The sequence below is a fragment of the Topomyia yanbarensis genome, chromosome 1 (assembly GCF_030247195.1).
Source record: "Topomyia yanbarensis strain Yona2022 chromosome 1, ASM3024719v1, whole genome shotgun sequence".
Lineage (NCBI taxonomy): Eukaryota > Metazoa > Arthropoda > Insecta > Diptera > Culicidae > Topomyia > Topomyia yanbarensis.
Genome location: NC_080670.1, coordinates 63,992,841 through 64,236,081, shown reverse-complemented (window position 1 = coordinate 64,236,081; position 243,241 = coordinate 63,992,841). Strand labels below are relative to the sequence as shown.

Below are 243,241 nucleotides of genomic sequence, written 5' to 3'. Positions count from 1 at the left end.
TATTTTTGAAATTGGTGTATTGTTCAACAAAAATCGTTCATAACTTTTCAAATAGACGAGATAATAACTTTGTTACTTCAGCAAAAATCTTCGCCATGCAAAGTTCTAAAAGTGCTGCAAACAAAGTATTTACGATAAATCAATGTATGAAGTGACAAATGAAAAATAGTGATTTTAAGAGGTCACGTTTTCATCGCTCAATCTCTTATGGTAAAATCAACTAAGAAATAGTCAATGTGTGTTATGATGAAAATCTATTGAACACACACACTGTTTGAAAACACAACAATTTACCGTACAACTACATGTTAGCGTGAATTCACAATAGTGTTAATAGCGTACTATAGTAAACTCTAAATAAAAGTTATCTATTACGGGGCCAATAAAGCAAGTACCGTCATCATGCATTATATAGATGCTAGGGAATTATGCTTTATAAGTTATTTTACCAGTTCACGGTTAGCGATTTTTAGACCTCTTACTTTTATTTATTTTGAAGTAACAAAAAATTGAGAATCTTTCCTTAACTTACCCACAGCCGTCATTATAGTCGATAATTAATTTATACTTTCAAACATTGCATAAATGTTGGAAAAGCATACAATAATTTCCGCTGCATGAATAACAAACTCGTTTCAAGGTTTTATTTTAAGATAACAAGACGTGAACTAAAACATTTTCTTTCTAATACTCGTTTTGAGCACTAGTCCAAACCAAAAAGGATTTACTTAAGTGAGCATAGATAACTTTTGTTGGCCGATTAAGGATTAACGATAGTTTGCAGCTCTACTGTAAATCCACTGTACTATTTAGATGTACGGTAGATTGTTCTTTCAAAAACGTTTAAAAATCCAATAGAATTGCCATGCCATTCGGAATTATCACACTCAATGACTATTTCTCAGTTGATTTTACCATAAGAGATTGAGCGATGAAAACGTGACCTCTTAAAATCACTATTTTTCATTTGTCACTTCCTACATTGATTTATCGTAAATAGTTTGTTTGCAGCACTTTTAGAACTTTGCATGGCGAAGATTTTTGCTGAAGTAACAAAGTTATTATCTCGTCTATTTGAAAAGTTATGAACGATTTTTGTTGAAAAATACACCATTTTCAAAAATTAATTATTTATTTTACAGAAATAACGCTCTCGCAGTTTTTTCACCAAAAACTACAAAAGTTTCAATCTTTCAAATGAAATTAAAAGATTGAAAATCCATTTGCAATGTTGGAAGATATATAGCTTTGAAAAAAATCATTTTTGCTTTGAAAATCGCCTGTAACTATGCAAACAAAAGAGATAGAAACTTCATTGCTTCGGCAAAAATGTGTATTTACAAAAGTTCTAAAAACCTCTAGAACAAAGTATTAGCAAGAAATTAACACATAAAAAGATATTAATAGAAAACCAATTTTTAAATAGCCACCCTACCTTAAATATTGCAAAAATCATAGCACATGAACCATTAGAGATAGTCACATAGTTTCTTCAGAAAAGTTGCTTCAATTTGATTGATTTATAACTCTGTAGAACATTATGTAGCTGAATTTTACATATCTAAGAAGTTGATACTTTGAACACCCTAACCACAAGGACCACCCTAATTCAACTAATATAAAAAAATCGGTAAGAAAGTTCTAAGAAAGTTTGCCGAAGATACTATATATCTAAAACCAACGGTTTAGGCGCAAACAGTTTTGTCTTCCTAAATACAGCTTTGGGACCATAGTGCATTGGGTTTATGTACCAGCAAATAGTGTCTATATGCCTCCGTTAATTGCAAATATCTATGTGTAAAATCAATAGGCATAACGTTTACTTTTTTTGAGTGATGGAAATTGAGGATTCGATGAAAGAAATCTCTTCTATGAGACGGTCAACCGAAATGCCAAAATAGATGAGCAGCGGTAAACGAGTTTTACAAGAGGGAATGAGACACTTACTACACAATATTCGATTCAAAAAAGCTGAGAAATAAGTTTCCAAATGTGTACTACTAATGTCATACAATTCAGTGCATTAGCCGGAAGGTTAAGTATGGAAGATCTTTTGAGTAAGTGAATTTTATCATTTATGATCATTACATTACGTATATATTTAAATACACTAAATAGGGTAACCAACCAATTTTGGACCCCTAGAGGAAGTGAAATTACGTGAACGTCAAAAAATATTTGCTTGCCTATGTTTTTTAATGCAATACATGCACGAGTCTGCTCCAAAATTACTGTTCTTGAAAGAAAACTGTCAATGGATATTTTATACATTGACATAAACTCGAAAATGACATTTCTTCACAGCATGAATTTTTCACATTTTGGACCCTTCTTCACTAATTTGGACAGTGTTCCAGCATATTTTGGATACACTGAATGTGACTGAATATATTTTGGAAACAGTGAAGTTTTTTCTACTAAACTGACCTACTGACTCGTTCTCTTTGCAGTATATTTAATGCATGAAAGGAGAACATAAGCAAATCAGTGACTGCCACTCAAAAATGGTACATTAATCTTTATATGGAAGGCTGACTGCATGAAGTATTTTTGTAGTTCTATCATTTTGAGAAATAGAAAAACTTTCGGTACAATTAGGTTACTGCAGACTTAACAAAGCAGCATTAAATGTTATGCAATAGAGTTAACAATAATATATTTCGTGTAACAATTCATCTGTAGCAGTATTATGGAGTAACATCCTCAAGTGGATGATAAATCAAGGTTCAAAATTCGTCAGGAATCTTCTTGTACTAAATATTAATTTTTAATTCTTTTGTTTACGAGGTGGTTACTTGTTATTCTTGCTAAGCTCAGTTTTTCTTTGTTTCTCTTCCTTTATTTTCCTTTTTTCTTCAGTTTTCGCCTTGTGGTATTCAACTGTTCGGCGCAATGTTAAAACAGCAGGACTACGTCGCTTGAGTTGTGATGTTCCTGTTCATGTGAGTGTTTCAGGCGATTATAGGAATTCAGCATATACACTCATATTATCATTATTTAGGGACCATTCATAAATTACGAAACGCAAAAATTGCCCAAAATTGACTCCCTCCTCCCCCCATGTAACAAATTGTCACAAATTTCTTTATCCCCCCTCCCCTATTACCTAACAAATTCTTAAAAAAAAAATTTCGGTGAAAACATTTTACGTAACGATCTAGCTTACTCCCCCTCCCCCCTATGTCACAATATGTAACAACTTGTCGAACCCCCTCTCCCCCCCTAAAAGCGTTACGTAATTTATGAATGGTCCCTTAGCTGTGATATGTCTCTTAGATTTGTCAACATATAGCTCGTCGAATTCAACAAATTCGAACTACAAATGTTCTTCAACATGGATTTCAGAAGTCTCCTCTTTGGTCATATTATGGTCTTCAATGAAATGTTCCTTAATCGTTTGATTTTCGACATCCATGGGTTTGAACATTTTCAAATAATTTGGCCAAAAAGAGCAGGCGACCTAGCGTTTCCAAATTTTTCACTTTTTGATTACACTCAAGTTTTTTTTACGCGGTTTTTTTTGCGCGGTATTTTTTTACGCGGTTTTTTTTTACGCGGATTTTGAAATTTACGCGGTTTTCATTTACGCGGATTTTGAAATTTACGCGGTTTTCATTTACGCGGTTTTTGAAATTTACGCGGTAATCATTTACGCGGTTTTTGAAATTTACGCGGTTTTCATTTACGCGGATTTTGGAATTTACGCGGTATCCATAAATGAGGTTCCCTTTATCGCGGATTCTTAAATTTAAGTGGTCTTCATTTACGCGGATTTTGAAATTTACGCGGTTTTCACTTACGCGGATTTTGAAATTTACGCGGTTTTCATTTACGCGGTTTTTGAAATTTACGCGGTAATCATTTACGCGGTTTTTGAAATTTACGCGGATTTTGGAATTTACGCGGTATCCATCAATGAGGTTCCCTTTATCGCGGATTCTTAAATTTAAGTGGTCTTCATTTACGCGGATTTTGAAATTTACGCGGTTTTCACTTACGCGGATTTTGAAATTTACGCGGTTTCCATTTACGAGGATTTTGAAATTTACGCGGTTTTCATTTACGCGGATTTTGAAATTTACGCGGTTTTCATTTACGCGGTTTTCATTTACGCGGCTCGTATCCCCCGCGTAAAAAAACCTGAGTGTATTTTAACTCGATAAACAAATAGCTGCCAAGAAATAATATCGAGGGGTGTCCAAAATAAGTTGATATCAATTTTTAAGACATATTGTGGACACCATTTATTTAAGATTTTTTATATAAAACATTACGATGAAACCTTTTCAAACACGTAACATGCATAATACCAAATCAGACAAGCTAATTAAATCGATAAAACTATTATACATTATATTATTGTACATTTAAATCCAATTTGAAAATGTATCATTTCCACCGGTTCCTCTTGGCTATCGCTGAAACATGAAACGTTTTCGGTGATATTTTTGAAAACTGTGGATTCTGTTTAATTTTAAACAATTAGAGATGAACTAATGATATTGAAACTTAATAGACAACCCAAGGAATGTAATTGCTGCATCATACCAAACAAATGCTGAGAAACTTGGCAGTGTAAGAGGCAAATACATTAACAGGGTCCAAAATATGTAGGGGTCCAAATTAGGTTGGTTACCCTACGCGTCGATTTCTTCCTTCCGGGAAGAAATCGAAAGTTTTACTGTAATGTTAAAATCCAATTGATATAAACATTACATTAAGGCGGGGCTGGTTGATGGAACGATTACCTCGGAACATGTCTGGCGTACACGAAATGGGTCATCGGAAAGTCAATTGAGCTAACACCTACCTAAATCCGTGAACCAAGTTATTTGCATGAATATATTTAAATACACGCAAACATCTTTTTTCTGTAAATCACTACCAGCTAGTGGGAGATAGGATGCTTAACACACACATAGATTTCTATGCAAATTATTTCGCACACACACACATATTGGTGGTTTGTTTTCCTCCAGCTGTCATATATTAAACTGTCAGCCACTTTAAACATTTGAAATAGCTCGCTTAAAGTATTTATAATGGTGTTGAAATGCGCCTATGACGCTGTAAAACTTATTTCGGATATGTGCATGTATGCACTATTTATGCTAATATAGAGCTTTATTGTATCGTTAATGCTGTAATGGAGTTTCAAAGCATGCAGTTATGGTTACTTGGGATGTTTTCGTGAAACGCCCATTTCAGATTGAAAAAGTCAAAAAGACCTGATTCTCCTGCGTGTAGGACATAAAAACCAAAGGCCTTAGTAGAAAGGTACGCAAAGAGCGTGCAGAGAGTGAAGCCAAAAAAAAAGTCTACCTATCGAGCAAAATTAGAATCCAGCTTTGCTTCAGAGATATCACAGATGGATTCCAATTGTGCTCGATAGGTAGACTTTTTTTGACTTCACTCTTTGCGCAACTGTTCTTTATAAACTGCACTGAAATGAAAATGTCTTTTGTATTCATTAGATTTCTCATATAGATCGCAACTCGCTGAGTTATGTAAAATTTATATGAACCCATATGAATGTTACTAAAAGTTCATGTTAAAACTCAGTGATATCAAATAGGTTTGAATCTTGCGCAGTCAATATGAATAAAATTAGAATAGCATATTCAAGTTATATGACTAGCTAATGATATTAGTTATCTCATTGCTACTGGTTTGGGGAATGAAGTCTGACAAGAAAAAAAACGAAATGGCTGACCAAGAGCAACTCTTAAGTTTGAGTAGCTCATAACTTGAAATCAGACGCAAGCTTTTGGAAAAAAACGAGAAATTTTGAAGATTTGTTGCTCTTTAAAACAAACTACTTTTTTAACAACTTTTTTCTCCGTTGTGGGAGCAGTTCTCTGGCTAATGCCACAGGAAAAATCACTAGTAAATACAGGTACGTACAATGATTACGTGGTTTGACAAACTTTAAGTGGGTACTGTTGATCAAGTGAAAGAAATATGTTGTACCAGCTTTTATAAAAATTTAATAATCAAATTGATTTTTGATAAAGATTACTTGTAGTTAAACCGTAACGGAATAACAGAGATTGTAAATAGCTCTTGCGTACAAATGTAACCCACAAAACCGTTCTAGGGTTAGCCGTAAGTATTTACTTGTTCGGAACTCGTTCAAAATTCTATTAGAATCTTACTCAAGTTTCGGATGATATGCTGCTGAGAATTCCGATCGATTCTGGTAGTATTTTATGAAGAAAAGCTTCTTAGAGTGCTGTTGGAGACAATAAATATTATGATTTGCTCAGAATTTTGATGGAATCGTGCTCTTGTTTCTATAGTGAAATTCTGTCAAATATTCTAATGAAAACCCTGTTCAGAATTCTTGGGAATTTTTTGTTCTTTATTTTGACGTAATCTTTCTAACCCTTTCAGAATTGTGCTCAGGATTTTGAGCTTTTCTTGCTAATCAAATATTCAGAAGAAAGTCAGGCGGATCCTTCTGAAATGGCCAAAGCGAAGCACTTTATTTTAGTATTCACCGCAGGAAATTCCTCTAAATGGTGTAAAAATATGAGGGAACAAGGCAAATTAGGAATGCAGAATATGGGGTTAAATGAGCAGTTCGCACTATTTTTGATGCTTTCAATAGTAATGGACACCAACCTAGTTTGGACCCTATACACTTTGGACCCTATACATTTTGGACCCTGTTAATGTATTTGCCTCCTGCACTGCCAGGCTTCTCTACATTTGTTTGATTTGATGCAACAATTACAATGCTTGGGTAGTCTATTAAGTTTCAATATCATTAGTTCTACTCTCATGGCCAATTTCTTCACTGGATGAAAACCAGTTTTCACTGAAAACCAGTTTTTGGGGTGCTGGTAGCCAATTATCCGAAAACCGGTTTTCAACGAAAACCGATTTTCATCCAAGTGAAGAAATTGGCCGTAATTGTTTAAAATTAAACAGAATCCACAGTTTTGGATATACCTATCACCGAAAACGTTTCATATTTCAATGATAGAAAGAAGGAACCTGTGGACATTTTCAAATTAGATTTAAATATGCAATTGTAATATTTTTATTGATTCTATTAGTTTGTCTGATTTGGTATTATGCCTTTTTGGTGTTTGACAAGGTTTTTTCCTACTGTTTTATCTAAATTATTATGGAAGAGTCCGAAATGTGAAAAATTCATGCTGAAAAGAAATATCATTTTCGAAGATTTCGCTTTCTTCTCAGTTAGGAAAAAGAACGCGTCGGATTTTTTAGAACCTGAAACCTTTTTCATCGCGAGCCTAAGGAAAATGTGAGTACAATTCAGCATAAGTTTTACCCATTCGGTATCCTGGATCATTTCCGCAAAAGTCGGCCGGAATTGTGAATCAAATATCGGAAGGGTTGAATGGACAGTGTGGTCCGATAAAATTTGTTCAAATTTCAGGTATTTGCTCAAGGGGCCAATTATGATCAACAGGTAGCATCACTCAGTAGCCACCGTAGTCGGAGTGTCCACTCGCGTTCGGTAAGTATGGACGAAAGATACCTATATCGCCGACTTGGAACTCACACTGCCTGCGTTACGTTCAAGTCACTCGACAGCCAGCGATAAATGTCCAAACGAATCCAGGAAATGTTGATTACGTGTAATTGCAACCCTCACCCAGCAGCGCTCGGACGAGGATCCGCTATAGATGTCGGTGTTAACCCAACTGATCGACTTCTCTGCCAGTTCTCGACTCTTGAAGCGCCAGTTGCTGTACTGTTTGCAAGCAAGGAATATCGCTCTACTGTCAACGACCTGTTTAGTAGTTTCTTGGGCATGTATGTAACAATTAAGAGTGATCCGCTGGCCCGAACCTTCGCTACGTCCGTGTACTTAGTGTCGTCAGGCTGTGATATATGGTGTACGAATATTTTCAATCCTAATTACTTTACTCTACATTGAGCCACCAAGCAAAATAAACTGTTATTTCAACTGATTTGTTTTTTAATTAAAATGGTCCTTGAGTTAAAACAATGTTGATTTCTTATTAAATCAAAGAAAATTGCGTTAGAAGTGAATATAAAAACTTAATCCAAAGTTTTTTTTAACCCAATATATTTGGTAATTGTTTCAAACTGATCCTTTAAGTGAAACAATTTATTTTTTATTGAAACTATAAACATTCGGGTTGAGGTGGACATAAGAAAAAAATATTTCAAACAAATATTTTGTTGGAACATCCATTGAAGCAAATGATATTGATCGCTGTAACTTGTATGTATGAAACTCTCGTTCACTTTAATAGTAGACAAAGTTTGTTCCAATAAAAATTGTTTTTGGTTCAATCAAAAATTATGTTTGTTTTAACGATACCTGAAAAATTGATCTGACAATTCAATTGGTTATAATTAATCCAAAATTTGGTTAGCCCATATATAACATGAAAATTTGTTTGATATGAAATAAGAATTGATTTCCTTTGCAATATTTTTTCTGCGTGTGTCAATATACAAAACATCCATTGATATTTTTATTTCAAGAACAGTAATTTTGGAGCAAACTCGTGCATGTATTGCATTATAAAACACATGCAAGCAAATATTATTGAAGTTAACGTAATTTCACTTCCTCTAGGGGTCCCAAATTGGTTGATTATCCTAGAGGTACCAAATCATCGCGGCAATATGCAGTAATGAATCGGGGATAAAAAAGGAAGTGCTCCAGCATATAAAATTTCTTGACGAGAAAGGTCTATTGAATCCGGTTCAGGTCTGATAGAGTAGGATAACATCAAAATAGCAAGAGTTCAAAGAAAAAATGTGTCAAAAACCGGAAAGAGTTTTTTATCAAAATCCTGCGCTAGATTTCATAAGAAACATAAGCGGGATTCCCTCGCTTCGTTATTTCCTAGAAGGAATGCTCCCCGCTAACCAAAGGCGCTCTCAAAATTGCTCCTGCCATGAGATGTGTTAAAAACCGCATTGATATTGGTTAGGAAGCAAGGAGCTGTATGAAACACTAGTCCTTAAAAAATGGTCCTTATTAGAACCACAAAACCATTCCCGTAAGTATTAGAATTGAAATTTTCATTTCGTATTTTGGAAAATAAATTCCCACTCATACACTGCCGCTATAAGCAGAATTGTTTCATGTTCTATGGGATTCCCCATAAATCTGAGACAATCATGCGTAGAACGACAGTGCACTACTCCCCACCCACTGAGAAGTCCAAAAAATTGTTTCAAAATCGTTCAACACGGGTCCAACGATGGACGTTCGTTGAACGGTTATTTGGACGATGTCCAAATTGGTCCAACGAACGTCCTTCATTGGACGATTTTGAAACCAACCGTTCTTAGAGGGCAGTTAAACTCATTCCGGAACCGGTTCGGATTTCTGAATGGAGTCATTATGGATTCCAAATCAAATGCAAGAACCGATTCCGACTCAGAAACGGTTGTTGCATTTGATTTGGAATCCATACTGACTCCATTCAGAATTCCGAATCAAATTCCGAATGGCTTGACTGGGTCGGTACTCTTTCTATGCTGTTATTTGATGGAATATGGATATGGTTCGTAGAGCATAACTTGTGTGTTCAGCGTTGATCAATAAAGAATGCTGTAGTAGAATCATTTGTTTGTGTCGTGTTAGTTAACAACGAAAATTTACATATTCTGGAAGTTTGGGGGTGGGGGATCGAATTATTATCTTGTTTATATTAGCCCTTATCAGGGTCCAATCATGAAACAAAGAATCTTTTAATATTTTCCATTGCCGGCATCTATAGCGAAATTCAGAAATTTGGAATGAACTATGTAGTAAGAAAGTAAGCTTTCCTAACAAATATATCGAACTGAAACTCAAGTATTGTTTGTCAACTGATCTTTTCCCTATTATTATTCATTTCTTCTTCGAAATACGACATTCCAAAAATAATATAATATAATGAAAACCTTTTAGTATCTCTGAACATTTGTCGATATACCCATTTTAAGGTTGCGTAATACAAGCATAATTTTCGTTTATGGACTTTGGTATTATTATTAATGAAAATAATGTTTTGGTTTCTTTCTCCGTGGACGGTTCTAATGTTATAATTATTCGCACGCGTTTCATGCTATCGCATGCGAAAGCTTTGGAGCGTCGATAAAACTGCAAAAATTTTCTTCAACCAAACGTAACATATGTACAAATATGTTCTGAATTATTAAATATTTAAGGTTTTTTGTTTATTTAGATTGCAGTTGTTTCATTACAGTGCAGATAATGACTGCATTATTTCGGAACACATCCGAAAACAATCATTGGAGATTCATATAATTGTTACGTGGAAAAAGCTATCTTAATAAGTAACATTTCTTATAGATTTAATAAACCATCATATGCTTTAACACATTAAACATTCCATATATATTTAACAAAGTGTCACAACTCACATGCATTTCATAGGATCGCCTAATGTTTTTAATATGATAGTTATCAGATAGTTATTATAAAGTGCGCTGATAGATTTGGGTCTGACACTGGAATTTAAATGTTATATGGAAATCTAATAGAATTGAATTTGAGAGGAATGCAACTTTTAACATGATAACCATATAAGTTTGATATGCCATTGAGAGTCTAATATAGCAATCATTGGAAACTCCAATAGCGCTGAATTATATGAATGTCATATAATATGGATGTAGCAATTCCGCTCAGTGTGGTATAAAAACTAGAGACGCTGAATCCCCCTGGATAAAGACTCGACACGTCTATCGTTTGATTGCCATTTATCTGTCAGTGTCATTCCAATCGAACACGAGATCTGTCAATGGCCATCATTCCAGAAGTATTTGAAGCGATTTTCTTCGGATTGAGTGGCATTTAGCGCATCCGAATTGGCAAATAGCAAATTCATAGAGCAATTAGCGCCTCCGAGTTGGCAAATAGCCCCCCGTTAGTCAGCAACTTGCCCTTATTGACTGGGAGACGTCAAATAAGTAAATTCTTTTACAGATATTTCTCCGGAACATGCACGGTAAAAAAACTTAACCCATTTTATGTATTCAAATTGCCCATTTTCGGAAGTTATTCGAGCTGTCAAAAAATGGGTATTTGTTTGTTTCTAACAATGAGTACTTTTTATCCATTTCACAACTACTCGATGAGGTAATGTCAATGGGTATATTGATCTTGATAATGGGTGAAAAATCCTTAAGCATTATTTCAAGCGAGTTAACCTGCAAACTAAGGATCGTAGTGGAACCTGCAAATTATCGCCCTGCATCGGAGTCCGTGGCGGAAACGGAACATTTCGGCAATGCTCCGAAAACAACGTTTGTTTAGACTACTGAGGATGTTGAAAATATGCGCCAGTTCGGCATTTTTAGAGCAGCCAAAAGATCCAGTTGGCGGTTTTATTTTGTTAAGTAGTTTTAGAATAGGATTTCTATCTAGATTCCTATACTTTTATAAGGAAACAATAATGTCAAATGAATGTTATTTAATGTTTTTTTTTAATTCAGAAATAAATTTGTTGTAACAGTTTGTAACAATTCATGTTGTTACATGTAAAAAAAAAAAAATTAAAATCGGTCTTGAAACCAATCGATATTTGCGCATGCAATTTTAATATCCAAGCCCACTGTCCGTCATGTAAATAATGTTTGTAAAAAACCCTATCGCTGAGTAGCAAAACTATAATTAGTCCAACAGACCTTAACCGTCTATAAACATATATAAATTTAGGCGTATACCAACCCACTCACTCCAACTGATACAAGATTAATTAAAAACGGATACACCTTCCTAGCCAATCAAAATTCAGTATCCTAATTAGAATAAAACAATAGCTTGAACCGGAAACAATTTTGTAGCCAATCAGATCGTACATCAAACAATCCTGTACTGGGCTGAAGGCGCAGTACAGTTTGAGATTCCATTTCTCGATCAATTTGGTGGAGACCGTACTTGAGTGAAGGTGTTATTTCGAGGAATTCGAGAGGTGTATAGAAGCGCGAGTAGTAACTTTAAAACAAGCTGTGAGTTAATTAATTTTTAAATAGATCAAAGAAATTCTCTAATCGGTTTTTCAAATAGTGCTTAGAGTTTTGATGCGCGTTCGTGACTTGGATTGTGATAGTTTGGAACTAGAATTGGTCTGAATTAAGGTAAGCTTTATTATTCCAAAATTTTGTGAGTGCAACTTAGACTAAGAATACACGTTGAACAGGTCCGTTAACCCATTCAACGTGGGTGTTTGGTCTGGGGACCGGTGACACACGGGCGTAGCTGGAAGGCAAGCAGCTGGTTCTCCGCCAAATTTCATCCGGGAACGCAACCATCCCGTCGATATTCGTCCGGGAAAACACAAATCCCGCCTACCGGCCATCGCTACATCGGCCGAGCTGTGCGGCCTTCCAGTCCTTCCCGCCCTCCGTGGTCCATGCGGTCACAGTCACACCGCTAGAATCGTTCCGGATCGTCATCCTTCAAACCGTCGCATCCGTCGTTGGAACACCGTCGTGGCTGGCCAGCGATACCAAGTAAGACCGTTCCTTTTGTACTCACTAACCAGAGCTCTGGGGGGAAGAAACCAACCACTGTAAATAATGTTAAACGCCAGTGTAAATATAAAAGGCTAGATTAGATGTGATAATTTTGCGATCTTTAGTTTAGTTTTAATTTTGGTTCAGAATTACGGTTTCGGATTAAATCTCTCTACAATTTTGATTTTTTTGGTATTATTATTATTTGGGAAACGTTTTAGAGAACTAGTTCGGTGTAGGACAAAATCGGGGGACGACCTCGTTAAAACATCTGGAATTGTGCGTTGTAATGCTTGAGCGACGGTGCGTCTCCATTGAACAGATCGTTTGCTTCGCGTTTTTCGAGCAGTGGGCTCGCGGATTCAAGACTCGAACCTGTTCCGATTTCGAAGCTTTTGGGTAGTTGGGAGTGAAGTGCAGTTTGGGTGAGAATTGGGATACGTTTTACCCGCCCTAATTTAAGAGTCTTTGGCCGGACACGAACTGACCAGTGGCCTCTCGAGAGAGAGTGGCGCTTAAGTCACTGGTTTAAAGTAACCATCTCCCTGAAAACTCTTTTGCTGTCCTTTCCATAGCTCTCGAAGGAAGATTGAAAGTTACATTTTGGCGCCCAACGTGGGGCCCGATGCTTTAGATAGATTTGCATTTTACAGTTTTATGAATACTAATTTTTGAATATTGGGATAAACGGTGATTGGTGTTTGCATATATTTGATTAATAAGGTAGTATTAAATAGGTATAATAAAAAAATATTTTGAACTGGTGAAAATTAATAATAATAAGTTTGCGTGAAGTGTAGGAGATTATTTGAAATATTGTACCAACATGACTCCATTGAACATTGCGAATCTCTATCGTATGAACGTTACACACCTAGAAGACTACGAGATAGATTATGAATTGATTTTGCGAGGCTTGTCAATTTCGGGGAATATACAAGATAAAGAAAGACGTCTTCGATCTTGTCTACGCGACGACGAGAAAGAGAATCGGGAATACAAAAACTATCGGTCGGTTCCCGAAGAATGCATTTTTATTGAAAAACGCTTAGAAGATATCGAAAGGAGAATAAAGACAGTTGCCGACCCAGCCGCGAAGTCTAGATTATATCATTACTTCCAGCGTTTGCGTAGGTGCGTCGTTAGTAGCCCAGAAGAAGAAGAACATCGTTTCGTACTAATTGATATTGTCAGAGAAATGCTTTCCCTATATTTCAGAGAGTTTATTCAAGAAGAAGATGACGTTCACGGTTGTTTACAAGATCAGAACTCAGAAACACAAAAACAGATCGCGATTCCAAATACTGATACAGCGTGCGCCTTAGGTACAGCTGAAGACACCGCGAGTGAAATTCAAAAAAAGTTGGGAGCTATCCCTAAAATTAATAGTAGCCAACGCCGTGTAGTTTTTCAGAGATCACACAGAGTAGAACAGTCGAGCTCCCAAACACTAGAACCCGGGAAAAATCATAGGGGTTTCGGAGCACCCGAAGATGAAAATCAGTCAGGGTCACGGTCGCGGACTTCCCTTTCTTCAAACATTTTTGTCGAAAGCGGAGTAAAAGACAAACATATTAAGCCCCCACCGCTGGTCAATCCGACAGAGTATGTTCATAGATCTGAGATAGATAATTATGTAAAAAAGTGTATAGACCACTATTTGAATACTCAGAATAGCGAAACAATGGTGCCGAGCACCATTGACCGATTAGCGGATCGAGTAACACATTTGGGAGTAAAGGGTATGGAAGTAGAAAACATTTCGCGAGAAATCACGAACGCCTACCCGCGTAGAGAGTCGTCAATCATGGGGCGAAGATTGACGGAACCACGAAGGTTTTCTGTCGTCCCTGGTGATCTTAGGGTACCCCAATCTATCAGTAGAAATCAATTATTTGTTGATACTTCCTTTAATCGAACGTTACCGAGACAGTCTGATTTTGAGAGCAACCATGATAATCCCTTAATCGACTTGAATTTCGATGAAACGGATAGTACATTTTTGTCACCTCGGAGACAGAATGACCATGCACGAGTGACTAGAAAATTTCCCCATCAGATTTGTAAAATAATTGGCACTTGGCCTAAGTTTAGCGGGGATAATAATTCAGTCCCCTTGGTGTCTTTTCTACGTACCATTGATATGCTATGCAAGTCATACGAAATCGGGAAAGAGGAATTAAAACCCCATGCCCATTTGTTTTTCACTGGTGACGCCTATACGTGGTACACCACATATGTTGATCGATTTACAACATGGGATGCTTTGATATATTATCTGACGATCCGCTACGACAATCCTAACCGCGACAGGTTCATTAAGGAAGAAATGCGGAATCGAAAACAAAAGGCGAATGAACTTTTTAGTGCGTTCGTAACCGACATTGAGTCTCTTTCCCAAAGGTTAATGAATCCTATGTCGGAGGGTGAGAAGTTCGAAGTAGTAGTAGAGAATATGAAGATGTCCTACAAACGTCGTTTAGCCTTGGAAGATATTCGCTCGATTGAAGATTTAGCCCAAAAATGCTATCGATTTGACGCTCTGGAACAGAATCTATTCACTCCAAAGTCAAGAGGAATAAATCCAGAGTGTAATACCCTTGAATTAGATGATGAGGAAATAAATGCAGTAACGGCTAAACAAAATCGAAAATTCAAAAAATCCAATGAAATGAATACATCCGCGAACTCGAACGAGAATGCTAGCACCGAATCGTTTGACGTTTTATGTTGGAATTGTCGCAAGAGGGGTCACTATTGGAAAGCCTGCCCCGTAGAAAAAAATATATTTTGTCACGTTTGTGGCTGGGTGGGAAAGGTGTCCTTCAATTGCCCAGGTCAGCATAATGCTAATACAGATAATATACGAGGTCAAAAAAACTTAGTAGGGAAGGATGCTTAGGGAGTCAAGCCCCTTCTGATACACAAAGGATTCCCAATGACCAACATGTGCAAATTTTCCCCTTATTTTGTAATGTTTTTGAAATTAGTGTGAAGCCGCACAAATGCCCGCGATTAAAAGTGAAAGTCTTAGGAATAGAGGTCAAAGCTTTAGCAGACACTGGTGCTGCAATATCCATTATCAACTCAGTAGATCTTGTCACTAAACTAGGTTTGAAAATTCATAAAATCAATCTTAAGGTTAAAACAGCTGATGGTACCCTTCACGAATGTGTGGGAGGAGTTCTAATTCCCTACACATACGGTCAAATAACCCAGGTAGTTCCTACGGTAATCGTCGAAGGAATTTCTCAGACGTTGATCCTCGGAATGAATTTTCTGAACCAATTTGATTTTGAACTACGAAGCCCACATGAAGTTATTCCCCTCGCGGATTCTCGGAACACGCAAGAAACCATCAATGTAATTGATTTGAATTTCGTGGAAAATTATTTTGACGCAAGTCCAGAATTCATCGTATTTACTTTAATTCCAACGGGTGCAAACCCTACAGAAAATTACCAAACGTCTGAACAAGATCAAAGCCTAGAAATACCCACTATTGAAACATCTAGTACAGACTTCCACAGCCCTGAAGACATTCGAACTGAACATAACCTAACGAGAGCCCAAAGAATCGAACTTTTCAGTGCTGCTAAGCTATTACCACGAACTGAAGAAGGGAAACTAGGAAAAACCGATGTGATTGAACATAAAATAGAATTATTACCGGATGTGAGCGTTCGCCGAAAGCAACCGATGTACAAATACTCACCGGTGGTAGAACGCGAAGTAGAGGCTGAAGTTGAACGAATGAAACGACTCGGGGTAATTGAGGAGTGTGAGGGACCCGTCGACTTCTTGAACCCCATATTACCCGTTAAGAAACCCAGTGGTAAATGGAGGATTTGTCTCGACTCTCGAGGGTTAAACCAAGTAACTAAACGAGACGATTTTCCATTCCCCTCAATGACAAACATTCTTCATCGAATAAAAAAATCAAAATATTTCTCGGTTATAGACCTTTCCGAATCCTACTACCAAGTTCCCCTCGAAATAAGCTCCCGTGCTAAAACTGCATTCAGGACAAATAAAGGGCTTTACCAATTTACTGTTATGCCATTTGGGTTAACCAATGCTCCCGCTACAATGGCAAGACTCATGGCTAAAATTCTGGCTCATGATTTAGAACCTTATGTCTATGTGTATCTTGACGACACAATACTAGCTACGGAAGACTTCGAAACACATATCAAATTATTAAAAATAATAGCTGATCGGTTCAGAAAAGCTGGACTGACGATAAATGTTCAAAAATCAAACTTTTGTCAAACGAAAATAAACTATTTGGGGTACGTGCTATCAGACCAAGGAATGTCAATTGACCCGGCAAAAATCCAACCAGTTCTAGATTACCCTATTCCAAAATCGGTTAAAGATATCCGCAGACTGTTGGGATTAGCTGGGTTTTACCAAAAGTTTATACCCAATTTTTCAGCTATCACAGCACCAATCTCTGACTTATTAAGAAAGGGCAAGAAAATTCTGTGGAATAAGGATGCTGATGCCGCTTTTAATAAACTCAAATCAGCCTTAGTAACTGCGCCCATTCTTGCCAACCCTGACTTTGATATTCCCTTCGTGATCGAAACTGATAGTTCAGATCAAGCCATCGGGGCAGTGCTGACTCAAACTCAGAACGGTGAGAGACAATGCCTTGCCTATTTTTCGAAAAAACTTTCGAGTACCCAAAGACGATATAGTGCTACGGAACGAGAATGTCTGGCCGTACTGTTAAGCATTGAGCACTTTAAACATTTTGTGGAGGGAACAAAATTTGTCATTCAGACCGACGCGATGAGTTTAACATTTTTACAATCAATGTCTATTGAGTCGAAATCTCCACGCATTGCTCGGTGGGCTCTTAAATTATCCAAGTACGACGTCATGTTCGAATACAAAAGGGGCAAAGATAATGTCTCTGCCGATTTTCTATCCAGAGGTGTAAACACGGTTTCAGTAACTATACCTGATGTCTACACAACTGACCTGAGGGACCAGATCTTCAAACAACCTGATCGATATAAAGATTTCAAAATAATTGATGGTAAAATATTTAAATATATTACCAATACAACAAGCTTAGAAGATCCTACTTTCAAATGGAAGTATGTAGTTCCAACCCCTGAAAGACGGAATATTATTAGCCAAATACATCGCGAGGCCCACCTCGGTTTCGTCAAAACCCTCGGAAAGGTGCGCGAGAAATATTACTGGCCAAAGATGTCAGTAGATGTAAAAAGATTCTGCTCTTCCTGTGAGGTTTGCAAAGAGTCGAAGGTTGATAATTTAAACACCACACCGCCCTGCGGTAAACGCAAAATATGCTCTCGACCATGGGAAATGATTTCCTTGGACTTCCTGGGACCATATCCACGTTCAAAGAAGGGAAATGTTTGGTGTTTAGTGGTGTCAGATTTCTATTCCAAATTCGTCATGGTCCAATGCATGAGATCGGCCACATCACAAGCAGTGTGTACGTTTCTAGAAAACATGGTTTTCTTGGTGTTTGGCGTACCGACAATATGCATATCGGACAATGCGTCAGTGTTTACATCCAAAATTTTCGAAAATTTGCTTCAGGCGTACCAAGTTACGCATTGGAATCTAGCGGTATACCACCCTGGACCTAACCCTACAGAACGTGTCAACCGAGTTATTGTCACAGCGATAAGATGTTCTCTAAACCAAAAATCCTCCCACAAGGAATGGGATGAGGATATTAATCGAATCGCCATGGCTATCAGAACCTCAGTGCATGATAGTACCGGCTTTTCACCCTACTTTCTTAATTTCGGGAGAAACATGATTAGCAGCGGAAAAGAATATGAAGACTTATTAAACGGCGGCCCCGACGATAGTTACTCACCGGTTAGGTTTAAGGAAGATCAAAGAAAACTGCTCGAAATCGTTCAAAAGAATATGAAATCCGCTTATGATAAATATTCACGAAATTTTAATTTAAGGGCTAACGCGAAAAGACAATTCGAAGAAGGAGAAACCGTGTATAAAAAGAATATACATCAGTCGGCAAAAACAAAAGATTTCGTAGGAAAGTTCGCGAATCGCTATACAAAAGTTAAAGTCCAGAAATGTATAGGGACCAACACATTCATATTGGAGGACCTCTCTGGAAAGAGAATTCCTGGCACCTATCATTCTTCATTCCTGAAGAAAGCCTGAACAAAACTAAAAATAATATAGCTATGACGGTAGGTGCTTAAAACTAAGCCTTACATTAACAAAAATACTCACATGTATAAACAAAACACACATAGTGGTCATCAATCGAAAGTAGGTCGAGGGAGAAAATCGCGTCATCACCTAAAAATAAAGAAAATATTAGTCGGTGGCCGAAATTTTACACCCGATGTTGATGTCGAGAATACTCCGTCCATCGTGGTTCCTGCTTCAAAAGAAAAGGGAAAAATAGGTTATTATCAAATAAATCTTATTGTGTGAACATTCAAAATGTCGGACATGTTAGTTAGGTTAATCATTAGTAATTAGGGTTAGTGTATAAAAAAAAATTAACGTAAATATTTTCATTCCATATAAAGGCAAATCAAAACAATAATTAAAATCGAAGAACTTACCGGTTTGTCGAGAAATTCCTTTAGGCCAATTTCCAAGCTAGCAACGCCAAGAGCTTCAGGAACATTTGCCTCCATTCGCCGCCATAGTGTTCTGGATCCCAATTTTCAGTCCGAAGTGTAGTTTTCAAAAAGAAATCCATCGTCGGTAGCACCCATCACTCGAACGGCCGGATCGTGGGCATCCCGATAATCCACCGTCCGTGATGACGAAAATCTAACAGCACCGGTAAACTTCGTCGGGTCCAGTAAGACATCCTTGTCTTCCGTCGTCTTACGTTGAAGTGCATCCGGTACAACTCACTTTTCAACAGAGCAAATTTTGACAGTTCGGTATAACCAGTAATGACAATCAGCTGTTTCGAAGCACCCGTTAAGGCTAGTTTACAGTTCGGGAAATGGATCACGGGATTTCGCACGGGATTTGCGTCGGGATATGATCAGGGAAAATTTCCCGCCGAAATCTCTCCAAACTGTCAGACCAAAACACTGCTGCTTCTTAAAAATAGAAACAGTATCAAACTTACAGCGAATTGCAAACCTTATAAAAATACTATTTTCCCCGTCGGAAACAATTTGTGTTGAATTGTTCCCGGCCGGATTTCTGTGTGGAGAGTTTTAAAATCCCGTGATGTTTCCCGCGGTTGGGTTTACACTTCAGGAAAACTGTCATTTTTGTGTAGACTCATTTCCCGTCACGGGATTTGAAATCCCGAGCTCCATTTAAAATACACAGGGACCCAAATCCCGTGACACGTTTTCCGAACTGTAAACTAGCCTTTACCACCCAGTACCACCGTCGCGAATGTTCGAAAAAGCTTCTGTTAACGCCTTTCGATAGGCAACCCATTATACACAATAGCCCCAGTGATTGAAAATTCGAGTTCGGATGAGCGCGTTTAGTAATTGAGTGTTTGCGATAATCGGAAATTAGGAGATCAAAGATTTTTTGCACAAAGTTGTAGAGTTACAAAAATAATCGGAAATCAGAATATACTTCTTTTCATAACGGTATGAAGTAATCAATTGATAGGGAAACAGTATTTTCCATAAGAATGGGAAGTAAATTTAATGAGAGTAAATCGTTTTCCATAGATTTATGGAGTAAATCAAACAAATTTAGTAGGGGGAAATTGCCTACATTTATAATGTAGCCAATCAGTATGAACGGGTAATATATGAAGATGAATGAGTATGAACAGAGCAGAAATCACCACCAAACCACCAAAATCACAATATTCAAAACAGAAATCAAATTAGGATTAATTATAAACTTTAATAATGAAAAAAAAATTTTGAAAACAAATAATTTTCAAAATTTTTGAAGCTAGTATATGCGAATGTAACAATTCATGTTGTTACATGTAAAAAAAAAAAAATTAAAATCGGTCTTGAAACCAATCGATATTTGCGCATGCAATTTTAATATCCAAGCCCACTGTCCGTCATGTAAATAATGTTTGTAAAAAACCCTATCGCTGAGTAGCAAAACTATAATTAGTCCAACAGACCTTAACCGTCTATAAACATATATAAATTTAGGCGTATACCAACCCACTCACTCCAACTGATACAAGATTAATTAAAAACGGATACACCTTCCTAGCCAATCAAAATTCAGTATCCTAATTAGAATAAAACAATAGCTTGAACCGGAAACAATTTTGTAGCCAATCAGATCGTACATCAAACAATCCTGTACTGGGCTGAAGGCGCAGTACAGTTTGAGATTCCATTTCTCGATCAATTTGGTGGAGACCGTACTTGAGTGAAGGTGTTATTTCGAGGAATTCGAGAGGTGTATAGAAGCGCGAGTAGTAACTTTAAAACAAGCTGTGAGTTAATTAATTTTTAAATAGATCAAAGAAATTCTCTAATCGGTTTTTCAAATAGTGCTTAGAGTTTTGATGCGCGTTCGTGACTTGGATTGTGATAGTTTGGAACTAGAATTGGTCTGAATTAAGGTAAGCTTTATTATTCCAAAATTTTGTGAGTGCAACTTAGACTAAGAATACACGTTGAACAGGTCCGTTAACCCATTCAACGTGGGTGTTTGGTCTGGGGACCGGTGACACACGGGCGTAGCTGGAAGGCAAGCAGCTGGTTCTCCGCCAAATTTCATCCGGGAACGCAACCATCCCGTCGATATTCGTCCGGGAAAACACAAATCCCGCCTACCGGCCATCGCTACATCGGCCGAGCTGTGCGGCCTTCCAGTCCTTCCCGCCCTCCGTGGTCCATGCGGTCACAGTCACACCGCTAGAATCGTTCCGGATCGTCATCCTTCAAACCGTCGCATCCGTCGTTGGAACACCGTCGTGGCTGGTCAGCGATACCAAGTAAGACCGTTCCTTTTGTACTCACTAACCAGAGCTCTGGGGGGAAGAAACCAACCACTGTAAATAATGTTAAACGCCAGTGTAAATATAAAAGGCTAGATTAGATGTGATAATTTTGCGATCTTTAGTTTAGTTTTAATTTTGGTTCAGAATTACGGTTTCGGATTAAATCTCTCTACAATTTTGATTTTTTTGGTATTATTATTATTTGGGAAACGTTTTAGAGAACTAGTTCGGTGTAGGACAAAATCGGGGGACGACCTCGTTAAAACATCTGGAATTGTGCGTTGTAATGCTTGAGCGACGGTGCGTCTCCATTGAACAGATCGTTTGCTTCGCGTTTTTCGAGCAGTTGGCTCGCGGATTCAAGACTCGAACCTGTTCCGATTTCGAAGCTTTTGGGTAGTTGGGAGTGAAGTGCAGTTTGGGTGAGAATTGGGATACGTTTTACCCGCCCTAATTTAAGAGTCTTTGGCCGGACACGAACTGACCAGTGGCCTCTCGAGAGAGAGTGGCGCTTAAGTCACTGGTTTAAAGTAACCATCTCCCTGAAAACTCTTTTGCTGTCCTTTCCATAGCTCTCGAAGGAAGATTGAAAGTTACAAGTTCTGCGCAAAATAATGGGTGAAACATACCCAGGTTGACGAACAAGGTCTGTACTTATTTATGGGTACAAACGCTTTACCCATTTAATGGGTTATTCCACTTTTATAGTTTTCTACGCATTAATAGGTACTTGATTTTATCAGTGTGTGGCATCACTGGTGCGTACTGCTCAGGGTGGCCAGACCTTTTATCGGTAGTCCTACCGATTTTTGTCTTCCCTACCGATCCACAGACGACCAAGGCAAAACTACCGATATTTTGTTATTCCTACCGCAAACTACCGATTTTTATTGATTTTGGACACATCCTACTCAACATTCATTTTTTGGGTTGAATTTGGTCTGAGATCTGTGTGTCAGTATTTTACAATTCTATGTCAATACTACGTTTTTGGGACAACCACCCAGTTAAACTCATTCCGGAACCGGTTCGGATTTCTGAATGGAGTCATTATGGATTCCAAATCAAATGCAACAACCGATTCCGACTCAGAATCGGTTGTTGCATTTGATTTGGAATCCATAATGACTCCATTCAGGATTCCGAATCATATTCCGAATGGTTTGACCGGGCACCCGGCCTACCGATAAACTTTTAGTGACCCTACCCTCTGAGACGTCCAAAAAATTGTTTCAAAATCGTTCAACACGGGTCCAACGATGGACGTTCGTTGAACGGTTATTTGGACGTTGTCCAAATTGGTCCAACGAACGTCCTTCTTTGGACGATTTTGAAACCAACCGTTCTTAGAGGGTACCCAAAGGCCTTACCCAGTTAAGCTCAGCCGGAAATGAACTGGAATTCCGGCTGGTTCCAGCTCGCATTCCGGCTCCAGTGACACAACCAATTCGAGTTAGAATCGGTTGTGTCAGTGGAGCCGGAATACGAACTGGAACCAGCCATAATACCAGTTCAGTTCCGGTTGAACTTTACTGGGTACCCTCTAAGAATGGTTGGTTTCAAAATTGTCCAATGAAGGACGCTCGTTGGACCAATTTGGACAACGTACAAATAACCGTTCAACAAACGTCCATCGTTGGACTCGTGTTGAACGATTTTGAAACAATTTTTGGACGTCTCAGTGGGTAGTAGAAAGGTACACAGAAAATAATATTCTTGTAAACACTACAATAAAACTATGTTCAAATTTACTATAGTGAAAAATGTTCACAATAACAGAAAATAAAGTCAATTTAATTGCGTTATTGCAAATCAACTACGTTTTTGTGCTAAAAATACTATATTTGCGGTTGAGTTTACTACACGTGTTTCTGAAACCGCATCTTCAATTTTCTCTTAAATTCTGAAATTTACTATATTTTTAGTTAACTCAAATGTGATGTGCCAACAAATTTCAGCTGAATACATTTTTCTTAAAACTTACTATAATTATAGTAATTTTCATCAGTGGTATGGGACGCTAGTTTGCGCCATTTTGATAAAATCAAATTGTTTTTGTGCTGCGTCGCGCGAGGTTTATTTTAAAGGATAATAATTTTAAAAAAAATGAGTTTGCTGCAAAAAGTTAAAAAAATTAGTATGATAGTAAACGACACCCTTGCCGACATCGATAATATTGAAGGTGAGTGCTTGAATGATAGCAACGATGATTTTATGAGGAATTATTCTGGTTTGTGTCTTTATTTTATCGTAGAACTGGACCACAAGCCGGAGCTACAGGATTTAATTTGTAAATGGAATTTAAGCCCCTCTATTTACGCCATTCTTATCCGTAAGTATCCATAAATGAATTGTGAAAAAACCTTATAATTATAGTACATAACCCGTACTACAGAGCACGGTTTCTCAGTCCAGTATTTGAGGAAATGACCGACAGATCGTTGGACGATGTGTTTTCGGTTGCCAAATGGACCGGTCATAAATTTGCACTGCGCCAAAAGCTGGTTTTGTGGCCTGAAAGCATTTTATTTCAATGGGCTAGTACATCGAATGCAAGTCGGAATTATACGGCCGCTATTCCAATTGAAGTGCCAACAACAGTGGTAACACATTCGAATCCTTCCAAGTATCGCTGCCAACTTCCGTAACAGCGGAGTTATTAAATGACATTCTTCGACGCAATGAGAAGGGGAAAATTGTTGCAAAATATTTTCAAAAACATCAAATCCTCGATGCCACGCACAGGAAGCACTAGGCCCACACGGTTGTCGATTACTACATCGCTAACGATTTATATTTTCCTCTACCCGATATGGCAAAATTTGCTGAATTGATTGCCGAACGTTTTCCGATGGAGCTAGCAGTAAATTTCTGGTTACACGTTGCATTTATCATAATTACATTGTCATTTATCTACAGGAAATCTACTACAATCCTAGGGACGCGAAAGCTGATAAGAAACATCCATCCGGTTTAATATACGATCGATTCCATAACCGGAATAAGAAAAGATCAATTAAAGCTAAGTCTACTACGGAAACGGAAAAGAAATCTTTGCGAGGCTAAGTCCAGTGCACTTAATCTTTCTGAAGACGGTGGGTAAACTACATGATAACGGCTGTTTAGCATATTTTTATTTTTGGTAATTTTCAGACATCACAAAGCTATCAACACTGAAAAACTGGCTGCGAAATAACTTCGCCCCAGCAGAAGAAGTTCAGCTAAAGTGGAGAGAGTCAATGCCCTTGCGACTGAGAGCAATTATTAACGAAGTTGATATTGAAAAAACCGACGTGCTTTCTGAATGGCCTAGAATTCTTGATGAAACTGGATACCTACTGGTGAGTACACTGTTGCACATTTTACACCATATTGGACTATTTCACAAATATTCCATGTCTAAAAAGCATAATAAAAGTTTAGACTAGCTGAGGATACAGTTTAAATTAGGGACCATTCATAAATTACGTAACGCAAAAATTGCCCAAAATTGACCCCCCCCCCCTCCCCCTATGTAACAAATTGTCACAAATTTTTCCATCCCCCCTCCCCTGTTACGTAACAAATTCCAAGAAAAAAATGTTTTTTCTTCGATGAAAACATGTTACGTAACGATCTAGTTAACACCCCCTCCCCCCTATGTCACAACTTGTCGTACCCCCTCCCCCCCCCTAAAAGCGTTACGTAATTTATGAATGGTCCCTTAGTACCCATTCGTTAATAGCAATATGTTTATATTCTAGTTAGCGACTACTGTTCTCTAATTGGCATGTATGTGCAACGCCAAACAACTGTTCTTGTAACATTAAAGTAAATTGGACATTGGCGCTCGATTAAAAACATTCCATTCTTTTTTGCAGATCCATTCGGATTTCGACTATCTCTTCGGAAATTCTGAGAAACTGTTCAATGATTGGGAACTGTTTGCTGATCACTTCCTAAACTATGTCCGAACAAATGAAATCAGAGACGACCACTCCCGGCAACTTCTGAGTCTTCTAGATGAATCGCCTGTTTGCCAAGGTAAGAATTAAGCTGTCCGCAGACGAGGTAACAGCACACAGATCACACCAAATATACATTGTAGATTATATTCATGCAGTAACACGTTGTTGCTTTTCCCGCTTGTGAATATCTAGCACGAAAATCATAGTGATTATTTTATGTGGCGTGTGTCTTGTCGAGATTCGCTGGTTGGACATTTTTTAACTGGACCGCTTTTTAATTGGACCTCCGCTAGTTGGACCATTGTCCAACTAAAAAGCATCTGAATGTCAAAATCTTATGACAAATTTACTTTGACAATCAATCTGACAATTAATAGAGATGTGAATAGATGCAATAACACTACTAACGTCTCCTTTGGAGAGTTTTTGACATCTGTCAGTCGGTCCAACTAACGAATCAAATTCGTTAGTTGGACAGAGGTGTGGCCCAACCAGCGAATCACGACTGTATGCTACGTGTTTCAAGCAATTATTAAGCCTACACGAAGTACTGGTCGAAAACTACCCACGATACTACAGGCACAATTCGATGTATGTTGTATTTGTGAAACGAACGATGACTATTGCGATGACCTCCGATCGGTGCGTGGGAATTGTGAAGCTGTGAGAATTCAGATGTCACCGCGTATATATGCTGTAGGTTGCATTGAAAACATTGAAGCGTTTTATGTCGTGACCGCAAAGTTTGAATATAGATTGCCGTCATATCTGCGTTGCATTGATGTGATTATAAAACTGAAACACGTAATCGGTTACAGCTTTCCAGAAAGTTGTGAGGTCTTCTGGTGCTTCGCGATTAAGCTGTATTTTCGTAGCTGGGTTCGTTAAAGCATCAGATATTGCAAAACATGGGCCATCAAGAGCGTTGAATGCACTCATTAATATTTTAATTGAGCTTGAACAAGACGGAATCGAGTTGATCGTGGAAAATAATGTTGTAAAAGTATATTTCGTACTAATGGGAATACTTGGCGATAACTTAGGCATGAATCTATTGATGGAATATACTGCCTCATTTAACTCTCTTTTGTACTGCAGATTTTGACAAACTGCACAGAAATAAGTGTCAACAATCTGCGACATTGGATCCAAACTTGAGTCGAAATAAAGAATCATATGCAATAGATTTGACAAAAAACGTAAAAGAGTCAGGGATAAAGGAGGAATGTGGTTTTAATAGATTGCAGTATTACCATGTTGGAGATTTCGCTGCGGTTGATGTAATGCACGATTTCTTTTCACATGGTATATGCGCTTACGACCTTACCTTTGTTTTCGAATACATGATTACAACACTGAAAATCTCATTGAATGCTATTAACTATCGCATAAAAATGTTTAATTATGGTAACACAGAACATCAAAAGTCAATTAAGGCAATCACACTACAAAAAAATAAATTATCCTCATTCAAAATGACTGCTCGCGAAATGATGCTCCTTGTTCGTTACTTTCCCTTACTTTTCGGTGATTTGATCCCCCAGAATGGCAGTGTGTGGAATTTTATGATGTCGTTAGTAGAACTAACAGATTTAGTGATTCTTCCATGTTTTGATTCCGAAATATTAGAGATACTTCAAGAACAAATTATTTATCATCATACACTTTATCAGAAATTATTTGGCGCGACCTTGAAACCTAAATTTCACATACTTTTACATTACGTCGACGTAATAAATAAAATCGGACCTCCTAGGTATACTTGGAGCTTTCGTTTTGAATCCATGCATCAAATATTCAAACAGTATAGTCGCAACATTACATCACGAAGAAATATATGTCTAACATTATGTATAAAAGCTCATATGTACTTTATGCAAAATATGAAAAAAAAATGTCAGAGAATGAGAAAAACATTTCGTTTCGGAGTGCTGTTTGCATGAAAGTACCTGAATTGCCATATTACAGTGTTTTATCGTATAAAAGTAACTTAATTTCGGACGAATTCTATGCTTGTAAAGCAGTAACATATAAAGGTACAGCATACAAAGTTGGAAATTTCGTCACCAAGTCAGATCATAATATGCGCAAAGTTGAATTATTCGAAATTAAAGATTTGCTGGTGCCCGACAATGAATTATTTTTAGCTTGTCAAATATGGCTTATTGGTGATTACTCATACCATTTTGCATCGCTTGAAGTGCATGAAAATATTATATCAAAGTTCGAAATCTGTAATGTAACCTTATTTGATGGACCCCAAATACATGTATATAATGTAGATACAAAGAAGTTTATTAGACTTAAGAAGTTTTTTGTATAAGCATAAAATTAAAAAATTATTGAACAGAAATCAGCTTTTTTCATATATATATATATATATATATATATATATATATATATATATATATATATATATATATATATATATATATATATATATATATATATATATATATATATATATATATATATATATATATATATATATATATATATATATATATATATATATATATATATATATATATATATATATATATATATATATATATATATATATATATATATATATATATATATATATATATATATATATATATATATATATATATATATATATATATATATATATATATATGTTCTAAGCTTATAATTCCAAAACAAACAAAAGGAATTCGCTAATTGAATACTTGACCCCTATTCTGACAACTGGAGCGTTTACCCTGTTGTACTATTACAGTACTGCACACATAGTAAAAAGTATATCCAGCGGGGTCAAAATTACTACCCACTGAGACGTCCAAAAAATTGTTTCAAAATCGTTCAACACGGGTCCAACGATGGACGTTCGTTGAACGGTTATTTGGACGTTGTCCAAATCGGTCCAACGAACGTCTTTCATTGGACGATTTTGAAACCAACCGTTCTTAGAGGGTATGAACGAGGAATACTCTAGTTATCAATTTGACTACTTTCATAGTAAAAATAAACACCATTCATGAAAATTAAATACTACACACATGGTATAATATACAGAACACCCAGGTAATTTGATATGGTATAAAATACTATTTACATCGTTGCAGTAAAAGCACAATATTATCAGCTGAAAATTGTGGGTATTTAATTTAACCCTCTAAAATAGTAATTTGAACCGCAAAAATTTTATGCGTGTACCTATCAATTTAACTAGTTTCACAGTGAAAACGACTATCATGCATAAACATTGAAATACTACAAACATGGTAAAAATCCAAAAAGTATGATATGGTATGTTGCATGGTTATGATAAAATCATAGTATTATCAGCTGAAAATCGTGGGTACATTGTTTTTAATTTAACCCTCTAATATAGTAAATTTTACCACAACTTTCTTTTGCGTGTAGGGGAAATTAGCACAGGCGAGTTGAGTCAAACGTCAAACTTTTTAAATCGCCTGGCCATGCTCGTCCGCATTTTTTTTGACAGGGCTATCTGGCCACCCTGGTACTGCTTTATTAAACAATGACAGCCGCATAGAAGGGATTGGGTGTTTTAGGTTTTCCATTTGGGATTTCCAATCGTTCAGAGATAAATACAACCGATACAATAGCAAGGCAACTAACTCATCTATCTGACGCTGAACTTCTACATTCCAATAGGTAAGTTATGTATTTCAACGGTAATCAATGTAATTCAGCAGTACTTAATTATTAAGTACGTATGCAATAAAATTACAAGTTGCGCTGTATGGTAATTTGAAAAAAAAAACGATAAAATGTACCCATTTGCAGTGCCCTGAAATTGTCAAAAAGTAATAATGAAAAAGACTGCTTTCGAAAAAATCTTCGTCACCGTCGGAACAACTCAATTTGAGGAGCTGATTGAAAAAGTCACAGATAGTGGGGTAATTAATGAACTTCGTCGAATGGGCTGTCGAAAGCTGAGCCTGCAGATAGGACGTGGCAAACATCCAATCATTGTGAAAGAGGTTTTTGGCAACGATATTGAAGTGAAATTTTTCGACCTTAAAACCAGTATAGCGGATGATATCGAACAGGCGGATTTGGTAATCAGTCATGCCGGTGCTGGAAGCTGTATCGAGGTGCTGGGAGCGGAAAAACCTCTTGTCGTTGTAGTTAATGAACGGCTGATGGATAATCACCAAACGGAACTCGCTGAACAGTTATCCAAAGAGGGCTATTTATTATATTGCACACCGTCTACGCTGAGCCAAACGCTGGCCGAGTGTGACTTTAGTCAACTGAAAAAATTCCCTCCTGGATCGGTTGCTGATTTCATCAGCTATTTGGATGCTTTCATGGGCTTTTAGGAAAGTGCATTCTCGCTTTAGTTCAGGAAAATTAATTATCTATACTTTTTATTTATTGTACTTTCAGTTTTCTTCACGAATAAGATTTAGCATTTAGTGTATGTATCTGGTGATGTTTGTGTTTTTAAATTTTGTGTAGGTATAATAAGTTCGAGTGCATTTCAAAATATATATAGATATGTTTTTTTTGAAAACTGAACTAATTTGTATGAATTTAAACAGGAAATGCTCTGTTCAGATAAGATCTGAAACGAGAAATTCTTCGGATCACTTTGCTACTGTCTCGTCATCCTGACCGAGCAATCCAGGGGTCTCCGAATTCATGAGTGAATGTATTGGACTCTCAACTTGCACGGGCCGCCATTTTTAAGACTATGAACGCCCACCGCACGCGCATCTTCCTCGATTGCACACAGCCAGCAAGTGCGGGGCAGCCGCGAAGTCGACGTACTCTGCACGTTGTGAATATCCTATCGATTTTATACCAGCCAAGCCAATTAGTTTGGAAACAACCATTAGGATGCTTTTATGATCTGTTGTAAAGGCACCAAGCAAGCTGCAACGACCGCATTCAGTAGCACCATAAGAACCAAGGAAATATTTGATTAAGTACGTAGTACTTAAGTGAAGAATGACGGATTTTACAATACCCGCTGATGTATACCTAATTGTATACACGACTTATTAACAACTTCCTACAAGTTCGTATTCTCTATCATTAAAGCGCAAACAGCATTAGAAAAATTTCATTCAACCCATTGAAATATTTCGCGAAATAAGACATTCTTTTTAGTTCTGAGTGGAAGCCATAGTGTTTCTATTGACAGTAACTTATATTCATTTTTGCATTAAACACTTGGTTTTGTTGCTATAATAACGTAACAAATTAGAATATATAATTTACTTCAAAAATAATACGTAAAGCTGCAATAGCCGTATTGAGATACATACGTGGTGTCCAATCGGGCAACAGTCCGACAGTGCGACTATGAAATGTCTACATCCAGCACGTTTAGCACTGTATCGAATGCAAATACCGAGGAGTAGAAAACGTACGGTTTACAACGTATCACCCCGTAGTCAGGCACGAGAATGGGTTCCATTCGCATCAATGTCGGATCTGGCGGCACGAGACACCCAACAGGTTTCTTGACGTTCTTACGCATATTTTCTTTACGCTGGACAAGCTTTTTTGTTTCACGCAGCATGAAGATAGCCTCACGCGATATCATGTAATGTCGGATGGCCTATAACGTAGTTAATTGTTAGAAAAAGGAATTAATTGCATAGTAGGAGTTATAACATTACATTCTTCTTAAGCACATCGTGCGATAAAACCCACAGTAGTGTGCAAAGCGTATTGAAGATGCCGCACTCCTTATCGCACCAACGAAGAAGCATCTGAGATACCGTAATCAGACCATTTTCCTACGAAGAACAATTTTAATGGGTGTTAGTTGAACAGTCACATCGAATAACGACATACCTGAAAAGCTTCTTCCTTGGTTCCCTGGAAACGAGCCATGTTCAGAATAATCCTGGCACAAATTTCAATAAGTTGCTTATCCAGTTCGGATCGAATGGCTTGGGCCATCGTCATGTAGCAGAAACTGGCAAGGAAAATCGAATCTTTTGAGAGCAAATGCGGAACCAATCGTGAAATATGCTCGATCCGAAGAAGAACCTTGATCGCTTCATGTACGGCGAATCGCGTTTTCATAAACTTCATACAGGACCGAAGGATGTTACTAACCCGATTGGAAGGATCGCGTAAGGCCTCCCGCCGGCTAGCCATCATTCGAAGGGCAACATCACGCATCGACGGCGTCTGATAATGTTTCCGATGATGGTAACCTCGCCAGCAGGATTGTATCCGTTTGGCAGCAACTTCCTGTTGGCGCCGTTCAAAGTATTCGGGTGTTAGTTTTGATTGGAATGCTTGACGAGCGAGATAGCCTCGAGCTCGGGCTTGTAGTCGAAGTGTTATTAATTTTAAATGCTGGAAACGTGTATGCGCCCTATGCATTTGAAGGTTTCCACGGAATCGACGCTGCACGACAATAATGGCGCTTCGGTAGATTCGATAGTTGCACTGGTCCACAAGGCGCAGCTTGTAAGCTCTGTAGTAGGTTTGAATGACTTGGACAGCTCTTAGAATTGCTTGATATTTGTTTCGATGTTGTCTCATGGTTAAAGTTGCACGCCATTGTCGCTGAATTGTCAAAGTGGAAGATCGTAGAACTTCATAATGACGTGTTGCAGCAACCATTGCTAATCTTGCTCGATATCTAGTTTGAACAACAATGCATGCATGTCTGAGATGTAGAAACTCAGTACGGTGATGTTTCATTAATAAATAATATCTGAACTGTCGCTGGATTATGGTGGCAGATGATTTAAGTTTCACATACTGCATTCTCTGCAATTTCATTATCCTCAAAGCTCTGAATCGCTGCTGCAAACAACACGTTGCCGATTTAATTTCAAGGAAAATAGCTCTCTGTCGTTTCATTTCCAAATACCCTCGGAAATACTGCTGAATAACGATTGTGGCACTTTTCAAATTCAAATGCTGTCCGCAGACACGTTCCATTTCACGTTTCGCACGATATTTTAGCTGGATATAAACGACCGCCGCTTGTGTTTGCTGGTACTTCTGTTGCGTTAGTTTCATCAGTTTTAGCGCGCGGTACCGAGTCTGAATAGTAACAACAGATTTCCTGAATGTTTCGTACTCTTCGCGACATCTTTTCATTGAAACATGTGCTCGCCAGCGTCGCTGAATACAGATAGAGGCTTTCCTTAACTTCATGTACTCGGTCGCTTGTGTGCGAGCCGCTTTAACAGCTCTAAATTGCTGTTGAAATACCACAGTCGCTTTGACTAGGGCATCGAAGATTCGCTTCTGTCTCTGCATTTGAATTGTCGCACGATACTTTTGTTGTATTCTGATGGCTGCAGATCGCATGCTGATAAAGATACCGCGAGTTTTCTTGGTTAACAAATATGCTCGGAAATATCTTTGAATCTTAATGGCAGCTGTGCGCTTAACCAAATAATTTTCTCTGGTTCTGCGCTTTATCAGAACACTTCTCCAAAATCTCTGAATATGGACCGCTGCCTGATATTGTTTCCGATAGTAACTCTGTATTTGACGAGTGAGTAAAGTAGTTCGCAGCCGTTGTTGAATACATATTGCAGCTGATTTCAATTTCAGGTACTCTTCACGTTGATTTCTAGCTATGATATTTGCTCGAAACTGTCTCTGTATAACGACAGTGTAATATTGAATAGCTAAAAATTCGAGTCTTTGCCGCTTCATTGCAATCGTTGCCCGCAATTGTTGTTGGATTATAATACACGCAGATCTGGTCAGTTGGTATATGCAGCGAGCTTGTCTCATTGCAATTTGTGCTCGGTACTGTCGTTGAATGATAATAGTAGTACGTTTCAGTTCGGTAAATTGGTTCCTTGTAACTTTCATGGATTGTCGTGCACGGAACCTTCGCTGTAACACTACCGCAGCAGATTTCATTTGTAGGAAATTACTTCTACACTCTCTCATTTCGATCAGTGCTCTGTACCGCTGCTGAACAACAATTGCTGTTTGTTTCAATCGAAGGTACAGGGATCTCTGCTTTCTCATTTCCATCTTTGCTCTAAACTTTCGTTGAATAATCATTATGTTGGCACGCTGCTTTTGGTACTTTATCGTGTTTTGCTTCATTAGAAAGTAACCACGAACTCGCTGCTGAATTGCAATTGAACTTCTTCTCATCTCTAAGAACTGTAGCCTTTGCTTTCTAGCAAGTAAACATTCCTTCCATCGAAGTTGTATCATGATGGTAGCATCTCTCAACCGTAAGAACGCCAGTCGAGCCTTACGCATTCTAATCATGGCTTGGATTTTTGAAGCCGACCGATATTTTAGCGCCTTGCGTCTGTTAAACGCAACCATTCCCATTACGATGGACTGCAGTTTTCGGTGGATCGTATACGATTTAACTACACGTTGAATGACAATGGCTTTCTCGTGCCTCAAGCGAGCTTCCGCTTGAATTTTACGAATGACCCCCGATGCAGCCAGCAGCCGTTTTGCAAGCACGTGATGACGAAAACTGGTCTGGATGAGGATGGTACTTTTCCGTTGCAGCAAAAATCGATCCCGCACCGATTTTGTGTATTGTACCGAACGCCACCAGCGTTGGATACGCAGAATAGATGAGTATTGCTGTGCGGCACACTTCTGAGCCAAGTATCTGAAAGGATGGGAACAATCGGTTATAGAATAATTCATAATTTTCCTTTTACGTTTCATAGGTAGATAGGGAATAAGATGGGTCATATTTAGCGCTATGCAATAGAAAATGTGTTTGACTTTCTCATATAGAAAGACTTATTCTCAAAATCGAGAACCTAATCTCTCGCGGGGTGTCAAAATTTCCTTTTTTTGAGTGAAGAAAAAATGTTCAAAAACATTCTGAGCAGGAAAAAATGTACAAAAACCCACAACTCATGCAACGGGTTTGGGCAGTCACCCGACCCGCTAAAACAACTACTCGAAACCTGACTCTTCTCCGGCACTACCTTACAGCATAAATTCGAGAAGGGTTTTTATGTGCATAGCACACACTCTAATCCAACTATTTAGTAGATACTTGCTTCAGTAGAATTATAGCCCCAGCCCTTCTCCACACTATCAGTTTTCGACCATCCACACTACGTGGCAATTTCTGTATGGCAGTAGGAAAGCTTGTTGTGGATAGAGAATTGGTACTCTTCCCCTACGAGGACAATCTGGGCGGAAACTCTAGATGGTCTAATTTACTGAGCCCTTCGGCTCCTTTGTGCTATTCAACACTACGACTCGGCTCCGGCGGCATTCAGTACCACCATGTCTTGACCCTTTTGGCTTTCTATCCGGGTCCATCTCCTTTAGGCCCTTTGGCTCAATTCGTGTACCATTTAGCACCACTTCCTCGTTGGGCTCTCGACTTGTTGTCTAGTCCCCGACGATGGATCTAACCTATACTCCGCCGGAGAATACCTTGGCTAGAGAAGTTCTCTCGAAACCGAGTGAACCAGTCTCGTGCCGAGGTCAGCTCAGCGATTCCGGTTATCGCTATGTTTCTCTTGTGCCAACCGGCAGGGTAGCGCGTCCGACTATTTGGCACCCTGACGACCCATAACTGATGTTCTGTCCCAATCTACTCGACTAGTCCTCGGCGGTGGATATAGCCGACGTTTCTCGGCGTTTATTGCTCTCCCGAAACCGTTGCTCGCTGTTCCTCACGCCACACAGTGTCATCTAGCCGGACAAAACTATAAAATTTTATATTTGACTTTTTATAATTTTACTTTTTTCTCTGTTAGTAAACAGGTTAAATAGAGTTTTCTCAAAATATTAAGTCTTGAGGACGAAAGATACATTTTTTACAGAACTTCAAAGGCGAAATAGATCATCAATTCTTTAAAAAACTGTTTTCAAACCTATGTTATTCAAATGAACATATCTTTTTAGTTTAAATTCCGATTAGGGTCGCACGGGTTTCATTTAAAAGGTTATTCGCTGGACTTATACTTGCCATTATATTTAGTTGACGCAAACCTTTCATCTCACTCAGACATGAAGAACAAATAATAAATCGTGCAGTAAAATTCAAATTATAATGTTCGAAGTGGCTGTACTTTTTTTTGATACAGTTTGAAAAGATCGCTTGTAGTTAATGATACTTGAAAATTAGTGAACTTTCCGAAAATGAATATCTTGTTTTGCCCCTTTCTGCCCCGAGTTATTAAAAAAGATGATTTTTCATGATATGTCTGAAGGAGACGCATGGTAGTGTTTGATTACCCAGGGTTCGTAGTATAATTTATGTCACTCGGCATTACCAACAATTGCAAAAATGTGTATTCTACTAAAAATCACTACTAATTTTTTTGAAAATGAATTATCAGATATAGTGCACTTTATATTCGTAAATATTGAATTTTCGAACCGCCCTAAGTGCCAAAATTTCGACGCAAAAAAAAAAAAAAATTACATCAAATATGAATTTAGCGTCATAAAATTACCCTAATGTGAAGTTTTCATCAAATTCGGACCACTTTTGAGGTTTTGTCCGACTTTTGTATGGAAGGTGATCACTGTGCGCCGGTTGATGCTAATCGAGCTCCATTTCTTTGGACTGATCAAATCGTAGATACAGAACACTAGATTAGGATTGTCGCTGGTGTTCCCATTGTTTTCGGAACATGTTTGTTTTACTTCCGGTATATATCTGTCAAAGCAACGAAAGTATCTCTAGTAAAAGACTTTGGTCCGCACTTTTGGTGCACGCAGAAAAATATGGCCTGCTTGTAACCACAAACCGTTTAGTTGAACTTTAAATTAGTAAAATACAGAGTTTGCCTATTTTTCATTTCAGTCTCGTTTACTCTGCTGTGATTTTTATGCATTCAAAACCGAAAATTTCCAATGCATACAATTTACAACAGAATAAACGATAGGCAAACAGAAAATGATGTGATATCTGCTATAAAACAAATCTCTATGTGGCATACTATTATAATTTCATTAGTTTTCACATGGTATCTATGCGTGACAGATAATATTTATGTGCTACTACAAATTGCAAAAAATATGTGTGAAATCAATATATTCATATAACGAATTTTCTCGGTGTAAATTTTCGACTGTTATTGTTATGAAATAAAAGAGTTTGTATATACCGCACAAGGAAATGAAAATTCAGTACAAGTTTAGACAATTTGTACATTCTAATTAGTGAAAACACATTAGCCAAGAATGGCTATTGTTTTGCTGGCAAAAAAAAACAAAAATGATTAGTCGCTATGAAACGACGATAGAGGATTATTTTTTGCTTTTTTTATTTGGCCCATTTGACAGGTATATCTCGGAATCAAAACAATGATGTTCCTACCACCTACGCCAGCGAAAATCCTAATCTAGTGTTCTGTATCTACTGATCAAACTAATTTCTTTGTTTGTTTAGTGTTTATCTGACCAACTAGGAAACTAATCCACTGGGCATTTAATGTGCGTGGGGAATACGCATGGTCTTGTCTGTGCGAAGTGATGATTGTTGAATCATGTATTGTGTTCGCGAGAAGAATCAGAAGCCATTTACTAGTTTTAGTGATTAGTGTAAAAATTAGCGTCGTTGGTTATATTTTCAACATACACAGCTAGTCGTTCCAGGTATTTCGGTAGTGCTTATTTTATGCCGTTTAAAATACGCTTTAGTTAACTTAAAAACGCGCGTGAATAACAAAACAATCGGCCCCTTATTCAAGTGTTCGCGGAGAAAGAAACCAATACATAATTGTTTTTTTTTGCTTTGGAATACCAACGTTTATACACGATTAATAATACTTATATTATTAAACCTATGAAATCTCCAATTTCATAGGTATTACGATATCTATTTCGACAAATGTCTCGAGACGCTAAAGGCAATCGCTTTTCGTGAAATTGTATGGTTTTTGGAATGTCGTGTTTCACCGGAATAAAGAAACAAGGAATAATAAAATCGCTCACATACCGTTTGATACAATTAAACATAAGTACTCCCGACTTTCGGCAATCCGGAGCTGAAGTTGCTTTTTTTACAAACCGACCATTTAAAAATTTATTCAACAAACGATTAATCTATCATAAATTCTCGGCAGCCGGATGCCCAGAGCAATGAAAACATGATAATACATCTGAGTTGCATAGATCGTATCATTTAAGGTGGATCCAGATTTATGTAACTCTTTACCCCATCCTACTAACAAAAACTCCTTCCCGTGACAAACATGGAGATGCAGAGGTATGCACGGTCTTCATAACAACGTTTGTTACATTAACATTCCTTTCCTTCCCCGCTGACTGTAAGGATGTGGCCGGCGCCGTTATTGGCATTTCAAAGTATAGAACTCTCGAAACGTGCACATTAGGAATGGAAAGCTACTCCTAGGTACCATTCGTTGATTCTCTGTGCAATTTCGCTTGCTCTAATAAAATCACGAAGTAGCAACTATGAATTGTACGGTCAACATGACCGGGAACTAGTTGATACGAGAGGACACACTCCCTTCTAGCATCCGAACCGCATACTGAAATTTAGTATCAGATTCACGGCTCACGCGATCGTTCAGGACCACACGAAAATATGTGAATGTGAATACCACGACCACAGAATCGAGTGCATACATGCGAAGTCACATACACATTAGCACACGCGAAAAACACGTTAATATACAAACACTTGAGCTCTTCGCGGCCACCCACGCATACCTACGCCCACGATCTCGCAAACATGATTACACCTCGGTGATAGTAAACGTCTTAACACTCACAAATTCTCAAACGCGGCCGCAAGCGGGAACCTACAAAAATGCCTTTGCGCACGCGATCACGAATCGGTCACGTCCGGAAGTCTGTCCTCGATCCTAGAAGCCTAGGTCCGTGCCTTCAGCTGGACCAATTAAGAAAACGAGCTCATACCTATTAGACAACACGTCTCATGGCGACAGGACCGGCATCCCTAGGGATATAAGGGAACCAACTCTCTGCTAGAATCAGAACAGTACACTGAAAATTTAATATCAGACTCACGGTTCGCGCGACGCATTCTAGAACACACGCAAATATGTTACAAAAACAAAATCATGTCAGCATGCAAACGTTTGAGCCTCTCGCGATTATCCAAGCAACCTACGCCCACGATCTCGCAAACATGATAACACCCCGGTGATAAGGTAATCATAAAGCAAGCGCAAACGTCAACCTACAAACTCCCGTGCTCGCGCGATCATGAATCGGGTACGTCTGGAAGTCTCTATCCTCGGTACCAACAATCTAGGTCCATGTCAATTAATAAAAAAAACCTGTTTTAATCCACCTAGTGGTGTAATTGTGCCTTTCTCATATATCTAAACAATCATTTAATAAAGCTGGCTATGTTCAATATAAATGTGGAAATGTCACATTCTTATCATACTTGGCACGTATATACATACGCACGACTGCCACGAACCTGATGAGCAACATGTCAAGGCTCACATACTTCAAAAATACAAATCTAATATTCAATCAGCAGACATGAGTTCAATTTTGTCTTCATGATAACATGTTTTGGAATGCTGGGTGGTGGGTGGTAGGCTTTTAGTGTGATGGGGAGCATGTAGGGTAGACGAAGGAGATGCGGGTGTGAGGGTAGTATTCATGGGGATGAGGACACACTTCCTACAACAAACCACCTCCCTCCCACACATGCCATGGTGTGGGAGGGATGTGGTTTGTTGTAGGAAGGAGATAGGGGTGTAGATGGAGGGGTGATACACCCTGCCGCATACTATACCTTCCATTTGAGACTAGGTTAGTGAAAATTGGTTCAGTCATCACCGAAGAACCGATGTGGCTTTAGTTCTGGAATATGCCCCTACATACAAACATATATACGCACACAAATATTTTCCAATCTCGCTGAATTGAATCAAATGGAATACGAGAGGTTAATTTTTATTTATCAATTTCATTCTATATTAAGCTCATAATCCATATTTTTACAAGCATTTTTATATCGGTTCATGTATCCCAAAATGCTGTTGCAGCAAGTTTATATGAAAACTTACTGTGTGACCGCACTTTTCAATTCGTAACTCCAGATCAGGATAACTGTTAAAAAAATAAATCCCATGGGAATCGGAATATATTGGCTCGAATCGTTTTGTCGAGAGGGCCGGGGGAGTGGAAGGGTATGGGGGAGTGGATCAAGGATAGGAGAAACATCCAACCCCATATTATATCTTGCATTTGTGACTAAGGTAGTGAAAATTGGTTCAGTCATCACCGAAGAACTGATTCTGGTATATATCCGGAACCGTCGATAGTGGACAATATATTTAAAAAATTCTTGATTAGCCACCAGGGATCTAGGTGTGCTAATAATTTAGAGACTAGGCGAGTTCCCCGGAGGCATTAAGAACCGTCATAGGTGGCCAGTGTGGTCAAATCAACTTTGATTGGTCATAAGTGATCTAGACCTGCAAATCCAAACAATGTTGTACCCATTTTAACCCTTTCATGCCCAACTTTTTTCTAGTGCATGTAGGGTTTCAAAACTATTTTTCCTTGATAACGGTGGGGTCAAGAAACACGAAAAGCCTATTTTCATAAAGATAGGTGCTTCCATGGCAGTGCTAGAAGCTGGTCAATTTTTACCTTCTAATGCTCAATACAATTCTCCTAGAATAAATACAATAGTCCAATTATGTGGAAAACGTAGCCAACGACAGTCTAAATTCATAAGTTTTATCAGTTTTCAATAATATTGCACCATAACGAAGATATATAAAAAAATTATTTTCCGTCGTCAACGTAGACTGTTCCTGGCAGCACTGCTCCATCGGAATCCAGACTAATTGCAATAACTTCAGATCTAGAGCTGATCCTTGTAACTGTTAGTACTCACATGAAAGACAATAATCACATTAATGAGCCTTACTTGTTTTTGTGAGTAAATCTCGTCCCAATAAAAAGTTATAGCTGTTTAAAAACGTTGTTGTCCACAAACAACATGGGCATGAATGGGTTAATAATTTAGACATCATAATGTTACCAGTTTATATGAGAACTTGCTGTGTAACCGCACTCTCCAATTCGTAACTCTGGAACTGAAAGTCGGATGAACTAAAATTTCCCGGATACCGGGATTTCCGGAATTGTCGATAGTGAACAATATATTCAAAGAATGTTTGATTTCCATTCAGTGATCTAGACCTGCGAATGGATGTAATTTGGTGACGATTTCAATAGTTTTTGGCCTCTGAGGTATTACGAGTGTAACGGTTTATATAGGAAATTCCAGTGTAACCTTACCAACCAACCTGAAGCTTCGGAACCAAAAGTCAGAGCCGAATGAAATTTAATAGCAGTTAATGGGATTACTGTATTTTAAATTTGAAATCAAGTTTGTAAAAATCGATCAAGAATTTGCTGGGAAATAGGTGTGATACTAGTTTAGGAATTGGCGAGTTCCCCGGGGCCTCAAGATCTGTCATAGGAGGCCAATGTGATCGAAGCTGCTTTGAATGATCATTAGTGATCTAGACCAGCAAATTCAAGTAATGTTGGACCCATTTTAATACGTATTACACCATTTGTACATCAAAGTGATACCAGTTTATATGGGAATTTGTAGTGTGACCGCATTCTTCAATCCGTAACTCCGGAATCGGAAGTCGGATCAACTAAAAATTCAATAGCAGCTTATCGGAGCGTTATACCTTTCATTTGAAATTAAGTTTGTGAAAATCGGTTTGGCCATCTCTAAGAAAATTGTGAGTTTAAATGACACACACATACATACACACAGACATTTGCCGATCTCGACGAACTGAATCGAATGGTATATGACACTCGGCCCTCCGGGCCTTCGTTAAAAAGTCGATTTTTACAGTGATTGCATAGCCTTTCTTTATATGAGAAAGGCAAAAAGAAACAAAAAAATAGAATTGAAAGATTAAGGGGGTCTTCTACTCGCGAGGCCAAATATTGAGCGCTTTTTTGGGAATAAATTGTTAAGCGTCTACTCAATGGGTATAGAAACTTTTTTTTTATTTTGTAGATACATGTTTTGACCTTTAAATTTTACTTTGGAAGACGAAAAGAAAAATCTCTTGCGACCTTGAAACTTCTTTGATGACATTGATGTTGAAAATTCATGCTTCCCGCTTAAGTAAAGTTGCGACAAATTGGGTAATCTGTAATCAGAAAACTCATATTTTTTATAATCATAGTCACGTTGGCTATGTTTAGAAAAGAGGAATTTCTTTTATTTTGTAATTTGTAAAAGTTATGTAACGATTTGTGAAAATTTCCAATATTTTCGTTATTTTTTAGCCTATTAAGGGCAATAAAAATGAACCAAATGGACATTTTGCAAATCCCTCTCGTCCAAACATAGCGGTATGTATTCTGAACAATTGGAGAAAAAACTATTGAAATCGGACCAGTACTTCTATGAAAAGTCTTACTTGACCGCTTAAAAACACTACTTTCGGGGAAACGCGTTTAAAGATAATGTACGGTGTATAAGGGACCATCCATAAATGACGTCGCATTTTTTGAGTAATTTTTAGCAACCCCCCCCTCCCCCCTCCCCCATCGTTGAATTTCGTCACAAACCTCTAAATAACCCCCCTGGTAATTACGTAGCTTGACGGTTACTCTCCCCCTGTACCAGTAAATTTTTTGAAAAAAATAAAAAACGATGTTAGTTATTCCCCTTTTAAAAAGCTACGTAGCCTGACATGACCCCCTACCCCCTGCCACATACCCACATCATCACAAAATGCAAAACTCCCCCCTCCCCCATATAATGCTACGTCATTTATGGATGATCCCTAACTCGCTTGTAGTACCTTATTAATTAATCTGCTGTACCAGGGCCGTAGAATTCACCTTCCTCGTCATGAAAATGTTCTTGTTTGTCCACATTTTGCTCCCTCTGTTGAATTGGGACCTGTTTTGCCTCGACACTCACTTTCCGTTCGGAGCGAATGATACGTTCACTATCGAGTCGAGTAGCACATCTTTCAGCTTTAGCCTTCAAGATAATTCCCATCACCTCCATAGCTTGTAAGATCGATGAAAATCGTTGGTTGAAGATACTGACTGCCAAATAAGTCACAACATTGACCACCTGCTAGAATTTGCGCATGTGTTTTGGCGCTAAGGAACAGATTCTACTATTCAGAGACTCATTGATGTTTTGGGTGTGAGCTACTGAATCATTAGTTGATAGACTTTCGTAGATCCTGACATGTTCGAAAGTTTCTAATGTTCCCTTTACTTCAGCTTGACGCCACTTGCACAAACTGTCCTCGCCGGGTGAACACTTTGAGTGTTGAAGATTTTCGTTCGATGACGATGTTCGAGGGCAGTCCAGATTGCATTTCGCACATCTTCTAAAGAATTTGAGTTTCTCCGAATCGCCAGCCCATAAAATTTTGTTAGCCGGCCGATTGATTTGTCCGTCAATTTGCCCTTTCCTTTCCCACCGACACTTTTGTTCTCTTTCTTCAGTTTTCGTGATCTCGTTCCCATACGCTTCCCAATATGTCCGACGCATTTTTTCTTCCGTTCGATAATCTCGTCCCACAAAAAATAAACAAGAAACCATTCACAGACGCTCACACATACATAAACCGTCAAGAATGGACCGGTGAATTCTTTAAACAATGATTGCCATCCAAGAACACACGCGAATATGTTAATGACCACTGGGTTACAAAATCGAATTTATACACCCGAAGTCACATACACGCGAGCACACGAGACAAACACGTCAACGTAAGAAGGCTGACGCCCTTCACGATCATCTACGCACGCCCACGCCCGCGATCGCGCAAACTTGTTAACCTTCCGGAAGTCGCGCTAGTGCACTGACTGCACGCTGCTCTGAAAATCTAGCGAAATCGTCTTAGCGCACCAGCGGCTGCTCCTTCAGTGGGCTATTTGCGCGACTTCCGGAGGGTTAACACTCCGGTAATAATGTGAACGTTTTAGTACTTACGAAGTTACAAACGCGAACCAGCAAACGCGCGCGATCATGAATTGGTCACATCCGGAAATCTTTACTCCCCAATCTAGCAACTTGAATCCATACATTGTTATACCAATGAAAAAATAAATCTCATATCCACTAGACAACACGTTCCAAGGTGACATAACTGAGAACTCTAGTGATATGGAAGAAGTATCAGATATCAGGTTCACGGTCCGCGAGATCATTCTAGAACACACGCGAATATGCGAAAGGCACACGGTTTTGCCTTTCTCAATAGAAAGGTATTGCAATTGCTCTGAAAACCGACTTCTTAACGGAGGCCCTGAGGGCCGAGTGACATATACCATTCGATTCAGCTCGTCGAGTTCGGCAAATGGTTGTGTGTGAATGTATGTGTGTATGTGCGTCTGTGTGTGTACGCGAACTCATTCTCACTCACTTTTCTCAGAGATGGCTGAACCGATTTTCACAAACATTGTCCCAAATGAAAAGTGCAACTTTCCCATGCTATTGAATTTCTAATGGATCCGACTTCCGGTTCCGGAGATGGCTTAATAGATTCAATCAAACTTAATCTTAAATGAAAGGTGTTTTATCCCCGTAAATGGCTATTAATCTTCCGGTTCCGGAGTTGCGGGCTGTGGCGTGTGGTCACAAAGCAAATTCCGATTCAAACCCATACTCCGATGAAAGTAAAACAGGTAAAAAATTCGCTAAAAAGTCTCTCAAACAACTTAAATTTGCAGTTCTAGGTCACTGGCGGCCAACCGAACTTTCATTGACTATATTGACCACCATAGACGGTTCCGCAAGTGCCCGGGAAAAGCGGCCATCTTTCGAAACTAGCAAGCTCACATGGTATCTCGAAAAAAATTGTTTTTTGTTGAAATCGACTTTTTGGAACTTAAATTGTAGAACTCAAATAATGATTTCTTGTCTTGTATATAGTCGTGTATAATAAAAATGTAATATATACATTTAAAAGTTTTTAATGAATACAAACAACGCAAAAATTGTCGTGTTCATGATTGAGAAAGGCACAATTGCACCGCTAGGTGGATTAAAACAGGTTTTAATATAGAATTTATACACGCGAAGTTACATACACGTTAGCACACGTGACATACAAACACACGCGCGATCGAACACGTTAACGTACAAATGCTCGAGTCCTTCGCGATGATACACGCAATCGCGAAGTTCCTACGCCCGCACATACCTGAACCGTACAATGAATATCACATTCAGAATCACGGCCCGATACAATTGGCCTAACGTAGTGTTTTAGGGGGCACCATCGCCTGTATCGTGTGTGATTCTGATTTTCTAATCTCGATTTTGATTTTTTTTTTTTAATTGTTTATACGATCAAATGATCAAAGAATTCATTACATGCATCATAGCAGCATTAAGTTTCGTCTTCAATTTGATATTTAATACAATATGACCTACAACAGCAAGGAGAAATTTTCATCGGAAACTTACCTTCGAGTATACTTTTGCAAGATTACCACCGCCTGCAACTTCTCGCGACGCATTTGCATAAACTGTTGCCTTGCACGAAATGCCCGGTAGGCGGCTTGTATCTTTACCGCCGCCAATTCCCTTCGCTTTCGCTTCTTTTCTTCAATTCTCCTGCTAATTACCACCTTGAGCCAATTGTTTTTCCACCAAGTCCTTATCACGTTGGCGGCAGCATTAAATTTCGGAGCGCGAAATTTATACACAATCTGCCACAATAATGACAGTGTCTTCTCTCTGTGACCATCGCAGATATCCTTGGCAGTGATGTCTCCTGCTATCTGATAATCCGCCTCCTCTAGGGCTTTCAACGCTAGGTTGACATTGTGAATCTTCTGCATTCGTGAAATCGACGGAACCCGTAAACTTTGAGTTAAATCGTCTCGCAGCAAAATTATCTCCATTACTCGGGTCAGCCGGATACCATCTCGGAGATCAACGGCAAGATTTTCGAATGCATAATCAAACTCGTCCAGGTATGTTTGCTTGTGAGTCAACACATATCCAAACCGTTTCAAATGCTTTGTGATATCGCCGATACCGGCAATGAGATGAGACGAGAACCGAATTAGGATTTCTCTAGTCTCTTTGTATGGCGCAGATCGAACGAACAAGCAAGGGTTATGTTTGATTAACCGTTGTGATTTCGCGGTGTCTAGGAAGAATAGTAAAAACAGGAACATGCGAAAAGTGAACTTTTTCATGTGTTCTGCATAGGCAGGAGATAAACTGTAAGCTCGTGAGTTTTTCGCTTCTAGATAACGATCGCGAAATAACCTATTGACGATGAATGTACTCAAACCAATAATATCTCGATTCGATAGGAGCTCAATCTGTTCACCAAACGTAACTTCCAGTCCTAGTCTTAGCCAGAGCGGGTTGAAGCAGAGAAGCAGTTCAAGAATATTTCTTTGTAAAACCAAATCCAAGTGCAGATCTTGATCAGTTCGTAGTGCTATAGATTTCTTCTCGATCGCAGCTCGAACCTTTCGCAGCGGTTCTGCTACCTGCTCTTTAAAGTACAGGGAGATTCCGGAACTTCTCAATTGATTCAATCGATTTTTATAGTAATTCGAAGATATAAGTTCCTTCGTTGGAGCGAGCGTTAGATCCTTGCTTTTAACTTCATCGAACAGTTTGCCCACGTCAACCGGTTTGCTCGGTTCGGTATCCAAATCGGCCGGTATGGTGATTAATGCGTTGAGCCACTTTTTCAGTTGTCGTTCGTGCTTTTCGAAAGATCGTTCATCCAGGTACATCGTAGCGGTGAGAAACGGATCGCACGTGGTAGTCGCAGCAAAGGGATCCGGATTGATCAGTGTTTTAAGATGATGATCTGAGTCGTACAGAAAGACTCGTTTTTCCTCGGCATTGAACTTCCTGGCAACCATTATGGATGCCGGTGGTCGTTTGAGCGAAAGGTTACGCGGGACGGTGCTTTTCGGTATCTGAAAAATTAGGTAGGCAATTATTATAACAAAACAGCGAATGTTCATAGTAACTAAATAACATTGCGAAATCGAATAAACGTTAATTGGAATGTACAAAAACTGTCAGCGTTTGTACTTCCATTAAATGCAGGTTCACGGTGTGAAGTTTTAAAATAATCTTTTCCGTTTGGACGGAATGCCAGATCATGCAAATTTGATCAAACGGCCTGTGGGGCATAGGATAAACAAACCAATACCGTATGTCCGATCGCTAGCCAGAATAGATTATCGCCATCTGTAGGTTCTACTAGTCTAGTAAGGGACCATCCATAAATGACGTAGCATTATATGGAGGAGGGGGGAGTTTTGTATTTTGTGATGATGTGTGACGACAGGGGGGTAGGGGGTCATGTCATGCTACGTAGCTTTTTTAAAGGGGAATAGGGGTTGACCTGATGTCACGACAATCTTACCAGTTTCATCTAACATCGTTTTTGATTTTTTTTTAATTTTTTACGGGGACAACGAGGGGGGGGGGGGGGGTGAGGGTTACCGTCAAGCTACGTAATTATCAGGGGGGGTATATGGAATTTTGTGACGAAATGCTACGATGGGGGAGGGGGGTGTTAAAAATCACTCAAAAAATGCTACGTCATTTATGGATCATCCCTAATTGTCCTAACCTTTTATAAAGTGGTGCTAATCATATTATCACCTTTTGGTTATGTTCATAAAGCAGGAATATCTCATGAAAACTATTTATTAGGAGTAGACATGCACCGAATAGTACAATTCGGCTATTCGATACCGAGTATTTAATGTTTAATTATTCGGCGTACCGTATATTCGGATTAAATCAAAATCGGCTGGTATTCGGCCTGAATATTCGGTCGACCGAATATTCGGTACATCTCTAATTGGGAGTCTGGCAACTCTTTTTTCGCTCTTTATTGATAGAGTGAAAATTTTCAAATTGGCGGAAAGTTTAAAAAAATTAGCGAAAAAAATATTATACAACCTATAAGTTGAAAAAAAAATAAGAATACAATATGTGGCAATATAATTGCCACCGTCCGTTAAAAACGTGTCTTTCTAATGTTTTTGATATATTTAAAAAAAACGAGAGGAGTTTTTTATTTCAAAATAAACGTAAACAGATTTTAAACTAGCCGAAAGAACTGTGTTTCTATTAGGATAAAATGCATTAATAGCATTGAACTTGAACTCTAAACCCCATAAAAAGTGAAGATTAAAATCAGTTTCGCAGTTTACAGAAATATTCAATTTCTGACCAAAATTCTACAGGGAAGCAAGAGAACACCTACCTGAAATTTCGATCGCTCGCTTTGACTCGTGAGACGACTCTTCGCTGGAACTTTCGGCCCGGTCCAACTATTTACGACGGCACCGGCCGGGCGCGAAGGCGGTGGTGTCAACTTGCTTTTCTTGGGAGGTGAAATTTGCATCGATAGCGGTTCATCCTTTTCACTATCTAGCGAGTATCTGTCCAGTGTTCGTTTACCTCTCGGTGACTTCAATTCGTTGCTGGCTTGATCGATTTCGTGTAGATTGAAACGACTGGATTGGGCACGAATTTCGTGCTCTACAAACATGCGTACTTCTTCGTCTACTTCGCCATTGAGATTGGGCATTGAACCTCTTTTAATATCCATTGTTAGATTTTTCACAATGTTATCGTCCGAGTTTGATTTAATCATGTTGGTGATATCAAATGTTTTCTGGTGAATTTTCAGCTCTTCCGGTTCGTGTTCAACAGCTGCATTCGTATGGTACGTAATTCCTAAATCGCGGGAGCTTTCTTCTACTATAATCGAAAGCTGAGAATGCGAGTCGTATGGTGATACCGTTTGAGTTTTATTCAGCACTACTGGTTGTTCGTTCAGAGCTGCTTCCAAATTGTTGAGGAACACCAACTGTATTTCGTTGCAAGGGGAACCACTATTCGCTGCATGGAAGGATTCCGCTTGAAGGGAAGCAACTGGGGAATCTTTCATTTGCATTTCGTTAAGCTCAAATTCATATGAAAAATTCAGTTGTCTATTGATGTCTTTGTTCAACGCCTCATTTTGTACTTCTGCATCCTTCAGCCTTACATCCTTTGCTGTGGTTGAAAAATAATTTGGATCGAATTCTTTCTTTTCGAAAAGGATATTTTCTCGATTCAATGGCGTTAAAGTAAATTGTTCGGCGAGGGTTGCCGTTCGATCTATTTGATAGCTTGATTTAGGTGTTTCCTTCAAGGCCAAAACGCTTTGATCTGACAAGACTATTCTCGATGTTTCTTCTTCACAGTTGTACTTGAAAATATTTGGTGAAACACTCAGTTGCTTTCTGATCGTGCCAGATCTGTCAAGTCGTATATCTTCCACTTTTGAGAAATGTACCGGAGTTGGCAAATCTGCGAGGTAAGAGATATCCGTTTTGTTAGAGGGGGTAAACTTGATATCACTAAAAAGTTTTGAAGCATTTTCTGGAGTCTCTGGACTGACATTTTCCTTATTAATCATTTTACAATGGTCCACAGGTTCCGACGAAAAGGTGGAAAATTCGAATTCGCTGGAGTTGAATATGTTCGAGGCGTTACTAGGTTTTAAAGCTCGAACTTTCGGTACGGGTCGGGCGGATGGTGGAGATTGATAGGACATCTTCATCGGTGATTCACGCCTTTTCATCAAAACAGTTCGCTTCACCTGCGGTTTGGGTGGTGATGGTGATTTAAGTTTTAACTTTTTCGGAACAATGGTAGCAGATTTTGTAGAAGCCTTGACTGGTGCCTTCTTGGGTTCCACAGATTTGAGAATTATTGTAATATCCTTCTTGCTGCCACAACTGTCGCTCATCTGGAGGATTTCCTTGATTGCTACTGCTTTTGTTGGATTCCACACTAGCTCTAGTTCCCGTTCTTCTCCCGAACCTATTTCCGATGAGGTCCATGCCAATGTCAAGTTAATTTCCGGCTTAGGAATTTTAGTCACTAATACCTGTGAATAGAAACGAATCGTTTTAAGGAATCTAATAAAACAATTTACATGGCTTCGATACCAACTTTTGATTTGAATTATATTCATGGATAATGTAGAAAGCGCAATAATCTCGTATATGCTGTATAAATTACAAATAACACCGAACGAGATAAATACCGAGCACCCCACCTAAAACGGGTTTATTTCGTTGTCCTTCTGTTCCCCTCTTTTAATTTTCGCGAAGATACATTACTCGAAATTTAAATCGTTATCGTCTTGCTTTTCTTTCGCTTACCTTAATCACTTCATTGTATGGATGTTTGACAAACAGCTGGCGACGAGCGGTTTTTCCAACAGGAACTCCTTCAAAGATAACCGTTGCCTTCGGAGTAAATGGGCCTAGCGAAACAAGGGTAGGTTCTCGCGATTCCGTGCGTCGCAGCGGCTGGCCACGAGTCGGAGTTACTTTCACCTGTTGGATTAAACTGATATTCTAAACTGAAAATTGAAGACAAGCAAATCAAACGGTTTCTCACCTCGAAGGCACTCATAGTTTATTGAAATGCATCACAATTAATAACTTTACTGTGAAATATCGTCTTTTAAGCGAGTGTTGTATAAACAGTTCACATTAAAATAACTACTTTGAAAAAATCTTTTACATCTTAAAATCTTTCTTTAGATATTTTACACGAATTGAACTGTAATTTCACGAAAAAGAATTTCAAACCGTTTCTAGGCGCGTTCGTCATGAGAAAAACGTTACGATTGATTTTTGTTTTGACAGCCAAAAAGATGCCGCCTAGTGGGAATCTTATGAACACAGTGTGCAGCCCAATAAAGTTATAACGAGAAATGAGCCGGAGTGCTGCCTGGGTCTAGTTCGTATTTCGTTTCCAATGACACTACCGATTCAGCTAGAATCGGTTGTACCACTAGAGCCGGAAAATCAACCAGAATTTCAGACTCATTGCCCGCTGAACTTTACTGGGAGTGTGTCCACCCACTGAGACATCCAAAAAAATGTTTCAAAATCGTTCAACACAGGTCCAGCGATGGACGTTCGTTGAACGGTTATTTGTACGATGTCCAAATTGGTTCACCGAACGTCCTTCATTGGACGATTTTGAAACCAACCGTTCTTAGAGGGCATTAATACACGGTAAAATTTTATCATGTCGGTGTAACCCAGTTAAACTGGAGCACTCTAGTTAGAGTGCGGCCAAGATGCGTTTGACGTATCCAAACGAGCAGAAATCCGACGTATTTCTATTGTGAATACGTCAAATCGACATAGATCTTTCATTAGGGCTTAAATCGCAAATGTAAACAAACTGCGTTTTCGCTATTATGACATTATGCGACAAAAATACTACAAGATTGAGGTGAAAATTAGTTAAAATGGTTTTTAGTTCGATTTATAATTAAAGAAAACAAAACGGCGAAACATGCATTTTCTTCGAGATTTCGACTTAGGCCCTTCTTCTCATATGGAATATAAAGGCTAAACTTACATTTTTTGACAGAACCGGGCGTACGGTTATTATTCACAAAATTATTCTTTAAACGGCGGTTCTATTATATAAATGATAAGCAATATCTACTAGGATCATGTCTACTCGATAGTTGTTGCACATAAACATTCGAATATTTCGATATTTTCATGAAATTCGAAGAAAAGATGCACGCGCCCTATCATTTACATTGGGTTTCTATGCGCCCATTTGCTGAGCCCTATTAAAAAGTATACTGTCAAGCTCGCCCATTTACCCAGCCCTACCCAGCAAGACAGAGTCAGTTTAGCCCTTTTACCGCGCCCTTATGAAAATTATGTACACCGTTTAGCCCTTCCGCAAATGGTGGTTGCTGAAGGGCGAAATCACAACTGGGATGCAAATTGGGCGTAAGCATTTTTTTAGTTTCTACCCACTAAAAGCACATAGGAATTAAATTCTTTGCTATATTGTCATAAGGTTTAACCATAGATGCTTCCGGAAAAACATGGTCATAAAGTAATTTATACCTACAATAAAAACTACATTTAGAAAAGCATCGCCGTATATTGAAACTGATTTTTCTCCATTTGAGTACATTGCGACTTTAGCCCTATTGAAAGATCTGTGTCGAAATGTCATGTTCGTTTGGATACGTCATGGCCTCTTGGCCACACTCTAACTAGAGTACCCTAAGTTAAACTCATTCCGGAACCGGTTCGGATTTCTGAATGGACCCTGTCAAAAAATGCGGACGAACACGGTCAGGCGATTTAAAAAGTTTGACGTTTGACTCAACTCGCCTGTGCTAATTGCCCCTAGGAACAATTTGCGAATGCGATTTAAAGGCAATTTCAATACTTAGACAAATTTTCTAGCGGCTGAAATGGACTTGGTTGTTTATTGCGTTTTTCAAACATGGCGGTTCATGTTTGGCTTAAGTTTAAAATTGTTTTTTTTAAACAATTGGCGTGTTCCCGCTTGTATTTTGTTTGTTTAGTACACTTAATTTAGTCAACGAATGTGGAAAATTGTGGAATCGTGTGTAAGTATAGTGGAACAAGATCTCTGAGTCTAAATGAAAGTCAGATTGTGGTAAGTTTTGGTGTGCAATACGAATTTCACCATCGATTCTTTCTATAGTCTGGTGGTGGTTACCTAGTGTACCGATAAATTTATGTGAGTAGATAGTGAATCCGAAAATAACAGCCCCCTGTCATGGACGACGTCTCTGTACAGCCAGCATCAATGCCATAAAAGGCAAAACATTGATTTTGAACCGAATGATTAGAAGCTGTATTTAGTTACAAAAAGTCGATTTTCTGAATGATATGATATTAAATCATCCCACAAGATGCAAAACGTCGTGTGGAATGCTTGAATATCGAGCATAGTGCCGAACATAATTCTTTGTTTGGGGCTTTATAGCTATAACGCCCCATATATGTCGGTCGCTGTCAAACTCCATATGATGGTATAGGGTTGCCAGGAGGCTGGTCATTATGGATTCCAAATCAAATGCAACAACCGATTCCGACTCAGAATCGGTTGTTGCATTTGATTTGGAATCCATACTGACTCCATTCAGGATTCCGAATGGTTTGACTGGGTAGAGAGAAGACGGATACAGGTGTGCACATTTTTTTCTGTGTGTGAGTGCGGTTGTCATTTTTCTTTGATGAAGACGAAAAAACAAGAGGATATGAAGAAGAAAAGCACAAACAGTTGACGTAGTGCAAGACGGATACAGGTGTGCACATTTTTTCCTGTGTGTGGGTGCGGTCACAGAGAACAGACGTCCATCTTCAGCATTCAACTTGTGTAAAGTCTCTAACGGTTTCGAATGTAGTTGGGATATCTAAACCAGGTGCGCTACTGCCCTCTAAGAACGGTTGGTTTCAAAATCGTCCAATGAAGGACGTTCCTTGGACCAATTTGGACAACGTCCAAATAACCGTTCAACAAACGTCCATCGTTGGACCCGTGTTGAACGATTTTGAAACAATTTTTTGGACGTCTCAGTGGGTGTCGTCATGTTTTTTGTGGCTGAGTTCGACCGAATTGACAGCGGTTATTCCTATGCCCAGTCAAACTAGTCCGGAGCCGGTTCGGACTTCCAGCATGAATTCCAGCTCAAATGCATCAACCGATAGAGTCGGAATCGGTCGTTTTCTTTGAGCAAGATTCCATCCTGAATCCATTCAGGATTTCGAACTGGTTCCGGAATGGATTTGACGGATAGCTGGGATAGGTTGGTGTGGCGGCGCTAGTGTTTATCGTATATTAATTCAAATGTTTACACACGTTTTTTAAATATTTTTGTTCGATCATGGATGTCTGTTCTCTGTGGTGCGGTTGTCATTTTTCTTTGATGAAGCCGAAAAAACAAGAGAATATGAAGAAGAAAAGCACAAACAAATGACGTAGTGGGCCTTTCTGTTGCCATAAGTTTTCTTTCGGTTCGGTCATACCCACTGAGACGTCCAAAAAATTGTTTCAAAATCGTTCAACACGGGTCCAACGATGGACGTTCGTTGGACCAATTTGGACAACGTCCAAATAACCGTTCAACGAACGTCCATCGTTGGACCCGTGTTGAACGATTTTGAAACAAATTTTTTGAACGTCTCAGTGGGTACCCTCTAAGAACGGTTGGTTTCAAAATCGTCCAATGAAGGACGTTCGTTGGACCAATTTGAACAACGTCCAAATAACCATTCAACAAACGTCCATCGTTCTACCAGTGTTGAACGATTTTGAAACAATTTTTTGGACGTTTCAGTGGGTAGTTAATTTAATCGGTTTTTTCGAAGTAAAAAGTGTCCCTAAGTGTTCTAATAGGTAGATCCGAGGTGAAGCTCGGACTTTTCTCACTTTTCATCGTGCGCCAAAGAATCAGGAATCAGGATGCTCGTTCGTTCACGTCAAGGGCCCCGGCCGCCATGCTTAATTTTGCAAGTATTAAACTAATACACTCAAAAGTATCAAATGTTCCAACTTTCTCCCATCTTGGATGTAGCGGGCCCTTCTGTTCCCTCTAAGAACGGTTGGTTTCAAAAGCGTCCAATGAAGGACGTTCGTTGGACCAATTTGGGCATCGTCCAAATAACCGTTCAACGAACGTCCATCGTTGGACCCGTGTTGAACGATTTTGAAACAATTTTTTGGACGTCTCAGTGGGTTGCCATAAGTTTTGTTTCGGTTCGGTCATGGTTAATTTAATCGGTTCTTTTTCGAGGAAAAAAGTGTCCATAAGTGTTCTAATCGATAGATCCGAAGTGAAGCTCGGCCTTTTCTCACTTTTCATCGTGCGCCAATGTTTGATGTTTACTTCAAGGGCCCCGGCCGCCAGGCTTAATTTTGCAAGTATAATACTAATACACTCAAAAGTGTCAAATGTTCCCACCTTTCTCTCCATCTTGGACGTAGCGGGCCCTTCTGTTGCCATAAGTTTTGTTTCGGTTCGGTCATAGTTAATTTAATCGCTTTTTTCGAGGAAAAAAGTGTCCATAAGTGTTCTAATCGATAGATCCGAAGTGAAGCTCGGCCTTTTCTCACTTTTCATCGTGCGCCAATGTTTGATGTTTACTTCAAGGGCCCCGGCCGCCAGGCTTCATTTTGCAAGTATAATACTAATCCACTCAAAAGTGTCAAATGTTCCCACCTTTCTCTCCATCTTGGACGTAGCGGGCCCTTCTGTTGCCATAAGTTTTGTTTCGGTTCGGTCATAGTTAATTTAATCGTTTTTTTTTCGAGGAAAAAAGTGTCCATAAGTGTTCTAATCGATAGATCCGAAGTGAAGCTCGGCCTTTTCTCACTTCGACACAGATCTTTCATTAGGGCCTAAGTCGCAATGTACTCAAATAGAGAAAAATCAGTTTCAATATTCGGCGAAGGTTTTCTAAATGTAGTTTTTATTGTAGGTATAAATTACTTTATGACCGTGTTTTTTTCGAAAGCATTTTTCGTTAAACCTTATGACAATATAACAAAGAATTTATTCCTATGTGCTTTTAGTGGGTAGAAACTAACAAAATGCTTACGCCCAATTTGCATCCCAGTCGTGATTTCGCCCTTCAGCAACCACCATTTGCGGAAGGGCTAAACCGGGTAGGGCTGGGTAAATGGGCGAGCTTGACAGTATACTTTTTATTAGGGCTCAGCAAATGGGCGCATAGAAACCCAATGTAAAAAAAAAGGGCGCGTGAGTCTTTTCTTCAAATTTCATGAAAATATCGCAATATTCGAATGTTTATGTGCAACAACTATCGAGTAGACATGATCATAGTAGATATTGCTTATCATTTATATAACAGAACCGCCGTTTATTCTTTTATTTGTGAATAATAACCGTACGCCTGCTTCTGTCTAAAAATGTAAGTTTGGCCTTTATATTCCATATGAGAAGAAGGGCCTAAGTCGAAATCTCGAAGAAAATGCATGTTTCGCCGTTTTGTTTTCTTTAATTATACATCGAACTAAAAACCATTTTAACTAATTTTCACCTCACTCTTGTAGTATTTTTGTTACATAATGTCGTAATAGCGAAAACGCAGTTTGTTTACATTTGCGATTTAAGCCCTAATGAAAAATCTATGTCGACTTTTCATCGTGCGCCAATGTTTGATGTTTACTTCAAGGGCCATGCTTAATTTTGCAAGTATAATACTAATACACTCAAAAGTGTCAAATGTTCCCACCTTTCTCTCCATCTTGGGGTAGAAGTATAACCGCTGTCAATTCAGTCGAACTCAGCCACTAAAAAACACAGTAGCGACAGTAGCGCACCTGGCGAAGATGTGCCAACTACCTTCGAAACAGGGATTTTTACACAAGTTGAATGATGAAGATGGACGTCTGTTCTGTGGTTAAACCAATTGGGTTAATCTTAGTACAATAAAATTTAAGCGAGATTAAAAAGACCAGGCAAAATTTGCTGGTATTATATGGAAACGGCGAGATTAAACGGTATAAGCATATATTAACGAGATTTTCAAGACTTGTTAAAACTAGGTGTTTATTAATAAAGCGAGCAATCACATCATGCGTAGTTTTAAATAATGATTACAAAATTTCGTTAGTATTGATCCGGGATTTCCCCTCAAAGTCTTTCACATAGGGATAGATAATTGGTTTTTTTTCCAAAATCACTCGAGAAATATTTATTCACACAGCAAACAAAATTTCATGCTTAGTTTGATTGCACATTTCATACCAAATCAGACTATCAGACAAGTGTGCACACTTAGCTGACGCAAAAGTGCACGATTAACTAAATATATCAAATCGGTTACGGTGCAGAGATTGTTATACATCTAACAACAAATGTACTGAAACTTCCTAGATAAAACAATGCAAACCTGCACTTGCAGTAGTGTGTACACTTATGGGATAGTTCAATTGGGTGTGAAATGTCCAATAATTCTTGTAACGATCCTGCCGTGATTCTAGTGGAAGTGACTTTTAACAGTTTATTGGTCCTTTTCAAATTGCACGTGAGGAAAGATCTTATTCATTCTTGAAATTTTGTGAGTCTCGAATAAGGCACTAATCGCTTAACTGACCATCATTGCTGAACAATAATGGATATTTGATCTTCGCAGCGGATTTGTTCACTTCCAATATAGTGTGCCAGCATTTTTATATGGGAATTGCATTGTACTGAAAAAAAAAGAAGTGAAGATACGAAAATTAGTGAGTTTCGTCCAGTTAGCTATATCTGTTACTATAGGGTTACCAAATGTGCTGAGAGCAAAATAAGGACACACTGAATGTCGACCGCCCCAAACTACCCTCCCCCTTTCAGTATCAGTAGATTATACCCTAACGAAAATGAATTAACAAACGAGTAGTTAATTTTGAAAAACAACTTTAACTATGATTTAATATAATAAAAGAATCAATGTTCGTTTTCATGCACATATTTTTCAGCACCTACTGCTAATTTTCTCCACAAGGCCTACATTATGTGTTTGAAATGACGCGTTTCTTCCTAAATCCGGCATATTTGTTCACATAGCTCGATTGGAATCGTTGGTTTGGGTTCGATTGGAATTTTTAGTTGCAGTCTTCGCGCATCTCAATATGTTTGTTATCTCTGGCCTATACAAAGTTTCAATAGCTTATCGCTCGTCGGCGTCTATTTAAACCAGCCTAGTCGCCTTTTCGTTTACTGGGTATATACGCCTCTCCAGTAAATCCTAGAGCACTCTTGTTAGAGTGTGGCCAACACGAGTTTGACGTATACAAACGAGCAGAAATCTGACGTATTTCTATTATGAATACGTCAAATTTCATGTTCGTTTGGATACGTCATACGTATTACGTCATGGTCTCATGGCCACACACTAACTAGAGTGCTCTAGTAAATCCAGCCCATCCAGCAAGAATACGTGCCGGAGTTCTGGCTGGCTTCTGTCGGAATTTTGGTTTATCCGCCGCTACTTACTGCAGTGAAAAACACTAACTCAAACAAATTTGTTAAATTGGTCAATATCAACATTGTAAAAGTAGCCATATTTATTGACAAAAAACTCGTTGGAAAGAAGTGACCAATGAAAATGATTGAATAGTTTAATTCTCTCGTAATAAATTTGATCTGAAAGATTTCAAATATGGCTACCACGGCTTGAGACTAAAATAAGGACATTTTAAGCAAAATAAGGACGCTTTTCAAAATCGTCGAAAATAAGGACATGTCCTTTAAAATAAGGACGGTTGGTAACCCTAGTTACTATTACCAGTACTATTGTCCTAGGTTCTAATCATCTTGTCACAGCAGCTCTGACACTCGTGATGATGTTACAAATCAAGCTTCGAATATTTTGGCACCTGCATGCCTGTTGCTTGCAATGAGTTTTTTTTACAGAGCCATGATAACTAATTAGTTACTGACTTTCGGTTAGTGGACTATCTCTTGCAGCAGTTGAGTACTTTCCACTCCTCTACCGTGGTGTAATGCCTTGTAATTCGTTTGCTGCGAATGGAACACGGTTTCCATGTGGCCGAAATTTTCGTCCAAGTAAAAGCGCTACATATTTGATTATGGTCGCTAATTCTAAACGTGACGCGACTTCTTCGTTTGTTCAGCAAGAGGAATCCATACTGGACAGTTTGCTTATGTACTAATCGAGGTACTAATGACCTAGTATCCAAATTTTGAATAAATAACTAATAGTATTTTTTTTTTCTTTTATACTTACAACTGCCAAGCGTAATTGTGAAAGTCGTACAGTACGAGCAGAATACAATCCGTGCAATCGTAAGATACTGTTCAGCACGAAAAAGGTGTTGGGAAACCGGCGGAACAGTTTACACAGCGGAAAGTCCAAACCGGAAAGAAACCGAGCTAAGGACTTGCGCTACGGCAGAAGAAAAGTAAACGCGTCAATAAACGAACTTTATTGGAAGACGGTTGGATGTGGAATGACATGGAATAAATTGCTTACATCACTGAGCTTGTTAGTTTTTCTTCTCTCCTTTACTCGTGGCCGTCAGTAGAGGCAGCCCAAAGTATTCAGTGGCGGCGGGTGAAAATATCGCCCCCACCAACACTCCTCCTCGATGTTTTCATCCTGCTTCAGTAGACGGAATCTCATCGACCGTGCCATGAAACGTTCAATTGATGCAAACAGTTATCTTTGCCGCGTAGTCAGCTTGGTTGTTCTGCAAACGGTATCCGTAACACTTGTTAGACTCCATCCAATAATCGAAATTTTCGTCCTCGCAGTCAAAATACTCTTCATCACGTTCTGATGTTTCCGTGTGTGACATCGTATCTTCTGTGGTCTTTGTTACATTCTTCATTAACAGCTCCTCCTGACTCCGAACATGATCGTTCTTCACTCCGACATCCGGTAGATCTAATTTTTCCGGACAAATAACTTTTTCATTCCAAGCAAACTTGCAGCTTTGTGGACACTTGGTATGATTTTTCGACATCTTCGCCCCTACTATATTTATTTCGAACAAATTTTCTCGTAGCTCTCCAACGGCTACTACCTTTCCTCTCGGATCAACTATGTTGCACCTCGATTCTCTAAACTCCACCTTGTATCCTTTTTGCAACAGTGTGTGAACGGAAAGTAGTCCACTGTATAAGCCCGGTATATACAAAATGTCCTTGATCAAAATATTCTTCGTATTTCCATCGCCATCAATACACTGAATTGGTCCCTCGCCAATACCAGCAGACTTCGCAACAGAGCCATCGGCCAATAATACATCGAATTTAACAGTCTGATCCAGCTTACTGAAAAACTGCCTATCATTGGTCATGTGACTCGAACAGCCACTGTCAATGAACCAACGACCTTTCTGTCGATACTTTCTGACTGCAAAACACACCAAATTCTCCTTTGCCTGCTTGGCTTCAGCGGCACATCCTTCATCGTCCTTCTGCTGCTGCTTGAATAGACGGCAGTTTCGACGGAAATGTCCCGGTTTTTGACAATAGAAGCAAACTTTCTCCTCCTGTCTCTTCACCACTGACTACCTTGCACTTTCGCCGGTACCGAAATTGGAACTCACCGATCGCTCCGCACGTCTCTGCCATTCATCGAGCAATTTCTGTTTGACGATCTCCATTGTCAAATCTGCATCATTTCGGCTCTCCAATGCAGTTACCAATCCATCGCAAGAGTCTGGGAGACTCCGTAGAGCCACAGCAATTTTCAAGGATGAATCCAACTCTTGCCCCGCACACTCCAGGCGGTCGAAAAGCTCTTCCAACTCAAGAAGATGTTTTTCCATTTCCGGTCCTTCAGAACGTCCGTCGACCAGATTTAAACTGCAAATTCGCTTTAAAAGCGACACACGTGATGTCATGGTAGCCTTCTCGTGATACTCTCTCAATTTGTTCCAAGCATCCTGTGCTGATGTTACATCCTTCACCAAATTCATCTGGCTATCCTCTATAAATAATACGATCGTTGCCAGTGCCTTCTGGTTTGCCTTCTTCCAAGCCGAGGTTACTGGATCCGGCTTTAGTTCCTCAACTGCGAACCAATAGTCATCGCGTGTCAACAACATTTGCATCCGCACCTTCCAAGTCGAATAATTGCCGTTGCTGAGAAGCGGAAACGAAACTTTTTCAGCCATGTTTACTTCTTCACGTACCGGTCGTATACGATATTATACTATGCACTGTCGATAACCAAATCACAATTTCACGCAGCGGCCAAATGTGCTGCAGCAAACATCCAGAGAAAAAATAAATCTCACTCGCGTCGAACAAAGCAGCCCGCAAAGCCTATCATGCCACCAGCGTCTGTTTTCAACCAATAGATTCTACTTCTTCTTGGAACTTTTCAGCTTTAAGACAGCAAACTCTTCCGCTCTCACGACGCCTGTACTCACACAGTCAAATCTACGATCCGAACGGGTACCGAACTAGCCACACCAGTAAATGCGTCGAAAACGAAAATTCACGCCAGCAGCAAAGAAAAAACTGTGCCAACCAGACGACTTCGTTCGTTTTCAAAAAACACACAAAATAAACTTTTCTTCTGCACAGTCTGGGCCCATAACCTGTTGGGAAACCGGCGGAACAGGTTACACAGCGGAAAGTTCAAACCGGAAAGAAACCGAGCTAAGGACTTGCGCTACGGTAGAAGAAAAATAAACGCGTCAATAAACGAACTTTATTGGGAAACGGCTAGATGTGGAATGACATGGAAGAAATTTTTTTTTTTCATAAAACGTTTATTTGACACGGCGTTTGCAAAAGCTTTTTCACGCCGGGGTTTTTTTTATATAACATGTTACAAAAGTTCTTAAGTCTATCACGTTATAATAAAAGTTCACTTTCTAATGCTAACACTGAGGATAATCATCATTTTGAATATTTTTATTTATACTATATTTTCTTGAATTCCATTGTAAACCTATTGATAGTTTTTCTGTAATCTTTGTTTATTTTTTTTCTTTATTTATATCGTTTTATCTAACTGCGAAGAAATCTAATTTGTTTGTGGGTAGCAAGGGAAAAAACTAGAAACATTGTGGGGATAATTATATTTGAATATTTATTGTTTTCAGGAAATGATAAATATGGCCCATATATGTGAGATCTCGTAAAGCGAGGATATCACGAACAGGTACATAGGGTGGTTTTCTTCTGGCTCGTAAGGAGTCTATTAATTGGGATCTGGCTTCACGATATTCAGTGTAAGACCAAACAACATGTTCAATGTCTTCGTAACCCTCTCCGCAAGCACATTGATTATCTTCTGCGATCCCAATACGGCGGAGATGCGCATTCAACGTATAATGGTTGGACATGAGTCTAGACATCACACGAATGAAGTTTCGACTTACATCCAACCCTTTGAACCATGCCTTCGTTGATACTTTAGGGATAATTGAGTGCAACCACCGTCCCAGATCTCCATTGTCCCATGATGTTTGCCAACTAGTAAGCGTCCTCTGATGAGAAGCGCTATAAAATTCATTGAAGGCAATAGGTCTTTCATAGATGTCACCGTCCAGCGCCCCTATTTTGGCTAAATTATCCGCTCTCTCATTACCCGGTATGGAGCAATGAGCGGGAATCCACACTAAGGTAATTTGATAAGATTTATTTGTTAATTTAGTTAAGTATCCTCGTATCTTCTTCAAAAAGAACGGAGCGTGATTGTCAAGCTTTAATGAGCGTAGTGCCTTAATTGTGCTGAGGCTATCTGTGAGGATGAAATAATGGCTCGGAAGTAAAGTATCAATAATTTCCAGACTATAGTGAACTGCTGCTAGTTCGGCTGTGTAAACAGAGGCAGGCTCTGCAAGCTTGAAAGATATCGAGGTGTTATTGTTGAAAATACCAAAGCCATTCGGTATTCGTGACCCATCAGTGTAGAACATTTTATGGCAGTCAAGATGTTGGTATTTACTTATGAATATTTTAGGGATCTCCAGAGAGCGCTAGTGATCCGGGATTCCACGAATTTCCTCTTGCATGGACGTGTCGAAAAATAAAGTGGAATCGGGAGTATCTAGTATGTTAACACATGTCATAACATAACTAGAAGGCGTTATTTCTTGTGACATGTGATTGAAGTACACTGTCATGAATCTGGTTTGGGATTGAAGCTCGACAAGTCTTTCGAAATTTTCAATTACAAGTGTATTCATAACCTCACATCGTATAAGTAAACGAGAGGAGAGATCCCAGAATCGATCTTTTAAGGAAAAAACTCCCGCTAGTACTTCAAGACTCATCGTATGTGTCGATTGCATGGAACCTAAGGCGATTCGTAAACAACGATACTGTATTCGTTCCAATTTAATAATGTGAGTGCTTGCAGCTGAACGGAAACAGAAGCACCCATATTCCATTACTGAAAGTATCGTTGTTTGATACAATCTTATCACGTCACTTGGATGAGCACCCCACCAAGATCCGGTTATTGTTCGGAGAAAATTTATCCTTTGTTGGCACTTCTTTATTAGATACCTAATTTGGCCTCCCCATGTACCTTTAGAATCGAACCAAATTCCGAGATATTTAAAGGTCATGACTTGGGCTATCGTTCTACCAACCAACTGAAGCTGAAGCTGAGCTGGACAAAAACCTTGTGGAAGGCCCATGTAATTTATTCTGAATGTTGCCAAATCGCCATATGAAAAATGCATGTGCTTTTCTGACAATAAGTTGTATAAATAATTATTTAATATTGGTGAAAGACCACATTGATGTAGTTTCTCTGAGAGAACATCAATGGAAACAGAGTCGAATGCTCCTTTTATGTCTAAGAACACAGACGCCATTTGTTCTTTTTTGCGTAAGCTGGTTGGATTTCTGACGAAAGTAGCGCCAGACAATCATTCGTTCCCTTTCCCCTCCGAAAACCAAACTGGGTATCTGATAGCAAGCCTCAACCCAATTGTCAAGACGTCGTAGGATATTTTTTTCCAACAATAGGGATCTTTAATTTGGAAAAATTGTGCCAATTTTTCATATGTGTTGATAGCAGGTGTCCTTACGAATGCACTCGTATCATTCTTAAACCTTAATTATTCTTTTCTGATTTTTAAATTAAAAAAAACCAAATTAAATTCAACCAACAAACTGACAGTTGTCCCACTAAATGACGTATCTGCAAATATCTCGTTCGCCTCATTGTTAACCGGGACAACACCCCACACAGCATGATCTGGTACTTTGTCAATCCGCTAGCAGCCTGCCATCCCAAGTTTCATCTGCAAACTATGGTAGATCTGATAAGGCAACCTATGGAGTCGTGCAAGTCGCATGGGTTTGGATGTGTTATTGTCCTAAAAGGAAACAGACTAAAAAATGTTTTTTTCGATAGTTTCGGGCCTAAAAATTTAATAAGAACTGAGATATTAACTCACGGTACTAATCTGCATCAGAATATGCCTTAACCCGCACACTCCTAAAGATCCCTATTTCCTGATGCAGGATAGCATTGCAATCGGTCGATACGAGTTATGGTCGGAGGCTGGTTTTCCTGGTTTTGGAATGGCGATAACTCTCACTTGTCTCCAGTCGTGCGGGACTATGTTCTGCTCAAGAAGCTTATTGAATAAATTCAACAAGCGTCTTTTTGCTAGGTCAGGCAGATTCTTCACCAAGTTGAATTTAATTCTGTCTGGACCCGGAGCATTATTGTTGCATGAGAGGAGTGCAATTGAAAATTCCATCATTGTCAAAGGCGAATCTATGGAATCGTTACTTGTGGGAGCATCGCGAATGATTTTCTGCGCAGGAGCAGAATCTGGACAAACTTTCTTGGCAAAATTAAATATCCAGCGATTCGAAAAATCTTCGCTTTCATTAGTTACGTTTCGATTCCTCATTCTTCTGGCTGTGTTCCAAAGAGTACTCATTGATGTTTCTCTTGACAAGCCATCTGTTTCGGTAGGCAAATGGAACTATATTCTTGCAGCAGTTCGTTTGAATCAGCTCAAACTGAAAAAATATTTAATGTTTTTTATATAAGTATTTAGAACATTATTCGCGGATACCCTAAACTTACAAAATTTAGTTCCTTTTTATGACGAACAACGTGCTAGAGCCCTCAATACTTCTGCCTACGCTTTCTGTTCAATAAGTAAGGTTTGTAAGTATCTGGCATTACGTATGAAAGGGGTCTCACTTACTTGATAATTCCTTCATGTAATTCACCGTTAAAGACTTAAATTCACTGAATATTTTATTAAATATATAACTTTTGTATGTAATATAAAGAACAACCGCTGTGAAAAATGCTTTACTCCTCCTTTTTAATCTTCCTCTTCTTCCCTTATCTGTCAGCCAATTCAAGGTTTATCGCGCCCAGGTAAGCCAGAATTGCTGCTGCCCAGTGGTTTTAACACTTCCCCGGCCCGTAAAACTTCTCCAGCCTCAGTACCTGGTGAAGATTTACCCTTACACATTATCTCGATCGTCGCAAGCTTAGTCACTGGTCTTCTGTAGACTCCACCAACTGTACGAACCATCGCCTGCCGCACACGTCCATCTTTGCCAGTGATGACCCGATCGACCTGCCCACGTACCCATCCGTTCCGATTGTGGTCGTCAGTGATGAACACGAGATCGCCTACCTTTAGCGGTTTGCTGTCTTCAAGCCATTTTGTGGCTCGATTCAGTGAGGGAAGGTATTCCTTAAGCCATCGTCTCCACAGCTCATCCGAAATGTATTGTGACCGTCTATAGGTGCTCCGTAGAGCCTCGGCTTGACTGGTTGGTCCGAGATGGGGTTCCATTAGTTCCGTAGCAACACCTCGTACAAAATGGTTTAGTGTAATGGCTTCGGCATCCGAGGATTCCTGCGATACATATACTAGTGGCCTACAGTTTACTATTTCTTCGGACTCAGCAATCACGGTTAGTAGCACTTCGTCGTTCATCCTATGCCCCACACTTAATGTTGCTATAGTTAACTTGACGGTACGCACCATACGTTCCCAAATGCCTCCCATATGAGGGGCAGATGGGGGATTGAAACTCCATCGTTTTCTGGCATTTGTGAATACGTTTGCACAGGACGTACCAATACGTCGAATTTGCTCTTGCAATTCTTTGTTTGCAGCCTTCAGATTCGTCCCGTTATCCGAAAAGATCGCAATTGGTGGCCCTCTACGCATCACAAATCTCCGGATGGCCATAATGCACGAGTCAGTGTTCAGCTTGTATGACACCTCTAAATGAATGGCGCGTACAGTAAGACACGTAAAGAGCACTATCCACCTCTTCTCAACGCGTCGTCCAACGGTGACTTCTACTGGACCGAAGTAATCGATCCCAACGTAGCTAAATGGCTTGAGAAATGGTGTGAGACGCTCTACTGGAAGTGGTGCCATTCTAGGAAATTGAGGCCGACATTTGTTAATTTTACACCATTGACATCTCGTCATAGCTTTTGCCACGCACGCCCGTAAGTTCGGAATGTAAAACCTTTGCCGAATTTCATTAAACACCGTCTCTTTGTTGGCATGGCTATATAGACGATGGTAGTATTCCAACAGACGATAAGTTACTTCATGCGTCTTTGGAAGAATGATAGGATACCTTGCGTCATATGGTATGAAATCTGCACTTTTCGTTCGCCCTTCCATTCGCAGTACTCCAAATTCGTCTAAAAAAGGCGATGAGCGATAAATTTCGCTTGATTTCTCGATCGGCATCCATTTCTCCTTCGGCAGCTCACGGTTTTTTAAGAGTATTCCCATCTCACAAGCAAAGCCTTCACGTTGGGCAATCTTCCAGAGTACAATTTCAGCTAACGCGAACTCTTCCTGCTTTAATGGAACGGTATCAGAAAACACCGGCTGCAAAACTAGTCTTCGCACGTTCTCCGGCACATCCGGAATAGCTTCGATGAGCAGCTGACAAGCCTTGCGGCGGCAATTGGAGATAAAGCGGTAAACACAGCATATAGTGCGTAGCAGCACATTCCAGCGAGATATACGAGTGGCATCTACAAGTGGTTCATCGACTAACTCCGTGTGAAACATGTGACATATACGCAATTCTTCCATCGTATTTGGTGGTGGTAGATTTTGCTTTGGCCATTTGTCTTCCGAAAGATACATTAGTTGTACTCCATTAAACCAGAATCCATCTGATTCCAGACAAGGCCCCTTACCCCATTTGGTCAGGATATCAGCGATGTTCGCCTTCGAGGGTAACCAGCGCCATTCGTCGATTTTAGTCTCCTGTAAAATTTCTCCAATTCTAAAGGCAACAAAAGGTTTGTATTTTTTCTGATCCGACCGGATCCACGATAAAACGTTCACGGAGTCGGTCCACAGCACACGTTTCTTCACCTTCAACTCATGATTCGATTCGACGATATTGCGCAAGCGTGCTCCTAGGACGGCCCCTTGCAATTCCATGCGAGGAATGGACAACTGTTTCAAAGGAGCGACTTTCGTTTTCGCCATGACCAACGAGCAACGTGGACCTTCCGATGTCATAACTCGAAAGTAGGCAGCACCACCATATGCTTGTTCGCTGGCATCAACGAACACGTGTAGTTGGAGTGTGTCATAAGCTTCAGGAGGGGCTCCACGTAAGTAGCAGCGAGGAATCCTTACATTCTCGATGACTGGGAGCACGGTCTTCCATCGGGACCAGCCTGCAAAACATTCGTCGTCCATTTCTTGATCCCAGTTGCAACCAGTACGCCACAGATTTTGTAGTAAAATCTTACCGTGAACGGTGAACGGTGCTAATAGCCCAAGCGGATCAAACCAGCTCATTACGCAACGAAGAGCAATGCGTTTTGTTGGGCGTCTGTCGTCTCTGACATACGGAAGTAATTCATCACGGAAACTGATTGAAAAAACGAAAACATCCTCTATCGGTCGCCATACTATCCCCAACACTCGCTCGTTCAAACCGTCTTTACCAACGTACAGCGGAATCTTCTCTTCACTCTCTGTTTCCCCCAATGCTTGCAATAAAGTTGCTGAGTTCGAGACCCAATTGCGAATAGTAAACCCGGCCTGAGCGTGCACGTCTCGAACCTGCTTTGCTCGTTCTATCGCCTCTTCGACTGTATCGGCACTGTCAAGGTAATCGTCGACGTAGTGTCGACGAACTATAGCCTTGGCTGCAATGGGAAACCGATCAGCGTGTTGAGATGCATTCAGATTCTTTATGTATTGGGCAGATGCGGGAGAGCAAGCTGCGCCGAAGGTAGCCATGTCCATTATATAAACGTCCGGCAGAGCTAAAGGATTTGCCCGAAATAAAAAGCGCTGCGCGTGTTTATCTGCCTCCCTGATTCGAATTTGGTGATACATTTCACGTATATCCGCTCCAAACGCAACTGATCGTTCTCGAAATTGTTGAATTATGTTGATGGCAATGATGTTAGCAGATCAGGTCCAGGTAAAAGCATTGAATTTAGCGATGTACCTTTCACTTGAGCCGCCGCATCCCAAACGATGCGCACTTTACCAGGCTTCTTCGGGTGAAGAACCACACTCAGGGGCAGATACCAGATTCTTTTAGAGTCTGCCAACAATAACTCTTCTGTCGTAGCCTTGTGGGCATAGCGTTTTGCCTGATAATCCTCTATATGTTGTCTAAAAATTCTGTGGAGTGAAGGATCCTTCTTGAGGCGCCGCTCGAGGCCGATGAGTCGGCTCAGAGCCATGTTGTAGCTATCTGGTAGTTTAAAATCGTCCTGTTTCCAAAGAAGGCCTGTCTCGAATTGACCATCAACGCGCACAGTCGTACTATGCAGAAGTTCTCTAGCTCGACGATCAGCTTCGGATTCCGGTAACTGGTTCACGGTAATTGCAGCTTCTTCCACTGAGAAATACTCTCGCATCAAGTCGTGTAACTGTTGGTTCGTGTGTCCATAATGACAGCCAAGAAACTCCCTTATAGGTGTATTTCCTCGCGGTCCATAAATCGTCCAACCTAGCTGCGACCTAACTGCGATCGGTTCGTTGATCTTTCCTAAGCGAGACTCGATAGGAGCCAACAAGTGAATGTTGTTGAGACCTATGAGAACTTTAGGTTCGTCACCGACATGTTCAGCTACATACAAACCATTTAAGTGGGGATAGTGACTGACGATCTCTTCGAAGTTAATCTTCTGTTTTGGTAGATACAGTTTCTTCACCGTTCGAGCTTCATTCAATTCCATTCGATTTCGTCCATTATATTCTGATACCTGCAGCGACAAGTACATCGACGCATTTTCCTGGCGGACGATGTTGCCGGTCCACTGCAATGTTAACGGCTGCGGTGTACCGATAGCTCCCAGTTCCTCAATGAGACCTTCCTCCACAAGCGTCATAGATGATCCCTCGTTTAAGTAAGCGAGTGTGGATACTGATGTTTGTCGGTAATAAAGCGTGATTGGGACAATCCTAAAGATCACCGAACGTTTTTCTGTATCGTGAGCATGATGCTGCCCCGCGGTAAATTTTGTTTGCTTCCATGCTATCTGTTCTACTGGCTGATCATGACGAATCAACGGATGGTGATGGTAACGGCAATTTCCTACATTACACGTGCTTTTAAATTTACACCATCCTTCATGATCGTTCAGACATCGTTCGCACAGATTATACTGGTCCTTCAACCGCAAACGCTCCTTGCTGCTCAGACGACGGAACTCATCGCAATTCCTGACACGGTAACCCTCCTTCTTACAAACACGGCAGGACACTGGCGGACGTGGTTTTACGCTGAGGTCGCTACCACTACTGTGAACGTGTACGAATCCCTTGTCCTTTGCCTTCATTTTTTCGCCCTTGTTCAGAAAATGAGTTCTTGAATCGACAATAAGAGTGACTTCACTGGTTTCCGAGACGATTTTGGCAGTGAAGTCAGCAAAGGTGCGAAGTGTTACGCGATCCGAAAAGCATTTGAATTGTACCCATTCTCTTTTTGTAGCAGCCGGAAGTTTATCGACCAGTTCCTGGATTAGAACCGGGTTTACGAGGTGGTCCTGAAGATCGGCTGCTTCCAAATGGTCGCACAATTCTTGGACTGCCATTCCGAAAGGGATGAATGTTTCGAGGCGCTCTGCTTTGGGCGCATTGGTTTTTCTGACCTTTGTTAGCAATGCGTGAATCAGCTTCTCAGGCCTTCCGTAGAGCATGCGAAGTGTCTGAATTTCCTGCGGAACCGATCTTGGCAGTAACAGTCGGCTGCGTACAGATTCCATTGCGGGGCCCTTGAGACACTCCTGTAAACGCACGAGGTTTTCCATGTGACTGAATCCGCATGCCTCCGTAGAGTTGACAAAGCTACTGTAGAAAAGAGGCCATTCCTCAATCTTTCCACTAAACGTTGGCAGCTTCTTCGATAGGATCTGCCGGGCAGCGTGATGAGATTTCGTTAGTCCCGTCCTGTGTTCAATAGGCACATTCGGCCCTTGATCAATAGGCACACTCTTTATACTCGACACAGAAGCGCATTCTTCCTCGGATCCTTGGACGAAGCTGTATGTCGCGCTGCCGTTTGGAAATTCATCATTGTCGACTAGCGATGAGCGCGGAATATTGTTAAAATTTCGTGGATTAGCCAACGGTATAGGATCTCGCTTCGGAGTCCCCTGGTCCTTCAGTTCCTGTCGCTTAGTAGAATATAACTAATGCCATCAACAATTTTTTTTCTCCGGGATTCAATTGGGAGAACTTGTTGCGTCCGAGCCAATCAAACACCGTTTGGCAACTGTCTTGGTTGTTGTCATTGGCAAGAAGATCGCCACCGACAGCGCCTTCGTCGGCTCCCAATTCCGTTGCCAACATTTCAAACCGGTCTCGCTGGAATTTCTCTCGCAATATGCGCTGCTGACGTTGAAACCCAATTTCTTCGTCTAACCGCCTCTGCAACATGTCTCTTTCCTGTGCTAGAATTTTTTCTTGCAGCTCCTTTTCCTGCTGGAATTTCTTCTGCGCTAAAATTTTTTCTATCTCTAACTGTTTCTCCCGGATCCGTTTATCTTCCTCCAGCTCCCTCTCCTTGGCAGCGAGCTCTTCTTCCATTCGACGGATTTCCAAATGCAATCGCGAAACAGATCTTTTGCTAGTAACTGATGCTACTGATTTGTTGTCGTCTTCTACGATAGGCGGCATCATAAGGCCGGTATTCGAGCCTGCAGCAGCCTGATTCAATCCGATGCCCATCGTTGGGGTTGGATTCGTGTGATCTTGCGCCAGAGGTAAGGCGGATGTCGGTGGAGCTGGTGGATACGTATTACCAGTCCTTTTCCCCTTTTTCTCCCTCTTCTTTGCGCATTTATCACACACAAACTCGCGGTTCTCTACTCCGGGCGATTCACCTACACAGTTGAAATGAAACCAAGATTGGCAGTCGTCACATGCCACCATGTGGTCGTCATCAGACCGATCGCATTTGGTACAGCTTCCCATCTCTGAGTGAGGTTAAATTTTTTTTAGAATGTTTCGGTAGGCAAATGGAACTATATTCTTGCAGCAGTTCGTTTGAATCAGCTCAAACTGAAAAAATATTTGATGTTTTTTATATAAGTATTTAGAACATTATTCGCGGATACTCTAAACTTACAAAATTTAGTTCCTTTTTATGACGAACAACGTGCTAGAGCCCTCAATACTTCTGCCTATGCTTTCTGTTCAATAAGTAAGGTTTGTAAGTATCTGGCATTACGTATGAAAGGGGTCTCACTTACTTGATAATTCCTTCATGTAATGCACCGTTAAAGATTTAAATTCACTGAATATTTAATTAAATATATAACTTTTGTATGTAATATAAAGAACAACCGCTGTGAAAAATGCTTTACTCCTCCTTTTTAATCTTCCTCTTCTTCCCTTATCTGTCAGCCAATTCAAGGTTTATCGCGCCCAGGTAAGCCAGAATTGCTGCTGCCCAGTGGTTTTAACACCATCAACGAAATGTCTCCAATAACTAGACTTTTTGGCACGACGGAGACTGTCAAATTTGTTTTGTAAAATCGAATAATTTTCAAAATTTGCACGTGTACACCCTTTCCGTTTCATAATTTCTTTGTAAGCAACTTATTTAGCTTCATATGCATCCGAGCACTCTTTGTCCCACCAGGGATTAGGAGGCCGGCTGTTCATTATCATGTCAGGATTGCATTTCGTTTGGGTTTGTTCTGCTGCTTCAATAATCAAACCCGCTAGAAATTCATATTCTTCGGTAGGTGGTAGCTCTTCCGTCGAAACAAGAGAAGTGGAAATTAAAGATTGGTATTTTTCCAATCAATATTTCGTGTCAAGTCATAAGGGACATTGATTGAATTCGTGAGGCCTAATTCACTGTTAATTGAAATAACGACTGGCAAATGATCGCTACCGTGAGGATCAGGTACAACCTTCCACGTGCAATCTAACCGAAGTGATGTCGAGCATACAGATAGATCTAATGCACTTGGTCGTGCGGGTGGTCTGGGAATGCGTGTTGCTTCGCCTGTATTTAAAACTGTCATATTGAGCTCGTCACAAACATTGTATATCAAAGAGGATCGATTAACATTGAAGAGGTAACCCCACAATACTCCGTGCGAGTTGAAGTCTCCCAGTATCAGCCGCGGAGCAGCCATGGATTCCACTACCTCAAAAATCTGACGTTGTCCAATTTGAGCTTTGGGAGGTATATATATTGAAGCGATAGACATGTCTTTGCCTTTAATATTCGTTTGGACAGCTACAGCCTCAATGCCCGCAAACAAGGGGATGTTAATTGTATAGAAAGAATAGCACTGTTTAATTCCTAGAAGCACTCCTCCATACGGGGTGTCTCGGTCTAGGCGAATAATGTTGAAATCATTCAAGTTGAAATTAATGTTTGAGGTAAGCCATGTTTCACACAAAGCAAAAGCATCGCATTTCAAATTATGCTGCAAAATTTTTAAGGAGTCAATTTTAGGTATGACACTTCTGCAATTCCACTGTAAAACAGTGATGGAATCTTTCATTGGAGGAGGTGAATTACCCATTGAAAGATACAATCGCTGCAAGGATGGGGCATTGAGCAATCAGCTGCTCTAAAAATGTTCTAATTGTTGGGAGGAAAGCTGAAAGTATACTTTTTAGTGGTTCAGAAATATTGAATGCTTTGAAAATCCAATCAACAATTTCAGAAAATTTCCATAAACCTATCCCCGGTTGAGGCTCGGAGGAAGTTGAAGTTTTATTATTTCCAGTAATGGTGTTCTGTTTGGATTGTACATTACCAAAATCGGGAGGGACTGGCTTCGGTATTGCATCGGAGTTCTTTAGCTTTGGCCGCAATTTATTTGTTGGAGGAGAAATTTTAAGGCCCTTGCTTGGCAGTTTGGGAAAAGAGGATTGTTTTCTTTTCCTGGATCCTCTAGGTAAAACAAATGATGTACCTTCGGACGCTTCGTCAGAGTCAGACTCTTTCGGCAATAGAATAGCGTATCTGTTTTCTGGGACCGTGGGTTCAGGAGTAGCATTTTTCAGTATTTCTGCATAAGAGCGCTTAGATCTCTCCTTCAAGGATCGTTTAATTTTCTCCTCCCGCAATTTATATATGGGACATGCAAGGAGCTCGTGTGAAGTTTCTCCGCAATGAAAACATTTTTCTAAGTTTTTATTGCATGTATCCTCTTGATGAGGCCCCCCACATTTGCCACACCGTACCTTATTGGAACAGTAAGTGGCTGTGTGGCCAAGCTGTTTACAATTGAGGCAATTCATCACACGAGGGATGAAAAGGCGAACGGGGAGACGAATTTTATTAATAAGAACATGGCTAGGCAAAGCAGACCCAGCGAAAGTTACACGAAATGAATAGGATGGTCGGTAAACTTTTTTCTCTTCTTCATGTGATACTGAGTACAATTGCTTACAATCGAGTATTTTTACCTTATTAAGCAGGACGTTCTTGAAACAACCAACACCATGCTTAAGTATATCCTCGGCAGTGAGGCTGGGTTCGGAGATGACTCCATCGCATTCTATATCGCGCGAAAGTATATAAACTTTATATTCACGCGTGAAGAGTTTGCAGGCTACTATCTCGTTAGCTTGTCTAATGTTATCAATGCTAACTCGAAGTTTGGCTTTATTTACTTTCACGATCTCTGTTACAGCAGAAAATCGTGAAGTCAGATCCCGTGCAATTTGCACAAGGTTTAATGGCTTTCCTTTCCGCCTGAAGAAAACCTGCCAAGGTCCAGAAGTCCCTTGGGGGTATAATTTTATTCTAAGGGGAGTTGAGGGAGGGGGATCAGAAGAATTTTGCTGTTGTGAAATGAAGGATTCCATCTCACTATCCTCCATCTCGCCTACCATACACAGTAAGTTAATTAAATACTAACACTAGCAAAATTATATTAAAATCTACCTGTCCTTCGAAGAGTTGCAGATTCACGCTGTCTCCTTCTGTCACACGCTCGGGTTGAACACAGCGCAACCACCACTACCAAGATGGAGCCGCTGTTTACCTGTGGGTCCAGGGGTATTTCTTTACTACGCAGTGTGGCTAGGTACACAAATACACAAAAGCCCGTTTCTGCACTAGCACAGATGAATAAGTGATGATGAAGCGAGACGCTTCACCAACAAGATGCAGCTCTGTCGCACATAGCGCCGACTGTATGCAGCGTAACCACTACCACCACCAAGGTGGGGCCTCCGTCCAGAGGTATTCCCCTACTACACAGCGTGGCTAGGTACACAAATACTCAAAATCCCGTATCTGCACTAATACGGATGAATGAATGATGATGAAGCGAGCCGCTTCACCAACCAGATGCAGGTCTGTCTCACTCCGTCGCAAGCGCCGGTTGTATGCAGCGCAACCACTATTACCACCAAGGTGGGGCGCCGCTCACCTGAGACTTCGTTGCCTTCGCACCAACACTCGCATATCGCGTGGTACCACCACCAAACGACCGCTCTCGCAGCCAACTTCTAGCCTATTCACGGCTTGCACAGCCTTGGTTGCTACAACCAATCAGCAAACACAACCTTTCAAGGCGAAGGCTAAAACTGTTATGACATGGAATAAATTGCTTACATCACTGTGCTTATTAGTTTTTCTTCTCTCCTTTACTCGTGGCCGTCAGTAGAGTCAGCCCAAAGTATTCAGTGGCGGCGGGTGAAATTATCGCCCCCACCAACAAAAGGTACACAAATTGAGACGGTTCAATAGCTTGCATGTTATCCATTTATACACTTTACTTGTCGTTATTTCTAAGCAGCATAAACCGAGCAAGCTGACTGACAGGAAAAATCATACTCCAGCAGCCGAATCCCGGTGGGAAAATGTCTTTGAAGAGAAGAAATTTTGTAAGAGATTTTATTATTTGTCTTATTATGCAATTCTCGTACAGTTCGCTAAGACATTTTTTGACACTTGAGAAAGAAAAAGACAAATTTAATCTTTTCGAGATTTTTGTGGTAGAGAATCAATAAAAGAAAAATTTCATTGGTGTTATTTTATCGGATTACAATGGAGCAATTAATTATGTCGTATTATTTAGCAAAACAAAAATGACACAAGCGAAAGAAGAAAATAAGATTGATTCGACACCGTCGGTTTTTGAGAGATATTAGCAACCCATTTGAAATATCGGACGGTAATTTTGAGAAACTGTTCCGCATGCCAAAATGTTTAGCTGAAAGATTAATCGATTTGATGGATCAACCTTTAAATACGATTCCCTTGAAAGACGAGAGAACGACTACAATCCCGATACATTTACAGGTTCTTACTACGTTGAGATATCTTAGCTCAGGTAATTATTTTGTGAAATAGATGGTGAATCCAAACTTAACGTAATGTTCACATTGACATACAATAAATAACATTTTTAATTAGTCTTTACAAAATGACAAAAAACATTCTATCATAATATTCATCATAATCTCACTATCATCATATTTAGGTTCCCATCAAGTTACAGTCGGCCAAGACAACTTGTTGGCGGTTTCACAAACAACGTGTCATCGTATTTTGAGGAACGTAATTGTTGCAATGGATAAACACCTTTTGGGAGAATTTGTTTTTCCAACAAATGATGCTGAGTTAGCTCGAATCAAACAAGCATTCTTCCCGGAGTCATTGGAGCAATTGATTGCACACATGTTGCTATATTGAGTCCTCCGAAACAAGTTGAGCATGTTTATTTGAACAGAAAAGGATATCATTTTAAGAATGTTCAACTAATTTGTAATATGGAACTTCGCATATTTAATGTGAACGCAAGATTCGGAGGATCCACTCGCTTTTATATGGAAGCGTAGTCAGGTGCGTCAATTTTTGAAGCAAAGATACGATAATGGAAGTAGAAACACATATTTGTTGGGAGACGGAGGTTATCCTATCGAGCCATGGCTTCTGGTACCATATTCAAATAGTGTAAGGCAAGCAGAAATTGATTTTAACACAGCTCACAGTAAGGCACGAAACCCTGTCGAACGGTGCAATGGCTGTTTGAAGTCTAGATTCAGATGCATATCGCGCGACTCACTTCTACGATATGAGAAGGACTTCTGTGGACAGATTATTAATTGCTGTGCGATAATTCATAACTTTCTTGTAACCAATAAATATACCGTAGAAGATATATTGAATGATGAAAACCTGAATGGCGTAGATAATAACGTCATTGTAGATGTGGAACAGTTTGGCGGTGATGATGACAATGATAGACTGTTGGATGTAGGAAGAAGAGAAAGGGAAAGCATTGTAAATAACTACTTACAATAATGCGAGAATAAAAAAACCGATTGTATTTCAAATACTTATTTTTCTGCTTTTAGAATTCGAATAGGCAAGTAGTTCACAATGTACAACATACTTCACAATAGTTAATTGCGGTTAATAAACTTCTGTAGGGTTTCGTTGATTGAGTTTAATGCATTAACTTTTTGTTGCTTGAGTGTAAGTTTTTTCTCCTCGAACATTAGCATTTTCTCTTGCAGCTCAAGTTTTCGTTTGAAGTACTCCTTGTCTGTGTGCACGGTTTCAAAGCTTTTGAATATCTGCGGTTCAAAATGCTGCATTCCAGTTTCGGAATATCGCTGACCTCTGGCGAGTTGTCTTCCTCTCGAAGATGTTGCAGCGACTGTTGAATGTGTGGCTGTTTCTTGAATGCCAGATAGAGTTGAAGTTGCAGCTGCATCATAAACCGTGGATGGTGTTACTGGCGGTGCGGAGGTCGTCAACGGTTCAGTTAGACCGCAAGGCATTCCAGTACCACTAGCTTGTATGTTGTTAAATTCTTCTTCAAGAAATTCGACGTTGACATCACTATATTCAATATCCTGCGATTGAACCTGCGTTTCAATGACAGTTTACAAATCAGCTGAGAGAGCCTGAAAGAAAACACACTAAGTGAAAAAGGCAAAGGAACAAATGACAAATATTGTGTTACCGGTTCATTGAAACCACCTCCTGCGTGTTGCCGTCCCCGTCAAGCGTGTCTTTTTGCATGACATCAAGTATCAACGTCTCGTGCTCCGAAAGAATGTCTCGCTTCTTTTTAAGCAATCCATTTTCTCCGCTTTAACGATTTTGGATTGCTAACCACTTGGTTTTCGTTTTCTGGTTGAGGTCTCGCCATGAAAGTTCCCATTGTTCAGGTGTCATTGTAGCACCCCCGAGAGCATTCAATGCGTTGCCCAAATCCTTTCACTTCTGTTTCTGGAATTCTCTTCCCCGCAGTGACTGGAATCTGTTATTAGCGAAGTACAAATTGTCTGCCATATAATCGACTAAGTATTTTTTCTGGTCCATGATAATGTATTTTTTGAGACTGCAAATAACGGTAAATTAATCGTTTGATAATACATATATTAAATTATTCACTTACGCTGTAGTAGGTGCCATTATAAGGAAATATTTTACCCAATTTGCACTTTTCCAATCGTAACCGATGTAAACGAAAATCGGAGCAAGCAAGCATATATGCGAGCTTTTCCGGATAGACTTTTAAATACAGCCTACTATGTCTAGAAAAAATCTGTTGGTCGATTACATATGGAATTACTGTAAAAGACATCTGGCGGAGGATAGTTGAGCTACATTTTCTCTTCGCTGGAAGTTTTCCTTTTCTCTTTCTCTTTGATTTTTCGGAATTCGGTAGGAAGAGAAGATAATCTTTTGAAGAGAAAGACATTTATGAAATTTCTTTTCTTGAAGACATTTTTCAACGATTTCTTATTCGCTCGGAATTCGGCTGCATGCCACTTTTCTAAGCAGGATTAGAAAAGAATGCTACACTAACAAATGCATGTTCTGTTCTTTCACCATATCGTCTCTGACCTCTCCTTCAAATCATTTCAACTCATTTCTCCATATCAATAACAACTATACCCCCTTTTACATTATTTTCAATATTCATTGATTTCATTTTGCTGTTGGAATCAAATGAGATAATAATAAGCTGCGAGTTTTCTTCGTGAGCATGATCTGCGATTCCACCAACCCTTGATTATCGTTTGTCTGGAGAACTTGTTCCTGTACGAAAGAAGCAAATGCCAAATCAATACGGAAGAAAGCTTTTGTGGGTGAAACTTACCGACAGAAAATGTTCAGAGCACCTTGCCGTTGTGTTTGGTGTCCTGTTGTTGCTGTCGAGCGATTTGTGACCAAATCGATCTGAAAGAAATGTGAATTTTTGAGCACGATATTTACGATTATTTCATTAAAATGTACTGATCAAGGTACTGATGGTTTTGAAATTAAAAAAAAAAAAGCTGGCTATGGCTGACACACAAGCTGAACAGTGATTCCTCTGATTTGCGATGCTCCCGCTACTTAGAACTGTGCTGTATACTGTTGCTGTTGTGTGCGCCTCAAGGTGCTGTTGCTGCAAGACGGATACAGGTGTGCACATATTTTTCTGTGTGTGAGTGCGGTTGTCATTTTGCTTTGATGAAGCCGAAAAAACAAGAGGATATGAAGAAGAAAAGCACAAACAGTTGACGTAGCGGGCCCTTCTGTTGCCATAAGTTTTGTTTCGGTACGGTCATAGTTAATTTAATCGTTTTTTTTTTTGAGGTAAATGATGTTTACTTCAAGGGCCCCGGCCGCCATGCTTAATTTTGCAAGTTTAATACTAATACACTCAAAAGTGTCAAATGTTCCCACCTTTCTCATCTTGCTGTTGCTGTATCTGCTGCTGCGGAATCTGGATGATATTCTTGTGCTTTTGTGCTTGTGCAGCTTGTGCTGTTTGTCAATGATCATCTAGTAGCGGTTAATGAATTAACGTCAAATCCTTTGGCAGAACCGCCGTTTGAACGATCGGACGGATGATGGTCTTAATTTGTTGCTGCTGCTGGGAATATCACGGTGTTAAAACAGATATTTTGGTGTACGAAACTGGTAGCGAACAGGATTGGCATTTGACAAAAATGCGTTTTTGTGTCTAGCTACGATTTTACTGAATCACCACTGCAGGTGAGAATTAGGACACCTCCTCTACCAACTGGAAAATGAACCACAAGTCTTTCTGGCTCTAGTTAGCACGCGGCTCATGTGACGCAACCGACTATAATAACTATCGTTTGTGGCGCTATAGCCGAATACTAATTAGAACCAGCCAGAATTATACGTATAAATATTTGGGTACTTACCTTTTCTTATTGATGCGACACAATTTTTTCATTGTTTTTATTCACACGCGTAACTAAGACTACTATGGTAACGGCCTAGGTAACGAATGTTCGAATTTTTTTTCGAACTTTCAACACTTCGAATACAATTATAACCTTTATAGACTATTATAAATAAATATAAGGGGATATTTGTATAAAAGAGTATCACGCCCTCGATTTAACCTTTTCAATTCTGCAATGTTACAAAGCAAAAAAAAATAATCGAGACATTTGAAAAATATACCTGGTATCCCTGGATTCCAAATCAAATGGAACAACCGATTCTGACTCAATCGGTTTCAGAATCGGTTGTTGCATTTGATTTGGAATCCATACTGACTCCATTCAGGATTCCGAATCAAATTCCAAATGGTTTGACCGGGAAAGTGATTTCCCAGTAAACGAAAACCCAGTGAGCAAATTTTCTGGCAGAGATCGCTCTGCTAGATTTCTGTAAGTCTTGGTTTGGCAGCCCTGTCAGATTTCTGCGCGTATCCTCTCGGGTTAGTTGAGCTAGTGCGAACTCGGTTTCGCTTGCGTTTTCTGGCAAATTTTGACAGGAACCAAGCTAAATCCTGGCATAACTCGGACATAAACTGTGCAAAGATCCTGGCAATTCCTATCTGGTAGAATTTAGCACGAATCGAGCAAAAAATCTGACAAAGATGTGGCAGGAAGCGTGCAGAGATCTTGGCCGTACATTTCTGACTCGATTCTGGATAAAAGTGAGCAGCATCGGTTGGTTTAACCGCTTCTGTCAGAAACGGTTGTTGCATTTGAGCGAATTCGTTGCCAGAATTCTCGCACAAATCGCGCAAAATGCTCGCAGAAACTCTGCCAGCATCAATTTTGCTTTGCTCAACTTTTGCTAACTTTCTGCTTGCCACGCAGCTTCCCGGTCAGCGTGGCAGGTACCGCTGTAGTGACCCTACCGATATTAAGGAATTCTATCTGGTCACCCTGATTATGAATACGTCAAATTTCATGTTCGTTTGGATACGTCATACGTATTACGTCATGGTCTCATGGCCACACACTAACCCGGTCAAACCATTCGGAATTTGATTCGGAATCCTGAATGGAGTCAGTATGGATTCCAAATCAAATGCAACAACCGATTCTGAGTCGGAATCGGTTGTTGCATTTGATTTGGAATCCATAATGACTCCATTAAGAAATCCGAACCGGTTCCGAAATGAGTTTAACTGGGAACTAGAGTGCTCTAGTAAATCCAGCCCATCCAGCAAGAATACGTGCCGGAGTTCTGGCTGGCTTCTGTCGGAATTTTGGTTCATCCGCCGCTACTTACTGCAGTGAAAAACACTAAGTCAAACATGAGTTAAATTTGTTAAATTGGTCAATATCAACATTGTAAAAGGAGCCATATTTATTGACAAAAAACTCGTTGGAAAGAAGTGACCAATGAAAATGATTGAATAGTTTAATTCTCGTAATAAATTTGATCTGAAAGATTTCAAATATGTCTACCACGGCTTGAGACTAAAATAAGGACATTTTAAGCAAAATAAGGACGCTTTTCAAAGTCGTCGAATATAAGGACATGTCCTTTAAAATAAGGACGGTTGGTAACCCTACCAATAAAGATATTAGCATTCAAAATAGTTTCGCGAAAGCGTGACATCGATAGCTTTTAGACTTTAGAATGACACACAGCCCTAGGGACCCTACGCTGACTAGGTTGATCACTCTCAAAATGCATAAAAAATTTGCATCTCCATTTTTGTATCAACTTTGTGCTCGCTCGCAGAAAGGTCGATTCAACAAACGATTTATTTTCGTTGATTTTTAAAAATGCATCACAGGTGATCTGCTGAATTACTCAATATCCCAAATTTCCTCAATAATGAATGTTTAATAACCAAAAAATAGCCAATTTCAGCAAAAAAGCAGCTTCATATTTTGGCTGTTTCTAATTTATGAACATGATTTAGTGAAAAAACATTAAATTTTGAGTAATTCACGCCATCTGGACATAAGTATTGCACCTATGCATATTTTGGTTATTCAATATGGTCGCTATATTGAATCTATGTATTTTTTTGTTAAAAAATCGTGCTCTGATTATTCTATATAGTTTATTTATTGTCAAATTTAACTTATAGAAGATAAACTTGCATTAATTTCTATTCTAAAACATCGATACGAAATAGATGGTCCGAATTGGACTAGCGTAGGCGTAACTCGGACCTTTTGGGTACTTCTGCGCGGAAGCGTTTATACACAGTATGGTAAGAGATCGAAGAAAGCCGCATCAGAAGAAATGTGCGCAATTGATCAGGTTTTTAGTAGAAAATAAGTACTTGCTAATCGGTTGACACGATTCAGTAATTAATTTTTCAAATAAATGTGCAATTTGACAATAATATACAATGAAATTGATAAAAAATCTTTAAGTTGGGTGTTCTTATATCGAACGGTGACCAAAATTATTAGAATTGTGTAAAATTGTCGTGTCCACCTGAAAATTTGTTGTTTTTTCAATGACGGCGGGTACACAGGATTTTTTAATGTCGAACAAATAATTGAAATTATGTCAATAAATTGCTTTGCCAGATCTAAATTGTTGGATTATGCTATGTTAACCAAAGGGGGCATTAATGTAACTAACTATTTGGCGGCCACATCCCGGTCAAACCATTCGGAATTTGATTCGGAATCCTGAATGGAGTCAGCACAAAGAACAGACATCCATGATCGAACAAAAATATTTAAAAAACGTGTGTAAACATTTGAATCAATATACGATAAACACTAGCGTCGCCACACCAACCTATCCCAACTATCCGTCAAATCCATTCCGGAACCGGTTCGAAATCCTGAATGGATTCAGGATGGAATCTTACTCAAAGAAAACAACCGATTCCGACTCTATCGGTTAATGCATTTGAGCTGGAATTCATGCTGGAAGTCGGAACCGGTTCCGGACTAGGTTGACTGGATAAAGGAATAACCGCTGTCAATTCTGTCGAATTTAGCCACAAAAAACATGACGATAGTAGCGCACCTGGTTTGGATATCCCAACTACCCTCGAAACCGTTAGAGATTTTGCACAAGTTGAATACTGAAGATGGACGTCTGTTCTCTGTGGAGTGTAACCGAACGTTACAGGAATCAAACTATATTTTTGTCGCGATTTACATTCAATAAAAAAAAACATTCAAGTTGCTTAAGATATACTCAAAACATACACAAAACAAATTGAAAGTACAGCTCAAATACACAGAACAACACCGGTGGGACTAGCTGTTAAAAGGGCCCGATTGGAAAGGGGATCGTCAATGGCCATACCCAGGTCGAATCCTCGGGAACTAGGTAAGAACCGCCATCTAAAATTCGCTATCGTCCAATTTCATACAGGCGAGCGAGTGCGTAAGACGTGTTTTAATTAAAAATCAGTGAGTGACTTAATTAGAGCAACCAACCGTCATCGCCATTCAGGTAATGAGATCAAGAGGCCATCTTGATGCTTACTCGAACTCCTAAATACATCCAGTAATTCTGGGATTGCTCTCCACTCACAGGACCTTTTGATACCTTTTTTATTACCTACCATAAAGTGGCATTCCCGGTAGTTTGCGAACTCCCGGAGACACAACGCACACGCATCGACCTAGGTGATTCAGGCCACCTACGTTTAGACTCTCGGGCAAAGGCCCTAAACAGCAAGGAGAGCAACCCTTCTCGGTCTGGCAAAAGTCGGTCCCGTACGTCGCCAACCGATTTCGCCAACGAAGGAAGCGCCTGTTGGCTACCTCGCCCAGAACGTCTTCTGGGTCCGCCATCTTGCCCACCGCTACAAAATCGAACCATACGCCCAAGAACCATCCATCGTCATCTTACGTGAAGTCGTCGGAGCAACTGCTACTTCGGAGTCGAGGAGGATCAGCGAGCACTCGCCGGTCCATCTAGTTGCCAACAAACCATACAGTACGGTACGTACCAGTGAACCCACCCCTAACACCACACGAACAGCTTACAATAAATTACACACGTTAAGAAAGTTGAGTGTTTTCCTATAGCACAAGATCCGCGAAATCCCTCCAGGTTGCCCAGTAGCGCGCCGACCCTGCGACTAAGTCCGAGTCAAGTGCTGCTGAAGCTTGTCGCGTGAACCTTAAGTTACAGGAGTCACTATGGATTCCAGCTCAAACGCAACAACAGATTCTGAAACCGATTGATTCAGAATCGGTTGTTGCATTTGAGTTGGAAAATATACTGACTCCATTCAGAAATCCGAACCGGTTTCGGAATAAGTTTAACTGGGATGCTTTGCGTCAGCTATCTTCGCTGTAGCACCATACGCATCACGCTCGTTTGTTAAGCTCAGTGCCTCAAGCACCTCTGGCCTGGAGAATTGTGACGTCTCCTAGGTTTTACCATATATGTATGTTGATTTGACTTAAACATCGTTTTTTAACAATTCAAATAAGTTTTATGTATCAAACAAAGTATTAATAGCAAGCATTGCACACTTTCCTAGAAATGATAGTAAAGAAATACTTAAGTCCTACATAATAACAGTGAATTAGCTCCGCTGTTGCCAGTTTCATATGTAATAAACATGGAATTGATTTCATGAACGTTGGTTATCGCAGAAGTGCCCATGCACTGAATTTACTTGAAACACTACATCGAGTAAGAAGGCACTCAAATCTAGATTTTTTTGATTTTACACTCAGGTGTAGCGATACGGTGAGTATATCGTTGAACTGATGAGCCAAACGTTACAAGTTCGATCCCCACCGAGGGAGGGTTCTCACTGTCATCATGGCCATCTCCCCCAAAACGAAGCTTACTGAAACAAATTATGCAAAGAAACTGTAATGGAGTTTTTACGCTTTAATGCCGATTAATGTTATAAATTTAATTGTACTATTCATGTAGCAATATAAAAAAGAGAAATTCGTTACGAATGAGAATTCATTTTTTTTCGTGCGTTGACAAACTAATTAATAAGCTAAAATTGCAGTTTCGTAGCTTGAAAAATTGACATCCTGCGTGAACTTCAAAGAGAAACTAAAGTAAATTCATGCCCGCCGCGATGAAGGAAATGTTTGGTTCATTTCCCTCATCATTCGTTCTCCTGATACAGAGCATTCAGGTTCGCACATGGTCGCTTTGAGAGGGATTATTGAGTAAAATTAAGGTTGCACAGAGAATGCGCAAAATTCGCAAACGAAAAAAGCAGTTTTTTCCACACCGTATGTCAGATCTTCATAAAAATTAATCAGCGTATGTAGAATGTTGTTACAGTACTGCTGATTAATTTTTATGAAGATCTGACATACGGTGTGGAAAAAAACTGCTTTTTTCGTTTGCGAATTTTGCGCATTCTCTGTGCAACCTTAAGAAGACTGATATTTCTTTCTTTCCCCATACAAACGAGAAGCGACAGAGGTTACAGCGCCTCTATTGGAGGAAGGTAGAAAGCGTAACCTTTACCCGCGAGCGAAACCGAGTTCGCCCTAGTTCAGTTAACCCGTCAGGGTGCGCGCAGAAATCTGACAGGGCTGCTAATCAAATACTGACAGAAATCTGCCAGATCGGTCCCTGCCAGAAAATTTGGTGACTGGGATATAGATTACGCAGTTCACTCATGTTCGAAAATGCAGAAGATGCTAGCTTCTGCCACATAATAACAAATGATGGCCTTGATTGGTGAAGAAGGAATTCATGTTTCTTCTGCGCTCAAGCATTCGATTTTGCATGAAATTTCAGTCAGTTGGAAAGTTAATGAATGAGGGAGGCGTTGAATCGGAATGTTAGTTTCGGTAAATACAAGCAGAAATAGGTAACTGATTTTGAAGTTTTGTAGCACTGTTGACTCGTAGCACGCATTACGTTCAAAGTACTCTGTGTATTTAATTAAACTACGACTTGTCAACCCTATAAACAAACTACACTCTATGGAAGCCCGATCCGTAAAATTCCTTTGTCTGTTGTGCCAACCTACTGTTGAATTCGGATATTCAAAAATAAACACTTTTTTAAATTATTAAGTAATTCTAAATAATGATAAATTAACGTAGAACTACATTTACGATGGCTCTTATCGTTATAAGGATGATTCCTGAATTCTTATATATTTATTGTTCGAACGTACACGTTTTTTATAACTACTATTATCTAATATTTTTAAATTCTATTCTTATTTTGAACGCTTTCTTTTGATACGCATAAATATTTGATCTTTGATTTGCGGAAACATTCACGAGAAATACACGAGTTAAAAACTTCAACTTTCCAATCTTATTCTATTCAGAAACTACGAGGTTGCAAGTTAGTGCTATAGGTTGTTTTTGTTTATAAATTATTGTGTTTGGTGCATTTGATGATTGCATTAAATCGTGTTTCACGTCATTTTCCCTTGATGCATTTGAGTTTATATACCCTTGATGCATTTGAGTTTATATAAAATATATCTAAACCTCAATATAAATGTACCAGGCTATTTTGATATAAAAAAGAATTTTGCTAAAATAGCTGAAGACAGATTGTTATTCAGTTTAGCAGGAAAAATAAGCGTGCAATAAAAAGTATCGACGGACACTTTTTCTCAGAAAAAGATAACACGCAAAGCTCCGTTCAATTAAAACACTTTTGCTAGGGCTAGCGTAGCATAGTTAGAAAGTCGATTGCCGGATACGCAGCTCAACTGGTTTCGGTTTTAGATCCCCGCACAGAGGAACAACCTTTGTAATCGAAACCTGAGTGCATATAAGGAGAGTGACGATAATGTCAAAATTGGAACAATGATTATTTGTCAGTGTCATTCCAAACGAGTCAAATCCATGTATTTTGAGAGGTCGTTTGTTCGTTTGGAATATCACGACAGCTGTCTTCACTCTCCTTACATACACTCTGATCGAAACAACGAAAAACTCGTATTGGTGTGATCTTGGGCTCAACCCTTTCATGCCCATGTTGTTTGTAAACAACGTATATAACGTTTGATTTAGGCAAGATTTGCTTACAAAATTAAGTACCGTAAACCGGGGTGACATTGATCACTTTTCGAAGTAATCATTACATATTTTTAGACGCAACACATTTTTTTCGAGTTTAATATTTTTAAACCATGTATTGATGTATGGAGAACAAGATTGGATGGTTTTACCTAAAATTGTCCGCTTACAACTATTTTTTCAAAAATTATTTCAAATTGAAGTCCGTTTTCGTGTTTCGGGGTGACTTTGATAGCCTGCATGTTCACCCACATTAAGTTATTGATGTCAATGCTTTTCATTCAAATGTTTGTTTAAACTAATTCTGGAAAGATACTCATTGTTAAGTACCCAGGTAACCAACAAGCATTAGTGTATGCAGTAAAGTAGCGTAAAATTTGCATTCCGGATGCTTCTAGCAGTATGCTGGCATTCGTTATGCATAACTGTTGTTAATCAGCATTTGAAAAACTGTTTAAAAACTTCTTGCCAGTAAGCAGCATTCTGAATGCCCAACAGTAGTAAACAAGCATTTTCATAGCACAGCAGTAATGTAGCCGTATATTTTGCCAAAAGCGACTTTTAAATAGCATTTAAAACGACTTAAGTGCTTATCAAGTAGCCGTTAAGACGCATTCAGCATGCTTATTGGTTACCTGGGTAGATGTTAATTAGTATTATACAAAGTATTTCAATGTGCTGTAAAATTCGAGTAACCAAAATTCGTATAATTTGTGTCCAACTAGAATAAAAGATTCTGAAAACCTTTAAAACTACTAAAATTGTTTTGTTTCAATGTTTTATCAATGTACAAAAAGTTTCATCCATTTTAACACGTTGGAATATTGAACAATAAAAAAATGTTGCGAATTTTAGCTTAAAATAATTTGAAATAACTGCCAACAAGTTTCACAAAAATGTATTAAAAATAAACAAACTCTTAAAACTAAATTTAGCATATCCCAATCTAAAGCAAAATAAAATTTATTACTCTTGCTCAAATCTGAGATTTATTTGTTTTATAAAAAATAGACACTTAACGAAGCTTCGTAAAAATCAGGTAAAGTCAAATTTCGGTTTTTTGTAGTTTTTGTACCCAAAAACCGAACAATATACTCAAAAAGTATAACAAATCAGTATTTTATAAGTTTAGAGTAAAAATCAATTCAAATTAAAATTATTCGGTAGACTATTCTGGTTTATTAAGCTATGTACGAAAAAAGTTTCGAGTGGTCAAAGTCACCCCGGATTACGATAAGGCTAATAACTGACAATTAACTATCATTTGAGCGCCAACAGTTTGTAAGTATTATCCGCAGAACTGAAATTACTGCAAATACTTTGGTTGGATTCATATGGAGCAGTGCTGCCAGGGAGAGTATCAGTTAGCGGTGAAAAATAATATTTTGATATATCTTCGATTTTTAAACGTTGAACTGGTAAAACCTACCCCTTTTTAACTGGTTTTGACTTTGGCCTTTTCCAAGCAATTGAACTAATGTAAAAATTCTAGTCGAATCGTATTGAGCATCGGATAGGGATAAGCAGCTTCTAGCACTTCCAGGAAAACGCCTATCATTATCAAATGAGTTTTTCGCGTTTCTTGATCTGACCAGTTTAAACGAAAACGTATTTTCCGCTGAGATATGGTCATTTGAAGAAAGAATTCCAACTTTTATTCCGAATTTATTGATTTGCCCGTCTTACTATAACGTTGGATAGTCTACCCTATTCTCATTTTTTTTCAGCGCAGCATTTAAATGACACCTTTGGTGCATAATAAATATGAATTGAAATGTTACGGGTTACGGTTTCTTTAAAACCAAGACATATATGATTAATGGATGGATTAATGCATAAAGTCTGGTGAAAACCCGTCCATGTACGTATACCAGGCATTGTAATTCTCTCTCACTCACGCGAGAAGTAGATTATCCGATGTCCAACTTTTCCGAGATAAGATGAGTCGCAAAATTCTCCGTTTCTACAAATGGCGCGAGAATGATTTTCCGGATAAAATTTATTTGACTTTTTCTTTCTCACCGGATAAGGTGATAAAATTTTAATTTCGTGGAAATCAATTAAAACTGCAAAAAATACACTTAATTACAAAGAAAAGCGGCAAAGAAGTATGATAGACTTGATTTATCGTGTTTTGGAATAACGACAGCAAAGTAGGGAACGCAAGAAGGATACCGTGATAAGCTCATTCACTCATTCTCCGGCTGTTTTATTTATCCGGAGAAATAACACGTTGTATTTATCCGGAGAAGTTGTGTGAGTGCCAGTAACTTTTCGTGTGAAAATGTGAGTTTTTATTGTCGCAGTAGCAAACTATCCGGGCGCATTTACTCATATGAGCGATAAATGCAATGCCTGACGTATACAAATTTTCATCGCTACAACTTTCGATTCCGTCAATGAAAATAATTCAAATTTGCCCAGGAAATACATCAATACTGTATCCAATGCCATCTATCAATTAAATGGACACAGGTTTTTTGTTAATATAGATCATACCAAATCTATTGATGTATGCGTGTATCCTTAGGAAAGTGACATTCGATTCGTTATATCATTCGATTCTCCCGATAGATCATTTCGAAATTTACCGAAAACATGCTTGGATACTATATCTTTCAAAGCTTGATTGCCGAATTGGTGGTCATTTTTTGTAAATAGCAATTTTGGGCACACCATGAAAATATAGAATCATATAATGCACTAGGAAAAAGTTCGCATGAAAGGGTCGCCACACAGTCATCCAGATCCATAATTTAAGAGAATAACAATTTTTAGGGCCGATTTCTTCAGCTACGCCTAACTTTTATACCTGCTTTACCGTTGCTTAAAAATGGGGTTTAAAAGTCAGGCATGGGTGAAGAAATATTTGAGTGCTTTGACCTGGGTTCGATTCTAAACCCCGCACATAGGGTAAGAGATTTTTTCAAGAGATTAAAACAATACTTAAAAATTAAAACCATTACAATCAAAATAAAAACAATAATTTCGTTTTGCTCTTATAAGGTTAATTCGAACGCTATTTTCTGAATGTGATGAGATATAAGATTCCAATTCGCAGCAAAATTAAAATTATTCCAAGCAGCTTTGCGGAAGAAGTTATAGGTGTATCACCACCGTTTTTAATTTTTCATTTATCCTAATTTTGTTCCTCAGAACTGCTTTTTTATTTTCTATTTCTCGTGAATGTATTCTTTGTAAAACTTTTAAAGTTTGATAATAAAGATTAGATAGCACTTTCTGAACTGAAATAATCAGTTGCGAAGTAGGCCCTTTAAAAACATTTGTGTATACAATTGGGGTAAACGAAATAAATGTCTTCTTCTTTCATTTATATGGACCGATTACTTCACTCACGCTTACGTTCTAATCTAGGTTTAACACACCGTTAAGCATGGTTTAAAAGTTTAGCATGGATAAAGAAATCGGCCCTAAGGGCTGTTTTTCAGATTGCATCGTAGCTTACCTTTTTAAAATATCTCAGACAGGAGGAGGCTGTTTGCGTTCGTTTCTTCACCTACGCTTAACATTTAAACCAGAATTAATGTACCGGTAAACCCGGTTGAACAGTTAAACGAGGGTGAAGAAATCGACCCATAGACTACAGTTTTCATAAAGTCGTATTCATTTGGTCTTCGAATAACTCTTTGGCAAAACTATGTGCGCCACCGTGCGATTGCTTCAATCTTCAAAATTAGTAATTAGTCCCCATAACATGAAAACAGGATTACACTGGCGAATGACCTCGGCGTTATTTTTGATCCAAAGGCTGAATTATCCACAGCGGGTGCAAAATAGGACGGAGCTTATGGCCCACGTATTTGCATAACTGCTTGAAGAAGCATCCATCGAACATTCAGCGAAAATTGGTTGGTTGGTAGAAGATTACATTGGGCAGAACAGTATTGTAAAACCCATTAGTATTGTGAAATCTATTTTGAGGGATCTCGATTCATTTTATTGTAGCGTCATGAAAAATTCCAGGAAACAATTACCAATACAGCTCGCAAGTCAACCGTTGTATATATCGATTCGGCCATAGATGAACATACATAATCCTCGTACACTAGCATTTATGGTCACTTTAAATATATTTTTACTTGGGACTGTTGATAACGACGTCACGTTATCCATATACACAAGTAAATTGGGGACAAACAACTAGTGAAACATTATTCCCGATCATGCGGGATAATCCACTTCCAAATTAGTGTTTGGAACCGTGTCCAAAGGATGGAGCTAGCATGCTTGCAAAATGAGCGGAACGATATTTTTGTGGGACAATTCTGTTTGTATGTGGTTTCTTCTTCTTCTTCGCTTCTGTTTGGCTTGTTTGTGAAACAAAGCCCAAAATGGCACAGCATATAAAGCTATATTGCCAGTTAATTTTCGTTTATAGTCCAATGGACTTTACTTTTTGTGACTAACCGACGATAAACTCGCAGCGCCACAAAATTGGTCCACCACAGCACGAGTAATTCGCCCAATCAAGGTGAAAAAAGCGAATTATCTAGCACTCGGTGAAAACCAACATGTCGACACGTTGAAATTTTCACCGGAAGTCCGTATGTGCCCTCTAAGAACGGTTGGTTTCAAAATCGTCCGATGAAGGACGTTCGTTGGACCAATTTGGACAACGTCCAAATAACCGTTCAACGAACGTCCATCGTTGGACCCGTGTTGAACGATTTTGAAACAATTTTTTGGACGTCTCAGTGGGTGGTTTCGTGTATGCTATTTTAGATCAATTGAGCAAAACATGCAGTGTTACTGAGCTTCAGCTAGACCGGAATGCAGAGATGCCAGATTTGCAGACAAGTCTGCAAATTCGCAGACTTTTAATTTAAGCTGCAGATTTTTTCGATGACGCAGATATTTGGAGATTTTCTAGTTTGGTTGCAGATTTTTGCAGATTTTTTAGTTTTGTTGCAGATATTTGCAGATTTTTGAATATAAAGGCTTTTGGTTACACTAGCTTTCCTGATATTTTTTGTTCTTCCCAGACTTTTAAAATTATTATTGCAGACATTTGAAAAAGTACCTGGCATCTCTGCCGGAATGCGAAACCAAATCATTACTTGGAAAACTAGTTATTCTCCAGCGAGATATATGTGGAGAGAAATGCAGATAAAATGGTTACCTTCAATTCCATTGTTTTCGCTTGAGGCAGAAACTAACTCAGAAATCAAAGACGCGACTTAACTATAGTTACTATATTCATAGTTATGGTGAGACACTGAGCGGAGCCAACTGAACATGTCAAATGCCGGAGCCAATCGAGTATGACGTCACATAACATGTTCTTTTTGGATGTATATGAAAAAGGTATTGTGATTATGGTCATAATTATTTTACTCTTTCCTTGCTTGTGTTGTCGAGTGCAGAGTAATGAAAATAACCAAAAAAATCTGTAACACCTATGGCCAATGTCTTCACTGGATGAAAACCGCACTGAAACCCAGTTTTCGGGTTGCAGGTGGCCAATTAGCCGAAAACCGGTTTTCATCCAAGTGAAGAAATTGGCCACTTCCGGTGAAAATTTCAAAGTGTCGACATGTTGGTTTTCACCGAGTGCTAGATAATTCGCTTTTTTCACCTTGATTGGGCGAATTACTCGTGCTGTGGTGGACCAATTTTGTGGCGCTGCGAGTTTATCGTCGGTTAGTCACAGAAAGTAAAGTCCATTGGACTATAAACGAAGATTAACTGGCAATATAGCTTTATATGCTGTGCCATTTTGGGCTTTGTTTCACAAACAAGCCAAACAGAAGCGAAGAAGAAGAAGAAGAAATTGGCCGCTAGAGATATTCGCAGAAGTATTAAATCATAGCATTAGATCTTCGAATTGGTTTTCTATACGTACAGGTAAAGCTCTTACTCACGACGACAATGAAGTTATTAAGCTAGAGCTTGAACATTTGCATGGGATGCCAGTGTTTTTTTTTCCTGAAATAAGAGGTGCCAGTTTTCCGGCTTTGTGTCCACCTAACTCTGAATATAGTAACGCTAATGTAAACTGGGCATCAAATTCGAAAAAATATTATTTTCAATATCACTACTCAATCGGTTTATTTGGTGAAATCGTTTTGTATTCCTTGTTGATAGAATGAGACAAATATAGGAGCTGAGATGAGCGCGTGTGTATCCCAATACACATTTAAATATAAGTGCTGAATTACAAACATTCTAGTAAATACAATAGGGCCCCTTACACGCGCAATAAGAGTGTCATTACTAAGTAATGTGATTACTGGAAATGTATAGACCATTGCATGAAAATGTATAACCTCACTTTTCTGACAGTTCAGAGAGCTTGTTTACATGGATTTAGAATTCAAACCAAGTTTTTTGTACTGGGTGGAATAAAAAAACACCATGTAAACAAGCTCGTTGAACTGTCATTTTTACTCATATGACGTCATCTTGCAATGTCCCATGGGAATTCCGTAATTACTCACCTTACACGATCATTAAAAGTGACATTACTGATCAGTAATGACATTACTAGCGCTTCGTGTAAGGGGCCCTAATGATTTGAATAAAAAATATCGATTACGGGCTAGTTCAGCCCCCGAAGAGTGAAACAAAAACAACAGAACGAAGGAAGCTTGCGCTGTTCACAGAACGGAAAGCGTTGGCGTGTAAACTTTAGGTGTCCCTTCTGGTTATACACCTGGTTTTGTACACATTAGCATAGTGTTTTGTTCATTACGCTACATGTAGAATCCATAGAAAATAGTCCCGTTTGTACTACGCGCCCCAAAAAAAATTCTAAACTATTTGAACTCATGTTTGTACGCAAAAATATGTAATCGCTTCGGGCATTCAGAATGTTTTTTCTCACATCGCGTCGCGCGCCGGTGCAAACTAATTAATTTTGCGCCTGAAACCGACACGTTTAGGCCTATTTCAGTCGATGACTTGAGACGATCGTATCTCATTCCGCACCGAGAAGCGTACTTTGGGGTTCAGATGACGATGGTGGAAGAAAATTTCATAATCTTCATCCTCGTCCTCGTCCACGTCTTCTTCCGGCTCGATGACGGTGTTTTTGAGTGAACCTGGAAAGGGTGTAATTTCGGCGCTTTCCGACAGATCTTCGTCCGTCGAAAGGCCGTCCCCAAAAGGGCTCACTGCGACGTATGACGCGGAAAAACCCTTGAAACCGACTGTGTCGTCTGAGCGGAAGCGAACCAATAGCGCCTCATTCATCGAGATAATTTCTGGCGGATTCTGAAATAATTGAGTTTACAATGGGCATCTAAGAGATTGAATTAAGTCACTACTTACACTATTCCCACAGTACTTCCCGTGCAATGGTCCACTTGCGTCGTCCAGTCCACCATATACTTCAACGTAATCATAAGAACACATCCGCTCTTCTTCGACATCGAACGTTAGGAACTTCAGTTGCACATTTTTGTCCCTGTCTGCTTCGATAGACCATTCACAATCGGCACCATTGTCATACATTCCGGCTCCATACTTAGCATGGGAGTAGATATGTTTCACCTTATTGGTGGCACGCAAATGTCCTCCACAGGCAGTCGAATGACTTGCGAAAAAGCCTTTGCGTTGAACACTGGTATCGGTGTTAAATGCCATGTACATCTCATTAGATGTAGAAGACAGTGGATGGGGAAGTTTGGCTCCACAGAAGCGTCCGAGAGCAAAACTTTCCGGAGAATCTCCATCGTAGATAACAATGTGATCGTAGGCACATTCCTGTTGATTATAAGAAATATTACAATACCAGTAGCATGCAACGGCTGAAGTTGTTTACTTGGTGAGGTTCGATGTCGAAAACGTTGAACACTAGCCGAATTCGATGTCCAGGAGTTGTTGTGAAGTGCCAAATACAGTCCTTTTTGGGCGGATAATAGTCCGGATAGTTGGGGCTGAAAATCTGCCCATTCGGAGACGTTACCTCGTACTTACAGCCTCCTTCTTTGCAGTCATGTCCGTTATCGTGAAGAGTGTAGCCATTATGACAGGAGCAAACATATGATCCAAGAGTATTTTTGCACTCATGTTGGCATCCACCGTTGTTAACTGCACACTCGTCAACATCGGTTGAATAAACGGCTGCAAATCCAGACTTTTGTATCGTTTTATCAGATTTGAACTCCACCCGAAGTGTATTTCCCTCGGAGGTGATCGTAGGTGGGATTTTTGTTCCACAAAATACTCCGTGTCGCTTCAGCGTGTCCTCGTTCAACTTTGAGTAAACGGTTACCGAGTCATACTCGCATTCCGAGGCTTGGTAGAACGTATTACCTTCTAGCTCGAAGTGGGTGAAGTTAAGGGTTATTTTGTGCTGCACTGGTGCAATGATTTCCCATACACATTCTTTCATTATAGGGTATTCGTTCGGAAACGAAGGTGATAGGATGGTCCCGTTCAGTTGCTTCAGAGTTCCGCCACAGGCATCTGGAAAAGAATGAAATGTTAAAGAGCAAACCTGTTAACTTGCGCGAGAAATCTATTCCGCGTAAGACTAATCAATCACGGAAATACGAGGCTTGGTTTAGCTCACGGTATTCTGAGAGACCGCTTCAAAAAAAACTGCATGACGGAAGAATAATTCGAATTGAGGATAATACAAAGTTAATCTCAAATTTCGGAGGAAATAGTTCATTTATACCAAAATTTTTGATTTATCATGGTAGTTTATTTATTTGATTAGCGTGTGTGCTAACAAAATTCACAGTTTTTTAACCCTCTGGAAGTTTAGTCAACCTTTACATTCAGGCGACCGCCGAAACGACGTTTTTGTCTCGTCTGACTACATGAATTTCTGCCAAATTCGGGTTAAATTCTGCGGAATCTAGGTGAAGAATAGAAACACTGTGACCCATGACTAATCTGTCACTCTCACAGTCTCGGAGTTGAAATCCGTTTTTTATGGATTCAAAAGTTACTCGATGAAGATAACCCTAGTTTTCAAGATGATGCTAAACAAAACAATTTAAAGCCCTGCTATGGTTGCGTGTGCTTTGGACAGTCTGGAAGGTGCACAAGAATAAATAGTTTACCTCACTATATCACGGAATCAAGCAATTGTAGTTCGCCTACCATTTACCGATCCAAGTTGTAACAGGACGGGAAAAATGCAGAATAGACCCAGAACTACAATAGCATTAACAGCCGTTTATGACTAAGTATTTGGCTCTTGAGGATAAGGAGAAGGTATCGTCTTGCGGGGTAGGGATCGCACAGAAAAGATTTTAATACTGCGTATAACAGACATTTAGACTACAACAAAAATTCTTGAACAAAAACTTATGTAATGTTTCAAATTGATAAAAGTTGGAAGTGAGTGTTTCACTATTGCCATCTACGCAGCTGGTTGCTATTCGTCTTCGACAACTGCACTCCAATTGTATTGCATCGATCACTGCGCCACCTACAAACACGCGTGTTTCAGATGTCTGATTTCTTCGGAATTCCAGTAGCGTTTTTACACACATTTTAAATCGAGCCTAAACGTTTGGTATCTGTGGTAATACTTTCCATGTCACGCTGTCTGAAAGAATGAAAGTACCACGACGAAACCTTGTATCGTGTTCGACGTCTCGTACAATAGTGCTTTCGGGCTGTCACTAAATTACCGTGTGCTGGAGAGGCCGAATATGAATTAGTCACTTTTCAATGTATTATATTTCCATTAGCATCGAAAGGTAAAACTGGCATTTTGTATGAGCAAAATATCACAGAAAACAGACGTCCATCTTCAGCATTCAACTTCTGTAAAATCTCTAACGGTTTCGAATGTAGTTGGGATATCCAAACCAGGTGCGCTACTGTCGTCATGTTTTTTGTGGCTGAGTTCGACCGAATTGACAGCGGTTATTCCTCTATCCAGTCAAACTAGTCCGGAGCCGGTTCGGACTTCCAGCATGAATTCCAGCTCAAATGCATCAACCGATAGAGTCGGAATCGGTCGTTTTCTTTGAGCAAGATTCCATCCTGAATCCATTCAGGATTTCGAACCGGTTCCGGAATGGATTTGACGGATAGTTGGGATAGGTTGGTGTGGCGGCGCTAGTGTTTATCGTATATTAATTCAAATGTTTACACACGTTTTTAAATATTTTTGTTCGATCATGGATGTCTGTTCTCTGTGAAAATATGTTGATAAATTATATGTGTGCATCGAAAAATATTATTCTATCGTAACCTCCCCCTCCCTCCTTAAATTTTTACATAATTGTGAATGGCTTTTTTGGTAATTTCGCTTGGTTTAGTATATTATTAACTTATAGTTATGATCTACTTACTCTCACATGACTTTTTATCGCTATGCAACTCATATCCTATGTAGCAGGCGCACTCATATCCTCCGAGTGTATTGATACACTCATGTTCGCAACCATGGTCCATCCGTTCACATTCGTCTACTTCCTTCATGAAGGTTGCGGAGAAGCCTGCCTTTTGGACCGACCCGTCCGATACAAATTTAACGAACATTTTGTTGGTTGTTGATCTGTGGAAAGTTATTGTGATTGATTAAAAAAAATTCAAAATTGTTTATACTTTTTATTAAATGACCATTGAGCTGTACCATTTTTAGACATAATAACCATCAGGGTCGCAATTAATTTTGGGATGTTGGAATTTTGTCCATCGAAGATCAATTTTTGGCAGAAATTTGGTATGCGCCACAAAGAACTTGAAGTTTTATATGGATAATACATGTATATTTTCGCATGTTTTATTTGAAAATACATTTTTTTTCAAAGTTTTCAAAATATTTTAAAACTTGGTACAATTAGAACACGCGATGGAAGTTTTAAAAAAGAATGAACAAAAAAGACCACTTTGCACTTCAAAAAAGCAATCTTTAAAAAAAATTAAATATTTTTTGATTTTATGACCGGCGATGGACAAATTTCCAACATCGCAAAAAATACCTGCCCCTCTAATAAATAAACTAGCTGTGTATACCCCCTAACACTTCGGTACCTCATATCCGGTGGTATTTTATAGCCGCAAAACACGCCAATGACTCGCGACTCCGCTGAATCGCCATCGCGCACTTCTACGTAATCGTACACACAGTTATCGTGATTTTCCACCTCGAATGATTGGAACTTCAACGCCACTTGGTAATCTTTCGGGACAGTGATTTTCCAAATACACTCTTTGTTGGGTAAATAGTCCATTGGGTAATTGGGTGATTCAAGCCGCCCGCCACTTTCCAAGTTGACGTTGCCCCCACAAACAGCTGCACTCGAGAAATTAAAAAAAAGCATAGAAATTTAAACTTTGGTTAGCTACACAAAACCTTCAATAATATTAAACAACTCTGACCAAAAAAACATTTACTTCTCCCAATTTTCCTCAGCTACTCACCCTCATAGCTGGCGGCGAATCCTCGCATGTTGGCCTGCCGGAATGTCGTGGTGTACGTGAGAAGCATTCGACTACCTGTTGATTTGATCAGATCGTTTACTTTGCCGGACCCACAAAACTTGCCGAGGATTGGTGATTTGTGCCAGTAACCGTCGCGGATTTCTAAATAATCTGAGCGGCAGTTATTCGATTTGTAGATGTCCTGTTGGCGGAAATATTTGTTTATTTGTAATAGTGCACAGGGTCCCTAATTCATCTCAGCCCCTCTATCAATCCTACACATTTGATCCAATTTGTTAGAGCAGTGTCTGCTCATTGGTTCAAATAGTAGAGATAAAAAAACTGTTAAATCCACCTAGCAGTTAGATAAGACATTACTTTGATCTTTAATTATTTTTTCAATTTTTTGCGAAATACCTACACAACTAGATATAGGAAAGAATAAAATAAATAAAATGAATACAATGGATAAATCTATGCGATAATATTAACAAAGTGGATAAAACAAATTAAATAAATAAATGACGAATTATACGAACCAAATGCATAAAACGAATAAAATGAATAAGATGAGTAAAATGATCCAAGTGAGCAAAATAAATCCACAAATAAAACGAATAAATTGTATTAAATGAATGCAATGGAAAAGAACATTAAAATTATTAATGCGAACAAAATAATATGTTAAATAAAATAATAAAACAAATTAAATGAAGAGGATGAATAAAATTAACCAAATGAATAAAATGGATTCATTAATAAATACATAAACTGCATTAAATGAATAAAAACCGAAATGAATAAATTGAAAACAACTAAATAAATCAATAAACTATACCAACGGAATCAAATTAATTTATTCATGAAACTAATATATGAACGAAATTAATAAATAAATGAAATGAATATATGAAAAAAGCATATACCAATAAAATGCATATATGAATAAAATATGTTAAATGAATGAAATGATTAAATTGAATAAAACGAATGAAATAAAAATGTATTAAATTCTACATAAATATGTTGAATGGTATAAAATGCTAATGAGAGCAACCGGTTCTTTGTTTACTTTCTTTTTCGTTTCTTGCGGCGTCATCATAAAAAACTTTTTAACATTGTTTCAGTTTAAAGTTGTGATTCACTGGTTGGACACTTTCCAACTGGAACTCTTTTTAGTTGGACTTACGCTAGTCGAACTATTGTCCAACTAAAAAGCATAGAAATGTCAAAATCTCATGTTAAATTTACTTTGACAATCAATTTGATTCATTCGTAACCCAACTTTGTACCGGGAAACAAGTGCTTTTTGTTCTCTCCGGTGTGGTTTAGTTTTTTCGGTAGTACGAAGGTGCTTGCTGTGGCAGAGGCTGCAGTAAAGCATTAGTAATAAACAGTCCCGCGAGTGATAATTATTACCTGCGATATCGGTGCAGTGAAGTTACTAAACAGTTTTCTTTCCTGAAAGACGGCTTTGTTTAGACGAGCTATATCAGCTCTATTGTGTGAAGGTCACGCGGGTGACGGATAAAACAAACGAAGGATCAATTCACCTACCAGCTCGTCAGGAACCAACTGGTAAAGTGTTTTGTTTTTTACTTTTCTTATCGATTTTTTTTCTTTCTTTTTATTGCTTTTGATTTTTTATTTTGATTTAAGTTAAACAGTGCGGTCGAGCGTGTTGCTCCCGCAACAAAATGGAACAAACAGAAGGATCACCCTCCGAAGACGAATATTATGGGGAAGAAGAACATATATCTGATACTGAGACAGATAATGTTATGGTCGATCCACTTCCCCCCAATGTCTCACAGCCCCCCCGAGTCAAGGTTTACCAGGATGGATCCGCTGGTCCTTGGGTGGTATACTTTCGGCCCAAAAATAAACCGTTAAACAGCATAACTGTTGCACGGGAGCTGACAAAACGTTACTCGGCCGTAACCGAGATTAAAAAGGTTCAGTCAGATAAACTGCGCGTAGTCGTTACTGACTTGAAACAGGCCAATGATATCGTTAGCAATAGCCTCTTTACGCTGGAGTATCGCGTCTACATCCCTTCTCGTGATGTGGAGATCGACGGTGTGGTAAGTGATGCGGGTCTAACTGTCGATGATCTGATGAATGATGGGGCTGGCCGCTTTAAGGACCCTAACCTTCAATCAGTTAAGATTTTGGAGTGCAAGCAGTTGCACTCAAAGTCCATCGAAGATGGGAATTACTATCCATCAGACTCGCTTCGCGTAACCTTCGCCGGATCTGCACTTCCGAGCTACGTTGAAGTGGGAGGAGCTCGTCTACCTGTACGCCTGTTTGTACCGCGGGTCATGAATTGTTCCAATTGCAAGCAGCTAGGTCACACGGCCACCTACTGTAGCAACAAGCAACGGTGCGGTAAATGTGGGGAATGCCATGCGGATGATACTTGCAGTAGGCCCGCTGAGAAGTGTGTTTACTGTGGGGAGAATCCGCATGCACTTTTGACATGCCCAACGTACAAACTTCGCGCGGATAAACTGAAGCGATCCGCCAAAGATCGCTCCAGACGCTCTTACGCAGAAATGCTTAAAAGAGCTGTTCCACTTATCTCCGAAAACCCATTCGCTCTCTTGCCAACTGACGATAACGCCTCTAACGACCCTTGCGAGGGGCATTCTTTGGCTCCGCTTGGAAACTCTAGGAAAAGACCTAATCAAAACTCACCTGAACTTCCTCGTAAGGGTCCTAGGTTGTCCCAAACAAGGGTACAAAATAAAAATAATTCATCAACTGGAAGTGCTGGTACAAATCCGAAGATAATACCTCCTGGTTTTGGGAAATTGAGATACAACCAGGAGTTCCCAGCACTCCCCGGGGCACCAAAAATCCCAAGTGCTCCAATTTTACAGTCAGAAACTCACCCTAAAACGGGATTCCTTAAATTTTCTGACATTGTGGACTGGATATTCACAGCTTTCAACATTACCGATCCTATGAAAAGCTTGCTGGTTGCTATTCTACCAACAGTAAGAACATTTTTAAAACAGTTGACTGAACAATGGCCCCTCCTTACAGCGATCGTATCCTTCGATGGCTAACTTATTAGACGGAATCAGGGATCTGATCACTGTTTTACAGTGGAACTGCAGAAGTATTATCCCCAAAATCGATTCATTAAAACACTTGCTAAATTACAATCATTGTGATGCATTTTCCCTATGTGAAACATGGCTAACTTCTAATATAAACCTCAACTTCCACGATTTTAACATTATCCGCTTGGATCGAGAAGACTCATATGGGGGGGGGGGGTACTTTTAGGGATCAAAAAGTGCTACTCCTTCAATCGAATCAACCTCCCTTCGACGCCAGGCATTGAAGTTGTCGCTTGTCAAACAACAATCAAAGGCAAAGATCTTTGCATTGCTTCTATTTACATTCCTCCTAGGGCCATGATGGGATATCGAAGATTCTCCAACGTGATTGAACACCTTCCCTCGCCCCTCCTGCTTCTTGGAGACTTTAACTCTCACGGTACGGGGTGGGGCTGTCTATACGACGATAATCGATCTTTGACAATTCAAGACCTTTGTGACAACTTCAATATGACAATTCTGAACACAGGGGAAATGACACGGATCCCTGGACCACCTGCGCAAGCAAGTGCACTGGACATATCTTTATGCTCGACATCACTACGGTTAGATTGCAAGTGGAAGGTAATATCTGATCCCCACGGTAGTGACCACTTACCAATTGTAATTGCAATCACCACTGGTTCAAGACCATCGGCACCAATCAATGTTCCCTATGACCTCACACGAAACATTGATTGGAAGAGCTACGCTGCTGCGATATCCAAAACTATCGATTCAACACAGGTACTTCCCCCGGATGAAGAATATAAGTTTTTGTCCAACTCGATTCTCGATAGCGCGATTCAAACTCAGACGAAACGAGTACCCGACGTGAACACCCAAAAACGTTCTCCCAACCCGTGGTGGGACAAAGAGTGCTCAAACGTGTACGCGGAGAAAGCTGCCGCGTATAAAACCTTCCGGAACGACGGGTTAGTTGCTAGTTATCGAGTGTACGCGATATTAGAAAAGCGAATGAAAAATTTAATGAAAGCTAAGAAACGCAGTTACTGGCGCCGGTTTGTCGACGGGTTAACAAGAGAAACATCGATGAGCACTCTTTGGGGCACGGCCCGACGTATGCGAAACCGAAACAGTACTAACGAGAGCGTGGAATATTCAAACCGTTGGATATTCGATTTCGTCAAGAAAGTTTGTCCGGATTCCGCCCCGGCACAGAAAATCTACCGCGCCGCGTCGCCTTACAATACCGCGAACGAAACACCGTTTACGATGGTGGAGTTCTCACTTGCTCTCTTATCATGTAACAATAAAGCCCCGGGGCCAGATAGAATAAAATTCAACTTGTTGAAGAATCTGCCAGACTCTGCCAAAAGACGCTTGTTGAATTTATTTAATAGGTTTCTTGAGGGTAACATTGTCCCACATGACTGGAGACAGGTGAGGGTCTTCGCCATCCAAAAACCAGGAAAACCAGCCTCCGACCACAATTCGTATCGTCCGATTGCAATGCTGTCCTGTATCCGGAAGTTATTCGAAAAAATGATCTTGTTTCGCCTCGATAATTGGGTCGAAACAAATGGCTTACTGTCAGATACACAATTTGGCTTCCGCAAAGGCAAAGGGACGAACGATTGCCTTGCGTTGCTCTCAACAGAAATTCAAATGGCATATGCTAACAAAGAGCAGATGGCATCAGTATTCTTGGATATTAAGGGGGCTTTCGATTCAGTTTCGATCAACATTCTTTATGAGAAGTTGCACCAGCATGGTCTTTCGCCAATTTTAAATAACTTTTTGCTAAACCTGTTGTCTGAAAAACAAATGCATTTCTCGCATGGCGATTTATCGACATCACGATTTAGCTACATGGGCCTTCCCCAGGGCTCATGTCTAAGCCCTCTCCTCTACAATTTTTACGTGAATGACATTGACGAATGTCTTGTCAATTCCTGCACGCTAAGGCAGCTTGCAGATGACGGTGTGGTCTCTATTACAGGTCCTAAAGCCGTCGACTTGCAAGGACCACTGCAAGATACCTTGGACAATTTGTCTGCTTGGGCTCTCCAGCTGGGTATCGAGTTCTCCACGGAGAAAACTGAGCTAGTCGTATTTTCTAGAAAGCGTGAACCAGCGCAACTACAGCTTCAATTAATGGATCAAACTATTGCTCAGGCTTCAACATTCAAATATCTCGGGGTATGGTTCGACTCTAAAGGTACCTGGGGATGTCACATTAGGTATCTGAAACAGAAGTGCCAACAAAGGATCAACTTTTTCCGTACAATAACTGGAACATGGTGGGGTGCCCATCCAGGAGACCTAATCAGGCTGTACCAAACAACGATATTATCAGTGTTGGAGTACGGATGTTTCTGCTTTCGCTCCGCTGCGAACATACATTTCATCAAACTGGAGCGAATCCTGTATCGTTGCTTGCGTATTGCCTTGGGTTGCATGCACTCGACCCATACGATGAGTCTCGAAGTGCTGGCGGGCGTTCTTCCTCTGAAAAATCGATTTTGGGACCTCTCATATCGATTACTCATTCGATGCGATATTCTGAACCCATTGGTGATTGCAAATTTCGAAAGGCTTGTCGAGCTTAATCCTCAGACCCGATTCATGTCCTTGTACTTCGATTACATGGCACAGAACATCAATTCATCTACGTATAACGTCAACCGTGTTCATCTCTTAGATACTTCTGATCACACTGTATTTTTCGATACATCCATGAAGGAAGAGATTTGTGGAATTCCGGATCATATTCGCCCACAAGTGGTCCCAAATATTTTCTTTAACAAATACCATCAAGTCGACTGCGCCAAAATGTTCTACACTGACGGATCAATTCTCAACGGGTCCACAGGCTTCGGTATCTTCAACGAAAATCTTGCTGCCTCATTCAAACTCAATGATCCTGCTTCAATTTACGTCGCGGAATTAGCTGCCATTCAGTATACTCTCGGGATCATTGACACCCTGCCCTCAGACCATTACTTCATCGTTTCGGATAGTCTCAGCTCCATTGAGGCCATCCGTGCGGCGAAGCCTGGAAAGCACTCACCGTATTTCCTGAGGAAAATACGGGAATATCTGAGTGCTTTATCTGAAAAATCTTACCAGATTACCTTGGTTTGGGTCCCGTCACATTGTTCTATTGCGGGCAATGAGAAGGCGGACTCTTTAGCCAAGGTGGGCGCATTAGAAGGCGACACTTACGAAAGACCAATTTGCTTCAACGAATTTTTCAGTATCTCTCGTCAGAGGACGCTCGATAGTTGGCAAACCTCATGGAGCAATGGGCATCTGGGACGGTGGCTACATTCCATTATCCCGAAGTGTTACTCCAGGTAACAAGAGTCTATGAGCGGTATTTCCGAAATTGTAGTAGGCGGCCTTATTTGTTCGTTCGAAGCATTAAAGGGAGGATTCACTCGTTTCACGCCAAACTTTAATTTCCTGATAATAAACATAATTATAAATTCATTTACATTTTAGGTTAGAATTGTGATTGCTTACGTTTAGTGCCCTTTGTCGTTACGTGTACAGGCAAGATTTTGACCACTATAGCGTAGATCTAACCACTTTCGGTCTCTAAATGAGCAATTGGTAAATTAGCGTTGATGATGATGCAATATAAATATAAATTTCACCTTTACTTTTAAGGTAGCAATAGTTCACTCTCTCCTCGTACTTTTAGGTTAACAATAGTTGTAAGTTTATCTTTAAGTTAATTTTAGTTAATATTAAGTATAAATTGCATGTAATAATTACAAACCTTAGATTTAAGCACAATAATAATATTAATTTAGTTAATAAATCCAATATAAATTTTAATGATCTTCATGGAGCAGAAAAGCGTGCTTCCAAAACTAAAGGGTTTATCTCACTACTCTATTGTTCTGATTTTACTTGTCTTCGCTGTGTATGTCCGTTTATCGTCGTTATTGACCTAACGGGTAGACTTTCCGGCTGAGCTGGCAGCGTTATCACTTATCAGTGACGAGGGGCTCGATGACACTCCCCCCCAGTTCGGCAACTCCGTCTTTAGGTTGGCTAACTCTTCCTTGGACTTTACATCGAGCACCGCTACTTTCACTGCCGGTCTCTCGTAGACACCTCTATTCGTCTGGATCGTCACTCTGCGTACCTGACCGTCCCGGTTGACGGTTCCAATCACGCGCCCCTTTGGCCAGCAGTTCCTCGGAAGATCTGGATCTGCAATCAACACGATGTCGCCTTCCCTTATCGGTTTGACTCTTTGATGCCATTTGGAACGGCCAGTGATTTCTGGAAGGTAGTCCTGAAGCCATCTACGCCAGAATCTGTTGGCCAACATCTGCGACACGTGCCAACCGCGCCTCAATGCTACCGAATTATCGTTTAACAATGTTAGCGGCTTGGAACCATTGGAAGTACCTAACAGCCAGTGATTAGGGGTCAGCGCGGGGGCTGCTTCATCTTCTATCGGCACGTGGGTTAGGGGCCGTGTATTGATGATGCCCTCGACCTCAATTAGCGCGTTCCTCAACTCCTCGTCTGTCGGTCGTCGAGACAAATTAAATTCCGACAGGGTCCGTTTGACGGTTTGAATCAATCGTTCCCAGCTTCCCCCCATATGAGGAGAAGCGGGGGAGTTGAAGCACCAGGATGTACTTGAGGATACCATCTCCTGCATCATCGCATCTTGATCAACCTCCCGGAGAGCTACCTTTAACTCACGTTCCGCGCCGATAAAATTGGTTCCTCTGTCACTGTAGAAGACAGCTGGAGTACCACGACGTGACATAAAGTTGCGTAAAGCCATTATACACGAGGCGGTATTCAAAGAGCTTGCTACTTCTATGTGAATGGCGCGTACAGTAAGGCATGTCAAGAGAACTCCCCATCTCTTCTCTAGCCGTCGTCTCACAGCCACTTCCATTGGTCCGAAATAGTCCACACCAGTGTGGGTGAACGGGCGAGTGAATGCGGCTAGCCTGCATCTGGGAAGGTCCGCCATAGCTGGTGGACGTGGTAAAGCCGTCCGTATTTTGCACCGTTGGCAGTCAGTTCTGACCTTAGAATATACTCTGCGCAAGTGATAAATACTGAACCTTTGTCTTATCTCGTTAATGACAGTCTCGTTGTTTCGATGGTGAAACTTCTGGTGGTAACTCTCGACGACCAGCTTGGTGACCGCATGATCTCGTGGAAGAATTATGGGACATTTCACTTCCATTGGTACATACTCGCAATTTATTGTTCTACCGCGCATTCTCAGGATTCCATCCGCATCGACGAAAGGATTCAACTTATAGAGTGGGCTTCGTTTCGAAATAGTGTTTTTTTGGTCTTTAGCTGTCAGGATCGCAAGATCATCACGGTAGCTGTCGTGCTGTGCTGTGCGATAGTGAAATTGTTCAGCTCGGCGAAGTTCTTTGCTAGTGAGAACTCCGACCGTTCGCGTGCCGCGTATGTCAGCAAAACGAAGAACATACGCGGTGACGCGAACCAAATGTCTCCAATTTGAGTAGTTGTTCGCTGGTAGTACTGCGTTGGAACTTTCAAAGTGTACATGGACAGTGGCACGGAGCTCTTCAGTTGTACTCTCCAATTGGAAAGGCATTTCTGGCCAATCAGTTTCAGATGTCCATAAGAACCCGAGTCCCTTGTACCACCTGCTGTCGTTAGTTAAGGTGGGCTGGTGTTGCCATTTAGTGCCTTCGTCGGCGATGTTCCACTTCGTTGGAACCCATCTCCACTCGGAAGCGTCTGTCAACTCTAGTATCTCACTGGCTCGTGCTCCCACGAACGGGCTGTACCTACGGTGTTCAGAGCGAAGCCAGGATAACACGTTTCGTGAGTCTGACCAGAAGACACGTCGGTTTATTTTGATGGACAAACCACGGACGACAGAATCTGCGAGTCTTGCTCCGATGAGAGCTGCTTGAAGCTCCAGTCTAGGGATCGATAAGTACTTGAGCGGTGCCACCCGCGTTTTGGCAGCAACCAGCGTACATTCGACCGTTGTTCCGTCGACGTAACGGAGATACACTACTGCTGCCATACCATTTTCTCCAGCATCGACGAAGGTGTGAAGTTGGATTTCTGTTCCAGTATCGGCTGAGGTAGTTTGTCTGTAACATCTAGATATACTCAAGTCTTCGATTTGAGGGAGTAGCTTTATCCACATTTGCCATTTTTCAAAGCATTGTTGGTTAATCTGCTCGTCCCAACCTACGGCCGTTCGCCAGATCTCCTGTAGCAGCACCTTGAGGAACATGAGATAGTGTGCGATGAGTCCCAGTGGATCGTAGATACACATTAGAGTACGTAGAACCTCCCGTTTAGTAGGGCAACGTTTCCCTTCCAGCAGGTCCTGCCCTAGTCTGATCCGATTCAACTTGAAGGTGAAACAGTCGCTATTGGTGTTCCACCACATCCCAAGCACCTTTTCTGTGGCTAAATTTGACGAAAAGTCAAGACTTTTTTCCTCTCTTCCGGTGCCGCAAATTGCTGAGAGAACTGCTGGAGAGTTGGTCATCCAATTGCGGATTTCGAATCCACCTTGTTCTTGAACGAAGCAAACCGATTTCACCAGATCTATCGCTTCCTTTTCAGTTTCTAAGCTGCATAACATGTCATCTACGTACGTGTTTTTTATTATTGCAGTAGTAGCCATTGGAAACTGTCCACTGAAACGTTTCGCATTAAGGTTCTTCGTGAATTGTGCGCTTGCCGGGGAACAACATGCACCGAAGGTCATGACTTCCATCACGTAGACGCTAGGTTCCTTTTGGCCAACGTGGTCTCTCCACAAGAACCTCTGGCTATGCTGGTCTTCACTGCGAATGCGTACTTGGTGAAACATTTCGCATATGTCACCAGCTACTGCAAACCGGAACTCTCGAAATTTGTACAGGACCGATGTTAATGGAGTAAGCAGATCTGGCCCTGCCAATAAGGCAGAATTCAGTGAGATTCCATTCGACGAGGCAGCGGCGTCCCACACTAACCTTATTTTGCCAGGCTTATTGGGGTTAGTGACTGGGAACACTGGCAAGTACCAGGAACGTTCATGACTTTTCATCAATTCATCCTTTGTGAGTTTCCGTACATAGCCCTTTGACAGATATTCTGCCATCTTATCTTTCAGAATGCGTGCCATGTCGGGGTCTTTCTTCATGCGACTTTCCAAACTGTAGAAGCGTTTTAGAGCCATTTGTTTATTATCTGGGAGTGTGATATCGTCTCGTTTCCAGAGTAATCCGGTTTCGTACCTTTTTCCGTCGAAGAGTGTAAGTTCTCGTAGCAGTTTCAGAGCTCGTTCATCGTCAAGGGAACGGATTTCCTTTCCAGGTCCCATAATGCCTAAACTATCGATATTGAAGTATTCCTTCATAGACTGTTGTAGGGTATCATCAATTTCGTGGTCACACTGGCAAACGTGATACGTGTAATGTAGCATATTCATTGTCTGTTCTGCTGTAGCTCCACCGTAAACTGTCCAACCAAGATTAGTCTTTACAGCTATTGGTTGACCATATTCCCCTTCACGACTCTTTCTAACAAGGGTAGCATTCGCGTGTTTTACACCAATTAGTAGTCGTGGTCTAACGTTTTGGTACGACTCTAGAGGAATATTCTGAAGATACCGATAATCAGTTTGAAGCTGCTCAACATCGAGCGATTGTGACGGTAGCTGAAGGTCCTTCACTGTCCGGACGTCATTCAGCGAAAACCGCCTTCCTTTTTCACCGGAGATGTCGAAGTTTACACTGCTTGAATTCTTCTCGAAGCGGTGTGTGCCCCCGGTCCATTTTAGACATAGCGGACGGGGCTCCCCAGAAATATTGAGTTCATCTGCAAGGTCTTGATTTACAAGGGTTAGCGACGATCCATCGTCTAAAAAGGCATAACAGTGAACCGAGATACCATTTCCGTAAACTACTACCGGAATGTAGCGAAACAGGACTGAACTTGATCCACCTCGGTGAGTATTGCATGATTGCTCATCACGTCGTGAACCAAGCGCTATTGACGAATTCACTTGCAGTTCCTTGTGTAGCAATGGGTGGTGTTTAAAGGTACACTGATTCACACCACAATCTTTGGACACGCATCCTCCTTTGTGTCTTCTCAAACATTTACGGCATGTCCTTGCTTCACGAATTACAGCCCACCTCGCATCGTACGAGAGATCCAAGAAACGCTTACATTTTGCAAGGAATGCGCAAGTGCCTTTGCATGCGGCACACGGCATTGATTTGAGATTCTGCGTCGCAGCTGACGTAACTGCACGATGGTCGCTTTTCGCTAAACCAGGCGGGTTCATTCTGCTCGTTTGTGATTCACCGTGAGTGTTTACAAAATCCTTTGTACCTCTTCGTGTCTCCTTACTCGCGAAGTGTTCCTGCATAGTAGGCGGATCAGCTACGATGCTAGCATCTTCCGCCATATCGAAAATCCAATCACTAAAACTTAATATGTTTACCTTTCGAAGGCGTTTGCTATGCCTGGCCCAATCCAACTTCATCGGCGCAGGGAGTTTTTCCACCAGGCCATCCACCATCGACATATCCTGTGTGTATTCCTCTGTACCACATGCGCTGATCGTTACTGCAAGGTTTTGAACAGAAAAGGCAAAGTCGATCATTTTATTAATTTTGTACCGCGGCAAGCGCATCTCCACGCAGACAGTTTCTTAAACGAAGCATGTTTTCGTCGTCAGTTAGTCCGCACATTCGCGTCGTGCTCTCGTAGGTAGCAAAAAACATCGGCCAATGCTCAGGATTCCCATTAAACATTGGCAGTTCCTTTGGGACAACCTGGCGGGCGGCAATCTGATTGCGGGACAGGTTACAGGTATACTGGTTACCGGTTATTCGCCGCTTTTCAGTCTTCGGGGTAGATCGCTTTCTCGGGTCGAAACTACTGTCGACATCAGGTCCTACTCCGTTATCCGATGGCAAAGATTCATCACTATCGTGATCTGATTGCTGTTCGCCGTCAAACTCTTCACCTGTGGGACAGCTTTCCGAATTGCCTGCTTTTGAATTCTTATCCTGTAGCCATTCTTCCACTTTGGCATTGGCGTCGACGTTCTCGCCATCGATTTTTTCCTCATCGTTCATCTCCGGATCATCGAGGCCGGCTAGCTCCTCTAAAATTTGGAAACGTTTTATCATTAACACCTTTTTCTCGTCCAATAATCTCCGTTCCGCTTCTATTTTTTGCAATTGCAGTTGTAAACGAGCCTTTGAAGATTTTGTCGACACTGATGACATCGCTGATGCAGGTTCCGACGGATTGTACGCTGATTTGGAAAATTTCATCGATATCGATGACGTCACCGCGGCGGGCTTCAACGGTTTTTGAACTACCTCAGGGTGTGTCTTCATCACAGTTGGTGCAAGCTTCGATTGTAGGGCTGTAGCCTGTGTATCTACTTGCTGACCTTTTGTAGATATAGGTTCCTTCGGCTTTTTAATAACGTTCTCATTTTTCTCATTGGGCACCTTGGTCTTTTTAACAACTTTCTCGGGGCGCTCATTGTTCAGCTTTTCCGTGTTTGTCTTTTTAGTGTGCCTTTTTTTCTTTTTCTTCGCCTCACATTTTCCACAACGCCAATCTTCTTTATATATCTCCTGTGACACACCCACGCAATCGAAATGGTGCCAGCCATCACAGTCGTCACATTGCACCATTTGGCTGGTGTCGATCGCATTGCACGTTTGACAGCTACATCCGATCCCATCGTTACTGACCTTCATCTCGGTAGAAAACTGATTATTTTTACCACCCATTACGGGTGCACTTTTTTGCGACAGTGCCTTTCTAACGATTTGTTTCGTTTCGAGATTGAGAAGATCTTGTTTATAAGCACTCGTAGATGGGGGATCATGAAGGGGATCAACTATGATAGCGCATTTCGATTCAGCAGCTGAGCTTTGTGTGGCTACGGTGCGTGCGGGGAGATCATGCTTATTGCTAGCTCGGTCCGACATCTTGCATGTAATAAACGAAATTAAAGATTTGTTACTCCAGGTAACAAGAGTCTATGAGCGGTATTTCCGAAATTGTAGTAGGCGGCCTTATTTGTTCGTTCGAAGCATTAAAGGGAGGATTCACTCGTTTCACGCCAAACTTTAATTTCCTGATAATAAACATAATTATAAATTCATTTACATTTTAGGTTAGAATTGTGATTGCTTACGTTTAGTGCCCTTTGTCGTTACGTGTACAGGCAAGATTTTGACCACTATAGCGTAGATCTAACCACTTTCGGTCTCTAAATGAGCAATTGGTAAATTAGCGTTGATGATGATGCAATATAAATATAAATTTCACCTTTACTTTTAAGGTAGCAATAGTTCACTCTCTCCTCGTACTTTTAGGTTAACAATAGTTGTAAGTTTATCTTTAAGTTAATTTTAGTTAATATTAAGTATAAATTGCATGTAATAATTACAAACCTTAGATTTAAGCACAATAATAATATTAATTTAGTTAATAAATCCAATATAAATTTTAATGATCTTCATGGAGCAGAAAAGCGTGCTTCCAAAACTAAAGGGTTTATCTCACTACTCTATTGTTCTGATTTTACTTGTCTTCGCTGTGTATGTCCGTTTATCGTCGTTATTGACCTAACGGGTAGACTTTCCGGCTGAGCTGGCAGCGTTATCACTTATCAGTGACGAGGGGCTCGATGACACGAAGGTATCAACGAATGCTTGGTTTAAGGGGTTGGATGTGAACCGGGACTTTATTCGTACGATGTCAAGGATCATGTCCAACCATTACTCGTTTGACGCGCATCTCCGTCGTATAGGGCTTGCTGAAAGTAATCATTGTGTTTGTGAGAACGGCTACCACGACATCGAGCATGTTGTTTGGCTGTGCGCAGAGTACTGTGTTGCCAGGTCCCAACTAATAGATTCCCTTCGGTCCCGAGGTAGATCACCCTATGTGCCAGTCCGGGACGTCCTGGCAAGCCGTGACCACCCCTATATTTTTCTTATCTATATCTTTTTGAAAACCATTGATGTCCAAGTTTAATACATTTTCCCCTCTCTCATTCACAGTAGAATCTCACCAACCTATCCCTCTATCTACAATATGGCATTGCTTCACGAGTCTTCGGTGCATACCCTTCTTGATAACCGTCTACCCAGAACATCATGACATACCTCACATGCAGATGATATAGAGAACATCATGACAGTATCAGAGTGCCAATAATTATCCGAAATATCGACCCTCCCCTCGCCCCTGCGATTACAGGCTGGAAACTACAACACTACAACAAAGTGTGCATATCCGCCACAATGATCAATCAGCAAACGACGATGTCAATTACACAATATGTATCCCACTTCCTACCTTTTTCCTTTACTTACATAAGAGGGGAGCAAGCCGCCCCTAAATACAGCTTTCCTTTCCCCCACTAACATGTGACATGTAATTAAAAAAAATGAATTATCGGCCTCGTTAAGCTAAAGCATTTGGGCCTAAATAAACGTAGGGTGATGAGCCTATTTTGGCACCATTAGGGAGAGGGTCGCACTATTTTTTGAACAACTTCAAAAGAAGCCATATTATCTATAACCTTTCTCAGAATAAAGTATCAGTGTACTGTTTCTTAAACATCTATATAATGCTTATTTAGCAGAATTCCCTCAATTTTCAGCATAAATGAAAATAAATGTTCCATTCTGTGCATCTATTCCCACCTCAACGATCCAATTATCGCCTCATGGGTGTGCCCATTTCCACCTCATCAAAAAACAATCTAGTTGAAACGCAATGCCTCATAATCCATTTGCGTCGATTCTAACTAGGTATCCAGATCATGGACGCCAACGTGTGATTTGTAAAACGAATCATTCTGTTTTTTTTCAGCCGATCAAAACAAACGTAAACATCACGCACATCAATGAAACTCATCAGCTGTTAGTAGAAGAGCACCCAGAATTGCGCACGCAGAAAAAAAACCATTCGAAGGTTAGCACCTGGAATAACAAGTTTCACATCACACATTGCTTTCTTCCGATTCGAATTGTATATGCAGATGAAAATAAAATATCTGCAATCAACAATTAGTTGAATAACTTGAAATAATTGATTACTTATACCTGAAATTGCATTACATTATATTTACAAGTTCATGTTTTGGTTTGGCCGCACTGGTGATTCTTTTCTGTATGATGGATGCCAAAAGTTGGTTTTGATTGTGGTAGTGTATCAGCAAAACATGCCAATAATAGGAACCCCCGTATTTAGTTTTATCCTATTATAACACTAGTCCTATTCTAGTGATTAACGAGTGATTTTAAAGTGAAATTATCGTAAAAAGGTTCTCCAGCTAAAATAAAGGTATGTATCAGTGCAATGTTTAGTAGATTTGTGTTGGAATAACGAGATATGAGGCGGTAAATGCTGGCTCATAAGTGTTTATTTTGCTAAGTGCCGTTGCATCCAGTTTCGGTTCACTACGTGAGTGAGGCGGATTAGTTGATATTTCAATAAGTTGATTTTGTTTTAATTAAAAGTTGGATTTAGAGGATAGTTCTAAATACATATGTGCACAACAAATGAAGAATATAACTTGAGCTTATTTTTTCTCACCTGTTTTAGCCAAATCGATATTGTCATTATCTCATATACTTGGTTCGAAACCAAGGGGTACGAAATAGGGTCACAATAGGCTCTACTGCCATAATAGGCACATCACCCTATTTAAGATAAAAAAAATAATCAATTTGATTAAAGATGTGTGCATTTACTTTTTCTTTGAAGAGATTTTAGCACTTGTCAGTTGATCTAACTAGCGAATCAAATTCGTTAGTTGGACAGCGGTGGTGGCCTAATCAGCAAATATTACACAGAGCTACGGGGCAATCAAAAAAGCGGCCGAGTTAGTGACAGAAGAGAAGGTAAACAAAGAGAGGCTCTCATTTGCACTAATAATCAGTTGACATGTATGTTTAGAATTGAGGGGGGCATCTGGTGTAGTGGGCAAAAAATCTACTTCTTGTTATCCGCTTACTTAGGCAATTCATGAGACGTTCGTTTGACAATTCAGCGGTGGGTTCTGTCAACGAGTCTACCTCTGCAAACAAAAAAACTTATCCGACAAACATCTCTTGTTAGTCCGGTTTCTTTTGATGTTGGATCGAATCAACGATAATGTCGGACGTCGCGCCCACCAGAGTAACGTTAGAAGGAATAATCAGCTGATCAGAAACATGTCATGGAATGCGCAATTGTCAGTATTGAACCTCTAGAATAGTGGCACGTTGAACTTCATTTGTTTTAAACAGCCATGCATTCCTAGCGCGTGTTTGCTGTAACACACGCTGATTTCAATCTATCTGCAACAATTTTGTAACAAAACAATTTTGTAACAAAAATACAGTGTAAACAATACACTCTAAACTACTTCTACCCAAATTTTCAAGAGAAAATACCCAATAGGATATTTTCCACTGCGTTTTTTATTATTCATTCGTGCGTGTGTTACAACAAATACGCACAAGGAATGCATGACTGTTTAAAACAAAAGAAGTTCAGCGTGGACACCGAGATTGCGAGAGACTATTCTAGAGGTTCAACACTATCAATTAAGCGGATAAAAAATACATCGATTTTTTGCCTACGTTAATAGCACAGAGAACAGACATCCATGATCGAACAAAAATATTTAAAAAACGTGTGTGAACAGTTGAATTAATATACGATAAACACTAGCGCCGCCAAACCAACCTATCCCAACTATCCGTCAAATCCATTCCGGAACCGGTTCGAAATCCTGAATGGATTCAGTATGGAATCTTGCTCAAAGAAAACAACCGATTCCAACTCTATCGGTTGATGCATTTGAGCTGGAATTCATGCTGGAAGTCCGAACCGGTTCCGGACTAGTTTGACTGGGTAGAGGTGTTAATAGCGATAACTTACAAACTAATCAACGAATTGGCTTGATTTTTCATATGAGAATGTAAAATACGTGTAGCCTTTCGATGAACCACTGAAAACTGAAAAAAAATTCTTTCTAATATTTTAATGAAAAGTAGTAAAATATGAAATTTTTCGGTTTGCATGAAGCCCGTTTCCGAAACTCAAACTTTTTTATTTTTTTGGTTCATCGAGTAACTAAAACTTCAAGATTTACATATCTTATTGAATTTCCTGTGCCAGACAATTTTATCAAGAGTTATCGTGTTCGCCGCGGCGTTCCTCGATGTGGAAATGATTGGACGTCTACTTTCGGAACGCTCGTATGTCGTCGCTGTTGTGCTATCTTATGACAAGCGCCATTTAGTATATTTCGAGAAAAAAGATTTTTAAAGTTTGAGATTGAATACCTTGAAATTTTTAAATGGTATAAACAATTCAAAGAAGACAATTAATGCTTCTATCTATTCTGTATTAATCTCTCAAATATCACGGAGATCGGTTGACTATGTTGCGAGTTTTTACTATAAATGTACACAAAAGTCGCACTCGCACGTGTCATAGGTGTATATTTATGCGAAAATTTGTCTGGCGTGGCGTGTCATAATCGTGCACGGAAAATTTTCTTTAGAAAAATATCATCAATTATTAACTTTTATTCATATCTTTGGCATAATTTGGTCTACAGTCAATCGGTGAGTTGCATTTTGAAGGAAATGAGCCAGGGAATCTAGAAAAAATCGTTATTTTTGGTTACAGTGTTGGCAAATATGCTATATTTCCAATTTAAAACTTGAACTGCATTTTTCTCACAATTCGTGTATTTTTGTTTTGAAAATGATTATGCCATTGTGTTTCTCAGATAGTTTTACACATAATACATCCTATACATCAAGATAACTTGAGCCAATCATTAGACACAGTCATTTGAAGCAAAAAACTAAAAAATTCTCAGCACGTTATTCGCTATATCTCAGTAACCAAGCAGAATATCAAAATTCTGAAAACGCCACTTTGTAGAGATTTTTTAGACAAGTGATGTGGCATATCTAACTAAGTTTTCCCCAAAATGGCGTTTGTCATAAGATAGCACAACAGCGACGATGTTTTTCATACACAATGAATGTATAAATAAATCTTTACATTACAGAAAAGATCCATTGTTGCCTTGTCTTCAAAATCGTAAAACAAAATTACTTTAAGTTTGAGCACTTTACACCAGACGCCCCCTTAAACGAATGAATAAATAGTATAAAATTAAGGAAATAAATAAATGAACGATATGTACAAAATTAATAAAATGCGTAAATCGGATAAAAAATAAACATAATCAAATAATTAAGTTGAGTAGATAAAAAATATATATATAAAATTATTTTAGTTCATTGAAAAGAATTAAATGAATAAAATTAATAAAATTAAGAATAAAAAAAATACCAAAATAAATTAATAAAGTAATAGTGTGAGTAATAAAGCTTGTTTTTGAAAGTTGGTCTACGAGCATCTGAAAAAGTTGCTACATAAAGTAGCAATAAGCCTGCAAGTGCTTCCATTACATTACTTTCTTCGCATCACTAGAGGCCAATTTCGCATGACAGGACGCAGCGCCGGACAGTTCGGCGAATTTAGCCGCTTGACTTTTCCATCTATTGATTCTTACTATCTAAATCTTTTGTGCAATTACAATGGTTTTTGTCTACTTTTTCCTTCAAAAGACAAATTTCTATACGTACAACCGATCTTTACTGAAAATGTTACTGTAAGATAACCCAAATCTCGATTTATCACATAGAACACAAAATGTATTATAATTAATCAATATATTACAATATTTCAATGAATTGTTGAATTTGTGAAATGGCGGTGTATTCGTTATTGGAAGTAGAATCATGAGAAAATAAAATGAATAGAGGCGCTGAAATTAATTAGGGAGCATCTACCCCCTTCAGTACAACTCAAAGAGGCAAAAACCATAAAAGGACTCTTCTGCGGTACGTTACCAGGTCGGTGATGTTGAGAACAATCCTCTCTCCGTGCGTGGCTGTTATTCGCCACTCGCACCTTTCCGGATCGCTCGGCGGCAAAACGGAATAATAGCTGGGAGAGGTAAACGATGCCGAGTTATCCTGAAACGTGCGACCGCATTCTGAAATGGGACAAGTAATTTGTTAACAATGATTTGTTCACACGAAAATCGTGGATCGACGATAAACACAAACTGGCACATTTGTAAAGTAAGTTTGCTTGCGCAATGTCTCCCTCGCTGAGTCGTAGCCGTTGACCGATCTCGGGCCGCTTTCGGCTGGGTATTTCAATCGGAAATATAGTATCCAGATAGGTTCCCTTGGAGAAAGTATTCCGTGCGTAGTGCATAATAGAATCGTAGTCGTAAGGCAGACCCAAAGAATTCACCTCGTCTTCGGTCAGCTTGTTGAAATTATATTCCTGGCCTACCATTATGTTGTTCTTTTCAATCACCACATGATTTTCACGATCCGGCCGTGTATGCTCATGCCAGAAACCAACCACGTGTCCTAATTCGTGTACAACGATGCCAAACTTGTCACAATTTTTACCGATCGAGATGGCCTGTGGTCCATTGCCACGTTTTCCCACAAACGAACAACAGCTGGAATGGTATGTACATCGAAATGTTAGCATCAATCATCGGAAATAGGTTCAGCCCTCGTCAGCAAATAATGTTTCGTTTCCCATCCGCTTGTTGCGACCTTCAAACTTACCCGCATTGCCGTTCGGTGAAGACGATATAGTTAGGATGCTCTATCGGATTACGCTCGACAAATTTAATGCACGTATTGTTCTCCCAGTGACGCATCGCCTGTTTGAAGAGGGCTTTGTGTAAACCACTGAAATTGCCATCGATCTCGTACGGGATGACACCAAAGTCCCAGATTCGTTCCTTCTTTGCTGTGGCTGCACGTGTCGCTCGATGATGGTGGCCCTTGCTGGAATTAAAAATTGGTACGACTGGAATCATTTCGCTTTAAGATGACATAGGACAACGTCTATATCTAGGGCAGTTATCTTATGTAAAATAATATAAATTCAATTGCAATTATGTAAAATAATATAAATTCAATTGCAGACTTTGCATGGCTTCTACGAATCAGAGAAAAAAGTTTTGTATGGACCCTGGACAGTCCAACAGGTTTTCTCCAAGCAGCACTTCTACCATTTAAGAAGCATCCAATATTTATTTTAAATCGATGCCACGATATTGCAAAAACTAATCCAACTAATTGCGCTCAACTTTTAGTTGGTTTTACCAGTTCATTACTATCTGTACATTATACAGTTCACTGTATTATATCTGTCATTATTTTTACAGTTTACGCATTAAAACAAAAGCAAAGCATTTCTATATTCCAAATCTTCCAAAAAATAATATTCAACGTTAATTCTAGTTCCGGCCTTTGATTAATTGTTGGTGTCTGATAAGCAGAACAGCAGGAATTGTTTTATGTATGTAGCCTTCGGCCACATTTTTTATCACGGGTAGGTACCGTTCCAAATATCATGACAAAATTGCTTTGCATGTTTTGATATGGATATATTTAAAAAGGCTTTTATATCATAATAAATACGATATAATAACAAAATATATCGTAAAGCACGTCATAAAAACCTGTTTTAATCCACCTAATGGTGCAATTGTGCCTTTCTCATTTGTCCAAACTACGATTCCATGGCTCATTATGTTCAATACAATGGAAATGTATATTCAGTACAATTTGCACATAGTACATACAATGGATCGACAGCCACGATTTTGAGATACTATGTTTCGAAACTGAAACATCGCTTGAAACCAGCGGCGAATCAAGGAGGAAGATCCGTTAAGAAATTTTAAACTAGTTTTAATTTTAAAGTAGCAACCTCTTACTGCATACTCTTACTTAAGCCTATACAAGCCAAAAAAAATTTGTCATTGACGATTTTCAGAGCGATTGCATAACCTTTCTATATGAGAAAGGCAAAAATGTGCCAAAGTCAAAAAAGTCAATTTTCGTCAAAATTATTTTTTTCGATATTACATCAAATCTCAACGTTTCATGCATTTTAAAGTCATTTGGCATCCAAAATACAAATTCGATTTTGCAATTTTCCCTTACTCCCGCTTTTGAGAATTTTTCATTCAATGGGAATTTGCTGTGTGCTCGCACTCTTCAACTCGTAACTCCGGAACCAGAAGTCCAATCAACAAAAAATGCAATAGGAGCCGATGGGAAGATTGTACCTTTCATTTGAGACTAAGTTTGTGCAATCGGTCCAGCCATCCGGCCTGCACACAAGGTGAGCACACAAGTCAGCCTCGCATGGTATGTCAGAAGTAGCGCCTAAGAAAAATGTCCCACATGGGATGCCAGGGGGAGTGACAGAGGTATAATAGAGTGGCACGATCGAGAGTGAACCAGGTGATAGGGTGAGCACCCAAGTCAGCCTCACATGGTATGGGTGAGGCGAGCACAAAAGTAAGCCTAGTAAGGAATGAGTAAGGTGAGCATACAAGTCAGCCTCGCAAGGAACGAAAAAGGTGAGCACAAAAGTCAGCCTCATGTGGAGTGTTTGAGAGTGAATCAAGGTGCGATAGAGAGAGCACCCAAGTAAGCCTCATACAGGACGTATGAACGCGTGAGTGAGAGTGAATGAGTGCATTAAGTACAGCCATCCCCCCATAAGTAATACCGAGCGGTAGTTCCTGGGGGGAACGATGGCGGAGCCCAATGAAGTTTAGTCGGTATTAATGGCAGCGTCACCATTCGAGCCCGACACGCCCCCAGTACACCCCGTGTGGTAGCTGGGACACCTACCAATAGCACATGTACTGGGCTAGGACGTAAATGTCTTCTCCATTGTAAAAAAGGCTATCCACTACACCATTGGTCGGCGGAATTGTACTGTAACACGGAGAGTGAGAACTGGCGAGCGGAAGTGAAAAATAAAGGACTTCGACAAGGACCTTTTTGTGGCAGCACTTCGTGCTGACAGCATCACTCCAATTCCGAGCCGATGAGCTGTCGGAAACAGTAGCGAGGGCGTGCAATGTAACAATGCCGAGGAAAATGGAGCCGAGGAACTACCGGTGTCCGGCGTACTGGTGGAACGAAAGACTCAGCATCCTCCGGGCTGCCTGTCTTAGAGCCAGAAGACGCGTTCAAAGAGCAAGATCAGATGCGGTCAGAGAAGAGTGTAAAGTAACATTCCGGGCGGCCAGGGCTGATTTCAAACGCGAGATAGTGCTAAGCAAGTCCACCTGCTGCAAGGAGCTGTGCAGAGAAGTAGACGCTAACCCCCCGGGGCAATGCATATCGTGTCGTTATGGCCAGGATCAAGGGTCCAATGACGCCAGCCGAAATGTGCGCTGACCAACTAAAAATTATCGTGGAGGGTCTTTTCCCGAAGCACGACCCAACCGTATGGCCGCCTACACCGTACGTTAATGCAGACGGTGGAAATGCTGGTGACAATCAAGTTTCCAACGACGAGCTCCTTATTGTGGCAAAAGGGCTGTAAGCGAAGCAAGCTCCCGGACCGGATGTTATCCCCAACGTGGCACTGAAGAGTGCGATCCTGGCGTTTCCGGACATGTTCAGGATAGTCCTACAGAAATGCCTGGACGAAGGCTACTTCCCGGATAGATGGAAGCTGGTGTTGCTGTCAAAACCAGGGAAACCACCAGGAGATCCAGCATCGTATCGGGGGCATCGCCGCAGCGCTGCACAGCATGCGGGTTCCGGGCTATCTGTGCAAGATTCTGGAAAGTTACTTCCAGAACCGAGTACTGGTCTACGAAACGAACATCGGGAAGAGGTCGATTAGGGTCACAGCAAGAGTACCTCAGGGCTCCATACTCGATCCAACGCTCTGGAATATAATATACAACGGAGTGTTAACACTGGAACTGCCCAGAGGAGTTGAGATCGTCGGTTTTGCAGATGATGTTGTCCTGACGATAACCGGCGAGACCCTTGAGGAGGTAGAGATGTTGACGGCAGAGACAACAGACATCGTGGAAACCTGGATGGCTGAAGTCAAGTTGCAGCTGGCTCATCACAAGACTAAGGTAGTGTTGGTCAGCAACTGTAAAAAAATCCAGCGTGTCGAGATCAGCGTCGGGGGACAGTCCATCCCATCGATGCGTGCACTGAAGCACCTGGGTGTGATGGTCGACGATCGGTTAAATTACAACAGCCATGCCGACTATGTATGTGAGAAGGCTGCGAGGACAACTAACGCATTGGCAAGGATCATGCCGAATCACGGAGGAGCAAGAGGCAGCACAAGACTTCTCCTGGCGGGTATCTCATCCTCAATACTGAGGTATGGAGTACCGGCCTGGGCTGCTGCGCTGAACTCAAAGCGGAATCGGACGAAGTTGACAAGCACGTTTCGCCTAATGGCTGTTCGTGTCGCGAGTGCGTACAGAACGATATCGTCGGAGGCGGTATGTGTAATTGCCGGGATGATACCCATCTGCATCACTCTGGCTGAGGAAGTGGAATGCTACCAGCGGAGAAATGAATGTAATGCAAGGAGACTGGTCTGGGTGGACTCGTTGGCTAAGTGGCAGCACGAGTGGGACAACGCGGAGAAAGGAAGGTGGACCCATCGACTCATCCCAAATATGTCTGCTTGGGTACATAGAAAACATGAAGAGGTGAACTTCCATTTGACGCAGTTTTTGACAGGGCACGGATGCTTCCGGAAGTACCTGCATCAGTTTGGACACGCTTCGTTACCTCTTTGCCCGGAGTGTGTGAACGTGCAAGAGACGCCGGAACATGTAATCTTCGAATACCCTAGATTCAAGGAAGTCCAAAGGGGTATGCCTGGTGTGACAGTGGACAATATCGTCGAAAAAATGTGCCGCGACGAGCGTATCTGGTACGCTGTCAACAGAGTGGTTACAAGTATACTCTCCGAGCTGCAGAGGAAGTGGCGAAGGGACCAACAAAGTAGCACCACTGGCTAGAACGCCGCCGGGAAACCACAAATCGGGTTTCGGGAGAAATTCCGCCGCCAGAGAACTCTCCGACGTTGTAGACTAGGTCCATCGCCGGGGACCAGTTGAGTAGTACGCGATATAGCACTAGGTTAGGGTCGTCGGGGCGCTAGTGAACCGGACGTCAGGCTTCAGCGGAGTCGCCGGACCGACCTTGACACCCTACCGGGTAGCTCGTAAGTAGGCTATATCCACCGTCGGGGATTAGACCGAGTAGACCGTGTCGAATAGCTAGCAGTGGGTCGTTGGGGCGCCAGTGAACCGGAAGCTACGCTCTACTCGGAATCGCTGGATGGACCTCAGCACCTACTGGCTGGCCCGTTGAGTAGGCTAGCTTCACCGCCGGGGACTAGACCGAGTCGACGAAGCGGGGAGCTAAATGGCTCACAGAAAGGTACATGGGGTCGGGCGCAATCTACCGCTGGGGAATTCACGGTGGGGTAGATTCGACGCCGTGGACTACCCGACAGAATCGTGACGAAAAAGGGAGCTAATTGGCTGACGAGACAAACACCGGTACAGAGAGAAATTCCGTTGCCGGGGAACTCTCAGTCGGAGTAGAATAATATCCGAGTTCATCTCGATCAAGCTGGGAGCTAAATGGCTCAAGAGAGCGGGTATCGGTGTCGGGGGGAATTCCTGCGTCGGGGAACTATCGGTCGGAGGAGTGTGAGTTCATCATTGGGGACTATCCAAGTAGATCGTGATAAGGCCGGGGCTGAATGACTAACGGAAACACGAGCTAAATGGCTCAATGAATCAGCACCTAAACCGCTCACGGGAACGAGAGCTAAACGGTGACGTAGATAGATGGAGACAACAAGCAATAGAAGAGTCGAGAGTTAAATCAAAGCTCATAGGTCGAGCCACTCCATGAACCAAGCGAGGCTCTGAGATAGAGCAGAAGAAAGAGTTGCGACGAAAACACAACGAACCCCCCCCCCCCCCCCCCCACGAAGTAATACGATGACGTAGTTCCGTGGGGAAGAAGGGCGTAAAAAGTAAGGAATGTTTTTAGTGGTTAGGCACGAACGTGAGTCGTGAGTCCCACACAGTGCCAATACACTACAGGCCAGGCTTTTGAAGCTTTTTAACCTTACTATAAAAACACACACACATACATACATACACATACATTTTCCGATCTCGACGAACTGAGTCGAATAGCATATGACATTCGGCCCTCCGCACTGATAGAATATATTCGTAAATCGCTATGCATTAGTTTCGTACAGATAATTTTCATAAAATATACGAATTTTTCGTACATATGATGAATCATTCGTAGTTCTATGGAAATACATTTATTTTTTATTACGAGTTTTTCGTGAAAACCACGAAACGTCTTTCGTTGGTTTATTACGAAACAGCTTCGTTCGGCAAGCGAATTGTTCGCTGCTATATACGAATATCTTTATAATATTTACGAGCACCATTCGTCGAACCGTCAACGTCAAAAGATCTTCAATATGGAGTCATTGTTGCTATACGTCAGATAGCTTTGTTGATCATCACGATGGTCTCGGTCTGACTATTTAGGAGCCGTATCCGTGTCCGCCGGTTTTAGGAAGATTTTTTAAACCTCTTCCGCTTCCAGTTGATCCAGAATCCGGAGCAGTACGGATTCAGTTGAGCCATCGCAAATTGCTCGTTGGTTTTGTATGAATAAGGTTGAGTTTTTCTCTGCCAGAGCAATGTCAAAAGAATATGCTATTAAATACGAAAACTTTTCTTAGATGAACGAAATGAATTCGTGCGACCAACAAGATTGTTCGTAATATTCATAAACGTTTATTAAAATAAACAAAACATTTCGTTTCATTCACGAAAATTAATGTCGTTTTCAACGATACCATTCGTGCAATGTATACTAAATAAGTAAAATTTACGAATAAAATCGATTTTGTTTTTTTAGCTAAAAAAAATCGGTGTTGTCAAACATCGATCCCAAAAGATCGAATGAAAAAATAAGAGGATAATAAATACGAAAGGTTTTCTAAGATGAACGAAATGAATTCATGCGACCAACGAAGTCGTTCGTAATATACACAAACATTTATTGAAATAAACGAATCTTTTCGTTTCATTTACGACAAATAATGTCGTTATCAACGATAACATTTTTGTCATGTATACTAGATAAGTAAAAGTTACTAGAACTTTTGTTCATCAAGCGTCCATTTCTTTGCACCACAATCTTTCTAGTCCTCAATAATGATGAGCAAGTTGAAATAGAATCGAATTTGCCAGATCGATCTTTTTAATTAATAAAAAAATCGGTGCTGTCAAACATTGATCCTAAAAGATCCAATGCCACTAACGAAATCGTTTGTAATATACATAAACGTTTATTAAAATACACGAAACATTTCGTTTTACTCATGAAAAATAATGTCGTTATCAACGGTTACATTCGTGTAATGTAAACTAAATAAGTAAAATTCACGAAAAATTTCGTTCATCAAGCGGCCATTTGTTCGTACCACAGTAAAATCGATTTGGCCACATCCATTTCTTTAAATAAATAAAAAAAAATCGATGTTGTCAAACATCGATCCCAAATGATCGACTGAAAACAATAAGAGACTAATAAATACGAAAACTTTTCTAAGATAAACGAAATGCATTCGTGCGACAAAGAAAACGTTCATCATATATTAACATTTATTGAAATAAACGAATCATTTCATTTCATTCACGAAAAATAATGTCGTTATCAACGATTACATTCGTGCAATGTAAACTAAATAAGTAAAATTTACGAAAACTAAAATCGATTTGGCCTTATCGATTTTTTTTAAATTAAAAAAAATCGATGTTGTCAAACATCGATCCCAAAAGATCGACTGAAATAAGAGGAAAATAAATACGAACACTTTTCTAAGATAAACGGAATGAATTCGTGCAACCAACGAAATCGTTCGTAATTTACACACACGTTTACTAAAATAAACAACACATTTCGTTTCATTCACGAAAAATAAAGTCGTTATCAACGTTAACATTCGTGCAGTATACATTAAACGTGTAAAATTTACGAAAGCTTTCGTTCACCAAGCGGCCATTCTTATTCATGAAATGAACGAAGCCTACTATTTAGAATGCACGAAAATACTTCGTTGCAGAAAACGACGAATGAATTCGTGCATTGCATGATCGATTTCATTATATTTACGAATTTATATTATCAGTGCGAGCCGGGATTAGGATAACGATTTTTAGAGCGATTGCATAACTTTTCTATATGAGAAAGGCAAAAAAATCATCACCGAAGCGTAAAAAACAACTGTCACATGGGATGACCACCTTAAACGAAATGTGTTCAGAGCGTTGCAATGATTTATGTTTTTGCTTTATTTCTGCAGAGATGCATAATTAAATGATACGCATATCGAATGCAATACACCTTGAAACGTGTTTTATTATACATATTCCAATGCAGAAACAAAATAAAGTTGACAGAGTAACTGTATCATTTAAAAAAAAACATATGTGTGCATAGTATGTATATGCTTCCCATCTGAGTATATTGAACATGTCGTCATATTGATAAATCATTTATTGTATGTGGCAATTAATTGATAATGAATTTGAAATCCTTTCTCTCGTAGATATAAACCTATCTAAACGCAATGAATCGCGCTAAAATCAGCATCAACGTATTCAATTAGTTTGGGGTCGGTTAGTAGTAGGGTTTTGAGTCCATCTCCAGTCTTTCTATAAGCAGCCCTTACAAGTTCATTATTTTTGTCAGTACGAGTATTGGCGATATTGTTACAATATTTCCATCCCATTTGAAATCCACATCGTCAATGCCACTTTTTTCCATTACACGTACAATACTTTGTCAATACTCTCTAGCAGGGCCGCAGAGAGAAAATACGGGCCCGGGGGGGGGGGTCCAACGTACGGGCCCCCACCACCTGTGTATTGCCTGAGTACAAAAAGTCAATGTTTGAAATCCATTGGAGTTCACTGATATTATGTATAGTATACTGAAATTTTATATTCATGTACCATTTTTTGGCTCTAGTTCTTTGTAGTGCCAATGAAGGAAAAAACGTAGAGTTTTTTTATACTTTGGGAGCTTTTAATACCTCTTCGACAGTTTTGACTGTGAAAAGCGCCATTTTTGTTAATAGTTTTTATAAAAGTAAGGAAATGGCAAGATTAAAAATGTAGTAATTACAAAAATTAAAAATATCCAAAGGGCGACCAACGGCAAAAGATAAAAACAATAGGAAAACTAAATATTAAAAGAATGTACAAAAGAGCTAAAAATAACAAAATCAACCAAATTAACAAATTAATGTCAATTGTCAAAAAAGGTTTAATCGAGAAAAACCAAAACAAAACCGATAAAAAATTGATAAAGGAAAACAGGAAACTAGAAAAACATATTGCGAAGATTAAAAAAGTCGAACGTTATTGAACAAATGGTGAAAATAATGAAAAATCGATAGAGAAGCAGGAAATTTTTTTAGAATCAATGAAAATGAAAAAAAAACTACTAAAAAGAATACAAACATTAATATGAAAAATGCATAAAACTGAAAAACTCGATAAATCAAGAATAATAAAATTTATTTAACATTAAAACAAGACATATTTAAAGCAATAGAAAAAAAATAAATAAAACGTTAAGAATGCATAAAACTAGAGGAGAATATATAAAAGACAAGAATGAAATAACCATAAAGAAATTAAAAAAAATGAACGACCCAGAAAATTTTGAAAAGCTGGAAAATTTAAATGATGAAAAGGCGAAAAAGTAAAGAAAGTTGGACATATTGAACAAAAACGGAGCAAACAGACAAAATGGAAAACAAAAAATAATAGGAAAAAGCCAACATGGTATACTATAGAAACACAAAAATGAAGATATTACACGAAAAAAATTAATAAAATGGATACTATTTAAAGAATAGAAAAAGCACTAGAAACGAAATTTGAAATAAATTCAAACAACTAACTAAATGTAAAATTAAGAAAAAGTGCGCATAGTGTTAAGAAAAGATAAATCAAATGTTTTTTAGGAAAATAAAAAAAAAATCAATGTTAACGTATAGAAAAATGGTCAACTGAAAAAGTACTTTCAAAATAGGTTAAATGGAAAACATGAAGAAATAACAATAACGAATTAAATCTTAAGAAAAAACTATAAAAAATAAATAAAATTATATTAAATGAACAATGGGAAAAAATAAAACTACGATAAACGGAAAGCTAAAAACTAGAAAATGAGGAAAAAATAGGAGAAAAGTAAAAAAATAAATAATAAGACAAATTGGAATAAATTTGAATAAGTACAATTGCTTTTGGAAATGCAAAAAATATGAAAAAAAAGGAAATAGAAAAACGCTATGACAAGAATAAATGTAGCAAATAGACAAATTCTAAAAATTAGATGGAATGACAAAAGAAAGCAATAAAAAGCAAGGTATTTAAATATGAAACGATAAGAAAAAAATTAAGAAAGCAGAATTTTCTCAAAAAATGCGAATAATATTAAATAACACAGAAAAAACTATAAATTGAAGAAAGTGATAGTGCTAGCAATAGAAACAAAAGCTAAAGTAAGGAACGTAAAAAAATGGATAAAATAAAAGTATGCAAAGTATGGTATGTACAATTGTAGAAATACAAATACAATACAAATCCATGTAGGAATAAAAAAATGGAACAAAAACGAGAAACATGGATCAAATTTCAAATAAGGGTTTTGGTTGGATTTTACGCTATGCTGGTTTCGAAAACATTCATAATCCTATAAAAACATGGATTGTTCTTTTATTTGTGTTGGTGTGTTAGCACACCAACACAAATATTTTACAAGAATGTTGTAACTGATTTCTAGAAAATAGTTCAAAAATAAAAATAAAATAGTTACGTTCAAAAAGCGACGTTCAAAATCTCACGCTCACTCCTCCAAAATGAAAAGATTTTGTATGCGGATTTAACTTGCTACATTAGTTAGCTAATCTTGCTAACTAGTTGATTTAGTTTGGTAGCAGAGTTCAAATTTCTCTTCGAAATCAATCAAACACAATTTAGCAATTTAGTTGAACGTATGCATTAGAGTGGCTCGTGGTTGTATGGGAAAACTTCAAAATGATTTAAACTAGCGGGCACAGCACTTTTTGAGTTCCTTTTGTGGTCCCAAATGCCTGTGCAAAATTTGGTAGCGATTGGTTGCGTCCCGGGTTTGCGCATTGTGTTCAAAGTTTGCATGGGATTTTATATGGGGAAATCAATTATTTTGCATTTACGCTACTAAAGATCGCTATTTTACTCAATATGAAAAACCAGCTTTATAAAACGATAATTCTTTGTCAAAGACCGTAACTAGCTACGAGTTTTCAGAAAATAGTTATAATGATTTTAAAACTTATGGTAAAATCCAATAGCAGAAATTGATTACTTTTTCCAACACTGCCGGTGCACCACCGACATCGACATTAAAAACTGAAATAAATGAGAATATATTCATCGCAGAGACTTGGTACCTTTGAATGAAATGTTCAGAATGAATTTCTGAATATCATAGACGTAAACAGAAAATGAAAAGAAGAGGGGAGGGGCATGTGTACTCCCCAGCCCCTTTTTAGATTGTTTTGTATAAGACAAAGAATCATTACGCCCTTGAAAATGTCAACGACTGAACTTTCTTAATATTTTGATAGACCCAAATATGAATCATACTACAATCTTTGTTGTGGGAAATAACAATTTACAATATTTAGAATTAACACCTACAAATTTATGTATTGTTTTTGCTTGGGGCAAAAACTAACTCAGGTCTGGAAATCGCGTTGGGTTCTAACCTGAAGTATATTTCTGGTTCGACAACATCACCTCTGTTTTGCGTGAACCTAACTCAATTTCATTAAAAAATGCTTGTTTGAAATAAATATCCTGGTTTCGTTCCTGGATTCTCAAACGAAAACGTCAATAGAAACAGTTCCGAGACTTCAAGGGATCTAAGGATATGCATTTTTTTAAATTTTGACTCTGAACGGCTAAGAAATAGGGTTTTAAAGTATGTAAAACTTATAAACCGCTGTACCATTCTAAAGGAGATAACAGTAGAGCCCTTAAATAGTAGCACTCAAACACGTAAGATTAATTTTTAATTCTGCGGTGTAAACCTGCGTTAAAGATGTGCTCCTTATGTTATACTAAACTATCTAAACAGGGAACCGGGGAGTACACAAACCACACCCCGTCTTGTTTTCAATTTCTTACTACGTCTATGTTATTCAGCAATTCATTCTGAGCATTTCATTCAAAGGTACCAAGTCTCTGTGAAGAATATATTCTCATTTATTTAAGTTTTAAGTATCGGTGTCGTTGTGTACTGGCAGTGTTGGAAGAAATAATGAATTTCTGCATTTGGATTGAACCATAAGTTTTAAAATCTTTATAACTATTTTCAATGCTCATTAAAGCTTGATAATCACGCTCCGTTCTTTTTGAAGAAGATACGAGAATACTTAACTAAATTAACAAATAAATCTTATCAATTTACCTTAGTGTGGATTCCCGCTCATTGCTCCATACCGGGTAATGAGAGAGCGGATAATTTAGCCAAAATAGAGGCGCTGGACGGTGACATCTATGAAAGACCTATTGCCTTCAATGAATTTTATAGCGCTTCTCGTCAGAGGACGCTTACTAGTTGGCAAACATCATGGGACAATGGAGATCTGGGACGGTGGTTGCACTCAATTATCCCTAAAGTATCAACGAAGGCATGGTTCAAAGGGTTGGATGTAAGTCGAAACTTCATTCGTGTGATGTCTAGACTCATGTCCAACCATTATACGTTGAATGCGCATCTCCGCCGCATTGGGATCGCAGAAGATAATCAATGTGCTTGCGGAGAGGGTTACGAAGACATTGAACATGTTGTTTGGTCTTGCACTGAATATCGTGAAGCCAGATCCCAGAAGAAAACCACCCTATGTACCTGTTCGTGATATCCTCGCTTTACGAGATCTTACATACATGAGCCATATTTATCATTTCCTGAAAACAATAAATATTCAAATATAATTATCCCCACAATGTTTCTAGTTTTTTCCCTTGCTACCCACAAACAATTTAGATTTCTTCGCAGTTAGTTAAGTTAGATAAAACGATATAAATAAAGAAAAAAATAAACAAAGATTACAGAAAAACTATCAATAGGTTTACAATGAAATTCAAGAAAATAGAGTATAATTAAAAACATTCAAAATGATGATTATCCTCAGTGTTAGCATTAGAAAGTGATTTTTTTTTATAACGTGATAGTCTTAAGAACCTTTGTAACATGTTATGTAAAAAAACCCCGGCATAAAAAAGCTTTTGCAAATGCCGTGTCAAATAAACGTTTTATGAAAAAAATAACTATTTTTTGAAAAACGGTAACTACGTCTTCGACAAAGTTGTTAACCAAGGTTTGAATTATCGTTTTATAAAGCTGGTTTTTCATATTGAGTGAAATAGTGATCTTTATTGACGTAAATGCAAAATATTTGATTTCTCCATATAAAATCCCATGCAAACTTTAAACGCAATGCGCAAACTCGGGAAGCAACCGATGGCTCCCAAACTTTGCACAGGCATTTGGGACCACAAAGGAAACTCAAAAAGTGCTGTGCTGAAAAATGTCATTTTCGAGCCACTCTAGTATGCATCTTATACTTATGACACACATGTGATACCAAAATCACTGTACACCATGAAATCATATGTGTTTCACCCAGAATCACGGTGGTATCACGCAAGCATCATGATACAACATTGATTTCGGTACCATGGCATCCAACCGTTGTACTGCCTCATTATACAACCAATGGAAATGCTACCAGCGCTATTTCCAGGCAGTGGTGAACTCTAGAGCTTTTACTTTCCATTAATTTGACGTTTGAAGAATATTGTTTTGAAAAAAGTTTCCTTCGTGTTTTGAACTGATCACATATAAAATAGTTCCGGTCAGATTCGATTACTCGTAGAGTTCAGAAAGATGTCGTATTTGATAATCGAATTATCCGGTTAATCGAATAAAAAAAGTTTCGCCTTGAAAAATATGCATTATATGATGAAAAAATTCTTTCTATGGTACATGCATTTATGTTTGCCTATAGATTTTTTTTTGTCAAACCGTTTTCATAAGTGATGGGTTTCACTTTCGTCCTTTTTACATTTTTTAAAGTGGAATTATATATGTGTGCATCGATTGTTGGTGTAATAATCAAATTTAAGACCAAAGAGTTTATAAAAGCAAAGAAAAATTTTGGTTTTCAAGCAAAATTTTGCAGCTATGTGCGCTATTGAGAAATAAAAGTTTTCAAAGTTCCAGAGTATTTTTTAAAAATATTCCGTCCCGATAACTTTTATGAAATAATACTATAGTGGAGATAGCACCTGATTTTGTCTGCTATTATATATTCCGATTTTTCAGGCTGAAAATATCGGGCCATATCCCACCATATTTCCTAAGCCGCGGAGATTCTCCCATATATATTTTAACATTCATATACAAAAGCTAGTTGGTGGTACGGGTAAGTTGGTTGAGCCCTATGGAGCTGGTTGCACTACCTTTTGCTTTGTAGAAGTTGCGGGCGATTCTAAAGGGGGGGAAGGGTTTCAGCGTAAAAAAAAACACTTTTTCTAGCGATTTTTTTAGAACTTTGCGCAAAGCGAATTGATCAAAACTTTTGTACATTATAGTATATCATTTCAATAACAAGCACTCCTGGAAAGGTTTCACACCTGGCATCATTTTGGCAATAATAATTTATTCGTAGCTAAATATTTTTCAAGCTACATCCAATCCGGAGACACTTTTTTCGATGTTTTTAAACTGTGAGGGTACGATAGTTCACTATATTCGAGGTGAAATAAAACTATATATACGCCTAGAAAATTTGCGGTTCGACTTTTATTTGAAGAGTATGAATACTGCAGATTATTTAAAAAATTAATAACGCAAATAACAAATGCAATCCATTTACGTCAGAAGATGTAAGAAGATAAGAAAATGGCAAATGATGTGAAAAATCATGAAACCGCGGAAGGAAATGTTGAAAGAACTTGTTTTTTCAGCAGCTGCTTTTGATTTTGTACTTGCGAATGACATTCCGTAGTCCTCGTCGTCGCCAGAGTGTGGGATGGAAGTTGTGCAGCCCGGCTCACGTGGATGCTTAGCTGTGCGACGACCACGTTTGCGCTTTGGATCATTTTTTTTATTCCTTTTCCTTCTCTTTTGCGATCATGTTTTTTCGGTTATCTACTTCAACAACACCTTAAATTACGTTCTTTATGGACGAATTTCGCGCTAAATCTTATTTGGAGTTGACAGCACCATCTCAGATTTTAATGAAACTTTCTGTAAATGAAGACGTTGTCACAAAAAGCCACTTTGCATACTTTGGTTTTCCAAAAATGTTTTAGACTGTCTTTTGAAAAGGGTCAAACTGTTTTTACCAATTTTTTTTTTCAAATGGCTATAGTCTTAAAATGACAAATTCTACAAAAAAATGTTCTAGGAGTGATTTTCACAAAACTAGTCAAATTTTTGAATAAAAATATTGAAAAAATTCTTCATTGACTCCTACACTGAAAAAAAAATCGATTTTAAAAACTTAAAGTCGATTTACTAAAAAAAACCTATCTTTGGTTTGGATGAAATTTTGTTCCAAGATAGGTGATTATGTTCCCCATCTACCGTCAACAATTCAAGTTGGGCACTTTCAAGTAAAAAGAGTTATTTAAAAAAAAATTTCCTTGTCCAAGCTGAATTTTTTCCCAGTGTATTTTTATCGAAAACTAAACCAATGAGAGTCATAATCATCTCAGAATTCAATAGAAACTCAGTTTGTGAGAAGATATTATCTAATTTAGCAACTAAGGATATTTTATAAATGAAATGTATGGAATTCGCTCAAACTTTCAAGATTTGTTCTATGGCCTGGAGGGCCGAGTCTCATATACCAATCGACTCAGCTCGACGATTTGGGACAGTGTGTGTTCAATAAAGTTATTTTAAATGATAGTTTTTTTTTTTTGCATTTAAGTGAAGAAGAGATCCACTCGCGGAAACAATAACAATAATACATCCCATTCGTTGTTCGACTTGCGCTCGGATAAGACGTGTGCTAGTGCTTTTGCAGTTGCCTTCCCCGGCTCAGTTTTTATTGTGTCCAGTGCTCAGTGCAGTGTCAAAGCCAGTTGTGATTGCTAGGCCTTTGTTTCGAAAACAAAGTGTGTCGTGCTGGTATTGTCAGCCAGTCCCAGCAAAGGTCATCGGCATCGAAAAGATAAGTACCTGTTTCCCTTCTACTATTATTTTCTGTTTTGCCCTTGATACATTCCGTTACTGCTCTTTTCATCGTTCTTTGCGCGAAGTGCTGATCTCGCGCTAAAATGTCCCTCGACGGTCAGCCCACCGATGATAATATGGATGATGAAACATCCCCTGATAAGCCTCCTACCAAACCCCCTCGCCTAAAAGCATACCCAGAGAACTCGACTGGGCCATTTGTGGTTTACTTCCGGACCACCAATAAATCATTTGATATTTTGAAAATATCACGTGATCTGACAGAGCATTACTCGGCCGTGACCCAGATTACAAAGGTTCGCGCGAATAAGTTAAAAATTGTTGTTAGCGACCTCGCACAGGCAAACGGGATTGCTTCCTGTACCCGCTTTACGCAGCATTATAGGGTGTATGTACCGTGTGTAGATGTAGAGGTCGACGGGGTCATAACCGAGGCGAGTTTGACATGCGAGGACGTGCTGAAGTATGGGGCTGGCTGTTTTAAAAACCCCCTACTAAAGCCGGTGAAAATATTAGACTGCAAGAAATTGCACACGCTCGCTGGAGATAAAGAATCCTATATACCATCAGCCTCGCTTCGGGTGACTTTCGCCGGATCGTCTCTTCCAAATTATGTCCTTCTGGATAGGGTTCGCCTGCCTGTACGCCTGTTCGTACCGCGGGTAATGAACTGCAGCAACTGCAAACAGTTGGGCCACACAGCCACCTTTTGTGGCAATAAAAAACGATGTGGCAAGTGCGGTGGAGAGCATGAGGATGACTCTTGTGACAAAGACACTGAAAAGTGTGTTTACTGCGGGGGCCCTCCGCATGCTCTTAAATCATGCCCTGCGTACAAACAGCGCGGGGATAAAATTAAGCGCTCCCTCAAGGAACGCTCGAGGCGCTCTTATGCAGAAATGTTAAAGAATGCTTCGCCATCTGTCCTTTCCGAAAACTCCTTTGCTCTTTTGGCTCCTGTTGAGCAAGAATCTGATAATCCACAAGAGGGAACATCTTTCGTTAACCCGGGGGAGTCCAGGAAGCGGAGAAATCCTGCCTCCCCTAGACTGCCCCGTAAGGGTCCCAAGGTGTCCTCCTCTGAGAGTGCGCCAACCACATCTAATAAATCCAACGGAAGTGCTGCACTAATGCCGAAGCAATTTGCTCCTGGATTTGGAAATTTTAATTCAAACAAGGAGTACCCACCACTTCCAGGGACACCAGAAACCCCAAGTGTCCCTCTTTTTCAAACAGACACTCAGTCCAGTAATGGACTAATGAAATTTTCTGACATCGTGGACTTAATTTTCACAGCTTTCAATGTTACCGATCCTCTTAAAAGCCTTCTGATACGTTTTCTCCCTATAGTGCAAACATTTTTGAAGCAGTTGACTACTAAATGGCCCCTCCTTGCAGCGATCGTATCCTTCGATGGCTAAGTCATCGAACGAGGTCACTGATTCGATCACTGTTCTACAGTGGAACAGCAGAAGTATCCTCCCGAAAATTGATTCCTTTAAATTTTTACTAAATAGTTTAAAATGTGATGTTTTCGCATTATGTGAAACTTGGTTAACTTCCGATATAAATCTCAACTTCCACGACTTTAATATAATTCGTCTGGATCGAGAAAACCCCTATGGAGGAGTACTTTTGGGGATTAAAAAGTGCTATTCTTTCAACCGAATTAACCTCCCTTCGACACCAGGCATTGAAGTTATCGCTTGTGAAATAAGGATCAAAAGCAAATACCTTAGCATTGCTTCCATCTACATTCCCCCTAGAGCGTCGGTAGGGAACCGAACGCTTTGTAATATCACGGAATTCCTACCGGCACCGCGGCTAGTTCTAGGAGACTTTAACTCGCACGGTACGGTATGGGGTGGTCTTCACGATGATAACAGATCAACATTAATCCAAGATCTTTGCGACAATTTCAACATGACCATCTTAAACACGGGAGAAATGACACGGATTCCTACACCACCAACACGCGCAAGCGCGTTGGATTTATCTCTATGCTCGACTTCGCTACAGTTAGATTGCACGTGGAAGGTGATCCCTGATCCCCACGGTAGCGACCATTTGCCTATCGTAATTTCAATTGCCAACGGTTCAAGACCATCAGAAACAATCAATGTCTCATATGACCTCACACGGAACATTGATTGGAAGAGTTACGCGACCGCGATATCCGCTAAAATCGAATCCATTCAAGAACTTCCTCCGGAGGAAGAGTACAGGTTTTTGGCTGGCTTGATTCTCGACAGTGCGAATCAAGCTCAGACTAAACCAGTACCGGGCGCGAACACCCACGGACGATCTCCCACCCTGTGGTGGGACAAAGAGTGCTCAGAACTGTACGCGGAAAAGTCCACTGCGTATAAAACCTTTCGGGACGACGGGTTACCCGATAGCTATCGACAGTACGCGTCGCTAGAAAAGCGAATGAAGTGTTTGATGAAAGCCAAGAAACGCAGTTATTGGCGCCGGTTCGTCGACGGGTTAACGAGAGAAACAGCGATGAGCACTCTTTGGGGTACGGCTCGACGTATGCGTAACCGAAATAGTATTAACGAGAACGTGGAATATTCAAACCGCTGGATATTCGCCTTCGCCAAGAAGATCTGTCCAGACTCTGTCCCGGTACAGAAAACATACCACGCCGCGTCTCCTCACGATACCGCGAACGAAACACCGTTTTCGATGGTGGAGTTCTCACTTGCCCTCTTATCGTGCAACAATAACGCCCCGGGGTTAGACAGAATCAAATTCAACTTGTTGAAGAATCTGCCTGATTCTGCTAAAAGGCGTTTGCTGAATTTATTTAACAAGTTCCTTGAGGGTAACATTGTTCCTCACGACTGGAGGCAAGTGAAGGTCATCGCCATCGCAAAACCGGGAAAACCAGCCTCCGACCACAACTCGTACCGACCGATTGCAATGCTTTCCTGTATCCGGAAGTTGTTCGAGAAAATGATCTTGTTTCGCCTCGACAATTGGGTCGAAGCAAATGGCTTACTGTCAGATACACAATTTGGCTTCCGCAAAGGCAAAGGGACGAACGATTGCCTTGCGTTGCTTTCTACAGAAATCCAAATGGCCTATGCTAACAAAGAGCAGATGGCATCAGTCTTCTTGGATATTAAGGGGGCTTTTGACTCAGTTTCTATCAATGTTCTTTCAGAGAAGCTGCATCAGCATGGTCTTTCGCCGATTTTAAATAACTTTTTGCTAAACCTGTTGTCTGAGAAGCATATGCATTTTTCGCATGGCGACTTAACAACATCGCGATTTAGCTACATGGGTCTTCCCCAGGGCTCATGTCTAAGTCCCCTACTCTACAATTTTTACGTGAATGACATTGACGATTGTCTTGCCAATTCATGCACGCTAAGGCAACTTGCAGACGACGGGGTGGTCTCTGTTACAGGGCCCAAAGCTGCCGATTTGCAAGAACCATTACAAGATACTTTGGACAATTTGTCTGCTTGGGCTCTTCAGCTGGGTATCGAGTTCTCCACGGAGAAAACTGAGCTGGTCGTCTTTTCTAGGAAGCGTGAGCCGGCGCAACTCCAGCTTCTACTCATGGGTGTAACGATCAATCAGGTCTTCACATTTAAATATCTCGGGGTCTGGTTCGACTCGAAAGGTACCTGGGGATGTCACATTAGGTATCTGAAACAAAAATGCCAACAAAGGATCAATTTTCTCCGGACAATAACTGGAACATGGTGGGGTGCCCACCCAGGAGACCTAATTAGGTTGTATCAAACAACGATACTGTCGGTAATGGAATACGGATGCTTCTGCTTTCGCTCCGCGGCGAACATACATTTCATCAAACTCGAAAGAATTCAGTATCGTTGTTTGCGTATCGCCTTAGGGTGCATGCAGTCGACCCATACGATGAGTCTCGAAGTGCTGTCGGGCGTTCTCCCGTTGAAAAATCGATTTTGGGAACTCTCATATCGATTGCTCATTCGATGCGATATCTTGAACCCGTTGGTGATTGAAAACTTCGAAAGACTCGTCGAGCTTAATTCTCAAACCCGTTTTATGTCCTTGTACTTCGACTACATGGCACAGAGCATCAATCCTTCTTCGTATAATCCCAACCATGCCCGTTTTCTAGATACTTCTGATTCTACTGTATTCTTCGACACATCCATGAAGGAAGAGATTCGTGGAATACCGGACCATATACTCCCACAAGTGATCCCCAATATATTTTATAATAAATTCCGAGAAGTCGACTGTGACAAAATGTTCTACACTGACGGATCGAATCTCGATGGGTCCACTGGCTTCGGTATCTTCAATAATACTATCACCGCTTCATTCAAGCTCAATGATCCCGCTTCAGTTTACGTCGCAGAATTAGCTGCTATTCAGTACACCCTTGGGATCATCGACACTCTGCCCACAGATCACTACTTCATCATCTCGGACAGCCTCAGCTCTATCGAGGCTCTTCGTGCGATGAAGCCCAAAAAACAATTCCCGTATTTTCTGGGGAAGATACGGGAGTCCTTGTATACGTTATCTGAAAAATCTTACCAGATTACCTTTGTTTGGGTCCCCTCTCATTCCTCTATCCCGGGCAATGAAAAGGCCGACTCATTAGCAAAGGTGGGCGCATTAAATGGTGACATATACGAAAGACCAATCTGCTTCAACGAATTTTTTAGTATTTGTCGTCAGAGGACACTCAACAGTTGGCAAACCTCATGGAGCAATGGTGAACTTGGACGATGGCTACATTCCATTATCCCGAAGGTATCAACGAAGCCTTGGTTCAGGGGGATGGATGTGGGTCGGGATTTTATTCGTGTAATGTCCCGGCTCATGTCTAACCACTACACGTTGCATGCACATTTGCGGCGTATTGGGCTTGCGGAGAGTAGTCTGTGCGCTTGTGACGAGGGTTATCACGACATGGACCACGTTGTCTGGGTTTGTGCCGAGTATTGTGACGCCAGGTCTCTGTTAAAGGATTCCCTTCGGGCCCGAGGTAGACCACCCAATGTCCCAGTCCGGGATATGCTAGCAAATCGCGATCTCCCCTATATGTCCCTTATTTACAATTTAATTAAAACGATAAATATCCCAATTTAGCCCCTCTCTTTTATTTCTTGTTTTTAGAAATTTCCTCTTGCTTTGTGGAACCGATCAGCTGCAGAGTGCCACTATGTAACCGCCGTCGCCTTTACCACTACGCCTGCATAGAAGGAAACTGAAGCGAGAGCGACTTGATGTCCGATGACTTTTTAAGGATTCCCCGCGGATCCGAAGAATACCATCCGCCAACCCGGTACTCGACGACTTACTAGACTGAGCCGCAAATTTGTTTCGCTGATCTCCCGTTTGCGCGATAGTTGCAAGTTTTGCTCTTCTTTCCCTGTCACCATATACGTCTTCTCTCCCCTGTCCTCGATACACCTGCTGCTACACTGATGTGGAAATAGGCCCCCCTCTGAAATATCTTGACCAAGCATAAGTCTTCGTTAAAAAAATCAAATTTGATTTCTGTATTCCTAGTTTTAAGATAGCTGTAATTTTTACTCTTTATTGAAACTCTTGTCCTCCATCTTGTAAATAGAATTGTATCCCTAGTTTTAAGATATCTGTGAAATTTCTCATAAATATTTGTTCCACCTTTTGTTAGTTTTAAGATGACTGTAAAATATTTCGTAAAATACTATTACTCCCCCTCTTGTATATCAAACTGAATGTTTTAAAAATTTTCATAAAAAAATCTTTTGGCCCTCTCTTGTATATTGAATCTTATTTCTAGTCTTAAGATAGCTGTAAACTTTTTTTTTCTTGTATAAAAAAATATTTCAACATTGTAACCTCCTAGTTTTAAGATATCCAAAATGTAAAAACAAAAGAATTTGGCACCGCCAAGCTAACGCATTTGTGCCTATCAAATAAACGAATTGAATAAAAAAAAAAAAAAAAAATAATACATCCTACATGGTAAATAAAATATTTGTAGTCCTGAGAAAATTTCCAAAATATTTGCATTACGAGAAAACTATATTTTTTTAAAATTTACGCTAGACGACCCCTTTAAGAGAAATTTACATTAAATATTCAGACTACAGAAATTTACATTCAGTTATCAGACTACATCAAGGGAAGGGAAGGATATTTAGTTTATTATAAAGAAAGAAAAAAATATGTCCCCATTTAGTCAATATCCCTATTTTGTAAGCCTAAAATACACCATGCAGCTGATAAAAACGGGTCTTTACTGTATTTATTATTCAGTGTATTCATTATTCCCACATTAATAGGTACATCCCATTTTTTGATCTTATTTTTTTCAATTACATCGGACTACACCAAAGTTTTTTAAGAGGTTATTTTAAAAATTTGGCCAACCTATTCCCATTCGTGCGATAGTTTACGTTAAAAGGGTATCCTAAATTAATTGATATACTTAAAGATTTATATGTTGTGGATTGAGAAAATACAGAAATTTTCAGCTTTTTTTCGTTCATAATATTACAAAAGCTTATCAAAAAACTTTTCCTTACGAAGTTTGTGAAAGTATTTGAAAAATTTGTATAGATTTTCATAGCAGAGTGCACCAAGTGCACTAACGCAAGTTATGGAAGGTTATTGAAAAGTTTTGTGAAGAAAATTTCAGTAATGATGATGATTTCTCCTAATGGGTTTCGAGAGTTGTTTTATTTGTTCTTTGACATTATTATTAACATTAATTAAAATCGAAGATATTAATGGGAAGCAGGGTGGCCAGACCTACCGATTTATCGGTAGTCCTACCGATTTTGGTCTTCCCTACCGATTCACAGAAGACCAAGGCAAAACTACTAATATTTTGTTATCCCTACCGAAAACTACCGATTTTTATTGATTTTGGACACATCCTACTCAACATTCATTTTTTGGGTTGGATTTGGTCTGAGATCTGTGTTTTCAGTATTTTACAATCCTATGTCAACACTACGTTTTTGGGACAACAACCCGGCCTACCGATAACTACCGATTAACTTTTAGTGACCCTACCGATATTAAGGAATTCTATCTGGCCACCCTGATGGGAAGTCACTTTTAGAAAAAGTAGATATCGAAGTAAAGTTTGAACTCTGCTCCCATGCACTTCAGAGGTAGCGTGATATCAAGAGCTGCAATATCAGTGCTTAGTTCTCAGTCGCGTTGGAAATTTGAGTAAACGCTATTGAGAGTATGAACTTCAAATCGATTCAAAAAAAAAAATGTTCGCATTCCCTACACAATGCATTGATTGAAGAATTTAGATATATTATTAACAATTAGCAATAATTCGCCATTAGGCCATTTTTTCGCTTTTCGATTGATTTGGTTTAGCTTTTGAGAATTCTAGCACTGATGTTGTCCTAAGCTGATGTGAGCGATTCTCTGATTCCTGCCAGTATCCCATGTAGCATGTATGTGTTATCAAAAACATTACGAAGCATCAAGTTTTAAATGTTCTCAATCAATATAATATCCGAAGATAGTGATAAAAGTTATAAAAAATCTCTCATCACACTGTTAGGTGGATTACAAGCGTTTTATTAATCAAGAATCCCATTGAAAAGAGTTAATGTCATTTAACAAATATTCCATTATTACTTCTTTATTTTCCTATTTAGTTCTGAGGAAGGATCACGTGACAAACCATTTAACGTACAAATCCTTGAGCCCTTCGCGACCATCCACGGCCCCTACAAGCGCGATCTCTCAAACATGATAACATCCCGATGATCAGGTGAACGTCTCAGCGCTTATAAATTTTCAAACGCGATCTCAAGCGTGAACCTAACAACTCCCGCGCTCGCACGATCCTGAATCGGTCACTTCCGGATGTTTCTATCTTTGGTATCAGCAGACTAGGTCCATGCCTTCAATTCAACCAATTAAAAAACCTGTTTTAATCCACCTAGCGGTGCAATTGTGCCTTTCTCAATCATGAACACGAGAATTTTTCAGTTGCTTATATTTATTAATAGCTTTCAAATGTATACATTACAATTTTATTATACATGACTTGACAACTATATACAAGAAAAGAAATTATTATTATTCGAGTTCTAAAATTTTGCAAAAGAAAAACCAGCCACGGTAATATTGAATTGAAAAAAGCAGCGAAATCGAAAAGTCCCAAAAAGTCGATTTTCATAAAAAAAAATTTTCGAGATAACATCAAATCTTGACGTTCCATGCATTTTAAAGATGTTTGGCATCAAAAATACGAATTCGATTTCTGAAATTTCATGGAGTCCCTCCCCCTTTGAAAAAAAAAATTTGAGATCCGGCTTACATGGGAATTTCATATGTGACCGGACGATTTAGTCAATATTTCCGGAACCATATAACCGATCCGTACAAAATTTTATAGACATCTCCCGACCATTTCCGCGAAACTCCGAATCGGCCCGACCATTTCCGCGAAACTGATGTGAGTTCGTTAATTTTGAAAGATGGCGGGTTTTCCCAGGCACTTCTGGAATCGTCTATGGTGGTCAATGTAGTCAACCAAAGTTTGGTTGGCCGTCGGTGACCTAGAACTGCAAATTTAAGTTGTTTGAGAGACATTTTAGCTAAATTTTTATCTTTTTTGCTTTCATCGGAGTATCGGTTTTAATCACAATTTGCTATGTGATCGCGCGCCACAACCTGTAACTACAGAACCGGAAGTCGGATCGGGATGAAATTTATTAGTCATTTACGGGGGCGCAACACCTTTCATTTGAGACTAAGTTTGGTTGAATCGGTCTAGCCATCTCCGAGAAACCGATGTGACTGTTATTCTGAATTTGGATACTTCCGCCGGGGCTTCCAGAACCGATGATGGTGGCCAATGTGGTCAAAGAGACTTTGGATGGATGTTAGTGACCTAATATTACAAATAGAAGCAGTTGTGGTCATATTTTGGAAAAAATTTCACCTTTATACATTCACTGCAGAATTTATTAAAATCGACATTTTCTGCGTGTTCCAGAACCGAAAGTCGGATCCATTACAATTTCAATAGCAGCCTATGAGAACGTTGCACCTTTCATTTGAGACTAAGCTTGTCAAGATCGGTTCAGCCATCTCTGAGAAAAATGAGCGACATTTTTGGTCACATACACACACAGACGCACATGAGACGACGGAGGCAAACTTTTCCGCTCCCGTCATACTTTTTTGAAATTAATATGTAAGTTGCGTTAGAATGCATTTAAAAAGTTGCAATTCGTGAAGACCAATTAAAGTGCGGCACGGAAAGCTACTTTAGAAGTCCTTTTTCGAAGTTTGGTGGTTATCAAAGGTGAGGAAGTCAAGCCACCACGCAATCTCCGTGAACCGTTCACCGCTGGCATGAACGTGAAAATCGCGGTCCCTTATACAGTGAAATCGAAAAGGAAGAGGACAGTGTCGTGTAATAACTTGCAAGTGTTTATGGTGCCAAAAAAGGAAATAAAGCGGAATACGTGGAAAGCGGAGGACGTATCGATGCTACTCGATAGCAGACCGTAAGCGAATTTCGCGTGCGGATTAATTAGAAAAGTATCTGAGGTACGGATGAATACTCAACCCATTTCCATCAGTTAAGATGTTTGAGGTGTGCGGGTGCTTACCCCATTTCCGAACGTTCACTAAGTGCTGTGACCATCATTTGTGGAAAGGATCATCTTACATATAGAAACTATTGTCTCAAACGGCCGGAATTTATGAAGAATCGACAACGTTCCTTCTAAAGAAGTGGCATTAGAAGCCTTTAAGCTTTTACATTCTGGACACCGGTGAGATCGTTTCTACTATTTTCTTTCCATTTTTAAAATGATACTACTATATGTAACTTTATGTATTTATCAACATATTTTCGGTCTGTATAAGAGCGAGTAAAGGCGCTTTAACCTAGGCGCATTAGCCAGGGCAAGGTGTAAATACCTCTGTCCCATCCCAAAGGACCAAAGGAGTGACATTAACCTTCTTAGCAAAGTCACTCCCAACGATTTATCATATCCCCTTTAATCTGAAACGGTCGGAGCGGTTGTCCTCGTTTCTTCCTCCTTCAAAATTCAAAAGGATTCGTTAATTAGATTATTCATTAAATGAATAACTTGATTGCCGTCTAATTTTGAAACATCTTCAAACCAAACTCTGCACAGTAGGCCTGGCCGTTTTAATATTTGCGACATATTACACATAATATGCTTCAAATATTAATGTTGACAAGAAAAACACTGAAAAATAACTGCAGTGTTTTCCAGGATGCTTTTCAATACTGGCTGTGTGGCTGGTTAGAATAGAATAGAATAGAACATACACACACAGACGCACATACACACACATACATACATACACACATACATACACACGCACAGACATTTGCCGAACTCAACGAACTGAATCGAATGGTATATGTCACTCGGCCCTCCGGGCCTCCGTTAAAAAGTCGGTTTTCAGAGCAATTGCAATACCTTTCTATTGAGAAAATCAAAAAGAAAGCTCTCATATCCACTGGACAATACGTTCCATGGCGACATAACCTGGAATTTCAGTGATATGCAAGTCCTTACTTTCTTCAAAGCAAAGTTTTTTCAAATAAGTTTTTTTCCTAGAAAGTGTCCAACTTGAATTTTTGATGGTAGGTAGAGGATATAATTACCTATCTTGGAACAAATTTTCATCCAAATCAAAGAAAAAAAAATTTAAAGTCGATTTACAAAAAAACCTTATTTTGTAAATCGACTTTAAATTTTTAAAATCAGTGCAGGAGTCGATGAAGAATTTTTTAAATATTTTTATTCAAAAATTTGACTAATTTTGTGAACATCACTCCTACAACATTTTTTGATGGGATTTGTCATTTTTAGACTATAGCCATTTGAAAAAAAAAAAAAAATGATGAAAAAAGTTTGACCCTTTTCAAAAGACAGTCTAGATCATTTTTGGAAAAACAAAGTATGCAAAGTGGCTTTCTGTGACAAAGTCTCCATGCACAGTTAAAATCGGACAGGGTGCTGCCAACATTTGTTCGAGTTTGCGGTTCTCTTCACTTCGTTTTAGCATCTTTCACGCGATATTACGCATAATTTTCCTGTTAAAATAATTGATTTTTTTTTACGAAAGACAATGCGTTTTCAAAATATTTTGGAAGATTTTTTCACATTGTATCAGAAAGTTATATTATGGTCTGGAAAATGCTATGAAATTTCAAATTATACTTAAAATTGTTCAAAATACTTGTTTAGTGATAACTTCTTCATAATGCCGTTACAGTTTAGTTTTATTTCGTAATTACGTTCTTCACTAATTTTTCTTGCTTTCTGAAAATTTCAACAAACATTATCAGACAGAAGAATTAATTTCCTCCATTTTAATTATTATAATATATTTTGCTATACAAGTGCTATACAAATATTCGAACAATATTTTTTTTTAAATGGTGAATTGAAGATCGCAAACATCCTTTACAAATATTACCCTTGAACAGTGTTGGAAATAAATTATAATATCAATGTTCACAAAAGAATCTTTTCATCGTCGATTTTCTAATAAAAAGTTCGGGATACTTTGCTGGAGTTTGCAGAACTTCTCTGAGTCGCACAGATGTTCAGTTAAGACTGCAGAAGCTCGATTTATACAAAATACGCACATAAGCGAGGTATATCTGTATAAAATAACAACTATTTGTTATTTCTAGAAAATTCCCTTTGAGCGAATTTTCGGAAAAACTGCTATTCATTTCCTCAAAAGTCCGGTATAGAATTCAGGTAATTCCGGCCGCCCGATCTATTCGCAATATTTTGAAAATTTCTTTGTTGAATACTATACTATCCGGAAAAGTTTGCGTAAAACCTTACGTTTTCGTTTCGATCCTAGTGAAAGATCATATATTAGCTACTTTTTAACATTTTTCAATGTTGTTGGTTTTGTTAAAATAATTATTTTTGAAGGAATAACAAATTTTTCTATTTAAACACTTGAAGAAATTCGAGTTAAATACAAATAATTTATGTAGTTGGAAGCTCTTCAGTTTTGTTTCACTATAAAAAAAATCTTTTGGCTCAAAATGATGCAGATCAGAATAATTAAAATTCTTATCGCTCTACTTCTAGTTGATAGAAAAGACTTTTTCCGTTGGATGTGGAGCGTCAGATGGTAAATAATTTGAATTTTTGGTTAGAAATACTCGTTCAGTGTGAAGAAATATTATAACTCAAAGTTATTATAATACAATAAATTTTAATTTGGTGGGAAGTGTTGGTGTGTCTGGAGATAATAAGGCTAGTAGTAATAAAGAATTTTGTCTCACCATTAATTTCAAGATAAGAAATCGTAAAAAATATCAAGAGTTATATTTTCACATAACTTGCATCGCATGTTCGACAAATTTGACGATTGCTGAAACATTAATAAAACTGTAATAAATAAATTTACTATATAAATAGATTATTCTGTGAAACAGTTTTGTTGTTTTCCTTTATTTAGAGTTTTCATCAGAAAATAAGATGAGGTAGAGAGTGTTTACCCTATTCGGAATGTTTGGACTTGTGCTCACTGTTCGATATAAAATTTGGTTTGTTTGCTATGATCAGAGACAATGCAAGTTTGCTTTGATTGCGAGCTGAAAAATGTAATACAGCGGTAACAAAACATGTGTGTCACATTGCCGCTGTACGAATACAACGTGGTATGAGAATCATTGTACGGAAATCACATGTGTGTCAATGGTATTAGAATCATTGGCAGCTGAAGGATTGTGAACTGAGAGATCTTCTCTTCATGCTCCATGACATATAAAATTCAAAACAAAACTATTAAAATGTTAGTAGAATTTTCGCTATTCTAGTTACCTCATACACAAGATATTGAATTTTTAATTGTATTCTCAAATAAATTTTTGTCGAAAAAGTATTTGTCAAAATTTCGGTTTCTGTTAAAAGTCCCTTCAAAACTCCGGCCCCGGGGGAAACACCCCGGTCCCCCCCCCCTCTCGGCGGCTCTGCTATCTAGTATTGTCAAAAATATTGAACGTGTAAGGGACGCTATAAAGTTTGTATTCGAAAAAAGAATAACTCACTCAATTGATTGTAACTTTTTAGCATGCAGGAAAAATTGCTTAAAATAGCCAAATTTTTCCCCAAATTCGTGAATTCTGGAACTATCAGATTATTACGTTACAAAAAAGGATCGCGAACAAAAAAGTTAGGTTTTGTGCCCTTAAGCGCAAAATTGGTACATCCAATTTTTTCCTTTGCGAAAAAATAAAGGTTGCAAAGGAAAAAATTGGATGGCCAAACAAGGAATATATAGGTTTTGTCGCAAGGCGAACGTTTTGTTCGTCGTTAATCGTTCTACCCGCAGCCTACTGTGATATTCGCCGATAACGGATTCAGCCAACCGGTGCAATCAGCTAAACAGAAAACGGAAGAGTACCGCAAAGGCGGCAATGGTTGTCGTCATGCCTTGATAGTTGTTACGGTCAGAATATGTCCTTTTTTGTAGATCGGACAAAAGAGACATCCGATCAATCTGAAAGGCATTTCTTCTTTCCACAGATCAAACTTACAAACGACACTTGGAGAAACTTTTTCTCTGGCATTCTCAACTGTGTTTGGGTGGTGCGAATGCAACTGAACCAACCTACACCTTCTTACTTGACTTTCGAGGGCAGACCATCTTAAGGTGTTAACTACTTCCAATCAAAGCTATACACATATCCCGGGTAATGGTGTAATGGTAATGGGAAAAAAGTCAGAGAAAATCATATCAGAGATTGATAAATTCATGACCACTTTACATTTGTGGAGCGCCTTTGGATTCATTCCAGAATGTTTTCTAATAGTCCATAAGTAAAATGTTACAATCCTATTTCTTTGCATTGTTATCAAACAGGGTTATCTTTGACCGATTTTCATGGCTTTCGGATAGTACTCTTTAATGTTCACATTAAGTTCTTTGCGAACATTTAGGATTGTATTGGGAATTTAAAACAGATTAAACCACTATTAAAAATTGTACTGTTTGGAAAACTATTTAAAACGAAAAACTTAAGCATTCTATTTTATATGAACTTACGATTGATTTAATAATGTTTGCTTGAATTACTTAAGTAAAACAAACAGCTCAACCCCGCTATCCGAAATCACTCTGCGAAACGAGAACGATGGAAAATGATAAAAATATTATTTTTTATTTCAATAGAAATAAATATTTATATTTTGTTTGCCCCCTTCAGAAAAAAATTTGTTCTTGGCCGATGATTTTTAAAAATGATTTGTAATAGCCTAAATGTTTTCCACTGATGAATTTGATGTGTTTCAATTATTTTACCAAACTCGGTCAACCTACCCTAACCCTGGGGTTCGTTGACCGATTTTTTACTACGCATTTGTTTGTAAATAACTTTTTCTCTGATTTTTTTAAGGATGAAAAAAATTACATATGTGCTCAAGGGTTGTATCTTCATGACAGCACAAACCGTTTATGAAAAGTCTAACCAGAATGAGTGCAGAAATTTCGAAAGCAAAACTCGGCCAACCAGCCACGGTCTCCCCTATGCAACAATAAATAATTATTATCCATAATGTACGAGAATTTCTCCACAGCTCTCTCTATTTTATACCTTACTGATTACACTCTTACTATTTTCAAGTTATAAAATAAAAATTCCGCTTTTTCCAATAATATAAATTTTTAGCTCTCTATATTGTTTGTTTATTTTGCAACTATTGTTCAGAGAGTTATTTGTAAAGACTCTACAAAAACTTCGTCAGCTGAAAATAGTATCGCAGCAATCTTGTATTTTGTAATTGGAATGAGGCAGCGAAATTTTTGTGCGCCCGGAATCATTTTTGCTTGTTTATGAATGTCTTCAGATTTCGCAGCACCCTCTTCATACCCTTATTATGATACATAACAAATTAAGATTGTTGTGAAATTCATGTTCATGTTGTCTAGCCTAGCTTGATCTCAGGGCTCAGGACACATGATTCTACAAAATTTCAGTACAATCAACGGATTTCGCATTACATTTTTTGGAAGGTATGCGTGACAAATTACATACGCTCTTTTCAAAAACTGGACTTTTGGAAAGAGGATTTCGGTATAATGTACCTCATATCCCATATACAAAACATGTGCCAAATTTCATCCAAATCGAAAAGGGTCATGCCTAATTTTCGCTATTCGCCAGATTTCCTCTGGAATTGGTCTGAAAACTTAAACACAAATTGTGAGGTAAATTAATAGTATGTTGTAAACAATAAAGGGTTAAATATTGATTCGCGCAAGTTTCACGTTCTAGACAAACAGACAGACATACCTTTTATCATCAACAGGTTGCGATGAATGCATTTTTGTTTGCCCATTTCCTTCAGTTGCTTTATGTGCTGACGAGAGTGACGATTCAACAGTTTTTCCATTTGAATCCTTCATTAATGCACCTACGGGCAAGTCTCCCACGTCTGGTCCTTTGTCTTCAATGATGATGTCATCCAGGATGCGGGTATACTCATGTCTGCTAGCATCACTTTTTTCATGGGTGGGCATTTTTCTGCCCTTCTGTTCGTTACTTTTTCCAAATTGCTTATTATGCTCCTTCTGTACATGCGGCTGCTTCGAATGCGAAGCTTTGCTTTTCGACTTCACTCTGTATGAGGTCTGCTTGCTTTTAAAAACCTTTTTGTGTTCCCGTTTTAATACTTTCAAATTAGGATCATCGATTGAAAGGGTTGGATTGCTTAGCTCACTTTTCAATCTTTCTAACCGGGCTCTGTACGTGTCTGAATTTGCATCGGCAGGTTTCCGCCGGGATTTATCGGATAGCTGCTCTCTCGTGCCATTATTTTTACGGCCACTGCCCTGCCGCCGACGCCGATGATGACGTTTGTGTGTAGTTATACTGCCATCACCATTTAGCACCTGGACGTCTTCCAAAGTTCTACCATTGCCCCCTGCATTACTAAATCGGTTGGCCTGAGTCGTACGGATTGTTTTCATTGTTGTCGTAGGCGTAGAAAGTGCCGTTAGCGCAATCTTCCTATTCCCGTGATTATTGCTGATTATGTTGTTACTTGAATCATCGATAATGATATCCTTCGTATCAGATTGAATGCGATTATGGTCAATATTACGAGCATCCGCTGTTTTACCGCTTTTCTTATCTTTGTCAACGTTACTATCGTTTCCATTTGATGTGAACCCCTTTGGCAATGAGTGGGCTAAGAGCAATTGGTCTGGTGAGGACTGATGTTCAGTTTTATGCTCAGTGCGACTAGCGTTGGCGTTTCTGATGATGTTATCGTTATTGTCGATGATGGTTGCTTTTATTTGCGATTGACCGTAGTAGCTATCAATTATTGCATTATCGTTGTCCTCATGGCGGTGAGAATTTTGATTTAGTGATTTGTGATCGATGGGTTGAGATGCGGAAATGTCTATCGTTGGATCGTTAAGCTTTTTACTGGCCTGGTGGCCTAGGTTACTATTCCCAGTGCTTATCAAATCCGGCGTCAGCTGTTTGGTTTTCTTGCGGATAATATCGGTTAACCCTTCCTCTTCTACTTGTAGACCTTCATGGTATACCTCCTGTTTGAGTTTTTCCAGCTCCAGCTGGAACGATTTATTCAGTCTTTGTTTTTGCCACTCGGTTTCGTAATTAATGTTTGGCAGTGCGATGTCGCCTAGGAATCCACCTGAGGAGAAGAAAAAAGAAAGGAGTTCTATCAGGTGAATATATTGCGAAAAGTGCCGCCTTATTTCAATAATATGGGTATTTTAAGTTGAATACTTTTCTCTAGGTTGACGCTATTGCACACATCATCAAGCATATTTGTGCATCAGTTTTACAGAATCTCTAACAGACAACTGCTTTCAGCTGATTTTTGCATTACGACTCGATAGTGGTGCATCGAAGAGACCGAGAGGGCATATGGGCCTTTTTATATTTTGTGGTTTTTCATACTCTGCACCAGCTCTAACAAACGGTAAGCCAACAGCTTGTACACACTGACGTGGCCGTGTGTGAAACGTACTGCAGATGCCCTCATGTTAATACTACAGTGTATGGTTGTTGTGATGGAATCTGAAACTGGTATGGTATGAGTGGTGGCGATCGAATGTGCACTGTTAGTTTTCGCGCTTTTTTACTACAATAATAGGTGTTTTTGGCGTTACTATTAGGGGCCATTCATATACCAAGTAGACAAAAACCTTCGTTTTTGTTCCCCTCCTCTTCCTCGTGGACAATCCTTAGAGAAAATTTTCCAATGTGTTAGACTATGATGCAGACTTGATGAAAATCAAACTGCAACCACAGAATATTATACAATGCCTTTGTTTTTTTTGTGAAATTTTCATGGAAATATCTCATTTCTGAACGGCATTATGATTCTGATTCATCATAAAAACATAAAGGTGAAGTAATCTATAGATACTTGAATTGGCTCGTATTTTTAACAAGCTTTCAAACCCAGAATGGAATTTGATAAAGCAACAGATAATATATGCAAGTGAATCAGACAGATTTTTGAAGTAGAATACTTCTAACGTTTCAATATGGGGTCCCGTTTCAAAAATTTCAGTTGAGAAATTTTCCCAGGTTTGAAATGCGAGTATCTTCCGTTCTACTGGACGAAATCGCAATATTTTTGCACTATCTGATCGGAAATTTGTGCACGTATTTCGTATTAAATTTCGGAATTACTGCGACTACTATAAATAAACCAAAACAAGGATTTTCAGAAAATCCTTCGGAAACAGCGAGGAAAATGCGCAATTTGCCAGCATATCCCACGCAGAGCCGTCAAAAAGGAGCATGTAAGCGTTTCATTACATACGAGAATGTTATATATACAGGTCACACGAGCTTGTTTTGTATCAGTGGGTGCTCGCTTACCACACGAGCAACATGCTCGTCCGGACGGTACAATGAGCGGTATCATGTTTGCGTTCCCGTACCAAGCGTCATCGCAAGGTTCTTCGTGATAAAATCCAGGGAATCGCCAAATTCGGCGTCTGGCTCGTCGTGGTGGTGTAAAATGCATCTCCAATTTAATCTACGAATGCTGATGGTGTGCAGAAAAATGTCATCCGAGATGCCGTGACCTACACTGAACACGCCAAGCGCAAAACCGCAATGAATGTCGTCTATACTCTGAAGCGGCAGGGACGCACTTTGTATGGATTTGGAAGTTGAAAAGGTAGAACTCACTTGTATCATTATAAAAAAGGCCCTTTTCAGGGCCACCAAAACCATTTCGAAGAATAAGTTTGCATTTTCTGTTTCATGGACTGTTTCTCCCTGGAGAGCAATTTGGGTTAAACCCTAAATTATGATTTATTTCAGTACGTAAATTGCAAATATGGTCAGAAACAAACTGGAGTGAAGTGGAAAACATTTTTACTAGGCGCATTCAAAAAAGGTTTCAATTCTCAAACATTTTACCAAAGTACCGTATTACATTACTCTCTTTACCCTGAGTGTTCGATAATCTCCGTAGTGGAAACACAATTTCAATTTTGTTCTTTATCAAAAATATGTGGTCGACCAACGAAGGGGTGGAGCTTCGAAGAACACATATTGAGGACAACACAAAAAAGGACGAGCTTACATTGTGCTGTAGTCAGGTATAAAAACTCAGTATGCTGTTGCTCACGCTCAGTTCGTTTCCAGCATCAGCATGCAGCAGTTCGTTTGCAGCATCTCCCGCAAAATTCAAACCGCCGTCCGTTTGCTGCTGTCAGAAGAGTTGGCCAAGCACGCCGTCTTCGATGGCACCAAAACTGTTACCATATACACCAGCACCAAGTAAATTTCGAACACTGCCCAAAGAAAAGGCCCTTTTCAGGGCCATCAATTTATCGACAAAGAATGAAATTGAAGTTTTGTTATTACAAGCATCAGCTTGTCAAGAGCGTTGGATGGTAAGTGAGCCACTTGTGAACAATACCGTCGCTTTCACGAGAATGGCACAAAATCAAAAGTTATTTGTGATTTATAGACATTTTAGTGTAATGATTCAATTTACAAAAATCGAACGTTTTCTAACGTTTCGATATAGGTGCTCCGTTTCAAAATTTTCGGCCAGAATGCTGCCTGTTTTTTCAAACGTGAAAATCTGCTGTTGTATTGAATGAAAACCTTCGATTTTTGCGCTGATTGGAAATAGTTGTGACTAATTCTGTAGAATGTACAATTACTGAAATAACGGATTTTGTGAAAGCAGTGGTTGGTCCGTACAATTCGATTCCAAGCGAGCCAGACTAGTTTTCGTTGGAAGGTCCACCTCTGACAATAGAAGTAAACTATTTTATTTTGAATTCAACTACAACTTCCTTGAAAACAGCACAGCTAAAAAACTTTTGGGAAAAACGCGCAAACCTAAATTTTCCACTATAATGGAAACTGCCTGTGCCCAGCCGCACTGCATCATCAAGATTGATAGTAATTCAAGCCGGGAGGAAAGAGGTTGTAAGGCAATGGAAAACGAAAATTTCATTTATATCTTACTGGAATATAATTGGCTGGTCCTGAAAAGAACTTGTTGGTTTGTGGTTTATATTGGGTCACAATTTAGGCCTGCTCGATTGCTGATAGCTGTGAATTTCTCGCAGGGCGACAGTTTCTGTTCAGTAGTGATGAGGCTTCCTAACGCCAACCGTGACTGGGGCACTTTTTCACGGCCTTCGTTGCTTACTGCTTGCGGGGAGGCTTTCCTCCGGTGGACTTACGAGCGGTATGTTTGGTACGGGCCATTTATCAACAAAGAATCGAATTGACATTTTGTTATTACAAGCATCCGAAAGTAGCTTGCCAAGAGCGTTCGATGGCAAGTGAGCTACTTGTGAACAATATAGTAGATTTCACGTAGAATGACACAAAATAAAAAGTTTGTGTGTTTGTTTACAGTTTCGTGTTTACTAGGCGCATTCAAAAACGGTTTCAATTCTCAAACATTTTACCAAAGTGCCGTATTACATTACTCTTTTTACCCTGAGTGTTCGATAACCTCCGTATTGGAAACACAATTTCAATTTTGTTCTTTATCAAAAATATGTGGTCGACCAACAAAGGGGTGGAGCTACGAAGAACACATATTGAGGACAACACAAAAAAGGACGAGCTTACATTGTGCTGTAGTCAGGTATAAAAACTCAGCATGCTGCTGTTCACGATCAGTTCGTTTGCAGCATCAGCATGCAGCAGTTTGTTTGCAGCATCTCCCGCAAAATTCAAACCGCAGTCCGTTTGCTGCTGTCAGAAGAGTTGGCCAAGCACGCCGTCTTCGATGGCACCAAGTAAATTTCGAACACTGCCCAAAGAAAAGGCCCTTTTCAGGGCCATCAATTTATCGACAAAGAATCGAATTGAAATTTTATTACAAGCATCAGAAAGTGGCTTGCCAAGAGCGTTGGATGGTAAGTGAGCCACTTGTGAACAATATCGTCGCTTTCAAGTCGAATGGCACAAAATAAAAAGGTTATTTGTGTGATTTGTAGACAGGTTAGTGTAATGATTCAATTTACCAAAATGTAGAATGTTCAATTACTGAAAATAACAGTTTTTGTGAAAGCAGTGGTTGGTCCATACAATTCGATTCCAAGCGAGCCAGACTAGTTTTCGTTGGAAGGTGCATCTCTGACAATAAAAATAAACTATTTTATTTTGAATTCAACTACAACTTCTTTGAAAACAACACAGCTAAAAACTTTTGGGAAAAACGCGCAAACCTAAATTTTCCACCATAATAAAAACTAGTGCCCCCGCCGCACAGCATCATCAAGATTGATAGTTATTCAAGCCGGGAGGAAAGGGAGAGGGAGGTTGTAAGGCAATGGAAAATTTCATTTATAATAATAATACTTTATAATTGGCTGGTTCTGAAAACAACTTGTTGGTTTGCGGTTTATTTTGGGTCACAATTTAAGCCCGCTCGATTTCTGATAGCTGTGAATTTTTCGCAGGGCGACTGTTTCTGTTCGGTAGCGATGAGGCTCTTAACGCCAACCGTGACTGGGGCACTTTTACACGACCTTCGTTGCCAACCAGCCCCCTGTCAAGGACGACGTCTCTGTACAGCCAGCATCACTGCCATGAAAGGCAAAACATTGATTTTGAACCGAATGATTAGAAGCTGTATTTAGTTACAAAATGTCGATTAAATTAAATTATTAAATCATCCCACAAGATGCAAAACGTCGTGTGGAATGCTTGAATATCGAGCATAGTGCCGAACATAATTCTTTGTTTGGGGCTTTATAGCTATAACGCCCCATATATGTCGGTCGCTGTCAAACTCCATATGATGGTATAGGGTTGCCAGGGGGTTGTTGCCAACTGCTTGCGGGGAGCCTTTCCTCCGGTGGACTTACGAGCGGTTTGTTTGGTACAGGCCATGTAGCGAAAAATGCTGATCTGCTACTTCTCTGATGCTGGTAGTAGGACGACGGTCAAACGCTCGTTTGCGTGCCTTCATTCATAAAAGTTCAACAATATTTTCAAAGAATGTTGCAAATTGTCAACTTGATAATTCCAAAAATACTCCAAATAAACTATGAATGTGCTAAAGTCGACAAAATCGCATAGAAATTGCTTATTCCAGAGCAGAATTTACCGGTCTAAAGTGTATTCTACTTCACTCCGGTTATGTCTCTGACATTACCCACCCATCTTTTTTTTCGCGGTTTTGTTTTGCCATCAATGTTTTCAATTTGCAAAAATGTATGCAAATATACCTACACACACTATGCAGTTACGAGCGCATTGGCAATCTCCAAATATTGAAAACATTACGATACAAATTTGTTTCACTTTATTACAAAACACAACTCTACTCTCCTTATGGCCCACACACTGACAATATGGGTATTTTCGGAATGGATTTGAAGAGCAGGTGCCAGAAATTGATTCTTGACGCCATTTTGAAATCCAAGATGGCGACTTCCGGTTTAGAGAAATCCGCTATAACCAAATCAATATGGGTATTTTCGGAATGGTCTTGAAGAGTAGGTGCCAGAAATTGATCTTTGACGCCTTTTTGAAATCAAAGATGGCGACTTCCGGTTTAGCGAAATTCGCTGTAACTTAATCAATATGAGTATATTCGGAATGCTCTTGGCGAGAAGGAAACAAAGGTCGATATTTGACGCCATTTTGAATTCCAAGATGGCGACTTCCGGGTTAGCCACATTCACTATAACCCAGTCAATATGAGTGTTTTCGGAATGATCTTAACGAGTAGGTTCCAAAAATTGATTTTTGGCGCCATATTGAAGATGGCGATTTCCGATTAAGCGAAATTTGCTAAAAACCCAATCAATGTGGGAATTTTTGGAAGTTGAAGATGTAGTACAAATAGTTTTAATTAAACAGTTGAATTTACTTAAATTTAAGCAATATGTTTAATTTGAACAAATTCAAACCCCCAACTCACACCACATACGTTTCTTTCTTCTCTCTCTTCCATTCTCACCACGTGTTAATTGCGAAATCCGCGCAAAATAAAAACGGCCAAAATTCTTTGTTCTTGTTCTTTGCATTTAAAAGGAGTTAGAATTTTTTTCAGAAGTCTTTTGCATTCAAAAGGACTTAGAATATTTTTGCAAAAATCGCGTTAATTGGTAAATCCGCGTAAAAACAACCGCGTCAATTGGAAAATCCGCGTAAAAAAACCTCGTTAAAACCGCGTAAAAAACCTGGGTGTATAATGGATAGTATATAAGCAATTAATATTTATATAATGTAGTCTACATTCGATTGACGAAATAAATAAATAAATAAATAAATAAATGAAAAGTCCACGTGGAAATTTCCCGGTTCGCCTCCTCATAAACAAGCATGGACATTCTCGTGGTCTCATTCTGCTACGGCCCTTGTGCGCTAGAATTGCACTTAAAATGTAGGAGATTTATGGTTAAAACAGGTTTTGCAGTGTGTCGGTCTTACCCTAACCAAATGGTGTCCACCCAACAGCGCACATTTTTTTTATAAAAGCAATTAAAAATATTGAATTTCTCAAACTCATCTTCAATGCACCTAGTTGATCATAGGAAAGGCCGATAATAATAGGTACTGAAAAATGGGGTGATTTGAAAAGCTTCTGTTCGGTTAAAACCTTAAAATCTACCAACGAAATTTTACATCCAGACGAGTATGAACGCTGCTGTCGTATGTTTTGTTTATTTTTATGACATTCGGCGCACTAACGTAAATCCAATTTTTCTTCACATGCTCTACATAAACATACTAATAATAATGTATCATTATGAAATGAATAAAAATTTGATTTCTAGGAAAAGTTGTGGGGTGTCGGTTTTTCCCACAATTCCCCTACGGACGATATCGGCAAGAATAGGCTGAGAACGGTGGAAACAAATCAAGGCTTGAAATACTTGTCGGAAGCATCAAAACAATCACAAACATGTGAGAACATTTTAGCGAATTTGCAAGGAAGTGCTGATTTATGAGAAAATGAATGCAGTGGATAGTATAAAACAGTATAAATTGGTGAACAAAATTTTTATCTAAATGAAATCGAACACATTCGCAAGTGTTGAAGAGAGGAAATGTTACACCTGCAGGTCTGAATGGAAACCTCAGATCTTGGAAATGGCCTAGAGTTGACAACGATGAAAAAATCCGTTGATTATTACTAGTGAAAATTGTAGTGCTAGCAATCGTAAATTTGTCGAATGAGTCAAAGTGAAACACACAAACAGCCCCACTAGAATGAGCCTATCGTTGTAGTGGGTCCGAAAGAAAGTAGTCCAGACCAGTTTGCCTAACTAGAATCGGTTGTGTCACTGGCTTTTCTATCAAGCTCGCTTCGGGTGAACATCGTCGGGTCTTTTCTTCCCAGCTATATCCTCCTTGACAAACTTCATTTATCCGTTCGTCTGTTTGTACCGTGGGTAATGAGTTGCAGCAATTGAAAATAGTTGGGGTGGGGTATTGTCATATGGAAAAACGCTTTTAATCCACCTAACAGTGTGATGAGACTTATAACTCTTATCACTCTCTTCGGATATTATATCGTTTGAGAACATTTAGAACTTGATGCTTCGCGATGTTTTTGATAGCACATACTACATGGGATAGCGGCAGGACTCAGAGAATCGCTCAAATCAGCATAGGACAACATCAGTGCTAAAAATCTCAAACCAAATCAATGGGAAAGCGAAAAAATAGCCCATAGCATAGACATACCAACGAATTATTGTTAATGCTCTGTTAATAAAATATCTAAATTGTGGTGGGAAAACTGAATTTTCCTAAAGGGGTTATATATTGTACTGAGACAAAAAAATCGAATTTTTTTGAATCGATTTGAAGTTTATACTTTACTCAAATTTTCAACGCGACTGAGAACTAAGAAACGCTTTTTTTTTGAAAAGGGCGATACTAGCAGTGATACCATTCAAAGAAAATCAACAGTGAATATTTTCAGACTTGGTTTTATTTCCTATTTAAGAACTATTGTGTTTTACATCCTAGATTGCATGATTCAGTGATCGAAACCCAAAACTTCATAAAGTATTTGAAATTATTAAATTAAAATTTGTTTTGCTATTGAAATTGACAAAATGATAGTATCGCCCTTTTGGCGATTGTTTACTTTTTCGGTCCCACCTATCAGCATTGAAGTATCGCCCTAACATTTTTTACAATAACTACCGTTCTACACCACCGATTTCGTCCGGGTTTTTTCAATAGCGATCATTGTTACTATTTACAGCTGGTATCAGCTTGATAATCCCAAAAATACAAAAATAACAGTTTCGTCTCTAAACTGCTAGCAAAAAAAGTATCGCCCTGTTTGTTTTGCATGCAGCGTGGAGGGCGAATCTTTAAATAAACAAAAATACAGTTTCGCCCGTTGTATTTTTGCTGTAGTTTAGAAAGCAATATCGTAGAATCCAATTTTTTAGGTTAATTTGTTGCGTTTCAAAGCCCTTATTCGCATGCATGAAAAAAACCTTATGTTTACATTTGTAAGTATCGCCCTTTTCACAAAAAAGCGTTGAAATGAAATCGCAGCTCCTGATATCACGCTATCTCTGAAGTGCATGCGTGCATAGTTCCAAATTTTACTTCGACATCGACTTTTTCTAAAGGTGACTTCCCAGTAGTATCCTTGATTTGAAATATTATCGCTAATCCTAATGCCAAAGAACAAATTAAATCCTCGAAAACGAACCGTTTGGGAAAATCATCATCATTACTGGAGTTTTCATTTTCACGAAACTTTTCGATAACCTTCCGTCACTTGTGTTAATGCACTGGGTGCACAGTGTTCTGAAAATCTAGCGAAATCGTCGTAGGGCACCAGCGGGTCTAATTCAGAGCTATCTGCGCGGCAAGTTAACTCTGTAAATAATACTAAAAAATTCTATTCCATAATTTTCAGTTCAGCAATTCGAGAGTGCTCACCGCTAGCCATGAAAAATAGACTACGTTGTGAAGCGGTCACTATTTATTAAAAAATCACGGTTAAATAAAAAATTAAACTATTAAAAAATTTCAAATAGTTTATAATTTTCACAAACTTATTAGGAAAAATTATGCTATATTTTTCACAATATGGAGGAAAATTTGGTAAAAACCAAAATTTCTCGCCAGGGTGAAAATTTGTTGGTAAAAACCAGTCTTTAGATGTTTTAGTTTTAAGGGATTTGCGTCAAGCCGGCGCTAATCTATTCCGACAATAAGTTAGTGTTGGTTTCTGATGAGGCGAAGCCGAAACGCAACACAGTATGATAGGAAAAAAAATTTAATAAGCTTTCGTAATATTGTGTAGGAAAAAAGCTGAAAATTTCAGTATTTTCTCTATCTGCAACATATAAACCCTTAAGTATACCAATTAATTGGTATACGAATTGGAATAGGTTCGCCAAATTTTGGAAGAAGTCTATAAAATAACCCCTTAAAAGCTACCTAAAAATTGTTGTAGTTCGATGCAATAAAAAATCCCCAAAAATGAAATGTACCTATTAATGTGAAACACAGTGAATAATACATGCAATAATGACCCATTTTTATCAATCTCATGGTGTATTTTAGGCTGACAAAATGGGGATATTGACTAAATCGGGCAATTTTTTTTCTTTATAATAAACTGAAGCTGGTAAAATATTCTTCCCGTCCCTTGATGTAGTCTAATAACTATTTCTGATTATGATGAACTTTTTATTTTTGCATATTTCCATCTTCATGATAAGGAAAACATGCTCAAGAAAGGATTTACTCGAATTCAGTCTGCTAGAGCCCATCAAACATATGTTCATATTTGACTGATAAAATCGGGGTTTCAATATGTTATAATAGATATTCAGCATTCAAAGAAGTTTCTTGTGAACGAGTGTAGAACGACTTTGTTTCTACTTACTTGAAGTCAGCGGCGTAGCCAGAAATTCGTTTTGGTGGGGGTTTGGTGAAAATCGATCATACTGTCCAAACGGCATAATTCCGAAACCGTAATTTTTGAAGTTTTAAAATTATGCAGAATTAATTTTTCAGAAAATAGTAACAGAGTTCGTGTCTTTAGCGAATTTGTTGAGACTTTATTGTAGTCATGAATATTAACCAGAGAAAATTCACCATAAATACTTCTTGGACGATATAGCGTCAAAATTATTTTATCAAATGATGCGTTGTTTAACGTTTGTAAAACTCATTGAAGATACTAAACCTCCGAAATTGGCGGTTTCAAATTGATGCTATCTTGACCTTAAATTACTGTTTTTAAACATTTGACCTATACATATAATTGGTCATACAACAAAAATTCAAATGCTCATCAAAATCGATTAGGACCTGCTAGAGTCGAATGGAAATCGTAATTTTTCATAAATTTCTCTCTACATTCGGAAAGTGTTATCCTCGTTATTAATCATATTACGTTTTCGTCTCAACTCGACGCATTCCCAAAATAAAAACCTGTTTTAATCCACCTAGTGTTGCAATGGTGCTTTTCTCATTTGTCCAGACTACGATTCCATGGCTGGTTATGTTCAATACAATGGTGGAAATGAATATTACATGTTCAGTACGATTTGCACATACATACAACGGATCGACAGCCACGATCTTGAGATACTATGTGATACTGAAACATCGCTTGAAGCCAGCGGCGGATCATGGAGAAAGATCCGGGAGGTCCAAGTCCTGCCAAAAATTTTCAACTTGTTAAGAAATTTTAAACTAGTTTTAATTGTAAAGTAGCATCCCCTCACTGCATACTCCCTCCGGGCCGGTATGATTGACGATTTTTAGAGTGATTGCATAACCTTTCTATATGAGAAAGGCAAAAATGTACCAGTCTAAAAAAGTAAATTTTTGTCAAACATTATTTTTTTCGAGTTTACATCAAATCTCAATGTTTCGTACATTTTAAAGTCATTTGGCATCAAAAATACAAATTTGATTTTGAAAATTTTTCATTTCAGTTTATATGGGAATTTGCTGTGTGATTGCACTCTTTAACTCGTAACTCCGGAACCGGAAGTCCAATCAATAAAAAAAATCAATAGCAGCCGATGGGAAGGTTGTACCTTTCATTTGAGACTAACTTTGTGCAAATAGGTCCAGCCATCTTTGAGAAACAGAGGTCACATTTTTTCCACATACACACATACATACACACACAGACATTTTCCGATCTCGACAAATTCAGTCGATTGGCATATGACACACGGCTCTCCGGGTCGGGATTAGATTGACGAATTTTAGAGTGAATGAGAAAGGCAAAAACATTTTTAGCAAATGTTGAAAGTTATGCATTTTTTGGTGAGCAGTTCTATGTTTCATAGACATTAAATCAATTTTAACTTCGCTTCCTATTAAATAAAGACCCTTATTACAGTACATCTCTACAAAAACGAGCTCAATTTGAAAATAAATCTGAGGATTATGATTGATTACTGAACTCTGGAATTTTCTATTGGAATGTTTTCAGGCAGGAATTTGATAATGATGCAATTGGACAACTGTGAAATCAAGACCAATAGATCAGTTACATATCAGGACCCCATTCCGACAATTTATCAAAAGTCCTCATGATGTTTACAACAACAGGTTATCAATCTACGGATCAGATACTTGTTATTGTAATATTGAATCAAAACAGTCTGCATCAATAAATTTTCAACTTCAATCCAATATTTTTTTTTGGGTGTGGTGGGGGGGGGGGGGGCGTTGTATGGTGTTATTTATTTCGCTTTTCATTTTCCAATATGTTTCAGATCGATCCGATGGTCATAAGTTAGAAAAATTGCAGTCAGAAGGTTCGCACAAATGAACATTTTTGCACTGATAAGTTATCAAGTTCCTTCCAGACAACTTGGAAGTGTTCGGTGATTATTTCTAGCGGTTGTAGATAGAAAAATGAAATACAAAATTTGTTTTATCGAAATAATGTTTGGTTTATTTCAATGGATTATTACTATATTGAACAATAAATAGGCAACAAAGAGTAATTCACAAACAACAAGCCATAATTTTTAAAGTATTCAAAATAGATATTTGAAGTCTTCTGTAAAGTTATTCGCAAAAGTAATAGCTACAAATTTGCTGAAGGCATAATTTCGATATAATCACTTCCAAGAAAATTTGTGAAAATATCTCACTCATAGGGGGATTAATCAGCAAAAGCACAATACCAAAAGAAAGGGCATATTGCCTACATTAAATTCTCCGAAGATACTATTGACCTAAAATAAGCTATTTTGACGTTAATAATAGATTACATGTTTTTGGACATATTTTTGTCAATGGGAAATGATAAAATTCTTACGTCCGCATTTAATGTTAAATATCTCTTTTGATAATAGTCCGATTTCAATAATCTATAATAATTGTTCGAAAGGTATTCGTTAAAGCTGTCTAAAACATATAAATTTTTAATCTATATTGTCAATTTCGGCAAATAATTCAAAAAAAACTGCAAAAAACGCCATTTTTACGCATTCAAACATTCATATCTTGGAAACTAAACATCGGAATCAAAAAAAAATTTGGATAAGATCGGTTCAGCCATTGCTGAGAAACACGAATGAGAATTTGTCCGTTACACAGACACACACATACATTGTCCCAAATCGTCGAGCTGAGTCGATTGGCATATAAGACTCAGCCCTCCGGGCCTCGGAAAAAATCTTGAAAGTTTGAGCGAATTCTATACATTTCTTTTATAAGAAATGTAAAATGTAATCATAACCTAATCAACCGAGCACAGTACTTTTTTGGTTCTATTTGGGGTCCCAAACAACTGTGCAAAATTTGGGGTCGATTGGATTTGACCCGGCGTAGCGCATTGCGTTTGAAATTTGTATGGAAATTAGTATGGGAAAACCTACTATATATATATATATATATATATATATATATATATATATATATATATATATATATATATATATATATATATATATATATATATATATATATATATATATATATATATATATATATATATATATATATATATATATATATATATATATATATATATATATATATATATATATATATATATATATATATATATATATATATATATATATATATATGATAGGACGGTTCATTTGGATCAAGTAGGCTTTGAACAAAGTTGGACGCGTTTCTCTAGTGCTTTGTGCTGCAATTTAGTTTTTTTCTCGTGCCGTTTATTTCGCAAACTTAAGCGTAATTTTGCACGTGCGAGTGTGTTTGAACCTTTTGTGCACAAAAGCCCGTAATCTAATATACACAGTAGGTTAGTGGAAACGTTAGTTCCAGTCATCGGCATCGGTTTACTACTGATTGCGGAGTATTCGGATATTGAGCAGTATTCGGATATGGATATGAAGTGTTTGGATCGTTGAATATCCGTTTGCAACACATAACTTGAAATGAGGACCAGTGAAACTGCTGCGCTTAGAAGAGCTGCAGCACGTAGGCAGGTGCATTAGCTTGAAGCAGCGACAGCCGGCTTGAGGGGAATTTGCAAAAAAGAATTGCACGTCCGACTTGGCATGCAGTGGTCAACACCAGCAGCGAAATACTAGAAGGAGGTGGTTAAATGTTGGTGCCTGAAGCTATTACCTTTTCCAGCCCGGCCAAGTAAATCTGGTGAGATCAATCTAATTTATTTATTTATTATTGATTATGTGATCATATAAAAAACCCAAATCCCATTTACCTTTTCTACTAACCAAATGTAACATCCGTAATGCCTAGTATGGAGATTGCGTGGGTTTTCCGCATCTTCTTAAGTAGGCATTCAACTAACATTTCCTTTCCAGTATGTATCACCCATGATGAGTGCGGTCGTGTTTGCTATGCTATGGTATTTATGATATGACGGTTCAGTTTCATTTGGAACATGTTATTTTCCCAGCTCATGCGAAATTCTTTCAGAGCAGAGCGTTATATCTAACACCTCCTCTCTCTTAAACTTCGTAAACGTTGGTCGGTTTCCCACATTCAGAATATGAAGATTTGTACTACTTATGTACTTCATCAGCTCAGAGCCTCTCAGATTAATATCTGAGCTGCCCAAACGATGTGATGAGCATTTGCATCACTGCCGATAATGAGCTGAAGCCTATTTCTGCTACAATATGATACAAGGCTTTTGAAATCTTCAGGAGGAGATGACTCGTTATGCGGTAGATATGCTGAATAATATATATATACTCTATGTCTATGATACCGACAGTCAGTATTACTGTGAATGAACAGATATCGCGAGTTGTGAGCTCCGATATGAGACACGCGTCAATAGCATTATTTGCAAGAATGCAAGCACGAGGCATTTCACGGGGGTTAGTCGTGCCTGTAATGCCATGGGGTGGGTTCCAGCGTGAAAAAAATCTATTTTTTCGCGATTTTTTATGTTTGAGTGAAGCGAATTGATCATAACTTTTGTACATTATAATGTATCAATTCAATAACATTCTGTAATTTTTCCATGCAAAAATATCAACGAGCAATCGGCGACGAAACTTTTTACAGAACGTCTCTGGAAAAAACACCTGCTGACTAAGACGATTTCGTTAGATTTTTAGAACGGTGTGCACTCAGTGCATTGGGACGAGCGACGGAAGGTTAATAAGATACCTCCAAAGTTTTGCTCTGGCTTTATTTCATGGATCCACGTTCAAAGTAGCTTGAACACCTTGGATTTTTCATTATCATTTAAATTTGGTCACCCCAAGCGTCAAGTAGACGCCGCTTTTTTTTATTTCAGCACCACTGAATTATTTTCTGCACATTTTCTTTGTATTATCGAACTTTAAGCAGGCGCGATAAAATTTATCGACTCAGTGGATATGTACACGTATATTATATTTAACAGATTTATCAACCATCGCTGCAATGCAGCGACTTGATTCCACCCCATCATAACAGCACGTGCTCCACGTGATGACAGAAAAATGCATGTTAGTTGGTGACCAACAGACAAGTCACAAGTTGTCACTTTGTGGACGAAACAATTCAATTTTCTCTTATTATCGCTAATAACTTACTAGGGTGGGTAATTCACTATATGTCCATTTCAGTCGTATCGCATGCACCACCAGCGGTAAATACACATCGTATCGAGGGAATTTATTCTTTTAGAGAACCACCACAAATTTCTTGCTTCTGTGACATCCGTCTTGTGAAGTGCTCACGATGAATGAACGCTGAGTGCTGACAGAAGAAATGCGACAGTAAATTAAAAATAATTGAATTATGACGTTAAATCGATCGGCGTGAGACAACAGCTGGGTTTTGTCTTCGTTTGACAGGTTTTAATTTGTACATTGCTGTCAAGTATTTTCAGCGTGCATATAACATTCACACCATTGTCCGAAATTGTAATATTTTACAGAAGATTAAAGCTCTTCTATCTAGTGTAGTTTCATCTCTTATAGGCGTATTTAATTACACTTGTTTGTTATATATTTAGAATTAATAAAACTTTCCCCAAACTTTACTTATAAAAATTAAGACAAACATTAAAATGAATTCTCTTTATATTTTAATATCCGAAAGGGTATTATAATATGGGTACCATGAAGCGCGTCCGTGCGTTTATGGGCTCTATAGTCAATATTTCCAAAGCAATTGAAACCCTAATAACCCTCTACAATACCGACGATTGCCTACGTGCAATTCAAATTGGAGCCAGAAGGATTCTCTAACTGAAACATATTACGACATTTTCCATACAGGTAGCATGTTCCAAAAAGCTTGGGACGCCACAAATCTTCATGACCAGAGGTTCATATGCGGAAATATTGGCACTTGAATTCGGAAAGGAGGTACTTTTGCATCGATCCGATTCCCGATGGTGGTTACTTCTTCGGTTCCGATGTTTGCCCAGATAGTATGGCACCGAGACAACTTCAAAGTGATTTATCATTTTATGGACCAGCCATGTGTGTAGCAGAAGTCAGCTTGCGAGACCAGGATGTAGGACATATGAGTTTTGATCCTATGTACATACACCTTTCCGATCTATGAATTGCAATGTGGGTTTCGGTCAGAACTGCTGAATTAAACCTGCCAAGGAGTACATAGACATGCCAGTCGACAGATGCTGCTTGTATGAGATTACACGTACAGGTACATGGCAGATTGGAGCCAACATTAAAGCAAAACGCATAAAACGTTCTGAGTCGGAAAAATATTTCAATATATGCAGCAGTGGTAATATGTTCAAAAAGTGTGGAACTGACTTCAATGTAAACGAATATAAATGTATATGCTCTTCGCGTTACCAAGTGATGCTGTCGCTGTACGTTTAAGGGCTTGAAAATTGATATTCCAGTCAAAGCACGTGCTTTAAATTGATATGGAAAAGATATCAGATTATGAAACTCCCAGAGCGGAAGGGATCTCAAATTGAACTCAAGTATGTTTTTTCCACATGATGAGTTTTCATACTTTTGGTATGATACACGCTGCTACAAAAATAAACATTTAATGAACTTTTCAGTTGAGCCAAACGTTTGTCCAGTTTAATATTGTCCCAAAATCGTGATTTATCACATAAATTCAAAGCGATAGCATATACATATTTTTACATCAATCGATTTCAATTAACGTAGTCTACAAATTATGGTTTTCGAAATTCATTGGAAATATTCCAAAAATGTTAGAAATGCGAAGAAATTGAGATTTTTTACATATTCATCGAATAAGACACCACACTTCTAAATTATTTCGAGATATAGAATTTGAAAAATAGTACATACTCACCAGCGTCGCTTGGCGGATCTATTACAATTTGATTTGTCCATAATCGCGTAGCCCTTGACCTCCTCTAGAACTTTGCCGAGAACACCATCTTTCTAAGTTATTAGACTATTGATATGTATCATATTCTATTCTATAATGTGCTTAAAGATAGTACGCTCGCTCGCACCACATAGGAAGAGTATCCCAAACTAACCTGTCACCATCTGGTAGTATTTGGTTTCTCGAGAAACTTTACTGAAGACAGAACCCTTCTAAATATTCTTGTTATCAAAATAAAAAATGATTTTGACATTAGTTAGCGTCGCCTGGTGGGACAGTTCCGAGTAATTATTTTCACCATCTAGAAGCTCTTAACTTTCTGGACAAATCTTCCTAAGACACAACCTTTCAATATAATCAGTATTTCGATATATTTAATGTTAAACTTATTCAACTTATTCAACGATTCAACGACACATTCACGATGTGAGGCTCGAATTATTTACTCTCTTTTAAATCACATCTGGCGGCACAGTTCTCAACTAATTGGATATCCAAGTAGTCTAAATTGTAGGTCTAAGTAAGCACAACAACTTTGCCAAAGAGTATGCGGCTAAATGTTAACGCGGACGAAATATTCAGCCACAGCCCCAATTAGTCTAAATCCCATAAGCTATGGGATTTCTATTATGCGAATACCTCGCAGTAGGAATCCGCCCAGTGGGAATCCGCGTAGTAGAAGTCCGTGTAGTAGGAGCAGGGATGCCAACGGTACCGATAAACTACATTTTTTTCGGTATATTTACATTTGCACAAGCCGTACAGCCCGCTACAGCGACGTATCACTACAGCTCTTGCCAGAACGGTAACCAAACCGAGTACATTTTCCCGTACAGCAGAAGAATACATTTTTGTTTTGTTGCTGTACTCCGACTGCACGGTGAGAGTGTGGCGTAGTAAAGTTTGTTCTCTCGCTTTGTACATTTTTCTCTGCATAGTCAAAGGGAGAGGCCCGAACACGAAAGCGTTGATGCCGGCCGTGGCGTAAATGAGCCGCATTCATTGTCGGCATTTTTGAATAAAAATATTAAAAAGATTGAAAATATTAAAAAATGTAAAATAAGGAAAGAGAAGCTGTACCGCTCGCGTCTGGTGGCTGTACTGGGGACAGTAGTTTTTTGTCATGTTACTGCTTTGCACACAGGCAGCCGTACCGCGCTGGGCGTCCTGCAGTAGCGAATGACAGCAGCATCGAGAGAGAAATGAGAATGTAGGCAGAAAAATTACAGCCACAGAAAAGGTAGGCATTTTGCATCCTTGAGTAGGAGACCTGACTGTAGATTAGTTCAAAAGTATAGCAGAGAGCATGGTGTTTTAATAAGTTCTACAATATTGTTGCTGTTAAAAATCAATCACGAATTATATTTTATTTTTTACTGTCGTGTCCTGTACACAACACTTTAATTTTTTCAGTCATAATAAAAGTCAGGGACAGAAAAAAGAAGGATGAAGGCTGAATTCAAAAGGCAGAGGGCATTTTAAAATAAACATTTTCGTATTTTAAAGTTTAGTAAGGTTCTTAATTTTGTAATAAAAATGGGTGCGTAATCATTTTTTGTGAATCCCATGTGGATGTACAGTAATGATTCAATTGATGCATGAAAATTCAACTACGAATTGATTTCGTTTGTACCGCCCCGGTATCGGCAGCATTAAGGCAAAAATGTGCCCTGCCAGCAACGTAGCTCATGGGCGGCTTTTTGAGTGGGTGGTAAAATTGTATATGATTGCCTGTTCTACCAGTTCAAACACTGCTACTCAAAACCAGCGTTGGATTCATCCTTTGTAACATAAATCAAGTATTAGGTGCACCTAGCTTATATGAGGGGTTCAAAGAAGGTTTTATTAATATTGAGCGATTCACGCTAGAGATGGTAAATTTGATCTAGATTTATTTTCTTACTCACAATAATAACCTAACGAATTTGATTGTGAACTAAAGAGAGCTCAGATGCAACGAGCATGCTTAAAGTAGTTAAATACACATTTGAGAAATATACATATATTCCGCTTACGCCATAAATGGGTGACGAAAGAAGAATAACAACAATTATTTGGATAAAACAAATAATACGAACATACATTTGTTTCGTGTAATAACTTGTTATAATAGCCGAAAGACTGTAACTGGAAGTCTATCTCCAAACGTCTAATTCGCATTGTTCTTGTTTTCATTCACGTGTCCTAATTCGACGTACAGCCGTTTTTTACCAATTTCTCCGCCCAGAAAGGTCCCGCCTGTAATGCCTTGAGCCAATGTGGCCATAATTCTTGTTTCTACAACAAATTAAATCTCTATGAGCCTACGTATAATTTATGTCAGTTGCATGTGCATGGAAAACCAACTCGAAGGATGGAAGCACCATGCTTAGTGCTATATGCGGATAAAAAATACTATTCATCCTCCTCGCTTTTGCGGGACGTTATAAAGAGGAGAACCAGATGTGGTTAGCATTAACATGAAAATTAAATGTGAAAATATATATTTGTATGTATATACAACAGTAGCGCTTCCGTATGAGCAAATTTGTGGGTTTCGGCTCATAATTCGTTAGCGAAGCATATGGTTGCAGGACAAACCCTCGGAAGCAACCAACATGTTCTGTTAAGTTATAAATTGTGTAACTAGCTTTCTCTTCTCGCTTATGTTCGGTTGTGTCACCAGCTGCTACAATTAGGATTCTCACACCATGGTACAGGTGGAAATTACACTTTGTATCCCTATTAATCCTGATGGTTTCCTGGTTGAAGAATAAGCGCATTAAGTCGATATTCCAATAATAGCTTTTTTATATGCTCTAACGACATTGAATTGAAGGGTTATCGAGAGGCATAGAACTCAACGTAGATTAAGGGATTGAAGAAGAAAATATAGGAAAACGTGTAATAGGGTCATATGAGTAAGCTTAGAGTTTCTCGATGACCTAACCCTTTATCTTCTACCGTATGGTTTACGATGTGCTGGCATTTTTATCAGATACGAATCCTCCGAGTCTGCGGTATGTCCGGATAGTTCAAGGTAACTTTTTATCTTGTACTATCGGAACCGAGCCAATAAAATTAATTTTAAAGTTTGCTGCGGTTTCGTTCAAGCATTATGAGTTGGCCTTGTCCAGTCAGTTGTGCACCACAGGGCACAGTGGTCCCAAAGAGCAAAAAAGGGGTTTTTTTAGATTGCGTCAAAACGGTTGACTTTAGCAATATGGTGTCTTTGAGAAAGTTTCTTGGAGTAGAACTCCCCTTCTTTCTGTCTTATCAGATTAATGATTAATCCCCCTAATAGTGAGTTACGGAATTTATTTTCTCCAATAATTCAGATAGACAAATACTTACTTCAGCAAAGTTGTAGAGAAACTCGTTACAAACATTTTATCCGAAGACTTCAACTCTCTATCTTTTAAGGTTTTTGAGATATGGGACATTATTTGTAAAAGACCCCTTAAAAACAGTTTTTTCATTATAAGTTTTCTTCTAGATTTTTTTCCATTATATAAATGTTCTAGAACATTATTTGGACTATTAAACTGCATTACTTTGCCGAAAACGGAAACTTGCTATCGCTAGTATGTGTGGAGATATTTACGTTTTTTGATTGAAAATAGCTCTTTTTCCAATGCCGATAACTTTTAAACGGGCAAAAACGGGCAAACCACTTTGTAAACAAATTAAAGGGGAAGAAAAGTACAACAAATGCTGGAAAAATCAGATCTCCCCAATGAGGCCCTCTATGGAAATACTAGAGCCTAAGTTTGTCCATACTAGAGCTGTTCCGGCATTAAATACATCACCATATATTACTGTTAGTTTTTTTTATTTCGATTATAGATGTTTTAACCTTAAGGTCATTCGCCTCTTCGGGTTAGAAAAATCTCTTATGAAAAATTTCTAACCCTATGTGCGGGGTCGGGACTTGAACCCAGGTGCGCTGCGTACAAGGCAATCCATTTACCAACTACGCTACACCCATCCCCTACTGTTAGTTCTGAAATAAAGGGTTAAAGTCGTAATAATTATCCTTTCTTACTTTTATAAGCACGTCTTGAGTAAATACCCAAGCAACCAAAAGTTGATATAAAGGAACTACATAAGCTTCTCGTTTTAAGTAATTTTGCAATACGTTTTATGTTCTAATAGCGGGTTAAGCAGTTCTATTAAAGCTTGCGCAGCTTGAAAGTTCGCTAAGAACTTTTTGTGAATTTTAAAGTGTGCTTTTTAAGTATTATCCAAACTTCTGTTTGCTTGGGTTAAAAGTTACAGTTGTTCAAAAACTCAATGCATACGCCTGACACCGGAAACTGACAATTCCCTTGCGCCTATTTCATAACAATGGCGCAAGTGCATCCCAACGGCGAGTAATTAATTGCATTTGATGACGGGATGAGACAAACTTCAGCTCAAGTATTTCCATAGAGGGCCGCCTTGGGGAGATCTGATTTTTCCAGCATTTGTTGTGCTTTTCTTGCGCTTTCATTTGTTTACAACGTGGTTTGCCCGTTTAAAAGTTATCGGCATTGGAAAAGAGCTATTTTCAATCAAAAAACGTGAATATCTCCACACATACTAACGATAGCAAGTTTCCGTCTTCGGCAAAGTAATGCAGTTTAATAGTCCAAACAATGTTCTAGAACATTTATATAATGGAAAAAATCTAGAAGAAAACTTATGATGAAAAAACTGTTTTTAAGGGGTCTTTACAAATAATGTCCCATATCTCAAAAACCTTAAAAGATAGAGAGTTGAAGGCAGTAAATCCGAGCAGGTTAATCGCATTTCCACTCTTGCATTTCTGAAAATTGGTTCCGACACTTAAGGTCGTTTGCCTACTATTCTCTAATGCATATCAAGGCTCCTTGCTTTCCTGTAAACTATGGAGTTTTGCTGAATTTTCCGATCACCAATAATTACAAATCGCCCCATTTGAAGCAGTTCACCAAGTCTAAAACTGTTAGCTACTAAATTGCTGTTCGTTCTTTTATAAAGGTTTGTTCAGTACCGGTATTACGGTACCAAAAATGGGTCGGTATTCCCGGGATTTTCGGTACCGGTATTACCGGTATCACAACCCTAAACATAACTCATCATCATGTTATACCGTCGACGCATGATTGTACTAAACATATTTCGTGACACAAATCAAAGCGATCAAATTTTTGTAAATGTCTACCGTCATCGTACTGTCATTGCATCATCATCGACATCAAATTCGTGATGGCATGATGCGAGGCACGAGGAGGATGGGATGGAAGTTGATAGGGAAATTGATAAAATCTTCCAGCAAAAGAGGATTCGGTCACTAATAGTTTTCTGGCCTAGAGGAGTGACTAACAGCAGCAGCCAGTCTCAAGTTACCAGGGATTTTTTTTTGTTGGAGACGGACCACTGCGACCTATATATAGATCTATTGTGGTATGCCCCTTCCTTAATCTAAGTGTACTATCAACTATGACGTATCACTATTGATGAATGAGTCATTCGTTTTCGAGCTCTCCATCGAGACAGAGGTTGTTTTTTCTAGTCCGTAGTGCTGTGTGTGGCGATAAAGAATAGTGTTAATCCGCATTCAAGGTTATTTTGGCAGTTCGGTTCGGTCCTCAGTGTTTTGTTCGCGTGTGAGGATTAAACAATAGCCAGCTGTATAAGCTGGATCGGTTCGTCGTTGGACACTAGTTTAAAGCTAAGTGGTTTTTGTCTTTTGTAACACATTTATTGCTTTCTTCCGTCTGCGCGGGCGCTGACCCCGTGCGTTGACGTTTTCTATGGTTCCCTCTCCGGATGGTCAAATGGAAGTTGAATCGGGTTCAACTTCTAAGGCTCCCCCCGGTCCAAATGCTATCCAGAACTCTCAACTGGTCGATTTGTGGTCTTCTTTCGGCCCAAGACTAAATCACTGAATCTTCTTCAGATTTCTAGAGACCTGACGGAATGGTTCTCGGCTGTGACCGAGATTTCAAAGGTCCGCTCGGACAAGATAAGGGTGTTGCTAGCCAACTCAAAGCAGGCAAACGATATTGCTTGCTGTGAGCACTTTACGCGGGATTATAACGTGTATATTCCAGCTGTAAAAGTACAATCCGAAGGCGTCGTAACCGATATCTCAAAAACCTTAAAAGATAGAGAGTTAAAGTCTTCGGATAAAATGTTTGTAACGAGTTTCTCTACAACTTTGCTGAAGTAAATATTTGTCTATCTGAATTATTGGAGAAAATAAATTTCGTAACTCACTATTAGGGCGATTAATCATTAATCTGATAAGACAGAAAGAAGCGGAGTTCTACTCCAAGAAACTTTCTCAAAGACACCATATTGCTAAAATCAATCGTTTTGATGCAATCTAAAAAAACCCCTTTTTTGCTCTTTGGGACCACTGTGCAGGGACGAGACGCTTTACTGAATGATGTTTCAGTTTTCAACATTTCAATTCTCCTCAGGTTTTCGAACGGCATACAAAATTTCTCCTTCGGGTTTACACAAACACGGTTCTTGTTACACCACAATCAGCTCAGGTTTCAAGCTGTTGAAAAAACCTGCAATTCTCAATTGAACAGACAAGACGAAAAATTTTGTCACATTGAAGTAAAGCAGAAATATCATCGAACCCAAATAACTTCTCTAAGCTATTCCTGATAAAGAAGTAAATGTGGCTGCCTGGAAATTCTCCAATGACAACATTTTGTTAGCTGAACTGAATTTGGACTGAGTTTTACATAACTGTAGTCTACATCTTTTGTGGCGACTGTTTATTCTGGACAGATATAAAAGCCGCCTGATATTAATCGGATAGTAAATTAGTACGGCAGATGTGGATTGTCCGAATAATCGACTGCCCACAGTTTTTATTTCGATTATAGAGGATTTAACCTTAAGGTCATTCGCCTCTTCGGGTTAGAAAAATCTCTTATGAAAAATTTCCAACCCTATGTGCGGGGTCGGGACTCGAACCCAGGTGCGCTGCGTACAAGGCAATCGATTTACCAATACGCTACGCCCACCCCCTAGCCCACAGTTGTATTTTTTACAACAAATTAATCTTGGAAACAGCACCACATTTTCATTATACTCTATCATTAGTGTTCATGTTCACTGTTCACGATTGCGTTTTTGCCGAATGTAAAAGATCAACAGATCAAACATTTCGATATTTTTCGCAGCATAAATTTCCTAAAATTGAAATAAACCCTTTTCAATTAGCATTAAAAAGATTGGCGTAAGTGAAGTCATACCATTTTAGTCAACAAACAAGATAAATTGAAGCTAGATGGCCATGGGATTTCATTTTATGCTAAATGTAATTTAACACTCATTCTAATAAGTTTTTTTATCATCTAGATATCTTGGTGGTTCCAGTTTATATGGGAATTTACTGTATGACTGTAATCCGAACAGCTACCGGAGGAGTGGAAGCAAGGGGTTATTTGCCCCATCTATAAGAAGAAATGTGAGAACTATAGGGCGATCACCATCCTGAATGCTGCCTACAAAGTGTTATCCCAGGTTATCTTCCGACGCCTATCACCTACTACTAATCAGTTCGTGGGAAGTTATCAAGCCGGTTTTATCAACAGGCGCTCGACTGCAGACCAGATCTTCAGCGTGCGGCAAATCCTCCAGAAATGCCGTGAATACCAGATCCCAATGCATCACCTGTTCGTCGTCAAGGCGGCCTACGACAGCATCAACCGCACAGAAATGGAAAATTATTAACGAACACGGCTTCCCCGAGAAGCTCACAAGAATAATTAAAGCGACGATGGAGGGGTTGAAAAACTGTGTGAGGATATCGGGTGAACTCTTAAACTCATTCGGATCCGGCTGGGAACTAAGACAAGGTGATGGTCTTTCGTGCCTGTGCCACTAGAAGATGTTTTTCGGAGAGCCGGGTTCAACAACCGAGGTACGATTTTTATACTATCCAGCCAGTTTGTATGCTTTGCAGATGACTTGGACCTTATTTGGAGAACATTTGAAACGGTGGTTGAGCTTTACACCCGACTGAAACGAGAAGCTGCAAATGTTGGATTGGTGGTGAACGTGTCTAAAACAAAGTACATGCTGATAGGAGGGACCGAATGGGAAGGATCTCGCCTGAGAAGCAGTGTTGTGACCGACAGGGTGCATTATGCGCCACCTATATTTTAAATTCGAAATTCAAGTGAATATGAAAAAGGATATTTTTTGTTTTTAAATATTTTGCAAAGAATTATTATTTACTGTATCGATTTTGTTGGCTATTTTCGGTAAATTAAGACTAAGAGAAACGAAAGCAATGAAATTGAAAGACAGATAGATATTCTAGAGTGAATCAGTTAAAAACTTAAAACGGAAAACTAGGACTAGGCAGGCTCATATGGACATGATCGAATGAAATGTGGGGAATCATTTGCCTTCTGCTGGTGGGATTTGGGCTTTCAACGTGGTCGTTGATAGAACATAACTAGGTTTCGCAGTACCGACCCTTTTTGGCGAGAACCGGTACTACGGTACTGAAGCCCTCAGTACCGGTAGTACCGGTAAAGTACCGGTACTCGAATATTTTTTAAAAAAAATTGAAAAAAGCTTCAAACTGAAATTGAATGCTCAAACTGATGATCTTATTTTCAGATGATTGATTTGTGCTGATCAAAAAACATGTTTATTGTTTTTAATTGCTTCGGAATGGCAAGACTTATTTCACAGAAGACAGTTTTCGTATAGGGCACCTTCTTTTATTTCGAAATCTAGGCCACTTTGAAATCAATAACTGCTAAAGGGTGCGACTTTCAGTCGATTTGAACATATGGTACATGTATGAAACCCTATTAACAACAGTAAATCAAAGCGAGAATGGCAGTAAATCCGCGCAGGTTAATCGCATTTCCACTCTTGCATTTCTGAAAATTGGTTCCGACACTTAAGGTCGTTTGCCTACTATTCTCTAATGCATATCAAGGCTTCTTGCTTTCCTGTAAACTATGGAGTTTTGCTGAATTTTCCGATCACCAATAATTACAAATCGCCCCATTTGAAGCAGTTCACCAAGTCTAAAACTGTTTGCTACTAAATCGCTGTTCGTTCTTTTATAAAGGTTTAAGAGCAAACCAAATACAGACACGACTTAGACCATAGTCTTATTACGCGCCATCCAGTGAATAATGGAAACCAATCAGAATATCGCTAATAAAACTTTAATTTCTAGAATTATTATGATGATGGACCCACCTCATTCCCACACAAAGGTATTATTTCAACGATTTATCTAGAAGGCAAATTAATATAATGAAACGCTATCTTGCAGACCGATATTTTGAAACAGATCCCCCTGCAGATTTAACATATTTGTCATAAAAATTGTATAGTACCGAAAATACCGGTATTGGCTTTTGTTCAGTACCGGTATTACGGTACCAAAAATGGGTCGGTATTCCCGGGATTTTCGGTACCGGTATTACCGGTATCACAACCCTAAACATAACTCATCATCATGTTTTACCGTCGACGCATGATTGTACTAAACATATTTCGTGACACAAACCAAAACGATCAAATTTTTGTAAATGTCTACCTTCATCGTACTGTCATTGCATCATCATCGACATCAAATTCGGGAAGGCATGATGCGAGGCACGGGGAGGATGGGATGGAAGTTGACAGGGAAATTGATAAAATCTTCTAGCAAAAGAGGATCCGGTCACTAATACTTTTCTGGCCTAGAGGAGTGACTAACAGCAGCAGCCAGTCTCAAGTTACCAGGGATTTTTTTTTTGTTGGAGACGGACCACTGCGACCAATATTTAGATCTATTGTGGTACGCCCTTTCCTTAATCTAAGTGTACTATCAACTATGACATATCAGTATTGATGAATGATTGTCTTTATTGAAATACACACTCTTCCCAACTAGACACTACACTTCGGATGAAGTTTGGGATTTGCAGTCCAAATATCAAAAGGCTCCAGTGTTCCTTTACAGAGGACTCTAAGTCTGCGTTGCATCAGTGCACTGCATTCGCAGAGCAAATGCTGTGATGTTTCACTTTCTGATCAGCAGATGCGGCATGTATCGTTTGTGAGTTTACCAATGAGTTAAGATGATATTTACTCGGACAGCGTCTTGTAAGTAGTCCTGTCATGATGCATAGTTCTTTTTTATTTAATCTAAGCAACTCCAGGCTTTTTTTATCGTTAGGTGAAATAAATTTCTTTGATTGTCGCAGTCCAGTTATGGTACTCCAATTGTTGTTTATAGCTGTGATCTCCCACTTTTTCAGCTCCATTTTGAGGGCACACGATGAGACTCCACAGAATGGTTCTGGTCCGATAAAATTAGTGGAAGAACCTCTTCTTGCTAAATCATCGGCTTTTTCATTCCCTGCAACTCCACATTGTCCTGGAACCCAGTACAAATTGACCTGATTTTTCTCCGCCAATTGTCGGAGTGCAAGGATGTACTCCCATACTAGTTTTGAGCGACATGTAGGAGCCCTTAGGGCATTTAGTGCTGCTTGACTGTCTGATAAAATGCAGATATTTGCATACCGGTATCTTCTCTTCAGGCATACATAGGTACATTCTAGAATGGCATATATTTCTGCTTGAAAAACTGTCGGCCAGTATCCCATGGGAATACTAGTGTTTATTCCTGGTCCTGTAACACCAGATTCCGTCAAATGGTTCATTTTAGACCCATCTGTGTAGAAAATTACTGAGCCTGGACGGAGAATAGGGCCAACTGGTTCCCAGGTTGACCGTTCAGACTCATTAATTTTGTAGGGAGTTTCAAAGTTCGGCATTACCTGTAGCCAATCTTCGTTTGTAATGACAAGATTATTTATAGGGAAATCTTTCAGAACTGCAAGGTGTCCTGTTAAGTCTCCAGATAAAAATTGTTTATGACGAGTTATTTTCAATGCGCTTTTTACTGCTTCTAATTTTATCGTCTGATGAAGCGGAAGGAGGTGCAGCATTGCATCTAGTGCCTTCGATGGAGTACTTCACATGGCACCGGTTATCGCTCTACAAGCAAGCCTTTGAAGTTTACCTAGCTTTTTTGAGTTGATGTCTCTTTTGTTTTAGGCCAACAAACTAGCGAGGCACATTTTATTCTTGGTTTGACAATTGTGGAGTATAACCAGTAAACCATACTAGGTCTGAGACCCCATTTTTAACAGGGATAGTGCGTTTCGTAGTATCTATAACTCGCTTGAAAGAAAACGTAGAAAAAAGCATGGGAGACCGGTTTGAAGTATCGGTACGCGATTGCATGAAGCCGACGATAAAGCTAATAGGTATGAGTGATGAATTAAATGAACAAGAGTTGAAAGAATCTTTGACTGAGCAAAATGAAGTTTGTGCTGGCATGAAGCATTTCAAGTTGCGTAAAATGTATTGCAACGAAAAGTTGAAATATGCCAAATATAGCGCAATAGTTGAAGTTGACGCAGATTTTTTTTTTAAAACATTTGAATTCGGAAAATTAAACGATGGAAGGGACAGGTGTCGTGTGTTTGATGGTCTGGAGGTGACACGATGTTATAAGTGTTGTGGGTGTAATCATAAAATTGCTGAATGTAAAGCCGAATGTATGACATGTCCAATTTGTAGTGGCAATCATCCAGTGAAAGACTGTAAATCGGGAGAACATAAATGCGCAAACTGCCAGAAAGTTAGAAGTGAATAGAAATTGAATATTGATATAAACCACACATCATGGAGCAACCAATGCCCAGTGTATCTACGGCACCGCCAGCGACGAACTGAGCGAGTGGATTTCTCTACATAGCAATTAGAGCAGCACTATGAAATTTTATTTTTGAATATTGCTGGGGTTCCCTCACATTTTGATGAACTAAAGCTTCTTATTGGCCGTGTGAAACCAAAGCTAGTCGTATTGACAGAGACTCATTTGACTCAAACCTGAGACATGAGTTTTCCATCTCAGGGTAAAAATTGGTGAGTTGTTTTTCCATATCGGTGCACACTTGAAAGGTTTGGTGTACATAGTTAATTGTCTAGAATTTAAAACATTTTCTAACAAAACGGTCGGCGATAACTGGTTCTTGACAGTAGAAATTAAGCATTTTAGTTTTCCGGGTATCTATGGAGGAGTTTACCATTCATCAAGTGGAAGCCACCGAGATTTCCTGGAAGCGTTTGAAGATTGGTTACAGTAAATTATTTCGGAGGAGAGGATAAATATCGTTGGTGGAGATTTAAATATCCAGTGGGCTGAACGTGGTTATTCTCGAGAACTGAAAACAATAGTAGATGCCGTAAGAATGAAGCAAAAAGTTTCGGAACATACTCGTGTTTGCCTCAGGAGCAGCAGTTTGATTGACTTGGTTTTCTCCAATATTGAGGAGTGCGAAGCTAAAATTTTGGAGGAGTGGAAAGTCACAGACCATGAGACAATCGTAGTAGATTTTATTGGTTCTCCAAAGTTGTACTTGCCAGATCGTAATAGCACACATGTTTCATGGAAAATGTACTCTAGACAAAAACTACAAAGCCTTCTCAGAAGCGACAGAACGCTTTTGAATGATACAGTATCAGTGGAGGGAAAAGCCTATGTTCTTAGTTACACTCTGTCAAGTGCAGTAGCTCAATAACCCGAAGTTCGTGTAAATAATTCCTCCAGACCAAATAAATGGTTTGGACCCCGTTTGGCATCGATAAAATCCCAAAGAGATAGTGCGTATAGATTACTTAAAGAAAGCTCCGAGAGCTGCCAGGCTTATAAAATCCTCCGCAACAACTATGTGCGTGAATTTCGTTTAGCAATAAACCTATCTGTTCAGCAAGAAATAAATGAATGTGCTGGCGACTCCAAAAGACTCTGGAAATGTTTAAAAGCTCTTATCAAACCTGGAGATGGGAAAAATCAAAGGTTATTTTTGATGGTTCGGACGAGGTGTATTCTGACGAAGTTACGGCAGAAAAACTTAAAAAGTTTTTTATCAAAAGCGTTGAAGAGATTCACGAAGCCATTCCACCACCTACAGGACGACTAGTGGGGAAAAGCGAGGTAACCGAAAATCAGTTTTGTGGTGGATGCGTTTGACATAATTGCTGGTAGACTGTTAACAGTTGTTAATGAGTCACTCCGGCAAGGTGTTTCCAGTTCCAAAAGTTCCAAATGCATCACAAGTAGAGGATTACATTCTGATAAATATGCTACCGATCTACGAGAAAGTTTTAGAAACGTTCGTCAAAAAACAATTGATGGGTTATGTAGATAGTGCTGGTATACTGTTGTGTGAACAATAAGGATTTCGGGAAAAACATTCGTGTGAAACAGCGCTTAATCTATCTATGGAAGCAGGCCATTGAGAATGGAAAAGTTGTCTTGGCAGTTTTTGTTGACTTGAAACGAGCATTTGAAACAATTTATCGCCGTAAACTGATTTGCGTTTTGGAGAAATATGGTGTAAAAGGAAATGCTCTTGAGTGGTTTCGCAGTTACTTAGAAAGACGTACGCAAGTTACAGGGTACAACCGAGCTAGATCATCGGAAGCCGAAATTAACCTTGGTGTACCACAGGGTAGTGTACTAGGACCACTTCTGTTTATCCTATACATTAACGACATGAGAGACATTTTGGAAAATGCGGAAATAAACTTGTTTGCCGATGACACAGTTTTTTTTATCATCGGTAAGAGTTTCGATGAGTGCATCAGGCTAATTAACCTTAAGCTGATGAAGATGTAAGTAGTGTAAGTCCACTACTCGGGTTCTGTTTGCCCGGCGAACCCTTCTTTTCAGGGCGGCCTGGGTGCCTCTACCGGAATTTCGGATTTTCGTAACACAACAAACTAATGGAACACCAATAAATAAATTTAATTTTACCGTGTTGATTTCCACCAACTCTCTCTTCACTGCGCACTGCCGTTAATGACACACTGCTGCGGGTGGAAAGGCGGGCGTTTTCCTCCAACCGGCCGGGACAACAACGGCCGAGTTCTCCCTATTTATGTTGGCTGCTCCGGCAGCGGTCCTTAACAATTAGCTAGGGAGGTGAGCTTGGCTCTTTAATTGGAACCTCCCTAGCGACTTTGGTGACGACTCACCGGATTCCCTTGCTCCCCACAAGGAATCCCGAAAGGCACCGCAGTGTTCTTCCCAGGTGGAGCCGTCGTCCTACTTGCTTCCCTCTCCTTGAGTGTTAGATGCAGAGAAGAGCAAGGCTCGTGCGTCTTATCCTCTGCAGCGAGAGGGACGGGTGCGTCGGATCCTTAACGGTTAGCCGGGGAAGCGAAAGCTCCTTGGGATTTAGCTTCCCCCGACGGCGATCCAGCACCACTAAACAAACGAGCACCCGGACCATGGGCCGGCACTTTCGACGGAAATCGACCGTCGGACACGCGAACTGAACAATTTTCTGGACGTCTTTTCGTTGCCGTGGTCCGTCACTTTCTAATTGTTTTTTTTTTCGATGGCCGCCTTCCGCACTTGACTATAACAAACCACCAACCGCCTTGTCGCATAGCTGTCAACGATGAGCAGCATAACTATTTTCGTAGTAGGAGAGCGGTGGCCTATCTAATCCCTATGTTATTTATTCACAAACATAAAACATAAATTATCTAACCTAGCTACACGAACAAAACCGTTCACATACGCGAAAATAAACAAAAATTTACATGAAAAAGTGAACGGTATCGAACAGCGGTGAGCATAATTTTACATGTCAACAAATACACTCTACGGAGCGTATACCCAAAAAAGGGTATATTTCCACCCAGTGCTAAATTGTTACCCTGACGGGTTACAAAGTTTTGTGATTAGTTGATGTGGAAAAAACTCAAACTGAACATTTCCAAGACCAAATATATGATTGTAACTACGAGACAGATGAATGAAAGTACTGCAACAGTTGAAATAGATGGAGAGATAGTTGAACGAGTTGCAACTATCAAATATCTTGGGGTCACATTGGACGAAAAATTAAATTTTAATGAGCACGTGAACTATATAATCCGGAAGGCTGCCAGAAAGTTTGGCGTTCTTTGTAGGATTAATAGGTTTCTCACATTTGACTCAAAGATAAGTGTTTACAAGACCATAATAGCTTCCCATTTTGATTTCTGTGTTTCTATTTTGTTTTTAGCATCCAAGAAACAGCGTAAGCGAATGCAGAACGTACAAAACAAGGTGATGCAACTGTCACTACAATGTGACAGACTAATTCCGCGACATTTGATGCTCAATTGTTTACAATGGATGTCAGTTCAGCAACATATTGAATATAACACACTTGTTTTCATCTTCAGAGTTTTAAATGAAATGACGCCGCAGTACCTGTGTAGCACTATTGTGTACTGAAGAGATGTGCACCGGTATGAAACCAGACAAGCCGGCAATCTGAGATTGTTGAGCGCTAAGAAATCTTGTACACAGAACTCCTAGTTTTACAAAGGCTGCAATTTGTTCAACGCATTACCAGAATACGCCAAGCGGGCTAATAACCTAAGACAATTTAAGCAGGCCTGCAAGATATTCGTGAAGCAGAGGTCTTTGGATTTATTCTGGTTGCAGATGAAAACTGGAAAATCCAACCAGCGACAATCGTATTTTCTCTACTTCTAAACAATGGAATCACGTCGGAAGTAGTGCACCGTATTCGTACAATGATGCGCTATACAGCGCATTACTTCCGCCATCATGGATTAGCATTCGTAACCGAACGTTGTACCGAGAAACGAGTGCTTTTTGTTCTCTCCGGTGTGGTTTAGTTTTTTCGGTAGTACGAAGGTGCTTGCTGTGACAGAGGCTGCAGTAAAGCATTACTAATAAACAGTCCCGCGAGTGATAATTATTACCTGCGACATCGGTGAAGGTAGTGCAGTGAAGTGCAAAATAAACAGTTTTCTTGCCTGAAAGACGGCTTTGTTTAGACGAGCTATATCAGCTCTCTACTGTGTGAAGGTCACGCGGGTGACGGATAAAACAAACGAAGGATCAATTCACCTACCAGCTCGTCAGGAACCAACTGGTGACGTGTTTCGTTTTTTACTTTTCTTATCGATTTTTTTATTATTGTTTTTGATTTTTTATTTTGATTTAAATTAAATAGTGCGGTCGAGCGTGTTGCTCCCGCAACAAAATGGAACAAACAGAAGGATAACCCTCCGAAGACGAATATTATGGGGAAGAAGAACGTGTTTCTGATACTGAGACAGATGATGTTATGGTCGATCCACTTCCCCCACTTTCCCCCAATGTCTCACAGCCCCCCCGACTCAAGGTTCACCAGGATGGATCCGCTGGTCCTTGGGTGGTATACTTTCGGCCTAAAAATAAACCGTTAAACAGCATAACTGTTGCACGGGAGCTGACAAAACGTTACTCGGCCGTAACCGAGATTAAAAAGGTTCAGTTAGATAAACTGCGCGTAGTCGTTACTGACTTGAAACAGGCCAATGATATCGTTGGCAATAGCCTCTTCACGCTGGAGTATCGCGTCTACATCCCTTCTCGTGATGTGGAGATCGACGGTGTGGTAAGTGATGCGGGTCTAACTGTCGGTGATCTGATGAATGATGGGGCTGGTCGCTTTAAGGACCCTAACCTTCAATCAGTTAAGATTTTGGAGTGCAAGCAATTGCACTCAAAGTCCATCGAAGATGGGAATTACTATCCATCAGACTCGCTTCGCGTAACCTTCGCCGGATCTGCACTTCTGAGCTACGTTGAAGTGGGAGGAGCTCGTCTACCTGTACGCCTGTTTGTACCGCGGGTCATGAATTGTTCCAATTGCAAGCAGCTAGGTCACACGGCCATCTACTGTAGCAACAAGCAACGGTGCGGTAAATGTGGGGAACGCCATGCGGATGATACTTGCAGTAGGCCCGCTGAGAAGTGTGTTTACTGTGGGGAGAATCCGCATGCACTTTTGACATGCCCAACGTACAAACTTCGCGCGGATAAACTGAAGCGATCCGCCAAAGATCGCTCCAGACGCTCTTACGCAGAAATGCTTAAAAGAGCTGTTCCACTTATCTCCGAAAACCCATTCGCTCTCTTGTCAACTGACGATAACGCCTCTAACGACCCTTGCGAGGGGCATTCTTTGCCTTCGCTTGGAAACTCTAGGAAAAGACCTAATCAAAACTCACCTGAACTTCCTCGTAAGGGTCCTAGGTTGTCCTAAACAAGGGTACAAAATAAAAATAATTCATCTACTGGAAGTGCTGTTACAAATCCGAAGATAATACCTCCTGGTTTTGGGAAATTGAGATACAACCAGGAGTTCCCAGCACTCCCCGGGGCACCAAAAATCCCAAGTGCTCCAATTTTACAGTCAGAAACTCAACCTAAAACGGGATTCCTTAAATTTTCTGACATTGTGGACTGGATATTCACAGCTTTCAACATTACCGATCCTCTGAAAAGCTTGCTGGTTGCTATTCTACCAACAGTAAGAACATTTTTAAAACAGTTGACTGAACAATGGCCCCTCCTTACAGCGATCGTATCCTTCGATGGCTAACTTATTAGACGGAATCAGGGATCTGATCACTGTTTTACAGTGGAACTGCAGAAGTATTATCCCCAAAATTGATTCATTAAAACACTTGCTAAATTAGAATCATTGTGATGCATTTCCCTATGTGAAACATGGCTAACTTCTAATATAAACCTCAACTTCCACGATTTTAACATTATCCGCTTGGATCGAGAAGATTCATATGGAGGGTTACTTTTAGGGATCAAAAAGTGCTACTCCTTCAATCGAATCAACCTCCCTTCGACGCCAGGCATTGAAGTTGTCGCTTGTCAAACAACAATCAAAGGCAAAGATCTTTGCATTGCTTCTATTTACATTCCTCCTAGGGCCATGATGGGATATCGAAGATTCTCCAACGTGATTGAACACCTTCCTTCGCCCCGCCTGCTTCTTGGAGACTTTAACTCTCACGGTACGGGGTGGGGCTGTCTATACGACGATAATCGATCTTCGACAATTCAAAACCTTTGTGACAACTTCAATATGACAATTCTGAACACAGGGGAAATGACACGGATTCCTAGACCACCTGCGCAAGCAAGTGCACTGGACATATCTTTATGCTCGACATCACTACGGTTAGATTGCAAGTGGAAGGTAATATCTGATCCCCACGGTAGTGACCACTTACCAATTGTATATGCAATCACCACTGGTTCAAGACCATCGGCACCAATCAAAGTTCCCTATGACCTCACACGAAACATTGATTGGCAGAGCTACGCTGCTGAGATATCCAAAACTATCGATTCAACATAGGTACTTCCCCCGGTGGAAGAATATAAGTTTTTGTCCAACTTGATTCTCGATACCGCGATTCAAACTCAGACGAAACGAGTACCCGACGTGAACACCCAAAAACGTTCTCCCAACCCGTGGTGGGACAAAGAGTGCTCAGACGTATAAAACCTTCCGGAACGACAGGTTAGTTGCTAGTTATCGAGTGTACGCGATATTAGAAAAGCGAATGAAAAATTTAATGAAAGCTAAGAAACGCAGTTACTGGCGCCGGTTTGTCGACGGGTTAACAAGAGAACATCGATGAGCACTCTTTGGGGCACGGCCCGACGTATGCGAAACCGAAACAGTACTAACAAGAGCGTGGAATATTCAAACCGTTGGATATTCGATTTCGCCAAGAAGGTTTGTCCGGATTCCGCCCCGCGGGCAATGAGAAGGCGGACTCTTTAGCCATGGTGGGCGCATTAGAAGGCGACACTTACGAAAGACCAATTTGCTTCAATGAATTTTTCAGTATCTCTCGTCAGAGGACGCTCGATAGTTGGTAAACCTCATGGAGCAATGGGCATCTGGGACGGTGGCTGCATTCCATTATCCCGAAGGTATCAACGAATGCTTGGTTTAAGGGGTTGGATGTGAACCGGGACTTTATTCGTACGATGTCAAGGATCATGTCCAACCATTACTCGTTTGACGCGCATCTCTTTCGTATAGGGCTTGCTGAAAGTAATTATTGTGTTTGTGAGAACGGCTATCACGATATCGAGCATGTTGTTTGGCTGTGCGCAGAGTACTGTGTTGCCAGGTCCCAACTAATAGATTCCCTTCGGGCCCGAGGTAGATCACCCTATGTGCCAGTCCGGAACGTCCTGGCAAGCCGTGACCACCCCTATATTTTTCTTATCTATATCTTTTTGAAAACTATTGATGTCCAAGTTTAATACATTTTCCTCTCTCTCATTCACAGTAGAATCTCACCAACCTATCCCTGTATCTACAATATGGCATTGCTTCACGAGTCTTCGGTGCATACCCTTCTTGATAACCGTCTATCCATACCATTCTTGATAACATACCTCACATGCAGATGCTATAGAGTGCCAATAATTATTGTCCGGCAGAGTTATAAACTTCTGCTCCTATAGTCAGGCTGCAATCAAGGCCCTTAGCTCAGACAAATCCCAGTCCAAGCTAGTATCGCGTGCCGAACCCAAATCGAAGAACTAAGCATTGTCAACACTATCTACCTTGTCTGGGTGCCCGGACATTGCAGTATTACTGGAAATGAATGGGCTGACGAATTGGCCAGGGCAGGTTCAGCGATTGACTTTGTTGGTCCTGAGCCCGCGCTGCCAATTTCGACAAGTTGGATAAGGGAAAAAATACGGTCCTGGGCTTCGTCCGAGCACCGCAATTATTGGAGAAATCTACAAACGTGTCGCCAAACAAAGGCGTTTCTAGAACAACCATGCCCAGTGGTTTCGAAAAATCTCTTACATTTTTCGAAGCTCCACTGCGGCATGCTGACCAGGGCTTTAACCGGCCACTGCAAACTCAATTATCACATGGCAACTATTCAGCGCGCTAAGTCTGTTTCATGTGATCTTTGTGAATCCGAGTACGGAACCTCATATCATCTGATATGCAACTTCCAGCGGTAGCGCAATTGCGATTTCGAGTCTTCAGCCGTCCTTATATAGACGAAACCATGTTTGGTCGACTGAAACTCAGAGACTTACTAAAGTTTCTTATCCAATGTGGTAAAGAGCTTTAGGCTTATTCGCAGGCAAGTTGAACTACTTGTGAGTTTAACTTACCTGTTGTTTATTTTTGCTTTGTGCTGTTATTTTTCCCACCCTTCCAATTCTACATCCCCACACCTCCTTGTCCTTTCCTTCCGCTCAGGAAATGATGAAAACACACGGCAAGGCACAAATCCCCGACTATGTACGGGGAACGTGCCATTTGAGCCAATATATTCTGATTCCTGATTCCTGATTAATACATTTTCCTCTCTCTCACACTGATAATATAACTTCGTAAATATAATGAAATCGATCATGCAATGCACGAATTCATTCGTTGTTTTCTACAACGAAGTAATTTCGTGCATTGTAACTAGAAGGTTTCGTTCATTTCATGAAAAAGAATGGCCGCTTGGTGAACGAAGGCTTTCGTGAATTTTACACGTTTAATGTACACTGCACGAATGTAATCGTTGATAACGACACTAATTTTCGTGAATGAAACGAAATGCTTCGTTTATTTTAATAAACGTTTGTGTATAATACGAACGATTTCATTACTCACACGAATTTATTTCGTTTATCTTAGGAAAGTTTTCGTATTCATTATTTTGGCAATCGATATTTTAGGATCGATGTTTGACGACAACGATTTTTTTAACTAACTAAAAAAATCGATCTGGCAAAATCGATTTTATTTCAACCTGCTCACCTGTATTGAGGACTAGAAAGATTGTGGTGTGATGAAATGGACGCTTGATGAACAAAAGTTTTAGTAAATTTTACTTATCTAGTGTACATGGCACGAATGAAACGAAATGATTCGTTTGTTTCAATAAATGTTTGCGTCTATTACGAACGACTTCGTTGGTCACACGAATTCATTTAGTTTATTTTAGAAAAGTTTTCGTATTTGTTAGCCTCTTATTGTTTTCAGTCGATCTTTTGGGATCGATGTTTGACAACTTCGATTTTTTTAATTTAAAAAAATCGATGTGGCCAAATCGATTTTACTGTGGTGTGAAGAAATGGTCGCTTGATGAACGAAAGTTTTCGTAAATTTTACTTATTTGGTGTACATTGCACGAATGTTGTCGTTGAAAACGACATTATTTTTCTTGAATGAAACGAAATGTTTTGCTTATTTTAATAAACATTTGTGTATATTACAAACAATCTCGTTGGTCGCACGAGTTCATTTCGTTCATCTAAGAGAAGTTTTCGTAATCATCTTTCATCGTTCAGCTCTCGTCATTCTCGATTAGTTAAATTTTGTAAGGAGTAAAGTGCATAACGTTAAAAGTTAATTAAGTAGTTAATTTCTCCGGGTAAAATAGTGGCCCTGTAACTAGAATCTTCATCTAACCGATAGCAGTGCAAGGAACCATACAGCATGGCTGTTAAAGCAATCACCGATGAAGCTCACTTCCAAACCGAACTAGCCGCAGCAGGAGGAAAATTGGTCGTTGTGGATTTTACCGCAGCTTGGTGTGCACCGTGCCGAAACATATCGCATTTGTTCGATCAGCTTCCGGCGAAATATCCAAAGGCTGTGTTTCTCAAGGTGGACGTCAACAGATGTACCGAAACGGCGCCGTCCCAGGGCATGTCGACCATGCCAATGTTTATTTTCTACCGAGCCTGAACAAAGATTGACAGGATGCAGGGTGCAAACATTAATGGACTTGAAGCCAAAATACAGAAACATTACGTCGCCAGTTTGTATGAATCTGGAGAAGATTACGGTCATGGAATGTTGGACTTGAACACCTTCATCCAGAAGAACCAGTGCGAATGTTTGAACGAATCGAACGACCATCCGATGGTGAATGCGCTCAGTTCCAGCGGTAGTCATCTGGTGTCCGATTGTAGCGAACAGTTGATCATTTCGATTACCTTCAATCAGCTGGTCAAAATCAGTGCCATCAAGCTCAAAGCACCGCCCTCTCACGGACCGAAAAAAGGTGAGAATCTTGATGAATCAACCAAGCACCATCGATTTCGATATGGCCCAATCGCAAGTTTCGGTGCAGGATCTGGTACTGGAGCAGAAGGATCTTGTGTCGGGATCGCCGATTCCGTTGCACTTTGCTAAATTTCAGAACGTGCAGAATATGCAGCTGTTCGTGAAGGATAACCATTCTGGTGACGAGACGACCATTATCGATCCGCTTGCAACGACTAAAATGGATGACTTCCAGCGGGTGGCTGGGAAGAAGGGTGAAAGCCGCCAGATTGTTTGAGCCGCCGGGAGAAGGATGGTTAGAAGGCGATGGATAGGTGCGGTGACGAATATGTTTGATCGTATACTTAAAAGGTTAAAGATACTGATGCGCGTGAACTTGTTCTTTTTATAAATTGTTCAATAAAATAATGAGCAGGAAAAAATGGAATATTATTTTGATATTGCTCCGGCTGAGAAAAACTCAATGTTATTCATACAAAACCAACGAGCAGTTCGCGATGGCTCAGCTGAATCCGTACAGCTCCGGATTCTGGATCAACTGGAAACGAAAGAGGTTCAGGAAATCTTCCTGAAACTGGCGGGCACGGATACGGCTACTAAATAGTCAAACTGAAACCGTCGTGATGAATTGTTGGCGTATTCTACCTCTATTGAAGCTTTTTTGACGTTGACGGTTAGACGAATAATACTAGTAAATATTACAAAGATGTTCGTATATAGCAGCGAACAATTCGTTTGCCGAATGAAGCTGTTTCATAATAAGCCAACGAATGTCGTTTCGTGGTATTCACGAAAAATTCGTAATAAAAAATAAAAATGTTTCAATAGAACTACGAACGATTCATCATATGTACGAAAAAAATCGTATATTTTATGAAAATTGTCTGTACGAAACAAATGCTTGGCGATTTACGAATATATTCTATCAGTGCATTCACAGTAGAATCTCACCAATCTATCCCTGTATCTACAATATGGCATTGCTTCACGAGTCTTCGGTGCATACCCTTCTTGATAACCGTCTATCCATACCATTCTTGATAACATACCTCACATGCAGATGATATAGAGTGCCAATAATTATCCGAAATATCGACCCTCCCCTCGCCCCTGCGATTACAGGCTGGAAACTACAACACTACAACAAAGTGTGCATATCCGCCACAATGATCAATCAGCAAACGACGATGTCAATTACACAATATGTATCCCACTTCCTACCTTTTTCCTTTACTTACATAAGAGGGGAGCAAGCCGCCCCTAAATACGGCTTTCCTTTCCCCCACTAACATGTGACATGTAATTAAAAAAAAAAAGAATTATCGGACTCGTTAAGCTACAGCATTTGGGCCTAAATTAACGTATTTAAGATAAAAAAAATTATGGATTAGCACTAAACAAGAGAAAAAACGAATGTCGCTGGCTGGATTTTCCAGGTTTCAACTGCAACGATAATATAAGAGAGAAGGATGGGCATACACGGAAGTAAAGTAAGATTAAAGGAATCTCTCATGAGTGAAAACTATTATCGAAAGATATCTGCTCGTAAACCTTCCACACTACAAAAGATGTGTATGGGTGTGAGGTGGGCCATCCCAGTATTTAAAAAAGTATAAGCTCCGTTAATTCAAAAGATCATAAAGTCTCTGTCCGAAGACCACACGAAGTGTAATAATAATAAGTGTAATTTTAAGGTTATTTTCCCGGTTCCCAGCATCTAGCAATGAGAAGCGCTAGCGTGACGTGGGTCATTGTAACGCAAATTGAATACGCTATTTTGGTTAATATCTTCGTAGGACCGGTGAAAAGACTTTGCCGTAGTGATCGTAGCTACACCCAAAATCCGACGGGCATGTTTCTATTACTTTTGAGTAAGATTCTATTGTCTCTTCGGTAACAGACCAGGCAAATGCGCATTGCGGTATTAAACTCATATTCCCGCAAAGGTAGTAAACGGTGGAATGACGAATTTCGGTTGCTGTTCATGTATGCGCATCACACAATCAAACACTTTTTCAGTATGTGTCAACCTCGGCTCTGTTCGGATGTAGAATAATTCGGTCGATTGCTATGATAGTGTTAGTACCGAGCTAAACCAACCGGAATCCTGGCGGATCTCAGACCAAATTCAGGCTGGAATCTGCCCCAATATTGGCAGAAACCAGCCAGAATTACGGATTTTTTACTGGGTAGGTTGGATAGTGGAATAAAAAGTTTGGGCGGTTTCCGGATCCGGCCTAGCTGCCAGATCCGGACCAGTCCCCAAATCCGGACCTCCCAGATCCAGACCAGTGCCCAGATCCGAACCAGTGCCCGGATCTGGACCAGTTCCCGGATCCGGACCAGTACCCGGATCTAGCCCATCCCCTTTTTCCCTTACCAAGTCCGGACCTGAACCAGACCCAGACCTGGTGCTTAGATCCAGCCAAGTGTCTGGATCTGGACCCTCGGTTCGGATACGTGGATCCAAACCATAGGTCTTGCTTCCCATACATGACGGGAAGGACTATTCGTGTTTTGTGCAGTCGCCACCTTGCTGTTAACGTCCGTGATAGAAAAGAAATTTCAATTTAACACCGGCCGAAGTACCCCACCACTATTTCTAGTCGTTTTTTTTCTGACTGTGCTTTGAAGCTAGCCGAGTGTGAGCCGATCTTCAAATACGGAATGCGTCGCGTAGAAAAAATCGAAACTCGTCTCTATCATCATTATGTTCGCTTTGCTCGATGCGCAATACAATGACAAGCGAAGTGCTACACACTTCCAGACAATTCGACGCGTTAATATTTATTGAATAAGAATTGATGAAACATGAGTGCGATGCAGAAGAGATTTGAATGTGTTGGTATTGCCATTTGGGGAATTTTTTGTTGGGACCGTTTTAGCATGAAACGTCTTGCTATTAGAGCATTTTTTTCTTATTACCGTAAAGGTATTACGGCCGAGTTTTGGGTGTATACATATATAGTTATAAATTTAGTATTAGAGAGATTAATACAGAAAAAATAAAAGCATCGATTATCCTTATCTGAGGTGTTTCAACCATTTATAAGTTTCAAGATATTTAAGCTTTCAAAATCGTTTTTCTCCAAATGAGCTAAATGGCGCTTGTCATAAGATAGCACAACAGTGACGATATGACATCGATGTGTCTCGGAATGCTCAAAATAATCGTACTAAGTGTTCATGGAAAAGTAGTCGGGCTTACCTACAGTTTCCCTCTTCCACCATTTCCAAACCTTTATTCTTATAATACTTTCCCTAATATGGTAAAAATAGACTCATTACCCTATTTTCAAGATCCGTTTGGGACAATATCGCATAAAAAACTGTTTTGACCACTCTAATTTTTCGAATATCCCTTGTTCATAAATTTAGGTAGGCTCGTGAAACATCCTATCAGTTATTACTTACTTGATTTGCAAGGATCCATATCAATGTCGTTTGATATCTTGTTCGGGAACTTCGTGCTGAGCAACTCATCCATCGTGAATTGTTTATGCTTTCGTGTAATAAGTGTATCGTTGATCTCTAAGCTTATGCTGGGGCAAATGTTGATGATTGAACAAAGTAGTAGAAAAACCGATGCACCGCGTTTTTTCAATCCCACATGTTCTCGATTAAACGATCTTGGAGCCTCCAAAGACTCAAATTCGGTAGTATTCCACGCCATTGTGAAAATTTGTTCAACTTTGTTCTACTCGTTTAAAGAATTATCTGGATGGCCTTCCTACAGCAGACGATATTTTTTTCCGGTAGTCGCACCTCAAGTAAACTTTTTCACTTAACAACATATTTGCAACCTTCGCACATTTCTTATCAGGTTATTCAATCTACGTTGATTGGATGCACAAAATTGATTATTCTATTTCCATCACAAACGTATCATATTGAGTTATTGCTTGCTTCACTTTATTATACACCATTAGGTTCAGACTATTTCAGCAATCCCTTCATTCACCGAAAACATGGTTTCAGTCCATAAAACACTGCACTATCCTGGGACCAATTCCCAATCACTATCAAAGTTGATTTGGACAATCAAACACACTCAGTCTGCCCCTTGGTTACAGATCTACTCCGGTCCTCAATTGATGCCGCAGCCGTGCGGACTGTATCCACACAATTGGTTCGATTTTGGTTTTGGCCCGTTTCGAGAGTTGCTAGTAAATACGTCACTGTACGCCACGCTAGTTGCTACATTTTGAGCCCAACATCATCTGCAGTAGCATACTGTTTCAAGTGTACAGAGAGACAAAGATACTTGAAATTGGATCGTAAAAAGGGACACATGTGTTCTCATTTTTTTCAGTTCTGGATGCTCCCAAATTAAAGCTGGCTCACACATTTATTAGTTCAAAACGAGCTGCTGCCCATCAATCCCGCGATTCACTAGTTTACAACGTTTTCGTTGGAGGGGTCGGCAGCTCTGAATTGTTGCTTTATTTCGACCCTCAAACCGACACGCAGTCGTTATTCTCCTCCCATTACGGAGTTCTGATTTTATTGGATTGTCGAAAGAGTCAGTTGTTGCTTGTTATTGCATTTTATAATTTGAAAAGGTATTCTTTGGGACCTACTTTTTACTTACTCTGATCGATTCCTTTCGTTAGCTTTCGCAAACAAGCAAAGCGATTGGAACTTTTTATTATATCAGTACCCATTATTTTGCAGAAATTTAAATAGAAACCTGTTTTAATCCAACTAGTGGTGCAATTGTTCCTTTCTGATTTTTCCAAAACCATTAGTATATGAGTATTCCTCATACCTTAACGATTAGTTGAATAAATAATATTTTTTCCTGCATTCCAGAACGTTTTTGCCTTTCTCAATAGAAAGGTATTGCAATTGCTCTGAAAACCGACTTTTTAACGGAGGGCCGAGTGACATATACCATTCGATTCAGTTCGTCGAGTTCGGCAAATGTCTGTGTGTGTGTATGTATGTATGTGTGTGTGTATGTGTGTGTGTATGTGACCAAAAATGTCACTCATTTTTCTCAGAGATGGCTGAACCGATTTTGACAAACTTAGTCTCAAATGAAAGGTGCAACGTTCCCATAGGCTGCTATTGAATTTCTAATGGATCCGACTTCCGGTTCCGGAATTACAGGGTGATGAGTACGAACACGCAGAAAATGTCGATTTTAATAAATTCTGCAATGAATGTATAAAGGTGAAATTTTTTCCAAAATATGACCACAACTGCTTCGATTTGTAGTATTAGGTCACTAACATCCATTCAAAGTCTATTTGGCCACATTGGCCACCATCATCGGTTCCGGAAGCCCCGGCGGAAATATCTAAATTCAGAATAACAGTCACATCGGTTTCTCGGAGATGGCTAGACCGATTCGACTAAATGAAAGGTATTGCGTCCCCGTAAATGGCTATTTAATTTCATCCCGATCCGACTTCCGGTTCCGGAATTACAGGTTGTGGCGTGCGATCACATAGCAAATTGTGATTCAAACCGATACTCCGATGAAAGCAAAAAAGGTAAAAATTTCGCTAAAATGTCTCTCAAACAACTTAAATTTGCTGTTCTAGGTCACCAACGGCCAACCAAACTTTCGTTGACTACATTGACCACCATAGACGGGTCCGGAAGTGCCCGGGAAAACCGGCCATCTTTCAAAATTTACGAACTCACATCAGTTTCCCTGAAATGGTTGGGCCGATTTTCACAAACTTAGTCCCAAATGATAGCTATAATATCCCCATAGATGTCTATAAAATTTCATACGGATCGCTTATATGGTTCCGGACATATAGACTAAACCGTCCGGTCACATATGAAATTCCCATATAAGCCGGAACTCAAATTTTTTTTTCAAAGGGGGGACCTCATGAAATTTCAGAAATCGAATTCGTATTTTTGATGCCAAACATCTTTAAAATGCATGAAACGTCGAGATTTTATGTTATCTCGAAAAAATTTTTTTTATAAAAATCGACTTTTTGGGACTTTGACGATTTCGCACCTTTTTGCCTTTCTCAATAGAAAGGTATTTCAGTTCAATATTACCGTGGCTGTTTTTTCTTTTTCAAAATTTTAGAACTCGAATAATGATTTATTTTCCTGTATATAGTTGTCATGTGATGTATAATAATAAAATGTAATATATGCATTTAAAAGCTTTTAATGAATATAAACAACGCACACATTCTCGTGATTCATGATTGAGAAAGGCACAATTGCACCGCTAGGTGGATTAAAATAGGTTTTTTTTTCTAAAAAATCGATGTTTTAAGCTCCAAAATATGTATTAAAAAATCCTCATCTACAAAACAAAAATTTATGCATAAATAAGGAATCGTTAAAATACGAAATAAATTAATTACGATCAATTGAGAAAAACAAATTGAAGAAAATCGGTTGCGTGGTTTTTCGGCAATCGTGATCACGGAAAAACCATTTTTGGAAAAACGACATTTTGAGATAATTGAGTTTAAAATTTCAAGTGACCACTGCTCTTGGTAGACGAAGCGCGCTTGGAAGTGCTGTAACTTTCGATCTATTTCTCAGATCATCAGATCATCGGATTTCAGATAAAGTAATAAAAAAATCGATTTTTTTAAAAATCAAGAGGTATGTAACCCCTTACTTTTTTTCTTTCTTTTTAATCGATGTTAAAATACTCTTCTTTAGTCCCTAGACATAGCAATAGTGAAAGGTCCAATTTGATAAATTCAATTCCTGATTCATTTACTTCCCCTTCGAACAGTTTTCAGTTCTTGCTTATATGGGCTCAAGTACCATCGTAAAGAATGTACGGAATCAAATTGCCACACAAGAAAAAGTGCGTCAAAATTAGTCGGTCAATTAATCGTTTAAGGGAATAAAATAAATCATTGTTATCCAAGTTCGTTTTGTTCTATTTCATTGCCATATCCAAATGTTTTCTTTATACTGTTCGTAAGGTATTGTCACAGAAATAAGCACGTAACACGAGATAAACTTTCATCGCCTACAGAAAAAAACGGTCGATTGAGATATTGAAAAATGATCCATCTTACCAAGAGTGGGCTATTAATTCGATAATGTTTATTTGCCATGGTTGCCAGAATCACATTTTGTGCAATGTGTTCAACAGATGTCACTAATATACACTGGGCGACTTTTTTATTTAGAATTTTCTGTTACGTTTGTTTGTCTATGATTAAATTGTTTCTACTTTGGTAAACATTTGAACGAATACCTATTATAACCCTAAGTCGGCCATTTCGAAATCTCTTTGTTATCAACAGTCACTTCAGTCAAATTCAGTAGCATAAGTAGCGAATACATCCCATGCGCAAGGGGTGGGGATCAGGATGGGCTATACTCAGAGCCGTAACATGCGGTTGGCCAGGTTAGCCCCGCAAGGGCGCCAGCCTCAGAGGGGCGCTGAAATCATGACCGGCTTTTTAATTTTTGTGAGCATAAATTATGAAATAAGTCAGGATAATGTGCCATTTCCAAGTGCACTGAACATTAAAAAAAAGAGAATGTAAATTCCAAAGGGTTGTAAAACTAATGCAGATTTTGCTCGAGGAGAAACTGAATCAAGTTCTAACCGCAACTGCTGTTTCAACTGACTGTCATGGTCGTGGTGAGTGGCGAAGCTCTTTTTAGTTTTTCTGCAATAGTGCTTAGAACGCCTTTAAAGTAAACATTTTAGATTCCTAGGTCCCGAGATCATATGGACTCTCTCATAACAGGCATACCTATTTTTCAGCATTCTCAATGCAAAAGTCATCCTCACGATTATCGGTACATCAATTGAACAGGCAGATGATTCTTGTCGATTGAGACGTAATTAAACGCCAAAGTTCACCCGATACGAGTTTGAAGGGACACACACTTTTGTCCCATCCAGTGCGATTTCCATTAAAAAACCTTCGCGCAGTAGAGCAAAGGGACCTTGAAACAGCCAACCCCGTGCTTCGGTAGATCCACGCACAATTTCGAATCGGTGACCCCACCGACGATTTTAACTTTGTAAGCGGATATTTAGACGCGGTAGTTCTTCGTAAAAGCCTTGTCGCCACTAACGTCATTTGCTTACTTCAGACAGAATATCACAATTCTGAACTTATCTAGACGATCTTTCGGGATATTTGTTACTTTGAATATGTCTGCGTTAGTTATAAATCTTTCAAAATCATTACAATACTTAGCGGATTATCTTTGGTCCGAAAGGAGCTCAAATATGGTTCAATCGAGTTCAATCATTGTCTTTAAGAGGAAAGTCGGAATATGGGTCTTTTCAGGAGAGTTTATTTTGTTTTGAAGTAAAAAAAACGAAGGCAGAGACAAAAATTACGGGAGATGTATTAAATTGAAAGACAAGCCAAAGGATAGCAATGCAAACATGTGGTAAGTCTGGGGGTTCGCAAGGGAAGACATTCCCAACGGTTTTTAATCAAAATTGTTTCATCATGTCAGCAAAACTTGTTATGTGATTCTCTACAAATGAGGAAACATCCGACTGCATTGTTACATTTCTTTGACACACCAAATTCAAGAAAAAACTTGGTGTTATCGAACTGAAACACATGCTCCTCGAGTTTGTGTCAGTGGAATGTTATGCAACGTACGTTGTATTCATATGTATATGTGAAATTCTTTAAACCTTTTAATCTGTAGTCTTTTTTCGGGCGGATTCATGTTCACCGCGGCATATTCCTTGACAATACTGCAAATGCCTTTGTGGCTGTCGCCTTGGAATGTAAACACGAAATCATTATTCGAAAGTCGAACTAAAAAAACAAAGAGGCGCAAAACTGAGACTTCGCCAAGGGCGCCAGAAAGTACTCTCTTCTAATGGGACCATTCATAAATTACGTAACGCAAAAATTGCCCAAAATTGACCCCCCTCCCCCCGATGTAACAAATTGTCACAAATTTCTCCATCCCCCCCTTCACGATTACGTAACAAATTCCCAGAAATTTTTTTTCTTCGGTGAAAACATGTTACGTTACGATCTAGCTAACTCCCCCTCCCCCTATGTAACAACTTGTTGTACCCCCTAAAAGCGTTACGTAATTTATGAATGGTCCCTAATGTTTTCGGAAGTTTTAAAATTTATTGTACGTTTCATTGGAAACCCGCCATTCAATCATTTTAAGGCGACGAGTTGAATTGGCGCATATGGAAATAAATGCTGGAAAAAGTCGACAAATATGCATTACCTAAGACTGAAAACTGTCGTTCTAAAGTTTGCGGTTTTCGTATGTTTTTTTTCAATAAGGTTTTTTCACAAAATTGCACCACTTTTTTCAGTGTCTTTCATCCCATTAGAAATACATTGCGACGAATCGTGCGCCGAATAGTGCTACGAATCTTGCTGCGACGAAAAATAATCGTGCATCTCCTTTAGAAAAGCGAGGATAATATTAAAATGATCAACATATTGAATAGACGTATGTACTTAGCGTTCTCTGTCACTGGATTCGCAGTAATTTTTTTATTACTTCGTGTAACTAAGGTCCTTTGTTGGACGTCGTTCAACGAAGTTTTAGCGAGACTTAAAATCCATCAAGTGCGAAACAAAAACTATATTTGGTTACCTTTTCAAGAGCCAATGTGACGAACAGAGGTGGCTGACGCTACCCTTACCGAAAATAGGCTCAACACCCTACTCCCATTGTACAACACTTATCAGGGGGAGGTCATAAATCAACCCCTTCCTAATTTTCAATCCGTTATGAAATTTTAAATTAGTTTCAATTTTAAATTAGTTTTAAACTCAAAATCAATTCAAGCCAAATTTTGCGCCGTTTTTTTTATTAAATGAGGTTATTGCTTATTACGTATTGTGGAATATTTGTTTCAAAATCGAAGTTTCAGGTACCCTACGAATTTTTTTTCTAGGTCCGCCTCTGTTCCTTGTGCATAACGTGGCTGTATTTAGGTATACAATATGGATGTTGATATACGAACGAATGCGAGTATAACATTGAACCATTGAGACAGAAACGGGAGCTAGGCGGTGACAGTTAAAAAAATGATTTAGCACTTTATTTAGCAGTCATGTTTTATCAAAATTTCCACTATCTGTTTAGTGAAATCATTTATGTTAAGCAAGTGCCAGCCAAATGAGAAATAGTGGTACATTAACTATAGTTGCTAAAGCCATTGAAAAAATTAAGGACTAAACCGTAACATCGTGTTTCATTTATATAACAAATTTTTAGAACAACAATAAAGATTGAGGTGCACGAAATACACTACAACACTTGTGTAAACCAACAAATGCGGAACTTGTTGCGGAAATTAGAAGCAACCTGAATAATTCATAGCAAAATTTTGAGAGATAATTAATTCCAGAGCATTTGCAGATCTAACTTGAGAATGGTTTAGCGGCGGTTTTATGTAAATGATATCCTTCGTATTTTATACGCCTACCTACCTGTCGTTAGAGGCAGTACCCGTTGCGAACGAGTACGAGTTGTTGTTCTCCACACCCCACCAAACAAAGAATTATTCCGTGTCATTTTCATTATGCGGCAAACCATTAAATTCTGCCCATTTCCAGAAAAGATAGAATGATGTTCTCCACAAATGGTGGAAAATAAAGTGCAGCAAAAAATATTAAAATGGAAACATGTGTTCATCTGTACTGCTCTCATCGACGAAACGTGCGTTCTAACAGCAAAGTCATCCTTTGGATGCTGGTAATACCAGTGTTTAGCAAACATTTGAATCGTTTCACAATAGAGTACATCCTCTAGCTCGATGACTACAGAATAGAGTTGGTGCGTATAAAACACACATCTTGGAATTTTTAGGGCGAATTTCGACTGGATACATCTGAATCATTTTTATCGAACGAATGAAACTTTGCGTCATCAGTAATTACAAAAAGCTATATTTTATGCCGGCAGGTCTTTTTACCTTCCAAGAGGAATATGAATGACAATGAACTCTGTCAAGGCAAAGTACATGGTAGTTGTGGGTGCAATTGCATAAAAATAAGTACGATACGAACTTGATGAGTTCAAACATCAAAAAGTTGTTTGAAATGTGATGTTAACTACGAGGTTTTAAAAGATTGCTGCATTCACCAATAAGTCTGCCATTGTAACAGTCGGATTTAATGCTTTAGAACCCGAGTTCCATCAGAACATTAGAAACAGGTGTGTTTTTGCTTTCGACTGGAAATGTTGTGTTAGCTCGCTGGATACAGTGGTCGAAGATTTTCGCTCAATAGAGCAAAGATAAGAAGTTTCTCGTCTTACTTAATCTAGTATCTATGTTTAGACAAGCACTAATGTGCTAGACCAAAGACTAAAGGGCTAGATCGACGGCCCTACTGATCACTAAGAATCCTTCCTGGCTCAAACTGGCTCATGAAACGAGCACATTGCCCTTCGAACCACCAGAACATTGATTCCAAGCGAACTTTGGCCAATTACAAGGCCAATACAACGCCTTTTCCGATATTTCAGGGTGGATCGATAAATATTGAGACACTTTCAAACTTGGGTAAGTTTTTTCATACTTAACCGAAATGAACCAAATTTCTCCTATAGTTACTGTATTCATAGTGTCGCCGACGCAAAATCACAAACAGCTGTTCGCAGCGAGCACAAAAAAAACCGTTCGGCAGAATCAAAACAAACCACCGCAACATAGAACAGTTCGTTCTGACCTAAAGAGGCAGAAGGAAAATCAAATTACATTCAAGTGCGCCCAACGATGAGTCAATGCGCGCTCACGCAAGGGTCATATATGCTTCATCGGCATTTTCGGTGCCACTGCCGGTCACAGCGCATTCGAAGACGATAATTATATCGATATTTGACTTCGCGCGGTGGCTTGGATAATAAAACATTTGTGCAGAGTTGACAACAATATTCATTGTTAACATTCTGTACCAAAACAAATCCAAATAAAATCGATTCAAAAATCGATTATTTGTAAATAGCTAGCTTTAGGAAAGTAGGTATATAAACCAAAAAATTGTATAATAAAATCAAGTTGAAATCGAGCAGTCGAAAGTACCACTTCACTCAGTCGAAAATCCTTTACTTCGTGTCCAGACCCTGGAGTTCTTCGTTGGTTTTTCCACCTTGTTAAATCCAAAGTCAAATTACTTCCTTGTTTGTAACGCAAGCGGGGAAGCAAATTGTCTTACGACCAGAATTAGTATTGGTTTGTTACGCAGAACGATACTAACTGGACGAGGAATTCCCGGCTTATTAAGCTATAGCGTGTGGTATTTGTAACGCAGGTGCCACAAACTATACTTAGTCTAGAATTAGAAGTGGCTTGTACCGCAGGACGCTTCTAACTAGACCCAGCACCCCCCTCTGCGGCGAAAGATCGTTCGGCGGAACGATATATGGTGGCTCCAGAGAGGATTTATCCTCACAATTCTCGCCACAGAAGGCACGAAGTAAAGAAAAACTACTAAGTCCTACACTGACCAAGCTACGGTAGTGGAAAAAGGCATAAACATTAAAGCGAACACCTACAAACTGTGGTGGAAAAACGCTAGAAACACAGCGTGTCCGTAGCTTATAACGGACAGTAATACGCATTGCAATACGCGTCACTTACAAAATCGCTAATAAGGCGTATCCGCAGCCAATAGCGGATTCGGTGAAAACAAACAGTGCTTGAATAAGATATCACAATATATATCACACCGTGCGATATATCACTAGTGAACCTAAAACAAGCCGAAAGAGAAAGCGGATCTAAAGGATGGCATCTGGAGGATACGCGCACAACCCGAATGGGAATTGCCGCCTGTGCAAGGATAAGGACAGCGCGGACGAATGGATGGTCGAGTGCTCAAAGTGTTGGAACTGGTTCCACATGACCTGCACCAAACTTGAGAAAAGACCCTCCACTAAGGACCTCTGGCACTGCCCAAAGTGCAAAGAGGAAATAATGGAGCTCCAGCAACTAAGAAAGGAGCTGGAGGATCAAAAGAAGAAGACTACCAGGAGTGTGTCCAAGGAACGCGGACCAGCAGACACTGTAGAGCTGCTAAGACGCCAATTTGAGGCACAAATGGAAAGCCAAAAATTGCGTGATGAGGCATTTCAAGAAGCCATGATTGAGATGGCAACCAAAATGCACCAAGTAAAAATGGACCCCGAAGCGGGACAACAAATGGCTCCGACAATCAAATTGCCGGATGAAATTACAAACTTACTGAGGAGGCAAACAGCAACACCCCTCCCAGTTTTCAACGGAAATTACAAGGATTGGCCAAATTTCAAACGGCTTTACGAACAAAGCAAACGAGAAGGTCAATTCAGCGATACCGACAATATAAACAGACTTATGGCAAGTCTAGGCAAGGCAGCAAAGGTACACGTAAGTGCCTTGCTGATGGATCCAGGAAACGAGAAACATGTAGTAGAAACTCTGGATAGTATTTACGGACAACCGTTGGCTATATACAACGAACTATGGAAGGATTTGGCAAAGTTACGGAACCCACGCATGGAATACCCTCAAAGCATGGTGGACTTCGTAGTGACTCTCGGAAATTTGGTGTCCAACATGTCCATGATACAGTGCGAGGATTATTTAACTAATCCGTTGCAGATGGCTGAACTTGTTTGCCGCTTACCACTGAACTTAAGAGAACAATGGGCGGACAAGGAAGCAGAAGCAATGATTCCGCAAGAAGGACGACCACGGCAAAAACTCACACTAAAGGAATTACACGAGTTTTTGAAACCGCAACAGCAAAGAGCAACACTTCTTATTGCACAAAAGGTGTGTCAATCTGAGAAGGAAAACCCGAAAAATGAGCGCCAATCAAGAGTCAATATGCACGCTGAAACAACATCCAGATCCCAAGCCAAATGTTCCTGTTGTAGTCAACAACACTGGATAGTAGCATGCCCGGTCTTTAAAAAGATGAGTGTGGAAAAAAGACGAGAACTGGCACTAGAGAAACGCATATGCTTTAACTGTTTACGCCAAGGACACTCCTTTAGAAACTGTCAAATGAGGCCAAACTGCAGAACAGAAGGATGTACAGCACATCATCACACATTTCTTCACGTCAGACCAAAAACAAATGATGAAAAACGAGCCTCCCAAAAGGAGGAAACAAAACAAAAAATCAAGGAACCTTCAGGACATTCAAAAGACAACAAGAAGAACCAAGATAAGAAGGAAGTGAAAGAAATAGATGCGCAAGCTCCAACATCGTCCACCTCGAAGGAACAAGAAGATGTGCGCACTAACATACACGCTACCAAAAGAAATAAGGTCTACTACCAAATACTGCCGGTTACACTTTATGCGCAAGGAAGACAATTAGAAACCTTCGCATTTTTGGATCACGGCTCATCGAACAGTCTAATCCTCGACGACTTGGCCAAAGATTTAGGTTTGCAAGGGCCAGTATCACCATTATGCATAAAATGGACAAATGACTCCGTACACGAAGATAACGAAAGCCAAAGCGTATGTTTCAAAATATCAGGCGACAACAAAATTCGATACCAAATGGAAAGTGTACGTACAGTAAAAAAATTATCCTTGCCACGACAGACACTTGACTACAAGGATCTTCATGACAACTACAACCATCTTAAAAACCTTCCTATTCAAGGATACGAGAATGCTGAGCCGACATTACTTATTGGACTTGATCATCCCCGACTATTAACAGCAACAAAACAGAGAGCAAGCAAAGTCGGTCCAGTTGCCGCTAAAACACCAATAGGATGGGTCATTTACGGAAGGACCAACTCCCGACATCAAGGAGAAATATATTCCTGTGTAGTAGAGGAGCAAGACTCACTACGAGAAGAAATGAGGAAATACTTCTCAACGGAAGAGTTTGGCGTTAAGGTTAGCACCACTAACCAACAGAGCGAGGAGGATAGACGAGCTGAAAAATTGATAAAAGAAACAATGAAGTATGACGGGAGTCAATACGAAATTGGCCTTTTATGGAAACAAGCCAGGCCCATAATGCCAAAATCAGAAAGCTTCAAGGGAGCATTAAAGAGGTTAGAATACACTGAAACTAAGATGAGGAAAAACCCTGAGTTTGCCCAATGGTACACGGACAAAATTAAGGAATACGTTGAAAAGGGATACGCACGAAAATTAACAGCAAACGAGATAACACTAACAACCGATAAAACATACTATTTGCCTCATTTCGCTGTCGTAAATCCTAATAAAACACCTTTAAAACCGCGACTTGTATTTGACGCAGCTGCCAAGGTACAAGGATTATCGCTCAACACTGAATTACTCTCTGGTCCCGATAACTTGACATCGCTCTTTGGAATTTTACTGAGATTCCGAGAAGGAAAGTACGCAGTAGCAGGAGACATCCAAGAAATGTTCTCACAAATTAAAATACGCAAAGAGGACCAGGAGGCTCAACGATTCTTATGGAGGGACGGTAAGGCTTCAAATACCATGGGACACTACGTAATGCAGGTAATGACGTTTGGAGCAACCTGCTCACCTGCATGTGCCCAAGCAGTAAAGAATGCAAACGCAGAGAACTACCGAGATTGCGATCCGGTGGCAGCCAACGCCATTATAAAACAACACTATGTTGACGATTATCTGGACAGTTTCTCGACAGCGGAGGAAGCCAGTGCAGTCACGTTCGGAGTTATAAAAATTCATGAAGCTGCACACTTCACACTAAGAAACATCATTTCAAACGATGCCGAAATGCTGGACGTTCTACCTGAACGCAACGTCGCGAGACAATCCACCCAAAAGGAATTTATTGAAAAAACTGCAACATCAGAGAAAGTCCTCGGAGTATACTGGGACACGACGCAAGACACAATTGGGTATAGAATAGCAGACTTCAAGTCCAACGCCATACCGACCAAAAGAGAAGTCCTCTCAACAATTGCCAGAATCTTCGACCCTCTTGGATTAATAGCGCATATTACGATTGGAGGTAAATTACTAATGCAACAAGCCTGGAAAGAAGGTATAGACTGGGATGAGAAAATATCTACGAAATTAATGGAAGATTGGACGATTTGGACAAATAGACTATCCACAATATCATATCTGAGAATTTCTAGGTGTTTCTCTCCCAACATACCGGACGCAAAATCATTGGAATTGCATATCTTTGTTGATGCATCAGAATCAGCGTTCGCCGCGGCAGCATATATACGAGCAGAAACCTTACATGGATACGACGTAAGCCTAATAGCAGCAAAAACGAGAGTTGCACCAAATAAAGCCATGTCAATTCCAAGGCTAGAACTTCAAGCCGCGGTGTTAGGCACACGATTGAAAACAACCGTTTTAAAGGAACTTCGATTGAATATTACAAACGTAACCATGTGGACAGATAGCACCACTGTACTCTCCTGGATACGAAGTGACCATCGCAGGTATAAAACATTTGTAGCCAACCGAGTAAGCGAAATACTCGACGACACAACGATCTACCAATGGAGGTGGGTACCATCAGGAATGAATCCGGCAGACGAAGCAACACGGAACATCCAACCTACGGAATCTATATGGTATACAGGAGCGACGTACCTAAATACAAAAGTGGAATCATGGCCAAAGGAGAAAGGTGCAGTCATTGAAACTTCAGAAGAAAAAAGGGTTTGCAGCGTTCAAGAAATACAACCTGCGAACATTATTATGCACACAACTTGGTGCTCGGATTGGGGACGACTAAAGAAGGCAGTTTGTTACTGGCTCAAATACATGGAAAAATTGAGGACGAAAGTATCAAACTCCAGATATGATGAGACAATTACTTCTGATCATTATAAGCGAGCAGAAATCCTATTTGTTACAACAAGCACAGCAAGAAGCTTTTCCATCCGAGCTAGTGGCTCTGATCAACGGCGAAGGTATTTACCAGAACAGCTCTGTAGCAGATCACGAGCTTGCATTAGATGAAAACCGTCTCATCCGAATCAGCGGACGAATACAAAACATGACTCCAGTACTATTACCAAACAAGGGACATATAACGAATTTGATCATAAAACAATACCACGAGAAATTTCTACACCGTGAAACAGAAGCAGTTATAGCTCAAATACGACAGCATTTCTGGATAATCAAGATTAGGGCGGCAGTAAAAAGAGTGAATGCAAGATGTCAACTCTGCAGAAACAAGAAGGCAAGCCCTCACCCTCCAAAAATGGGCACATTGCCAAGCTGCCGCACCACTCCAAATTTAAAACCATTTACACACACCGGTATAGACTTCTTTGGACCAATGGAAGTTACTGTAGGAAGAAGATGTGAAAAACGCTGGGGTGCACTCTTCACCTGTATGGCTACTCGAGCTATACACCTGGAACTAGCAGACGACTTAAGTACAGACGCGCTTCTCATCTGCATAAAAAACTTACAAAACAGGCGCGGCAAGGTCTGTGAAATGTACAGCGATAACGGCACCAATATGGTTGGCGCAAGTAATCAGATGAAGGAATTAGAAATCAGAACAGCGATCGAAGGAATAAAATGGAATTTTATTCCACCATCAGCTCCACACTTTGGAGGAGCATGGGAACGTATGATACAAGAGGTTAAAAAATTACTAAATGAAAAGTTATGGCCAGTATCAAAACCCAAGGAGAGCGTACTTAGGAATGCTCTAATCGAGATAGAGCATCTCCTGAACAGTCGCCCGTTAACACATATACCATTAAGCTCCAACGATGATGAACCCCTGACACCAAATCATTTTTTGATTGGATGCGCAGGAGGAACGTATCCTTCACTCGACGACACGTCGCGAGCCGAGGCAACAAGAGAACACTGGAAAAAGGCTCAAATGGCAACTACTAAATTTTGGGATCGGTGGAGTACAGAATACCTTCCTAAACTGAACAAACGAGAAAAATGGAAACAGAACACAGAACCACTCCAGCCTGATGATGTCGTTGTTTTTCCAGACGAACAACGGAAAGGGAAGTTTCATAAAGGAATTATAACCGAAGTAAGGAAGGCGCAGGATGGCCAAACAAGGTCTGCGGTCGTTCGCACTGAAAACTCTAAATTAGTTAGGCCAACTGTAAAATTGGCCAAATTAGACGTAAAGGCAGATACGGTATTCACCGGTCACATACAGGAAATATCACCAAAACGAAAAGACGTCTTCCCGCAAAATAGTAGCTCAAATGCAAAGGCAAATATGACAGATTGGGGTAAGCGACAAAAAATCGACATAGAGCTAGTAAAACAACTAGCAGAAAAGCACAAAGCCGCTCATCCAACCAAACCGAAAAAGAAAACTATTCGAGCTAGGCCAAACATGTGGGCAAAAATGCTCGTCACTACAGCAGCAGTACTATCTTTAAATACAACGTCTAGTATGACCATCAAACCCGTACCAAATGCGGGACTTTTATTCGATCACGAAGCTACCTATTTAATACAAACCGGAATTTGGGACACACAAATTACTACAAACATATCTCCCACCGACGATGTAAAACTCATTGACACGATACACAGAAACATCGAAGACGCTATAAATGGACTAAAGCAGAAAATAAAAAATCCAACACTCATCGACTTGGCTACCTCGATTGAACAACAGTGTTACGCCGCGAAGCAGGAAATTTTGGAACCAGCTCGAGTAAAAAGAGGAAAGGGAATTTTTGGATTCCTTAAAGACATACTATTCGGAGGCGATGATCTGACAGAGCAAATCGAGGCTATCCGAATGAACGAAGAACAAAAAATTCATGACGTCACACATAGCATGAATCAGCTAAGGGAAAGAACCCTGCAACAAAACAATCAATTTGAACAACGGATTCACCACGCATTAGATGGAATCAAACTTTTGAACAAACAGTTCGCGATGAACTATGCAGAAACTCTAGCCAACCATCTGATGGACACAATAATGGTGGCTAAACAACTGATCGAGAGTATTCTCACACGTCACAGAAAATTGAAACGTATACCCGTCACCATAGAAGAAAGAAATGAATTCATCCAACAAGCGAACCTGCGACTTCCTGCAAATCACTACATACCCGAGGATGAGTTTGCAACCCATTATAAACTCAAAATAAAAGATGATTCGTATCACATCACGATGAGATCTATTGTGATACTAAGAGAATCATTCGAAAATTTCAAGGTTATAGCTATACCAGACTTTGAAAACAGAACAAAAATTCATGTTGATCAACCAAGAATCGCCATCAATCAGCACAACCAGTATTTCTATCCCTCTAATGAGGCAAGGAAACTAAACGAAACACACTTCCTCTGCTTCAAGCCAACAATACAGATGGAAATGTCATGCGTGCCAGCAGCAATATTTCACAAGCGTCCCGTAAGAAACTGCAATATTACAACTTTCGATAACCTGCCCACCGATTACGCGGAAGTAATCATATTATCACAACCAAACACACTACTATACTACGCAAAAGATCCAAATACAATCACGATACTCTGCAATAAGGAATTGAATTTCACCTCATACAACATAGCGGTTGTAAAATTAGATCCTGGTTGTGAAATACGAACCAAGCACAGCGTAACGTACGCTAGCATTGGCGGAACTTCAAAGCAACAAAAAATATACTTCAAACGCCACGATCAAATACCTCAATGGAAAAACGACAATTTCAATGCGTCAGAAGACACTTGGGAAACAACAGAACTTGATCCGATAGCTGCAACCCATTCATCCTATCACAACGATCCTGAAACAAAGGCGATAAATCATCATGTTCCGGTCATAGTAGCAGCGGTATCATCAGTACTTGTTGTGGCCACGATAATCAGCGCCCTTTACTATAAGAAAGGCAGTCGACGTTACACCATTAGAACATCGAGCAGACCAACTCCACTTCCAAGACGACCACCGAGAATAATTCCACGAACAACAGCTGCAAATAGTGTTACACAAATTTAAAGCAAGTGCATTAATAACTTAAACAAATATTAAAAATAACTTAAAAGATAGGAACGTTATCATTTATCAAATATTAAACTAGGCTCCAAAAACATAAATCATTAGTAGGTAACAAAAGTAAATATTATATGAACCTTTATAATCAGATAGGCATCGAAAATCTCGACAAGCAAGATGACCATCGGCGCGTCGGCTAGTTTTTCGTAAGGTCTATGGGATAGACTTACGGGGGGCAATATGTCGCCGACGCAAAATCACAAACAGCTGTTCGCAGCGAGCACAAAAAAAACCGTTCGGCAGAATCAAAACAAACCACCGCAACATAGAACAGTTCGTTCTGACCTAAAGAGGCAGAAGGAAAATCAAATTACATTCAAGTGCGCCCAACGATGAGTCAATGCGCGCTCACGCAAGGGTCATATATGCTTCATCGGCATTTTCGGTGCCACTGCCGGTCACAGCGCATTCGAAGACGATAATTATATCGATATTTGACTTCGCGCGGTGGCTTGGATAATAAAACATTTGTGCAGAGTTGACAACAATATTCATTGTTAACATTCTGTACCAAAACAAATCCAAATAAAATCGATTCAAAAATCGATTATTTGTAAATAGCTAGCTTTAGGAAAGTAGGTATATAAACCAAAAAATTGTATAATAAAATCAAGTTGAAATCGAGCAGTCGAAAGTACCACTTCACTCAGTCGAAAATCCTTTACTTCGTGTCCAGACCCTGGAGTTCTTCGTTGGTTTTTCCACCTTGTTAAATCCAAAGTCAAATTACTTCCTTGTTTGTAACGCAAGCGGGGAAGCAAATTGTCTTACGACCAGAATTAGTATTGGTTTGTTACGCAGAACGATACTAACTGGACGAGGAATTCCCGGCTTATTAAGCTATAGCGTGTGGTATTTGTAACGCAGGTGCCACAAACTATACTTAGTCTAGAATTAGAAGTGGCTTGTACCGCAGGACGCTTCTAACTAGACCCAGCACCCCCCTCTGCGGCGAAAGATCGTTCGGCGGAACGATACATAGTTATGCGGAGACACTGAGCGGAGCCAATCGAACATGTCAAATGCCGGAGCCAATCGAGCATGGAAAAGGTATTGTGATTATGGTGATGATTATTTTACTCTTTCCTTGTGTTACCGAGCGTAGAGAAACAAAAATAAACAATTTTTTTTCTATGTCATCAGGAGATATTTTTTTTTCGAGAGTTGTCCTACTGGAGCTGTAGAGCTAGGTTCTCGGAAGGGCTCCCCGTCAGAATCACATATTCTGGTTGCAGTTGAAAATCGAATTAGTGAACTTGCGCCTTTCGATTTTTCTCCTATTTTCAGCTTGCGGGACTAAAGCGCAACTGGTGTAGATGATGCGCAAGTTGATTCTGTAGCATGTACATAAGATGCGCATTAGTTGCCCACTCTGCAAATAGGGAAAAAAAGGAAAGGCGCAAGTTCAATTTTTCGATTTTGAGCTGCAACCAGAATACTACAATTTGCAAACAAGACAGGCAATGTAGCCCACTAAAACACTGCTTTTGGCCAATTGTAGCGGGCCGTGATTCTGAATGTGATATTCATTGTGTACAGACGTGGCCGACGGTGGCCACTGGTTTTGTATGACCGGAGTAGGGTAGTGGAATTTGCTTCACATTTGCCTGTACCGGACTCGGTCAAGCGTAAACTATTTTGTTTCTTTCGCACAATTATAGATCCGCAAGAAGCACTAAATTTCACTAGACTTATTTGTTTTACGATACACATACGGTTGAATGTTCCACTTACTTTTAATCACTAATCTTTGATACCCTGTAAGAGATAAAATACTCTACCACTCAAGACTATCTAACACTGCACGTCGCTCGTGCGAACAGTAATTACCATTACCTTCTACCGGCTGACTTCCTACAATTTGACCTAAAAGACTTTTATCATTTCGTCTGTGTAGACTTTTCTCTGAGAGAGTCTCAGACCTAAACAAAACATTTTTCTTCACTCGCGAGAGTAAAGACCCCGGTGGATGAATCCGTAGTTCATTATGATTCACACTCGGAAGTCTTTATTTTCTGCAACAACGTCGCCATCGCGGCTAGCAACAAGTTTTGTTTAATTAAACAAATTGTTTACTCGCCTCCGTAAGCATATGGCTTGGAAAGCGCGAGTGCATCAAAATATCAGCACAGCTTAAAGCTATAGCTGGTGATGTAACCCAGGAAATTAGCTTCTACGGTACATCACTTGGTGAAATTTTCCCAGGGTTGATTCTGGCCCAAAAATATGGGCGCTGCAATTGTACGTTTCAGGTATGTGCGGGCGTAGGGACTCGCGATCGCGTGTACCATGGCGAAGAGCTCGAGCATTTGTACGTTAACGTGTTCGATCGCGTGTGCGTTTGTATGTCGCGTGGGGGTTAAACCTCCCCCCAAACCAAAATTAATTAGATTGAAAAAAATAATTGATACTGACGAATTTAATTTAATATTCCACAAAATATTTTTGGAAAAATATTTTCTGATCACTACATTGAGAACCATGTTTAAAGCGTCATGAGAACTTTTGGAAAATTGTGGGAAGGGGATCGTGAAACTTATCTCTTAGCCGAAATCCCATAGTTGTCAAATTACTCCAATGTAAAATAAAATAACTGTCTGAATTATTATGAGCTCATTTTTGGAAAGATGCTTCAAAATATGGATTAGAGACAATTTTTCGAATGGGAATCTAAATTTGAATAGGTTGATTGCATATAAAACATAAGCTTGCTTACCGAAAACTTGCATACATTTCAGCATTTGCTGAAAATTTATTTTTTTAGATTGTGTAGAGTCTAGACAAAAATTCAATATGGCTAACAACGAGAATAACATTTCAGAAACTAGTTGAAAGCTGGTGTAATTTTGTCTCTAGCAGGTCAGGATCGGTTATATGAGCATTTGTTTTCTATTGTATTATCAACTATAAGAATAGCCTCTAAGCAGGATGCAATGAATGGCGTACTAAAATTTTGTGTGCTAGGTACTAGTACTCGTTTGCAAGTTGTAAGGTTGACTAATGAAGAAAAGTAAAATTAATGCTCGATAAATTTTTAACGGTCACGATCACATTCATTCGAAACTTCCAAATTTCGATGTTAAGTAACATTGAAGAATTTCAAAACGTAAAACTGTTCATCTGCTGATAAAATAATTTTGGCGGTTAATCCTCCTAGAAGTCGAGACTTAATGTCTCCAGCAAAGTTTTCGAAAGTGCTATGTCAAACAACTTTGTCAGTTTGTCTTCACATCTCGCCCTGAGCAGAAGCAAAAAATCGTCCCGCGCAAGGGAAACAGTCAATTCTACCTAAAAATCAATCGGTGCCTATCACACAAGCAGTCCATATAACAATAGCCTATACCTACTGTGCGATTTAGTGATGAGTGACGGTGCCCAGCAAAAAGCAACCCAGATACGGCCGAACTGTGTTGCTGTTGATTTTTCGAAATGCCCCGTAAGACCAGCCATTCGGGAAGTGGAACAGTTATTAAAAGTGCAAATGAAACTCAATCTGGCTGAAGTGAAAACCCTACAAATGCATCATATTAAACATTGCGTGCTGATTTCGTTCAACAACATTAACCAAGCTGAGTCATTCGCCTCGCGAAACAACATGCAGCACACCGCCGAATGCGGCAATGTTAAATATAGCATTCCCGTATACATCGAGAACGGCGCTGTAGAAGTTCGTGTCCATGATTTGGCTACGCGTACCCCTGACGGCGCGATTAAAAAATGCTTGCAAAAATACGGAGAAGTAGACTCCGTTACACATGAGACTTGGAAGAATTTTTTCCCGGGCATCCCTAACGGTGTTCGTGTGGTGAGAATGCGTGTGACCAAGCCAATTCCCTCATACATAACCGTCACAGCGTTAGGAAGTGACGATGTTCTCATTCATCAAACATCACTAGTCACGTACCCAGGGCAAATTCCTACGTGCCAGTTCTGCACGAAGAAGCTGCACCTCGGAAAACCTTGCGTAGAAACTGTTAAGGAAAACTTAACCAATCCAACTGAAATCAGCCCAGAACCATCTTACGCTAAACCACTAACAGCTGCAAAACCAACATCTTCGGATCAAGCACCAACAACCAGCAACAACAACAACGAAACGAATGCCGAAAAATACGAACATACAATGACGACCGATAAGAGTAAGACACAAACTGGAACATCTGACCGCGAGCAGCAGGAAAGTAGTACGGATGAGGACATGGACATGAACGACAACGCAAAAGAAGACAAACGGATCGAACCTCAAATGGCAGTGGACAACACTAGCAATATTTCGCCCCCTAGAAAAAGGATCTCAACACGCAGCAGAAAGCTGCGTCTAAACGAGACAAAAAACTTAACATAGTTGTTTTTTTATTTATTGTAAAAAACGAACAATCGGCCTCGTTGAGCTACCGCATTTGGGCCTAAATAAATTTAATAATTATAAAAAAACAACTTTGTCAAAGATATAAATATCCCACATATTCAGAGTATCGACATATAGTAGTAGAAAACCTTTACAACAAGCTATTCTGAAATTACTGCATTTGATAAATCTCTTCTGCGGTAATTAAATACTAAATTCACATTGCGTTCAAGGCGCCTTTGAAGCTTACAAAAAAAATATTTAAGGGAACTGAAAACAAAAAAAAAACACATACCACTGCTTGGCTGCGGTATTGCTGAAATAGGAATCAGAATATATTGGCTCAAATGGCACGTATATTCTGATTCCTATTTCAGCAATACCGCAGCCAAGCAGTGGTATGTGTTTTTTTTGTTTCCAGTTCCCTTAAATATTTTTTTTGTAAGCTTCAAAGGCGCCTTGAACGCAATGTTAATTTAGTATTTAATTACCGCAGAAGAGATTTATCAAATGCAGAAATTTCAGAATAGCTTGTTGTAAAGGTTTTCTACTACTTGGTTATATCTTTTATGTCTATATCCTGTTCTGTAGGCTCTCAAAATAACTCTGCAGAAGGATTGATCGTACTATAACGGAAAGCGTTAGGGGACAACACTTCAATGCACCCCTGTGGAAGAACGATTTCAAAGCTTGTTATATACAAATAGCACATTTTTTAAAAGGTATTGATGAGTACTAATAGCTTCTGAAAAGATTTCATAGATAGCGTGCTTTGTTTTTGGGAAAAATTGAAAAAACATGATTTTTGCGTTAGGGGACAACTCAAAAATAGTAAATTTTTGCCCCTCTTTTATCCGGCGATCCATTCACTCAATAAATCTGCGTCCAAAGATGAAATCTCTCTACAATATGTGAACAATAAAATGGAATTTAAGATTACTCCAAATTAATTTTATTACAAACCTATCGGTGTGGTACGGAAAAATCAATTCAATTATTAGCCCTAGAACGTTGCACTTGCGTTTTCCATCCTAGAACGTTGCACTGGGGTACAAATGTACCCCACGTGTTTGATCGCAATTTTTGCAGGTAAAAATGCAAATAAAAGAAATGTATAATACACCATTTTCTTCGTTTTATAATTGCGAAAACAGCTGCTTAAGTGAAAATACGGAATTTATTGAATCAATGATACATAAATTGGTTTGAACAAAATAAAACCGATTTAATCCACCTAGCAGTGAGATGAGACATTTCTTACACATATCACTGTTGGATCATTCATTAGTTTACAGAACTCATGCGAAGTAGTAAATCAAAATTATAAAATACACGAATCAAATTATATTAGCTTAATTAATGAAAATTTAGACTATATTTAGAAATAAGTATAAAATTAATAGAATGAATTGACTCAAACTAACAAATTGAATGAAATAAATAAATGGAATGACTGAACCTGAAATGAATAAAATTAAAGATATGAACAAAATGAATCAAATGAATCAATTTAATTTAAGGGTTCAAATTAATAAAATGAATGGAATGAACAAAGACAATAAAATGAATAAAAAATAAATTAAATGAATAAATGAAACAAACGAACCAAATAAACAAAATGAAGTGAATTGACAAAATGAATAAAAAAGAAGAAAATGTATTGATTGAAATGATGAATTAATCGATGTTGTAAGGTTATACATTAATAAAAAAAATAAATTGCGTCAAAAGAATTATTTGGATGAAATGAACAAAACTGAAAAAATAGTCAGGTTAATAAAATGTTCTTCATTTTAAACAAAATGTATGAACTGGGAAAATGAATAGAATGCATTGAATGAAAACAGTGAATAAAATAAGTGAAATGAATGATATGACTAAAATGCACGAAATGAATAAACTGATCAGAGTGAATCCAAATGATGAAACAAATAAAGTATATTAAATGAACGCAGATGAACAAAATTTCTAGGGCTTCTATCCTTTTTTTGTTTTAGTCTTTTCGTTTTCACGTTTCTTTACTTGACGGCGTCGTGATTATTTAGTGTTTCAACATTATTGATAGACCTTAATTAGTTATCAGAAACCTGGAACGTTCAATTTGCTTTGGAAATCAAAGTTAACTTTTTGGTCATATATTCCCGAAAAATATTGTGCAGAATAGAATTTGCTGGTCCAGTAATTTAACGCGCAATTGAATATAGTAAAGTGAGACAAGGTCACATGACACATTCTTTCGTGACGTTTACAACGATTTGACGAATCTTTATTCGACAAATATGTCATAACTTTATCAAATGAACGCCTACATCAAAACTTATTACAGATTCGGAAAGTAGACAAAATCTCACGAAAGCCCTTTGAACATAGAGCAAAAGATGGAGAATGCGATTCATAAAAGAGACAAGTAGATATTTCAAAGTTTTCATTTGAACTAAAATAAATAGTGTGAAGTGTCTAGGCTACGCCGATAGCATAAAAGGCGTGCATTCAGTTGATTATAATGCAGTCTCTTTCCAGTCATCCTTATAGTTTGCGTATTGTTTCGTTCGGAATTCTCGTTCAGGAAATATGGATAAATAAGCCCTGGACAATCCATTACTGTGAAAAAGAAATGGTTCAAACTGTCCGGATGGCAAAAATGTAGTCAGATCAACTATCTGTCCAATGCATAAACTCTGATTGTAATCCTCGTTAATTTACTTGTACAATATGGAAAACTCGAACGAAACGTGTGCTGAATTATCCAATGCCTCACTACTAATTGTGACTTCCATTGAAACTTCAATTGAAGTGTACTCAGTATAGAGCAGATATGGACGACGATAAGTTAGAAGACACCTTGTACTTGCATCCCCCATTGAGGGTGGGGACTTTGGGAGACTTCTTTTCCCGGATCTAATTCGTGGATATTTTTGGGCTTTGGTCCGTTATTTTTCATGAAAGTTCATACGAATATAATGTATGTGCATTTTCAATAATAACATCACAAAAAGGTGTTCTTAGTTTTCACATGACATATTTGAGCATATGTTTTATTCAAAATTCAATAGAGATACGAAGAGTTGAAATATCGCACGTGGAATGTCCCACCTCCCATTCAAGTCACATATTTTTCTGAGATAACCATGAATTTCCTTTATTATAGTGTTTATACAAGCTTTGAACAGAACTGAATTAAATTTGAGTTGATGTAGTTTTCGATGGTCACCTGTCTACCCATAGTGCAACGTTTCGAAATACCAATATTACCTTGAAAATAGTTATAGTTTTCCCATAAGGCAAATATTTTGCAAATTTTCTCGGACTACAAATATTTTATTTGACATGTAGGATGTATTATTAAACTTGTTTCCGCGAGTCTCTTTTACACTAAAATGCAAAGAAAATAATAGGGTAACAGACAAAAAATAGTTTTGTTTTCTCAAACCTTCACAATTACATCGCACACATGAAATCAGCTTGAATATTAATAAAGATTAGCAGAGAATCTTATCACACAACTTAGAAATGGATAGAGAAATAGCAAGATAGATGTGAGTCGTGAAAGTTGTCACCAACATGAAGAAAGAGAGAGAGAGAGAGAGAGAGAGAGAGAGAGGGAGAGAAAGAGAGAGTGAGACAGAGATGGGGAGGGCATGTGAGGCCATGCCAGACCTTATTTTTATAGGTATATTATGCGATATATTGATTCCTTACATCCTTATTATAAATAATGTAAGTAGTAATTTTTGCGCCATAACCAATATAATCTAAATTTTGCAAAGAGCTAAATTTTTGCTAGAGTTTTGGGATTCAAAAATACAGTTTCTTTCGGTGATGCCACGAGTATAATTGTATGAGAAGTCTTATCTCATTACTAGGTGAATTACTTGATGAACTGTATAATTATATACCATACAAAATTTACTTCACGATTGAACGCAACGCCTAATCCAAGGGATAAATACATGAACTCTAGAAAAAAAAATCACTATGAACGCATTATTTTGTTTTTGAAGTGAACTTACATATTGCTTTTGGAGAAATAGTTCAATTATTATATAGGTAATTCACAAAACGCTTTCATAATCGAATTCCTTGAATCACGTAGATGTGTTTTCATACCCCGATGTTCAAAATCGGTTTAGTTTTACCCCTAAAACACCAGTAAAGAAATACTCTGTACATAACGATCTCGTTTTCAGTTGGTGAAAATTGATAAGCGAGGAATAAAAACACAAAATGTTCAATATCTCCGCCGTTTGGGAACGGATTTTGACAATCTATAGCTTGTTGGAAAGGTATTTTCATAAGCTTTTCGTTTCTGTTTAGTTTGTGCGATATAATTGCCTTGTTCGAAAGTTATTCGCTTCAAGCCAGCCCTTTTTTTACAAAACTACCCATATCTCAGAAAGTAAACAACATATCGAAAAACAAAAATAATAGTGTCAAATGGGAGCGTTAGGCCTTTCATTTGAAACTAGTTTCATTAATATCGGTTCAGCCATTGCTGAGATAATTACATGACATTTTGTACATACATACATACACACATACACACATACACACACACATATAGACATTGTCTCAATTTGTCGAGCTGAGTCGATTGGTATATGAAACTCGGCCCTCCGGGCCTCGGAAAAAGTTTTCAAAGTTTGAGCGAATCCTATACATTTCTTTTGTAAGAAATGTAAAAAGTGAAAAAATCGCTGTTTTAACATTTTTCACAAAAATTACTATAATTTTGCGAATTTTCAACTGATTTGAAAAAAAATGAAATAATTCTAAAAGTTGAAAGAATGATCTTGATACGGCATAAAATGGAATTTCGATATTTCTGAACAATTGCAATTATTTTGAAGAGTGAAAGTTTAAAAATCAGGTTTCGGAAAATACCACGAAGTGGGGTGGAAATTGAAATGGAAAAAATATTTTTGAACAGTAATACATTGGTAACACGCAATGTTACTGTTACAGCTGTTATTGATCATGTTGATGTGTTCGGTTGGTTAAAAATATGCTCTGTCTGTTGATAAATATTTCTGCAGTAAACCAGGTCAAAAAACAACATGTATTACTAACAATTCATTCCACGCGCACGAATGGTGAATTGTAGCTTATATGCTCGCAATCATAACCAGTTGACGAAGCAAGAATGGATCCATGAATTATATTCCGAGTATCGTGTAATGATTTTCGAGAAAATATCAAGACTTTGTTAATTTTGTGATCTAATTCACAACCACTAATACCAAATAAAGATCAATATGTGATAAATCATGAATCAGCTAAAGTCATATATTCGGACCATAGACAATATTCCTAGATTTGTGGATAAAATTATGAGTCAACGATTTTCAAGTTCGTGAATTGTCGGTGTGAGAAAAAGGTGTCGGCGGCGCGCCGCCAGTCTACCTTTCGGCGTCGGCGTTTGTTAAAATTTACCGGCGGCATGGCGCGGCGACGCACAGGTCTACGAGCACAGTCAACACACTTTTGCAGCGAGAGGAGAGCGGCGACCTACCTAAGCCCAAATATAAACAAAAATTACTTTACTTTTCTATACCAGGGGGAAGCTGTCAGGCAAGTATTTCGTACGCAACATCAGCTGGACCGGGCCTGATTATCACGGTTAAACAGCACTAAATAATATCTTTAACAAATATGTCAACGACTAGTACACGAAACATGTGAAACCGCTTACCCTATATTTTCTTTTTGGGGTAAAGTAACCAAAAAACGGGGTCCAAAGTGCTGGACCGAAGCAAGATGTTGGGTACGCGCAAAATATATGTGATTTGACACTACGATTTCAAAGCTTGTTATATACAAATAGCACATTTTTAAAAAGGTATTGATGAGTACTAATAGCTTCTGAAAAGATTTCATGATTTTTACGTTAGGGGACAACGCAAAAATGGTAAATTTTGGTCCCTCTTTTATCCGGCGATCCATTCACTCAATAAATCTGCGTCCAAAGATAAAATCTCTCTACAATATGTGAACAATAAAATGGAATTTAAGATTACTCCAAATTAATTTTATTACAAACCTATCGGTGTGGTACGGAAAAATCAATTCAATTATTAGCCCTAGAACGTTGCACTTGCGTTTTCCATCCTAGAACGTTGCACTGGGGTACAAATGTACCCCACGTGTTTGATCGCAATTTTTGCAGGTAAAAATGCAAACAAAAGAAATGTATAATACACCATTTTCTTCGTTTTTTAATTGCAAAAACAGCTGCTTAAGTGAAAGTACGGAATTTATTGAATCAATGATACATAAATTGGTTTGAACAAAATAAAAAGTGAAAAAATCGCTGTTTTGAGATTTTTCACAAAAATTACTATAATTTTGCGAATTTTCAACCGATTTAAAAAAAATCAAATGATTCTAAAAGTTTAAAGAATGATCTTGATAGGTATAAAATGGAATTTCTATATTTCTGAACAACTGCAATTATTTTGAAGAGTGAAAGTTTAAAAATCGGGTTTCGGAAAATACCACGAAATTGGTGAAAATTGAAAGGAAAAAAAATATTTCTGAACAGTAATACATTGGTAACACGCAATGTTACTGTTACAGCTGTTATTGTGCGCAAATTATACTTGCGAGCCATTGCTTTGAAAAACTATAAAAAACTATAAAACAACAAAACAATAAAAATCAGCAAAAATGAGAACGATTTTTTGTTCCGTTTCAAAATTATTCATAAATTAATTAAATAAACTATTAAAAACGATAATATAATACTAATTTTTACTACCGTAGTAAAACAACCAGTATTTAAACTGGTATTGTCACGAATCACATTTCCACTGACAGCACGAAATCTGACGAAACACTAACGGCAACCGTACACTGGGGTACAAATGTACCACACGCCAACTTTGACACCTGCTTCCATGAAGGCTATAAGCAAACTGGCTATACCATCTTTTCCTACTCCTACTAGGAACTCTAAATTGAATTATGGTTAGGGTCCCAGGTCAGTAAATGCCGTTTTTACATGGCCCCAAAGAAGGCGTGGGGTACATTTGTACCCTAGTGCAACGTTCTAGGCTTAAAAACAAATCATAAATGTATTACTGGTTTTCATTGACGACCGTCATAAAATTCTTTTAAAAAAAATCTCTATATCTATGATTTGGGAGCCTTAAACCTATACCAACATATTTCAGAACAACTTTTACTTATATTAGCAGATTTATTTTCATGAGGTAAGCGATACAAGTGCGTGGAATGTGTCTTCAATAGAAGTAGAATATGGTGTCATTACTATACGTTGGATAATTGTTTTTCATCACGACGTTCTAATAGTCAATAACAGTATCCGTGTCCACCGGTTTCAGGAAGATTTTCTGAACCTCTTTCACTTCTAGTTGATCCGGAATCCGGAGCAGTACAGATTCGATTGGATTCAGTTGAGCCATCGCGTTGGTTTTGTATGAATAAGTTTCAGTTTTTCTCTCTTCCGGGATAATTCACAAAGAAACCGACCTCGATCCATATTCTGCCAAAATAATATGCTAATAAATACGAAAACTTGTCAAAGATGAACGAGAATGAATTCGTGCGACCAACGAAATTGTTCGTAATATACACAAACATTTATTGAAATAAACGAAACATTTCGATTCTTTCACGAAAAATTATCATTATCATTATGTACACTAAATAAGTAATATTTCCAAAACGTTTCGTTCACCAAGCGGACATTCTTCAGTTCATGAAGTGAACGAAACCTAGTATTTACAATACACGAAATTACTTCGTTACAGAAGTCGACGAATAAACTCTGCATAGCACGATCAATTTCATTATATTTACTAGTTTATATTTTCAGTGTGTAGAGCACTGTGTATGTAACATGAAAATTTCATGATATTTTTTTCTGTGTATTTTCACATCATTTAAAGGGATTGTCTGCACAAGCCTTTACCTTTTACACAACTTTTTTAACTAAAAAGTTTTTAGTGTTTAAATACAATACACAATTTTTTCATATACAATTTCAATAACTTTGAAAAAAAAATCCATAGCTTTGAAACTAAACATCAAAATTTTAAACAATTGCATAGCGTTCTGTTTGTTTATTGGACCTTTCATTTGAGATTAGTTTTGTTAAGATCGGTCAAGCTGTTTCTGAGAAACACGAATGAGTTTATTTCATATACAAACACAGACGGAAATATATACAGACAGTGGCCCAAATCGTCAAACTGAATCGATTGGCTTACCCCGGACTTACAGACCTTGTGAAAAGTAAGAAAAACTGATCGGTTTTTATATCTATCTTTTTTTAAGAAAGGTAAATAAGTGTACAATTGATCAAATTTTCGCGAACGAAGCACTTGCAAATTGGTTGACAAGTTTTAGTCGGAATTGGACCAATAATTTGCAAATCTCAATATTCATCTTATCTTTCATTTTTTTGCGAAACTATTGCTTAAATCATTTCATCTGATATTGGAGTCTCTTAGCCTGTTGAGACCAACACGTATTGTCTGATGAAAATAGTTATTATCTAATGCACTCTGACAACCGGAACAAAATTTGGAAGAATCCAAGTTTCTTTGCTGTTACCTTTGGGCATTTTTTTAAGAAATTAGACAGACAAAATAAATTTCAAAACTATGTCGACTTATAATAGTAATATGATAAAGCCACACATAGAAATATTTAACTGATAAAGAATAGCTAATTAACGAAATGCTTTAAAATACTTCAATAAAAACCACTAATTTAAAGTATGTTAGTAGGAAGAAAAACATTAGCTTACACCGATTAATCTAATATTACATCCAAATTCTTAAGTGCTTTTCAAATAAATTTATTCGCGTCTACTCTTCGCAGGTTCGTGATTCTTGAATACTTTCTCACGAACCCATACTGCCATGGATGCATAGATTGCATAAATGAGAAAAACAATAGCATCACTAGGTGGATTAATACGATTTATTTGTGTGGGAAAGGGAGGTTCATTCCTTTAAACCCACTCCTTCCTGGTTATCAATGCCTCCTTTACTATTTGGGTTCTAACGTCGCTAAATACAAAGCAACCACCGTCGGTAAAATATATCGAACATTTTGCCAAATTTTACCAACGCATAAATTTAAATACAATGTCAAAATTCCACAATAGGTTTTGTATTGCCAAATCTGTGATTTTTATCGTTCCAACATGATTGATGGTGTTCAAAGACCTCGTCGTTTTCAGGAAAGGCCCTTGATTTTTATGTGAGTTATCAACATGTCTCCTTTCCAATATTTATTTATGAACAAAGTATATTTTTATTCTATATTATCAATGTTGCTTTATATACCATATAGAATTCCGATTTAGCTAACGGTTTGGGTAGAAGGATGCCACACACGAATTTCCGTATGGGAGTGATACGACCAATCCGTGTATCAGCTACTGTACCGAGTGACCATCAAGTCCACATTACGGAAGTATGTCCCACAGGATTCATGCGAGCCACTGTGCCGCGTAATCGCACAAGCGTGTAAAAGATTTATTGTTGTGGTTCAGAAGTGAGCCTTCAATCTTATTGATGTGATTCCACGCAGTATTCAATACTTCTATAGTCCTCCAGCCAGTGACTTGATAATCGTGGTCGCATCGGAACCGAGAGAGAACGAAGTTTTTGAGCACATTTTTTTTCACAATATCGTTTGACTGTTCGAGTCGAAGCGCACACGATAAATCTTCCGTGAAGATTTTTTTATTTGAGGACACTTACACAATTTTCCGAAAGCAATTTGAAAGAACAAGAAGGAAAATAAAACGATTACTTCACTGCGAAGAGTGTACACAGTTCTTTCAGTAGGATTGGTCAGTTAATTATTTCCTTTCATAATGTTGCTGATGATGGCCAGTTGCTCGGAAGGAGTAGATATTCTTATCCTTTACTTTACGCACAAAACAGATGAATTTTCACGAACGCAAGCACTGTCGAAAAAGGAAAAAGTTATTGATAAAGGAGTACACAAACAGACACTGGCATACACAGCGCTACTGGCTGGCAGGAAGATATGCTCACTGATAACAGAAGGGAGCAGCACGCAAAAAATAGACAAACAGCACGAGAAGCAATGATAGTGAACAGGCACAAAAAAAACTGTGCCTAACACTTAAGCCGCGGGTCGAGGGAAAAGCGATTGTTGAAAACACGACCGAACCGATCCAGCATCCGACACGAACTGAACGAGATGTTTTTTTGCTCAGCTCATCTCAGAATAAATAAATCCCTGCGAGACTTCGAACAAAAACAGAGCCTGAAATGTTGAAAAGCTCTCCTCCTGACGCTGCTGACGAATGGGACACTCGCCCGCCACATGGAACATGCTTGGGGCGATTTTCCGCCAAAATACAGACGAAAGGGGGAGATTCATTCTTATCTCTCGAAACGATTGTCTACGCTTTGCTTCGTTCTCAACTGGCGAGACACGCTCTCCACGCCGTCTAGCAAAACAAACAGCAATAACAGCCTGTTGGTGGTGCAGATCACTGTGGGAAATTGTAGTCGCAATTTGATGCGCACGAAAAAAAAAAAAGAATTCGATTCAAAGCTTTATTCGAGGCACCCGGAAATGATGTAATGTAATCAGGGCCCCTGAGATGGGGGCTGGGACAAGATGTGTACCCCGGGTCATGAGTTCTAGAGGAGGTCTGGATTTCTAAAGAAAGATTGAAATCTGACAATTTTTGCAGTTAAAATTTTCATATGTTGTGTATTATGTAATTAGGATAGCTTATCTCTGAAAATTTCGTAAGAAGTTGAATGATAATTCATATTGTATACCTGGTAAAATGAAAATCCCAGCTTCAAATATTCCAATAGACGCCAAGTTTAGCGATTTAAGTACATTTCGAAAAAAGAATTGAATGGACACGTAAATCTCAATTAAAAATACTTAACTTATTACATTATACAGGGTGTTTGATTCATGAGTAAGAATCTCTCGAGGGGTGATTTACTGTTATATTTGGAGCAAAAAATCGTTCTACACATACCATCATATCTCAACCGTTACAGAGTTATTGAACTTTTTGTGTAAAAAACTTGTTTATCTTTAAACATCTCTAACTCAAAAAGTATACCTCGTATTTTAAATATTTTAGTGCCATTGGAAAGGTGAGAAAATTTTCTATTGAATAATGTTTTCATATCTTTCAGATAATTAGTTTTAATTACCTTTTAGTTGTAAAGTAGTTAAAAGTTAGTGTTTTTGATGAGGTTTTTGTTAATTTTCTCAAAATAATGAATTATGATTATAGCAATATCTATTATCCAAAAGTTGGGTTTGGGGACGATACATAATTTGTTCTTCAACATAATATCCCTATCTCTTCTCGTTTCCTTGTAATTTGACTTCTAAACTTTTCCTGTAATTGACTTGCAAGTTCTTAAAAGACTCTAATCTAAAAAATATGCTTTATATCGCTATTATCAGGGATTTATTGGAAAGCTGAGAAAATTTCCTTTCGATGTATGTACAGATATCTTTTAGTTAAGTGTATTACATGACTTTTCACTAGTAAAATAACTCAAAATTTACGTTTTTGGTGAGTTTTGTAATTATTGTAATTATTAATCAACTAAATTTATCGTCACTATTGTTCATTTGGTGCCCCTTAATATTCTCTACAACTTGTTATTTAACACTTTATCCCTACCGCTTTTCATTTCGCTGCAATTTAATAGTTAACACTGCATGTCCTTATCACAAATGCAGTGGGTTCGAAATCGTTGTTTTTGCATATGCAACGAGAAGATAAAAATTATTTTGCTTCGAAACTAAAAGAGATGATTGAATGGAGTCAAAGGAAGAATTGTAGAAATTGCTGAGATGCATTGATTCTATGATAATTGTGGTGAAGTTTATTATTTACTATTTTAAGAAAATAACGAAAATGCTAATAATAACACTAACTTTAAACTAATTAACCTTTAAAAGTATACTAAATTCACTTAACTGGAAGGTATTAATAAATTTTTCTCTGCGAAATTTTCCTGGCTTTCGAATAAAAATAAGAAAAGGTACAATAAGTGCCATACTTTTTCAATAAGAGCTAGTATTAGTGAATATGAGATAAAAATATCCAAGTTCAATAACCCAAACACACGAAAACAAGACAAGATAAGTGTATCATGTCAAAGAACAAATTATACAACTTTTCAAGACTAACAATTTGAATTATTAAAATAGTGATGTTAACTATTAATATTTTCGCGAAGTGAACGAAAAATCGATCAAAATTGTTAAATTTTAAATAAATTACTGTGAAAAGATTACTTAACCTAATTAGCTGAAACATTTGAGGACATTTCAGTGGAAAATTTTCTCACCTATCCAATGTATCTAAAAGATTTGAAATACAAAGTATATTTTTTGAGTTAGAGCTATTTTAAAACAACTAAGTTTTTAACACAAAAAGTTCAATAACTCTGTAACGGTTGAGATTTGATGGTATGTGTAGAGCGATTTTTTGCTCCAAATATGACAGTAAATCATCCCTCGAGAGATTCTTACTCATGAACCAAACACCCTATATATATATATATATATATATATATATATATATATATATATATATATATATATATATATATATATATATATATATATATATATATATATATATATATATATATATATATATATATATATATATATATATATATATATATATATATATATATATATATATATATATATATATATATATATATATATATATATATATATATATATATATATATATATATATATATATATATATATATATATATATATATTAGAGTGGGACATGGTTATATGAAAAAAATAAAATTTCGCTCCGAGTAACTTTTTGAGTCCCATTTAGCTCCCAGAAGAACTCTACAAATTTTCAGCTCGATCGGTGAAACTATATTTTTGCGCCCGCGGTTTAAAGTTTACATGGGATTTCGTATGGGGAAATTGTCTTCTGCAAATTAATTCTTCCAAGAGTTGCCCCTTACCTCCTAAAAATAAATAGATGTCTGATTTTTATAGGAAATTTGTCCAGGAAACAAAGTCTAGAAGACTACAAAACGATTTGATGCTTGTGGAAAAAGTTATTAAAGAAAAACCGATTGATGTTTTGAAGATTGATGAAAATTTCACTTTTCATAGCATCACTGCTTCTGACAGTCTAATTATATACAAAAAGTTTCAACTTTCTTTTCTTATGTACAAAATAAGCTTCAATTTATCCCTCCAAACCATGCGAAGTGGCCAAATAGTGTAGATAAACGATTTAGACACATTAAGGGAGGATTAAAACAAAATTGCGTATAATTGGACAACCAACAGCAGTGGTGCTAGAAAAAATGAATATTTTATCAATCGTCAGAGCATCAATCAGTTTCTGCTTAATAACTTTTTTCTCAAGCGTCAGATCGTTTTGTGGTTTTCGAGACTTTGTTTCTTTGTTAAATTTCCTTTAAAAGTCATTTAACGATTTATTTTTAGGAAGTAATGGGCGACTCCTGGAGGAATTATTTTGTAAAAGTTAATTTTCCCATACAAAATCCTATGTAAACTTTAAACAGTGGGCGCGAACATATAGTTTCACCGATCGAGCTAAGAATTTGCACAGTTGTTCTAGGACCCAAATGGTACCTAAAAAGTTGCTCGGAGCTGAAATCTAATTTTTGTCCCACCCTAATATATATATATATATATATATATATATATATATATATATATATATATATATATATATATATATATATATATATATATATATATATATATATATATATATATATATATATATATATATATATATATATATATATATATATATATATATATATATATATATATATATATATATATATATATATATATATATATATATATATATATTCCTCAGAAAACATGTTTTGGACAAGATACAATAATTTTTGTGCGCTAATATACCTCAAGTGTAACAATACAATCTGAAATTGTTTGATAAAACCAGACCAATAGAACGCACGGAAGATCTACCAAACAATATTATGTTGAACATATCTTATGATCTCGATTATGTAGAGGGTTACTTTCTTCAGCAAACTTGTTCAGAAGATCAAGAGCTAGACTATGGAAGACAAAATAGTTTGAAATTAAATTCTGCCGCTAGGTGGTGCCAGTGAGCATAAAATGTATAAAATGGTGGCCGTTATACTGCTTCAGAAAACTACCGTTAGGCAGCACTAGTGAGCATCTCAGTTATTCGACCTAATGCATCTAAAAATTTTTTGCGAGTAAGTGCTTTCGGCAAAGTTGCTCACAAGATCAAAACCTTCGAGGTGATATATCGAATAGTATGGTATTCTTCCACTAGGAGGCACTAGTGACCTTGAACATGTAGTTTTTCGACCTACTGTATCTTAATTTTCGAATTCATTGAAAGGTTTTCGTTTTCTTTTTTCTTCGAACTAAAACAGAAAATGGCGAATGTCAACAAGGGTAAGAATAAATCGATGATATTCCGAAAATAAGCTCACTCAATTGTCTGATGACGTTACTCTTACTCCACTAAACTAATTTTTTAACACTGATGCAATGTTCATGAAATTTTATTTATTCATGATTTTGAAATATGCGCGCAAAGAAATTTAGATTTGGAAGTTGTAAAACTCATGTCAACCATTTGCGTAACATTAAAAGAGGCTACTTACAACACGCACAGAAGTAATGACACAACCTTTCTGAATACAGAATAATGCTAAACAAACACAGTTGTTCTTCAATTTGTTCAACGTACTGACTTGATTCGAGAACCTTATAGCTATAACTATTGAATAGAATAAAACACTCGCACGATACACGTTTACGTGTATCCATTCCTTTTACTTATTTGCTTGGTAAATACATTTGAAAAAGATGTTCCAAATATTTTCATAAGACACTTTGGATGTAGTAAGGATACTAGGACTGCGTAGTTATTGAAAACTGTCAAGAAAGATCTGGTTCATGGTGACATTTACATTTTCTGCATTACACGTCCTGTCATAGGTTTCGCATGGTGCCAGGATTTCAAAATTCTTAAATCATCAACTCTTGCAAAGACACTGCATTTCTAAACAGTCGCAATCTTCAGATTCAGAAATCATGAATGTGCATGTTCGCTAGCGCTACCCAGAATCCTAAAGTGTTCAGTGTATCACTTCGTAGGTTTTTATCTCTTGTGCCATTATATCGAACACACCGTCCTGCTAACAAATCAGGAATCCGAGACACAGTAGGTCAAAAATGGTATGCTCACTAGCGCCACGTAGTGGCAGAATATCAAACTAATTCGCATACCTCCTCGTAGGTTTTGATCTCCAGAACAACATATATCTGCTGAAAAATCAGACTCTTTAGATACTGTAAATCAAAAAAAAATATTGCTTACTAGCGCCGCCTGGCGGTAGAATTCCGTCATATTAATTCGCCCATCCGAAAGGGCATAATCTACAGGTTGTGTGTTTTTATATAGTAATGTACTATAGGATTGATAGCAGGAAATTTTTGGGAGCAATTAATTATTAACTAAGAGGAACATTTTGCAATGATATTAAAATTAGTAATAACTAGAGGGAGTGATTCAAGATTAGAAGGGGAGGGGGCATTAAAGATTTGTTGGGCATTTCTTAACGAGATTATATATGGAGCAACTAAAACTAGAGAAGTCAAGCGGGGTAAATATGTTTTGGGAAGATATTCAGGGGGGGGGGGGGTGCATTTCTTCATCTGGGTATCAGCGACAAGGGGAAGGGGGTGGACAAAGCTGACAGGGGGAGAAAGATATTAACTTTCAGTTTCCAACATCGGGAAACAACTGCAAGGATTATAGACTCGAACGGTCTTCATCAAGAAGCATCATGTATTGGGACGCCGGGCGGTCTTCCTCGTACCGGCAAGGGTTCCTCCAGACGATTTCGTAGTACGACTCAGATGTGGATCGGCAACACACCGCGTTGCATGTGTGGTATTTGTGCTCTAGGTCCTGTGTTTATTGGCTCAGTCGACAGAGATGTTTCGTCAGCTGGAAGTCGTATCAAACCATCGTTGGTGTACGGTACAGGCGAAATGGACAGTTAATTGACAGTTTTTAAGAAGCTGTATTCGAGGGACGTATAGAGGAGATAGCGGCTTGCCAGTACATTTCGCACCGTTTAAGTAAATGTAAGTAGGGGTTTGCCCACTATCCGGGTTCTTGTTTGCCCGATGGACTCTTCTTTTCAGGGCGTCCTAGGTGCTTCGAACAGAGTTTCGGATTTTCTAAACAACAAAAAGAAAACAAATAAATAAACCAAATTTACCAACTTTTATTTGCTGCGTCCACTTACCTTTCACTGCTGATAATTAATCGGCTGCTGCTGGCGACGTGCGGTATCTTTCGACCGGCCGGGTCAACAACGGCCGCGTTCTCCTCCGGTCGTATCTTCGTTGGCTGCTCCGGCAGCGGTCCTTGTCTTTTAGCTAGAGAGGTGAGTTTGGTTCTTGTGTTGGAACCTCCCTAGTGACAGCGGTGATAAATCACCGGATCGTCGACTCGCCGTAAACGATTCCGGAAGTCACCGCAGTGCACTTCCCAGGAGGATCCTTTATCCACTTCGTTCTCCTTGGCTTTTAGCTATAGAGGAGAGCTAGGCTCGTTTGACTTATCCTATATAGCGAGAACGGTCGGTGTCGGTTCCTTGGGTTATAGCCGGTGACGCGAGACTGCTCCTTTACTATTAGCTGTCCCACTTCGGCGAACCAACACCGCTTACACGAGTACCCGAACCACGGGTCGGCACTTTCCGACGGGGATTTTCAACGTCGCACGCACGCACTGAAATTATGTCCTAGTGGCGGGAAGCGGTCCCGAAAACAAACAAAACTGATCGGGCGTCTGTTCGATGCGTGGTCCGTCACTATCTATCAAAAAACTTGATGGCCGCCTTCCTCACGAATAAATCAAAACGTGCAACACCAACAAAACCGCACCGCCGCATAGCTGTTATCGTTATGGTACAGCATAAGCAGGCCTCTTTTTCAGAGAAAGGAGAGCGGTAACCTAACTAAACCCTATGTTACGTATACACAAATGTCTAACCAAATTTTCTACACCTATCTGCACGCACAAAACCGTTCACAAACGCGAAACTATACAAAAATGAACAAACTAAATGTGAACGGTATCGAGCAGCAGTGAGCATAACTTTAAGAAAACAAATACACTCTACGGAGTGTATACACAAAAAAGGTATATTTCCACCCAGTGCTAAATTGTTACCCTGACGGGTTACAGCCGGGACATTGGGTGATCTTCCTCGGACCCGAACAGAATCCAACCGTTGCCACAAGCGCAGATACCGCTATTTCCGAGTTCAATACGTCGGATATGAACGTCTAGCCTGTAGTAATTAGACATGAGCCGAGACATCACATGAATGTAATCCCGACCCACATACGTGCCTCTGACGAGAGATATTGAAAAATTCATTGAAGCAGATTGGTATTTCGTAGATGTCACCTTCTAAAGCACCCGCCATAGCTAAAGAGTCCGCTTCTTCATTACCTGAGATGGAGCAATGCGAGGGAACCCAAACTAAGGTAATCTTGTACGACAAAGCACACAGGAGCTCCCAGATTTTCCCCAGAAAATATGGAATGTGCTTTCTAGGTTTCATTGAATGCAGAGCTACTATTATGCTACGCCTATCCGAGACAGTAAAGTAATGATTGGTGGGCAAAGTATCAATAATCCAAAGGGTATACTGAATAGCAGCAAGTTCTGCTACGTAAACTGTAGCAGGATCATTGAGTTTGAATGAGGCGGCGAGGTTTTGATTGAATATACCGAAGGCGGTGGAGCCATCGAGGTATGACCCGTCGGTGTAAAACATCTTGTTGCAGTTGATTTATCGAAATTTACTATGAAAAATGCTTGGGATCACTTGCGGACGTATGTGATCTGGGATTCCACGGATCATGGATGCGTCATCTTTCATGGATGAGTCGAAGAATACATTTGAATCGGAAGCATGTGGGGGTTTGACACGGTTGGGAGAATATGAAGAAGGATTGACATTTTGCGCCATGTAATCGAAGTACAAGGACATAAATTGGGTTTAAGAATTACGCTCGACAATCCTCTCGGAATTTGCGATTACTAGCAGATTCAAGATATCGCATCGGATGAACAAACAATATGAGAGGTGCCAAAATCGATTTTTCAGCGGATGGACGTCCGCCAGCACTTCTAGACTCATCGTATAAGTCGAGTGTATGCAACCCAAAGCAATACGCGAACAACAATATTGGATTCACTCTAGTTTGATGAAATATATGTTAGCAGTAGAGCGGAAACAGAAACTCCCGTACTCTCGTACTCACCGACAATATCGTTGTTTGGTACAGCCTGATCAGGTTTCCTGGGTGGGCACCGCACCATGTTCTGATTATTTCACGTAGAAATTTAATCCTTTATTGGCATTTCTGTTTCAGATACCTAATGTGACATTCCCTGGTACCTTTAGAGTCGAACCAGACCCCGAGATATTTGAAAGTTGAAACCCTAGCAATAGTTGAATTATTAATTGAATTTGTAGTTGCGCTGGTTCACGCTTTCTTGAAAATACGCCTAGCTCAGTTTCCTCCCTGGAGAACTCGATATAATAAATAACTCGATATAAGCAAATAAATTGTCCAAGGTATCTTGCAATGGTCCTTGCAAATCGATAGCTTTGGGACCTGTGATAGCGACACAGGCAAGTTGTCTTAGCGTACAGAAATTGACAAAACATTCGTCAATGCCATTCACGTAAAATTGTAGAGTAGGGAGCCTTTGCGAAGCCATTTGATTCGACCCAATTGTCGAGGTGAAACAAGATCAATTTCCCGAACAATTTTCGGATACATGACAGCATTTCAATCGGTTGATATGAGTTGTGGCCGGAGGCTGGTTTTCCTGGTTTTTGGATGGCGATGACCTTCACTTCCCTCCAATCATGAGAGGCAACGTTACCGTCAAGTAACTTATTAAATAAATTCAACAATCATCTCTTGGCAGATTCTCCGGAGGAAGTCTTGTGTGAACTCGATTTTGTCGGATATTGCGAACTAATTAATTAATATTTCGTGTGAGGTCATACGAAGAATTGATTGTATTCGGTGGCCATGAACCGATAACAATAGTAATTACGATTGACAGATGGTTGCTGCCGTAGGGATCAAAAACTACCTTCCACATGCAATAACCGCAGCGATGTCGAGCAGAGGGTCTAGTCTAAGGCGCTCGGACGGGCAGGTCGGGAAGGAATCCGTGTCATTTCACCCGTGTTCAAAATGGTCATACTGAAGTTGTCGCAAAGCTCAAGGAGTAAGGTAGTAGATCGATTATCGTCATGAAAGCAACCCCATGCCGTTATATCGCAAAGCCGTAGGTGGCTAACTGAGGCTCTGGGGGGATGCAGGTGGAAGCTATGCAAACGTCTTTGCCTTTAATTTTGGTTTGGCAAGTGGCAACTTCAATAGCTGGTGTCGAGGGGGGTCGATTCGATTGAAAGAATAGCACTTTTTGATTCCCAAAAGTACTCCTTCGTAATAGTATTCTCGATCCAAGTGAATAATATTAAAATCGTGGAAGTGTATCTGTGTTTATTAGTAAAATTTTAAATGAATCTACTTTCGAGATAATGCTTCTGCAATTCTACTGTAGAATAGTGAACAGATCAGTTACCTCGTTCGATTAAGTAGCCATCGAAGGATACAATTGCTGAAAGGAGTGGCCATTTTGCAGCGAACTAAATCAAAAATGTTTTTACTGTGAGGAGAATTCTTATCAAGAAGCTTTTAAGAGGGTCAAACAAATTTAATGCTGTAAAAATACAATTCTACAATGTCAGAAATTTATTAAGCCAGCGCTGATTTCTTTCCCTGTCTGTCCCTTCGGGTTTTTGATGTCTCTAGAAGTGCTGGGAACTCCTTTTCTGAGCGCAGGTTTCTGAGACCGGGAGCGACTTATTTCGGTTTTGCCTTTCTCATATAGAAAGGTTATGCAATCACTCTGAAAAACGTCAACCTAATCCCGGCCCGGAGGGCCGAGTGTCATATCCCATTCGACTCAGTTCGTCGAGATCGGAAAAAGTCTGTATGTGTGTGTGTATGTATGTATGTGTGTGTATGTGTGTGTGTATGTGTGTGTGTGTGTGTATGTATGTGCGTATGTGCAGGGCCGTCGAGAGGGGGGGGGGACCGGGGTGTTTCCCCCCGGGCCCGGAGTTTTGAAGGGGGCCCGGATTTTTAAAAGAAACTAAAATTTTGACAAATACTTTTTCGACAAAAATTTATTTGAGAATACAATTAAAAATTCAATATCTTGTGTATGAGGTAACTAGAATAGCGAAAATTCTAAACTACTGCATATTTGATATCAACTTTGTTTGTACCAACCTAATTCTCGCATCGAAACAAGATCAGATTCGAGCGGGCATAGCGGAATTTGTACATTGAATGTCATGTATGCAGCTCACCTGAGGTCGAATCCCAATCCTGCACACAGGAATAGAGATTTGCTATAGTAAAATTCCTAACCTGAATGAAGAACCTATGACCTTAAGGTTAAAATTTCTATAATCGAAACAAAAACATGATCAGACTTGTAAGGGTTAACCAATTAAATGATTTGATTAATTTCGCCAATTTGAAATTGTTTTTTTTTTTATTTATTGAATTTCCAATCTTCGAAACCGCTGGATTAATATCAAAAGTAATTATTGAAAGAAAAAAACCCCGGTTTTGGGGGCGAATTCCGTGTCTTCTTTCAGGTAAATCCGAATTCGCCCGGAAGAATCCATTGGATTATTTTGCAATTTTGTGTTGCCCTTCTTTACCAGGAATCGACCAGCACCCAGTCCTCATAAACATCATCCTCGGGTTGCAGGCCCCAATTGTTAAGGAGGGCCCCTCTTGGCGTTGACAAATATTATTTTAAAAGTGTCATTGTCATTCAGATTCTCGAAAGAAACTGAAGTGTGATTTCACACCCCGTGTTTGTTTACTGAGGAGCAGAGCAAAGCTCGCTCGGGTTATCCTTCACAGCGAGAGTGGTTGGTGCTTTTGGATTTTTTGTGAATATCCGAGAAAGCAACATCAGTTACAACATCCAACTAAACCAACAAAACTGTTAACAAATGCAAAAACATACAACTAAATGTCAACGGCACAGAAAGGTGGTGTGCTTTACCAAAACATTACACTCTTCGGTGAATGTGAAGAAAATGATATTTTTCCTCCTAGTGCTACGAGCTACAAAGGAAATAAAACAGTGCATATTTATTTGTTTTTAAGCGTTTTATAAAATAAAAAGCAATGGAAGCGCTTCAAAATTCTGTCGTGTCGAGATCACTTTAATTCGAAATTCTAATTGATTTCAACGCATACCCATTAGGGTGGGACAAAAAATAGATTCCAACTCCGAGCAACTTTTTAGGTACCATTTGGGTCCTAGAACAACTGTGCAAATTCTTAGCTCGATCGGTGGCTTAAAGTTTAAATGGGATTTTGTATAGGAAAGTTAACTTTTACAAAATCATTCCTCCAGGAGTCGCCCATTACTTCCTAAAAAGAAATCGTTACGTGGCTTGTATAGGAAATTTAACAAAGAAACAAAGTCTAGAAAACCACGAAATGATCTGATGCTTGAGAAAAAAGTTATTAAGCTGAAACCGATTGATATTCTGACGATTGATAAAATATTCCTTTTTTCTAGCACCACTGCTGTTGGTTGTCCAATTATACGCAATTTTGTTTTAATCCTCTCTTAACGTGTTTAAATCGTTTATCAATACTATTTGGCCACTTCGCAAGGTTTTGAGGGATAAATTGAGGCTTCTTTTGTACATAATAAGAGAAAGTTAAAATTTTTGTATATAATAAGACCGTCAGAAGCAGTGATGCTATGAAAAGTGAAATTTACATCAATCTTCAGGGCATCAATCGGTTTTAGCTTAATGACTTTTGTCACAAGCATCAGATCGTTTTGCAGTCTTCTAGACTTTGTTTCCTTGACAAAATTCCTATAAAAATCAGACATCTGTTTATTTTTAGGAGATAACGGGCGACTCTTGGAAGAATTAATTTGCAAAAGATAATTTTCTCATACGAAATCCCATATAAACTTTAAACCGTGGGCGCGAAAATATAGTTTCACCGTTCGAGCTAAAAATTTGCAGAGTTGTTCTGGGAGCTAAATGGGACCCAAAAAGTTACTCGGAGACAAATTTTATTTTTTTCATGTAACCATGTCCTACTTTAATATCCATACGTGTCTTGAAGACTATCCCCTGTTCAGTAAAATTCTGCTGGTCAAACTACCACTAGAGGCGGTAACCCTACCTCTATTTCAGAGCTCAATTGGTCAAATGAGTCAACAAAAACTCTTGATATACCAAAAGAATTCGATGTTAATCCAAAAATTTATATTTAAAATTTAATAAATATTTGGTTTGCCGTTCATTGTTACAAAATCCATAAAAAATCATATTCAGATACGAGATGATACCGAAACATTTTTGTCAAGGAATCGTACTCAAATGACGTAGCTGTTTTCGGCGATTTTCGACTACCAATCTCCCCTTGCAAAGAGGCCAGGGATGGAAAAAATAAATACGTTTTACAATTCTTTCAAATACGGCGTTTTATCAACATTTTCATAATTTTACTCTGCTACCAAACTAAATCAACTAGGTTAGCAAGATTAGCTAGCTAATGTAGCAAGTTAAATCCGCATACAAAATCTTTTCGTTTTGGAGGAGTGAGCGTGAGATTTTGAACGTCGCTTCCTGAACGTAACGGTTTTATTTTTATTTTTGAACTATTTTCTAGAAATTAGTTACAACATTCTTGTAAAATATTTTAAGGTGTGCTAACACACCAACACAAATAAAAGAATAATTCATGTTTTATATGATTATGAATGTTTTCGAATCCAGCATAGCGTAAAATCCAACCAAAACCCTTATTTGAAATTTGATCCATGTTTCTCATTTTTTTATTCCTACATGGATTTTTTTAATTTTGTTAAAATCTATTTTTTCAAGTTGTGGATTGTATTTGTATTTCTACAATTGTAAGATTCTGCCTTTTTCATCTATTTGCATACATTTATTATACCTATTTTCTTCCTCATTTTCTAGTTTTTTAGCTTTCCGTTTATCGTAGTTTTATTTTTCCCATTGTTCATTTAATACAATTTTATTTATTTTTTATAACTTTTTCTTAAGATTTAATTCGTTATTGTTATTTCTTCATGTTTTCCATTTAACCTATTTAGAAAGTACTTTTTCTGTTGACCATTTTCCTATACGTTAACATTGAATTTTTTTTTATTTTCCTAAAAAAACATTTGATTTATCTTTTCATGATACTATGCGCACTTTTTCTTAATTTTACATTTAGTTCGTTGTTTGAATTTATTTCAAATTTCATTTCTAGTGCTTTTTCTATTCATTAAATAATATCCATTTTATTAATTTTTTTCGTGTTGATATCTTCATTTTTGTGTTTCTATAGTATAACATGTTGGCTTTTTTCTACTATTTTTTGTTTTCCATTTTGTCTGTTTGCTCCGTTTTTATTCAATACTTCCAATTTTCTTTACTTTTTTCGTCTTTTTATCATTTCAATTTTCCAGTTTTTCAAAATTTTCTGGTTCGTCCATTTTTATTAAATTTCTCTATGGTTATTTTATTCTTAATGTTAAATAATTTTTTTTATTCTTGATTTATCGAGATTTTCAGTTTTATGCATTTTTTATATTAATGTTTGAATTCTTTTTATATTTTTTTTTTCATTTTCATTGATACTAAATTTTTTTCCTACTTTCCTATCGATTTTTCATTATTTTCACCATTTGTTCAATAATGTTCGACTTTTTTAATCTCGCAATATGTTTTTCTAGTTTCCTGTTTTCCTTTATCAATTTTTTATAGGTTTTGTTTTGGTTTTTCTCGATTAAACATTTTTTGACATTTGCCAAGTTTCAATGAACACGACTACATCGTAATCGTAACTGGATAGCTGCAAGCGGAGTCGGGAGATTTTAGCCGTATGCCTCTGACGTTCTGATAATATATCGAAAACAGGCGGTCAGATGACTTGGCATTCAATGTTCTTTACGCTGCGTTGGAAGCTCTAGGAACATTCGCGGTGCATTGACTCGAGCCACTAGAAGCGATTGACATTACAGGAAGTGAATGGTTCGAAGAGTGCGCATACTTGCCTGCAACAGACGTTTGGAAGACCCCATCTCCGCACTCGAACACATTACCATGCACATTCTTTTAATATTTAGTTTTCCTATTGCTTTTTTTAATCTTTTGCCGTTGCTCGCCGTTTAGATATTTTTAATTTTTGTAATTACTACATTTTTAATCTTGCCATTTCCTTACTTTTATAATTACTATTAACAATAATGGCGCTTTTCAAAGTCACCAAAACTGTTGAAGAGGTATTAAAAACTCCCAAAGTATAAACAACTCTACTTTTTTTCCTTCTTTGGCACTACAACTAAAGCAAAAAGATGGTACATAAATATAAAATTTCAGTGTACTATACATAATATCAGTGAACTCCAATGAATTTCAAACATTGACTTTTTTGTACTCAGGCAATACACAGTGGTGGGGGCCCGTACGTTGGACCCCCCGGGCCCGTATTTTCTCTCTGCGGCCCTGCGTATGTGTCAAGTAATGTCACTCATTTTTCTCAGAGATGGCTGGACCAATTTGCCCAAACTTAGTCTCAAATGAAAGGTGCAACCTTCCCATCGGCTGCTATTGAATTTTGGATCGATCGGAATTCTGGTTCCGGAATTACGGGTTTCAGAGTGCGGCCACACAGAAATTTCTCATATAAACTATAGGAAAAATTAAAAACTGAATTTTTATTTTTGATGCTAAATGTGTTCAAGGTGCATGAAACGTCGAGATTTGATGCAAACTCGAAAAAAAAATTTGACTACGATTCACTTTTTTGGATTTTGGCCCATTTTTGCCTTTCTCATATAGAAAGGTTATGCAATCACTCTGAAAAACGTCAACCTAATCCCGGCCAAATTTTTTTTTCGACTCGTTTAGGGTTTCTGGATTTTAACAGGGGCGTAGTTGATGGTTTACGGAGAGGGGTTACACCCCCCCTCTACTGTTCGCGCCCCTCCTTTAAAAATCTCCTTAAATCACCCCTCAGACCACCACCCCAACCAGCCCTCATACCCCTCCCTTTCAACCCCATCATCTTTAAACCACCACTACATTACAAAGCATACCAATTTAAGCTGGGGAGTCGTTCGTTCATGGGACTTTCGCCCTCCTCACATACCCACCCCCGCATGACAAAATGAGTTAGCAAGCAGATAACATTGATCTAATGCTGATTAGGCTAATGAAGTATGATATTTTTTTGTTTCAAGTGTTTCACCGTCGACACGTAGCTCATCAAGTTCGTGGCTGGCATGCCATTGTGTATAAGTGCAAAGTGTACTAAGAATGTAATGGACATTTCCACGATTATGTTGAACATAAAAAGTCTCCGTGCCATAGTTTAGAGAAATGAGAAAGGCACAATTGCACCGCTAGGTGGATTAAAACAGGTTTTTTATATTCATTTCGTTTATTTGATAGGCACAAATGCGTTAGCTTGGCGGTGCCAAATTCTTTTTTTCTTACATTTTGGATATTTTAAAACTAGGAGGTTACAACTTTGAAATATTTTTTTTATAAAAGAGAAAAATTTTACAGCTATCTTAAGACTAGAAATAAGATTCTATATACAAGAAAATTATGAAAAATTTTAAAACAAGGAATTCAATAGTAATAGTTTTTAGGAAATATTTACAGTTATCTTATTTTGGTTTTGCGCCTGTACTTCCTCGAGTAGTTATTTTCGGGAGTCCTTGATGAGACACCTTCTGGCCTTTACAACAAAGCTTGGGAAAGGAAATGTTCCTCCTTTTTCTATTGCTTCTAGGTACAGCCGAAGATGTTCCCTCCTGGGGCTCATCGCAGTCGCCGTCATCAGCAGATAAGTTAGTATGGATGTTCGTAGAGGCCGGTGGCGTAGCTATTCTTAACATTTCTGCAAAAGATCGCTTAGAACGTCTTCTCTTCCCGTTGTTTGTTCGCGGGACATTTCTGGAGATTTGGGTTTCCTCGCAGTAGAGACACTTTTCGACATCTTTTCCACAGGAATCATCTACTTGATTCCCACCGCATTTCCCACAACGAACCTTATTGCTACTATGGGAGGATTTGCAATTAGTACAGGTCATGACCCGCGGCGAACAGGTAGTCGAATATTGTCGAAGAGCAGGTTAGGTAGGGCAGACCCGGCGAAGGTCACCCGATAGGTGTCTAAGTTGACATATTTCCTCTTTCCGTCAGCTGCAACTTACGCTGGGAAGACTTTGAAACAGCCAACCCCATGTGTCAGCAGGTCCTCGCAATTCAGACTCGAATCGGAGACTACCCCGCAGACTTCAGTCCTGTTAGCTAGTTTATATTCTCTGTACTTCTTCGTAAAGGCTCCGTAGCCAGCAAGATCGTTTGCCTGATTCAAATTAATTACCACCACCCGAAGCTTATCGGGGTGAATTTTCAATATTTTTGTCACGGCTGAATACTGTTTCGTCAGAGCTCGAGAAATGTTCAGTAAATTTATACACTTTTTACCTTTGGCCCGGAAGAAGATCACGTAAGACCCGGTGGCAGAGCTTGGATATTCCTTGAGCAGCCGATTTTGTTTCGACATCCATCTCACCTTGAGATGAGCCACGGTCAGGGGACATCATTTTTGCACGGGCCTGTTGCCCAGTACATGTTAGTAGAAGAACCAAAAAAGGGAAATGTATCATATGCCCCGCAAAGATAACCTTCTTAATTTATAACAGTACAACCCTATCAATTGACTGCACAGGAAATGAAAAAAAATGATAGACGAAACAGCAGGAAATTAGGTTCGTTAGATCTTCCGCTGTATATCTCAATTTTTATATTCTACAATTATGCAATTTTCTGCTAGGCTTCGTATAACAGGGTTACGAGCCAATCAGGCTGTTAATATCAAGCTATCACTCGAGGGCGGACCTCAGTAAACTTGTATTTTACCATATAAACATATTTTCGTTGAAATAAAGTCGTTTTTATTAAAGTAATTGGCGTGTTGACATCAGTGTCGTTTGAATATCCGTGGAAATCACAATTACGAATTCAACTGTCTTAGAAACAAGTTTTTGAATTACTCAGGAATAATTAGAACGAGTTCGCCGATTTTAAACGCGGATCCAACAGTATCCGAGTTCATCACGACACAACTAATCCACATTGAGTCTTGACGACTGGTCTCAGGAACACCAATGCAGTTTCTTGGTTGAAAACAATCCCATTTGCTTTTGCTGTCTTTGTTTATTATTTTTCACCAGCTAGTGATGTAGTATTTGTGTCATGTGACGTGCACGTACTGGGCCCATATTATTGGCTGGAATCAAAACTCGTCGTAATGTCAATTGACGATAGGTTCATCCGGAGTGTTCATTTCTGTTTACATTTTGCTAGCGTTGCCAATTTTATTTTGTGTCCAACACCCAATGTGGCTACGCCACATCGCTTTTGGGCGTGCTGTCCGACTTCGCTACCGCTCAGTCGGACTAAAACTAGGGGTAGCCCCTATGTTTGAGTAATCCGGGCAAACGAGTGGATCACAGGTTCGCTTGCTTCCGACGGCGGGTCGGTGGCCACCTCGACCGTTGGATCCTCAGCGGCTTTGCGCCGCTTCGGTTCCTAGGCCTCGGTTATGCGGCTAACCACATCGAAATGGTACCCCTTAAATATTCTAACTAGAATCGGTTGTGTCACCGGAGTCGGAATACGAATTAGAACCAGCCAGCATTCCGGCTGAGCTTAACTGGGAAGTTTAGTAAAATTTAATCTGGAAATAAAAATTTTCTGGCAACGCTCCAGCACCCCGTTGAATTCTAACGATTTCACCACCTGGGCGCCAGGTTGACGATATGAAATGAATTTTGTTTACTTTCGACAAGTTTTGATTCGAGCTAACAACATCCAGTCGTACGTACATGAACCGTAGGAAAGTTTGAGTTTGAGATAGCTGTTTGTAGTATTATTGAGTCCCGTACAGAGTAATGCGCAACACCTCATAAAATGATGCCTACTTCTGTTTTCCTGGCACCCAAAGTTTTTGCTGTAACTTTAAGTGACTTCAACCGAGTTAAATCCATACGGAGTGAATTGAAAACTTACTGTTTCGTGGTTTACTGCACTTTATTCATAAAACTCTTCCATGTAATTTATAGTACATTGTTACATAAAGGTACAATAAAGTGTCTTGTTTAGTCGATTGAAGAAGAATGTTTGTTTACTTTGCACGATAGGTGGCCATCTGACTGTACGATTGGTAGATTTGGCATCTCTCTGTGCAAACCTTTAAACATAAACGACGTCTTTGGTTTGAAACATTTTCGATGTAAACTTCAGCAATGTTACCTGCGCAAATTGCTATCAAACGCGTAGAATACGTTTATACCCCAGTGCAACGTTCTAGGGTGGAAAACGCAAGTGAACGTTCTAAGGTTAATCAAAAATCGCAAAATAATGGATACTTTTATATTGTTGTCCGAAAACCGCATAGTACTTTTAACAAAAGAGCATAACATAGCATACCGTTGGAAAGGTCATTTCTTCTTTTCAAAACAGAGGTTTTGATGGTGTATTAAATTGATCAAACGTGGTTTTGTGTTGTATTTGACGAGATCTACAACCTTTAGCAGACCACTTTAAAAGTAATTCAATTGTTTTTATTGTGTAGCACCGTGTAATTTTTAATTAATTTTCTACGAAAATGTAAACACATTTTTGTTTGACATGATCGGTTTTCATTGACAGAGAAATATAATTTAGTCACATGGGTTAACATATTAGACAGTTATCCCAGCAAAAGCAAGTAGGTTCAAGGTAGTTCAACTAAAAGTGCGGTCGTAATAATTCAATTTGCTAAAATATATTTTATTTGTTATTTTGCGTACAAAAAGGCGAAAAAAAGTTCGATTACGTATCTTAAACTTCAGTTGCATTGGAAAAAATAAAAAACAGCATAATGGCCCAATTGTCATCCCTATCGAGCTGGGGCTCGTAAAGTAACGCTATTTAACACAGCGTGTTTTGCCTAATAGCATTTTAAAAGTGTCTTGGCCCTTTTTCTGTCAGTCTCAGTCTCAATGTCAGTTTTCGTGCCGGCATGTTATTTGTTTGCGTAGTCCTTTTGTCGTTTTGTATGGGTTTGATATAATATTAAAAGTGCTTCTAATTTACATTTTTTAATTCATCGCCTAGTCGAATGTTACATCAAAATGAAGCCATTTGTGGTGATTCGAAAACTAGCCAATCAAGACAACATTCAGTGTCAGAATGTGGTCAAAGACTTCATTATGGCCGGTGCATGGGATGCTTTTGTGTCCTGTCTGTTCCGTGAGGTATGCATTTTAGGTTTTTTTTAATGGGGAATGCTTGTTTATTGATTTTTAATATCTGCTTATCACAATATGCATTGATAAATAGTGATATGAAGCAACTAAAAATATTTATTCTTTCGACAGATCACTCTCCAGTTAATAGTTATTGTATGGGCCATCATGTTCATCTTTTTTGGAATTCCACTGTTGATGTGCTGCATAGCGATACCTGTAGTAGTGGGACTTATTCTATTTACAACCTATGGAAGTTACTTCAACAAGGCCAACGAGTTGGCTATTAGAGGAGGGACTAAGCTCTGCTGGGTAGCAGAAATTTATGAGCCGCATGTCTTGAATGGTCTAATCAAGGGGTTGGAAGTGGAACAGTTCTATGATGATATTCCAGATGTGGATAAGAGCGAAGCAAGCAAAATGAGGCGAAAAATAATCGGTACTATTAGCTGCAAGAGCCATATGGTACTGGAAAACTCTGGCTGGATATATCGATTAGCTGTTTGCCCTAAGTACCCTTTCAGGGAGGTTGCAGAGCATCTCATTAATCGAGTACTAGCAAATGCTGTTGATAATCAACTATTTACAGTTGAAACCGTGACTTCTGAATGTGACGAAGACATTAGAGAAGTGTATTTAAAACTAGGGTAAGTTCGTTGCTACGTCAAATTTCTGTTTTGTCATAATACATATTTTAGGTTCACACTGCGTTTAGCCTACCATAAGCAGATTATCGGAAACACATTGAAAGTTATGAAATCTCAGCTAGGAATTGATCCCTTCGAATGGAACCAAAGTCGGGAACAAATCAATGTAGAATTGCAATAAATTGATACCATATCGGACATCTCTCGAATAATAATCGAATAATCAAGTGGTGACGACTTTAGTCATTTTTAGCGGTAAATATACTTATGCTCCACTAGTGCTTTTAAGTCATTTGAATCTATACAGTAATATAAATAAATTATTACTAAACATTTATTTATTGCATCAACAATCGTTGATTATATACAATGGACAGCCTTGACTAAAGCAGTGTTTCTTATATTTTGGTCTGAACAAATTAACATCATTTTAACTTCTTGTACACCCAAACGGTGTCTATTCCACTCTCAATTATGCGAACGGGTTGTAAACTTGGGAATGGAAACCTACACGCGATAATCGTTGAATCTGGCTGTGCTTCCGCGGTTATCTTCTGTTCGAGGTCACTCATCTGTAATACGTATATAGGTATATTCCGTACAGTCTGTACGTAATAAGTAGAAGAAAATTACCATCTGCTCGACGCCGAAAATTACAATGTTGTCATAATGTGCTATGTTGAACTTCCAGAGGTCTCTTCTAAAAAATTTAGTCCTATCAAAAACACCTCCTCGCAATGCTGATAGTCGGGAATAACAGATTAGCCATGGATTCAATTCCACTCCGTGAGCTTCGATTCTGTGTGCCTTAGCTGCTGCAATTACGATTCGTCCATCGCCTGAACCGATATCTAGCAGCTTACTACCGCCGCTAGCCGCTCTTACCGATAGCAACACATTTTCGATCTGCTTGGTAGTAGCCGGAACGTATGGCAGGCAGTGTTTTCGTAAAGCAGGTGCAACAAACGGGTAACATACGATTGATAGACCCACTCCAATACCTCCTAAACTTTACAATTACAAAATACATGCTAACATTTTCTACTCAATTATTTATTACCTGTCAATGCAATAAGTATTTTGCCAGAAATCGATCTAGTTTTAGGTACATTTGATTTACTACCCGGAGATTCCAGTGCCGCTAAGGAGTTCATTTCACTTGTTATCGGGCTTGAGTTTGACAGTTATACATACTGGTTTTACACGTTTTTCTTAATATACATAATATTAAGTAAAACATGAAGTGTTTAGTAAAAAAGCAGTCACATAGCCAGGGTGGCCAGACCTGCCGATTTATCGGTAGTCCTACCGATTTTGGTCTTCCCTACCGATTCACAGACGACCAAGGCAAAACTACCGATATTTTGTTATACCTGCCGAAAACTACCGATTTTTATTGATTTTGGACACATCCTACTCAACTTTCCTTTGTTTGTGTTGGATTTGGTCTGAGATCTGTGTTTTCAGTATTTTACAATTCTATGTCAACATTACGTTTTGGGACAACAACCCGGCATACTGATAAACTTTGAGTGACGCTACCGATATTAGAAAATTCTTTCTGGCCACCCTGCACATAGCGTTACTTCCCGCAGCCTCTAGCTCGACCGGAATGACATATTTGCTGTGCTCTTTGTTCACTGCAAAGACGATGT

General features: G+C 39.1%; 6 protein-coding genes, 1 long non-coding RNA gene and 1 pseudogene across 13 annotated transcripts; 4 read left to right on the top strand and 4 right to left on the bottom strand.

Moving 5' to 3' along the window:
* The first annotated feature begins 23,530 nt into the window (after nucleotides 1–23,530).
* On the top strand, nucleotides 23,531–25,518 carry LOC131676320 (uncharacterized; annotated as a pseudogene).
* Nucleotides 25,519–28,849: 3,331 nt separating this feature from the next.
* Nucleotides 28,850–29,851, top strand: LOC131677814 (UDP-N-acetylglucosamine transferase subunit ALG13 homolog). Its single transcript, XM_058957872.1, has 2 exons — nucleotides 28,850–29,016; nucleotides 29,149–29,851. Exon 2 carries the CDS (start codon nucleotides 29,175–29,177, stop codon nucleotides 29,685–29,687), a length of 513 nt encoding a protein of 170 aa, XP_058813855.1. The 5' UTR covers nucleotides 28,850–29,016; nucleotides 29,149–29,174; the 3' UTR covers nucleotides 29,688–29,851.
* Nucleotides 29,852–30,496: 645 nt separating this feature from the next.
* LOC131677813 (protein abnormal spindle) lies at nucleotides 30,497–49,946 on the bottom strand. Its single transcript, XM_058957871.1, has 7 exons — nucleotides 49,739–49,946; nucleotides 49,498–49,674; nucleotides 47,544–49,220; nucleotides 44,753–46,236; nucleotides 31,174–33,946; nucleotides 30,996–31,115; nucleotides 30,497–30,934 (listed from the first exon to the last, which is right to left on the bottom strand). Exons 1-7 carry the CDS (start codon nucleotides 49,751–49,753, stop codon nucleotides 30,674–30,676), a joined length of 6,507 nt encoding a protein of 2,168 aa, XP_058813854.1. The 5' UTR covers nucleotides 49,754–49,946; the 3' UTR covers nucleotides 30,497–30,673.
* A 1,672-nt stretch (nucleotides 49,947–51,618) lies between these two features.
* Nucleotides 51,619–241,892, top strand: LOC131677810 (uncharacterized). Of its 3 annotated transcripts, XM_058957867.1 has the most exons (4): nucleotides 240,697–240,747; nucleotides 240,809–240,948; nucleotides 241,072–241,586; nucleotides 241,638–241,892. In XM_058957867.1, the coding sequence occupies exons 1-4, from the start codon at nucleotides 240,714–240,716 to the stop codon at nucleotides 241,765–241,767; spliced, it is 819 nt and encodes a 272-aa protein (XP_058813850.1). In that variant the 5' UTR covers nucleotides 240,697–240,713; the 3' UTR covers nucleotides 241,768–241,892. The 3 variants fall into 3 exon arrangements, with proteins under 3 accessions (XP_058813852.1, XP_058813851.1, XP_058813850.1); XM_058957869.1 differs by lacking the exons at nucleotides 240,697–240,747; nucleotides 240,809–240,948 and adding an exon at nucleotides 51,619–51,740; XM_058957868.1 differs by having other exon boundaries at nucleotides 240,696–240,948.
* On the top strand, nucleotides 56,269–58,044 carry LOC131677812 (uncharacterized). Its single transcript, XR_009303428.1, has 3 exons — nucleotides 56,269–56,389; nucleotides 57,453–57,828; nucleotides 57,908–58,044. It is a non-coding gene; the product is annotated as an uncharacterized LOC131677812 (long non-coding RNA).
* LOC131677807 (protein tolkin-like) lies at nucleotides 84,288–221,602 on the bottom strand. Of its 5 annotated transcripts, none has more exons than XM_058957862.1 (13): nucleotides 221,422–221,602; nucleotides 221,156–221,364; nucleotides 190,566–191,384; nucleotides 147,277–148,648; nucleotides 116,370–116,594; nucleotides 115,848–116,257; nucleotides 115,629–115,774; nucleotides 96,608–96,809; nucleotides 96,218–96,479; nucleotides 95,533–95,738; nucleotides 93,036–93,682; nucleotides 92,543–92,977; nucleotides 84,288–92,485 (listed from the first exon to the last, which is right to left on the bottom strand). In XM_058957862.1, the coding sequence occupies exons 3-13, from the start codon at nucleotides 190,822–190,824 to the stop codon at nucleotides 92,162–92,164; spliced, it is 4,488 nt and encodes a 1,495-aa protein (XP_058813845.1). In that variant the 5' UTR covers nucleotides 190,825–191,384; nucleotides 221,156–221,364; nucleotides 221,422–221,602; the 3' UTR covers nucleotides 84,288–92,161. The 5 variants fall into 5 exon arrangements, with proteins under 5 accessions (XP_058813845.1, XP_058813844.1, XP_058813843.1 ...); XM_058957861.1 differs by having other exon boundaries at nucleotides 221,456–221,602; XM_058957860.1 differs by having other exon boundaries at nucleotides 221,156–221,602.
* Nucleotides 102,978–105,605, bottom strand: LOC131677809 (uncharacterized). Its single transcript, XM_058957866.1, has 2 exons — nucleotides 103,347–105,605; nucleotides 102,978–103,281 (listed from the first exon to the last, which is right to left on the bottom strand). The coding sequence occupies exon 1, from the start codon at nucleotides 105,293–105,295 to the stop codon at nucleotides 103,640–103,642; it is 1,656 nt and encodes a 551-aa protein (XP_058813849.1). The 5' UTR covers nucleotides 105,296–105,605; the 3' UTR covers nucleotides 102,978–103,281; nucleotides 103,347–103,639.
* Nucleotides 241,810–242,784, bottom strand: LOC131677811 (ATP synthase subunit C lysine N-methyltransferase). Its single transcript, XM_058957870.1, has 3 exons — nucleotides 242,647–242,784; nucleotides 242,220–242,590; nucleotides 241,810–242,158 (listed from the first exon to the last, which is right to left on the bottom strand). Exons 1-3 carry the CDS (start codon nucleotides 242,738–242,740, stop codon nucleotides 242,012–242,014), a joined length of 612 nt encoding a protein of 203 aa, XP_058813853.1. The 5' UTR covers nucleotides 242,741–242,784; the 3' UTR covers nucleotides 241,810–242,011.
* Nucleotides 242,785–243,241: the final 457 nt, after the last annotated feature.

What these genes read in the sequence shown, in the direction of transcription:
- LOC131677814 (XM_058957872.1), top strand. Translation starts at nt 29,175, where the DNA reads ATGAAAAAGACTGCTTTCGAAAAAATCTTCGTCACCGTCGGAACAACT.
- LOC131677813 (XM_058957871.1), bottom strand. An exon ending in CATACAATGAAGTGATTAAG is followed by an intron (nt 49,221 to 49,497) that starts GTAAGCGAAAGA and finishes TTCTATTCACAG; the next exon opens with GTATTAGTGACTAAAATTCC. An exon ending in TTGCAAAAGTATACTCGAAG is followed by an intron (nt 33,947 to 44,752) that starts GTAAGTTTCCGA and finishes CCATCCTTTCAG; the next exon opens with ATACTTGGCTCAGAAGTGTG.
- LOC131677809 (XM_058957866.1), bottom strand. Translation starts at nt 105,295, where the DNA reads ATGCCTTTCCAATTGGAGAGTACAACTGAAGAGCTCCGTGCCACTGTC.
- LOC131677807 (XM_058957860.1), bottom strand. Translation starts at nt 190,824, where the DNA reads ATGGCGTGGAATACTACCGAATTTGAGTCTTTGGAGGCTCCAAGATCG. An exon ending in CGATAAAAAGTCATGTGAGA is followed by an intron (nt 93,683 to 95,532) that starts GTAAGTAGATCA and finishes ATTCTTTTCCAG; the next exon opens with ATGCCTGTGGCGGAACTCTG. An exon ending in GGAAGTACTGTGGGAATAGT is followed by an intron (nt 92,486 to 92,542) that starts GTAAGTAGTGAC and finishes CAATTATTTCAG; the next exon opens with AATCCGCCAGAAATTATCTC.
- LOC131677810 (XM_058957867.1), top strand. Translation starts at nt 240,714, where the DNA reads ATGTTATTTGTTTGCGTAGTCCTTTTGTCGTTTT. An exon ending in CGTAGTCCTTTTGTCGTTTT is followed by an intron (nt 240,748 to 240,808) that starts GTATGGGTTTGA and finishes TTCATCGCCTAG; the next exon opens with TCGAATGTTACATCAAAATG. An exon ending in GAAGTGTATTTAAAACTAGG is followed by an intron (nt 241,587 to 241,637) that starts GTAAGTTCGTTG and finishes TACATATTTTAG; the next exon opens with GTTCACACTGCGTTTAGCCT.
- LOC131677811 (XM_058957870.1), bottom strand. Translation starts at nt 242,740, where the DNA reads ATGAACTCCTTAGCGGCACTGGAATCTCCGGGTAGTAAATCAAATGTA. An exon ending in AATACTTATTGCATTGACAG is followed by an intron (nt 242,591 to 242,646) that starts GTAATAAATAAT and finishes TGTAAAGTTTAG; the next exon opens with GAGGTATTGGAGTGGGTCTA. An exon ending in TTTTCGGCGTCGAGCAGATG is followed by an intron (nt 242,159 to 242,219) that starts GTAATTTTCTTC and finishes TACGTATTACAG; the next exon opens with ATGAGTGACCTCGAACAGAA.